Source organism: Somniosus microcephalus, chromosome 19 (genome assembly GCF_052327205.1).
Source record: "Somniosus microcephalus isolate GS21.2 chromosome 19, FLI_Smic_1.0, whole genome shotgun sequence".
NCBI lineage: Eukaryota > Metazoa > Chordata > Chondrichthyes > Squaliformes > Somniosidae > Somniosus > Somniosus microcephalus.
Window position 1 is genome coordinate 41,579,870 of NC_141005.1, and position 288,358 is coordinate 41,868,227.

Sequence of the window (288,358 nt, forward strand, 5' to 3'; positions counted from 1 at the left end):
GGGGAGGGCAGTCAGGGAGCGGGGGAGGGCAGTCAGGGAGCGGGGGAGGGCAGTCGGGGTAGGGGAGGGCAGTCAGGGAGCGGGGGAGGGCAGTCGGGGCGGGGGAGGGCAGTCGGAGCGGGGGAGGGCAGTCGGGGAGCGGGGGAGGGCAGTCGGAGCGGGGGAGGGCAGTCAGGGAGCGGGGGAGGGCAGTCGGGGAGCGGGGGAGGGCAGCCGGAGCAGGGGAGGGCAGTCGGGGAGCGGGGGAGGGCAGTCGGGGAGCGGGGGAGGGCAGTCGGAGCGGGGGAGGGCAGTCGGGGAGCGGGGGAGGGCAGTCGGAGCGGGGGAGGGCAGTCAGGGAGCGGGGGAGGGCAGTCGGGGAGCGGGGGAGGGCAGTCGGGGAGCGGGGGAGGGCAGTCGGGGAGCGGGGGAGGGCAGTCGGGGAGCGGGGGAGGGCAGTCGGAGCGGGGGAGGGCAGTCGGAGCGGGGGAGGGCAGTCGGAACGGGGGAGGGCAGTCGGAGAGCGGGGGAGGGCAGTCGGAGAGCGGGGGAGGGCAGTCGGGGAGCGGGGGAGGGCAGTTGGAGCGGGGGAGGGCAGTCTGGGAGCGGGGGAGGGCAGTCGGGGCGGGGGAGGGCAGTCGGGAAGCAGGGGAGGGCAGTCGGATAGCGGGGGAGGGCAGTCGGGGAGCGGGGGAGGGCAGTCGGGGCGGGGGAGGGCAGTCGGGGAGTGGGGGAGGGCAGTCGGATAGCGGGGGAGGGCAGTCGGATGGCGGGGGAGGGCAGTCGGAACGGGGGAGGGCAGTCGGGGAGCGGGGGAGGGCAGTCGGGGAGCGGGGGAGGGCAGTCGGGGAGCGGGGGAGGGCAGTCGGGGAGCGGGGGAGGGCAGTCGGAGCGGGGGAGGGCAGTCGGAGCGGGGGAGGGCAGTCGGAGCGGGGGAGGGCAGTCGGGGAGCGGGGGAGGGCAGTCGGGGAGCGGGGGAGGGCAGTCGGGGAGCGGGGGAGGGCAGTCGCGGAGCGGGGGAGGGCAGTCGGGGAGCGAGGGAGGGCAGTCGGGGAGCGGGGGAGGGCAGTCGGAGCGGGGGAGGGCAGTCGGAGCGGGGGAGAGCAGTCAGAGCGGGGGAGGGCAGTCGGAGCGGGGGAGGGCAGTCGGGGAGCGGGGGAGGGCAGTCGGGGAGCGGGGGAGGGCAGTCGGGGAGCGGGGGAGGGCTGCCAGGCTGCGGGGGAGGGCAGTCGGAGCGGGGGAGGGCAGTCGGAGCAGGGGAGGGCAGTCGGAGAGGGGGAGGGCAGTCGGGGAGCGGGGGAGGGCTGCCAGGCTGTGGGGGAGGGCAGTCGGAGCGGGGGAGGGCAGTCAGAGCGGGGGAGGGCAGTCGGAGCGGGGGAGGGCAGTCGGAGCGGGGGATGACTGTCGGAGCGGGGGAGGGCAGTCGGGGAGCGGGGGAGGGCAATCGGGGAGCGGGGGAGGGCAGTCAGGGAGCGGGGGAGGGCAGTCAGGGAGCGGGGGAGGGCAGTCGGGGTAGGGGAGGGCAGTCAGGGAGCGGGGGAGGGCAGTCGGGGCGGGGGAGGGCAGTCGGAGCGGGGGAGGGCAGTCGGGGAGCGGGGGAGGGCAGTCGGAGCGGGGGAGGGCAGTCAGGGAGCGGGGGAGGGCAGTCGGGGAGCGGGGGAGGGCAGCCGGAGCAGGGGAGGGCAGTCGGGGAGCGGGGGAGGGCAGTCGGGGAGCGGGGGAGGGCAGTCGGAGCGGGGGAGGGCAGTCGGGGAGCGGGGGAGGGCAGTCGGAGCGGGGGAGGGCAGTCAGGGAGCGGGGGAGGGCAGTCGGGGAGCGGGGGAGGGCAGTCGGGGAGCGGGGGAGGGCAGTCGGGGAGCGGGGGAGGGCAGTCGGAGCGGGGGAGGGCAGTCGGAGCGGGGGAGGGCAGTCGGAACGGGGGAGGGCAGTCGGAGAGCGGGGGAGGGCAGTCGGAGAGCGGGGGAGGGCAGTCGGGGAGCGGGGGAGGGCAGTTGGAGCGGGGGAGGGCAGTCTGGGTGCGGGGGAGGGCAGTCGGGGCGGGGGAGGGCAGTCGGGAAGCGGGGGAGGGCAGTCGGATAGCGGGGGAGGGCAGTCGGGGAGCGGGGGAGGGCAGTCGGGGCGGGGGAGGGCAGTCGGGGAGTGGGGGAGGGCAGTCGGATAGCGGGGGAGGGCAGTCGGATGGCGGGGGAGGGCAGTCGGAACGGGGGTGGGCAGTCGGAGAGCGGGGGAGGGCAGTCGGAGAGCGGGGGAGGGCAGTCGGGGAGCGGGGGAGGGCAGTCGGGGAGCGGGGGAGGGCAGTCGGGGCGGGGGAGGGCAGTCGGGAAGCGGGGGAGGGCAGTCGGATAGCGGGGGAGGGCAGTCGGGGAGCGGGGGAGGGCAGTCGGGGAGCGGGGGCAGAAATGTCAGGTCAGGGTAGGTTTCCACGAAGGGCTCCAGACCGTATGGGTGCTTCTAGAATCAAGGCGGGATCCGTATATTCCCTATTCCAACTGGTATATGTCCCACTCGTGTTTGACACACACACGTTTGTTATGGGGAAAGTTCCACTTTGCTACAAGTGGGCGGAGGGGTGGGGAATGCAGGGGCAGCTGTACTAACTTACACGTTGCCATTGAGTGGGTTTAACGGGCACAGGCCAGAGCCTTCAGGAATTGGGAGTCTCATCACGTTCCCTGTGGCCTCCCAGACTGTTGTTTTGAAGAGTTGAATGAGGAGGCAGATCCACAATAAGTGATTTACAGCCAATGAATTACCTTTGAAGTGCAGTCACTGTGGTTTTCTAGGCAAATGCAACAGCCAATTTGTACACAAATGAGAAAATCTGTTTTAATGGTGTTGGCTCAGGGGTAAATTTGGCCAGAACACCAGGAGAACTCCTCTGCTCTCCCTCAATTAGTGTTATGGGGTCTTTTACATCCACCTGAGCAGGACCTCAATTTTAATGTCTCACCTCCAACAGTGCAGCACCCTTTCATTTAGATACTGAAGTTTTAGCCTCGATTATGCGCTGATGCCCTGGAGTAGGGATTGAACCCATGACGTTCCGACTGGATTGAACCCATGACGTTCTGACTGGATTGAACCCATGACGTTCCGACTGGATTGAACCCATGACCTTCCTACTGGATTGAACCCATGACATTCCGACTGGATTGAACCCATGACGTTCCGACTGGATTGAACCCATCACGTTCCGACTGGATTGAACCCATGATGTTCCGACTGGATTGAACCCATGACCTTCCGACTGGATTGAACCCATGACCTTCCGACTGGATTGAACCCATGACCTTCCGACTGGATTAAATCTATGACCTTCCGACTGGATTGAATCCATGACCTTCTGACGAAGAGGTGAGAATGCTACGACTGAGCCAAGTTGACACTCTGTGCTGTGCCTCATGGACCGCAACCCCTTCAGCAGTCATCCATGGAGTTATGGCATTTGCGAAACTTCTGTGGTGTGATCTTAAACTGGCCCTCTCACATTCATCTGCAGGTCAGATGGGGAAGGAGGGAGGGAGGGAGTGAGGGAGGAAGGGAGGTTCCAAAAGGAGTTCTCATAACATGGCTGGCTCCTGGGGTAGCTGTTTAATTTAATTTGGAGGCAGTGATTTTTGGTCTTGTTGAGTGAGGTGCCATTTGTCTGCCAGCTGTTGAAAGGAGCTCTATCCTGACGATGCCGTTCTGTGCCAGGTTCAGCATCTGCCTGAGCATGTGGGAGATTTCCTTTGTGCCAGATTGGAGAGGGAGCCCATAGGAATAGCGGAATTTTTTAAGATTCACAGGCTACTTTCCATGCTGATCCAGTGTGTTTCTGGCCCTCTTACCGCCCCCCCCCCCCCCCTCTGGGGGCCTGTGAAGCACAACGTGTATACGGGGAGATTGTGTTGGACGCTCTTTTCTCCATGGGTTGTGGAAATATATATTTTCTTATTTTCCGAGCTTACAAGATATGGCTTTACAGACTATTAGTCACTTTTACAAATTGTCTAAGGGATACATTTTAGCCTTTCACAGTTAGGTTTAGTCCGATTAATATATACAGTGGCATCTTTAATTTCAATAACAGAAAAACAAGAAAGCAAAATAACTTATGGAGGCAAGCTGGCAGGTGATGGTTGGTACAGCATGGGGATGGCAGGGTGCAGCTTAGTGCTCAGAATGTTCAACACAGCAAGTTCCTGATCTTTGCAATGCTGCCAGGAAGAGCTTGGAGAGCGCAAGCCAACCTTGGACGGTCTCCCAGACATCCTTGCAGCCAGTTGCACAAAGCAGTAATAGGGGCTGGTACAGAGCAGGGGAGGGCGAAAGTTGGGGGCAATTAAATAATGAAACAAAATAACTCAACAGTGGCTCCACTGATCGCTGCCAATGTTATTGGCACATTTCCTGCATGAACCAAATCTTTCTCTTCCATATTGTTTTGCTCTGGTAAATTGCAACATGGAGATTTAAAATATTAACAGATCCACAGATACATCAGATGCAGCAAAATGGGGCCGGTAATTGTGAGGGAACTTGTGATTGCTGTATGGATTTGTAAACAGGAGGTGGTTATGACTCATGACAGATGGTGGTTGTTTCACTGCAGTTGGACAAAGTGATCCATGATGCAATGACCGCTTTACGGGGTTTATCTTTGTACTGTTTTGTACATCTGTAAAGGTGAGATCACCTTCTTCCAGATTGCCAGCGATGCTTTTACTGTTTTTGTTCAATGTCTAACCTGCTTGTATTGATCAATTTAAAATTGGCAGGATGCATGTTTGTAATGTCTTCTCCCTGTTAACAGCAAAAGACGTCAAAGTAGCCTTCAGCACGAACAGAGTAGTTTAATGGCTCTGAAATTGAAAAGCGTTCATCCATACCACTCTCCTTCCCCTTCCAATTGACTTGGACAATCATAGACTAGTTCCTAAACTTTCCACCAGATGGCACTTTCAGATCATCTTTCTGTTTCCAGATTACACAACTGGATTTCAAATTGAATGGTAAATTCATACAATGCATTAGCTAGCTGGGTCATGAAAATAAAACGATTTCTGGAATTTATTGATTGTAAATTTAGTTGGTTGGTGTTGCGGCTAATGAACTAACACGACAGCTCTGCAGCACTGAGATCTGCAAGTCTTTTACAAGTTTAAAAAATCACCATCATTTAAATTATGTAGTACCTTTAGGGTAAAGTAACTGAAGTAATAGGTCTTGGGTGGGGAGAAACTATTCTAGTTCATGCTCACTTTCCAAAGTAATAAACGACATAAATAATAAAGAACAAGTTTATGGAGATACTAAATGGGTGGAATGTATTGCCGATCTTGCTGATATCTCATTACACTAGCAGACATATTTCATCATGATTCCAAAATTCCATTTGTTATTTGGTGTCCAAAAATATGAATTATAATGAAAAATACCCATTTTGTATTGCCAGTGAGTTAGATTGAGGGAGACAAAAGAAAACAATGAAAGTATCAGTTCTTTATTAGACTATTGAATATTCTAATTTCTAACCTCCAGTTCGTATAGTTATACGGCTTTGAACATACAGTTGAATTATAAATTTATTTTCTTATTGCAAATGATGCAATGTAGTAAACAAATGTTATTACTTTCCGTTACAAACATTACACCTGACTCTTACTGCCATCTGAAACCATAGTACCCTGCAAAGTGAAGTGATTATATCATGGTCATATGATAGAAAGGGAAATAGTCAAACTAGACAGTGGCGGTGGAGAAAAACTTTCAGCACTAACTCAGTGTGAGAATTCCAACAGCAATATGCAAAAGGGAAACTCAGAAATGGTGGGAAGAGAGGGATATGGCTGGAAGCTACATATGTAACGAGAGAAGTAGTGTTGGTGATTGTAGTCAAACCACTAACAGATAAGGTACAGTAATATGGTGCAGTAATAAGGTACAGTAATATGGTGCAGTAATAAGGTGCAGTAATATGGTGCAGTAATAAGGTGCAGTAATATGGTGCAGTAATAAGGTGCAGTAATATGGTGCAGTAATAAGGTGCAGTAATATGGTGCAGTAATATGGTGCAATGCAGTAATAATTTCCTAAGGAGGCTGAAGGGATGTAACCTGTCACCCCTGATCCTCTCTAACTTTTACCGCTGCACAATAGAGAGCATCCTGACAAACTGTATCACAGTATGGTATGGCAGCTGTAGCTACTACGACCGGAAAGCCCTGCAGCGCGTAGTCAAAACTGCCCAACGCATTACCGGCACCCGGCTACCGACCATAGAGCACATATACCAGAAACGCTGTTTACGGAGGTCATGGTCCATCATCAAAGACCCTACCCACCCCAGCCACAGTCTGTTCGCCCTCCTGCCATCTGGGAGACGCTACAGATGCATTCGCACCCATACGACCAGATTTAGGAACAGCTTCTTTCCCAGGGCTGTCATCCTACTGAACTCCACAAATAAACTCTAAAGCCTGCACATCTGCCAATGCACTTTATTATGGTTATGCTTATGTTAATGTATTACAAGCCAAAAGTATGTTGAATGTTTAAATGTCTTAATCTAAATGTACACTCTCGGGAGCCGCAAGCCTACATTTCGTTGTACTGCACTTGTGCACTAACAATGACAATAAAAGTTGATTTGATTTGATTTGATTTGAAGTAATAAGGTGCAGTAATAAAGTGCAGTAATATGGTGCAGTAATATGGTGCAGTAATAAGGAGCAGTAATATGGTGCAGTAATAAGGTGCAGCAATAAGGTACAGTAATATGGTGCAGTAATAAGGTACAGTAATATGGTGCAGTAATAAGGTGCAGTAATAAGGTGCAGTAATATGGTGCAGTAATAAGGTGCAGTAATAAGGTGCAGTAATATGGTGCAGTAATATGGTGCAGTAATAAGGTGCAGTAATATGGTGCAGTAATATGGTGCAGTAATAAGGTACAGTAATATAGTGCAGTAATAAGGTGCAGTAATATGGTGCAGTAATAAGGTGCAGTAATATGGTGCAGTAATATGGTGCAGTAATAAGGTGCAGTAATAAGGTGCAGTAATATGGTGCAGTAATATGGTACAGTAATATGGTACAGTAATATGGTGCAGTAATAAGGTGCAGTAATAAGGTGCAGTAATATGGTGCAGTAATATGGTACAGTAATATGGTGCAGTAATAAGGTACAGTAATATGCTGCAGTAATTAGGTGCAGTAATTAGGTGCAGTAATATGGTGCAGTAATATGGTGCAGTAATATGGTGCAGTAATAAGGTACAGTAATATGCTGCAGTAATAAGGTGCAGTAATTAGGTGCAGTAATATGGTGCAGTAATATGGTGCAGTAATAAGGTACAGTAATATGGAGCAGTAATAAGGTGCAGTAATAAGGTGCAGTAATAAGGTGCAGTAATATGGTGCAGTAATATGGTGCAGTAATATGGTACAGTAATAAGGTGCAGTAGTTTGAGTCAGAGTATTTGCTGGACCATTGGGTCTTTTGTCATTCTTCATTTTATGCCCTTATATAATAAACTGGGTATCTTCAGATAAAAACAGGCAGAAAGAATCCATTCCTTCATCTATTTGAATTTTTTTATTTGTTTTTATTGTTTTATTATCTCTCTTCAATTAGTTCCCCACCCCAATTTACACCAGAGTAAAGGTAAGTTTAGTCGAAATGTTCTTAGTTATTGCAATAATACAAAATGGATTTGGTTTGAATGGTATTTTAATGCCTGAAACTGCCAATTGAAATTGGTGTTCAAGGGTGTGATGAGCAAAAAGAACATGATACTCATTACCAATAGAAAGTCCCCCATTTTAACTCTAGGCGGGTTTCGTGTGGGTGGGTGGTGAGGTGAGTTGGAAACTCATTCAGTGCTGAAGAAATCGGGCCTGAATTTTAATTCCCGAGCCTCATTACCATTCTACCGTTCCAGCAGGAAGTGGGTGGGAAGAGGCTGCTGGCCTCTGGAAAATCATTGCCCATCACCGCCCACCAGCACTCAGGTATGAGCGGGAAGGGGATTCTAGGAGGGTCTTGCAGGAGCAAAAAGGGGTAGTGGGGGGTGGTGGGGGGTGGAGGGGGGGGTGAAGGGAGGGGTTGGGTGTGCAGGGCAGGTAAGGCCTAAACTTTTCTTGTGGGAGTCCAGAGGAGTCACTCCTGCACCTCCTTGCGCCACAAAGCCACAGTGGCTTCCCCATTCAGGCCTGATTTAAAATTGCTCTCCAGGTCCAATTACATCATCAACCATTTAAAGAAGGACCCCGCCATTTTGGGTGGATGGTCTGTGTAAAAATCACGGTTGCTTGAGGGTGGGTAAGTAACCTGGGTGAGTTTAACTGTCCACCCACTCACTCTCCACTGGGTGGGTTGGGTCAAAATCGCCCTCAAAATAAAATGAACAAAGCTAGAGTAAAGGCAGAACAGAATTGCAGCAAAGAACTTACATATGTATTCCTTATGAAACATACTTATTGATTCAGCTACCTGTGCCTCTAATAGAACTGACGCAAGTGCAGGAAACTTGTGTTCTCTGGTCTGTTGTGTGGGGCGGGTGGGGTGCGCAGTTATGTTAAGGAGCTAAGTTTCAGCAGACTCAGGACCGATGCAAATGATCAAGGAAGTTTGCGCATTGCGATGTTTCAGCGTAAACCAGTTACGGTGAATTTCCTAGTAAAGAACCGACGGAACTCACTCTTACACTGTAGTTACACTGAAACTTTCCAAGAAATTCCAGGAAATGTGTTAGAACAGTTAATGTGTTGGAACGGTTTTAGGTACAACAATGTGTTATAATGGTGAATGTGCTGCTCTCCTCATTAGTACATTGCTTTTCTCTCTCTCTTAATTTTTATTTCCTTATGCCTTGTCATCTGAACTCACCGACCCATGCTGGGTACAGTTCCCCTGGTAACACAACTGCCTGGTATCTCATGTAAATAGCCGCGTTGCATGCGTGAACCTGGACAGTGATTGCGGGCAAGCTGTTCAATCGTGCAAGTCACCTGTTCAAGTATTTTCTGAAATGCTTCCAGTCCAGCCAAATGATTGCCGGGTACGGCATTGACAGGAAACGACATCCATTTGCTCTACATCGATATACTATTTAGTTTGAGTAATGACTGCAATGCCTCCAAGGTGACTTCTTCTGTGAAGCTTGGGTTGTGCTCGTGCAATGTTGGAAAAAAAAAGTCATTATTGTTGCTTGTTGTGCTGCATTAAAGAGGATTCACCTGCGCCCATTCCCTACACGGCAGCGTGGCCTGAAAATCCCGCATCCGCACCAGTGGGAAATAAAAATATTCTGCTACAGTTGTGTGCTACGAAGAAGTATTTATGCTGTACATTGAGACTAGTTAGCAATGATGTAATGGAAAATGTAATCACAGCCGTCTGTGGGATTGGGGGGAATAATCACAATCAACTTGTCAATGGTAAATATGTTGTTCTACCTTACAGCCACAGCAGCACAGGATTCATTGATCCACAGCTGAGAGTTGGCGAGATGTTACACTTGTATCCATTATTAATTTATTTCAGATTAACGTGAGGGAAGGGGCTTGACACTTTCTATGTACTTGCTAAAAGTAGCTGATTAGCATTTCACATTTAATTAAATGAACAGAAGGTTCCTAGTGGTTCTTAGCCGTCATCACCCCTCTCCTCAAAAAAAAAGCCTTGACCCCTCCGTCCTTGCAAACTACCGCCCCATCTCCAACCTCCCTTTCCTCTCCAAAGTCCTTGAATGTGTTGTCACCTCCCAAATCCGTGCCCATCTTTCCCGCAATTCCATGTTTGAATCCCTCCAATCAGGTTTCCGCCCTTGCCACAGTACCGAAACGGCTCTCATCAAAGTCACAAATGACATCCTTTGTGACTGTGACAAAGGTAAACTATCCCCCCTCGTCCTTCTTGACTTGTCTGCAGCCTTCGACACGGTTGACCACTCCATCCTTCTCCAGCGCCTCTCCACCGCTGTCCAGCTGGGTGGGACTGCACTTGCCTGGTTCCATTCTTATCTATCTAATCGTAGCCAGAGAATCACCTGCAATGGCTTCTCTTCCCGCTCCCACATCGTTACCTCTGGTGTCCCCCAAGGATCGTTCCTTGGCCCCCTGCTATTTTGCATCTACATGCGGCCCCTTGGCGACATCATCCGAAAACACAGCGTCAGTTTCCACATGTACGCTGGCGACACCCAGCTCTACCTCACCACCACTTCTCTTGTCCCCTCCACGGTCTCTAAATTGTCAGACTGCTTGTCTGACATCCAGTTCTGGATGAGCAAAATTTTTCTCCAATTAAATATTGGGAAGACCGAAGCCATTGTTTTCGTTCCCCGCCACAAACTCCGTTCCCTAGCCATTGACTCCATCCCTCTCCCTAACATCTGTCTGAGGCTGAACCACACTGTTCGCAACCTTGACTGCCTACTTCCACCTCCGTAACATTGCCCGTCTCCTCCCCTGTCTCAGCTCATCCGCTGCTGAAACCCTCATCCATGCCTTTGTTACCTCTAAACTTGACTATTCCAAAGCTGGCCTCCCACATTTCACCCTTTGTAAACCTGAGGTCCTCTAAAATTCAGCTGCCCGTGTCCTAACCCGCACCAAGTCCCGTTCGCCCATCTCCCCTGTGCTCACTGACCTACATTGGCTCCCGGTTAAGCAACTCCTCGATTTCAAAATTCTCATCCTTGTTTTCAAATCCCTCCATGGCCTTGCCCCTCCCTACCTCTGTAATCTCCTTCAGCCCTACAACACCTCCCCCCCACTCCCGAGATATCTGCGCTCCTCTAATTCTGCCCTCTTGAGCATCCCTGATTATAATCGCTCAACCATTGGTGGCCGTGCCTTCTATTGCCTAGGCCCTAAGCTCTGGAATTCCCTGCCTAAACCTGTCCACCTCTCTTTCCTCCTTTAGGACGCTCCTTAAAATCTACCTCTTTGACCAAGCTTTTGGTCACCTGCCCTAATTTCTCCATATGCAGCTCGCTGTCAAATTTTTTGTCTTATAATACTCCTGTGAAGCGCCTTGGGATGTTTCGCTACGTTAAAGGCACTATATAAATACAAGTTGTAGTTGTTGGAAAGCATCTGATTAACATCACAATTGTTTTTAAGGTAAATAAAACCAGTAACAAAAATATTGCTCTATCAGTTATTTAGTTCAAAGCATTAGATGAGCATTTTTATTGTTACGTTACTCTTACTAAATTACAAACCATTATTCAAGAGTGATTTTCAGGTTTGCAAAATGATGGGCCCGACTCACCTCAGGCCCACTTACCAAGTCAACCTGTTTCTTGGCAATTGCACCGATCTCTGTTGTGCCTTTAGGTCTTAGGGGAGAGAGGCATCAGACAGCCAAGCGACAGTGACGGGATCTGGGAAGGGACGTGTGAAACACTTCAGGAGGGAGGATGAAAAGCTTGGTGGTACATAACTAGAAAACAGGCTATCCATAAAAATACTATTGTGTCAATTCAAGTATTGGCCACCAAAAAATATCAAATATATCACAGAATCACAGAAACCCCACAGTGCAGATAGAGGCCATTTCGGCCCATCGAGCCGGCACCGACACATATCCCACCAAATCCCCGTAACCCCTACACCAACACATATCCCACCCTATCCCTGTAACCCCACGTATTTAATCCCCCTAACACTAAGGGTCAATTTATCATAGCCAATCAACCTAACCCGCACATCTTTGGACTGTGGGAGGAAACCGGAGCACCCGGAGAAAACCCACGCAAACACGGGGAGAATGTGCAAACTCCACACAGACAGTCGCCCGAGGCCGGATTCGAACCCGGGTCCCTGGCGCTGTGAGGCACAGTGCTAACCGCTATGCCACCGTGCTGCCCAAACATCAATGCTTAACAACACTCCAGCACTGCTACAGAGGATTCGTAAGAAATGTATTTAAAAGTTGTACTTAATTTCTATTTTGTGGCACATACCATGATGCAAAGCACCACTTTAAAATGCAAGGAATCCTGCCCAAGTAGCTGATGGGGCAACTTGTTGCTGCACCATAATGCTGCGGCATAGACTGGATTGGGTACAGTTTTAGGCTCCCTATTCAACATAGCGTAGGTTCTTGGTCCCTGCTGGGCTCTGTCGGAGAGGCACTAAGCAGAAGCAATGCACAGGGGAGGAGAAAATGTTACAGGACAAATCACCCTGGCTACTCTCATGCATTTCCTATTGACCAAAGTGATATTGGCAAAGGCCCAGGAGCAGATCGTGGAAAAGAGCTCATTCCACAGGGCAATGGGAAAACAGTAACTTCCTTTTAATCTCCTCAATCAGTACTTGTCTATTTACTTGTGGAAAGTTAAGTTTTCTTGCATTTGGCTCACCCAAACGTGACCAATTCACTTTTTTTTAGAAAAAAAACAATTATTTATCATTCAGGAAATATTTTATTTGTCTGGTTGCTACTGAATTAACAAATGTTGGCAGGAGCCTTTGAAAGCCTTCGTCTACTCAGTAAGTTTACCTTCAGAGTCTAAAACTGAAACTGTAATTTTTCGTACTCTGATATGTACAGTGTCATAAAGCCCTGAATATCTTCTCACACTTGCTACACTATTGGAACTTTTTTTTTATTCGTTTAGGGGATGTGGGCGTCGCTGGCAAGGCCAGCATTTATTGCCCATCCCTAATTGCCCTTGAGAAGGTGGTGGTGAGCCGCCTTCTTGAACCGCTGCAGTCCGTGTGGTGAAGGTACTCCCACAGTGCTGTTAGGGAGGGAGTTCCAGGATTTTGACCCGTGACAATGAAGGATCGGCGATATACTTCTAAGTCAGGATGGTGTGTGACTTGGAGGGGGACTTGGAGGTGGTGGTGTTCCCATGCACCTGCTGCCCTTGTCCTTCTAGTTGGAAGAGGTCGCGGGTTTGGGAGGTGCTGCCGAAGAAGCCTTGGTGAGTTGCTGCAGTGCATCTTGTAGATGGTACACGCTGCAGCCACGGTGGAGGGAGTGAATGTTTATGGTGGTGGATGGGGTGCCAATCAAGCGGCTGCTTTGTCCTGGATGGTGTTGAGCTTCTTGAGTGTTGTCGGAGCTGCACTCATCCAGGCAAGTGGAGAGTATTCCATCACACTCCTTACTTGTGCCTTGTAGATGGTGGAAAGGCTTTGGGGAGTCAGGAGGTGAGACACTCGCCGCAGAATACCCAGCCTTTGACCTGCTCTTGTTGCCACAGTATTTATGCGGCTGGTCCAGTTAAGCTTCTGGTCAATGGTGACCCCCAGGATGTTGATGGTGGGGGATTTGGCGATGGTAATACTGTTGAATGTCAAGGGGCGGTGGTTAGACTCTCGCTTGTTGGAGATAGTCATTGCCTGGCACTTCTGTGGCGCGAATGTTACCTGCCACTTATCAGCCCAAGCCGGAACGTCGTCCAGGTCTTGTTGTATGTGGGCATGGACTGCTTCATTATCTGAGGAGTTGTGAATGGCACTGAACACCGTGCAGTCATCAGCGAACATCCCCATTTCTGACCTCATGATGGAGGGAAGGTCATTGATGAAGCAGCTGAAGATGGTTGGGCCGAGGACCCTGAGGAACTCCGGCAGTGATGTCCTGGGGCTGTGATGATTGACCTTCAACCACCACAACCATCTTCCTGTAAAATATGTAAAGTGTTCACGTACAACTACAAGGAAAGGACATTGACTCAGTTCTAACCTTTTGAGTTGATCTAAACAGTAAAACGGCCCAATGAGCATTTGTTTCTAATGGGTTATGCAATCCTTCCATGAAATAAAAAGCAGACTCCACCGCTGACCAGCATGTACTCTCATTATTCTGCATTATTTGTCACTGTTCTGTGTTACGTGTTATTGCTGGATGCTGTTATCATAATTTAAAAGGAGCTTGCGAACTCACGCACCCAGTAATATTGGGTCCTGTGTTTCTACTTCTGGTCTTTGTTCATTTTAAATCATTTACAGCTGGTTCACTCTGAGTGCTTCCGCTTATGTATAGACACAGATGTGATCATCAGCCTCTCATTAGATGCTCACTTAATATTCCTCCATGTAATTCAATTACCATTACAGCTGTATCTGAACAGAATACAGTTAAGGGGCACCCATTGGTTTGTTCATTCCATCAATCCATCGCCTTGGAGTCAGAAATGAGTGAAAACTCCAGAACTTGAGTACATAGTCTGGGTTTACGCTTCATTGCAGTATCTACTCAGTAGCACACACAGCAAGCATTTGATCCTAATTAGTTATACAATCTTTCTCATCCATGAAACAAAAAATATAACCCACCGCTGACCATCATCGAGTGCTGCATTGACAGAGGACCATCCTTTGGTGAGGTGGAAAATGAAAGTCCCATCTGCTTTTACTTTTAGATAATTCTGGTGGACTTTAAAGGTCCCATGGTAATTTTGGAAGAACAGCAAGGGGTTCTGCTGGTGTCGTTGCCCACCTTCTCCCCCTCGAACAACGGCATAATAAATTGACAGGCCATTCATTTTATTACTGGTTGTGGGACATTGCTGTGCGCAAAATGAATGCCCTGTTCACTCACAGAACAACAGTGACTGCACTGCAAAATAATACATTATATATGCAGTGCTTTGAGATGTTTCTTGGAGATGTGATAAAGTGCTATATAAATGAAAGTTTCTTTCTTCATATATGTAAATATATTAAATAACAACAGCTTGCATTTATATAGCGCCTTGCACAAGCTCAGGACATCCCAAAGTCCTTTACAGAGAAATGAACATGAAGTAGTAATAGGAGATTTGGGGGATGTATGAAAGCATGATCATAGAATAGGCTTTTGAAAGTGGGGCGAAAAGTGGCAATGCAGAGGGATTTAGGGCTGAATTTTGCTGGCGCTCAGAGGGCGGGTATGGAGGTGGGTTGCTATCAAAATCCAAAAGATTGACAGCGGGCCGGTATCCCGCTCTGAACCCGCCTCCTTGTCAGTTTCCCAAGTGCCGTTTCTGCCTGGGCTTTGCAGACACGGCACTAAGCAGCGGGTCATTCAGTTGTGCTTGTTAGGAGGGTGTTTAAAGTAATTAAATCCCCATTTTACCAGCTCCAAAGCATTTTGCCAAGTTTTCCACGAGGTTCCCATCGCTCGGGGATTACGCCAGGTAAGTATGTCGGGTTCTGAACAACTCTCCATTTCTTTCAATAGGTGACAGCTGCAAAAGTGGTTTAAAACCTGTCATTTTACAGCTGGTCAGTTTCCAATCTCAGAAGCTTCAGCCTTCAGTATTTAGAACCCACTTTTGAGCTTTATGCCCTTTTGAAGTGTTTGGAGTAATCTCCCTATCCACTGTCACCTCCTTGGAACAACCTATCTCAACATTGACAGATTACTTCTGTCATCTCAACCTCACCTGCCATCTATTCCATCAGCGTCGGTGCTCTTGAAAAAATCTCACCTTGGTCCTCAGAATCCCAAAACGATCAGTTCCAACACCAGCATCACCGGGCACGCCAGCAGCACCAACAACAACACCAACCTTCTCCGCAATCAACTGATGCTGCACAGGACACAGGGCATTATCACCCGTGCACATTGCTGCCCGGGACACCAGCGATGGCCTCGCCATGTCCAGATTTACTTCACTTAACACTGCACACCCTGGCTGCCACATGATGCACCAGGTTGGCACCACCCCACACCAGCACCATAAAACATCCCTACAATGTCCAAGCCATTCCTTTCACACTCATCACCATTGTGGGGGACGTTATGTCTCACCATTCACTGCAACTCACTAAGACACTTTCAAAGGTGTACACAAATCTGTCCAAGAAGGCAAAGTGGTGACAATAAGGATTTCAATGCTTGACAACACATTAACAGAAAGTTTACATGACCATTGGCTAAAACATCCAAGTGCCTACCCTTGTGTGTTGTCAGTTGGTATGATGGACTAGGATGAGGGTGAGTGTGAGGGGTGGCTAGTGATACGGGGAAGTGATAATGTAGATAGAGAGGGATGGGTGGAGGTGCAAGGTAAGTTGGTGTGAGTAATGATGTGCAGGATATTTTGAATATTAAGGTAATCAAGGGATATGGGGATAGTTCAGGAAAGTGGAGATGAGGTAGAAGATCAGCCATGATCTTATTGAATGGTGGAGCAGGCTTGAAGGGCCAAATGGCCTACTCTTGCGCCTAGTTCTTATGTTGTTAGGAGTAGGGTAGGGAAGGCAGAGTGATGGGGATTTGATGAGTGGCACAGGAGGATGAGGTTGAGTGTAGCTGTGCAGTAACATTGAAAGGTTTGCAGATGTTAAACCAAGGCCCTGTCTGCTCTCTCAGGTGGTCGTAAGAGAGCCCATTGCACTATTTCGAAGAAGAGCAGGGGAGTTACCCCCAGTGTCCTGGCCAATATTTATCCCTCAATCAACATTAAAAAAAACTGATTATCTGGTCAGCTTGTGGGAGCTTGCTGAGCGCAAATTGGCTGTCGTGTTTCCTACATTACAACAGTGACTACAGTTCAAAAAGTACTTAATTGGCTGTAAAGCGCTTTGGGACGTCCGATGGTCATGAAAGGCGCTATATAAATGCAAGTCTTTCTTTCTTCTTTAGATCTAAGAATGACCAAGTTCTAATTTTGTACCATCTAAAGCCTAGTGAGAATGTGCAAGCACTGTTTTAGGCAACTTATTTTTGTCTGCCTTGATGTACGGCAAAAGGTGAGGCGTTCACCATGCTTTAGGTGACACTATCATGCACATAACACTCTTCCACATACATATATGCTACACTGGTTTCTTTCTTTCTTAGAATAAGAAGTTATCTGTTTAAAAACAGTATCTTCCTTCATTTACTTACAAAAAACATTGTATGGAGTGCAGATAACTCAACTGATACAGACAAACTAAGTTCCCAAGACAGAGGAGATTTGGACATTTCCAACAATGGGTAATTCACGGGGTTTCATGTATTCAGTCAGTGATAGCAAGTCGTGATTGCAATACTGTGGTGGAGTTAGACCATAGTAGAAATATAAGGATAGTATTCAATTCATGTCTCTCCTTAACAGGATTTATTTTTATATGGCTAGTCTATGATGCTTATGCTGAGTGACATATAACTACTATTTGAAAACCTTTCATACTCAGTATCAGAAAATCTCAACTGTTTTCAGATGTTCCTTGCTTAATTTGATCCAACTGAATGGCTACAATGATTGGGACAATCTGGTGCCTGCATACTGCGACCTACTTCAGGAGCTGGACACCAAACGGCAGGATGCCATCAAAGAAAATGTGGAATAAAAATCTTGGGTGATGAAATTACTCTGGACAACTTAATGGGAAAAAAAACAGCCAGGCTCTTGTTCAGGCATTAAAGGACCAATTTCTGCAAGGAAGCTTCCACATTATGCAATGAGTCACAGATAAAATGTTTTTGTGTGTTGAACCGGAACTGCTGATGGCATTAGAATAAAAGAGCATATCATGACCTGACTGGTCACCAACAGTCTTAGAAAAAAAGATGGCTCTTACAAAAACCTTAATCTACGTGTGGTTAAAGAGATGACACTGTCCTTCCATTTATAAAACAAATTCCAAAATGAAGAAAGTATTACTGAACTCCACGAATTCAACACATTCATTTACAATCAAATATGTATAAATACTAAACTCTTGTCAATTTATCTGACCTGGAGGAAGCAGAAAAGCCTAATTGGTTTAGTTTTATTTGAAAAGGTGCTCCCTCTACAATATTCTTTAAAAAATAATACCCTTGGGATGAATGATGTTAATTAATCAATTAAAAATGTTAATACCTCCTACTTATTCAACACTTTTTGCTTCTGGCCTGTACAACTATTTTTTTTTCTTTTCTTCTGCATAGTTTCAGTGGGGCTGTGGAATGTACTTACCCTCTCCACTATGATGTACAATATTAACCTTCACACTGTCACATTTACGGAACAAGCCGACAACAACAACAGCAACTTGCATTTATATAGCACCTTTAACGCATTAAAATGTTCCAAGGCGCTTCACAGGAGCGATTTTCAGACAAAAATTTGACACCGAGCCGCATAAGAAGGTATTAGGACAGATGACCAAAAGCTTGGACAATGAGTTAGGTTTTAAGGAACCACTTAAAGGAGGAGAGAGAGGTGGAGAAGTTTAGGGAGGGAATTCCAGAGCTTAGGACCTTGGTAGCTGAAGGCACGGCCACCAACGGTGGAGTGATTAAAAGCAGGGATGTTCGAGGCCAGAATTGGAAGAGCGCAGAGATCTCGATTATACATACCCTAATTATACAGTGATTGTGGTTAGGCTGAAAGGGTATTTGCCGCCACAGTGAGTTTTATTGTTGTCTGATTACATAAACACTGCAAGAGTTTTTAATTAAATAGAAGAAATAATTGAAATCAATATTTTTTGCTTGTCCAGGAAATAATGTAAGGCAATTTTGTAGGCACGATCCTAAAGAGAATAAAATGAAAACACTCAAATGCAAAAACAGGAAAATTTCCGACACTAGCGGATAAATATAAACCATAATGCCAGATCTTAAAGGTTAGTCAATAAGGGAAAGATGTAATTTAATATTGAAACAAAGTAAATGTAATTAAACATTGTCATTTGATGAGGACTAATTTTAGCTTTCAAAACTGAGTACATTTTAATTCCTTTATGATATGCACATTGAAAAATCTATGTTGTACAAAAGCAAATTTGTAACTATGCGGGATTTATGTTATACAGGTAGACTACCCTTTATCCGGACTTCCGAAAACCGAAACCCTCTAAAAACCGAAGGTTTTTTCGTTCAGCGTAAGTCGTGCGTACGACTTACGCTGAACGAAAAAACCTTCGGTTTTTAGAGGGTTCCGGTTGCGGAAGTTCGGATAAAGGGTAAGTCATGCACACGACCCCCCGCCGACCCCGCCAGCCCCGACAACCGCCGACCCCGCCGGCCCCGACAACCGCGGACCCCCCCGCGGACCCCGCCAGCCCCGACAACCGCCGACCCCGCCAGCCCCGACAACCGCCGATCCCCCCCGCGGACCCCGCCAGCCCCGACAACCGCCGGCCCCCCCGCGGACCCCGCGAGCCCCGACAACCGCCGACCCCGCCAGCCGCCGACCCCCCCGCCGGCCCCGACAACCGCCGACCCCGCCAGCCCCAACAACCGCCGACCCCCCCGCGGACCCCGCCAGCCCCGACAACCGCCGACCCCCCCCCGCGGACCCCGCCAGCCCCGACAACCACCGACCCCCCCCCCCCCGCGTACCCCGCCGGCCCCGACCCCCGCCGACCCCGACTGACTTACGCTGAGCGTCAGCGTAAGTCGTGCGCACGACCCCCCGCCGACCCCCCCGCGGACCCCCGCCGACCCACCTTCCAAAATCCGAAATTCTCCTTTATCCGAAACTCGGCTGGTCCCGAGGTTTTCGGATAAAGGATAGTCTACCTGTAGTCACAAGATTATTCCACCCCCAAGAAGTCCTGTATTAAAAAAATCTTTAAACAAGGACTTTAAGTATAGACCTGAACATAATATACAAAAACCCTTAAAATGGCTGTAAAAAAAAACCTGAGGTTATCGTAAAATATCACAGCTGGAAATTTCCACTGCACCGTTCTGAATATTCTAGATTTATTTTCTTATAACCTTTATTTGAGCTGATTCTTACTCTCAGAAATGAGCACTTGTATCTAGTCTTATGCAAGTCCCAGTGTTGCTCCTCTGTCTTTCCCTGTGTCTCACAGTGTTAAGGATCAGTAAAGGACAGGCAGGAATCACTGGCAACAGAACATTATTTTGGGTTCACAAGTATTTAAAGATTTACTTCTGATAAAGCAGAGCCCTGTGTGATCTTTTCATTCTTAATCCAATTTCCCCTCACTCTTATACATTGTTTCATTTGTTCGTTACCTGTAGTTTGGATCGTATGTTATTATTTCTCATTATTATCCTCTGATGCATAACACTGCACCATCTGCACCACTCAAACAGAATTACAATTTAGAGGAAATTAAAATGATTTGTTCACGACAGATTTTCCGTGTTAAAATGTTTGGTTAAGGACACAAAAAACATCATGCATCATAATTGTTTACTACCAGATGTTCCAAAAAATAATCAGAAACTTTCCAATTTGTCCCTGGATGTTGTTATTAATTATTTATGTTTATATGGATTAGAAGTTGATAACCACCTTTGCTGTTGTATAGATTCCCCTTCTTTGGTGGGGGGGGGGGGGGGAGAGATGTAAGAGGGATCTTTCTGGAGTCAAGAACATAAGAAATAGGAGCAGGAGTAGGCCAATCGGCCCCTCGAGCCTGCTCCGCCATTCAATAAGATCATGGCTGATCTGATCCTAACTGCCAATCTACTATCACAGAACCATCTCCTGAATCTAACAGAATTAGACACACGAAATAGGAGCAGGATCAGGCTACACGGCCCCTGGGCCCGCTCCGCTACCCACAGGACCATGACCGATCCGAACCTAGACTCATGTCCAAATTCCTGCCCGCTCCCCATAACCCTTTATTCCCTTTACTTCTAGGAAACTGTCTATTTCTGTTTTAAATTTATGTAATGATGTAGCTTCTACAGCTTTTTGGGGCAGCATATTCCATGGACCTACCACTCTCTGAGTGAAGTAGTTCCTCCTCATCTCAGTTTTGAAAGAGCAGCCCCTTATTCTAAGACTATGCCCCCTAGTTCTAGTTTCACCCATCATCGGGAACATCCTCCCCGCATCCACCCGATCCAACCCCTTCACAATCTTATATGTTTCAATAAGATCGCCTCTCATTCTTCTGAACTCCAATGAGTAGAGTCCCAATCTACTCAACCTCTCCTCATATGTCCATCCCCTCATCCCCGGGATTAACCGAGTGAACCTTCTTTGTACTGACTCAAGAGCAAGTATGTCTTTTCTTAAGTATGGACACCAAAACTGTATGCAGTATTCCAGGTGCGGTCTCACCAATACCTTGTACAACTGCAGCAATACCTCCCTATTTTTATATTCTATCCCCCTAGCAATGAAAGCCAACATTCCATTGGCCTTCTTAATCACTTGCTGCACCTGCATACTAACCTTTTGAGTTTCGTGCACCAGGACCCCCAGATCCCTTTGTACTTCAGTACTTTCCAGTTTCTTGCCATTAAGATAATAACTTGCTCTACGATTTTTCCTGCCAAAGTGCATAACCTCACACTTTCCAGTATTGTATTCCATCTGCCAAATCTCTGCCCACTTACTTAGCCTGTCTATGTCCCCTTGCAGGTTTTTTATGTCCTCCTCACTCACTACTTTCCCTCCCATCTTAGTATCATCTGCAAACTTTGATATGTTACACTCGGTCCCCTCCTCCAAATCGTTAATATAGATTGTAAAGAGTTGGGGACCCAGCACTGACCCCTGTGGAACACCACTAGTTACTGATTGCCAGTCCGAGAATGAACCATTTATCCCAACTCTCTGCCTTCTGTTAGATAGCCAATCCTCTATCCATGCCAGAATATTACCCCCAATCCCGTGATTTTTTATCTTAAGCAATAATCTTTTGTGTGGCACCTTGTCAAATGCCTTTTGGAAGTCTAAATACACTACGTCCACTGGTTCCCCTTTATCCACCCTATATGTTACTTCCTCAAAGAACTCCAGCAAATTTGTCAAACATGACTTCCCCTTCATAAAACCATGCTGACTTTGTCCTATTAAATTATGATTATCCAAATGTCCTGTTACTGTCTCCTTAATAATGGACTCCAATAGTTTACCTACCACAGATGTTAGGCTAACCGGTCTATAGTTTCCAGCCTTCTGTCTACTGCCCTTTTTAAATAAGGGCGTTACATTAGCAGTTTTCCAGTCTGCCGGGACCTTTGCTGAGTCCAGGGAGTTTTGGAAAATTATTACCAATGCATCCACAATCCCTACCGCCACTTCCCTCAAGACCCTAGGATGTAAGCCATCAGGTCCAGGTGATTTATCCACCTTGAGTCCCATTATTTTACCGAGTACCACTTCCTTAGTGATTTTGATCGTGTTTAGCTCCTCCCCCCCTATAGCCCCCTGTTTGTCCAGTGTTGGGATATTCTTAGTGTCTTCTACTGTAAAGACTAATACAAAATATTCATTCAGTGTTTTTGCCATCTCCATATTTCCCACCATTAATTTCCCGGTCTCATCCTCTAAGGGACCAACATTAACTTTAGCCACCCTTTTTCTTTTTATATAACTATAAAAACTCTTACTATCTGTTTTTATATTTTTTGCTAATTTACTTTCATAATCTATCTTCCCTTTCTTAATCAATCTTTTTGTTATTTTTTGCTGTCTTTTAAAGTTTTCCCAATCCTCTATCCTCCCACTAGATTTGGCTACCTTATATGCCCTTGTTTTTAGTCGAATACTATCCTTAATTTCTTTACTTAGCCACGGATGGCTGTCTTTTCTTTTACACCCTTTTCTTCTCAGTGGAATATATATTTTTTGGAAGTTGTAAAATAACTCCTTAAATGTACACCACTGATCATGTATCGTCTTACCCTTTAATCTATTTCCCAATCCACTCTACTCAATTCCGCTCTCATACCTTCATAGTCTCCTTTATTCAAGCTTAGCACGCTTGTTTGAGATCCAACCTTCTCACCCTCTAATTGAATCTGGAATTCAACCATGTTATGGTCACTCATTCCAAGGGGATCCTTTACTAGGACATTTTTAATTAATCCTGTCTCATTACACAGGACCAGATCTAAGGTTGCTTGCCCCCTGGTCAGTTCAGTTACATACTGCTCAAGAAACCCATCCCTAATACACTCAATGAACTCATCCTCAAGGCAGCCCTGCCCAATTTGATTTGTCCAATTAATATGATAGTTAAAATCCCCCATAATTATAGATGCTCCCTTATTACAAGTCTCAACTATTTCCTGATTGATACTCTGTCCAACAAAGTTGCAACTGTTCGGAGGCCTGTAGACTACACCCACTAGTGTTTTTTTCCCCTTATTATTCCTTACCTCCACCCAAACTGTTTCATTATGACATGCCTGGTGATGGATGTTTGGAATCATGTCAATCCTCTGTGGCAGACTTGGTAATCTTGGTAAACTCAGCCAGGTAGGTGAGCTGTACCCCAGCTCCTGTTAATGTTGCTCATGACAGGTCAGCCAGCCTGGCTTCCTCATGGAATGTGGAGAGATTGACCAGTGTCTAATTCTTATTGGTTAATTACTTAATTGATGACATGTGTCATCACCAAATAAAAGGTCACAAGTGCCCCCTTTGTAGGGGGTGGTGTGTGTGCCCAGTCAGCTTCGCCTCTGACTGTCCTTTGAGCGGTTCGAATTGCTCCCACACCCCTGGGTTCTAGACACCAGACTTAGGTACAGGCGGCGATACAGAAAATCGAGTAGACAAGTGGCTTGGTGTAAGAAAACCAAAATTTTATTAAAAGCAGAATAAAACAATCTTATGAAAATTACTGGTATGAAAAATACAAGCATAAACAATTACACTTATACGGGAATGGGGAGCACACGGCACATCGAGGGAAAACAATTACATTAACAATCCCCTTATCCTTAACCCACCCCCTATACCTAACTAGATTAAGCTATGAGGGGCCAGGAATTCATGCTCACCAATTCAAAACCTGTCGCTTAATTGGGTTGTTTTAAGGTCTGCTCTTGCTATCCTTTGGGGTATCCCATCGCCACGTGGTCTCAGGGCGCGGCGCTAAAGTTGTTGATGCGAAGCACCCTCCTTTTCCTCAGCTACCGTCGTCGTCGAGTCGCGATGGGTTCTCTTCTTCTCCCTTGGGCAGTCGTCGGCGGTAATGTCACGGTCGGGGGTCGATTGGCGGTCTTTACCGTTTAAAAGATTTTACTACCCATGCTTCGAACGCTAGTTTATTCGTCACGGGCGCTGCTACCCACTCTTCGAACGCCAGCTTATTCGTACTGTCCATGCAAGCAACGCCAACTTATTCACCAAACACCAGCTTATAACTAGGCGTTTGGTTTTTCCCTATGCGTCTTTCGCTGCCCTTCTCTGCTTTTATCGGTTTACCTTCTTATTCATCTCATCTGTCCGTTTGTGGCCTGTATGGTTTTGAACTCGGGTCTCGTTCTCCTCCCGCATTTGGCCCCGGTGTAATGGGCGTCCTTGGTTGTTGAGCGGTGTGGGGAGCGAGAAGAGAGCCCGCCACAAGGCCAGGGCGCGAGAACGAGCGGCAGCGGGCCAAAAGCCAAACGATGAGAGGCCAGAGCAAGAGAGCGGTTACCACTGATGGGCTGACAATTATACCCGTTCTTCAACTCCTTATCTGCGCGCCAAATCAGGTCAGTCCTTTGTCCTACTTTTGGTGCGCTCGTTTAAATTGATCACAGCCATTTATTTTAACGACTTGTGGAGTGGTTGTCTCCGGGTCTAATGGCCCCGATGTCCTGGTTGTCATGGATGAAACTTAATTGTCCCCATCCTGACTTGATGGCTACTGTGAGCTGTTACCGATTAAATATGCAGAAACCTAATGGCCATGATTTTAGGCCCATTCTAGCTTGACTTGTTACAAGTCGAATGAATGCGTATTCTGTGTTTACTTTGGCTGTCTGTCTCCACAGAGTCCTTCTCACAGATTCCTGCATTTTAAGTTTCATCTCCGGGCCTGCCTGTCTGCAGAGCCCTGCTTTAAAATCCTGTCATTTTGGTCACAAGGCTGCAGAAGCCATTTTGGGTACCCTGTTTTTAATAACTTGTCCAAACAGGGTCCATAATTTCGGGGAGTGCGGGAATTTTGAGAACCCTAGACTTACACCTTCTTAAAGGGGCACAGTCAATAAAACTGTAACTTAAACAAAATTTAAAGGAAACTTATCAAATTAAATCAAAATTCTATTTTGGGAGGTGATGAAGCACTCCAGTCCCTGCGGTGCCCACCGATCGTGAAGGCCTCGAGCGTGCCGGTGGACACCGCGTGCTCCATCTCCAGGGACACCCGGGCGCGAACGGGGCCGCGGAAGTGAAGCAGGTAGTCGGGCCGAACTGACCAGTGTCTACGGGCTGAGATTCTTCCCACTCAGCTCTTGATAAACTTGCGAGCCAATGCCCTGATGGGTTGGATGGCCCTGGCTGGACAGACAGCGGGAAGCTTACCAGAGCTCTGTGCTGGGAGACCGCATGGTTCTGGCTGGTTCAACTCCAGCAGTACTCCTACGCATATTTTGGTCCTTAAGCCTTAGCTCCGATAACCGGCAATTGAGCAAGTGGGGTGTGTCTGTATAGGCGAGAAGGTTTGCACTCTATGTTGAACTCTGCGAGTGTCAGGAAGTTGCCTGACCATAAAAAATTAGTGGGTATTTATAACACCTGAATTGAGTACAATATTGTGAGTGTAGAACAGGATTAAACATGACTTGCTTGGATGGGGAGGGGAAAGAGTGAAGGTTGGCGATTGGAGTTGGTTCATATTAGTCTCTTTTATTCTAACTCTGCTGGGTACTTATTTGCTCTCATTCCTAATTTATATCATTGTATTCTATTTCAACATTATTTGGACTTTCCTTATCTGCTTTATTCATTTCTGCTTCCATAATTTGTCCTCTGTGTTCCTCTTTTCACTCTGTCTTTCATTTATTTATTATTCCCCAGCTCTGTTTCTTAATGAAAGAAAGCAGTAAAGTTATTTCAGTGTCCCCATGTTCATTTATATTTATACTTTAAAAAAAATCAATCAATCTGAACTTAATGAATTAGTTTTGGAAATATCAAAGAAGCATAAATGATTCTATCAACTAGAAACAGACTTTATGTATAGCCACTGAATATTTTACAAGAATTTTATTGCAGACATGACTGTAGAATAAGAGCAATAAAACTTTAAATGAGCAAATGCTTCACTAACTTCAGGCTATAGATCTTGTACTTACTCAGTAAATAATACATTTGCAATGCATAGAGTCATAAAAAAATAGGATCCTATAATCACAAGACTGAGATGCAAGGTTAATGCACCATTTATAATGATTTATTTTATTCTATGTTTTACCCCTCCCCAAGGCGGAAATCAGTGACTTCGCTAACAATTTAGGAGAGGTGGCTCCAGAGTTACTGGATTCATCCTGCATTTATTAAGATGGAACCTCCCACATGCTTAACAGGAAGATCATCTGTAGGATGGTAATATTAGTAGAAGGCTACTTGCAAACTTGTATTAGAATATAATGGCTTGAAAATTGCGGTCGGAGGCTTGCTGCCCAGTACGCCTCCGAACCGCAAGAAAACTTCGTACTTACCCGATGGCTTCGGACTCTTGCATACCTCTGTGTAAAGGCCCACATATCGCAGGGGTGCAGGTGGTTCGCAAGCGTCCCTGGGATCACGTGGGCCGGCCCAACCAACGGCAAATCCCCACAAGTATAATAGAAATGACCTAATAAATACAATTTAACAACACTGAAAGAAAAATAAATGATCACAGGTTCAAAATTAATTAAAATATCCTTTAATTAAACATTTAAAATAAAAATTTAATTTTTTGAAAAATAAATGTTTAACATTTTTAAACATTTTTAAATGGGACAAAAATAACCTAAACTAATTTTAAATGTATGTGTATGTTTAAATCATTTAAAAAAAATTATTTTAACATTTATTTTGACCCTTATGTTGGTAAAAGAAGGCTTTGCGCCTGCTTTTACCAGGCGTAAGTGTTTGGTGGGCATTCGCTGGGCAGTAGTTGAGCAAAGCCAACCCTGCGCCAGCGAATGTCAATTTCCATCGGATGGGTACGATCTGTCAGGGAGAAACTTGACAGATCGCAAGTTCCGGGTTTTCGCACCTGCGCATCGCATGCAGCAACCCGGAACTTGTGGGGCATTGATGACGGCTTACACTGTGCGTACATGGTCATAGGCCCCGGAAAATCCGGGCCCTTGTTTTTGAACACTTTAAGGTGATATATTTTGATATTTCTTATATTCAATATTACAGCCTTATTGGATCATTCTTGTAACCAAGTCAAATTCTGCCTCTCCCAGAAGAGTACAATGTAGTGATTTAGGGTCATCTTGTAGTTCACTAATAGTGGAAGCTTTAAAGAGCAAGGGGCTCAGCATTCATCAGTTTTAGGTTGAAGATTAATGAATTCATCCTAGATCTAACCACCAAAATCTCCTCTTAGTACCAATGCTGACAAACTCATGTGGCTCTTCTTTACACACAGCGAGTTGTGTGGCTGAGGCAGAACTATGTTAACATTCAAGGTTAGATTGGATAGGTGGATGAAGGAAAATAGGTTGAAGGGAACATCAGAACAGGGTGGGTAAATGTGATTAGAACTAGTTGTTCATGTGGAGGGTAAACACCGGCCCTTACTGATTGGGCCGAATGGCCTGTTTCTGTATTGTAATTTCTGTGGTTCCCTTGTTGGCAAAGGACTGGTATGTTTATCTTCAGAAACTTAGATGTGGAAAACAATTTTAGTTATTTTTAATCAAATACAACAGCACTTTAGCAAAATGGAAATTGAAGGATTCACCAACCGTCAGGGATCAGGTGCTTAGGTTTAAAAAGAATTTCTGAGAATATTTTAATTTTAATTTAAAAATAAAGACTGCTGATGAAAATAAAGGGGAATGAAGACATTTTACAATTTCCAGGTGAAATCCCTTACTGATTGCTCCTTTACATGACAAAGTATAAACACTCTGAAATCCTCACAGGTTGGGGGGAACATACACTTTAACGTCTAGTGATACACAGATTGCATGCTGGGAAATTCTGCAAACTGCATACACTCAAAATGCACCAATGTGGTTGGTAGCTCTCTCTAACTGCTGTGGGATAAAAAAATATCCAGTCAAAGCCCAGGCTTTTCAGACAGATGGAGACTGTGAAGTAAAAACTTTAATGAAGGTGTTAAAAGATACAAAGGATAATTTAATGGGTAAGTTTAATCATGTTAATGTGAAATATGTAATTTTTGATTTTTTTCCTTTTAGTTAAAGCCTTAATTTTGGACTTTACATGTTTTCATAGAATCATAGAATCGTTATGGCACAGTCAGAGGCCATTTGGCCCGTCGAGCCCGTGCCGGCTCTCTGCAAGAGCACTTCAGCGAGTCTCAATCCCCCGTCCTTTCTCCGTAGCCCTGCAATGTTTTTTCCTTCAGGTACTTATCTAATTCCCTTTTGAAAGCCACGATTGAGTCTGCCTCCACCACCCTATCAGGCAGTGCATTCCAGATCATAACCACTCGCTGCGTAAAAGAGTTTTTCCTCATGTCACCTTTGGACCTTCTGCCAATCACCTTTGTACAGATAACTGTAGCTGTAGTAAAGACAGCTGCTTTCTTTAATAGTCTTTTCACAATCTGTACCCCCTTCTCTGCTTTTCCATTGGCTTGAGGGTAGAGCGGGCTGGAGGTTACATGCTTAAACTCATACTCTGTATCAAACGACTGAAACTCATGACTGGCATAGGGAGAACCATTATCAGAGACCAGAGTTAGAGGGATGCCCTGCCTGGAAAAGATTGACTTCAGGTGAGTTATCACAGCTCTTGACGTGGTGCTGGGTAGGAGAGCAATCTCAGGATAATTAGAGTAATAATCAATAACTAACAAATGGTCTTTTCCTTCGTAGTGAAAAAGATCAGTTCCTACCTTTTCCCAAGGTTGTGATGGGAGCTCTGTGGTAATGAGGGGCTCTTTTGTTTGCTTGTAGTGATACTCCTGACATGTAGCACACTCACTGATCATCTGGTCAATATCAGAATTCATGTTTGGCCAGTAGAGTGCCTCACATGCTCTCCTTTTTGACTTTTCCACACCCAGGTGCCCTTCATGTATCCTGTGAAGCATTTCTCATCGCATAGAGATGGGCACTACAATCCTGTCACACTTAAGCAGTAGTCCATTGACCACAGAAAGCTCAGACTGAATATGATGATATTGTTTACATGACCCTTTCTTCCAACCCTCTTGAAGATTTCTCATCACTTTCCTCAGAACAGGGTCCTTTGATGTCTCTGTGGCTATCTTTGATAGTTGTTCCTGTGAGGCGGGCAATGCTGCATAGGCCATATCCACATGAAGGGCCACATCCTCTTCTGTTTCACTGTTTTGTGTGGCACGAGGCGCAGCCCTGGATAGTGTATCTGCTATGAACATTTGTGTCCCTGGCACATATGTGAGCTCAAAATCATAACATTGTAGTCTCATCATTAGGCGCTGTATCCGTGATGACATGTCACACAGATTCTTTTTTGCGATTCCTAGCAGTGGCTTATGGTCAGTTTCTAGGATAACCTTGGGAAGTCCATAGATGTAGGTATGAAATTTTTCACACCCAAATGCCAAGCCCAGGCACTCCTTCTCTATTTGCGCATACCGGCACTCTGTAGCCGTCATGGAGCGTGATGCATATGCCACTGGTCGCCATTCTCCTTCATCTTCCTGTAGAAGGACAGCCCCTAATCCATCCTTAGAGGCATCTGTGGACACTTTTGTCCTCTTTTCAGGGCAGAAGAACTTCAGTAGGGGTCCACTTGCTAGAATGTGTAGCAGCCCCTTCCATTCATTCTCATGTTCATGTCCCCATTGGAACTCTGTCTCTTGGTGCAGCAGTTTTCTCAAGTGAGCGGTTTTCACTGCCAGATTTGGAATGAATTTCCCTAGGTAATTAACCATGCCAAGGGCCCGCTGAACCCCTTTCTTGTCCTTTGGTTTTTCCATGTCATGTATGGCCTTTACCTTTGACTTGTCTGGCTGAATCCCTTCTGCAGAAATCTTGTCCCCGAGGAATGTGATTTCATTGACGCTGAACTGACATTTGTCTTTATTTAGTTTGAGTCCATACTGCCGTATCCTCTGAAGTGTTTTTTCCAGTCTGGTGTCGTGCTCTCCCTGAGTGGAGCCCCATAACACCAGATCATCCACGTACACCCGCACACCATCCAGGCCCTCGATGATTTGCTCCATTGCTCTGTGGAAGATTTCTGGGGCGGAGCTAATGCCGAAGGGCAGGCGCTGGTAAGAGTATCGACCAAACGGGGTGTTAAAGGTGCACAGCTTAGCACTCTCTTCATCAAGTTTCAGCTGTCAGAATCCATGTGAGGCGTCCATCTTGGAGAAGAATTTTGCTCCTGTCATTTCGCTGACTATTTCCTCTCTCTTAGGGATTTGATAGTGCTCTCTTTTTATATTAACGTTAAGGTCCTTGGGATCCATGCAGACACGCAATTTATCAGTCTTTTTTGAATTGACGCAAACCATGGAATTTACCCAGTCAGTCGGTTCCTCAGTCTTCTTTATGACACCTAGTCCCTCCATGCGGTCTAGCTCTTTCCGTAGTTTCTCATGGAGGGCCACCGGAACTCTCCTGGGTGCGTGAATCACAGGTTGTGCGTCATCTCTCAGTTTGATGGAGTATGTAAAGGGCAGTGCTCCGAAACCCTGAAATACATCTGCGTACTTGTGTGTTATAGCATCATGCTTTATATTTGTACTGTCTTGGGGGGCACTCTGCACACAGTTCAGTTCATTAATAGTATAGACTCGTTTTACCAAGCCCAAATCCACACATGCCTTATCCCCCAACAGTGACTCATGTCCTTCAGGCACTATAACAAACGTCAATGGGTGAATGTGATTTTTTACCTTAACATTCAGCCTACACGTTCCTTTTGTTTCAATACTTTGTCCATTGTACGCCTTCAAAGCCACTGTCTTGTTCAGCATTTTTGGTCTCACTTTGAGATTCCATGCATCACTCCAGCTTATGAGGTTTGCCTTAGCACCTGTATCTAGCTTGAAGGGAACAATGGTGCCATTTACCAGCAAGGGGGCTATCCAAACTTCAGTCTTTAGTCCTACGGAATGTACTTCTTTTTCCATATCTTTACCCTGTTTTAAGTCATTTTGCACCATTCCAACAAACAAAGTCTCCGATTCCGTGTCTTCAGTCTCAATAGCATGCACTGTCTTTTTACCTTCGGTTTTCTCTTCCCAAAAGCACATTTTAGCAAAGTGATTCCTGCCTTTACATTTAGCGCAGTTCTTCCCATAAGCCGGACATTGTCTTCTGATGAAGGGTCCCAGACCTGAAACGTTAACTCTGTTTCTCTCTCCATGGATGCTGCCTGGCCTGCTGAGTATTTCCAGCATTTTCTGTTGTTATTTCAGATTTCCAGCATCCGCAGTATTTTGCTATTACATTGTCTTGCCACGTGTCTATTGCCGCAACGTCTGCAATCGTATGGCGTCACAGTCCTGAACTCTGTGCGCCCTCTTGTGTCCCTTCTGTGTACTACATCCGCTGGTAGGTTGTCCAATATGTTGTTAATATGTGTTCTATGTTATGTTATGGTGTTTACTGTTTATGTCATCGTTGAGGGGGAAAGATGTACAGATAACTGTAGCTGTAGTAAAGACAGCTGCTTTATGGTAGCTGTAGTAAAGACAGCTGCTTGACAGCAGTCGTATAAATAGGAAGCCATCTTGGCCATGCGGCAGTACTGCACGAGCTGGCACTGCCTCAAGACCTAATAAAGAGTACTCAACGATATCTACTCGTAAGCCTCTTAATACTAAGATATAAGATAACATTACAACCTTAAATCTGTGTCCTCTGGTTCTCGACTCTTCCACCAATGGGAACAGTTTCCCTCTATCTACTCTGTCTAGACCCCTCATGATTTTGAACACCTCTTTAGTTAGTGAGAATAAATAGTGGATGAATTTATTTTCAGAAAACATGATTTCTTCTATTGTCACATTACCTCCATTTATCCTCTGCTGCCTCTGTCCATCATCCTTTGCTTCATCACTTCTAACATCCTTCCCTGCTTACCCTGTGCTCCATCCCCTCTCTCTCGGTGCCTTGTGGTCTTGACTCCCCTCTTCAACCCTATTTGTACGTACCATTCCCTCCCATTACCTCGCTTCTGCCCCTCCACCTGTAATATTTGTGTCATTCTCCCTAAAATTGTGGCCTGTTCCCGTAACATCCCATTCTATCGCACCGTCCTCCTATCATTCCCTTCTGCCTTCTTCCAAAGCCGTTGTCACACTTCTATCCCTCTTTGGCCCTCAATTGATTCCCCAATTAAGATATTTTAAAAATTGGTTCCCTGCACTCATTTGGGTACCAGGAAATGATTTTCAAAGGACTACAGTGTGCTGATAGGACTTTAAAAACAAACTGCTGATTGCCAGTGAAGAGTCTGATCCACAACAACAGTTTTACACCCGGGCAGCAGGCTGAAAACTTAACCACCGAGTCTCCTACATCCATATATTGGTTTCAACTTCAACCTTGTATGGTCAGATTGTACGTAACCCATTTCCCCTTCCAATCCATAATGAATTTCATTCCACACTACTAGTCTGTCCATTTGCTGATTTATCTAGCTCATTTTGTGTGTCCTTGGCTGCATCTTCACACTTGACTGTCTGCCCTAGTTTGGTATTGTTTGGAAATTTGACGAGTTAGTATTGAGCTTTTGAATGCAGGTTGCTAAAGTAAATTAGAAACAGTCGGGATCCCAATACCAATTCCTGGGACGCTCATAGAAGTTACTCAATTTTCATTTCTATTGAAATCAGTAGAGAAAAGCCACCTGGCTGATCCCTGGAAGATGGCTTTTCAGCTTTAAAAGGAGGCAGCAAAGGGAGAACCTCATAGAGGTATACAAGGGGGAACAAAAGAGGAGCTTTCAGGCAGCAAAAGGCAGGCTCAGAAAAGAACAAGAGTGCAAGGAGAGGAGTTCTCTCCTCGGCTGTAGGGCAGATGCAGGAGTGATTCTGTTTAAGTAAGATGATTCACTTATGATGGGGAAGCATTAAGCGATCATTGCAAAGGCAAGTTGTATTCATTGAAGTAAGTGAAACCAATCATACCTGCGCTGTATGTTCAGCAGATGTGAAATAAAGCAGCTTCCTGATTCACATCAAGCCTCACCTCACCAAATGTCTGCTGCCTTCTGGGGAGATTGAAGAAATACATGCGCGAAAGACACAAATATCTAGTTCAGAACATGTGCCTGGGTTACACTATTGTACAAGTAGATATAGGGCAGTGTGAGGCAACTCCCATAAAAGTGCGATTCTCAGACCACTTACAAGATCCACTGACACCACTGAACCCCAGAAGAGATCTACAGCACACCTAACTTTTTAGCATGGGCCAGGACTTTTCACTTCTGAAGCTGTATTGGCTGTTGTTTAGTAGGTTATCTTAATGGTAATCTTTAAGTATGCATCTGCTAAATTCAGTTATTTTTTACCTGCTCCTGATGATCCTCGGTTTGATCCCCTTATTGCCCTTTAGATTGCTTCACATTTTTTGACCGCCCACTTAGCATTATTGTTCTGGAAAAATGTTGTGTTGTTATGTTTAGCATCTGCAGCAATGCTAATTGCCAGATTCCCCATTGCCCCTAGTGTCCTACCCTTTCTCCTTGCAGGCTTTGTAGAGTTCACTTTTTCCCCCTTGTCTCACTTTGAATTGTTGCGGTTGGCTGTTGACGTGCCACGGACAGCAATATTTATATTTCACAATTAAGTTTCTCAAATAAAACATGCATCGAAGCCCTCGGTGAAAAAGAGCGTATTAACCAAAAATGTCAACATTTTCTGGCAATGAACACTAATTCAGCTGTGCCAGCTTTGTCAGCTCTAATTAAGGTACCAGCTGTTCCCAGAGTACCAGGTCTGCCAGCTATGCAAAGTACACAATTAGCTCCAGATGTTGAGGCACAGCAACCCTCAATTTAATCAGGCATTTTTCCCCCCTTCTGAGTTATTCCCCAGAGATTCAGATCATGTGGTAGATGGAAGGATGCTTCTCTGTGGAGTAGAGAAAGGTAAAAGTGGAAACCAGGCAGCTTGGTTTGTGACATTTAGTTACACAATCCAAGTGGATACACAACCCAAATAGACGACAATATTGCAGTAACAGTATTTATTACAATGGAATAAAATACACTAATTATGAGTTAAGGCCAACATCACCGCAATTTACAAAAATAGTTGATTCCCTAAGTTTTTTTTAACTACAAAACTATATTTCTTTCCATTAGAAGCAGATCAATGCATGGTTATGAATTCACTCTGATGCCCTCCAGTGTCCGACCCCAGTGTCCCTTTGGAATAGAGCTCAAATCATTTGGCAAATTCCATTCGGAATGACGCATTTAGTCCACAGTATTATTGGTCTGCTTTAAAAAAAAAATTGCATATTTAAAAAATACAGGAAACTCTCTCTTAACTGGCAAAATTCAGGAGTAGGCTCAGGTAAGTTTTACTATATATTAGTGGCCGTGTAACCGGGGTTCCTGGATCTGTGGCCGTGTAACCGGGGTTCCTGCACCTGTGGCCGTGCAACAGGGACTCCTGGATCGGTGGCCGTGTAACCGGGACTCCTGCACAAGTGCCATGTAACCGGGGTTCCTGCACCTGTGGCCGTGCAACAGGGACTCCTGGATCGGTGGCCGTGTAACCGGGACTCCTGCACAAGTGCCATGTAACCGGGGTTCCTGCACCTGTGGCCGTGCAACAGGGGCTCCTGGATCGGTGGCCGTGTAACCGGGACTCCTGCACAAGTGCCATGTAACCGGGGTTCCTGCACCTGTGGCCGTGCAACAGGGACTCCTGGATCGGTGGCCGTGTAACCGGGACTCCTGCACAAGTGCCGTGTAACCGGGGTTCCTGCACCTGTGGCCGTGCAACAGGGACTCCTGGATCTGTGGCCGTGTAACCGGGACTCCTGCACAAGTAACGTGTAACCGGGACTCCTGCATAAGTAACGTGTAACCGAGGTTCCTGCACCTGTGGCCGTGCAACAGGGACTCCTGGATCTGTGGCCGTGTAACCGGGACTCCTGCACAAGTGCCGTGTAACCGGGGTTCCTGCACCTGTGGCCGTGCAACAGGGACTCCTGGATCTGTGGCCGTGTAACCGGGACTCCTGCACAAGTAACGTGTAACCGGGACTCCTGCATAAGTAACGTGTAACCGGGGTTCCTGCACCTGTGGCCGTGTACGGGGCTCTCGTACCTTGGTAAGTATACCTCTCTGTAATCCGGACTTTTTGATCAACCGGCACCACGCCGGTCCCATCGGTGCTGAATAAAAAAGAGTTTCCTGTATTGTTTTCTCATCTAAATCTCATATTTTCCATCATAGCATCCACACTCTGACCCATTAAGAATTCCTTTTCCCCAGCCACACTTAATGTATTGCTTCGTCCACTTTTAAGAACATAAGAAATAGGAGCAGGAGTTGACCATTCAGCCCCTCAAGCCTGGTCTGCCATTCGATAAGATCATGGCTGATCTACCTCAACTCCACTTTCCTGCAGTATACCCATATCCCTTGATTCCCTTAATATCCAAAAGTCTATTGATCTCTGTCTTGAATATACTCAACGACTGAGCATCCAGAGCCCTCTGGGGTAGAGAATTCCAAAGATTCACCACCCTCTGAGTGAAGAAATTTCTCCTCATCTCAGTCCTAAATGGCTGACCCCTTACTCTGAGACTGTGACTCCTGGTTCTGGACTCCCCAGTCAGAGGAAACATCCTCCCTGCATCTACCCTGTCAAGCCCTGTAAGAATTTTGTATGTTTCACTGAGATCACCTCTGATTCTTCTAAACTCTAGAGAATATAGGCCTAGTCTACTCAATCTCTCCTCATAGGACAATCCCCCTATGCCAGGAATAAGTCTGGTGAACCTTTGTTGCACTCCTTCTATGGCAAGTATATCCTTCCTTAGGTAAGGAGACCAATACTCCAAGTGTGGTCTCACCAGGGTCCTATATAATTACAGTAAGATATCTTTATTCCTATACTCAAATCCTCTTGTAATAAAAGCCAACATACCATTTGCTTTTCAAATTACTTGCTGTACCTGCACATTAACTTTCAGTGATTCGTGTACAAGGACACCCAGGTCTCTCTGAACACCAACACTTCCCAATCTCTCACCATTTAAAAAATACTCTGCTTTTCTATTTTTCCTACCAAAGTGGATAACTTCACATTTCTCCACATTATATTCCATTTGCCACGTTCTTGCCCACTCACTTAGCCTGTCTATATCCCCTTGAAGCCTCTTTGCATCCTCCTCACAACTTACATTCCCACCTAGATTTGTATCATCAGCAAACTTGGATATATTACATTTGGTCTCCTCATCCAAATCATTGATGTAGATTGTGAATAGCTGAGGCCCAAGCACTGATCCTTGCAGTACCCCACTAGTTACAGCCTGCCAATTTTCTTATATAGTACATATACCACTAGCCCATGTGCATTTCTTTCTAGTTCTCAAAATAGATTGCTATAAGCCACAAGATATGCCATCCTATTATATCAAAATCTGATTGCACGCTGTAACTATTGTTATGTTGAAAAGTAGTACAGTAAATATTCTAATAGAGTGGATCTAGAATCATACCTCCAGGATATGCTAAATTGACACTGTATTGCTCTAAATACCAATGGTTTGGTATTTTGGTCTGGTCATCAACCTATACAATTTGTACCCATTACACAGGATTTCCAAACATTATATAAAGGCAAGAGTAACTTGGAAGAAAGTAAAAGCTGTGGCACTTCATCTCTGCAGTGTGGAATCATGTGAATGGACCTTTAACATATATAATAAAAATAGGCTTTGACATTTCCATCACAAATAAGTTATCATTGTGTTCATTCTGAAGTAGAGCTCTTGAGGCAAGTGCAAAATCATTAAATCAATTGATTTGATTTGTCAGTGTTCAAATTCATGTGTTAAAAAAAATGATTAAAGTAAAATAAAATCTCTGCTCTTTCTTGATATATTTAATTTTGAGCGAAAACCCATTAAAACAGTTCTTTGTCATTGCGTATTCGGTTTAGTGTCAGCCATGGCTCAGTTGGTAGCACTCTTGTCTGTGAGTCAGAAGGTTGTTGGTTCAAGTCCCACTACAGAGATTTGAGCACAAAAATCTAGGCTAACACTCCAGTGCAGTACTGAGAGAGCGCTGCACTGTCAGTGCTGTCTTTCAGATGAGACCTTAAACCGAGGCCCTGCCTGCTCTCTCAGGTGGACGTAAAAGATCCCATGGCACTATTTCAAAGAGCAGAGGAGTTATCCCCGGTGTCCTGGCCAATATTTATCACTCAATCAACATAACAAAAACAGATTATCTGGTTATTATCACATTGCTGGTAGTGGGAGCTTGCTGTACGCAAATTGGCTGCTTCCTTCTTAGTGTGTGTTAGGTTTAGTGTATATTGTGTGTACAATAGGGCACTGAAGAACCGGCATATGAAAGTGATGGTATTGTTAATGAGACTTTTTAGGTATTATAAATTACTAATGTCATCTTCTAAATAAATGGTTAAAAAATAAATCCTGAATGTTCCTGAAAACAGCAGCGGTGTCCATAACTCAAAACAATTTTCTGCAAGTGATCAAGTTCAGCATAGTGAAAGGATTGAGAGTTCAGAACGCTATGATTCCAGTCATGCCAATATTGATCTGCTAATTAGATGGGGTAAGCCATTGGTTTTGCTGCTGCGGAGGTCCCCAATTCGCCATTATGGTTGCTGCAGCATATTCAAATTACTTTTCCAGGAAATTTCAGCGCATGTTTGCAACGTGAAGTTTGACTTGTGGAATGGCATAATTTACAGCATACATCACTGATCGCGCCATTCCAGGAAATTCTGGGTCAGTATCTGTCAATATAACACTGCGAAAGAGATACATCATTTTAATGGGATTCTGAGAATAAATGGCAAGTTCTGAACTTCTCTAAAGAGCAGACCATTGACTGTGGTGCCTTGTTTGGACTTCAATCATAGAATAATAGAATGATACAGCACAGAACGAGGCCTTGACTAAGTGTTCTTGCTCATTGAGAAACTGGTCATTCGCACGCCTTAATAGTGACTACTGGAACGATATATCTCGAGTCCAAAAACACTTTTTATTGATTAATACTTTCACAACTTGCTTAAAACATGGAATATACAAATTTTTTAAACTGCAACCCCTATATAAAAATAAAGCATATTATTTTGTCCTCCAATGAAAACCAAGTGCAAGTATATATGCGAAAGCCATCCTGTTCAGTACACATTACATTTTTACTTCCCTCTTGATCACATCATTAGCTAATGGCAGTACTTTAATATCTCATGTTAATTAGCTGAACATGAACACTCACCACTATATCCAGAATGGCTGATAAGTCTTTTGCTAAAATGTGTATCAGCGGATCTAAGCTTGCCATGATATTTTAATGTATGGTGGGATTTACAGACTAGACTACTGGTTTCTTCTGGTACTCGAGGGCAACTTCAACCTAGGCATAACCGAGAATAAATTAATAGGATGCTAATTCTACCAGTAGGTAGTTTTATTATAGCATTTTTTAAATTAAAAAACAGTACAAGGATGCTTTTATTATTCAAATGGTAGTGATATAGTTAATGCCTCATTTTTTAATGCTGATATTCAAAGTTGAAGATATGGTTAAAACAGTGAGTTGTCCAATAACGAGCAGTTTATTAATATATTAAAAACAATGGTGCAAACAGCAAGTGCTACCATCGAAATATCAAGCAGAATGGCATTACTGAGCTAGCGATGTTGTTATAAACAAATTACTAGGAAAGTCTTTATAGTTCTTTTGATATTGAAAGAGAACATCAATTCAAGAGGTCGCAAAAGTGCTCCTGAAAAAGAGTAGAATTAAAGTGTATCTTGTGCTATAAGTATAATGGCCACCAGCCCACATGATTACATTTAATTTGTGTTACGATGGCTCAAACCAACACTGATCTTCCAGGGTTTATATGAAAGGTGGCCTTTGAGTGAACTCCAACACAGACACCTACTCAAGACATCCAATGTCCCGAAATGAAATTTGTTTGCAGATCTGTGCCAGACCGATTGTAGTTTCAAACTTCAGCGTCCAGATTGGAGCTGAAAGATGTTCCTTTTTAAGTCTGGTAATGGAATATGTTAACTCCTGAGCATTGACATATCAGATGTTTGGGAGCACATCCACTGCAAATCTGCAGTTGCAGGGTTGGAGACAGAAGGGGGTTAAATTTCATTTTATAAATGTGTGTTTCAAATCATTTTTTGAGAGCTTGCTGCTGTTTTTAAAGAGAGTCATTTTCAGAAACATCTTTAGTGATTTTGTTTGCTGTGTTAATACTGAATTGTGGGAAGCCAGATGTCTTGACTGAATGATAAGCTTCTCGCTCTTTGAGTAACATACACAATAGTGATAGACTATTGAATTGCTAGTTTAAAGAAACTGTGCAATTGTGCAGATGTCAGAAGAAATACAAGCTGTTAAGGAAACCGATGGGCACCAAGATGGTGAGACGTTTTCCTCAGTGGAGGCTGCAGGCAGGAGGAGTATAAGAATACAAATATCTGACTCACAGGTGTAAAAAAAAAGCCTTAAATTGGCATTTTAATCACAAAACAATTGCAAATACTGGAAATCTGGACCAAAAACAGAAAAGTCCAGAAATACACAGTTCAGTCAGTAACAGTCAAGTGAAAAGACATGTTATTATTTTGGGTAAAAATCTTCAGGCCCTGTCTTTTCTCTTTAAAGGTGCTGACTGACTTGCTGTTTATTGCTGTGTTTCCTGTTTTGATTCTAGTCCCAATGTTATTTCCAAATGTTACAGCAGCTTTTGATACCAGCACTGAACCCAAGTTTGTGCACATTAAATAGAGTGGGATTGATGGAAAGTAAATAAAGAGTTTAAGGGATACATTTTATCATCAGGAGATTACTGACAAATAATGTACCACCATGATTAACAGTGCAAATACTATTTAGTGGTTCACTGTTTTAATCTTGATCTCATTGGTAGCGATGCAGGATTTCCATGCTGTGCTATCATGGTGTGTGCAGCGGCATGCAAATATACAGGAAACTTTTGTTTAAACAGAGGTTAAATCTCCGGAATGCTCTATCCACCGGCAAAATTCAGGAGTCGGTTCAGATAACTTTTTTTTTTTACTTTTTGTTGCTTTTTTTCTCCATTCCTGGCTCTGCAAGCGTCTAGCTGAAGCTGTTGCTTAGCTACAGAGACACTTGCAAGCTGCGCCGACTGTTTTGAAGCTGTTGCTAAGCAACAGGGTTTGTTGCTAGATACGGAGCTCAGAAGCTCCGTATGTTTTAACATTAGCGCTGGTTTCTCCGGCAGTGTTGATTGACTGGCACCAGCTCGGTCCCGTCAGTGCCGGATACCAGAAAGTTTCCTGTACATTAATGCTGCATTGAAATGATTAACAATTGAATTTAAAAACAATGTTGTTTCTCGCCTCCCCTCCCATTTTCCAATTTGTGTTGTTGAATAAGTGTCCGGCTACAGATTACACTTAATGTTGACTTCAAAAAAAATGGGTTGTCATAAGGTCTAACTCTAAACATTGTTAGTTTAAGTAACCATGGAATTGTGCAGATCCCAGGAAAAATATGACCTGCTGAAGCAAGTACCAGCAAGATGGGACTCTCTCGATGGGTGCTGCATTCAACAATATTATAGTGACAGGAGTTTATTTAAACCTCGATAACTCCGGGATTACAGAAACAAATAAAAAATAATGCATAGGTAGTCTAGACAAATTTAACATCAATAGGTCACACAAGTTAAATCCCAGTTAAGAATTTGGCCACCTGGAGTAAACCATCATATATTGCTGCAAAATATTACCCGATCAACAATTACAATGTAGAAAATGATTTTAACATTTCTTTTTAAAAGCCACTCTCATAATCCCCATAATATTCACTCCAAAAAAACCCTGAGCTGCTGTATAAGAAAGCTGCCTATCTAAAGTATTGCACCAACGCCATTTAAAGCAGGTTTGCGATAAGTTTCTGATAAGTCTCTTCTTCTGTATTCCAGGAATGGTGTTTCTCTACATATTCTTTGGCTTTAGCCACGATGCTTTCCTTCAAACAAGCATCACTGATCAGTCTTTTTGATAATTCAACAAATTCCTGAGAAGGTAAAACAAAAACAATAGAATCAGAATTTCACTCACATAATGCAATTCCCAAACAGATCTTTATTAAAATAGTAACAATGTTTGCTTAGAGAAATTATATTCCAGTGGTGCAGCAATTCTTGCTCCATTCCATAACGGAATAATTGCCAAGTCGTTTTCTATTCCTCTGGTTGGTTTACGCTTCACTGACCTGTTTAAGATGATTGGGTTGGATTGTTGCTCATCATTTCATTGCTATGAAAATTGGCTGAATAATATAACTGATAGCTCTTGGTCCCATGTGTAAAAGATTACACTCCTCTCTTCCCCTCCAACACCCAGCAGCAGTGCTATTACTGAAATATGATAAAGGAAGCAGATCTTACAGAAAAACTGTAAGCCTGAGGGAAGATCTACGGTACATATAAACTAAAGCGTCAAAGCAACCAAGGTGAACGAGACAAGCCAGTTGAGTTCGTACTCCACTATGAGAATTGAGAAATATTCATAGTAATTAAATAGAAAGAGCGAATAATGTACCGTAAAAGAATAGTTTCTCCACTGGGATTTCCTTCTTAAAAATTAATTTTTTTATTTGAAGTGACTCATTTGCAGATAATTTGAAGCTATGCATTGCAATACAAGTCTATGCTTTGAAGTATTATTGTATAGTGCAATCTATGAGGAATAGGATGTACCGCCTGTAGTTTGTATGAACCGCATTAAATTCAGTGTACATAAAACTGGAAGCACAAAGATATATAGAAATTGTACAGGTATTTATGGATGCATTAATTAAAATTATACTAATATACAGCATAAAAAATGGAAAGTGCTAGAAATACGCAGTCAGCATCAGTAAAGAGAAAAAAAATGGTTATATTTCCGGAGTGTATCCTTGATCAGGGGTGCACAGTCTAGACATTATAACCTGTCTTTTCTCTGTACAGATGCTGATAACCTGCTGTGTATGTTCAGCTTTTTGTTTTTATTTCCGATTTGCAGATTTTCTTTTTTTGTATAACTGATACAACATTCCTGTCATATCCAAATGTTTTTCATTAAGAGTATCATAGCATCTTCTCTGTAACAAGCACTTGATATTTTTACAAGACAAAAAAAAATACATCTTATTGATAAAACGCATATGTGGCATGTCTAATCAAATCTGATGGAGCTCCAGTATGCTATTGCTAAAGGTAAGAGGCTGTTTTCATTAACTCACTTTCATCTACTAGGTATTGAATGTAAAAGTCAGCTAGCCAGTTGGTGAAGGATGGTAGACTAGAGCCTTGTCTTTAGTTGCGTACAAGCCTTTAGTTACAGAGACACACATTACATACTGTACACACATGCACACCCGTTAAGCTTGCAACCCTTCCCCAGCCAACCCCCATATATGTGAGAGCAAGAGAATCGCCAAGTAATTCCCACCACCTGCATACAATTAACACCTAATTGCTATACACCACTTAAGTATAATTAACATTGAAGAGACAATAATCATTAGACCATCTTTACTCAATTTTCTTTCAAAACATTGGGCAGCATGGTGGCATAGTGGTTAGCACTGTTGCCTCACAGCGCCAGGGACCCGGGTTCAAATCCGGCCTCGGGTGACTGTCTGTGTGGAGTTTGCACATTCTCCCTGTGTTTGCGTGGGGGTGCTCCGGTTTCCTTCCACAGTCCAAAGATGTGCGGGTTAGGTTGATTGGCTATGATAAATTGACCCTTAGTGTTAGGGGGATTAAATACGTGAGGTTACGGGGATAGGGTGGGATATGTGTTGGTGTAGGGGTTACAGGGATCGGGTGGGATATGTGTCGGTGCAGGCTCGATGGGCCGAAATGGCCTCTATCTGCATTGTGGGGTTTCTGTGATTCTGTGATTCTGTGACATTGGCCTGGAATTTGTGGTTGGAGGCTTGCCGCCCGCGTACGCCTCTCAACTGCAAGAAAACTCCGTACTTACCTGGTGTCTCCAGAGCTTCGGACTCTTGCGGTCCTGGACCTGCAGGCATACGCCTGTGTAAAGGCCCACGCATCCCAGGGGCCTATGCAGTTCGCAAGCGTCCCTGGGAATCACGTGGGCCGGCCCAACCAATGACAGACAAAGGGGGAATCCTATTATGCTTATGGGGAATACCATTTATGTACGGAATCCCCACAAGTATAATAGAAATCACCTAATAAATACAGTTTCACAACACTGAAATAAAAATAAGTAATCACAGGTTCAAAATTAATTAAAATACCCTTTAATTAAACATTTAAAATAAAAATGTAATTTTTTGAAAAATAATTTTAAACGGGACAAAAATAACCTAATTTTAAATGTAAGTGAATGTTTAAATTATTTAACATTTTTTATTTTAAACATTTACTTTAACCCATAAGCTGGTAAAAGGCCTTACACCAGCTTTTACCAGGCCTAAGGGTTTGGTGGGCAAATAGCCCAACTCTGCGCCAGCGAAAGTGAATTTTCAGCGGATGGGTACGATCTGTCAAGGAGAAACTTGACAGATCGCCAGTTCCGGGTTCTCGCTCATGCGCATCGCAGGCGGCAACCCGGAACTTGCGGGGCATTGATGACGGCTTACACTGTGCGTACATGGTCATAGGCCCCGGAAAATCCGGGCCTTTATATTCAATTGTCCAGGGTTTGTGTTTTGCTATTTTATTACCCAGAATAAGATTAAAAGTGGCTTTAATATTTCAGTAGCTTCATAACAGTCCACAGCCTATAACAAACATGCCAGTATTGTACCCTGTATGAGTTACATTGCTCCTCAGGGCCAACTTTACAGAGAATATTTAAACAATCACAGAATCACAGAAATCACAGAAACCCCACAGTGCAGATAGAGGCCATTTCGGCCCATCGAGCCTGCACCGACACATATCCCACCCGATCCCCGTAACCCCTACACCAACACATATCCCACCCTATCCCTGTAACCCCACGTATTTAATCCCCCTAACACTAAGGGTCAATTTATCATAGCCAATCAACCTAACCCGCACATCTTTGGACTGTGGGAGGAAACCGGAGCACCCGGAGAAAACCCACGCAAACAGTAGGTTGATCTGAAGCTGGTCTTTTATTTCATACCAATAGATCTTTTCACTATGGTTTTTAACAATGTTTTCCTATTCTAAAATGTTTTGTGTCATAAAAGTCTCAAGGGGCAACATGCAGATGAGGAAAAAAAGTGGTGAAGGATATATCCTTGGGGGAACTGCAGAGATAACGGTGCAGGAACGTGTTATCAACAAGATGTGATGGGGAATGTGTTACAGGAAGTGTAATACCTGGAGGAACTGAGTGGTATATGCAAGACTTTTAATAGATTTCTAGTGGACCTCCCATTGTGTTGTTGACAGGATATTGGGGGAATTATAATTCTCCTGAAAATTTATCAATTCAAGAAGGCGGTTCACCACCACCTTCTCAAGGGCAATTAGGGATGGGCAATAAATGCTGGCCTTGCCAGTGACACCCACATCCCATAAACGAATTAAAAAAAAATTAAATAAAAGCAGCAGGTATTTGCAACTTCCCTGAAATTTTAATAAAAGTAGTGGCCATTTGGTAAAAAATGGGGCCAGTTATTTAGTCTGCTGGATTTGCGCAAACTTATTAAAACCAGTGGCCGTTTAATACAATGGGAGTCCTCTAACATCCATTAACTAAATAAAAGCAACAAATACAACAAGGTTCCCGAGAAAATCATTAAATAAATAATAGCAGCGAGTCCAACAGGCCTCTCACAAAATGTTTAAAAAGACCCCATGCAACCTTTTACATAAAAAATAACTTAACTTTAGGCCTAAGTTGGTTCATCAGCTTCAGATTGCTATTGATAAAGAATGGCTAAGACTATACCATATAGTCACTAGATGGCATAGTTATATAAGTTTTTTTTAACATTTTGTGCCTGAAATCCAAAAAGATGCCAACCAAAAGGTAAGTTGAGGCTTGGGCTGGATTTTATAACAAATCTTTTCACTACACTTGCAGTGTATTTGTGAATGTCTTATCATTTAAGTGACATGAAGCTTGTAGGAGACTGTAAACTGAAAGTGCCAGTAAAAAATTCAACCCAAGGGGTTTAATATTCCAATTAAATAAAAAATGAAAAATAAGTATAGCTACAAAACAAAAATACAACACATACTATTTTCAGCTAATCATATTTCACTTACAAAAGGTTTATATTAGCCAAAATATACTTTATCACCTTAATATACAGAGTACAAGGAAGCAGCAACCAGTAAACAATTGTGGAAAATATACATGCATACCTGGGAGTGACGAGAGGAATCGTACACTTTATGAATCTGAATGCTTTGCTGATTTGTAAGCATTACAAGATTCGTTTTGTGAGAAATAGCCATAGACATTTACAGTACTAAAGGAGGCCATTTGGCTCATCATATCTGCACCAGCTCTTTGAAAGAGTAATCCATAATGAATCCCACTGCCCTGCTCTCTCCTCATAACCCTGTATCTTCCACTGCTTTAAATATTTATTCACTTTTCCCATAAAAGATGCAATAGTTTCAGCCTTAACCATTCCCTGTGGCAAAATATTCCATGACCCAATAATCCTGCTTAAAGAATTTTCTGCTCACCTCTATCAACACACTCTTCTTGGCAATTTTAAATTGAAGATCTCGTGTTGCTGACACCCCGGCCAGAAGAAAGAGTCTTTCCCTATTCACTCTATCAAGGTCCTTCATAACTTTTAAAACCTCTATTAAATCTCCTCCTAGCCTCCTCCACACCACTGTAAATAGTTCCAGTATCACAACTGTAGTTTCTCATCCCTGGTGTCATCCTTCATTTTGGAAGCTCTCTGATAAACTCAGCAACAAAAGGGAAAAAGGAGAATCTTAAGTTTGTAAATCTTGTAAAGAAACGCACACTCTGAAACTTAGCTCTCATGGTTCATGATAATCATTTCAACCTCTCAATATGTTGCTGCCTTTAAAACATTGCAGACTGTGCTCCATATGGTAAATAAATACTTTCTCCCAGGGCTTTACTACTTATTATGCAAATGTTGTCTGTTCATTCACATTGCATTTCTCCAGTAAAGGCATCCTGAAAACCCATTTATTTTAAAAAGCCTTCCGTTTGTAGGTAGCACAGGTTGTTACAACTGTAGCAGCATTTTGAATGTCCATCTATTCAATTCCAAAGGGCCACTCCACAAGTCAAGCCGCAACTTACATTTTTTAAAACCACAGCCAAGTAATGTTCGCGGTTCAATCGGGGGGCGGGGGGGGCAAAAATAATGTGCCCAGATGTATTTTGAAAAAAATTACTTTGTAGTACCAGTGGAAAGAGCTCAAAACATTAACATAAATTCATCTGGAACAACCTATCTTTGCTGCTTGACAATGCCATTATTTCAACAAAACTTTTCACTGACAGGTCTGATGGACAAAGACAAATAATTCTGATGGAATTACTTTGCTCTGTTTGGATACTACTAGTGGGATAAACAGCTGTTTCCTTATGAAAAGTGTAATTCCTTAAAGTGCAACACCTGTCCACCACAAAGGTTTTGATAACGAAATAAAAAAGTACATGTGTGGAAAATTTGAAACAAAAAATAGAAAACGTTGGAAATACACAACAGGTCTGTCACCAGGACATTTCAGCTGTAACCCTTTGACAGAACTGTCTTTTGTCTTTACAATACAGTTCCTTAAAGTCCACATTTCAAATTCCTAAAAGTATTAGCGATTAGGTTGAATGCCTAGTAATATCACAATTCTTCAAGTTGGAAGGAAAAAACAGGGAGAAGGACAAGAACGTGCCTTACAAACATGTACAGCATATGCAATGTCAACAAAGTCAAACCAATACATGTATAATTTGGATATAACAAGAGATGCCTGCATTAGTTATAGTGCTGTTGTACTCATTAGAGATGCTCAAACTAATATCCCTTTTCTTGATCACCAACACAACTTGCCTCGCTTTCAAACACTGGCACTGTCAAACAAATGCTGTACGTGGAGACACTAAGATTTGTAATGTACAAAGAATGTATAAATGATCAACACTTAATTTACGTGCACTGTAACAACGTGCTCTTATTGAAGTAAAAAATGTTCTGATCTATTTCTCCAAGATTCAGCACAAAAATTTACAAAAAAACCCACTTTGGAACTGTTACAAGAATGATAGTGTATGTGCACGTTTTACATGCAAGGAAAATACAATGGGGGTGCCGGCTCCTTTAGGCGTTAAAGAGCCTCCGAGGTGGCCAAGATGGGGCCCTCAGTTGAAACGCCGGTTTAGCCCACGTTTAGAGCAAGATGCCATCTTGGTAAAGGAGTTGAAGTACATGCTAGGAAAGGTCGCCAGAAGGATCGTTAAGGGGCTGATTGCTACTTAAATTGTCTGCTAGCGCTCATTAACGAGGCTACATGACATTTTGGTGGATAGCAATTGACCCAATGTCTCCAACAGCGACCAGTTGTTGCTAAGGATTACGAGCGCTACTTAAAGGCAGACTCACGTTTTACTGTATACTTGCTGCTGGAGGTTTGAAGAGGACATTTGAAACACTTTGGGAGACTTTCTGGGACAGTTTGTCAAGACTTCACCAACACTATCAACATTTATTAAAGAAATTCTCTGAGGAATTCACCCAAAAAGAGTAAGTGCTGTGCTATTCCATCTTATTGGACACCTTATAGAGTCTCCAGGAGAAAGGAAGTGCTTGGTCATGGGCATCTTGCTAGGGGTCCCCCTTGGTCTGCAGAATGAATGGGAGGATGACATGAGGTCACGCAGAGCAGCACCAGCTGCAGCAGGAGAGAGGGACAGGAGGGCGAGGTGGACTCCTTACCCCGAGGGTATAGGACATCCCTCCTCCTCTGGACCTCCTCCACCAGGATCTCCAGTGCCGCGGCCGAGAACCTTGGTCCCTGAGCCACCCTGCACCGTGCCGCTGTGTGTCAGCCAATGCACTCCACACCTTCAGTGGAAGTGCATCCGTGGAGCCCACATATATCGCTCAACGAAAATTGCGTCCTATCAGCACTTGAGTGCTAAACCTGCAGGTGTCTGATTTAGCACCTCCAGGCAAGTTCAAATTATGGCAATCAGCAATTAGGATCAAAACTGCGTGATAAAACCAGACTTTTAAACAGGCATGTCTTATTAGCACAAAACCCATTTAGCATCTGTTTACACTCTTTCACCAAAATGACCCCCAATACTCTTTTTTTTTTTTAAAAAGTTGGGTGGGAACTACAGGAAAATTTGATTTTCTTGAGGTCTTAGCTGCTTCTGTGTAGCTCTGTCAACTGTCAAAACTAGTAATGCTTTCAGAATTCCAGGACATTTGATAAATTATCAGAGTGCTATACGGCAGAGGGTTCAAAGGGATATTCTTATTAAAAAAGATTTTGTACAACTATACTAAAATGTGGAACACCCATTAAAATGTGAATTATATTTTTTATTTTCAAATATGTGGATTCCAGAATGAAAACAAAATTAATTGTGCGGACACCTGTAGACTTAGAATTGACAGAGTCCTACAATTTTTGCTAAGGGGCAAGAAGTGTATTCAGTCGTTAGCCACAGAAAATGTTACAACTTGTAAAATACTCGGCCTTCCTTTTACAGGAAACTCTCGTTTAAACGGCACCTAAATATCCGGAATTCTCTATTAACCGGCAAAATTCTCACTCCGAAAACAACACCTCAATAACCGGCAATGTTGCCGAGGTCCGAGTCTCCCACAGTGGCCGAGTTAGTCAGTGGGGGTAGTTCTCCAAACTGCCACTACTCGGCTTCTTGGCGCTGTCGGAAGTCGGAACACCTCAATACCCCTGTAACAGGAGTCTGACTCTCCCGCGCTGCCGGTAGTCTCTTCTGATCTGCCATTTTACAGGGGTAGTGTGCATCTCCCACGCTGCTGGTAGTCATTGCATTGCATTACCTTCAACTGGCAGTAATGTACTTAATCAAGCATCTTCCACCATCCATTTAACACAACATTCTGTAGGTGAGTACCCAATGACTGTAAACTGCACATTTCTTGGTTTTTTAATTTTTCTTTGTCTAAAATAGCCTCGGTAGATAACCCTCTCCGTCATCTGGAATTTTTGATCAACCGGCAACACGCCAGTCCAGTCGGTGCTGGATACCAAAGAGTTTCCTGTGGGCAGAAGATTCAATTTCCCTTCTTCCCAAGCCTGATTCACACAATTACGATGAAAATGCAAGTTTATTGGTTTAGTCTTTGCGCTACTCCATACAGACACCATCTATGTGCCCCATCTGTCTGCGAATATAATAACCCATCAATCAATTAGAATCTCTTAATTTTATTTCATTTAATACATCAAAGCTCGTTATGTGATATATATTGGGTAAAATTAAACAGATGCCGTTACTAAATTATCACTTTACCAGCAGATCAGCTCCTCTGTGACATTGGCTGCTATAACACTAGCCAGTGATTCACGCTGAAAACTAGCACTGCATTTTCCATCTTTCCAAAAAAAGATGCAGGAGATTGCGACATCTTTTTGTCAACTGTGAACTGCCAGCTAGCAGCAAGCACAATCACAGCAACTGAATCTGACTTTTCAATGTGAAAGAAAAGCTAAACCACACCAAATGGGAATATTTTAACAAAACTTAGTACAGATTAGTATTACTACAAAGCATACAGGAAACTTTGGTTTATCCGGAGGTTGTATGTCCAGAATACTCGATCTAACAGCAAAAATCAGGAGCCGTTTTTTGTAAGTTTTTTTAGATCTCGTTCTTTTTTTTTCCCCCCAGTCAGCCACTGCAAGGTCTGCAGCTATAGCAACAGCTTCAGCTTCAGCTAGAGACACTTGCAGCTGCAGCCGACTCTTTAGAAGCTGTTGCTAAGCAACAGTGTTTGTTGTCAGATACGGAGATGAAAACCTCCGTATGCTTCAACATTAACTTTGTATGTCCAGCAGTTTTGATAGATCGGCAACACGCCGGTCCTGTCGGTGCCGGATATCACAAAGTTTCCTGTACTAATAACTGTTTTCATACAGTAATCTCAGTGATGGAATGCAAACACACCCCAATATTCTTTTCATAGTGTAATCTCAGCTACATGAACTTTATTCAGCAGATGATTAAAAAGAATGATTCTTCAATGTTCCATTTTTACACCAGACCCGTTTGAGCAGAGATGGAAAATGCTTGCAGATTTTGTGCTTTTATGGGTTAGTGTATGGTAAAATTGATTCAACTTTTAAGTGATTCTGAGCAACCTTCTCTGCACTGGTTTCCAATCTATAGTAGTTATGTTGAAATGGAAAGCATTTGAAGCTGGTGCAGATGCCATTATCGCCAAACGTACTGAAACAAGTAACTTCCAGGGGCCAACTGGCCATCGAATTAAAAGAGCTGGCAGCCAGTTGCAGTTTTGTGGCATTATTGTGAGTAGCAACAAAATGAATTTAAAAAAAACGGCAGCCATTAATCATGGTCCTGATATTTCTGGGGAGGGAATGGGGCGATTGTCAGTGGCCAGGAAACCCAGGAAAGACGGAGGTCCTGCCAAGTTTAACAGCAGCACCTCATTTGAATTTTTTTTCTTCATTTCCCGTCAGGCAGCTGGCCAGATTGAGAGGCTGGTCGCTGCCGAGTGGGAAGGCCTGCTGTTCAAGAGACCGCAGCTGGGGACCAGAGAGGAGGGAGGGAGAGATTGCAGGGGTGGTGTGGGGGAGGATATCGCCGGGGGGGGGGGGGGGGCGGGGGGGAAAGAGAGAAAACAAACAGTCATCAGACTGCAGATGGGGGGCAAAGAGGAGAGGGGGAGACTTAAGAAAGGACATACTTGCTCTCGAGTCAGTACAAAGAAGGTTCACTCGGTTAATCCCAGGGATGAGGGGATGGACATATGAGGAGAGGTTGAGTAGATTGGGACTCTACTCATTGGAGTTCAGAAGAATGAGAGGCGATCTTATTGAAACATATAAGATTGTGAAGGGGTTGGATCGGGTGGATGCGGGGAGGATGTTCCCAATGATGGGTGAAACTAGAACTAGGGGGCATAGTCTTATAATAAGGGGCTGCTCTTTCAAAACTGAGATGAGGAGGAACTACTTCACTCAGAGGGTGGTAGGTCCATGGAATATGCTGCCCCAAAAAGCTGTAGAAGCTACATCATTACATAAATTTAAAACAGAAATAGACAGTTTCCTAGAAGGGAATTAAGGGTTATGGGGAGCGGGCAGGAATTTGGACATGAGTCTAGGTTCGGATCGGTCATGGCCCTGTGGGTAGCGGAGCGGGCCCAGGGGCCGTGTAGCCTGATCCTGCTCCTATTTCATGTGTCTAATTCTGTTAGATTCAGGAGATGGTTCTGGATAGTGGATTGGCGGTTAGGATCAGATCAGCCATGATCTTATTGAATGGCGGAGCAGGCTCGAGGGGCCGATTGGCCTACTCCTGCTCCTATTTCTTATGTTCTTATGAGACATTAGATCGTGACGGGGGGATGGTCACGGGGAGGTAGACAGATCGTGGCAGGTTTGCTTGGGGAGGTGGGGGCGGGGGGCGAAGAGGAGGCGGAAGCACTCTAGCTCCTCCTGGCCCACAAGCAGTGCTGGAAAAGCACTTGCCTGCCACAGCCGGCAGCTCTCGTTTAGCTGCCGGGTTTCCAGAGTCCTGGGAAACCTGGCCCTCGGCCGTTAAATCCAAATGGCTGCTAAAATCTGAGGCACGCAACTTCATTAACATATTCTAATTACGGACCCGCCTCTCTATTCAATAGTATTGTGAAAGTACCATCACCATAAGGAAAGCAGCAGTTCAAGGAGAAATCCCACCGCCACTTTCTCTGGGCACCTTGGGGATGGGCAATAAATGTGGCCTTGCCAGTGTCACCTAAACCCCAAGAACAAAGAAAAAAATTAAGTATAAAAGTAGAACTGGATTGTGGTATGGTCAATTTTTCTGTAAAACAAACCAACAATTCTACGTCTGTTGTCCATCACGCTAAACTGTATACATTTAAACATGTGACTTTAGACCATTATCATGAATAAATGTTTAATATAACTACATTTTTAATTTGACCAGACTTTCAATATCCTGAAGTTAAAATTTTAATTGTTAATGAATATAATAATTATAACTTTTTGAGCTAGAAGCGTCTTCAATAATTTTTAAAAAACTGGTTACTTTTGTAAGTGTGCACTCGTGATAAACAGAAATTACTGCTTGAATATAAGCAATTTCAGAAATGACACCAAGAAGTTTATCAGGAGTAGAGCTATTTGCTGACAAAAGATTCCATACTGTCTTAGCAGAAATTCTTCAGGATGAACATATGGGATAAGAAAAAATGGGATTACAAAATGATGAGACTCTTAGGTATGTGCAACTATTTTAGTAAAAACGCATACAACCAATGGAATCAGAGGAAAGCTTTGTAGGCCTACCACATCCAGTCAAAAATAGTGCTGGACAACTAGGCAGCCAACAGGAGGAGGAGGCTCCATGAAAATCCCCATCCTCAATCATGGTGGAGTCCAGTACGCGAGTGCAAGAGACAAGGCTGAAGCGTTTGTAATTGTCTTCAGCCAAAAGTGCAGTGTGGAAGATCCTCCTTGGTCTTCCGAGGTCACCACCATTATAGATGCCAGTGTCCAATAAATTTGGTTCACTCCTTTAACAGCTGGAAATAGCAAAGGCTATGGACCCTGACAATATACCCACTGTTTTGGTAAAGACCTTTTTACGAGAGCTAGCCATTCCCTTACAGTACATCTACGACACTGGCATCTACCAGACAATGTGGAAGATTGTCCAGGCATAATCTATCCATTAAAAACAGGACAATTACCACCCTATTAGCCTCCTCCCAATCAATAAAGTGATAGAAGGAATCATCAATAGTGCCATCAAGAAACTCCTATTACCAATAATTTGCTTACTGTTTGGGTTGTACCAAAACCAGTCAGCTCCAAACCTCATTACATCCTTGATCCAGATATGTATGCAAGAGCTGAACACCAGAGGAGAGGTGAGATTGGCTGCCTTTGACATCAAGACTGCATTCAACCAAGTACGGCACCAAGGAGCCCTAGCAAAATTGATGTCAATGAGGGTCAAGGGGAAAACCCTCCAGTGGCTGGAGTCACAGATGCAAAGGAAGGTGTTTCTGATACTCGGACGTCAATCATCACAGCTCCAGGACATAATTGCAGGATTTCCTCAGGGAAGTCACCTTGGCTTATCCATCTTCAGTTGCTTTATCAATGACCTTCCCTCTGTGTTCAGGTCAGTTGTGGGACTGTTTGCTCATGACGCCACAATGTACGGCTCCATTCACAACTCCTAATGAACCGGCCCATGACAGTCTACACCAGGACTTGGATATAATCTAGGCTTGGGTTGGCAAGTGGTAGGTAACATTTGTACCACATAAATTCCAGGAAATGACCACCGCCAAAAAGAGAAAGCCCAACCATCTCCCCCTGATGTTCAACAGCACTACCACTGGCAAGTGACCAAACATCAACATTTTGGGTTATCACCATTTACTAGAAGCTTAACTGTACCAGCCAAATCAACACCATGGCTATAAGTACAGGGCAGAGGCTGGGTACTCTGCAATGAGTGACTCATTTGCTGACCAGTCAAAGCATCTCCATGATCTACAAGGCTCAAGTCAGGAGTGTGATGGAACACTCACCACTTGCCCAGATAGGTGCAGCAGCAGCAACAATATTCAAGAAACTTGACATCAACCAGGACAGAGCAGTTCACTTGATCAGAGCTCCTGCCACTGGGCTCAATCTCCACACGATCCATTACCAGTGCACTGTGCCTGCATTTGTACAATCTACAGTATGCAATTCAGCAACCCACCAAGGTTATTTTAACAGGTTCCCTTCCATGCAACCTCTACCACGGAGAAGGACAAGAGCGGCAATATTGAGTGAACACCATTACTTCCAACTTCCCTTCCGAATCTTGTACTATTCCTTTTCCATACCCCATGATAAACCTCTCCTCTACAGTCTTTCAAATACACTTCCAGCTAGAACAATGCACATTTTCACTCCTCCTTCCCATCCTCCTTTTTGCTTTCGCCTGAAAGATGCTTGGCTTGGTATTTCTTCTATAGGATTTGGTATGTCTATTTATAAACCACCATTCATTAATAGTAAGTAGGCAAGTAAACAGCATCAAAGGCACAGTAGATTTATACCTAATTTAACTATTCAACCTTGGAATACAGAAAGTAATAAAGTCATGTACCCTGCACTAAAACTCATGTAAAACTGGACTGGAAATGTCCCTTACATTCGATTTTATTGCAGGAGATAGCACGGTCTATTATTTTCTATATTCCAAGGAGGAATAATTAAGTTCCATATATTACTGTAAATCTGTGTTTTTGCTACTGTTTATGTATCTACTTACTATTAATAAATCTGTTTTGCTAGATTCGGCACATCCTATTGGGGGCAATTGGGCCCAACATCACCCATAATTCAACATTAATTGGGAAGCTCACACAGAAAATCCACAAGGATGCCCAAAGTATGGAGTAAAAATATCCTGTTGACGTTTTTGCTCGGTGTCTAACTCATACTCTACATGAACTGTGACTATTTGATACTGAAAGTACCCTGAAAGTGGAGAAACATTCTATTCCCCAACTAACCTACCATAAAGATGATAATTGTGAAGCTTTTTAACCACCCCAGCGTCTCCCCAAACTTCAGCATTTATTCCAGGTCATGCTTCTAATATAATTGTCATGAAGTCCATTGGTAAAAATGTAAGCTGCTGATAAGAGAAATAAGGTCATACATCCTTACATTCTCGTTGTTACATAAACCTTAAGGAAGGTGAATCTTCAATTCCTCAGTCCCATTAAATACTAGAATGCTGCTGAGCTCTGACTTTAATCTTTTATCTTGAGATTATTAGCATTGTTCCTATTAAAATTACAGTCTTGAAATTCATACCCTCATACTAGATTTATTAGTATGTGAAGCACACAGAATCTGTCAGTATTTTCTATATAAAAAATTCATATACTTAATTCCCAACAAATCATTTTCTGACCTATTACTATTAAATAAAATTTCTGAAGTGTAGGTCAATGAAAAGAATGATTATCTACTTTAAAGCACTGATTAGGAAAATAATTTACTGATTCATTAAGCTCCTCACTCTTCCAATTTAAAATATTATCCATAAATAACTTAATGGAACAAGAAAGTGAAATGGCAAATATAAGAACAAAATTTGAATAATTGTTTCCTTTTGCATTTTAACAAAAAAAAAATTTGCAGTCAGATTAGAACATGAATTGATAATCTGAACTGGCAATCTAGAACCACAAATGGGCCCCAGGCTGGCTGAGGTAGTTTTGTTACATGTAAAACTCCTGGACTAGAAAACACAATTGAATGGGAATAGTACATCAGAACTCTGGGTATAGATCAGGTGTATCGCCCAGAATATCTACACCTGTTCATCTAATCCACTGTCATAACTTCAGTGGGAGATTGGAGGAACCCTCATAGAAACTGAGTAGAAAACTAAAAATGGCCTTTTCCGCCCTTTCTCCAGGGGTTCCGCCAATCTGGATTAACATAAGATCAAGTTGCATATTTATTTAATCCAAATGTTATACATGTTATATACTGCTATATTAAACTCCATTTACAAATATGAAAAACAAAATTGAGCATTTTTGTTTTGGCTACAGCATTTAGTCATTAGTGTTCTTGTATTCCTCTATTTAAAATAGCTCAGGATTCATTATTTAACTCATCCTTTATCTGTTAGTTAATTGCCCCCACTATTTCTACACAATAATTACCAGATACTACAATGCACTGGCATATGCACAGATTATAAATAGAAAATAATTGAAATCTGGAAGTGATTACAATTGCAGGAGTTCAAATGAGGTCATGTACTTAAAGAGCAAAGCCCAGTGTGGGCGGTTAGATTAGCCATCTGAACCAGACACTAGATTAGAGTCTCCAGGGTAACATTTATTATTTATACTGTATCACTTCAAGTTTGTGTGAAATAATGTACATCTGGGTGTCTATTTTAACCATGTATAACACTGCAACTTCTTTGTAGTAAGGTGGGGAAATACAAATATTTCTCAGCAAATTTGAACAACTCAGTAATTTTCATTTGACAGCAATTAATCGACTGTTTCACACAATTCAACATGAAAGCTAAGGTTAACTGAGAAGGCACTGATCTCTTGTAATCACCTGGTGATTTCTGATGCATGCAACTTGGAAAATGAACAGCTCATCTCTCGAGAGTTTACAGAAGAACTGCGTGATCTTTGCTTTATGTGCTTACCTCTAAAAAAGATCGATTCTTTCCGAACCTCTGCATGACAACCATCTTTGACCACAAATGATATCTTAGCAAAAGATTCAGTGATAAATTGTACAAGGTAAGTTTGTATGAAGCAGGCTTTTCTGTCCATTTGATAGCATCCTTCCAGAATATCAACTCTTCTTGCATAATGTCAATCCTACTTAGTGTCTAGTTGTTTCTTAAATAAGTTCAGTGCCCTGGCCTCAGCCAATCTTTCTGGCAACTAATCCAGCTGTTGATCATCCTCCATATAAAGAAATACTGCCTGATGTCTGCCATCATTTCACTCTGTGTCTCCTTGTCCTGCTGCCCTGACATGTCTTATTGTTTTGGACTTAATTTCTCTATCCCATGAAGGATCTTTATCTTTCTACAAGAACCTCTCTCAGAAGTCTCCTTTCAAGGCTGAAGAACCCAGGCTTATCAAGACTCCACTGTCCCATTTTCTTTATGGGATAAGCAAAAGCATCTTGACCTATATGTACTTTTCAAAAAATACAACATGTGCACCAGACAAAATAGTTTAAAAATTGAAGCACAAGATTGCTTCTTCTTAGAATTTTACTTAGGACTTAGATGCAGTGGGGTAAGATACTGACCTTTCACCTCTAGGACTAATTGGACAACTCTTTCCAATGGCCTCCTTCTGTGCTGTATGATTCTATGACCTGGGTTCAAATTCAGCCTAGGTTGGTGGGATGATTGTCAACAGCGTTAACTTAAACAATCTCCTATGTTCCTCTCGCCTAATTAACACTTAAAACTCTTCTACTGCATTTGGAGGATAGAATTGTACAATTTGTTAGCCTAGATTATGCACTCAAGTGAGAATTTAAACTTCCTCAAAGGCTGACACCTCTGAGGGAATGCTGCATTGCTGGAGATGTCATCCTTCAGATGCCTCATCAAGTCAACAGCCCATCTACCTGTTCTGCTGCTTCAAGTGGACGTTAAAAACCTCAAGGCACTGTTCAAAGAAGAGCAAGGAGTTCTCTTTCAACTAATCCATCAAAAACAGATTAACTGGTTTGTCATCTAATTACTGTTTGTGTGACTTTGCTATGCAAAAAATGGCTGCCAAGTTTACAGAAATGTAATTCATTCGATGTAAAGCACTTCAATTTTACTGGTGCTCCATGGTGCCACACTCGGCCAAATGCTGCCTTGATGTCAAGGGCAGTAACTCTTATCTCACCATGTAAGCATTTACTCAAAAATATCCAGCTGGATTGGAAAATATAGCAGCAGGTAAAGCAAATTCTTGATTACATAAAGCAGTACATGAACTAAGTGCCACTTCTGTGAAATGTAGAAAGATGAGGCAATTGTTCAAAATGCAGCACTTTCACTTCCGGAGATAGGAGGAACTTAGTCGCAGTATTGGGCAAAAAGGAAAACGTAGCTTGCCAACTGCCATATCCACATGCCAAGATAAGAAACATAGAAACATAGAAGATAGGAGCAGGAGTAGGCCATTCGGCCCCTCAAGCCTGCTCCGCCATTCAATGAGATCATGGCTGATCATCCAAACTCAGTACCCTGTCCCTGCCTTCTCCCCATACCCCTGGATCCCTTTAGCCTCAAGAAATATATCCAACTCCTTCTTGAATATATTTAATGAACTGGCCTCCACTGCCTTCTGTGGCAGAGAATTCCACAGGTTCACCACTCTCTGGGTGAAGAAATTCCTCCTCATTTCAGTCCTAAATGGCTTACCCCTTATCCTTAGACTATGACCCCTGGTTCTGGACTCCCCGGCCATCGGAAACATCCTTCCTGCATCTAGTCTGTCCAGGTCTGACAGAATTTTATAGGTTTCGATGAGATCCCCTCTCAATCTTCTAAACTCCAGTGAGTATAAGCACAATCGACACAATCTCTCCTCATACGTCATTCCTGCCATCCCAGGTATCAGCCTGGTGAATCTTCGCTGCACTCCCTCCATGGCAAGAACGTCCTTCCTCAGATAAGATTTGTTCATTACGAACATTTGTAGTTCACTAACTCTCTGTACTGACATGAAGGCTAGTAACTAACCGTCTTCACTGAAAGGAATTTAAGATCACAGAGACCCATGTGTTCAAAAGGTTCTGATATTAACTTGGTCAGAACCAAATTCATGTTTCAAACAAGGACAGCCTGAGGAATGAAAGGCCCTGTTCCAGCCATAGGGCATTCCTGCACTGCTAGATCTGCAAGACTTGGTGTTAGGTAGAAATAGTTGCAACACAATTATTTGGATGGAGTCCCTGATCCACCAGCATCTGAAGCTTCAATAACATTTTCAGCATATCACACCCCAGTGGACTGAAGTGACGAGTGTGGCATCAGTTGACAATTTACTAGCCATCTAAGGACACCAACAATCAGGACCAAAATTTCAGGTTGAACTTGTTACATTGAACAACTTCTCCTTTGACTCCATTCACTTCCTCCAAATAAAAGGTGTGCTATGGGAACCCATATGGCTCTAGCTATTCCTGTCTATTCGTGGGATACGTGTAACATTCTTTGTTCCAGTTCTACACAGGACCCCTCCCTCTCACCTCTTTTTTGGTAGATTGATGACTGTTCGTTGTCACTTCCTGCTCTCACACTGGAGAATTTCATTAACTTTGCTTCCAATTTCCATCCCTCCCTCACCTTCACATGGTCTATCTCCGACTCTTCCCTTCCCTTCCTCAACTTCTCCATCTCCATTTCTGGGATAGGCTGTCAACCAATACGCACTTCCACCCACCCCACTTCCTGCAAGGACTCTATTCCATTCTCTCGGTTTCTCCGTCGTCGTCGCATCTGTTCTGACGATGCCACCTTCCACGCCAGGTCTTCTTTTTTCCTCAACTGAGGATTCCCCGCCACCATGGTTGACAGGACCCTTGACCATGTCCGTCCTATTTCCCGCACTTCTGTTCTCATCGCTTCCCCTCCCTCCCAGGACAACAATAAGGTTCTCCTTGTCCTCACCTTCCACATCCCACCAGCTTCCATATTCAACAGATCATTTGCTGCCAAGTCCACCACCTCCAGCACGATGAACAACTATCGTCAGCCAACAACCAAACACATCTTCAACTCCCCCTTTCAGCATTCCGAAGGCACCATTCCCTCTGCGACATCCTGGTCCACTCTTAAATCACCCCCAACACCAGCTCCCCTTCTCAAGGCACCTACCCGTGCAAACGCAGGCGATGCAACTTTCACCTCCTCCCTTCCTACTCTCCAGGGCCCCAAACACTCCTTCCAGGTGAAACAGCGATTTACTTGTACTTCTTTCAATTTAGTATACTGTTTCACGATGCGGTTTCCTCTACATTGGGGAGACCAAATGCAGATTGGGTGATCGCTTTGCTGAACACCTCTGTTCAGTCTACAAGTGTGACCCTAAGCTTCGAGTCGCTTGCCATTTTAGGAACATAGGAACAGGAGTAGGCCATTTAGCACCTTGAGCCTGTTCTGCCATTTAATGATCTGTGACCTAACTCCATATACCCACCTTTGCCCCATATCCCTTAATACCTTTGGTTAACAAAAATCTATCAATCTCAGATCTGATCTAGCATCAATTGCCGTTTGCGGAAGAGAGTTCCAAACTTCTATCATCCTTTGTGTGTAGAAGTGTTTCCTAATTTCACTCCTGAAAGGTCTGGCTCTAATTTTTAGACTATGCCCCCTAGTTTTAATTCTTCTTCCCACTCCCACTCTGACCGTGGCCTCTTACACTGTTCTAATGAAGCCCAACGGAAGCTCGAGGAACAGCACCTCATCTTTTGATTAGGCATTTTAATCTTCTGGACTCCACATGGAGTTCAACAATTGCAGATCATAACCACTGCTCCCATTTTTCAGACAGCAGGTGCTGGTAATGATTCTGCTATTCCCATTTACAGCTCCTCTAGACCCATCTTTTGTTTCTTTACTTGTTCCATTACCACCACCTTTAGCCTTGCACCATCGTCCATTTTGTCATTTAATCGCTCCTGCTTTCCACCCTTTCACAGACCTTCCCTTTTGTTCTTTCCTCCCCTTCCTCTCCTTTCCCTGCCTTTGCACTTGCTTAAAATTTGTTACATCTCTAACTTTTTCCAGTTCTGACGAAAGGGCAACGACCTGAAACATTAACTCTGTTTCTCGCTCCACAGATGCTGCCTGACCTGCTGAGTATTTCCAGCATTTTCTGTTTTTATTTCAGATTATGTTTCAGTAATTTCTTATTTGTCTACCTTTCAATAGGTTTCTTTGGCAAGAACTGAATTGATCAACTCTCAGTGGACAGCCCATTTGAGTGTCTTAACGACACCCTGGTCAGCAGTCCTGGGTCTCGGATGCCTATTGTTATAGTGACTTTGCCACCAGGCCAATATTATCTATTATCAACCCTCAATGGTTCCTGGCCACAGAACAAATCTGGGTGCTACAACAATCAAACAGTGTGCATCCAATGTGCTTGGTAAGAGGCCAATCTGCAGCATTTCATGAAGATAAAATCTCCTCACCCAATACTTCTGTTAACCTCATATTCCAGTTGTTTTAACATTTTCTCTGTAGGAGTAGACCTTCCCCAAGCAGCTGTAATGATAGTCAAAAGGGGACAGACTTATTGAAGTAGGCTGCAGCTGGCAGCACTGAAAATGGCACTAGTAAAAAGAACAGTGTGAAACTAAACTAAAGAAACTCCATTAAAAAACAACTGGAGGAACTTCTCTCTACAGGTTCGGTGACCATAGGAGAGGATTTCAACTGTTAAAACTGTTTAAAGCTGTTTCAACAAGACAAAAAGCTATTAAATGACAAATCAGATGTTTTTCCGATCTGGGGGACAGATCGCCTATAGTGGGTGCAACATTATATTTAGTCGTGTCCTTCCCCTGGGGGATGACAATATTTTTATACTGAGGTTGAACAAATTAGGAATAATATATCGTTTTCTTTCTCTCTCTTTTGAAAACCCTCCCATAGCTTGCCTCAATTAATATAGGCAGGCAACCTACTCCTAGGCCTCTGCCAATGCTACTCTCCATAAATGTATCTATCCTGGTGATTTTTTGAGTGGAAGCTCAATAGGCATTAAATATTAGTTAAACACATTAACCTGTGGTGCAGCACACTGGTACTTAGCTTCTTAGAAAATGTCCTTTTAGCCCAGTTTCCAAATACCTGTATCATGTTATGGTCAGGGTTAACTACATCTTCTTCAACTTTATTTAGACTAAAATAAAGGTAGTCCAAAGTACCAAGTAAGGAATGGGAGGGTAGAGAGAGAGAGAGAGAGAGAGAGAGAGAGAGAGAGAATGAATCGATCCACCAAATTCTCCATCACTTTAATGTGCAACTGGATTTCTGTGCAATCTACACAAGCACGACCATGCATAATCAATGACTTCAGAAAACAATGAATTTCAGAGTGTGCAACAGTGCTGAAAAATTTAATGTGGTGCTGTAAATTATCACGTTTTAAATGGGCTTTTTCCAGGGCTCCCTCAATAAACTTAGTTGACAAAAATTCCATATTCTTTTATCTCATTTTTCAAATTGTAATGATACATTTCTGCAATTACACCAGAAAAAGTTTGCAAGAAACCTACATGTCTGTAAATAATTCATCCACTTAGAAAGACAATCCTGACTGACTCTTCCTTGGAGGGGAAAATAATGAAACTAGTATGTCTTACTCAAAGTTAAAAAGTCACTCAACTGATTTTTTTCCTGTTAAAACAAGGCTCTACTGTAATTCAGGAAAAGCAATAAGGTCTTGTTCAATATTTAGTGTACTAGGGAAATCATGTAATCCTACATTAAAATAGAACTCGAGATCCAGGTAAGTAATTTACAAAATGTATCCTGCCCAAGATGCAGAGCAGTCTCGCTGTACAGAAGAAGCACATTGTAGAAGTGGGCCTTGGAAGGAATGCAGAGCAGATTCAGCAGAATGTTGCCAGGGCTCCAAGGGTTAGATTATGAGAGATTACATAAACTAGGCTTGTATTCCCTGGAATATAGAAGGTCAAGGGGTGATTTGATTGAGGTTTTTAGGATTTTGAAAGAAATTGATTGGGTAGATAGAGAGAAACTTTTTCCGCTGGTGGGGGTGTCTAGGATAAGGGGACATAACCTTAAAATCAGAACCAGGCCATTCAGGAGAGAAGTTTAGAAACACTTTTACACACAAAGGTTGATAGGAGTGTGGAACTCTCGCCCACAAAACCCAGTAGCTGTTAGCTCAATTAATCATTTTAAATCCGAGATCGATAGATTTCTGCTAGACAAGGGTATAAATGGTTATGGAGTTAAGATACAGATTAGCCATGGTCTCACTGAATGGTGGAACAGGTTCGAAAGGCTGAATGGCAAATGATTACATCAACTACCCCATGGATGTCCTTAGTCAACAGGATAGAGCTGTAGGATTTCCCCAATTGCAGGGTTTCCACAAGTACAGGCAGCCATCAGGGCACCTCCAAATGTCCCAGATGTATTCCTTAACAGAAAAGGGTACTGTTCCCTTAATGTACAGTTGGTGTGCAGAGAATAATGCAGGTATGTGCCCTGTTCCCCAGCAGTTGTCATGACAGCTAGATACTGCACCACTCCACCATCGCTTCTTCTGGAGGGTGGACCCTGGTGCCATCAAAAAGCAAGAGGAACTGCCTTTGTGCCCTCCTCTGCTTCACCAGGATCTCCACCGCTGTGTCGCTCATCCTTGAGGATCTCACCTTTGACATTCTGTGCAGCTGCTTAAAAAATCCCTGCACCAGCCACAATTTGCTGAGTGAAAGCACAGCAGTCTTCACAGTACCCTTTGAATACTTGCCAGCAAAGGCGGAAATCCCGCTCACCAATTAAAGAGGCTACCTGTCACCACTACAAACACATGGGCAGCTCGCCAACGATAAGCTAATGTGGCCAGGCTGTCAAAATCGACCAGGCCTTCTGCGCATGTGATCAGACGGCCAGCTCGATCACTGCCCACTGGCCGCACAAAATCAGCCTACAGTCAAAATTTACCCCTTTGTCTTTGTGCTTATATACAAACATATGAGCACTCAGTTACCTCGTTGGCCGCCCTGGATAGTATTTAACAGCAAAATAAATGTATTTTTGGAAGTGCTGTATAGTCAAAAGTTAAGCTCTCATATGGAACAAGAGCGAACAATGCAGCTAGACTTAATTACAAGAGAGTTTATACACTAGTGTAAAGGAATCAGGAGAAGAGCAAACCTTGCATACAACATTGGCACACACCAAAACTGTAAATCCAGTGCACTGGTTGGTAAAACTTTCTTGTTAATAATCTGAGGATATAATGAGGATTGTGTAGTCTTGTACATTCTTATGTTCTCTAATGCTGTAGGCTAGTACAATTAAAGGCGGTTTACATCATAACTGTAGAGCCGACACAAAGTTGTTTGGCTTTGCACCGCCACTGCAGTAATTGTGTAAATGCAGCTTGAATCTGGAGTCAAGGTCTGACCAGAGCAAAGTGGAGTGAGATTCTCTGGAGGAGCGAGTTTCACTCTGTTTCATTGCAGAGCCAATTCAGGCCTTAACAACCATTTACAGCACAAGTTTAGCGCAGGTACGAAGCCAAAACTACTTTTAGTGTAAATGCATCTGAAGATTTAGGCCGGAATTTTCCAGGGTAGTAGTGGACGCAATCGGTGGCGGGTTGGATGGAAAAGTTGTTATTTTTGACAGCGGGTCAGGAACCAGCTGTCATCCCTCCCCTACGCGCCATTCCCTCAGGATCGTCTGTCATAGTGGAGCCGACCCAACCGGCACTGGCAGGTGACCCAATTGAAATCATTATCAGCTAGTTTACAGGTCTTTTTCCACTTACTTTTTAAATTTCCCTGCATGGCCACAGGATTCACACAGCTCGGGAACCACGTCTGTGAACCTGAGGTGGGATTTCAGTGGCCATTGCTCTAGCTGATTACTTGACAGCATCAAATGTACAGTAAAAGCTCCCACCTGACAGATGATCACTTTCCTCAGGCAGAAGCTGTTGCTCAGTCCATTTCCAGCACAGATTCTGCAGGCTGCTAGTCTTTCCAGCAAAGTCTCCAACCTCTCTCACCACTGACAGAGTGCTTCTGTCGACTCTACTTCACCTGCCATTTATTCCATCAGCATGGGTGCCGTTTATACTGTCTCACCTTGGTCCTCAGAATCTGACCATGATGAGCCCCAACACCAGCAGCACCACCGCCACCAACCTTCTCCGCAATCACCTGATGCTGCACACGTCAGAGGGCACCAGCACCTGAGCACACTGTTGCCCGGGAGGCCAGGGATGGCCACATCATGGCCAGATTTACTTCACTTTACGCTCTACACCTATTTGGCTGCCACAAGGTGCGTCAGGTTGGCACCACCCTACACCAACACCATAAAACATCTCTACAATAACCAAGCCATCCCTTTCACACTCACCACCATTGCGGGGGGTACCAATATGTCTCACCATTCACTGCAACTCACTAAGGCACTTCCAAAGGTGCGCACAGATCTGTCCAAGACCGGAAAGCGTTGAAAATAAAGATTTTTATATTTGACACCACATTAACAGAAACTTTACATAAACATTGGATAAAACATCCAAGTGGCTACCCTCGTGTGTTGTTAGTTGGTATGATTGCACTAGGATGAGGGTGAGTGTGAGGGGTGACTAGTGAGATGGGGATGTGATAATGTAGATAGAGAGGGATGGGTGGAGGTGCAAGGTATGTTGGTGTGAGTAAGGATGTGCAGGAGTAGGGTAGGGAAGGCAGAGTGATGGGGATGTGATGAGAGGCACAGTAGGATGAAGTTGAGTGTGGCTTTGTATTAACGTTTCCTGATCTAATGAGATCATTGAAATGTTTGCGGCACTGCACCCAGGTCCTCCTGACCACATCCCTGCTTGTGACCTCCTCTGCGATCTGCAACCAGCATATGGAGGGAGTCATGGGAGAACTTGGGTGCAGCCCTCTGCCTCTGTGCTGTCACTGTCAGTGTTTGCAGCACTCCAATGCTGTAGCACACTGACAACACTATGTTAGATTAAACTTCAAATCTAATGTGGCCATAGTCCCTTTAAATATCCCGGCTGAAAACGCATCATAAATGACGTCACCAGACCCGCTCCATCTAATTGGGCCGGGTAATGCACTGGGCGGGCTTAACAGACCCCATTAAGGTAAGTTCATTTTCAACAGTGGGATGGAGCCAGCAGCGGGGTCGTGACCCCCCACGGACACCGCCCACTCCGGACCCGCCCAGGTAGGCAAAATTCCCACCATAATAACTGTATTGTGAAATGTAACTGATAAACTAGCACAAGAGTGACTTGGATTAATAGAACATTTAAGTAATACAAAACAAAACATTTAATCAGGGGATGTTTATTTAAGAAAGAGCAATTTTGTCAGTATTCACTCATCTGCGTAGTCATCATCCAGAACCTTTCAGCAAAATAATCTGATTCCTATTACTGTGCACATCATGCAATACTTAATACTGAAAGCTTTATGTATTTCTCCCAAATTCTTTGGAGCTCCTTGGTCTCTCAACTACACCTCGATAAGATAAAACTGTCTAATACTTTATGTGAATTAGCTGAAATACTAATATCACAGTTACAGAGAGCTGGTGCCATAATCTGGATTCAGTACATGAAATCTATAAAAGGTAGAATGGTGAAACTGCCACAGTTTTACTGCACAATCTCAAGGTCATTTTTTGGGGGGGCAAAATGATATTATAATTTTTAAAAAATGCAAGCATGACTGCAAGAACAGACTTTGAGAAGGGATGCATCACCAAGTGCATACTAGCTCCTACAGGCCCCATCACATAGCACCAGTGTGTGAAACCAACCTTTAATTTGGTACTGATTTGGCTCATATGACTCAGATGGATTGCATTAGAAACTAAAGGTTGGATTGTGGATGATTTCTGAGCCAATTTGACCCTGCTGTGGCACTATAATCAGAGCATAAAATTCTTCTTGTCCAATTTAAATTGTTCATTACTCACCGGCGGATCAAAAAAGAGAAGTCCTGTATTTTCGTGTTTTACTATTGCTCTGTTTCCAGATATATTCCTCGCCAGCACTGGAACATTAAGGTCCATCGCCTAAAAGCAGCCCCCCAGCCAGAAAAAAAGAAAACTTGCGTCATTTATCTCAGCAAGCAAAACTGTAAAGTCAAAATAAACTGTAAATTTCATTTGAATTCTTGCCAATTTCACCCCTTACAGACTGCAAGTCACAACACACTGTCTTCTTGGTGAGAAGTTGGTCTGTGAATTTCTTTGTGATCACTATTGATATTTTACCACAGCCAGACATCTAAATGTGCGACTTGAGTTGGGACAGTCAAAACACTGATTGTTCCTGCTCCCTTCTATACAACGAAGCCATTTAGCTCTAAAAATGTAGCTTATCGCCTCCCACATGAGATTCAAGTCACAGGTAACCCTAGAACTCACAGCTGCTGATGTTATAATTGAAAGGTTAAAGAACTAAATCATCTGAGTTAGTGGAATTGTAACAAATTTTGAAAACGTAATTGTTTCTAAAAAAAATTCAGATGCTTGGGAAAGTATAGAACCTCTAGAATTGTAGAAGACATTCCTTCAGAGATCGAACTGTTTACTACAGCAAACGAATCCCTCATGGCAGCGTGCAATTCTTCCTGGGGTTTCTCTGGAACTAGATAGACCCCATAAGCACTACAAAATAACAGAAAAATGGTCAGCTGTGGTCCTCATAAAATCATACACTGTAGCTGAATGCAAATATTGCATGCTAGCAAAACATTTAAAAAATCAATTAACTTCAATTTTGTGCTTTCATTACTTTTTCTGGTTTTCTTGAAATTTGGAATGAATTTTTGTGCCCTTCAATTCATTAAGTTGAGGAATGTCACTGCTGGATCATGAAAGATGGCCGGTAATTTTCGACTGGAGGCTTCCTGCGTGTGGATGCCTCCGATCGGAAAAAAATCTATGCCCTTACCGGGGGGCTCCCGACGTCCTGGGCCTCTCCACAACGAAATGCGCAGGGCCCAGGTATCCCAGGGCAGGGGCGCATGCGGTTCGCAAGCGTCCCTGGGATCACGTGGGCCAGGCGAGCCAATGGGAGAAGGGATTCCCCTTCATATTTTTGACAGATAGACCTGTTAAAAGTATGAATGGGGATCACTGAAAAAAGACATCAAAACATTAAATAAATTTAAAAAAAACCATCATGTTTTAAAAATGAGTTAAAATTACATTAAATTTTTAACAAAAATTTAATTTTTGAAAAAAATTAAAGTTTTTTACGGGGCTAAAAATAAACTTACCTTTTTTAAAAGTATTTTCAAATTATAAATGAGTGAAATTAAAAAAAAAACTTTTTAAAACTCTTATGCTGGTAAAAGCAGGCCTTACGCCTTTTACCAGGCGTAAGATTTTTCAGTGATTTCAGCGGGCGGAGGTTCTGCAGAAAGCGGAACTCTCCACCCGCAGAGGCCCTTCTCCAGGGCAGGCATCCGATCTGTCAAGATAGGAAATGTCAGTTTTCAGCGCATGCGCTTCGCATGCCTGAAACCGGCATTTCCGATGTCCCTACGGATGTGTACACAGCTCGTACACACCCGCAGGGATCGGAAAATACAGGCTAATATACCCATTTTATTAAGTACTCCCAGGCAATGTTCCCTGTAGGCTGCACTATGTTCTGCGCGGCCTGTTTCTTTCAATGCGCGGTTCCTTTAAATTTATGCGTATTCGCGGTATTTCCAATGTAAAAGCCGGTGAGCAGCTTGCGCTGGACCTTGCTGATTACTGCGCGGCCGCGCACATCTTAGAGGGACAGGTATAGCATAGGCAAGAAGTAGAGTAAAACTCTTTCTACTCTGCTCACTTGAACTCCAGCCTTGGAGAGAAACTTACTGCATCAGTGTGAATTTCTCCATTTTACAATTTAATGCCATTAGGCCATGCCTATTAGGGATTGGGTTCAGGCTGCTCCAACTCAACATGCATAGGATCCATAAAGCCTGCAGAGAGGCTTTTACTCCATTAGACATGGCTGGATCCAAACCAACTCCCAGAGGACAATATCACCGAGGCACTAGTGATTTCAATTGTAGAAACTTTCAAAATTGTTAATTCAATACATGAAAGTGTATGATATATTCCCGTATAAGCTGCAAAAAGCACAAATCATTCCATAAATCAAGTAAATGACAAATACTGGGCTTATATCTTCAAAAAGAGTGTTAAAAAAAAACTGAAATCCAAGTTTAGAGTCAATAATAAAGAGCAAATGTTTCAGGGAAGCAGAGGATTATAGTAATGGAAATAACAACAGAAAATGCTGGAAAAACTCAGCAGGCCAGGCAACATCCGTGGAGAGAGAAACAGAGCCAACGTTTCAGGTTGAAACCCTTCTACAGAACTGAGAGAAAAGGCAGGAAATGAAACAACCTCTACCTAGGAAACCGACCTCTACCTAGCGGAAGCTGAACGCCAACTCTCCGACACCTCCTTCTACCTCCACCTGAACCATGACCCCACTACCGAACATCAAGCCACCATTTCCAAGACCGTCACTGACCTCATCTCCTCTGGAGATCTTCCCCCCACGGCCACCAACCTCATAGTTCCCCAACCCCGCACAGCCCGCTTCTACCTCCTTCCCAAGATCCACAAACAGGACTGCCCTGGTAGACCCATTGTTTCATCCTGTTCTTGCCCCACGGAACTTATCTCTTCCTATCTCAACTTTATCTTTGCTCCCCTTGTCCAATCTCTTCCCACCTACATCCGTGACTCTTCGGACGCCCTCCGCCACTTTAACAGTTTCCAGTTTCCTGGCCCCAACCGCCTCCTTTTTACCATGGACGTACAATCCCTCTGCACCTCCATCCCCCACCAGGATGGCCTGAGGGTGCTCCGCTTCTTCCTTGAACAGAGGCCCGACCAGTCCCCATCCACCACCACCCTCCTCCGCCTGGCTGAACTTGTTCTCACATTGAACAACTTCTCCTTTGACTCCACTCATTTCCTCCAAATTAAAAGGCGTTGCTTTGGGTACCCGCATGGGTCCTAGCTATGCCTGCCTTTTCGTGGGATATGTGGAACACTCTTTGTTCCAGTCCTACTCGGGTCTCCTCCCTCACCTCTTTTTCCGGTACATTGATGACTGTATCGGTGCCGTTTCCTGCTCTCGCCCTGAACTAGACAACTTCATTCACTTTGCCTCCAATTTCCACCCTTCCCTCACCTTCACATGGTCCATCTCTGACTCTTCCCTTCCCTTCCTCGACTTCTCCGTCTCCATCTCTGGGGATAGGTTATTGACCAACATTCACTACAAGCCCACTGACTCCCATAGCTACCTGGACTACACTTCCTCCCACCCCGCCTCCTGTAAGGACTCTATTCCATTCTCCCAGTTTCCCCGCCTCCGCCGCATCTGCTCCGACGATGCCACCTTCCACACCAGTGCTTCCGACATGTCTTCCTTTTTCCTCAACCGAGGATTCCCCTCTACCGTGGTTGACACGGCCCTCGACCGGGTCCGTTCTATCACCCGCACTTAAGCCCTCACCCCTGCTCCGCCCTCCCGGAACCACGATAGGGTTTCCCTTGTCCTCACCTTTCACCCCACCAGCCTCCACATTCAACGGATCATCCTCCGCCATTTCCGCGATCCCACCACCAAACGCATCTTCCCCTCCCCTCCCCTTTCAGCATTCTGTAGGGACCGCTCCCTCCGAGACACCCTAGTCCACTCCTCTATCACCCCCAGCACCCCCTTCCCCTTCGCCCGGCACCTTCCCGTGCAAGCGCAGGAGATGCAACACCTGCCCATAAACCTCCCCCCTTCCCACTGTCCAGGGCTCCAAACACCCCTTCCAGGTGAAACAGCGATTTACTTGTACTTTTTGCAATCTAGTATACTGTATTCGCTGCTCACGATGTGTTCTCCTCTACATTGGGGAGACCAAATGCAGATTGGGTGACCGCTTTGCGGAACACCTCCGTTCAGTCCGTAAGGGTGACCCCGAGCTTCCGGTTGCCTGTCATTTCAATTCACCGTTCCATTCTGTGGTAAACCACTGTTAACTTGTACATGCCTGTGTGGTAAACCACTGTTAACCCTGTACAAGTCCAGGCATGTCTCAGTCCCTGGCTCCACCCCTAAGCCTGGGTATAAAGGTGACTCACCACCCTTCCCCCGGGAGCTCTTAGGATGGATTCACTAGCAGAGGCATGCTCTAGTTCTTAGTCAATAAAAGCCTACTTCATTTAAGTCCATCTCGTAGTCTTTGGTATTGTTGATAGCGCATCACATTCCCACTCAGACCTCACCGTCTGCGGCCTCTTGCATTGTTCCACGGAAGCTCACTGTAAACTCGAGGAACAGCACCTCATCTTCCGATTTAGGTACTTTACAGCCTTCGGGACTCAATATCGAGTTCAACAACTTCAGATCATAACCTCGGCCCCTATTATATTTTTACATATTTTTTATCCACACTTTTGGTTTGTGACTTTTCCTTTTTTTTCTCTCTCTCCTACATGGCAACTGTCTCTCACTCTGCCAGCGCATTTCACACTTCATTTAGAGCCATTGTCTGCTTCTTTACCTATCCTATTACTCTCTCGTCTCACCTTGAATATCTCTTAATGTCTCTTCTTTCATCCCCTCCCCCATTTCCCAGCCCCCAAACTGCCTTTGTTTCATTTCCTGCCTTTTCTCTCAGTCCTGATGAAGGGTTTCGACCCGAAATGTTGACTCTATTTCTCTCTCCATGGATGTTGCCTGGCCTGCTGAGTTTTTCCAGCATTTTCTGTTGTTATTTCAGATTTCCAGCATCCGCAGTATTTTGTTATCATTATAGTAATGGACATTTGTACTTTACATTTTTTTTTTTAAGTTAAAACTAGCTTACCTCTTGACCTTAGCTTCCACCTGTTGTGTAAACACTCGATCAACCTGAGAAGAAAGATGGGTCAAGCAGCAGATAAATTTGACATTTCTCTTTGGGAACATATGTTTAAAAACAGTATTTATCTCTTTCAAGTATTGAATATCCTTTGCAATTTTCAAAATATACATTTTCAAATCGTATCATATTTGTCATGGCCAGCATTCTTCCCTCAACCAACACCAGCAAAAACTGATCAACTGGTTATTCATCTCATATACTCTTTGGAATTCGGATGCATTCCAAATTGGCTGCAACGTTTGTTTACATAACACTTCAATTTAAAAGTAATTCACTGGTTGTGAAGTACATTGGAACAGCCCGAGCCATGATAATGTGCAATATAAATGCAAGTCTTTCTTCCTTCTATATAACACTAGCTGAAGTGCCCGGCGGTGCCGAGGCTTTTTCGAGGGCATGTTGTTGTTGGAAGAGAGAGAGAGAGCGACTGGGGGGAAGAGGGGGGAGGGGAGGGGAGGGGGGAGGGAGGGGGAGGGGGAGGGGAAGGGAGGGCGGGGGGGGGAGGGGGGGTAGGGCGGGGAAGGGAGGGCGGGGGGAGGGAGGGGGAGGGGGGAGGGGAGGGGGGAAGGAAGGGGGAAGGGAGGGCGGGGGGGAGGGGGGAAGGTGAGGGCGGGGGGGGAGGGGGAGGGCGGGGGGGGAGGAAGGGAAGGGGGGGAAGGGCGGGCGGGGGGAGGGGAGGGGGGGGATGGAGGGTGGGGGGGGAGGGAGGGCGGCGGGGCGCCCCCCCCCCAGAGGGTCGCGACCCCCCCCCCCCCCCGAGGGGTCGCGCCCCCCCCCCCCCCCCCGAGGTGAAGACCGCCGATTGCGCGCGCAGCAGGAGCTGAGACGCGGCGTCTCTCTCGGCCCGGCGGGCCCGGTTGCCAGGGCAACCGTGACGCTGACCAAGCCACAGAGAGAGACGCCGCGTCTCAGCTGCTCCTGCTGCGCGCGCGGCCCCCCCCCCCCCCCCCCCGAGGGTCGCGCCGCCCCCCCCCCCCCCGAGGGTCGCGGCCGCCCCCCCCCTCCCCCCGAGGTGAAGACCGCCGATTGCGGCTGTGCGAGACGTCCGGCGGGCCCGGTTGCCAGGGTAACGCTGGACGCTCAGCAAGCCCCGGCAGAGAGAGACGTCTCAGCTCCTGCTGCGCGCGCGCACCCTAGCGGCGCTGGGCTGAGGCTCGGCCCTCCAGCCTTCGAGTGGGGCCGGGAGGTGCCTAGCTCGGGCGTGGGTGCGGAGGAGACGCCGAGGCTTCTAGGCCTACCTGGAAAAACGGGGAAAGGTAGGAAATTAATGAGATTAGATAAGTTAATTACTTTCTAAATCATTTTTTAAAAAACAATGTGTGTTTTAAAAGCAACGTTTTTTTTTTAAGACGCAGAAAGCGGGAAAAAGAAAGGAAAAGTTTGGAATCAAGATGGCGGCGACTCACCTCGGTTCAGAACAATAAAGCCCGGCCACACGCGCACCGATTGGCCCGGCGGCACACGCCAGCAACCCGGCGTACGATTGGTCGAGCTCGAGGTCACTCTGTCGCTAATGAGTGGATAATGAGATGCTAATGAGCGGAATGTTGAAGGTTTTTGGGATACCGCGGGCGCAATTTTAGCCCGGCCGAAACGTAAATATGCTTAAAACCGTCTCGGAAGCGTAAGCTTTCTTTGGAGGTAACGCGCGCGTAGGTACGCCCTGTAACTTTCGAGTGCATACCCGTAAGCACACGCGATGACAGACAGATAGACAGATAGAAAGACAGAATGACAGAAGTACCGATTTATATATATAGATAAAATATCCACAATAAAAAAATTAAAAAAATCTGTAAATTACTTTTGCTTCCAATTTTCGTCCTTTCCCTCCTGATGGTGCTGACTCAGGCTGGGCTATGGTGCCATGAGCAGTGACAGCCCTACTGTATCTCACCCAAGTGCCCATTTACCATTGTGAGCCCAGACAATGACAGCTGACAGCTTATTTCACCATGAAGGCAACACAACTGAACTCAATACTGTTCTTACTCGACACCCACGTATATGCACACTTTCCAGCAAGGGTCATTGAGAACAGTCAAGTGCAGGAACCTTGGCTCATATTTTCCTTTCATTTCCCGTGGACACTGTCCAACTGTAGAGGCCCTATCACTGACCAGGTCAAGATTATTTTTATTTTTTTTAAAAACAGATAAAATATTTTGGAAATCTAGGATATTTCCTAATTCACTACATTATCTGAATAAACATGCAAGGTTAGTTTTCCTCTGGGCACCCAACAGGCAGTGAATTTGAGTTGCATTGCGCTTGTGAAGGGAGAGGTGCCCCTAATTTTTCGGTCCTGGGCCTCTCAGTTTCAGGCCCAAGAGGCCGTAGGATCATCCTGGGGGTGGGGGAGTGAGGTATGGGATTGATGTAACAAGGCATGAACTTGCCTGCTAAATCTTAAGAGTTGCTCCCAAGACCCACAGAACTTCTGTCCGTGGGGGCCCCTGCACAAGCCCTGATGCCTGATTGCTTTGGGTGCCCCTCTGCCAGGTGCCCACATATCCTGCAGATATAAGGATGATCAGGACACTGAGGGGGAAATAGGGAAAGCCTCCTCATGCCCCATGTCTATATTCCAGGTGCTGGCCCATTTACGCATGACAGAGTGCTGAGGAAATCCATGGTAGTGCAGAGGTGATGTTCCCCAGGTGCTGTGATGAGAAAAATCTCCCCCATACTTATTACACATGAATTTAAATGCTTCTGAATGTTGCAACATTTTTAAAGAATGAACTCTTTGCTGATCTACTGTACAACATTGCAAATTTGAAATTAAGTTAGTCTAAGACTTAGAAACTCACTCATAGGAAATGACATATTTAGGTCTATGAAATATGTTCTACAACCCACATAAGGGATGATACAATTTGTTAAAGAAACAGATCGATCAATATATTCTGGTGGTGAAAACATCAGTGGCTTGTTTTGCAATTTTTCAGGTTTGTGTCTAAAAACATCATCTTGGAATGAATGCAAAAACACAAAGCATTGATAGGATTTCCTGTCGCATTGCCCATGGGGAATACTATGCCGCTGTCCACCTGTAACTATCCCACTTTGTGCAATTCTATTTTTCTGCACTCTTTAGTGTCCCTTCTCTGTATGCCTTTCACGTATTACCTCATTTTCAAACCTTTCTTGCTGTCTCTCTCTACTTTGACTCCTTAATTTCCTTAGCTCTCATTTCTCTTTTCCACCTCAGCTCCTTTGCATTCTCCATTTTCCCTCTACTTCGCTTTAACTATCCTTTAATTCTCACTTTTTTTCATTTTTCATGCTTCCCCCCCCCACTTTTATCCTGATTGCACCTTATTTACTTTCTCTGATCGCACGAGTGTGAACGCAAAAAAACCCAGCACTGATGTGCTCATGCATGGAGCATAGGTCCAGCTGAGAGATCCCAACTCCAGTCAGGGAGCAGAAGGTAAGCCAAAGGCACTGAACAAAAAGGGACTCCTGAGCTGCCATCTTGATAACAGGAAGACTAAGAGCAAAGTCACAAAACTAAAACACTGCAGTGTTTGTTTATTTTTACATAAATTGTGCACACAACTACTGCTTTAGTAACTTTTTCTTGGTAATAAATCACATTGTTAAGCTAGTTTAAAATGGTTCTAAAAGAGGTCATTAATCCATCGAAAAGCTTCTTTCTGTTCAGCCATTGTAGAAATACTTCACTTTACTAGGTCGACAAACTGATCAGACTTGGGTCAGTTCCTGAATCGATTAATCACAGTCAAGTGACCCAATTTGCTTTAAATAATCTGAGCACAAAGTGGCTTTGCAAATGCAGATTATAGCAACCTGTTGCCCCATTGTAACTCCTGCAGATATATGGATGTTATTAAAACACTTTCAAAGTGGGACACAGTTAAAATAAACTTCATTAAAGTGCCACATGGCTTATAGTGACTGTTCATCGGAAAATGAGTGCAAAAAAAAAAATTAAATATGCCTAGAAAGAAAATTAGTAAAAGCATCGAAATCACAGATCTGCAATGCAACTGCATGCCCTTGTCTGTATTGGCAATATCAAAGTCATTAACAAAGAAAACACATTAGATTGTTTAGCAATGTGATGAGACAGGACCATCTGTTGACCCTAAATGCAGTCCAACTTGCATATGTAAATCAGGTTTAATAAGGATATCTATCCTGAAAAATTGCTAATTCAAGACAAGATTCACCTCAGAATTTAACCCCTTATTGAAAACTGCTGCAGAGCCGACATTAGGATATGTTAGGACTGATATTTCAACTGCACTGGCCCTACTCTCTGGAACTTGCTCTTTAAACCCCTCCACTTCTCTCCCTGTCTTTATGAGCCTTCTTTTCGACCATGCTTTCGTTCACTGCTCCTAACACTCACGCCACGGCTCGGCGTCATTCAAACCATGAGCCCATACAGAGTCAAACTATCTCGTGTGAAAGCAGGGTAGGCATGATTAACTGATTACTAAAAAGTGAAATAAAATAAAACCAAATCTTCCACAATCTTTTCATGAGCTCATTTAATAGAGTGTGGCCACATAACTTTGTCATATATATTTGTTAGGATAATGCGTTAGACCGCTATTAACTTTTCCTGCCAGTTATACCCTCGATTGTACTGTACAGAGGACCACTACATAGGCCAATATAACATTCTTTATGAGAAAAATACAAAGGATTCTATCACTCAAACACTGAAGAATGATCACTTACCTCTGGTCCAATAATAATCATATAAACCCATGGTTCTTTTTTATGCCAAGCTAGAAAGCAAAATAAAAGATTATTTTTTTAAAGTCAGCTGAAATGCAACAAAGAACATTTAAATTAGTGTGATGTACAGTAGTATTTTACAGATTCAACATAACAGCAAGAATGATCCATGTCTACTATGGATTTTGTCCATATTTTAGTGGTATTGAATTCTTAACAATGGAAAGTTGCCTCATTTCTATTCGATATTCTTAAGGAAATAGATAAAATTGAACCCCAATAGTATGTCTGAAATTGCCATTAACTTTGAAACCGGGGTCATGGGCTCAATCTCAGAAGGGGAAGGTGCACAGACAGTTTAAAATATAATGGGGGTGAAATTGAGTATAGCCCCGCTTGGGGCGCTAGAATTGGCGGTGCGCAAAATCTATTGCCAGGCGCAACTCATCACCACCTCGAGCGATATTGGGTTGCATCGCCCCTAAAGGTGATTGCGGCGTAAAATCAGGCGCTGCACGGGACTCCTAAGGCGCTACTCAATATCTGGGCGGCCGGGCGCAGCGCAGGTGCTGTCAATAATCGATGACCACGAGACATGCTGGCGCCGGCCAGCTCTTAAAGGGGCGGGTCATTTAGGATCAGCAGCCACACTCATCGCCCTGTAGGCCTCAAAATCGGCGCTGTTCATTCTGTGGCGTTACAAACTTTGACCAGATGGAGAGGGTGAGGCAGAGAGCGGAGTGCTTTACCGATGGGGCATTGGATGCTTTGGTTGGCGCAGTGGAGCGCCGGCGAGCTGTGCTGTACCCTGACAATGGCAGGAGGCCTCATCAGAACGAGTACCGCAGAGCTTGGAGGGAAGTTTCGCAAATAGTCAAATCCAGCAGTGTGGCGCCCAGGACTCCTGTGCAATGCACGAAGAAGTTCAACGATCTCACTCGGGTCGTTAGGGTGAGTGGCTTTTTGGCAATCTTCTTCATCCCTCCATCTGCACCTGACTTTATGGCCAGAGGGTGCGCGATGCCCCAATGGCCATCTGTCAGCCAGCACCCATGTCCCTTTCTGGGAACACACGCACATTCAACTCAGGGCATACTGCAAGGGCTGTTCCACCATGGGGGGCATGAGATGACCACTCAGGGCATACTGTAAGGGCTGTTCCACCATGGGGGGTATGAGATGACCACTCAGGACATACTGTAAGGGCAGTGGCAAGGATGCCTGAATCCATCGAGACACTGGCAAGGAGTGTGCAAGACTTCGGGGCAGCACAGGCGAGGAGTGTACAAGACTTCGGGGCAGCACAGGAAAGGAGTGCCCAGGGCTTCGGGGCAACACAGGAAAGGAGTGCCTAGGGCTTCGGTTCATCACTGGAAAGGACTGTCCAGGGCTTCGGTACATCACTGGAAAGGACTGTCCAGGGCTTGACCGAAGCACTGGAAAGGACTGTCCAGGGCTTCACCGAAGCACTGGCACCTGCCACGCAAGTGCTGAGCGCTGCCACGCAGTCACTCGCTGGCCTCATGCAGAGGCAGATTGAGGCCACGCAAGCACTGACTACTGCCACCCTCGATGGATCAGGCAGGATTACCCGGGGCCCTTGCAGCACCACAGCAGGCCAGCAATCTGTGGACCAGCCGATTGACGGGGCAGCACCGCAGCATGCGAACCAGAGTGCCAGTGTGTCGGCCGACCACGGAGCAGGTGTCCGCTCTCAGGATGTCAGCATTCCTGATGCCACCGCTGGCACGTCTCCACTGCAGCTGCCATCACCTGCAGGACAGACTGCTTCCACCCATGCACAGTTGGAGCAGTCAGCATCCGGGCCCTCCAAGCCCAGAGTCCGTCCAGGCCGTCCCTCAGGGGCATCTGCGCTTTCAGACAGTCAGCAGGCGTCCCCCAGCCTTCATGCAGCCACTGGGGTCCCATTACGGAGGAGCTGCAGGGAGGGAAGGGCCGTTCTCGCAAGAGAAGTAGATCACCATTAAAGGGGAAAGAGTAGAAGGTGCTGCTGAGACGTCTAGAAATCAAGGCCGTGGATGCTGGTCTGAATGTTTGTCATGTTTTGGATAGTCTCCCGGGTGTGCAAGTCATTTGGTCTGAATGTTAGTAATGTTTTGGATAGTCTCCCGGGTGTGCGAGGCACTTATGTGTCAGTTCGTTAGTTAAGCTTTCTGGTGCCATTGCTTTGTCATGTTGGAAGGAAGCACATTTTTCAAAATAAACAAATTATTTTATTGACATTGGCCATGTCTGCTATTTACATTCATACTGGCCTTCATAGGCTTTGGGTTATCCGAATGGTTCCATTCCTGGTCTTCGATTGGCACCAAGCATTCCGTCAGAGGGGCCTAGAACCGACTCCTTATCAGCCTCTGACGGACGGCCCTTCCAGTTTCTGGGACCCTCCCCTCTTGGTCCTCCTCCTCCTCCTCCTGCTCCTGCTCCTCCTCCTCTGCTGGTCCTTCAATGTCTGCTGGCATTGGCTGGGTGCGCAGGGTGGCGAGGTTATGGAGCATGCAGCAGACAACGACGAAGTGGGAGACTCGCTCTGGTGAGTACTGCAAGGCGCCTCCCGAATGGCCCAAACAGCGGAACCGCTGCTTGAGCACGCCGATTGTCTGCTCCACAATGTTCCTCGTCGCCTGATGGCTGACGTTGTAGTGCTCTTCTGCAGGGGTGCTGGGCGAACGGAGCGGGGTCATCAGCCATGGGCACAGAGGATAGCCCTTGTCACCGAGAAGCCAGCCTTCTGGGTGAGCCGGGGCCTCGAAAAGGTCTGCTACTGAAGTCTGGCGCAGGATGAATGCGCCATGGCTGCTGCCTGGGAACTGAGCATTGACCGCGAGGATCAGCTGCCGGTGGTCACAGACCAGCTGCACATTCAAGGAGTGGGACCCCTTGCGGTTGTGGAAGTCCTCAGGATTCAAAACAGGCGCCCGCAAAGCCACGTGCGTGCAGTCAATGGCGCCCTGCACCATGGGGAAGTCCGCTATTGCCGCGAAGCCCTCTGCGCGCTCCCGCTGCTTCTCCGGTGTCACAGTGAAAGAGATGTACTGCCGCCGCCTTTTAAACAGGGCATCTGTTACTTGCTGGATGCAGCTATGCACCGCAAACTGGGAGATGTTGGCAATGTCCCCAGTCGCCTGAAAGGAGCCGGTCGCATAGAAATTCAGTGCTACTGTAATCTTGACAGCCACCGACAGAGAGGTCCTGCACCTTATCTGCGGCTGAAGATCTGCCTGAAGCAGGTGGCACAGCTCAGTCACCACCTCCTTTCTGAATCGCAGCCTCCTAAGACACTGCTCCTCCAACATGTTGAGGTAAGAGAACTGCTGCCTGAATACCCTGGCAGCATAAGGTCTGGTGTGGCGACATCTGTTGGCCCTCCTCCGTCTGGCCATTCCTGGCCCTCTCTCCCTCGGTCTCTGTGCCCTTTCCAGATGGTTGAGCAGCAGGACGTTCCCCTCCAAAGCAGCCCCCATAATAATAGGTAACAAGAAATTATACAGGGTGTAAAGGCTCACCAGCAGCAGGGTGATGGTCTGAAGGCTGAAGGTCCTCTGGCAGCACTGGGTCACTAGTGATATGGCTCTCAGAGTGCAACTCTGCAACTCTGTGAAAATCCCAAAGAAATTGTGCTCCCAAAATGGCTGCCGCTTTTATACCAGTGCAGTCCCCTTTAAAAAGCGCCCCCCTAAGCCCGAGAGCGACTGGGGAACGTTCCAGTAAGCTGTCCTTATTAGTGCCAGGCGGAACGAAGGGGCGCACCACTGAATTTCCAGTCCGGGGCGCCAAAAAGGCGTTGCACACTGAAATGACGTCATGATCTGCCTGCGCCCGTGAGCGGCCGCTAAGATTTAGCGCCGGCGCTAAAAGCCACTCAATATGGCAAGAGGCGCTGGGTTCACTGCGCCCGGCCGAAAATTGGCTAACGCCCCACTTCTCGGCCTCTTTAGGCGCTAATCGCTGGCGCTACCAACCGAATTTCTCCCCCAATTACTTTACACAGCAGATGGTGAATGCACGTTTTGGAATGCCCAGAGAAATAGTGGAGGCAGATAGTGTGGAAAAAAATTAAGGTGGAATTAGATAGATATTTGAGAGAATGGATGATTTGAGGGGCATTAGTTTTTGAGACTGGCCAGATAGACTGCCGAGTCCTTTCCATCCTATACTTTATGCAGTGCCATTCCACCCTGTAGTCTACTCTATTGATGGTCAATGGTCACACAACAAAAACCTTAGGCTGTACCGATAGCCTATATAAATGAATTAGCTGAATTATTTCCCATTTCATTAGATTAAAAAGCTTCTGATAGTGAATTTTGTCACTATAAAGACAATTTAATTATAGTAGGGTTCCATATAAATTTATGAAAAACCTCTCTATATCCAAAACTAGGGGCCACAAATACAAGATTGTCATTAATAAATCCAATCGGGAATTCAGGAGAGACTTCATTACCCAGAGAGTGGTTAGAATGTGGAACTCGCTACCACAAGAAGTAGTTAAGGTGCATTTAAGGGGATGTTAGATAAACACACGAGGGAGAAAGGGTTAGATGAAGCAGGGTGGGAGGAGGCTTGTGTGGAGCATAAACACCAACATAGACTAGTTGGCCCAAATGGCCTGTTTCTTTGTACATTCTATGTAAAAAGCAGACAGGTCCTATAGCATCTGCAAGCTTCTTGTGTTTTTAACTTTAAATGAGGTTTGTTAACAGAACGTTTCTCAGTCATTAATTGCATACCTTACATGTTCCTTCACAGAAGGAATGTCTAGTTGGAAAAGACAAAATGTTTCATCAACAGTTTGTTAATGACGAAGTATAGTTAATGTTTGGCAGAAAAGTCCACATTGTTCCAAAAGTTATTTATCTCAAAATCTTATCAGTAGTACATAAAAAGCTGATTAAGCTGCATTATATTTCAATAAATTGTAGCAATGTATCACCTTGTAATGTCAACCACCCAAAAAATAGCACTCTTGATCAAACTAAATTATATTAATTGTATGTAAGCAAGGTTTCCAGAGTGTACAAGGTCTTTCTTCAGCCATAAATTACACTTGCAGAAAGTAATGAGCTTTCAATTAACAAAAATCATTAATAAAAGGATCAACAATTCAGTGCAGAATATACACATCTGGAAGGTAGAGAGAGAGTAGAATTACAAATACAACCACATAAAGGTCGAGGAATGTTGAACACATTAGGTTAATGAAATCTATGTTGAATACCTGAAAAAGCATCCACCAAATAGAGGGGATCTTTGACTCGCCGAAGTCCACACACCAAAAGAAAGATGTATGGGTCAATATTCTCGCACGTGATCCCTGTAACCAGTATACAGAAAATAGCCATTTTTATTTGCTTATAAAGTAGAAAATCACACCAAGTAACCCTTTCAGTTTGAAATGTATCTAGCCTTTATTATTATCACAATACAGGAAAACTTTGTGATATCCGGCACCGACGGGACCGAGCTGTTGCCATCCCATCAAAACTGCCGGACAAACCAGCGCTAATGTTGAAACATACGGAGCTTTGTATCTGGCAACAAACCCTGTTGCTTAGCAACAGCTTCTAAACAGTCGGCCGTACCTTGCAAGTGTCTCTGTAGCTTAGCAACAGCTTCAGCGAGACCTTGCAGAGCCTGACTGGTGAAAAAAAAGCAACGAAAAGAAAAAAAACCTAACGAAACGGCTCCTGATTTTTGCCGGTGGATCGAACATTCCGGACAATTAATCTCCGGATAAACCAAAGTTTCCTGTATTTCCATTACCACCGTTTGCAAGTAATAAAGTTTCAAAATCTAGTTTCTTGTTGCTATTCTACTGGAATAGAAAAGCAGGTTTGGTATAGGAAACCAAAATTTTCACAGCATTCTGTAAACTGTAAACTCAAGAATGTCACTCTACTTTCTAGATCAAAAAGAAAGAAAAGAAACAGATGCAAAAAAATGCTTCAGCATTTCAGCAGACTCATTTAAAAAAATAATTTTCTGGCAAATCGGTTTTAAAGCCTGCATTAATCTCTGTTTTGCTCCTCGTTTGCTCTCTTCTAATGAGAGCTTACTTCACGCACACATTATCTTTGTTTTCTGAAGAGCAATGCACAAACATTTCATTCTACCACCATCTGCAAATTGAAATTGCACAATCTATTCTCATCCTTGGTCAATAAAACAGTGACAGGTGAGAATAATCCTCCTTTCCACTGGCAAACTCCAAATCAGGAGAGTACATGTATTCAAAATGAATTGAACTAGACAATGATATAGTAGCTGTGCCAGTACATGATGAAGTAGTTCTGTAGGAGGTGGTTAAATTTAGTGCAGTAAAACAGAATAATTGGCTATATATTGTATGGAGGGTGGTAAATCCCTATTTAATTCACCATCCAAAATAACAGGATAGTCTGGTCATTCCTACCATCTAGATATCTTAAGGCACTGTATCATGGTATATTTTTACCCTACACAAGTTAGGCGGAATTTTAAAAAAAAATCCATATGCAAAGAAACATTTTTGGATAGGTAACAGATGGTTCTCTTCAATAACTCAATCTTGGGATTTAAATGAATAGCAAACTATCTGAGCTTTGCTCTCAGTTTAAGATGACATCTGAATATCAATTGGATGATTGCTTTGTAATCTACTCTTTGATGCAGTATTCTGTATAACGCAATGGTGTCCACAGTGACAAAAAATGGGAGAGAGTGTTTTGAAGAAGAGTCCACATTCAGAACATTAACCCATCTTTTCTTCTTACAGACACTAATAAGCCTGCCATGCATTTCTACATTTTCTGTATATATTTTAATTCTCTATAACTCATTAATTTGGATAAATTAATAGCTCAGAATAGTTACAAATTTGGACATTTCGTTCACTGCTTATTGAGTAAATATACAGGCAGGACCATTTAATGCTTCTTGTCTCAGAAGAATCCGAGAGACACTGCCAAATTTCCCTGAGCCCCAAAGTGTGTGATTACTAGCACGCGCTTAACTGCACCAACATCCCCAACAGTAAACAAACATCCCAGGAGTACCGTGCAGCAAAACTGTAGGGATTTCACAAAATGTATGCAAGGATTTATTTGAATAAAAAAATGATTTTACAAACCACCGAGGGAAAAAGAAAACAGTGGTCAGAATTTGTATTAAGTTTGATTTGATAAAGCACTTTCAATATGTGTGAAGCTGATGCAAGCCACTGATAATGATTAGATTACTGTACCACTGGGGCAAAAAGGAAAAAGAACAGATTGGGTTTGACGACAAGACAAATGAGAAGAGACATTTTGACCATAAAATCAATCTGCACTGAATAATTTGATACCAATTGTCAACTTAAAAATTAACAGTAACATATTGTCAGAGGCTTACTATTTTTATCCATTAGAAGCAGCAATACATTTTCACCCTTAGATTAGGCTCTGGTAGAGCAAAATTGCTTTTGTAGTATCAAAACAGCACTTTCTGTTAAATTAAAGTTCTCTCATGTGAGAAGACAATAGACAAAGTGCAGCTCTTTACACAAACTATCAATTGCAGATAGAGTTTATTTAAAAACAAAACATGATTTACTAAGGAAGACAATCTTGCAAACTTGATTGTTAATCAGGCTGCAGCAATTAATGTCAAATGTTTACTGTATGTATTCTGCAGTTAAATTATATTACTTGAGCCAGTGAGAATAACTGTACTGCAAATTGTGTTATTTATTCTGATCAGAAACATTACAACACATTTAATTATTATTCGCTCATAGTCTTAAACAAGACTCACCCGAAGGATTGAGCGTTGGACGTTTAGTAGAAAGTAATGCCGAACATACAGCAACCCAAGAGAGATGGGAAAGAGTGCATGTTTTCACAGCTTTGCAATGTTTACTTTTGGAACAGGTCAAATACGAATCCTTGAACATAACTTAAATCTTCTAACGGTGTACGCATGTTATGAATTCTAATGTTAATTGTTTATAATTGTCATAGGCAATAGGTGAAAAACACCTACTGACCTGCTAAATTCAAAAGAGGAAATGGCAATGGGAGCCACACTTTTTCATACTAAAAATAGAATGTTTAGGACAATGTTAGGCAACGCTATTTAAAATCATGGCGTTTATATATTTCAAAAGATACACATCCTGATTAAAAACACCAGCAAAAAACCATACCTGAATTCTGAAGGAATTCTCCCCAGTTAAATTTTGCACAAGGCTTGGTCACAACACCTAGATTCCATGAGAAGGAAAGACACAGAATAAAAAGAGCACAAGGACAGTTAAACAAAGATTACAACAGTTCAATGTGATTACTTTCCCCATCACTTCCCCTTTCCTAATTTGGAGAGATCCTTTTACACAAATCCAACAAATTATTTCTTTAATCATGAATGCCTTTAACACTACGTAGCGACTGTTTTGGGAAGGAGACTGTTTTACAATCTATGAAAAGATGAGTGACAGATAACAACAAAAATAAGTTAATTGGTCGTTTCCAACAGAGGGGTTTTCTAATTACAGGTTTTGAGCTGAATTCTAATATTTGAAATCTGGATTTCCTCCTTTGCACTGCCCGATAGAATTACAAGCTGGCAAGACTGGTACTGTAGGATAGAAGCTCACCCCCTCATTAGAAAATTATGGAGAGCAACTGGTGGCAGTTATGGAGCTACAACCTAGACTAGCTTACCCTCAGGATGGGAGGAGGAAGCACCACAAGATGAAGGCATAAAGAAAATGGGTGCGTTTAAGAGAAAAGGAGAATTATTTTTGAAAGTGGTAATATATTGACTGCTTTTTGCAATGCAAAATTATGTTTTCAAAAGGGCAAACAGAACCAAAAGGAGTAATTTTTGACTTCATGTTCCCGGTGTGGAGCCTTCAAGGCTGGGAAAGCATATCGGAAATTCAGAAGCACACTGCACACAATTTTCCAAATGTTAATTCAAATCCCTAGAAAACTGTACACAGTGCTTGCTCGAATTTCCAATGTGTGCTTTTGGCAGAGAAAGCTCCCTGTTGGGAGTGCAAAAATTATGTATTTATTCAAAAGTACCATAACAAAGAATATTCAAGAGAAGTCAATGAACGTGGAATTCTTTGATGAGGGAGGGTCATGAACTAACTCACAAGTGCTTTAGACTGGCCTAACTTTCCATTCAAGTGGAATGAATTTCACATTCATGGTTGAAAGTGCAGTATCTGTTCATGCCACTATAAGCAATATTATTTTAACCCGAGTTACTGAAAACATGCAAGATGTTCTGATATCCTCTATCTTTATGCGAACTGGTTGTAACTTTGCTTCAGAAAATTTTGTCTGCCATCTTGAAAACCCGATTAGTAGAAATCATAGTTGGAAATTATGGTCAGGCACAATGTTAAAGGTATTATTTTATAACTGCTGATGGAGTTAGTTTATATCTTTAACTCTGATTTTTTGGGGCAATTCTATTGCTTTGAAAATATAAAGAAATGTTATTAATGCAGGAATGAACACAAATGCTTTGAAAATGACTTGGAGTATTATGGTGCAAACTCTTACAAAGTCTTTCTGTCCACCACAGGTGCTAAATGCTATACTAATGGAAAAATTAATTTCAGAATGCTGCTGACATCACTGAACTCAATTTAAAATCAACAATGAATGAGCATTTGCTCCTCTGCTGGGACTCCCGTACTTCAATACTCGACTGACTCAGACTGCTCAACTGACCAGATATCAAGATGTGGTTTAATCATAACTTCCTCTAGCGCAACACCAAGAAGACCTAAGCCACCATTTTTAGTCCATTGACACTGGTTTCATTCTCCTCCCCGGACTCTGTCTCAGAAAGAACCAGACCATTCACAACCTTGATATCCTGTTCCACCCTTTGCTGAGTTTCAGGCTCCATATACAGGAAACTTTGTGTTATCCGGAGGCTAAATGTCCGGCAAGCTCGAGCCAGCGGCAAAAATCAGGAGCCGTTTTGTTAGGTTTTTTTTCTTCTCGTGGCTTTTTTTTCTTCGCGTGGCTTTTTTTTTTTCAACAGTCAGGCTCTGCAAAGTCTCTGTAGCTTAGCAACAGCTTCAGAGAGACGCTTCCAAGGTACGGACCGACTGTTTAGAAGCTGTTGCTAAGCAACAGTGTTTGTTGTCAGATATGGAGATGAAAAGCTCTGTATGCTTCAACATTAACGCTGGTGTGTCCGGCAGTTTTGAGGGAACGGCAACAGCTCGGTCCCGTCGGTGCCGGATAGCACAAAGTTTCCTGTACTTTCCAGCATGAAGTCCACTTGCTTCCTCTGCCACTTGTGTGTTCCATTGCTTCACGATGGAAACCCTTATACATGCCTTTGTCACCTCCAGACTCGGCTACTCCAACGCTCTCCTTACTGGCCTTCACCCTCCATAAACTTCAGCTTGTCGAAAACTCTGTCACACATATCCTGTCCTGCATTGAGCTACATTAAATTTAATGTTTTGGGGGATTGAGGACTAAAGTCGTCGTCCTCAAATTTCTCAATGGACTAGTTCTATCTCTGCATTTTTCTCCAGCCCTACATTTACACTTCCATAAACATTCCATTTCTTTAACTCTGACCTTTTGTGTATCCCTCCTCTCTTTGTCTTGCTATTTGTGGCAAAGCCTCGAGTCACCTGGGTCCTACTTTCTGAAAGTATCTCCATAAACTCTCCATCTTTCTGTCCTCTAAAACCTTCTCAAAAGCATCTCTTCAACCAAGCCTTTGATCGCCCCCTCCTAATCTCTCCCTTTCTGGCTCGGTGCCTTTTTTCCTTGCACCTGTGAAGCGCCTTGAGATTTTTTATTTTTTTTATTTTTTACATTGAAGGTGATATATTATAACTGTAGGTAACAGCAACACAATCTCCACTTAAGTTTGTTCCCAACTAGGTAATTTAAAAGTGCAATTCATATTTATATCATCAATTAATCACAGTAATAAGATATTAGATGAGCTTCATGCCATGTATACCCTTTTCAGGGATACTTTTGAGGTACGAGGGGTAAGATAGTACTCCTATATCCCATGACTTGCAGAGAGCCGGCATGGGCCTGACGGGCCGAATGTCTGTAACCATTCTGTGATTCTATGACTTAATATACTGACAATGAGAAATCAATGAATAAAAAAAACATTAAGAGTAGGCACCCGTGAGTGGATTACAACTATACTATAAAAAGAAAAGGTACCAATTTATTTTGAAAACCTAACCAACATGCACAACAGAATCAAAGCTGAATTTACGTTAAGAATTTAAGCACTGTAATTAAAATGATATATTCTAATTAAATCACCAAAAACACCTCGGGATTGTGTTTTTATAAAAACGCTTAGATTAAAAATTATTGGTGATCTCAATATTGCAAAAGCTACCATTCCAGAATCATTTTAAAAGCCCAGTTTGCCAGAATCTGCTCATCATGGCAAAAGTATTTGGATACAGGGAAATTGAAGCGAGATTGTTTGTGGAGACTTCGAGCCATATCTTGGGATTGAGTGCAAGCATTGGGGGAAAAAATCATTGTTATACTCAGGAAGCCTTCACCTACACGCTGCAATGTCCTTGGAGAGAATTAGGAAGCTTGTATCTGCACAACTGGATTCACAATGGGAATCCCACTTTCCAGGATCTACATGTTGAAGGAAGTGAAGCAGCAGGAGGCTATGAAGGAAGCCAGGTTAATCAGACAGCTTCTTCTTCTTCTTCTTAGGCAGTCCCTCGGAACCGAGGATGACTTGCTTCCACATTAAAAATGAGTTTGCAGGTGACTGATTAGTCCAGTGCGAGACCTACAGTCTCTGTCACAGGTGGGGCAGACAGTGGTTGAAGGGGCGGGTGGGTGGGGTGCTTGGGTTGTCGTGCGCTCCTTGCACTGCCTGCGCTTGGCTTCCGCTTGCTCCTGGTGAAGAGTCTCGAGGTGTTCGGCACCTTCCCGGATGCTTCTCCTCCACTTTGTGCAGTCTTGGGCCAGGGATTCCCAGGTGTCGGTGGGGATGTTACACTTTTTCCAAGGAGGCTTTGAGGAGGCTCAAGGATGACACTAGAGGAGAGCCAGACCATTCTGGCAGAACTCATCCAGTAGGATGCATCAACCCAGGCACACTTTGAGACCTTTCACAGCAGCTTTGTCTCAAGAGACTGCGCTTCCATCATGAAGGAGCTCTGTTTGTTGCTGCAGCCAGATCTGCGACCAAGGTCCACAGTAAGGCCAGCTCTAACTATAACAGAGAAAGTGACTATAACTCAGAACTTTTATGCCCTAGGTTCATTCCAAGGAACAACAGTGAACTGATGGCAGATGTCCCAGAGGATGCCAAAGAGGCCGATGATGACACTGCTGATGTTGAAGACCAGGTCCATGCAGAAAAGAAAGCAGGTGCAGTGGCTGGTGCTGCAAGACTGCTGAGATCCAGACTCATTTGTGACACACTTACAGATGCATACAGCAGTATATTTTGGAAGGTGCAGCCCATCAAAAATCTGTCTTCTCTCACCAACCTCTCTATGGTCCAAATAAAATCCTTGCACCTCATAACTAGCCTTCAAATCATAATATTCAACCTCAACATCAGCACATTATCAATTTCCCATTGTTCTACAAGAAAACCAAACATTCTGATTTCTTACAACTATTTCCAAAAGCAATACCTTTTTTTCCCACATGTATACCCCTTGTGACCACTTTTCTTTGCCCTATTCTAACACTTCTTGTACATGCCATTGAGGGTCTATGGTCAGAGATGTAGATGGCTGCTGCAAAGTTTTATGAGCTTCTTTGGATGGACATGGCCCTTCTTTCTTTAAACTTCTACATAGAAATACCTTGAGGCCCAGAATCATCATAAGGGGAATATATTGTTTGACTGGAATATGAGTGAAACATTGAGACTAGACAGACGTGTATCTTAATCAAATGGCATTTGCAGATAAGGTAATGGCACATCATTGAATCTCAAATATACACACATGCACAGGCAGACTGAGGCATCGCAGTAGTGAACTAGAACTATTCAACTGTAGCACCCGAGCATGAAGCTTGAGCACGGGAAAAGATTTCTGATCCAAACTAAAGTAGTGCTGCACAAATCTGAAGAGACAGTACCACATTTTGGTTTTTTCCCCCTATCCAAAGATGTAGTTGAGTAACTCAACAAAAGGAAACAATTCGCTTTTAATCTACTCATCAAAATCTTCATAATCCATTCAAAGATGGCATTTAGCACCATTACCACTACCGTTGTTGATCCCAAGGGAATGCCATATGCATTTATTGCACCAGTGTAACAGTGATAGCGAAGTGCAAGCAAGTCATATTACAATAGCACATTTTAGTGAGGGAGTTATACAGCGATAGTGTTATAAAAGCACTATAATAAAAATAGCTGTTGTTATTGGTAACTGAGTGTAATCAAAGTTAATTTCTCAAGTGTTTTGACAAGACATGGCATGTCTTTTATGATAAATGAATAGTTTTAAGTCCACCATAAATCAACAAATGGGATACTGTCTCTTGCTCTTTGAGACGTGATGAATGTATACTTGATATAGTAAACGTCATTTTTTTTCAGTAGGTCTAGTAAGCACGCGCAAATTTATTCATGCATAAAACCCCAAATACTTAAATTGCAGGTAAAGCCTTTTAATTAAAAAAGCTTCAACAAAACACTATCACACATTCATGCAAAAGGAAACAAAGGAATAAAGTTCACAGCACCATGCTGAAAAGGCCACCAATCCTGTAAATGAAGCAGTTTCCACACCTTACCTTGAGGCTGCACATGAATCTTACTGCTAGCGAATGGCTTAAAAATAGGAAACAAAATACAAGATGAATAATATTTCCAAAAGTATACCCGAAATTGCTTGCAAAAGCTAAACCAATATATAAAGTAGATAAAAGTACTGCTTTATTGTACAATGGCCATTTGCATAAAACATGTAAATAGGTTTTTGACTCACCTCTCAATCCAAAATAGAGTACAATACATGTGAAAAATTAGAACTTTATTAGAGACAGTAAAATAATAAAATGTTGTGAATTTTACTTAAGGCATATTCAATCTTCTCAGGTGTTAACTACTGATCTTACAATTTACCCTGATAGTTCACAGTCGAATAAAATTACTTGAATTAGCCTTATCTAATACACTGAATATTTCAAAAAGTAGCATTTTAAAATTTGTTCATATCAAAATATACCTTTTATACTATTGCAGCAGCTAAGAGAAAGTGTAATAATTTAAAATCTTGTGATTGAAGTTAACAATTGCTGAGAAAGCAAAGTTAACCTATATTCTCTAAATATGCTTTGCTGTAAACCCTTCAGTAATTGATTACACCAAATGTCTGCCTTCATAGAAAGACATTTTTTGTTCCAATTTTCCACCTTTGCCCCTCCATTCCTGGTGAAATTCAGTTCCCGAGACACTGGCCACCCTTTGATGTCTCGCTGAAGTGGCCATTTTTCATTAGTGAACCGAGACAGCAAGTGACATGTGGCTATTTCACCATGGAAGACACCACAGCTGAAGTCGGTCTTCCCCTCACCCAATATCCAAACATTATTTAACAAGGGTCACTGGATAGCGATCAGGAGCAAGAAATTTGACAGATTTTTCCTTCCCCAGCCTATGGGATTCAGACCAGTTGTAACCCTGGCTGAGATCAACTAATTTAGCAGAAACCAGGCATCAAATCTGCATGGCTTAGTACCGCAGAACATGTTACATTACCAACTAAGTTATTGGAGAAGTTCAGAGATGAATTATTTTAATTGCAACTTATCAGTGGCATTATTTTAAAACTGATATTTTGATTTTCTTAAGTTAATGGCCTGGATTATGCGGTCAGCGGCAAAGGGACGGTGCATGCCACTGACCTCGAAAAAAGCTGCTTTCAAAGATTTAGCGGGCTCTAGAGCGTGGATTTCCTTTATTCTGATGTGACTTTGAATTTGGCGCCATCTGTGCCATCTAGCAACAGTGCAGGCAGCAGGCGGGCTGATCAGCCAATCAAATTGAAGAATTCTCAGACAGCAAAGCAGGAAGGAAAAAGCAGGGATTATAATTCCCATTTTAATCATTGTACAGAAAGCAAAATAAAGACTGGGAAATACACACGGGATTAAGGTAGAAGCTGAAATATCATAAACTAACTAAAAAATAAAATAAAAATTTTAAAAATCATGCCATTTTCAAATGTACGTCAGAGGGAATGAAACTCCACACTTGTGAAATTAGGTTTTCAGAGCCAGTGAGGTTGTTCAGCAGTAATTAGGACTTAGTATGCTGTTAAAAACTCAGTTAGACCTGATTAAACAAGGCGTAACATTTTCATTGGATTTTACAGCGAGAATAGTACGTAAAAAGTTGAGGGTCATGTCAATTCACTGATTCTGTGTTTATTGTATCTGCGAAGACTGCAACAGCACACTCTGTGGGGGAGCAACTTCAGGATTTCCGTGTTTAATGCACATGTACAGATGCCAGAAGTTGCTGTCAGTTTTACACAGTAATAACGGCGACGCTGACAGTTTTGCCGTCAGAACAACCGCAAATTCTGGGCCTAGCTGTTCTTAAATTAATCTGTAACAATTACACATGGAAAACTGCACTTATGACTTTTAAAGAAGATTGGAAGGAAAATATTTAAGTGAAAATATGACTATTACTAAACTAGAAGTCAAAATATTTGCTTTGGGGTCCTCAGTAGAACGTAACTTTACACTATAAGTAGAACAAACATATCCCGTAGTAATTTAATGCTAGCTTGGTTATCATGTTTCTGGATTTTTTGACCATTTTTCCACAAAATTAATTTTGTCCACAACCATTGACAAGTAGTCAGTGCCCTCAAAATGCTGACTGCCCATATGAAACATGAGTAGTTGTCATGTATGTGTATAGAAATTGAACAGTATAGCCTGGCAGTTGAAGTACAAGAAAATATAGTATAACAGCATACAGAAATTTGCAAGGTGTCCAGTTGAGTGTTTTCAAAACTAAGTAAAAGTCAGATGGTAGCCTATTCACATTAAAATGGTGATCATGTTAAGGTAACAGAAGTATTATTCGACTATTTTTCTTATACATGTCAAAATGTCAGTGGCAAAATCAAAGTATTAATGGGACATAATTTGCTGTGGCAGGGCATCTATTGGCACCTGCCGTTAGTTAGACTTACCCATGCATATTTAGGTTTTTACATTTTTTGCATGGCAGGTTGCTGAAAGCGCGAGCTGCTAACGTCACAGCGAGGGAAACAGGGCAAGCAACTGTGCATCTCCTTAACCAATCAGATTCTAGGATTGTGAAATTAATAGTGCAAGGACCGAGAAGGAAGTGTAAATTGGAATGGGTGAATTCAATGCCAAAACATGCACAGCAGAGAAATAAAGAGAGGGAAAGAAAAATTGGATTGAGAGAACAAAAAGGAAAAGTAAAAAATTTACATTTTGGATTTTACATTTTTAAAATAGCCAACAATTAAAACCTGAAGGAATTTGACTACACTCGTAATCGTTAATTTTCAGTGCCAGAAAGGTTGTTTGGCAATAATTAACACTTATTACATTGTTAAAAGGGTACTTAGACTGGAATGGACAAGGTTTATCTTTCCGAGTTTAGTTTGTATCTACCGCTGAAATACAGCAACTTCATGCCATTCAATGCGTTTCAATGGTGAGCCAGTCAGTGAGATGATGTTTTCGTGAAGCTAATGACAGAGCAGCGCAACTGGGACATCAACCTTTTTTTTTTGTTTATCCACATCTGGCCCACGTCTGAAGCTGCTGTACCATTTGCACATAAATAATGGCAAGCGCCATTAGCCTCAACGTCACTTTGACAGCAAATTATGGCCCATTGATTCTTGAAACAAATTAAAACACAGTGCTCCATTATGTTTCAAGTGATCACAGCAGAAGTTGCATTTCAGAGGTTTGTCACCATGGTGTTGAAGTCCTTTTGTGAAAGGCACAACGAAGTAGAAAATTATAAATAAAATTTACAGTGTGATATCTCCGAACATTTCCAGGTCCAGACATTGTCAATTGTATGTCAAAAATTTGCAGTATATTCTGAAGATTCACTTTTACACAAACTGTTAAACAGTGATAGATTTTTTTAAGCTTTGCTAAAGAAATGTGTTCATCAGCCCAATCGTTACCTAATGAAAACCTACCAATACAGCTACTCTCAGAAATATTAATAACCAAAAGGACACACTAGTGCAAAACTGGGAAAGAGTACGATACTGAATATAGGAATTTTTACATTTTCATTACACAGCATTTGGTCGATACCAATAATGAGCATGATCAAAAATAGCCTTCGGCACTAGGTGTTCGAGATAAACAAAGCTGCAACGGCTAATCCTTTAGTATGCTGACACCTTCCTTCTATCTTGTCTTTTAAAAAAACACAGCAAGTTAATAAAGCTGCACTCTTCTGTTCAACATTCCTTGTAAAGCCACTAATCTATTTTCTTTTTTAAATTGAAGGCCATCAAAATAGTGTTTAGCTTTTGAGTCCAATTAAATACGGTCTGAATGTTAGAGATCACAATAAATCAAATCAAAAAGTTGCACTGTGTCTCAAATCGGTTTGGAAAAATGCAAATCCTTGTATGTCATGACATATAGCAGCGAGACAGAGTTTAACTATATAACATTTTCACTACAGAATAGAAATGTTGATCATTTGGCTACGTTGCAAACTCCAGAGCTACAGATTCATTAGAGGTAAGGTATATAAAGATACAAGGTTAGTGCCAATTTACTGATTTGTTTGTAGACCTGTTCAATTCATTGCAGCCGTGCCGGCTCTATGAAAGAGCGAGCCACTTAGTCCAATTCCCCTGCCTTTTCCCCATACTGTTCCCAATTTTTCTCTTCCGTAAAATTCTCCTAACCTCTTCCTTCATTCTTTCAGCGATTATCTTAAATTTATGCCCTCTAGTTACCGACTCACTGACCAGTGGAAATAGTTGTTCTTCTACAAAAACCCTTAATAATCTTGAACATATCGAACAGATCTACTTAACCTTCTATGTTCTCGTGAAAACAGCCTCACCACCACCTTCTCAAGGGCAATTAGGGATGGGCAATAAATGCTGGTCTTGCCAGCGATGCCCAAATCCCGTGAATGAAGAAAAAAAAGTATTCCTATAGCTTTGTGTACATAGTGTATTTCAACACCACTGTTAACACTTCGTATTAATGCAATTGAAATAAAAGTTACAGAACTACAAACAAGTCCAAAATTAATGTGCCTCACTAGGGATTGTTATTACAAGCTTTTAATGACCCTCACTGTATATTGTACATGGTGCATCTCCCATTCCTTTCAAAATGCTCTAAAGTAGAGAAAAGTCACCAAAATTGCCACTGAGCGTGCATGGTATATCAATAGGGAAAAAAATTACCAGTCATAGGCATGCTTTTACTTAACCTTTGAATGCAGTTCAACTTTCATGTACTTATAGCCATGATCAATGTCCCTTTCATTGCCAAATTATTTTAATCATGTGTTGTTGTATACAAGAACTCATTCATTACCTTTGGCTGCAGGGACCAGTAGAGAAATCAGAATGAGCAACAACAAAAAAATGCAAATATTCACACAAAAAATGTAACCTGAATAGCTCAAGCAACATCAGGTCAGAAAAGGAATGGCAGGTTGGGTGGACCTGAAAGTTCACTGACAGTCAAAGAATTCGGTAAATTATACATTTGCTATTTAGTGTACCGTTCTTCTTTCATCATTCATTGCCACATACAAACAGAATTATACCAAAGTAGTGCAGAAACTAAGTGCGACTCTCGAGGACTCAAATTCAGCTTGGCGCATTACAATGTAGAATCACTCTTTGTCCTGTGATATCACATCAAGGTAACAAGTTACTCAAGGAATACAGATATCTTTGAGAAACTCTCTTCATAATGGATCATGATGCAACCATAGCATGGGATCTAATTTTCTCTGGTAGTTTATAACCAGTCAGAGAGAAACACAAGGGAGGGAGTCATCAGCCACCAAATAAAATTCTTCCAGTTAATCACTATTTCTTACTGGATTTACCTAAAATTGGTTGCTGTAGGAAATAATTACTTAGATGAGCAAACACACTTACTTCCATCTCTGTATAAAGATAAATCTTTATGGTGTGAACAAAGTGATAATTCTCAACAAGCAAAGAAAATGAAGACAATGGATGAAATTTCAAAATAGTGACTCCCTTAGGAAAATGGCATCATTTTTAGAAAAGCGATGGATGTTGTATAATGATCACACTATACTATAAGACGAGCATCTATCAGCAAGGCGGCCAATAACACTGTGCCAAATTAAGGCCTAGCAGAGTAATAATCTTAAGTTCCTTTGTTTAATTCACAATAAAAACATTAGTTCAAGAATTCTAACATCAATTTGTTCAAAAGGAGCTTGAAATCCAGGTAGTAGTTAAGAGACAACTAAATGGTTTCAACTTTTCAGGCATTTATGAACACTACAGGATATTCTTCAACCAAACTTCCACTCGAATGCAGGTACTAAGATGGTCCACAATTCTGAAACTTCTGTACTTTTGACAAAATGGCTGCAGTTATTTTTTAATTGTTCCCAGGATGTGAGGATGTTGGCAAGGCCACATTTATTGCCCATTCCCAGTTGCCCCGAGAAAGTGGTGGTAGGCCTGCTCCAAGAACTAGTGCAGTCTTTGTGGTGATGGTGCTAAGGATTTTGTCATGGTCCAATGGAGAAACGTCTTCCACTTAACATTCCCCTAAGGCGTGAGGGTTAGGTAATACTAGAAAGAGTTCAACCACAGAAGGAAGTAAACTCGGTTTAGTTAGGCTGGTCCTTTCAAGGGTCTGGCCACTATTGGAGGTTTTGTGGCATGCTATGCCGCATATGGACTTCTATATTTATTACATAATCCAGGATGCAAAAATCAAAAAGTTCAAGAACCAAGTTTTCCTTGGCTGGTAATTGGCCAATAACTGATCCCCACTGTTTGTACCTTGTGAGTAATCTTAGCTATATGAGGAAACAGAGGGAGAGTGTTAGAAACTTTCCAGACCAGGAGACTGACAGGCCATCAAGGGCTAAACTTGATTCCTACAACAGCCTAAATAGCTGTTTGTTCTGAAAGGTTGCCATAAGATGTCTTTCTCCATTTGATCTCCATTGACTCATGAAGAACAGTCCAATTGTGAGTGTCACTGTTGAAAGATTCAGATGTGTTGTTTTGTACCTTGAAGAGGTCCTGAGCAGATATAGTTCTGATATTTTGATGTATTGGAGTTAGCCATAGGTGGGAACCAGTTACTCCTTGGTTTATGTACCTTATTACTGTGGTACTGTCTGTCTAAATTCATCAATTTATGGACACGTTCTTTGAAGAATAGCAAGGCTGACAACCACTTACAGCAGAGGCCAGTTAAGGTGCTAGGTGCATTAGGGTCCACAATCCTATTGAGGGTGCACTCCAGTCTGTGGGGAAGGTACCCATCACTGAAAGAAGGGGACAGCAGCTGCTCCGGACACCGGCATTGTAGGGCCTCTTCATTGATCTTGACATTCTTGGGACAATTTTCCAAAATGTTTTAGCTGCAATGGTCTTATGAACAATCTTGAATTGGGCACTACTAATATGGCTTGCTGCAATCAACCCTAGGATTTGTATATAGTACCAAACATGAATCCTGGTTTGGCAGGAAGCAGCAGCAGTCAAAGTGCATAACTATAAACTATTCTAGTGGTAAAGATATTCGGGTCAATTTTAAACTTGCTGCCTGGGCAATAACTAACATTGCAGATTGGTCACCCAGTTCAGAAACAAGCCAGATTTTAATTTCCATTGATTTCAATGGAAACAAAAATTGGGCTGGTTCTATAATGGTCAGGTGATCCGCAATGGCGATTTACGCCCGGGCGGCAAGATGCAAATCTACCCCATTGTGTCTAAAGCTGTCTGAAACCAAGCATTTATGAAGATAAGTACTGTAATAATTATTGACAGTACTTTTCTTGATTTATGAGAAAGTCTTCTCTCCCATAAAGCTCAAGAGTGTTGGATGACCATCCATGCAGTCTTAGGAAGGAGCCCAGATAAGCTGGGCAACAAAGAACTGAATGTAGCCACTAAATGTAGCTGCTGCAGTATTCAAAAGGCTCTCACTATGAACAGGCGCTTTTGTGAATCTCCCGAGTGTTGATTTGAGACAGAATAAAAGCACCTCGTATTTAGTAGAACTCCCTCTGTAGCAGGTCTCAAATTATTTCTGGTGGAATTCCGTAATTCCAAAGTGAGAGTGTGTGTTCTTGAACAACAGCCAGGCTCCCATCTGAATTATTTGTGATCGTGTTAACACCTTGGACTTTTCATCCAATATGCACGAGTTAAGGCCCATGCGTCCAGTACGTTAATCTTCCTGTCCTTTTGAGGACTGCAAGTAGTGGAAGTAAATTCCGGGTTCTTCTGATCCAAGGATACTTTCTACATTGCCTGGAAAAGCAGACATTTCTGCACTTCAAAGCCCAAAGTGAACTGAACTGAGCACTCTGCTGAAAGAAAGTCACAACTCTGAACTTTTGTGAAATGCCCTGCATGTAAAAGCCAGTTCTCTCCCTCTTTTATTTTTGTTATAATAATTACTTCTACCTAAAATAACTGAATCTAACTATTCAGTACCTTTTTGTCCACCTCCCATACCCCACTGTCCATTTTAAAGGTAGGACCCACATCCAAAAAATTGACCTCTGTCTGAAAACCAGTTTCAAAGGTTTAGGCTGCTAGTATCAGATGTGTTTTTTTTCCACAGACAAGATAACCCTTGTAGCAGTGGGTCAACACCAACAATTACACATATTTTATTACAAGCTTTTATTGTTATATTGTCTTATTTCAATTGCACTGGTGTATCAATTTCTGCAACATTAATTATGAATCAATTGTCCATCTTCAGACTCTTCTAACTCTTGAACGCAACTCTTCCACCAACAGGTCAGCTGCCACCACATTATGTGTCAGGGAAATAGTTCAGGTTATTATCTATGATTATTCGCTCCTTGGGAATTTAAATAAATTGGGGAGAGTTCATGACAGTGAAAAGCATACGTCATCAGTTGGAGAGAATGGACTTCATTTTCTCATACCCTTTTTTAAAAAATGCAAAATAGCTTCAGACAAGGTGATTCTTGGACATTGTGCAAAAACACTTTCTAAAAAGATTATGTGAACATTTTTTTTAAATTCTGGGGAACAGACCTCTGATAGTAAGTATGTATGGGTGCAGTATTGTGAAATGGAAATGAGCTATGAAAATGCTGAAACTGCTTCTTGTAATAACATACATCATTGTACTGCTCAGCTAAAAATATACACATCACATTCAGGCCATTATTTTGTTATATTATAGCCACGTTATTTATTGTTGCTTCTGGAGTGCTGCAAAGTACAATTTGATATCCTGCATAAATAAGCAAGATAAAATATTTACTGTAGTTCCTTAAAGCATTACAGGAAACTCTTTTTTATCCGGCACCGACGGGACCGGCTTATCAAAAAGTCCGGATTACAGAGCGGTATAGTTAAAAGGTACGAGTGCTCCGTACACAGCAACAAATCCAGGCTTCCCTGTTGCTTAGCAACAGGTGCAAGAAGCCCGGCCACAGACCAAGCATCCCTGTTGCTTAGCAACAAGTGCAGGAACCCCGATTACACAGCCACAGATCCAGGAACGGCTACTAATATGAAGTAAAACTTACCTGAACCTACTTCTGAATTTTGCCGGTTTACAGAGATTTCCGGTTATTTAGGTGCCGGTAAATCGAGAGTTTCCTGTAATATCAATACTGAAGCTTCTATTCCACCCATTACCTGCAATTCCTGCAACAGGTACAAATAACTGTGAATTTAAAAGACCACTTAAGCAGGAAGATTTTCTAACTAACAGGAGTTTGCGGGTTAATATTCTTGTTAGTTTGTCTTCACAATCCATAATATGCTGACAAGGAAAATATTCTAAGTCTGTGGATGCAGTGGTCAGAGGATTAAAAATGGCTTCCATTTCTTGTGGCTGAAGGATCAGCAGCTTTTTGGCTTATGATCATTACCTAGTGACCCTTGGTGGAAAGTATATGTAGGGGGACATCAAGTCAGGCTCATCTATAATGCCCTGAAGTTAAATAACCTGCTAAAACTCACTGTCTAGCCTCATACTTGAAGAACGGGAGAAGGTATTAGTTGGCTCCTATTGCCTGTGGAAACCGTACCTCAACAGGAGTCACTGTCCACGGGAAAGCAGGAAAGAATGGGGTGGGGGGAGAGGCGGTTATTACACACTTTACTTTTAAAAATACTGTAACCATTGAAAACATTTTGGCAAATGTGGGTTTGTAAAGCCATATTTGAAAAGAGGGAATGGGGAAAAGTTAATAGGCCACGCCAGCAGCTCCTGTGTCAACAGTCAGTGCTAGAAATTATGGAAAATATGTGTTGCATCTAATCGGATTTATAGTTTCATTTATTGTTCAAATTTGTTATACTATTACCTTTTCTTGGGAGAAGAAAGAATGAGTCGGGTTAGATTATTTGACACAAACAATGCAACTAATAATTTAATGCTTATTTTAACAGTGCAAAGCAATTATTTTCGGATACCTGCCCCGGAGAAGGTATATTTGTTCCCAGAAATTACAAGGGTACAACAGTCATCGATCCTACCTTACTGCAAGCAGTTCAACTTAAAATAAGTTGAAAGCAACCCAGCTATAAAAATACATAATGGATGCTGATCATACATGACAGGCAAAGCCAACACAATACAAAGACATACCCAATGCAGCTCAGCTGTTTTCTTCAACTGGTCTGTGAAAGCCACCAGAAACCTGGCAATTAAAAGGTTTGCAGAAAAAGAATATTAAAAAGGTTCCATGAAGACAGGCTGCTTCAGTACATTTGAGACATACGTCAACATCTTAGGCTAAATGGAGATTAGAAAATATAAAAAGTAATGCTTCAAAAAAAAAAAAAAAAGTGGGAAAATGGGGAGGAAATTTAATTGAAAAAAATTGCAGAGCTGCAGACAGCTTTAGGGGTTATCTTTAATAAAATCCAGGCTATCTGCATCTCTGTAGGCAGGTTGAAATGGTTGAAGGAATTTAAACTGCGGTAGTGTAAATCTGCCGAAAATGGTACTCTTTAATCAAAGTGTATGCTGAGCACAGTACTCCACTAATAAGCCTCCAGTCATAATACCAATGACTTTCTACAGAATTTAACGAAAATATCCATCACATAACCAGTAGATGTCAATAGGAAGACACAAAGATAGATACTACCCGTGATGTATTAAGCCTTTGATGGGTTTTGTTAGAACAGGCTAATTATTCTACTGGTTCCAAGTCCCATCAACCAGATCATGATTTTTTTTTTAAAATAATTACTATTGATCAAGATAACTTTGATGAGACTCGTAATTCAATATCATACGTATTTGTAGCAATGGCACAGAATTGCCATTGCTGAAACAGTATTAAAGAAATAACGAACAAGCTTAATGGGAAATTTCATGTGTCAAGAAAACAGTTCTTTTAGACTGTTATTTCCATTAACACTGGGATATATGGAGACTGAATTGGAACCCTCATCTCCAAATGTTACATTAGTGTGTGAATTTTCATTAACTTGTATGTATTATACAGATATTTTGTGTATTTTTTAATAGGCATCACGTAACATGAATAATATGCAGCAATCCACATTATTGAAGAGCAGTTTAAAGGTTCACAATAAGCTGGCTAACAATAACCTAAACACTACATTTCACCAGTAACGGAGCTCCAGCATATTCACTGGTACCAAGGGCCATCATAAACCAACAACTTGCATTTATACAGTGCCTTTAATGCAAAAATAATCGTCCCAAGGCACTTCATGCGTGGAAAAACAGGCGCCGAGCCAAAGCAGGAGGGACTAGGAGGAGTCACCAAAAGCTCGAGTGACTCATTTGCTAATAAAAATCGAAATACCATGAGACATGTTGTTGGGACAGAGTACTCTGCCGCTGGCTGTGCTATACCTGACTTGGGAATGCTTGACACCATCACTGGGTACCTGAAATGGGAAGCGTTCAGTTCTCTAGCATTATCGTCCTTCACCTTGAGCACAATGAAGTATGTTTACATGTATACGGGTAAGAGAGAAGCATTCAAGACTGATCCCCAGTTTGTCAACAAAAGCATCTAAACTAGCAGGTAGTTCTGCCAGTCCACTTACTGATGTTAATTCAGATTTATAGATTCAATTGTTGTACAATTCCCCTCCAACCCCCCCATCGCCTCTGGGGAAAAATTATGCACTTGATGTTACCTAGATTTCTGGAGGACAGCCCCCATGACTTCATGCTTCTTTTCATCCTTGATATCTTCATTGATGTCTGTTCCACCAAATATAACTCCACATGGGACACTACTGTCTAAAAGAAGTGACATTTTTACCTAATTGTAATTTCAATTCCTTGAACTTCTGACTTAGTTCTCCACATCAGTACAATACAATAAGTGTTTCACCTGGTTAAGCTGATAAATACTGTTTACTTTGACAACATAATTCAAAGTGGGAGGGAGACAGAGGGAAAGGAGGGGCAATAAGGAAAAGGGGGGAAAGAGGGAGGGAAAAAGGGAGAAGTAGGAAGAGTAAGAGGAGGAGCAAGAGAGAGGGGGAAGGGGAAAGGGCAGGAATAGGAGGATCAGTTTTGGCAAACTGCGAATACAGTCCTCCACTTTTACTAGAGCTATCTCTGAAAAGAGTATATGTCATGAAGCTGGTATGTATATCATAAAGTACTGAATGATCTTGAAGTTTGCTGATGGTGTATCTACATGTGACAGTGAGAAGGAAGAATTGGAGCTTTGAAAGAAGTTAGAAGATCCTGGTATCCTGCTTACATGGGACTTCACACCAGGTATGTAGGTACATAGATCTTTTAAGAGGTGGGAGCACAGGTAGAAAAGGTTATAAAAAGGCAAATGGCATTCTGGGTTTTATACAATAGGCAAGAATAAAAAAAAGGAACTGATGCTGAATTTGTGTAAAACATTGGTTGCAGTATTGAACACAATTCTTGGCAACCCATATAGGCACAAGAAGAGCCATAGCAATGATTCAGCAAAATGATACCAGGAATGAGAAGTTCCAGCTATGGGCAAAGGTTAGAAACATTGGGGCCTTTTCACTGGAACACAATTGGTATTTTTCTTCTAAATAGAGAAAGTAAAGAGGGGTTATAATGGAGGCTTGACCCAATATTCACCACTCACCAGCAGCCATGTAGTTTCCTGGGAGAGGCAAAAAAAGAACAGCTTAAAAAAAAAACCTAGGCTAACTGATGGTAAAATGAGTTCCAGGAGACAACAATGACCACGAGATACATCACTCAACATCCCATCAACAATATCAGCCTCCTCCAAGTATTCACCCAGCTCTCTTTTTAATGTTTGGAATGAAACTGCACGCACTGACGAGCCAGAAACTTATTTCAAAAAGGTCAATTTACCCTTTTGGAAAAGAAAAATGATCCGACATCTAACCCAGTTCTATGCTTAATGTAACTTGTACACATCCCGTCATTCTCACTAACTTATCTAATCCAAATAATCTGACCACATGTATACAGTCTAGTCCTTTCATCACTTCAAACACTTCATTCAAGTCTCCCCGAAGTCTGTGTTTTTCTAAATGAAAAAGACCTAACTCCCTGGGCCTATGGTGATAACAAAGGGTTTTTAAGCTGGGAATTAATCCAGTGGCTCTCCTCAGAACCTTTTCCAGGGCCTCTATATCTCTCACCATATGAGGGGATCAGAACTGGAAACAGATCGGTCCTAACCAAGGTCTTGTACAAGGTCTCTCCCACCGTCCCCACTCCCATGATACGGTAAGATCGGTCCTAGCCAAGGTCTTGTACAAGGTCTCTCCCACCGTCCCCACTCCCATGATACGGTAAGATCGGTCCTAACCAAGGTCTTGTACAAGGTCTCTCCCACCGTCCCCACTCCCATGATACGGTAAGATCGGTCCTAACCAAGGTCTTGTACAAGGTCTCTCCCACCGTCCCCACTCCCATGATACGGTAAGAACTAATCACATGAGGAGAACACTGCTCCGTGGCGCACTGTGCAAGTATGAAACATTTCTCCATTATTGTTAGATAACACCACGTAAATTATAGCGGAGATATTCTCTAATCACAGACATATGTATGAAGTCAATCAGCCTTGCAGTGAGTTTATAGAAGCCTCGCCAATAAAAAAGATATTGTCTTCAGGTTTACGCATTAACAACCTACTGCTCAGGGAAGAAATGTTCTTTAGTCAAGACATCCTTTATTTAGAATTTCTTCCTCTTTGCCTTTGTTGGAAACTCTCAAAATTGTAACCATTTTGCATTTTGTTTTGCTGCACATATAAAATGATTTGGCACTGTGTCTAGATGCAAGTTGTTGCCAAAACTGAGGTGCTGTGATACAAATCTCATAAAACATATTGGCACTGCTTTACTGCCAGTGGGTTACTGCTTTACATTCAACGCACTTTGCATTTTTGAATACATAAATTTGCCTGCTCTTATTTTAGAGTGGGTTGGCAAGCAGCAAGTTTCCACTGATCAAGGTTGTTAGGTCAGGATATTGAGAAGAAGCTGATAACAGTAACCATGATTTGGACAACATTAGTAAAATATACACTATGCAAAAAAAGCCAGCCTGGGTTCAAACCTTTCAGCTTAATAAAAAGTCAGAAGATGGAGATCAAATATACTTAACGTAGCTTGGTTTACTTTTTCCTTACTTATACAACATCTACTTTATCAGAATTATAATAGACTCAGGCAAATTTACTTTCCCATAATAAAATTTAATTGGTGTTTAAACATATTCACAACATTGTCACTTACTGTATTTTCGTCAACCCTCTTCTACCAAATTCCCTATACAACCTCGAACCTGTTTCGACAATATAGGAGCTTACCATACCTAACAGCAATCTTCCTCCTTTGTAGAGATGGATTATCAGCACTGCCTCAAATTTCTCCTCAGAGATTAAGTCTGAAACTTGGGAGGTTGACTTAAAATCGGCAATATCTCTCAGAATACATACATGGCCACTACCTTGTATATATTCGCTACAGGAAAGAAAGATAAAATGAAAGTAAAGCTTAATTCTAGCAAATATTAAGGCTGTTCATAAAATTATGAACAATTTTATTCATAAATGGTTTTAGCTACATTTACACATCAACAAAACTTCTTTCAGATTGTAAAATATAAAGAAAACCCCAGGATATTAAATGTACTCGAAGAGGTGATGTTGTATTTGAAATAGATTTCATTAATTGCATCACATTTTAGCAACATATGCCCATGGCAAGAACTACACCGTTTACATGCTCAACGATTCAAGGTCTGTGTTTCTATTACCACAGGATAAACCAAGGGAAGTTCAGGTGAGCAGCAGCCACTTGCCTGTTTCTGGCCTTGGTTGAGGTTTAAAAGAATTACGACTCACTGGATAAGCATCATGTGGTGTATTATTGAGCCATAAAGTTGATTCCCATGACTGGGCTGAGTTAGCTGATCTTAGCTAAGGTGACAATGACAGGCAGGTACGCAAGAGTGCTACAATTGGCCACAATGTTCCTGGGCTGGAGGTAGGGAAGACAACTAGGGACTCTACTTCCAATCACCATCTAAAGAACCCAGTTACAAAGCACATGTTAATGGGCAGGATCTGACACAGCTTCAATGCCCAAGTTCACACGTGAAGAATGTTCATTTAGTCGAGGAACCAAAGGACTTCCAGAAACCTGTAGAACTAGTAGAGGGAAAAAAGTGAACTAAGTGCATATCCAAGGAAAGGCATAGCAATTAGTCATGGATTTATTTGTGTGCATTTGGGCTAAAACGGGCCAGGGAAAGGATATTGGAAAGGGATTCCCAAAGATGTAAATTTTAGTGTGTGGAAAATCCCATACAAGAACCAGCACCCACAACAAAGTGTGCCAGTGTACTGATGTAATGTGCCAAAAGGATGCCACAAGTCTGTTTTCAAAGCAATGCTTTGCAATAATAATGATACACTATTGGAATCTAGTACTGATTACATTATTACAGGACAGTAATTGTACGTTAAGAACACAGATGGCATGCATTTTCTTTAAGGATAACCACTTCAGCTTGGCTCAGTAGTACCATTCTCACCTCAGAGTCAGAAGGCTGTGGATGCAAGCCCCATTCCAAGGACTTAAGCCCACATTCGAGGTTGACACTTCAGTGCAGTACTGAGATATTCTATATTGTTGAAAGTGCCGTGTTTTCAATGAGATGTTCTCCCTGTTCAGGTGGGTGTGAAAGATCCCATGGCATTATTTGAGGAACAGGGCAGTTCTCCCGCTCTCTTGGTCAACACTTATCCCTCAGATCAACATCTCCAAAATTAGATGAACTGCTCATTGCTATTTGAGAGACCTGGTTGTCGTGTTTACCTATAAAAAAAGTGACTACACTGCAACAAAAAAAATCATTGACTGTGAAGACCATTGGGATATCCGGAGGTGATGAAAGCCGTTATATAATTGAAAGTTCTGTCCTCTTTTTTAAAATAAGGTGGAAGATAAACCGGATAACCTTTCCTAAGGCTATTTCTAAACAAAGAGTTGCTGAGCCGAGACTGAATGCTTCTCCAACCTGGCGTAGAAGTCAACTAATATCGTCACATCAACCACTCCGCTGCTTTCATAACTTGGAATACAGTGCATCATATGGCCTTTTTAAAAATAAAAATTAGTTTGTTGGGATGTGGGCAGTGCTGGCAAGGCCACAATTACTGCCCATCCCTAGCTGCCCCGAGGTGGTAATGGTAGGCCTTCTCCTGGAACTGCTGCAGCCTTTGTGGTGATGGTGTTAGGCAGAGAATTCCAGGATATCAACACAGCTATCTGCACTGTATGTCAAAGTCAGGATGGCATGTGACTTGGAGGGGAACTTGGTAGGTGATGGTGTTCTAACTAGATAGCGAGTCGAAACAAGTTGCAATTGCTAGCTATTAGTTCTGGAATTGGTAATTACGGGTGAGCTACAGTATATAGTTTGATAACAAACATTGGTCTAGCCCAAAATGGATACAATGGCCCAGAAATTCGGGTCCCAACGCGCGAGTATGCACGGGGTACTCACACGTCGACCCAACGAAAATGCCGGTTTCGTGCATGCACTGCGCATGCGCGGGAAACCGGCACTTCCGTTCCCCTGAAAGAAGGGGTTGAGAGGTGGAACGCGTGCGCATCGAACTTACGTTTTTTTTCCAGGTTTTTCCGGGAGGGCAAGTCTCCAGCAGTTACACTTTTAAAAAGCAGGCGCAAGGCCTGCTTTTAACAAGCTAAGTGGTGAATTAATTAAAATTAAAACATTTTTTCCACAGGTTTATTATTTTTAAATACTTTAAAGAAAGGTAAGTTTATTTTTAGCCCCATTAGAAAATGTAATCAATTTTTTCAAAAATTAAAATGATTGTTTAAAAGTTATTTCATGTAATTTATAGTTATTTTTAAAATGTGATGGTTTTTAAAAAAAATTAAGTTTTAGTGATGTTTTGGGGCTTATAGTATTTATAGGTTTGACAGCTCTTCCTGTCAAACTTATGAATGAAGCATTCCCTGCTACCATTGGCTCTCCATGGCCCACATGATCCCAGGGGACGCATCGAACTAACTGCGCCCCTGGGATACGCAAGCACTGCGCGCTGGCATTTGGAGCAGGCCCAGGATTGGAATCCCAAGCGGGCCCACAGCTCAACGGCCAGCGCGCTGGGTAAGTGCAGGTCGGGGGCTTGCACCCGCGGGAAGCCCCCGACCCGAATTTCTGGGCCATTGTAATTGTTGGGGTAATTTAGCTACACAGCATATGGATGAGGCAGTATAACTCTCTGAAGTTAGATCAATGATCCGATGACAATGCATTTCAACACAAGGAACGACTGTAACTCCAAGTGGTTGAGGATTTCTGACCACAATTTTAACACGAGTGATGGTGTAAACTTAAGATTCCCTAAATTCAGGTGTAGAACACGATGCCCTGCTGTGAAGTGCACCTGCCCGTACGAACAGGAGTACATCCCCTGTTCCATGGGATATTTAACATCCTCCTGAACCAAAACTGAATAGAAGTGTAAATCGAGTTTGAGACCACGGTGCACTCAAAAACAAACCTGTTTCACATCGTAATCTGCAACAATCACTCGGCAGAAAGAGGATTTCCTGTTGCGCATATAGCCTGAAATAAGCCTTTTTTTAAATAGCTCACAGAAATATAGTCGGAAATCATTTTATTCTTGGTGTTACATGGAATGATTGAAACTATAACAAACTGCATTTATGTAGCGCCTTTAACGTAGAAAAACATTCCAAGTTCCTTCATCGGAGCGTAATCAGACAAAATTGACATCAAGCCAAAGGAGATATTAGGAGAAGTGACTAAGAGTGGTAGGTTTTAAGGAGGGTCTTGAAGGAGGCGGAAAGGTTTACTGAGAGAATTCCAGAGCTTTGGGCCGAGACAACTGAACGCATGGCTGCCAATAGTGGGGTGAAGGGAGCATGGGGAATCACAAGAGGAATCACAGAGTTGGAGGACCAGAGTTCTCAGAGGGTTGTAAAGGTGGAGGAGGTTACAGAGATAGGGAGGGAGGGAGGAGAGAGGCCATGATGGTATTTGAGTGACAATGGTTAACCGGAGGAAAGGTGATGGTGAGGTGGAGCTGGTGTAGGATAGGGTGTACCTGTAGGATTTAGTAAACATTATTAAGATTCTATAACCATTTATATATAACTATAATAATGTGAAATTGTATGTTAAAAGCCTAAAAGTCTGTATAAAATGGCGAATGGCTGAGAGCAAAGCAGGATGGGAAATATGCCAACCTGACTAAAAAACTGCTGTGTTTCCAATTACCAAAGTAACGGAATGTAGTGCTAAGTTTATGGAGACGAGGAATTCAGCAATATTATGCTTAAAGAGATAAAAACTAGAGAAAGAGATAAGAGTTGGAGACATCCTTCATCGGTACAGCTATAGGATGGACAGACTGTTTTGTCAACATTCTAGGAAGTGTTCTGTGAAAAGTGAACATCCGAGATAAGGGTACTTTGTTATGCATAGAGAAAAAGTCAGAAGGATCAACAAGGTCATAAGATGGCTAATGAGGGGAGCAAGACTTTTTACCAGGTGTCAGAGGGTTAATTACTGCCACGTAGGCAAAACGAGGGGGAAAAGGGTATAAAGATACAGGTTCTGAACATCGAAAGCGCGCACCGTGTAACCAGAGATTGATAGGAGCTTCGGTCAACAAAACACAGCAAGATCCCAAGGAAGTGAGCATCGGTCAACGGAACACAGCAAGATCCCAAGGAAGCGAGCATCGGTCAACGGAACACAGCAAGATCCCAAGGAAGCGAGCATCGGTCAACAGAACACAGCAAGGTCCCAAGGAAGCGAGCATCGGTCAACGGAACACAGCAAGATCCCAAGGAAGTGAGCATTGGTCAACGGAACACAGCAAGATCCCAAGGAAGCGCGCATCGGTCAACGGAACACAGCAAGATCCCAAGGAGGCGAGCATCGGTCAACGGAACACAGCAAGATCCCAAGGAATCGAGCATCGGTCAACGGAACACAGCAAGATCCCAAGGAGGCGAGCATCGGTCAACGGAACACAGCAAGATCCCAAGGAATCGAGCATCGGTCAACAGAACACAGCAAGATCCCAAGGAAGTGAGCATCGGTCAACGGAACACAGCAAGATCCCAAGGAAGTGAGCATTGGTCAACGGAACACAGCAAGATCCCAAGGAAGCGCGCATCGGTCAACGGAACACAGCAAGATCCCAAGGAAGCGAGCATTGGTCAACGGAACACAGCAACTTTCACCAGGAGACTTGCGCCGCGGTCACTCGGAAGGAACGCCGCGGTTCGAGCGAGCAGACCGCGACTATCTTCTTGTTCAGTATTACTTCTTTGTACTGGATGTTTAATGCTTAATAAACCTGTTTTACTGATACACAATATACCTGGACCCGGAGTGGTTTGTGTAGTCACGGACTGTTTTACTGATACACAATATACCTGGACCCACAGTGGTTTGTGTAGTCACGGACTGTTTTACTGATACACAATATACCTGGACCCACAGTGGTTTGTGTAGTCACGGACTGTTTTACTGATACACAATATACCTGGACCCAGAGTGGTTTGTGTAGTCACGGACTGTTTTACTGATACACAATATACCTGGACCCACAGTGGTTTGTGTAGTCATGGACTGTTTTACTGATACACAATATACCTGGACCCAGGGTGGTTTGTGTAGTCACAGACTGTTTTACTGATACACAATATACCTGGACCCAGAGTGGTTTGTGTAGTCACGGACACATTATTATCAGAGTGTTTAAAGCTATAATGGGTATTGTCAGTGTACATGTGGAACCTGACGCCACATCTTTGGATAATGAGCGACAGCACGTAGAAGAGGAATAGGAGGGAGCCAAGGATAGATCCTTGGGGGACTCGAGAGGCAACGCTGCGGGGACGGGAGGAGATCCCATTGCTTGAGATGCTCTGGCTACAATTGAATAGGTAAGAGTGGAATCAAGTAAGGGTAGTCCCATTCAGCTATACAACGGAGTAAAGGTGTTGGAGGATGGTGTGCTTGAACTTGTCAAAGAATGAAGAGTGGTCGAGAAAGACAAGGTAGGTTAGTGTACCACGATCACGATCACAATCACAGAGGCTATCATTGATTAGGGCTGTTTCAGTGTTGTGAGAGGCAGAAAACTGATTGGAGCGATTCAAACATGGAGTTGCAGGAAAGATGAGCACAGATTTGGGAGGCGACAACACATTCAAGGAATTTGGAGAAGAAACGGAGGCTGGAGATGGGGCAGTAGGTTGCAAACATAGAAACATAGAAGATAGGAGCAGGAGTAGGCCATTCGGCCCCTCGAGCCTGCTCCGCCATTCAATGACATCATGGCTGATCATCCAAATTCAGTATCCGGTACCTGCTTTCTCCCCATACCCCTGGATCCCTTTAGCCTTAAGAAATATATCCAACTCCTTCTTGAATATATTTAATGAATTGGCCTCTACTGCCTTCTGTGGTAGAGAATTCCACAGGTTCACCACTCTCTGGGTGAAGAAATTCCTCCTATCAGTCCTAAATGGTCTACCCCTTATCCTTAGACTGTGACCCTGGTTCTGGACTCCCCGACCATCGGGAACATCCTTCCTGCATCTAGTCTGTCCAGTCCTGTCAGAATTTTATAAGTTTCAATGAGATCCCCTCTCATTCTTCTAAACTCCAACGAGTATAAGCCCAATCGACCCAATCTCTCCTCATACATCATTCCTGCCATCCCAGGTAACAGCCTGGTGAATCTTCGCTGCACTCCTTCCATGGCAAGAATATCCTTCCTCAGATAAGGTGACCAAAACTGCACACAATACTCGAGATGTGGTCTCACCAAGGCCCTGTACAACTGCAGCAAGACATCCTTGTTCCTGTACTCAAACCCTCTCGCTACGAAGGCCAACATACCATTTGCCTTCTTAACCGCTGATGCGCTATCAATTACTGAGAAAGACTGGAAGTTAAGAGAGTAACAAACAGGCTTTTATTAGCTAAAGAACGAAGGCATGCCTCTAGTGGTCGACCGGTCCTGAATGCCTGGGGAACTGCAAAGCAGCCGCCTTTATACCAGGGCATATGGGTGGAGCCAGGGGCGGAGCCAGCTGAGGCATGCACAGACAGGTACAACAATGGGCAAGAGTGAACAACAGTGAAGTGAACAACAGTGAACAACAGTGGAGTGAACAACAGTGGTTTACCACATTCACCCCTTGCTTAAAAAATGAGTCCGACGGGGTGAAGTGTATTAAAAGTTCGTATAATTAAATCTTTCTGGGGGTCTTGTATGCCGTCGTGATCGTCGTGGCGACGGCTGAGGTGGTGCAGCTTCCGACGCCGAGTCCCGCGTGGGCCGGAGCACTGGCGTGTCGTCCTCATGGGTGTTGAGTTGGTTGGTGATCAATGACGGGTCACGGGGCCACGGCGTGCCGTCTACAGGGGTTAGGTATGGGTCCGTTGCCGCCGGTGCATTGTGGGTAGCGGTGAAGGGCAATGGTAGTGGGTGATGTTGGTTTCAGGGGCCCCCGAGGGTGCGAGGTCTCGTATGGAGACTGTGTCCTCCCGCCCATCCGGGTACGCAACGTAGGCATACTGAGGGTTGGCGTGGAGGAGGTTGACCCTCTCAACCAGGGGGGCCGTTTTATGGGTCCTCACGTGCTTCCGAAGTAGGACGGGCCCTGGAGACATTAGCCATGGTGGTAGCGAGGTCTCCGATGTGGACTTCCTAGGGAAGACGAACATTTTTTCGTGAGGGGTGGCATTAGTGGCAGTACAGAGCAGTGACCGAATGGAGTGGAGCGCATCGGGGAGGACATCCTGCCAGCGGGAGGTTGGAAGGCCCTTAGATTTTAAGGCTAGCAGGGCGGCCTTCCAAACTGTCGCGTTCTCTCTTTCTACCTGTCCGTTCCCCCGGGGGTTGTAGCTGGTGGTCCTGCTCGTGGCAATACCTCTCACGAACAGGTACTGGCGGAGTTTGTCGCTCATAAACGATGAGCCCCGGTCGCTATGGACATAGCTGGGGAAACCGAACAAGGCGAAGAGGTCGTTCAGGCATTTAATGACCGTAGCACTGGTCATGTCTGGGCAGGTGATGGCAAACGGAAAACGGGAGTACTCGTCGATGATAGTGAGGAAGTACGCGTTGTGGTCAGAGGAGGGGAGGGGCCCTTTAAAATCGACGCTCAGGCGCTCAAAGGGGCGAGTGGCTTTTATCAGGTGTGCTCTGTCTGGCCTATAAAAGTGCGGTTTGCACTCGGCACAGACTTGGCAGTTCCTGGTCATGGTCCTGACCTCCTCGATGGAGTAAGGCAGGTTGCGGGCCTTGATGAAATGGAAGAACCTGGTGACCCCCGGGTGGCAGAGCTCATTGTGGAGGGCCCGCACTCTATCAACCTGTGCGTTGGCACATGTACCTCGCGATAGAGCATCCGGGGGCTCATTGAGTTTCCCGGGCCGGTACAAGATATCATAATTGTAGGTGGAAAGTTCAATTCTCCACCTCAAAATCTTGTCGTTTTTGATTTTGCCCCTCTGCTTGTTATTAAACATAAAAGCAACTGAACGCTGGTCAGTGAGTAGGGTGAATCGTTTTCCGGCCAGGTAATGCCTCCAATGTCGCACAGCTTCCACAATGGCCTGGGCCTCCTTTTCGACAGAGGAGTGTCTGATTTCGGAGCCTTGGAGGGTTCGTGAAAAGAAGGCCACCGCCTGGTTAAGGGTAGCGGCCAGGGCAAAGTCGGACGCATCGCTCTCCACCTGGAAAGGGATGGACTCGTCCACCGCGTGCATGGTGGCTTTAGCAATGTCCTCTTTGATACGGTGGAAGGCTAAGCGGGCCTCTGCCGCCAGGGGAAAAGAGGTGGACTTGATAAGTGGACGGGCTTTGTCCGCATAATTAGGGACCCACTGGGCGTAGTAGGAGAAAAACCCCAGGCATCTCTTCAGGGCCTTGAGGCAGTGGGGCAGGGGAAGGTCCATAAGGGGACGCATCCGGTCGGGGTCAGGGCCGATGACTCCGTGTTCCACAACACAGCCAAGGATAGCGAGGCGGGTTGTGCGGAATATGCACTTCTCCTTGTTATACGTAAGGTTTAGGAGTTGGGCAGTGCGGAGGAATTTGTCGAGGTTGGCGTCATGGTCCTGCAGGTCATGGCCGCAGATGGTCACATTGTCCAGGTAGGGAAAAGTGGCCTGCAACGCATTCTGGTCGACCATCCGGTCCATCTCCCTTTGGAAAACGGAGACCCCGTTGGGGACGCCGAAGGGAACCCGAAGGAAGTGGTAGAGGCGGCCGTTTGCCTCGAAGGCAGTATACTGGCGGTCCTCATAGCGGATAGGGAGTTGGTGATATGCTGACTTAAGGTCAATGGTGGAGAATATGCGGTATTGTGCGATCTGATTGACCAAATCAGATATGCGGGGGAGGGGGTATGCGTCCAGTTGGGTATATCGATTAATTGTTTGGCTGTAGTCAATGACCAGGCGCTGCTTCTCGCCGGTCTTGACGACCACAACCTGGGCTCGCCAGGGGCTGGTGCTAGCTTCAATAATCCCCTCCTTCAGGAGCCGCTCCACCTCAGATTTAATAAAAACTCTTGTCACCAGCGCTGTATCGCCTGCTTTTGGTGGCGATGGGCTTACAGTCGTGGGCGAGGTTAGCGAACAACGGGGGGGGGGGGGTGACTTTAAGCGTGGAGAGGCTGCAAAAGGTGCGCGGCGGGCAATTTGAAAACTGCTGGTTGCAGACTGTGAGTGGGGGAAGGGGTCCACCGTACGCCATCGTGACACTCTTAAGGTGGCACTGAAAATCCAATCCCAGTAGAACGGCAGCGCAGAGATGGGGCAGGACAAGCAGTTTAAAGTTTCTGTACTCTGTGCCCCTCACCGAAAGGGTCACCACGCAGTAGCCGCCGACGTCCGCTGAATGGGACTTGGAGGCCATAGAGACCCGGTGGCGCGCTGGCAGGACCGGGAGAGAGTAACGCCGCACCGTGTCGGGGTGGATAAAGCTCTCCGTGCTCCCGCAGTCGAAAAGGCAGGTCGTGGTGCGGCCGTTTACCTTAATGTCCATCATGGACCTGGCTAGTTGGTGAGGTCTAGATTGGTCCAGTGTAACGGAGGCCAGCGTAGGGTCAGGCATGTCGCTGCAGTCATCAGGTGAGGCGGTGGGTGAGTCAGGGGCCCGTTGCAAAAATGGCGGCCGGGACGGATCACCCATGGTCGAAGGCGTCCAAGATGGCGGCGCCCATGATCCACACGCGGCTGGAGGCGTACAAGATGGCGTCCAAGATGGCGGCCCGCTCGGCCCACACGCGGCACTGCTGGAGTTTGGGGTAGGTTTAGCCTTGCAGACGCTGGCGTAGTGCCCTTTCTTCCCACAACCAGAGCAAGTAGCGTTTTTCGCCAGGCAGCGCGCTCTGGGGTGTTTGGCTTGGCCACAGAAGTAACACTGCGGGCCCCGGGACATCGCTGCAGAAGTTGGGCCATTGGCGGGATGTGACGGGGGTGGCGCGGCGCAGGGTGGCGGTCCTACCGTGTCCCAGAATGGCGGCGCCCGCGCCATCCACGATGCGGCCGCGCGGTCAGGGGAGTAGGCGTCCATATTCCGGTGGGCCACGTCTAGCGAGAGTGCGAGGGCCGTGGCCTTCTTCAGGTCGAGTTCGCCCTGCTCCAACAGTCTCTGCCGGGTGTAGTTGGACCTGAGGCCTGCGACGAAGGCATCCCGGACAAGTTCCTCCGTGTACACCGCGGCCGACACCTCTTTACATTTGCAAGCCCGGCCGAGCACCTTCAGCGCCCGTAGGTATACCTCCATCGATTCCCCGGGTTGCTGTTTGCGGGACCCCAGGAGGTGTCTGGCGTAAACCTCATTTACCGGGCGTGCGTACTGTTCTTTAAGGAGGTCGAGAGCACCCTTGTAGGTAGTCGCATCTTGGATGAGCGAATAAGCTTGGTGGTTCACCTTGGAGGTCAGAATTTTTAGTTTGTCGCCATCGTTTTGAACAGTTTCGACGGAGGCTTCTAGGAAAAATTCGAAGCATCGCAGCCAGTGTGCAAACTTGGTAGATGAATCCGCCTCTTGAGGGTCTAGTTCCAGGCGTGCTGGTTTGAGGATTTGCTCCATCGAAAAAAAAGTTTAGCTAATAAAATTGATGCGCTATCAATTACTGAGAAAGACTGGAAGTTAAGAGAGTAACAAACAGGCTTTTATTAGCTAAAGAACGAAGGCATGCCTCTAGTGGTCGACCGGTCCTGAATGCCTGGGGAATTGCAGAGCAGCCGCCTTTATACCAGGGCATATGGGTGGAGCCAGGGGCGGAGCCAGCTGAGGCATGCACAGACAGGTACAACAATGGGCAAGAGTGAACAACAGTGAAGTGAACAACAGTGAACAACAGTGGTTTACCACAACCGCCTGCTGCACCTGCATGCTTACCTTCAGCGATTGGTGCACAAGGACACCCAGGTCTCGTTGCACTTCCCCTTCTCCCAATCTATTGCCATTCAGATAATAATCTGCCTTCCGGTTTTTGACACCAAAGTGGATAACCTCGCATTTATCCACATTATATTGCATCTGCCATGCTTCTGCCCAATCACCCAACCTGTCCAAATCATACTGGAGTTGCTCGGCATCCTCCTCACAGCACACACGCCCACCCAGCTTTGTGTCGTCTGCAAACTTGGAGATATTAAAGTTGGAGGGTCAAGGGTGGATTTAGTAAAGATAGGGACCATATTAGGGGGAACAACCAGGGGAGGAAAGAGCAAGGGTTTTTACTGGGGACAAGGCATCAAAGGCAAAGATGAGGGAGTGACTGAGCAGATCGACAGCTACAGAAGTATTAAGGTGAATAAAGGATAAAAATATAGACAGTTGGGAGTTTGAAAGCACAGTTGTAAGTTAGGGGAGTTTTTCTCAGGCAGACGCTGAAGGAAGTGGAGTTGGTAGCGTGATGTGAATGGTTGCAGGGTAACCAAAGCTGGGAACTGAATGTTCCAGGGTACTCAACATTTAGGAAGGACAGACAAAAAGGAAAAGGAGGTAACGCTGTTAATAAGGGATGAGATCGGTACGGTAGAGATAAAAGATCTTGGCTCGGCAGATCGTGATGTAGAACTGGAATCTGTTTGGGTGGAGCTAAGAAACGGCAAAGGGCGGAAAACATTGGTGGGAGTTGTGTATAGGCCACCAAACAGTAGTGGTAATGTCGGGCACAGTATCAATCAAGAAATTAGAAGTGCATGTAACAAGGGCAATAAGGTAATCATGGGGGGCTTTAATCTACATATTGACTGGGCAAATCAAATTACCACTAATGGTGTGGAGGACAAATTCTTGGAATGCATGCAAGATGGTTTCCTGGATCAGTATGTGGAGGAACCAACCAGGGAACAGGCTATTCTGGATCTGGTACTGTGTAATGAGAAATGGCTAATCAATAATCTTGTGGTAAAGGGGCCTTTAGGGACAAGTGACCATAATACGATTGAATTTTATATTAAGTTTGAGAGTGATGTAGTCCAATCTGAAACTGAGGTCTTCAATCTAAACAGAGGAAACTTCAAGGGTATGAGGGACAAGTTGGCCATGGTAGATTGGGAGACTACATTAAAAGGTATGGAGGTGGACATACAATGGCTAACATTCAAGGAAAAAATGCATAATTTGCAACAAACATATATTCCTCTAGGGCTTAAAAACCCAAAAGGAAAAGTGATCCAACCATGGCTAACAAAATAAATTAAAGCTAGTATTAAGTCAAAGCAGGAAGCTTATAAAGTTGCCAGAAAAAGCAGTCAGCCTGAGGATTCGGATCTTTTTAGAAATCAGCAAAGGGGGACCAAGAAATTGATAAAGAAAGGGAAAATGGAATATGAGCACAAACTAGCAAAAAATATAAAAATGGATTGTAAAAGCTTCTATAGGTATGTGAAAAGGAAAAGACTGGCGAAGGTAAATGTAGGTCCTTTACAGTCAGAGATGGGAGAATTTATAATGGGGAATGAGAAAATGGCAGAGAAATGAAATAAATACTTTGTTTCTGTCTTCACGGAGGAAGACACAAAAAACCTCCCAGAAATACGAGAAAACCAAGGGTGTGGCTAGAATGAGGAACTTAAAGAAATTATTATTAGTGAAAAAACAGTACTAGCAAAATTAATGGGACTAAAAGTCGATAAATCTCAAGGACCGGATGACCTACATCCTAGGGCTTTGAAAGAGGTGGCCATTGGAATAGAGAACACATTGGTTGTCATCTTCCAAAATTCTATAGATTCTGGAACGATTCCTGCAGATTGGAGGATAGCAAATGTAACCCCGCTATTTAAGAAGGGAGGGAGAGAGAAAACGGGGAACTACAGACCTGTTAGCCTCACATCAGTAGTTGGGAAAATGCTGGAATCTATTATAAAGGATGCAATAACTGGGCACTTAGAAACTAATAGTAAGATTGGGCAGAGTCAACATGGATTTATGAAAGGGAAGTTCTGTTTGACAAACCTATTGGAGTTCTTTGAGGATGTAACTAGTGGAGTAGACAAAGGGGAACCGGTAGATGTGGTGTATCTGGATTTTCAGAAGGCCTTCGATAAGGACCCACACAAGAGGTCGGTGAACAAAATGAGGGCACATGGAATTGGGGGTAATATACTAGCATGCATTGAGAATTGGTTAAGACAGAAAACAAAGATAAGGGATAAATGGGTCTTTTTCAGGATGGCAGGCTGTGACTAGTGGGGTACTGCAAGGATCAGTGCTTGGGCCCCAGCTATTCACAATCTATATCAATGATTTGGATGAGGGGACTAAATGTAACATTTCCAAATTTGCTGATGACACAAAGCTAGATGGCAGTGTCAGTTGCGAAGAGGATTCAAGGGGCTCTCGACAGGCTCAGTGAGTGGGCGAGAACATAGCAGATGGATTATAATGTGGATAAATGTGAAGTTATCCACTTTGGTAGAGGCAGAGTATTTCCTAAATGGTGAAAGATTGGGGAATGCAGATGCTCAAAGAGACCTGGGTGTCCTTGTACATGAGTCACTGAAAGTGAATGTGCAGGGGCAGCAAGCCATTAGGAAGGCAAATGGTATGCTGGCCTTCATTACAAGAGGATTTGAGTACAGGAGTAAAGAAGTCTTACTCCAATTATATAGGGCCTTGGTGAGACCACACCTGGATTACGGTGTACAATTTTGGTCTCCTTACCCAAGGAAGGATATACTTGCCATAGAGGGAGTGCAACGAAGGTTCATGAGATTGATTCCTGGGATGGCGGGACTGTTGTATGAGAAGAGATTGAGTAAACTAGGCCTGTATTCTCTTGAATTCAGAAGAATGAGAGGGGATCTCATTGAAGCATACAAAATTATTACAGGGCTTGATAGGGTGGATGCTGGGGGAATGTTTCCCTTGGCTGGGGAGTTTAGAACTAGGGGCCACAGCCTCAGGATAAAGGGTAGGCCATTCAGGACTGAGATGAGAAGAAATTTCTTCACAGAGGGTGGTGAATCTTTGGAATTCTCTACCCAAGAGGGCTGTGGAGGCTCAGTCATTGGGTATATTCAAAACAGAAGTCGATAGATTTCTGACTAGTAAGGGCATAAAGGGATATGGCAATAAGGACGGTGAATGGAGTTGAGGCAGAAGATCAGCCATGATCTCATTGAATGACGGAGCAGGCTCGAAGGGCAAATTGACCTACTCATGCTCCTCTTTCTTATGTTCGTATGTGAGAGATATATGGAAGTGATCAGAGATGGTCTCGTCCGTGATTGAGATGATGGGGGCAGAGGAGCCATGGGATGGCAAAGAAGTGGCCATGAATATGGGTAGGAGTTTACATGGATGGTGAGGTTAAAAAGGGACAGAGAGCAGTAAACTCTGAGGAGGGCAAGGCGAGTTAAGATGGAGATTTTAAAATCACAGAGAATGAGGAGTTGCTGAGGGAGGAAAGCAGCGAGGATCTCAATGATAAATCCAGGGGATTGGGCGGTAGAACAAGGATTTTAGAGAGGTGAAACGGGTAGAACAAGGTGAGATGCTCAAAGGAGAAGGTGGTGCTAGAGGAGTAGGGGGAAGAGGCCAAGGTATGACTTGGTGATAAGGGTCGTGGCTGCGACGATTTGGTGGAAAGTATAGCCAGGCAAGGAGGCTTCAGTATGGTGCAGGTTTCAGTCAAAGCCTTGATGTCAATGAAATCATCCACAAGAAGGTCATGGATGGCAAGGGCCTTGTTCTGGAGTGAATTCTGGAGGGAAATGCAGAGAGGGACGGTATATAGGGTATTTAGAAATTCCTATAGATTTTAAACTTGAACATGAAGCAAGTCCAAGCTGGATTCTGTTGCAACATAAATATACCAGCCAACGTTGAGTGAGTGGCTCGAGACATGTTCCAGCTTAAAAATAACTAAAACCTTGATAGGTCACTCCCACCTCAGCTAACACTGCTTCCTGGAAGGACTCTGGTCGGCGAGCCTCACCTTATTCTTCGAGCTGTCGTTCTGTTCCCAGTCCGAGGGCTAAGGCAGGCTAGAAAGAGCAACTTCATCCCGAGCTGCTTGACTGAAGCCAAGCAACCAACCTGCCACAGCATCAAAGGCCACCACGGCCCAGCAGCCACCGGCTGACCCTGGCCCGCCCTCACCCCACGCTGCCAAGTGACGTGTGGAAACCAGACCGCGAAACCAAATCTGGCAGCCGCACAACAACATTAACAGCAACAGGCTAAGAATATAGATAAAAACCATTAACAGCGCCGATTACCATGGGGCGGGGGGGAGGGGAATCAAATTCAACAGGGCGGCGCTCCGACTCGGCGCCGGCGACCAGATTGACAGCTATACTGTCCAATGGGAGGCTGCGCTGTTGCTCAGCGGCGTGCTGATTGGGTTAGACCGGCCCTCGGTGAGTGGGGGTTTGACCAATGGGCGCAGGGCGAGGGGCGGCCCTGGTTACGGTTGCTGAGACCAGGGGTCATGACCCCAGGCTCCGGCTCCCTGTTTATTAGCCGCCGGCGGTCAGGCGGCGTGCCCAGCCTCATCTTTAAAAGGATGACGATGGTGGTTTTAAAGCTCTAACCGGCTGGCCAGCTAGCGACGCTCTGTTACTCAGCGGTTTAAGCCCGAAAGGACGAGTTACTTTTTTTTTAAATAAAAAAATATCTAACTATGGAAAGCGGCCAGAATGACGAGAGGACTCCTCTGCTCCCCGCGAGTCGACTGGCCGCGAAGCCGGGGATTTCTGCCTTCGAGGGCCGGCGGCTGGCCTGCGCCGCCGTGCTGGTGACCGAGTCCCTGGAAAGAGTGGCGTTTTACGGCATGACTTGCAGCCTGGTGCTTTTCCTCAACAGCGAACCCTACGACTGGCTCGGAGCCCAGTCCAGTCAGACTCTGCTGCTTTTCATGGGAATAAGTTATTTCGTGTCCCCGTTCGGAGGTTGGCTGGCCGACGCCTGGCTGGGCAGGTTCCCCACCATCCTCCTGAGCATGATCCTCTACTTGGCCGGGATGATGCTCTTCCCTTTTATTTCATGGGATCAGTCTCGCCGACACCTCTGCGGAGAACTGGAGTTCTATCCCATCCTTGACCCCCAGTGCATCAATAACAGCTCCAGTGCTTGTTCACTTCACCGCAATAGTTACTGCAAACCGGCCGTCTATTCGGGACTGGTGCTCATCGCGCTTGGTGTGGGATCTGTCAAAGCGAATATAACTCCTTTTGGTGCTGATCAGGTACAGTAAACTTTTCGGGAGTTCTGCAATAGAACTAAATCGCACAGAATGCAAAATGCTTTAGTAGTGTCATTCTCACTATTTGCTTTGTACCTTTTTTCTTTTTAAAAAAAAATCCACCTGAACACTAGTGTGTGGAAATGTCTCATTACTGAAACAACAAACTGTAGCCAAGTCCTTGCTACCATTCAGTGAGTTGCAGCTGCTGATGCCTTCCTAACTTCATGACATTTATTAAAAACTAGTATCGTCTTCTGGCATGTAGTATTTTTTCTCTTAACGATTTCGTTTTCAAGTGAAAGTAACTTTCAATACGGAATTGGCTAGACAATAAAAAATGTTTAATAGTAATACTAAATTCAATTATAGACTTGTTAATTTTAACTGAGCGAATGCAATGTTTTAATGAGTAAAGAACATTGTTTTCAGGAAATGTATTTGGCTCGCCTACTTTTGTTTGGAGTCAGTCTGTTTCCTACTAAGAAAGCAAGAACTCTACCTTGAGGTTTACATTTAACCAAACGTTTTGTTGCATCTTTTAAAAAAACTTAAACTTTTGAGTAGTTGCTTCGGGCTGATATTAAGACTTGAATGGTGAGCTGCAGCATCTTGCTACTTTGGCAAAGAATTTTAGGTAAAGTATTTTGGCAGCAACTCCAACTGTCACATTTACAGTTCACATTGATTTTTTTCTAGATATATATCAGTTAGGTATTTTCTGAATGCTGTTTTAAGTAATGTTTAGCAGTTACATGTGTAAAAGGACAGTAAAAAGAACAGGTGGTCCATCCAGGCATGGTGTAATTCTGCACACCATCACTTCTCTCCCCACTTTCCCAATGCAAAATGTATATACAAATGTAGTGAAACATTCCAATTATAAATTGTAATTATAGAAGCTATATTTTGACTCCAATTTAAATCCTAATCAAGCGTTCAACAATCTACCGGTTTTCCTTAAGTCTTTCCAGTGCAAGGTTAGTTGCCACCAAGCACTACATGGCAAAAGTGGACAAATAAATGTTTGACAAATGCATTGCTACTTTTTTTCTCAGTTATTGATCCTACCCCAATACTGGATGAGCAGAAATTTCCTCCAACTAAATGTTGGGAAGACCAAAGCCATTGTCTTCGGTCCCTGCCTCAAACTTCATTCCCAAGCCGCCAACTTCATCCCTCTCCCTGGCAACCGCCTGAGGCTGAACCAGACCCTTCACAACCTTGATGTCGTATTTGACCCTGAGATGAGCTCCAACTGTATATCCGCGTCATCACCAAGACCACTTACTTCCACCCCCCCCCCCCCCCCCCCCCCCCCCCGTAGCATCGCCTGACTCCGCCCCTGCCTCGGCCCATCTGCTGCTGAAACCCTCATCCATGCCTTTGTTCCCTCGAGACTTGTCGATTCCCACGCTCTTCTGGCCGGCCTCCCACATTCCACACTCCATAAACTTGAGCTCATCAAAAGCTCGGCTTCCCGTGTCCTAACGCGCACCAAGTCCCAATCACCCGTGTGCTTGCTGACCCTGGCTCCCAGTCCAGCAACGCCTTGATTTTAAAATTCTCATCCTTATTTTCAAATCCCTCCTTATCTGTAACCCCCTACAACCCTTCGAGACCTCTGCGCTCCTCCAATTCTGACTTGTTGCGCATCTTCTATTTTAATCGCTCAACCATTGGTAGCTGTGCCTTCAGCTGCCTAAGCTCTGGAATTCCCTCCCTAAATTTTCCGCCTCTCTATCTGTCTTTCCTTTTAAGATGCTCCTTAAAGCCTACCTCTTTGACCAAGCTCTGTCCTAATATCTCCTTATTTGGCTTGGTGTCAAATTTTGTTTGGTAACATAGAAACATTCGGCCCTTCGAGCCTGCTCTGCCATTCAATATGATCATGGCTGATCCTCTATCTCGATACCATATTCCTGCTCTCTCCCCATACCCCTTGATGTCTTTTGTGTCTAGAAACCTATCTAATGCTCCTGTGAAGTGCCTTGGGATGTTTTACTATGTTAATTCAATTTAGAGACAACTCTGTTCAACACAAATGATGTGAAACAAATTAAACCATACCTAACTTCTAAGAGTAACCACTTGTTTAAGCCACAGCACTTGATTTGTGTATTGGTTTTCATATTGTGTTTTGAATTAATCAGTAATACTAGTGTACTGCAGTGGAGTTAGCATTTCAGAGCCTGAATTCATGCTTTCTGTTTTCAGAATATACTGGTCTTATGACTGTCATGTGTTCAACCTCTATCATGTGTTCAACTTCTTTGCATGCACACAGTAAAACAGACTCCTTATTTATTCAGTAAAGAAATTGGCTTGAAATGCGTATTTTCTGATGGACTGCAATATTCATGTCTTGGAAGAAACAAAAACGAGATGACACTTTTTGCAAACAAAAATAATACTTTTTAATGGACATGTTCAGCATACGCAGAAACTTGTATCAGCACTGGTGATGTATTACAGCATTGCTCATGGATTGGTTTAGCAAAAGGTTTAGTACTTGGGCCTGAAGTACCTTCTCCTAGGCTTGTTTCATGCTGTGTAGTAGCAGAACCTAGGGTATCTCTAACCTGTGTCCTATTGGAGCTGTTGCATTTGCCCAGACCTGCAACTCGCTCTTCCAGTCTCGGGACCCACCGCTTTTATCCTGGTGCTCGAGTCATGTGCTGTGGCCTTGCCCTCTACTTGCTAACTGGCGTCGCTCTAAGGTGAATAAGCGGTAAACATAACAATACATTAATCTCTGTCTGCATCTTCCACAGACAAATTTTCCCCTGTCGCTTCCCTTCTCGCAGCTTGGAGGTGGGAAGAGAGTGGTTCTGCCTCTTAAACATTGTCTCCCAGAGTGGTCTCCATTCACCACCTTTTCATCCCATTCAGCTTTCTTTTGTTTTCTTTCTCTCGCTTTCTCTTTGTTGCTCTCTGTCTTAGTTGTAGGCGCTGCTCACTTCCACTTAACAGTTTTGGCTATCGCTTCCTGCTTGACTGCCGTTTTGAACTTTGTGGTTCCCTTGTGGGCTCTTCACTTACGTTTTTTTTAAAAAGAAAGAATTGCACTTGTACAGCGCCTTTCACAACCTCAGGATGTCCTAAATTGCTTACAGGCAATGAAGTACTTTTGAAGAGCAGTCACAGAAACGTGACAGCCAAATTGTGCACAGCAAGCTCCCATAAACAGCAATGAAATAAATGACCAGATCATTGAGGGATAAATGTTGGACAGGACACTGGGAGAATTCCTCGGCTCTTTGAATAGCGGTGCGGGATCTTTTAGGACCACCGAAGCAGGCTGGCGGAGCCTCGGTTTAATGTCTCATTTGAAAGACGGCACCTCCGACAGTATGGCACTCCCATCAATACCGCACTGCGGTGTCAGCCTAGATTATGTGCTCAAGTCTCTGAAGTGGGACTTGAACCCACAACCTTCTGACTGAGGGGAGAGTGCTACCACTGAGCCAAAGCTGACAGCTTAACGGTTGTCCTAAGAAAATCAAAGATGAGAAAAAGCCAATTGATCCATCAGATTGCATTTCAAGAGTGAAGATTTTAAAGTCATTTTCTGCTATGCAGTATATTCCTGTTGTCACGTGATACTACTTGTATAATGTTATGAAGAACTTGCATTTATATAACGCCTTTATATTTCAGCTGTTATGTGGATGGATGCCTATAAGATGAATAGTATGACTGAATGCAATTTTGGTATATAGTGGTTCTAAATGTTCCTTTTTTTGCATTAGGTGAAAGACAGAGGTCCTGAAGCCACTCGTCGTTTTTTCAACTGGTTCTATTGGTCGATTAATCTGGGTGCTATTGTTGCATTGGGCGGCATTTCATATATCCAACAAAACTGTAGCTTTCTCCTCGGATATATTATCCCAACTGTTTGTATGGGGATCTCTTTCCTGATGTTTGCATGTGGCAAATCAGTCTTTGTCTCAAAGCCACCTGATGGTAGTTCTTTCTCCGACCTGTTCAAGATTCTTTTTTACTCCTGCTTTTCAAGGAAACCCAATAATGAAGAAAATACCAGGTAAAGATTGCTTGGTAATCGTGAGCTTTTAAAAATGTATATTTTTGGGGGTACGCTGTGCAGCTAATGCATTTGCACTGCTAATGCATCCATCTAAATAATATTTTAAATGTCCCATTATGTTCTTGTTTTGTAATGTATGTTATACATGTAATTATAGAAATGATGCATCCCAGAAAGCATGTGACTAACAGTGCTTAAATATTTGTTTTTACATTCATTACTCTTAACAACTGAGTAAGAATTGTATTTAATAACTTTCTGTTGAAATAACCCTACAAAGTTCCCATCAGAAATTTTTAATTGATGAGATATTGCTGCACGTCTCTATCATTACACTTCCTGACTAACAGTTATTACATTCAGAATGTAAGTGCAGTGCACACTAAAGGGGTAATTTTGTGCAGATTTATAAAACTCTAAATTTATACTACTTGTATGATTGTTATATAAAGAACTTGCCTTCATATAGTACCTTGTGTCTCAACTGCAAATTTCACAAGGAAGACCTTTTTTATAAACATTGTTAATGCTGTATTGAACTTCGAACTCCATCTTATCCATTTTTAAGCTGTTAAACTGTTTAAGCAGTTTAAATCCTATCTATTTTGCATAAACAGTCATCAGGAGGCCACTCGCTTTAACTTGCTTTCATATTCTAATGTTCTACCGTGTCTCTCGATTTACGGTGATATATACAGTATGGATCTAGGTATTGGCCCAGAAATTCGGGTCGGGGGCTTCCCGCGGGTGCAAGCCCCCGACCTGCACTTACCTAGCGCGCCGGCCGTTGAGCTGTGGGCCCGCGTGGGATTCCGATCCTGGGCCTTCTCCAGCTGCCGGCGCGCAGTGCTTGCGTGTCCCAGGGGTGCAGTTAGTTCGATGCGTCCCCTGGGATCACATGGGCCATGGAGAGCCAATGGTAGCAGGGAATGCTTCATTCATAAGTTTGACAGGAACCTATAAATACTATAAGCCCCAAAACATCACTAAATCTTCAAATAATTTTTTTTTTAAAAATCACAAAAAAAAACTATAAATTACATGAAATAACTATTTTAAACAATTTACATTTTTAGAAAATGTAATTAATTTTTTCAACGGGGCTAAAAATAAACTTACCTTTTCTTTAATAAACCTGTGGAAAAAGTTTTAATTTTAATTAATTCACCATTTACCTTGTAAAAAGCAGTCGCAAGGCCTGCTTTTTACATGTCTAACTTCTGGAGACTTACCCTCCCAGGAAAACCGGCAAAAAAAAAGTAAAAAGTAAGTTCGATGTGCACGCGTTTGACTTCTGAACCCCTTTCAGGGGAATGGAAGTGCCGGTTTCCCACGCATGCGCGGTGCATACATGAAACCGACGCTTCCATTGGGCTTACGGTGAGTACCCCATGCGTACTTGCCCATGGAGACCCGAATTTCTGGGCCAATATTGTATTTCTGGAAACTTTATGTAATTTTTTTGCATTGCCTATAATTCATCTTTTACTGGCTGGTTTGCTCTAGCTCTGAAGGCAGACCAGGTTTTATTTATCACTTTAAAAAATTAAATGAATTATAAAAAGTTATTTATTTTTACTGTCAGCCAGAGCAATGAGATCTACCCACCACCTATTAAACCAGGTTTTCTGGATCAAGCCAAGACTGTCTATGGTGGACGATTTGAAGATAGCAAAGTGGAGGATGTGAAAGCCTTTGCCAAAATTATCCCAGTGTTCCTGGCACTCATTCCTTACTGGACAGTTTACTTCCAGGTCTGATGTCATTTTGTATACTAGTAATGGATAAAATATTGAATTGTTTGTATTGTATATTGTTTAGCTATTCTAACTGAGAGCAGTAGGTCTGTCTTTCATATTGAAATCTTTAATGCATTATATATGACAAGTTAGAAACAGCATTGAAGACTTTTGTGTTTGGGGAAGAAGCATTGTATGTAGCTAATTTTCAGGTTTTCTTTCTGCTTTATAGATGCAAACCACCTACGTGCTACAGAGTCTGCATCTACAGATACCAACATTTTTTGGTGGTCATAATAATAGCAATGTTAGCAATTCGTTTGCAAGCTGCAATCACCACATGGTAAGATACATTTAGAACTACTCCTGTCTAATACTGTTTGAAAGAATGCCAATGAGTTTAGGATTATGGCTTTGAATGCAGGCTATATCAATTTTCAACAGTGAGTGTCCAAGGCAGTTTCCGTATATAATTTTCTCAGTTGTGCTGCTGAGTAGGAGCAGCAAAGTTTATGCACAAACTGGGACTGATGCCCCATGCATTTGGAGAGGCTTCCAAAAGAGGAATTGTATCATTTGTGTCCATAGGTTGAGACATTTTGGAGTGGAAGCATGAGGAATAGAGGAGAATTCAAGTTGCTAGCCTCTGAGATTGGGGTGGGCCTGTCCCAGGGAGAGGCTGCAATGAATGATTAATAGTGTGCAAGTTGATGCATGGTCTACAGATTTTAATTGTTAAATGTTTATAATGCAGTGTGTCATAAATCATCCAGAATAGTGTGTCCAATTTTGGCCCTCTCTCTCAATGGGTCATGTAGAGGCCCTGGAAAAGGCTCAAAGGTGGGCCACTAGAATGATCCCAGTTTTAAAGTCTTTAGTTATCACTATGAACCTGGAGCTGAGTCGTCTTTTTCCTTCGGGGAAAAGCGTAGTCTTGGACTGATGTAATTGATGCGTTTAAAATGATGATGGGACTAGACTCTGTGGACAGATTCTTTGAACTAGATAGCTTATACGCATGCCCCTTCGTTTTCCCTAATCTATGTATGCAGAGATCTGGGTTAGAGGTCAGGAGCTTATACTTGCGCAGAGGGTTATCAACGCAGTAGACAAGTCGCCGGCATGTGTGGTGAGCCCAGACTCACTGCAACAGTTCAAAAAGCAACTAGACAAGTTTCTTGATGTCACTAATATCGCTGCGTACACAAGATAGGCAAGATGTCCTGAACTAATTTTGATTGCCTTAGGGAATCGGAGAGGAATTTCCCATATTTCTTGCTGTGAATTGGTTTAGGATTATTTACATCTTTATTACACCTCTCGGGAGATTACATGACTGCTGGTGCGGGGGCACAATGGAGATCACTGTGCCTATTGTATCATAACTGTTTGGAACCAATGTGATGCACCAGCCAATCTTTTCCTATCTGTCTCTATGTATGTTTGTATGTAAATCGACATGACTGCCAGAATGACTTTGAACATTTTGATTGTGATGCCTCTTTAAATGTAGCTTTTCCTTACCTGAACTAATTCATATCATTCAGTTAAGGGCTCTTCTAATGCAATATTTGAGCCAGGATTTTTTTGCCTCTCATTTTGCATATGTGATGGAGTTTGACAGTTTCAATACTTATGTCCTACAATATTTACGTGGGAAAACTTATAGGTCAGTAATTTGTTGGCAGAGAGGAATGAGGTGATACTTTTTAATGAGAAAAATGGTTTAACTTCAGCATTAGGTAGCTGACCTTCCAATTGAGGTTACCATTTCCTTACATTTTCCAAGGACAGGTGAGGAAATAGGAAACTCCTTGCTTAACCTGGGCTGTCAGCAACCTTGCTTAACAATCTCGTGGTGCAGTTTTAAATAAAAGAAAAATTCTATTCAAATAGTTGAATGTTTCCATTTAAAACTGAAGATGAGGCTGTTCTAGGGTGTTTATTTAAAACTCAATCCTGTAACATGTAACAAGGCTGTACATGTTCCTTCATCTTTACATAGTTAATGACACAACAAACACTAGCATAAATGACTTGTGGACACTTGGGCTTTGTCCCTGCACAGACATAAACCTGTGAACAAAGCGCATCTTTGGAATAAGTTTAAATTTACCATGTGTTCCTCAATCAATGCACCTTCACAGTCTGTGGCGTTCTGTGAATAATCAACACGTCAAAAACAAAGTCCTTTAAATTCTGCTAAATGACTTGGTGACATTCTGTGAACTTTTATGCATAAGTAGTACACGGAGGAAGAGATTATTTGGAAGTGCTGATGTCGTCTTTCTAAAACCAGTAGAGAGGATGCAATTGCAAAGTGAATTCAGTTAAGAATCTTATTGTTTTAATCTTTCATAACTTTGTTTAGATAACTAAACCCCACTCTTCCCAAGTTCACTAACAAAAAATTGTACAAATAACATTATTGCTACTTTCTCGTCCCCTTCCTACAGCACTCTTGAAGGAGCAGTTACACATAGCTTCTCTAATTGTAATGCAGGACAATTAGATGTTTTTAATATGTGCAGCACTTTTTATAATTTAAAAAAAAAAAAAAAATCAGTAGTGGATTACCTGACATTAATCTAGTGCAAACTAATTTTAGTATAATAAAATCTGGGCTGACTCATTCATAATGCAGATGAGTTTGAAAGTAAGTTTTCTGATAGCTTATTTTCTTTTAGTGCCATATACATTTTGTTTAGGGGATCAGAAAATAATCTGTCCTTTTTTTACATTTTTGTGTTAACATCTGACATTTGGATGCGTTTCAACTTGTTGCTTCTAGAAAATTATTTCAGTATGAAATTATTAGTGTACTTACACTCTCAACATTTGTTGTATGTGTATGTTGCAATACAGAAAAAGTGATTGGCCAGATTGTGACCAGTCAGGAAAGGGAACCCTCCATACACCGCTTAGTGTAGAGCAGCTATTACTTATTTTCTACTTGGACAAGTGACAGGTTTTAGAGTAGTTATTAAACTAGTCATTGCTGCTTTGTTCATTTTATTATTTTGCTGTTTAATAAATATTTTTGGCTATTAAAATCTAAGTCGCAGTCTAGTGTAGTTATTCTCCTGACAGTTTTGCCGTCATTACCACCACAAAATCCAGGCCTATATCTTGGTTCAGAGTTATTGTAGTAAAGAAGGAAAGTTACAAATTAGTTTACGGTTTTCTTCAGTTTTGTGTTTTGGTCCTTGCTATGAAACTGCACCCTAAATAGATGGGGACAATCTGCCTACGTGATGCTGTGAGTACAGATTTGTTGACTGAATCTCCCTCAAGTAAACTTTTGAAAAGAAATATAATTTTGTACTTTATATTTCTAACCACAGAAGGAATTGTGAAGCAAAGTTTTTACCAACAATTTTAAATGTTTTGAATAGGGAGGCATAACCTAATACAGTATGTGTGCTTTAACTAATGCAGATCAGATAAATGCAGGCTTCTTTATTCTACGTGACTTTTTTTCTTTCCTGAGCAAATGCATATTTTCAAAATAATGTGCACATAGATATTGTAGCTGGTAGTGTTAGCCTGACCTCATGAAATTTCTTTTGTAGATCAATATTTTAACCATACCTAGGTAGATCGATGGATATGTGAAAAAAGGGATAAGAGCTACAGAAATATGACTGAATACCTAGATGGTAGTCCTTACTAACATCACCTTAGATGTCTATTTAATGTGTGAATGATAACCTTGATCTGTGGTATGAAAATATTAAGACTTGCTGTTCGGCTAGCTAAAATCTTTTAACAACAACAACTTGTATTTATATAGCACCTTTTAACATAGTAAAACATCCCAAGGCGCTGCACAGGAGTATTTTAAGACAACAAATTTGACATCGATCCACATAAGGATAAATTAGGGCAAGTGACCAAAAAGCTTGGTCAAAGAGGTAGGTTTTCAGGAGGTAAGAGGTGGAGAGGTTTAGGGAGGGAATTGCAGAGCTTGGGGCCTAGGCAACAGAAGGCATGACCAGCAAAGGCTGAGCGATTTATAATCGGTGCGCAAGAGGGCAGAATTAGAGGAGTGCAGATATCTCTTTGCGGGGGGGTGGTGTTGTGGGTCTGAAGGAGATTCGAGATAGGAAGGGGCGAGGCCATGGAGGGATTTGAAAACCAGGATGAGCATTTTGAAATTGAGGCACTGCTTTAAATGGGAGCCAATGTAGGTCAGCGAGCACAGGAGAGATGGCCAAATGGGACTTGGTGCAGGTTAGGGCACGGGCAGCTGAGTTTCGGATGACCTCCGGTTTAACCCTTGAGATGATAAATTGGCAATATGATGGCTGACTAGCAATTGTTTTTAAGCCACTCACAGTTTGTGCAATTGGTTGTGTTGGTGAAAAATAGATTCACTCGAGTCTGTCTTAAAGTAAAAGTACAGTTTATTAACAGAACGTTCTGGGAGAAGAGCCTTAGACCCCACGGTCTAGTGGTCACCTTCTCACCGTTAGTGATGTCAAACTTCTTTTATACAGGCAAAACACTACACACAAATGTGTTCACCCAATTATGTTCCCCCAGCAACAATTCTCTTGTCCTCATCCAATCACGTTCCCCCAGCAACAAGGTATTAAAACTTCTTTTATACATTATAGCAAAATATTACACACAGGTGTCTTCAACCAATCACGCTCCCTCAGCAACAACTCCCCTGTCCTCACAGGAATGATATGGAACCTTCTAGAACTTTGGGCGGTTAATTACAAAATGGGCAGTTTTGCAGCTACCAATTACTGTAACTCCAATACATCCAAAGGGCTTCCAGCAAATAGTTTGCAGAAGACTGCACCACTGAATAATTGTGAAATATTTAGTGTTTCCCACATTCAATAACAGTTAAACAATAATGTCAAGCACAATGGTTTTAATGGGAGCAGACACAAACAGTTAATTCCTGCCCTGTCTTAAGCTGAGTTTGTTTTTTGTCTTGTGCCATTGTTTCTTATTTACAAGTTCATTCTTTAACTCTTTGTTGCTGCTTTAAGCTATATCATTTTCACCCTAACAGTCCCTCCTGTTGGTCCCTGATCAAAACTTGATTTGTCCTGGGAACCAATGTACCAGGGTAAAAATGGCGGCACGCAGCTCCTTGTTATCCGTTTACGAAATCCAACAACGATCACAATTGTTTATGACACTCTCTTGATGATTCCTTTATGCCATTATTGGCTATTGTCCATTTTGATCCTTCATTCTTATCTGATGTGTCAAACATTTCCTTTTTGATATCCATTTTCTCCTTTTCTTTTGTTCGTGTTTCCTTCTTCATCTGTTTATCTGTTTCTTCTTGTGCCTTATGCCATAACCACTGGTTGAACCCTACTCTATCTCTAAGACATTTCTTATACAAATATTCATACAAACGTTACCTGCGCATAAGCATTTTCCATCTAACTGTTTGTACTCCTAAATAAACAAAGCTCTCTCTCGAACGTTACAATACTCCTGTCCGACTGGTGCAGCAGGTACAGCATCTTTTGCCAATTGGGCACTACAACATTTTATCGCTAAGAATGCACAGTACATTAGGATTATTATAACAAAGACCAACATCAATCCATGTAACAATGAGGGTCCGATTGATCCCAACCACCCGGTTGTCCAATTCCACAGAGTCGATTCAGGTGGTTGTCTAAGTTTTCCCCCCTCCTTCCGAATATGTTCGACCAAATTAGTGTTATTTTCTGAACTGTCAGGAATGTATGTGCAACACTCAGATCCTATCAGGGCACATGTTCCACCCTTCTCCGCTAGCAGATAACCTAGAGCCATTCTATTCTGTAAGGCAACTGTGCATATTGCCACCATTTCGGTGTTAATTTTACTCAGTGACTCAGCCGTATCATTGGCTACTTCCTCAAGAATCAAGGCTACAAGCTGAATTTCTCTTATTGCCCTGGCCGTTCCATACCCGGGGAATAGGATAGCGAAGAATCGTTCTGTTTTAGTAATGGCTCTTTTGGAATGATAATGATTCGCTAGAGAGGGCAAGTGATAAATGTATGGCACCACATATGCCAGGTAACATGATCTTGTCCAGCCCCGTGGCAACCAGGGGTATGCCTTGTGGCCACAAATAAAGCATGTCCCATTGTACGAGGTGGTTTTATCAACATCTACTCCCTGGTATCTGCAGGGTTTGTTGAAAGTACCTGTCTGGTTGGCGTATGGGACTTCCAGTGTACAACCATAATACTGAGAGGACGTATAAAGGGGAAACCCGTCGACAGTACCAGTTACTGTAAAATTATACACGCACCGACTAGTGCCTACGAATATTCCCCCAGTTAAATTCCTTACTAAACATATTGTCCCCGGTAGCCTTCCCATACCTGTGGCCTTGGTGAGGAAGGGAGGCTGTTGGGAGCGGTCGTACCCTGGTTGGTACCACCCTTCGAAGGTATTCATATAATATCCCCCCGCTTCCCAGGGCTCTGCAGATATGGTGTAAAATGACAAAGTAGAGGATGCCCCTCTTTCCGTCTTTTACCACAGATGCAACTCTTATCATCCTGGGGGATTGGCGTGTGCCATTCTGGTGTGTGTATATATACCACTCTACTACTTCTGACAGATTAAGTGGGACAGGTCTAAGAGGAATCCCTCCTTTAGAGTGGATAGGGATTTGGGTACATACCCAACAACCTCCTTCCTTATTGTTTTCCGTAGCATATTTGTGGGACATATACAAAAAGGTATTCACCTTCAGTTCTCTACGTCGCTTGTTATCATTCTCTGGTCCAGGGACCTGTCTCATCATAACAATTAGGCAGGCACCCACTACACATGCACATAACAGTGGTATCCCTTTTTCCATTATTACAACAGTTGTCCCCTTTTTAACAAGAACCGGAAATCACGCACGCATTACGCTTGCATTAACATCGAACAATTCTTATCACTTTATGTTAACAACTTCCCAAAGGCTATATCGCAACCCTAACTGTTTGTTACTTGTAGATTCTATTCTCCTGTGGGGATGGATAAAATATCGTCATTAGCTTAAGTCCTCGAACATAACCATTTGGACTTCCTCCCGCCTTCGGGCTAGTTGGGGTCGGCGGGATTGTTCCCATACGTACTTCAGGATGCGCCCCAAGGTGTATCCCATTAGGATAATATACATATTATCCATACCAATGTTTGTAATATCATCCATTCCCATTCTTTGTATTGCCTGATATATTCTTCGCTATCTGTAAAGGGTATCTGTTCTGGTGTAGCCATTGCTAAGCTGATGAAGGGTCATAGACTTTCAACTGTGCCCAGTGCTTCCATTGTCCAATGCCCTTCATATCAATGCAAGCACACTTATCCCCACTAATTAGAATTTGGTATGGCCCTGACCACTTTGGTGCAAATCTGGGTTTCTCCGGTAGATTTTTAACCATTACCTTGGTCCCCACCGGAGGAATGTACGGGAGCGCAGGAACAGCTTCTTTCCCAGGGCTGTCATCCTACTGAACTCCACAAATAAACACTAAAGCCTGCACATCTGCCGATGCACTTTATTATGGTCATATTTATGCTAATATATATGTACAAATGTATGTTGAAATGTTTAAGTGTCCTAATCCAAATTGTACACTCTCGGGAGCCGCAAGCCTACATTTCGTTGTACTGCACTTGTGCACTAACAATGACAATAAAAGTTGATTAGATTTAACTCCAAATCTTTGTCCTTTTCCTCCTGCCGATCCTGAGTTTGTTGCCTCATTTCTTTCAACTGGTCACTTAATTCCAATATGTATCTACGGATTTTGTCCTTGAGGGGGCCTACCTCTTCCCCCACCAGTTATTATTCCATGGGGAAGCCGCATTGCCCTTCCCGTCATTAATTCGTACGGGGATAAGCCCGTTGTTCGATTCGGGATTGCCCGCAACTTCATTAATATGGCTGGCAACACATCTACCCATTGTTGCGGCCTTTCTCCTCGGGCCTTGGCTAGGGCTGGTTTTAAAGTTCGATTCGTTCCACCATCCCGGAACTTTGGGGATGATGGCATGTGGAATTTTTGTTTTATTCCCATCCATTCACATATCTTTTTCACTACAGCTCCTGTAAAATGTGTCCCTTGGTCGGAATCGATCTGTACTGGCACTCCCCATCTGGGAATTACTACTTCTGCCATGATTTTAGCTACAGTGGTGGCTGTACAATCCCGAGTCGCAAACGCCTCAACCCATCTGGTGAATTGATCTATGATTACCAAACAATATTTTCGTCCCCTGGAAGTGGACCCGTGTAGTCTATCTGTATATTTTCCCATGGCCCCCGTGGTCGGGGTTGGTGGGCTAATCGTATCTTTATCGGTTGCCCTGGGTTATACTGTGCACACCTCTGGCACCGTTGACAGTACTTTGCCGCGTCCTTTCCCAAACCCGGCCACCACCATTCTTTACTTAATAACTCAATCATTGCTCCCCTTCCTGTGTGGGTATCCCCATGGTGCAATTCCAGGAGTATCTGTTGGATACATGTCGGAACTACCACCTTTCCATCCTTTCGCCAGATTCCCCCGGAATCTGGCCTGCCCCCTGCGCGATGCCACTCTTGTCTTTCTCCTTCAGAGACATCTTTGTGCAACTCACTAATGTCTGTGTTCTACCTGAACGCTTGACACTCTCTCCTCAACTAGTTCTTGTTCAAGGGCTTGTCTTGCTGCTAAATCTGCAGCCTGATTCCCTTTTTGCTCTGGGCTTTCCACCTTCTGGTGTGCCTTTTATTTTTACCACGGCTGCTTGTAAGAGAGCCTTTATCCGTTCCTCATGTTTGATGGAATCCCCCCCCCAGCTGTCATAAACCCCCTTCTCCCCCAAGCGGTCATATAATCGTGTACTACTCCGAAGGCGTATCTACTATATTCTGTATATATATTGGCTGTTTTCCCCTTTGCCAATTCCAACACCTTTGTTAAAGCTACTATCTCCGCTACCTGTGCCGATAACCCACCATCGAGTTGTCCTGACGCCTCGGTTTTCAACTGCCCATTGACCACCGCCCATCCTGTACGTGGGGCCCCCTCAATGTACTTTCTAGATCCATCAACGTACAAGGTGACTTGTGCTCCTTCCAACGGTTCATCTCGTATTTTTCCTTCCCCCTACTTCCTCGTCTACGTCAGCGCATCTATGGGGGTCGCCTGCCCCCAACATACCTTCTGCCGGGTTTTCCTCTGTATCGCGGACAATCAAAACTGACTTGTCTCCGGGAATTAGGACCGCCTCCCAACGCGCTCTGCGCATGTTGGACACTGACTGTAATTTGTTATTGTTTAACATTTCTACCAAAGTGTGCTGTGTGTGTAAAATAATATCCCCGGTCATCACAGTTGGTTCACTCACTTTTACTGCCCAGGCCGCACAATCCAGTGCCGCCGCACAATCCAGTGCCGCCACACACCGTGAGAGTCCTGCCACAACTGGTGACTGTTGTGTAGAATAATACGCTACTGGGTGTCTTCTGTCCCCATGTTGCTGGGTCACCACTGCTGCGTAGAATCCTCCCTCCATCTCACAGTGGAGATGGAAGGGTTTCTCCATATCGGGTAATCCCAGCCCGGGGGCCGCCATTAAGGCTTGTTTCAAATCCCCATATGCGCTCTCCTGCTCAGGTCCCCAGTCAATCCCGGCATTACCGGGGTTCCCTCCTTTTACCAGTCTCTGAATTGGCTCTGCTATTGCTGCAAAGTTTGGGATGAAATTCCTGCTGTAATTAAACAACCCCAAGACCTTCCTGACTTTTTCTTTTTTCTTTCTACAGCCTGCATTACTAGCCTCGATACTTCGCTCACGTCTTTTCTCAGCTTCTCGTTTCCAGTCCCCAAATGCTGACCAATTCACCTTCTTGCCACTCCTCCCTGGGTCTCCATTTAAGAGGCACTCCTCGAGACACATTATCCTGTCGAGGTTCAATGTACCATCTGGTGGAAATGGCCTATTTCCCTTTTTGGTCCATTTTACCCATTTTGGTAAGTCATTTATTGATGTCTGACCACAATTCTGGAGCATATAACAGGCTGGTGTGCCTTTTTCTGGTATTTTGCTTGCTCCGGCACCCATTCTTAATGGTTGAGGTTATCGCAGGTATTCGGTATCCTAATCCTTCCGTTCCAACCGAGTTCTCTGTGCCCACTTCACCTGGCCGTCACGTGACCCATTTGGGCTCAGTCTGGGTGTGTGAGATACTGTTGGACACGGACCACGGGTGTGTCGATCAACCGATCACTGTTTACTCTCCACCAATTTAAGTGTTTCTGAGACACAACCTCCCTTTATTGAGTTCCCTGTTATGTCTTCCTACGAGCTCACAGACAATTGACGCACAAAAATACGCACATAATATTACAAAGATAATAAAAACCGAGAAAACCCAAAGGGGTATACAGATCATAATCCTTATGCTCTAACTAAACATATAGTCAATTCTCAGTCTGTGTTGTATGCCCCTACAGACTGAGTCCTTAACACAGCAACTTAACAACTTTAAGATCCTATCACACAAGGATCACGTCCCTTCTTATTTTTCCCTATCACACGAGGGTAATTGTTTCCATCACACAAGAAACAGGGACCTTCTTAACCTGACAACGTCTTTCTTACCTTCCCCTTATACAATCTGCCCGGCCTGTTTCAGGGTTCAAGTTTTCGGAATCTGTCTCCTTTTACCATCAAGCTGAAAGAGGAAGTGATTACAAAAATTTCAACTCAACCCTGAAATGAGACTTACAGATCGCAGTACTCCTGCCGAGACAAACAGACTACACTCGCACACCGTCCAAGGAAGGGCCCCTTTAGTGACTAAAATATCACCGATAACTGGCCAGTTAGGGTCCTTCCTTAGAGAGTCACCGTGTTTTGTCCGTTTACTCACCAGCAAGTAGTAAGCGATCTCAGTGGAACCTCCAAGTAATACTGTCGAAATCTCAACTCCGAGTAAGACTCTATCACGCAAGCAGTACTGTCAGATTGTTAGTTTATTTTACTTGTGCACAAGGGGAGCGTGCCTAGTCAAGGGCTAGGCTAGCAACTCTGAAAATCATCAGCAATCGCAGCATATTTATACACTTAAAGTAAACAAGTTCCTCTAGTGGTGCAGTGGCTTCCGCCTTGTTGTAAGGTGGGGGCCTTTCCTCAACCCCCCCCCTTCCTGCGGTGCATAGTCCCACATTTATTTCATTCCAAAGTTCTGACCTGTCCATCCTATATCCATCTTTCCATTGTGTTCCATTTTTCCAGGAACTCATTTTCCTGTTCCAATACTTCTATCCTGTTCCAATACTTCTATCCTTTCTCTATGCCTCATCAATCTACAGCGCAATTCGCTATTCTTTCGTATCATTGATACCAATTGATTTACCAAAATGACTCCTGCCTTTTTGCCTCTTTTGTCTCTGTTTATCCCACCACTCCCTCTGAGCGGCTGGCATCTGAAACGGGCCCCACCCGTCCTTCCGCATCTTGTCTACCATACCCTTCTAGTCATCTGCATAGAACCTCGAGAGACCCAGGGGGTCCCCCCTCTATTTCTTTCCCCGATGCCATAACTAGTCCAACTTCAGACTTACCTTCGGCTGAGTTCCTCTATTCGGGCTGGTCTGCGACTCCTGAAACAATTTCTGGTTAGACAATTTTGGCGTTTGTATCTCAATTCGGACCTACTCTTACCCTTTCTCCTACGTTCTCTTCCTTCTCACAGTCAGACACATATATAGTCCTCAACCTCACAATCCTAGGATACTTTTGAGTCTCTCAGCCTACTTAATCCTGGCCATCACGTGGGGCCCAATTGCCCTCTTAATTCCAGCTCAGGCTAGGATTGATGAGACGGGTATCCTCCTTGTCCGTGTCGATCAGTCAAGTACCATTCATTCCTTCACGACTTTTATCGCAACAGTGTTCCCTATTTCATATAATTCACACCATACAACTGTGTTCTCCTACCTTTTGCAGACTTTTACTTGATTCATGATGCTACGGCACTGTCCCTCCACCTCCCCAGATGACTCAATTTCTGGATGGTCAAAATTTGACTTCTCGTCTGGGTTCACTGGTGCAGGCGGTCTTTCAGTTCCGGAGCATCCTGCCGACTACGCCAATTGTTGGTGAAAAATAGATTCACTCGTGTCTGTCTTAAAGTAAAAGTACACAGTTTATTAACAGAACGTTCTGGGAGAAGAGCCTTAGACCCCGCGGTCTAGTGGTCACCTTCTCACCGTTAGTGATATCAAACTTCTTTTATACAGGCAAAACACTACACACAAATGTGTTCACCCAATTATGTTCCCCCAGCAACAATTCTCTTGTCCTCATCCAATCACGTTCCCCCAGCAACAAGATATTGAAACTTCTTTTATACATTATAGCAAAATATTACACACGGGTGTCTTCAACCAATCACGCTCCCTCAGCAACAACTCCCCTGTCCTCACAGGAATGATATGGAACCTTCTAGAACTTTGGGCGGTTAATTACAAAATGGGCAGTTTTGCAGCTACCAATTTCTGTAACTCCAATACATCCAAAGGGCTTCCAGCAAATAGTTTGCAGAAGACTGCACCACTGAATAATTGTGAAATATTTAGTGTTTCCCACATTCAATAACTGTTAAACAATAATGTCAAGCACAATGGTTTTAATGGGAGCAGACACAAACAGTTAATTCCTGCCCTGTCTTAAGCTGAGTTTGTTTTGTCTTGTGCCATTGTTTCTTATTTACAAGTTCATTCTTTAACTCTTTATGTTGCTGCTTTAAGCTATATCATTTTCACCCTAACAGGAATGTATCCTCTGCATGTTTCTAGCTCTCTTCATGATTGATGTTTTCTTTTTCACGCAATTATTAGATTCTCAACAAAAGAGCCAGCAATTTAAAAATACTAATTAATACTTTTTACACATTGTGATATTTGCATATAACTTTAGCATGTTGCAACCTCTGTTTAAAGCACAGCGTGAACCCCAGGAAGTGCATTTCCAATCATTTACCATTTTTAATCCCAGTTCAACAAGAGAAAAGTTCCACTCTTGCATGATTGGCAGTTTAGTGAGCATAGAGTCACTGCCCACCCTTTTAGATCTTGGAATGGTACACGACAGACTTGGGGTGGAGTGTAGGAAAACTGATTTTAAAAATGTGGAAAGTAATACGCCATTTAACAGTTCCTGTAGCTCTGAATGCTCTGTCTAAAATATTCTGAAATGGTTCTGGCTCCTTTTTTTAGTTTCAAAGATTTTAAATAGAAAAAGCCAAACCCAAGAAGGTTTATACTGGACAGGAATAGATTTTCTCTGAAACCTACCAAGCAATGCTCCAATGTTCCATCACTGTGGATTTGTTAAATGCTGAAGTAGGTCTTCTGTGTATTCCTGGAGTAGGGGTGGAAAGCTTTACTTTCATATCCCCATATTGGCCTCTCCCTTCGATTCCCCTCCCCCAAAATATGAGCCTTTCTGATTGTATATGATAGATAAAATGTCATCAGCCCACTATCATGATATTGCCTTGAAATGCATTCTTTCTAAGTGTGGAGATAGGAAACAAAATTAATACATTTTCATGATTTAACCTGAGTTAAATCATTTTTTTAATGGGAAATACCTTGTATCTAGTGCAGGAATAAAAAAATTGTGTATATATTGTATACACTTACTGCATTTTAGGATTTGATGTGCCTGTTTTAATCTGTACCTATTCAGTTATTGGAAGGAGAATGGCTGCATGGTCGATCCCAGAATTAAGGGAATCGACAGGCTCAGTGAGTGGGCGAGAACATGGCAGATGGAATTGTGGTAAACCACGTTCACTATCGTATCACTGTTAGTAGTTAGCACTGTTCACCACTGTTCGTTATAACTGTATCACTGACCACTATTGTATCACGGTACGAGGTCGCCTCTTGCCACACTGCTATACCTGGGATGACCACCGCCGACTCCGCCTTGGCTCCACCCACCAGGCCAGGTATAAAGGTGAGCGACTGACTGGTATTCCTCCTGCTTGGATCGGATCACCCACGAGAGTGGGCTCTGTTATTTAGTCAATAAAAACCTTTAGTCACCTTCGTAACTCTTCGCCTTTTATTGGAGGAATTGATAGGTATATCAATTTTATTGACTAAATTTAATGATGTCCGACAACGAGTCACAACCGGCGGAGGAGCCACCAGCGCAGCTCCCAGGAGCACAGCCACACCAGCCAGCTTGGCTGCGAGCCCTCAGACCGCCGTACCTGGACCTGAACCCACGAGCAGCAAACTCAGCCGCAGACTTTAAACACTGGCTGGTCTGCTTCGAATCATACCTGAGAGAATCCAGCGTCCCTCAGGCATCCAAACTAAGTGTCCTGCAGGCGCAACTGAGCCCGAGAGTATACACTCTCATCGAGGACATGACTACCTACGAGACCGCCATCAACCTGCTGAAACAGAAGTACCGGACCCCGGTAAACTACATGTACGCTAGGCACCTCCTAAGATCACGGCCGCAACAGCCAGGAGAATCAGTAGCCGAATTCTCACAGGCGCTATATGCACTCGCCAGGAACTGTGACTTTAAATCGGTGTCGGCAGCCGAAAATACTGAAGATAATATCCGCGACGCATTCCTGAAAGGCCTACGGTCCGAGTACTCACGGCAAAGACTGCTGGAAGCTAAAGACCTCAGCATGGAAAAAGCTGAAGCCCTCGCTATCTCCCTGGAAGTGGCCCACCAAGATCAGGAAGCATTCACCAGGTACTGCTCGCGACCCTGGGACTCGGGCCCGACCCCTACCACAGCACCCTTCCCAGCGCCGCCCCCGGGACCTACCTCTGCGTCGGCGTCCCGGACCCGACCGGCCCCGCCACCCCCGGCACCGGCCCCGACATCGGGCATCCGCGATCGGGCCGCCGGCTGTTTTTTTTGTGGCCAGGAGAAGCACCCGAGGTCGCGCTGCCCAGCCAAGAACTCCACATGCAGAACCTGCCTGAAGAAAGGCCACTTCTCCAAGGCCTGCAGGAGCGGATCCTCAGAGGCCAGCAGTGCCGCATGCGAACTATGGGGGCGGCCATCTTCGTTTAGGGCAACTGAGGCCAGCATCCCCACACATGAGTCATGGGGGTGGCCATCTTTGTTTAGGGCAACTGAGGCCAGCATCCCCACACATGAGTCATGGGGGCGGCCATCTTTGATTAAGGCAACCGACCCCAATAGTGCCTCATGTGAGCTACGGGGGCAGCCATCTTCTCCGTCATTTTGCCCTACCTCGTGGGAGACGCCATTTTACTCACCACGCCCGACCGCCTCGCCCGCAGATGACAACGACTCGCTCAGCTACACACTAGCTTCCGTCACCCTGGACCAAGCCCGCCCGCACCATCTGTCCAAGTCAATGATGGACATCAAAGTGAACGGCCACGCCACGACCTGCCTGTTCGACAGCGGAAGCACGGAGAGCTTCATCCACCCAGACACGGTGAGCCACTACTCCCTCTCTGTCCTACCAACGCGCAGCCGAATCTCGATGGCATCGAGGTCCCACGCCACGGACATCAGCGGCTACTGTGTCGTGACCCTGTCGGTTAAGGGCACGGAGTATAAAAACTTTAAACTCCTCGTCCTCCCCCATCTCTGCGCTGCCGTCCTACTAGGGCTGGACTTCCAATCCCACCTCCAAAGCGTAACCCTAGCATACGGTGGACCCCTCCCCCCACTCACAGTCAACAACCAGCAAACGTTAAACCGCCCACCGCGTAACACCTGCAGCCTCTCCACCCTCAAGGTCCCGCCACCCTCTCTGTTTGCTAACCTTACCCCTGACTGCAAACCCGTCGCTACCAAGAGCAGGCGGTATAGCGCCGGGGACAGAGCCTTCATTAGCTCTGAGGTGCGGCGCCTCCTGAAAGAGGGCATTATCGAGGGGAGCAGCAGCCCCTGGCGTGCCCAGGTCGTAGTCGTAAAGACCGGCGATAAAAACCGCCTGGTCATCGACTACAGCCAGACCATAAACAGATATACCCAGCTGGACGCATACCCCCTCCCCCGCATATCTGACATGGTCAATCAGATTGCACAGTATAAAGTATTCTCGACCATCGACCTGAAGTCGGCCTACCACCAACTCCCTATCCACCCTGAGGACCGCCAGTATACCGCCTTCGAGGCGAATGGGCGCCTATACCACTTCCTTAGGGTCCCCTTCGGTGTCACTAATGGGGTCTCGGTCTTCCAAAGGGAGATGGACCAGATGGTTGACCAGAACGAACTGCAGGCTACATTCCCCTACCTAGATAACGTCACTATCTGCGGCCGCGACCGGCAGGAACATGACGCGAATCTGGAGAAATTCCTCCGTACGGCCCAACGGCTGAACCTCACCTACAATAAGGAGAAATGCGTGTTTAACACCACACGCCTTGCCATCCTCGGCTGCGTAGTGGAGAACGGAATCATCGGCCCCGACCCAGAAAGAATGCGCCCCCTCATGGAGCTACCCCTCCCCCACTGCCCTAAAGCACTTAGGAGAACCCTGGGGCTTTTCGCCTACTATGCCCAATGGGTACCCAATTACGCGGACAAAGCCAGACCCCTCCTGAAAGCCACTTCCTTCCCCCTCACGGAGGAGGCGTGCGCGGCCTTCTCCCTCATTAAGGGAGACATAGCCAAGGCCACGATGCACGCAGTGGACGAGTCCATCCCCTTCCAGGTGGAGAGCGACGCATCCGACTTCGCCTTAGCCGCCACCCTAAACCAGGAGGGGAGGCCAGTGGCCTTCTTCTCAAGGACCCTACAGGGCCCCGAGATCCGACATTCGTCGGTCGAGAAAGAGGCCCAGGCGATCGTGGAGGCAGTACGGCGCTGGAGGCACTACCTGGCAGGCAAACGATTTACCCTCCTCACCGACCAGCGTTCGGTGGCTTTCATGTTTAATAACAAGCTGAAGGGCAAAATCAAGAATGACAAGATTTTGAGATGGAGAATCGAGCTCTCCACCTACGATTATGAGATCTTGTACCGGCCAGGCAAGCTGAACGAATCCCCTGATGCCCTTTCACGAATGACATGCGCCAGCGCGCATATCGATAGGCTTCAGACCCTCCACGACCAGCTCTGCCACCCCGGAGTCACCAGACTCTACCATTTCATTAAGGCCCGCAACCTGACCTACTCCATCGAGGAGGTCAGGACCATGACCAGGAACTGCCAGACCTGTGCGGAGTGCAAACCGCACTTCTATAGGCCGGACCGAGCAAGCCTGATCAAGGCCACCCGCCCCTTCGAGCGCCTGAGCATCGACTTTAAGGGGCCCCTCCCGTCCTCTGACCGTAATGTGTACTTCCTCAACATCGTTGATGAGTACTCCCGTTTCCCCTTTGCCTTCCCCTGCCCCGACATGACCAGTAGCACGGTCATCAAGTGCCTGAATGCCCTCTTCGCCTTGTTCGGGTTCCCGAACTATATACACAGCGACCGGGGCTCCTCCTTCATGAGCGAGGAACTCCGGCAATTCCTCCTAGAGAGAGGTATTGCAGCAAGCAGGACCACCAGCTACAACCCCAGAGGTAACGGTCAGGTGGAAAGAGAGAACGCGACGGTATGGAAGGCCGTCCTCTTAGCCTTAAAGTCTAAGGGCCTCCCAACCTCCCGCTGGCAAGAAGTCCTCCCGACAGCGCTGCACTCCATCCGGTCATTACTTTGCACGGCCACTAACACCACCCCCCATGAACGAATGTTCGTTTTCCCCAGGAAGTCGACTACGGGAACCACTCTACCAACCTGGCTGACCGCCCCGGGGCCGGTCTGGCTGCGGAAACACGTGAGGGCCCATAAAACGGACCCCCTGGTCGAGAGGGTGAACCTCCTGCACGCCAACCCCCAGTACGCCTACGTGGCGTACCCAGACGGGCGGGAGGACACTGTCTCCCTACGAGACCTCGCACCCTCAGCCGATCCGGAAACACCGCCACCACCCCCCCCAACCCCAGCCCAGGTAGACGGCATGCCGGAACCCCACGAGCCCTCGCCGACCACGCAAACACCAGCATCAACACCGGATAAGGCACCAGCACCGGATAAGGCAACACCACCGCTGCGGCGATCGGAGAGGCTTACGAAGCCTCCGGACAGACTGACCTACCAGAATTGGTAGTACACTTCACCCCGCCGGACTTAATTCTAAACAAGGGGTGAATGTGGTAAACCACGTTCACTATCGTATCACTGTTAGTAGTTAGCACTGTTCACCACTGTTCGTTATAACTGTATCACTGACCACTATTGTATCACGGTACGAGGTCGCCTCTTGCCACACTGCTATACCTGGGATGACCACCGCCGACTCCGCCTTGGCTCCACCCACCAGGCCAGGTATAAAGGTGAGCGACTGACTGGTATTCCTCCTGCTTGGATCGGATCACCCACGAGAGTGGGCTCTGTTATTTAGTCAATAAAAACCTTTAGTCACCTTCGTAACTCTTCGCCTTTTATTGGAGGAATTGATAGGTATATCAGGAATATAATGTGGCTAAATGTGAAGTTATCCATTTTGGTAGGAAAAACAGAAAGGCAGAGTATTTCCTAAATGGTGAAAGATTGGAGAATGCAGATGATCAAAGGGACCTGGGTGTCCTTGTACATGAGTCACTGAAAGTGAACGTGCAGGTGCAGCAAGCCATTAGGAAGACAAATGGTATGCTGGCCTTCATTACAAGAGGATTTGAGTACAGGAGTAAAGAAGTCTTACTCCAATTATATAGGGCCTTGGTGAGACCACACCTGGAGTACTGTGTACAATTTTGGTCTCCTTACCTAAGAAAGGATGTACTTGTCATAGAGGGAATGCAATGAAGGTTCACGAGATTGATTCCTGGGATGGCTGGACTGTCGTATGAGAAGAGATTGAATAAACTAAGCCTGTATTCTCTTGAATTCAGAAGAATGAGAGGGGATCTCATTGAAGCATACAAAATTATTACAGGGCTTGATAGGGTGGATGCTGGGAGAATGTTTCCCTTGGCTGGGGAGTCCAGAACCAGGGGCCACAGCCTCCGGATAAAGAGTAGGCCATTCAGGACACAGATAAGAAGACATTTCTTCAGAGGGTGGTGAATCTTTGGAATTCTCTACCCCAGAGGGCTGTGGAGGCTCAGTAATTGGGTATGTTCAAAACAGAAGTTGATAGATTTCTGACTAGTAAGGGCATCAAGGGTTATGGCGATAAGGCCGGTGAATGGAGTTGAGGCAGAAGATCAGCCATGATCTCATTGAATGACGGAGCAGGCTCGAAGGGCTGGATGGCCTACTCCTGCTCCTATTTCTTAGGTTAAGATTGGCTAGCTTGGTATTTCTTCCTTGAAAAGCAGAGACTTAGAGGGCATATTTAAGTGTTCAAAATTAAAACAGGTTTGGACAAATTGGATCCAAGTAAACTTTTCTGCTGTGTACAGAATTAAAGCATAAGGGGTCATAATTAAAATTAAAGGCAACAAAAGAAAATCGGAAATGCAGGAGGAAGTATGCAGCATCTGTGGTGGAACAAGAAACCTTAATGGGCTTGAAGAGGAACTAGTCAACAAACTGGATTCGGGGTTATTAGGAGTTCATCCAAGGGAATACTGTGGATAGGTGGGCAAGAGTGAATGACGGTCTTCTCCTGCCTGAAGCTGTACTATGATCCTGATGAACACAACCTATACAGTAACGTTGAATGTCCAGAAATGGTAAGTGTTCAATATTTAATGCTTTCTATAAAATGCACCATGTAGAATTCTGAAAATTGTAGAACTCCACTTCTGCAGGTGTGATAGAGTCCTGGTACCAAGAGGGAAATTCTAGTGCAACTATTAAAAGCATACTTCTCCTACTGTGACTATTAAAAGCATACTTCTCCTAGTGTGACTTAAAATAATACTTCCCTTTTTTATATTAAATGTTCTGTTCCTTAAGCACATGACCTTTTTTTCTTCCTCTTTTCCAAATTTGTGCTTTAGAATCTGATTTGCAACTACATCAGCAACATTAAAACTTGGCTTTGCAGCTCAGATAGTTATACTGTACGTTGACTTGTGATACTGGATGATTGACTTGAGTGTTGAGGTTTACTGGAGAGCTTTTATTGGTTGAGTTTTGTGACTTCTATCTCCTTGGTGCCATGTAATATTCTATACAATCAGGACAGACAAACAGACCTTTACCCAAATGGCCACTCTTGTATGTATTGGCAGGGTTTCACACCTGAGCCTGGTCCTGTCCTTGCCTGATATCTACAATCTGAGCTTTCAGTAGAAGTTACCAGATACTGTAGTAATCTGGAGTTGCAAGCTGCTAAGCCTAATTCGACTACCCTTATTGCCATCATGGGTGAATGAGCTAATTGAGCACATTTGAAAGATCGAAACAAAGATTGTCCTAGTCTGTATGGCTCTGTTCCATAGTGGCATTTACTGACCCAGCGAGCCATATTTTTATTTAATAGAATACACCACTTGATGTGAACAATGACAATCCACTCATGTGATATAGCCACTTGTGAGTTAAGACTGTTACCTACTTAAAAAGTCAGTGACCATATAGGCAACACGTATGTCACAGATAAAAGGCAAGCTAGTATTCAGATGTGGCCATTAGTTGAAAATGGAAGATTAGTGAGCTATTTAATGGAACTGAACAAAAGTGAAAGGGGGTGGGAGTGCCAAACCAGTTTTATTCAGAAGATGGATAAAAGTGAAAAGTCTGAGTATGTCTGAAGATCTTCTCAATGAGGCAGTGAAAAGACATCAAACAGCTTTGAAAATAATGAGAAAAGCAGCAAATCTGAAATCAAAGACAATACAGGAAATGCACAACAGGCTGGAAACATGCAAAAAGAGAAGAAACAGACCAACACCCCGAATGGAAACCCTACCAGAACTGTGTTCTCACACCTGCAGTGCCAAACCGTCACCCCCTCCACCCGCCCCCCAACTCCAAGATACTGACTAACCTGCTGTGCATCTTCAGCCCCAGTCTCTAATAATTTTTGAGATAGCTGTTCATTAATAACTAGACATTCTTATTATGAACACAGCTAGCTTTTGCTAGTTACTTTTATTGAGCACATGTGGACTTGTACAGCATCTTGTAGAGGCTTCCATCTTGACTGCTGCCTTGTGGGTAGCCTAGCCTCATGGGTAATGTAGTCTTAATATAATATATAGCTGGGTAGTGTAGTCTTATACATACAGCTATATACAGCTCTCCGGCTCCACCTAGTGTCCACTATAGAATGACATGCTATTGATCACTACATCCCCCTTTCTTTCTGCTCTTGTATAGATCGAGGTCTCCTTGCGATCTTTGCTTGGAGAGGGTTTCAGTGTTTCCTTCACTCTTCATGCCATAACTCTCAATGTAGTCAATGCACTCGAAAAACTGCTGGCAGCTGGATCCCATCATACAGCATAGTCCTCTCAGCAGCCTCGGCTAATGGAACACCAAAGATTGGCCTGAGGGAAGAAGGAGTATCCACCGGAACTGCTTCCTGCTCTGGTGCCGGCTTCTTCTTTTTCTTTTTCTCTTTCCACTGCTTAACAACATCTGCTGCGGTTATATCTTTGGACTTTTTCTCCTTGTGTTTTTCCTCTTTGTGCTTTTCTTCCTTTGGCTTCTCTTTGACCTTGAAGTCTTTTTTTTTCTTCTTGGAGAAACTAGGTTTTTTGAAGACCTGGATACCCTTTGGCCTTTTCATCCTTGATGGGCTCTCTGCTTCATCACCTGAGTCATCTGGTCTGCTTATGGCACAGTTTATACGGTAGACTCTCTTGACCAGTTCTAAGTCTTCACAAGCTTTGTCACCTAGTATCGAATCAAGTCTTTCAGCCACAACAGAAAATGAGATGATGCACTTTGTCTTTGACTGTCACTTTAAGTCTGCATACACCTAAGCTATCTATTTTCTGTCCATTATAGTCCTTCAGTAGTACTGACTTTTTCTGTATTTTGGGCTTTTCTTTCATATTGTTAATGTCACTCATACTGATTGTTTGTTTGCTTTTGCCCCAGTGTCCAGTTTCAATGTAACTAATGCTCCATTTATCTGCAGTGGGATCATCCATTTGTCCTCTTACTGCATTAACTTTATGTTCAGCATTGTCTAGTTCTGAGGGCTGCACATTTTCTGTATCTTTTTTGATATCGTCACATGACACCATTCCTACAAAAAATGTCTCCCTTACATCAGTGTCCTCAATCGCATTAACTCGTTGCCCTTTCGTCGTTTTTACTTTTGAAAAGCATTGTTTGGCAAAGTGATTATTTCCATTACACTTTGTGCACATTTTTCCAAACGCTGGGCATTGTCTTAACTGGTGTTTGTAACCACAGCGTTTACAATTAAAAATTTCATCCTCCGATTGCTTTTCATTTCTGTTCTGCCCACGTTTCTTCCCCTTGTAGGACACAGCACCGACAGCAGCATTATCACTCATTACATTCGTATCATTATTGATTTCACTGAAAGTCTTCGCGTGATTTCGAGCTAGTTCGCTGGCTTGGCATATTTTCACCGCATTTTCCAAATTTAGTTTGGTTTCTCTCAACAGACGTTCCCTGACTTTTTTTATCATGAATACCAAACACAATCTGGTCACGAATCATGGATGCTTTGAGCTCAGAGAAATTACATGTCTGTGCTTTCAGTTTCAGATCAGTTATAAAGCTATCAAAAGTCTCATTTTGTTGCTGTGTCCGAGAACAGAAGATGTATCTTTCATAGGTCTCATTCTTTTTGGGAGAGCAATGTGCATCAATTTTTTTTAGCACATCTTCTAATTCTCCTCTGGATTAAATAAATACAAATGTATTAAATACCTCTATCGCCTGTGGGCCTGCAACCGTAAGCAGCAACGCTATCTTCCTTGCGTCTGGCTTCGTACCGAATCCGATGGCTGCAATGTAGAGTTCGAATTGTTGTTTAAAAGTCTGCCAATTGTAGTCAATTTTTTTCTGTGAGATTCAAACGCTCTGGTGGCTTCAAATTCTCCATGTTGCTTTTCACAATTTTCAGCAGATCTTCACCACCCTGGTACCATGTTATGTTCATTAATAACTAGACATTCTTATTATGAACACAGCTAGCTTTTGCTAGTTACTTTTATTGAGCACATGTGGACTTGTACAGCATCTTGTAGAGGCTTCCATCTTGACTGCTGCCTTGGTAGCCTAGCCTCATGGGTAATGTAGTCTTAATATAATATATAGCCGGGTAGTGTAGTCTTATATATACAGCTCTCCGGCTCCACGTAGTGTCCACTATAGAATGACATGCTATTGATCACTACAATAGCGACTTCTGACCTTGGCTAAAGTCTATGTTCAGACCAGAGGGCTTCAGGGTGCCTGAAGATAAGGTGCTATTCCTGGAGCAATAGAAGTATCAGTGATTCAAACAACACAAATAAAACCAACTGCAAATGCTCAATCCGAAATAAAAATAGAAGATGCTATAAATACACAGCAGGCTCATAAGCATCTATAAAGAGCAATGGCAGGTTAATATTTTGGATCTGCACCCTTTACAACCATAAAATGAAAGAGAAGGGTGCTAAACAAAACCAAAAAATGGACAATGGGAAAAGGAACTGTTTTATTCATAAAAATTTACAGCACAAACGGAGGCCATTATTGCTTTTGTTAGTTAATGCCTCCCCCTACAAACAAACTTTCTTCTCTCAATTAAGTCATCTGAGGAAGGGTTTGTTTCTGTTGGCACTTGAACAAGCTTCCTTGGAGGACCATGAACTGTGACGTTATTGGAACCCATTTGAGGATATCTAAAGGCTAAGTTGCCACATTCTTCTAATTGACAAAGATATGAATGATGGGGTCTAACACTTCCAAAATGTTATAATCCTTGCGAATCAGCACTCAAACTAAACTAGTATACAGTGGAAATATTTTAAGAATGAATTGGGTTCTTCAAGTCGTTTGACCCCAGAGAATATCAGAAGCAACTGCAAAAAGCCATAAAGTAAGGGTTTACCGCATAGAAAAGTGTTTCGTGTAAGGATTATGGCCGAATATCACAATTTTATGACTGTGTAGTTAGAAAGTAAAAGGATTTTATGGTTCTGTACATACTTCTAACTCTTAACTATTGGGGTGCGGGGAGAAATTAAAACAATCACTGTCACTAGAGAGAAAGTACTAGGCAAACTAATGGGACTAAAGGTGGACAGGACCCGATGACCTGCATCCTAGATTCTTAAGAGGTGGCTGCAAAGATAGTGGATGCATTGGTTGTAATCTACCAAAATTCCCTGGATTCTGGAGAGGTCCCAGCAGACTGGAAAACCGCAAATGTAACGCCCCTATTTAAGAAAAGAGGGTGACAGAAAGCAGGCAACTATCGACCAGTTAGCCTAACATTGGTCATTGGGAAAATGCTGGAGTCCATCATTAAGGAAGTGCTAGCAGGACATTTAGAAAATCATAATATAGTCAAGCAGAGTCAGCATGGTTTTATGAAAGGGAAATCATGTTTGACAAAAATTTGCTGGAATTCTTTGAGGATGTAACGAGCAGGGTGGATAAAGGGGAACCAGTAGATGTCGTGTATTCCCAGAAGGTATTCGATAAGGTGCCACATAAGGTTACTACACAAGATAAAAGCTCACTGGGTTGGGGATAATGTATTAGCATGGATAGAGGATTGGCTAACTGACAAAACAGTCGGGATAAATGGGTCATTTTCAGGTTGGCAAACTGTAACTAGTGGGGTGCTGCAGGGATCAGTGCTGGGGCCTCAACTATTTACAATCTATATTAATGACTTGCCCCAATGTAGCCAAATTTGCTGCTGATACAAAGATAGGTGGGAAAGCAAATTGTGTGGAGGATGTGCAGAATCTCCAAAAGGATAGAGATAGGCTAAGTGAGTGGGCAAAAATCTGGCCGATGGAGTTTAATGTGGGGAAAATGCAAGGTTATCCACTTTGGTAGGAAAAATAAAATAATTATTTAAATGGGGAGAGATTACAAAATGCTGAGGTACAGTGGGATCTGGGGGTCCTTGTACATGCTGCACCTGCATGCTAACTTTTTGTGATTCAAGTAATTAGGAAGGCAAATAGAATGTTGGCCTTTATTGCAAAGGGAATAGAGTATAAAAACAGGGAAGTTCTGTTACTACTGTACAGGGCATTGGTGAGACCACACCTGGACTACTGCATACAGTTTTGGTCTCCTTATTTAAGGAAGGAAACACTTGCATTGGAGGCAGTTCAGAGAAAGTTCACTAGGTTGATTCCTGAGATGAAGGGGTTGTCTTATTGAAAAAAGGTTGAGCAGGTTGGGCCTATACTCGTTGGAGTTTAGAAGAATGAGAGGTGATCTTATTGAAACATATAAGATTTTGAAGGGGCTTGACAAGGTAGATGCAGAGAGGATGTTTCCCCTCGTGGGGGAATCTAGAACTGGGGGCATAATTTCAGAATAAGGGGGCATCCATTTAAAATGGAAATGAGGAGGAATTTCTTCTGAGGGTCGTGAATCTTTGGAATTCTCTTCCCCAGAGAGCTGTGGAGGCTGCGTCATTGAATATATTTAAGGTGGAGATAGACACATTTTTGAACGATAAGGGAGTCCAGGGTTATGGGGAGCAGGCAGGGAAGTGGAGTTGAGGCCAAGATCAGACCAGCCATGATCTTATTGAATGGCAGAGCAGGCTCAAGGGGCCAAATGACCTCCTCCTGCTCCTACGTCTTATGTTATATATTCTAATATTTGGGTGTTTTTCTCACAGATGCTGGTAATTTTGAATAGATCAACATTTTGAAAGATCCAGAGTTCATTCAGTTCACAAGCATATTATTGGATAATTTTAATAGATGCTTTAACATGCACTGGATGGTGTAGTGCATTAGACCATTTATCCTCTTTTTGACTAAGTGTCTTGCATTCTGATCCCTAGTGAGCTGTAGTTCTTGGCAGAAATCCTTACATTTGTAGTGTTGCTCAGAATACATGGATGGCTGTGAGAGCTAGAATGTTGCGTTTGTGCAGCAGGAAGTACAGTACTGCTCTGAGCGTGTGGTCGAGGTTCACTGGTACAGAGTAAAGGGAGCAGTAACTGACCTGGAAGTATTTTATGTTGAAACTGTGCCAAATATTGGAAAAGTGCTCTCTTCTATAGCAGATATTCCTTGTCTGGATCATTTATTTTAATATCTGTCCCTTTCTCCTCCCCCAATAAAATCAATTACGATGCTGGGTGCTTTCCAAAGTGCTATATAACACTGTTTTATATAATTTATCAAAAACTGGTCAGTGCTTTCTTTCAGTTTCCTTATTTCAAGGTACAAAGAGGAACTGAAAGAAGGCATTCGGATGCGTGATAAATCAATGGGTTTTAAGTGACAACTACAGCTATTTAAAGTACAATATTATTATGAAGAGGCTCCTGATCCATTTTTGCTTCATGTTTTCAATGCAACTCTAATAAATACCTCTTTTTTTATTTATTTTGTACTTCAACTTTATTTCTTTCAACTGTAGACAGCAGGCAATAGATTAAACTGTGGCCTATAACTACTGTGCTAGAAATCAATTACTGACCTCCTCATGTTCAGTCAACAGAAAGGAAGTACAAAGTCTGGTTCCTTTTGGGATGGATTTGATAACCCAAAAGCTATGTAAACCCCTTGTAAGTAAATCATTTTTAATAGTGGTGGGGGTGGGGCGGGATTAGAATACCAAAAGCGTAACACATCAAGGAAATTTATTTGCAGACGGTTGAAGTTATTTGTGCTGGAGCTCAAAGCAAATTGAAGTGGGAATTGGTTAAGTAGGAGCACTGAAACACAATTGTTTACAAGTGACTTCAGTTGTTTAAGAGTACCAAATAAATTAAGTTGGGACTGGTTAAAGTGCGCTGTAGAAGGATTAATAAACCATTTTGCTGGCCTAATGTCTTTTTAGTCCCTGAAGAGAGATGGGACTTGAAACGTTTCAAGTTTAACTAAACTTCAATAATGTTCCTCCAATTCAAGTTCTTTGAGACTTTGTAACCTAAATATAGGATTTTGGAGCTCATTACTGACGAGTTTATTTTAGAAATAGAAGCCCAGCACTCTTGACCCTTTTTTTTTAAATGAAATGACAAATTTATTTAAAACTGACATTCATGGATAATTTATTGTGTATTTCAGAAATATTGAAAATTGGCATAAAGTAAGTGCTCCGTGTCTGGAGGTCCCATGGAAATGAGGCCTTGGGAGGAGCGCTCCTATCTTGCCGATTTGGCTAGATTACTAGAGCACTATATTTGCAGTTGATGCGGTGAAACAACTTTTATTTTTTCTGCTGCCATATGAATACTGAGTACTGTGAAAGCTCTGTAGAATGTAACTTTTTGGTGGACACTAGTTCACCAGTAATATGTAAATATTGGCAATGCTTGCATTGACCTGGTACTGTTGCAGCATAACTGTTAGTACAGCTGCAGGTGGGGTTAGAAATCAGGCTTTTAGTATTTTTATAAACTCATATTTTTACACTTTCTGCTAACTTCATGGTGGCATTTTCTATTTTCTTCCTGTATTTAAGGAAGTTTGTGTTAATCAACTTTTTAAAAAATTGAGCAGAAGTCTGAATCTCAGAATACTAACAAAGTGTAATCTTTAGACATTGTCAGCAAAACACTTAAATAGCCAAGATTTTTTTTAAACTGAAGAATATAGGTAAATGGCCAAAGCCACCCATGCAGGACAGTTTGAAAAGGATAGGATGGAAGACAAAATAAATTGGGAATTAGTGGTTAGGTGATATCAAACTTTGGTTGCAGATCCCATCCTACCATTTTAGTCAGAGTTTTTGACGTTTTATGATGTAGGTTTTTTTTACAATTCAAAAGATAGGAGGTGGTGTGGCAGTATTGGTTAAGGAGAATGTTAGTGTTGGGGGGGGGAGAGGATGTCCTGGAGGGGTCAAGGGCAGAATCTATATGCCTAGAGTTAAGAAGTAAGAGGTGCCATTACACTACTAGGTGTATTCTATAGGCCACCAACTGGTGGGGAAAAATATGGAGGAGCAAATTTGCAGAGAAATTAGAGAGGTGCAAGAACTAGAGTAGTGATAATGGGGGATTTCAGCTATCCTAAAATAGACTGAGATAGTAATAGTGTAAAGGGCAGAGAGGGGGAAGAATTTCTGAAGTGTGTTCGGGAGAACTTTCTTGATTATTATGTTTCTGACCCAATGAGGAAGGAGGCATTGCTGGATCTGGTTCTGGAGAATGAGGAAGGTCAAGTGGAGCAAGTGTCAGTAGGGGAACATTTAGGGAACAGTCATCATAGTATCATAAGGTTTAGGTTAGATATGGAAAAGGACAGGGAGCAATCTAGAGTAAAAATACTTAATTGGAGGAAGGCCAATTTCTGTGGGATGAGAACAGATCTGGCCTGGGTAAATTATGTATTAAACACTAGTTCAGCCTCAACTGGAGTATTGTGTCCAATTCTGGGCACCGTACTTTAGGAAGGATGTGAAGTCCTTTGAGAGGGTGCAAAAAAGATTTATGAGAATGGTTCCAGGAATGAGGGACTTCAGTTACGTGGATTGACTGGAGAAGCTGGGATTAATCTGCTTAGAGCAGAGGAGATTTGATCGAGGTGCTCAAAATCATGAGGGGTCTGGACAGAGTAGATAGAGAGAAACTGTTCCCATTGGCAGAAGGGTTGAGAACCAGAGGACACAGATTTAAGGTGATTGGCAGAAGAACCAAAGGGGACATAAGGGAAAACCTTTTTCACTCAGCGAGTGGTTAGGATCTGGAATGCACTGCCTGAACGGGTGCTGGAGGCAGACTCCATCACGGCTTTCAAAAAGGAATTAGTTAAGTACCTGAAGAAAAAAAAATTATAGGGCTAAGTGGAAGGGGTGGGGTGGAACTAGCTGAGGTGCTTTTGCAGAGGGCTGGCATGAGCTCGATGGGCTGAATGGTTGCCTTCTGTGCTGTAACCATTCTATGATTCCATGAAAAGCTCTCTATTTGTGGCAATAATGCTATACTATAGGTTTAGTTGTAAAAAGGGAACTTAAAATAGCAACTGCATTACAAAATATTGAAATGCAATATTTTAAGTATTGCCTTCAGGCTGAACCAATATTGCAAATGCTTGTTATGTTAACCTGGCACAAAGCAGTAGCATACTGCGCACTATTCAATCCAGGTAAAGGAAGGATGGCTGGAGATGGAAGTTTAGTTCTGCTACTGGAGATGGACAAGATGGCTGCTGGGCTGGCAGCACCTTTCTGAGCTGCTCTTCCGTTTAACTGTATCCGTGGTCATCCATTGCCATCCTCTGCCCTTCTCTTCCTTTCCCCCCCACCCCCCCAAAAATCTCCTTTCTTCAATTGCTTAAGATACCCTGCTTCTGATAGTGCAGGCATTTCAGCCCAAACTACAAGTTTAAAGCTGCCCCTGCAGAGTCCACTGTCTATCCCCCAGCATGTCTTTGTTCTCACTGAGCTCCTTCAACTACTGGAACTCTGCTGAAACCTGACCTCCATCACTGGATTCCTCGCAGATAGGACCTTGTTGACTACACGATTTGACTTGGTGGCTGTGGCGCTGCTTTGTTTTTCGGTCACTTCAAAACTTAAGCTACGGAATTCTTTTGCCAAATTAGTTTCCGATCTCCTGGACTTCTCTGGACATCTAGATTACATTTCTACTTTGAACTACATTGGATTGCACTAACTTTCTGTACTGGATTATACTGTAAGACTTAACTGCTGTGTCTCTATCTCTGAAAAGGTAAAAAGATTTTTACCTTTTAACTTCCAGCTGTGTGTCTGCTGAACTGGTTCTGTTGGCTTGTAGATAGCAGCTCCACTTGCTGTCCGATGACTCGTTTTACCAGTTTTCAGCTTTGTTGGTCACTGGTTTATTGTTTTACATTTTCTCTGCCGCTTTGATCTACGGTGACCTCCAACTTGTGTCAATCTAGCCATCATCTTTGCATCGCTGCCGACCCTCATTCCTACAGCAACACCCCCAATCCTCGAATTCTCTATCCTTCAAATAGCTTCTGGACTTCACTCACCTGCTTTGGACAGTGGTTCGTCGATGCTCCGTACCGGCCCCATCCTGCATACGTCTGCTCGTCCTTCCATGGGATCTCTGACTTTGACCCTGGTCTTCCTACTATTGTCCCCAACCTATTCCCTGCTACCAGGAAATATGTATTCCATTAATTATTACATTTTAATCAGGCCTATGTAACCTGAGCTTTTCCTGTGTCCATTCGCGTGCACACTCCCTTAATCTCTCTCCTCTCTCTCTCTCTCTCTCTCTCTCTCTCTCTCTCTCTCTCTCCCTGAAAGCGCTCTCCTTTCATCATGCCTCCTTTTATCTCTCCTCGCTCGGATACACTGCCCTCCAAAATCCCTACCCCAATCTGTCATTACTCTTCAACCTTCCTACTCTCCTGCTGCTGTCCCAGGCTTCACTCCCTCTTGGATAAGCCCACAGCCTCCCTCTGTGCCTCTCTTGGCACCCTACGAAGGGCCCATCGAGGCACTCGTTGCTGCCGCCTTACGAGCAGCAACCCCAACTATCCCATCCTACGCTCTCGCCGACTCCCGCCCACCACACCCCCCCCCCCCCCCCCCCCCCCCCCCCCCGGGCTGACGCTGGCAGTGGGGCAGCTATCCCCGACCCCCTCCGCATCTCCCTCCAGAATGTCCGCTCACTTGCGAACAAGGCCCTTGCCATCCATGAGTTTATCGTGGGTGACTGCATTGATATCATAGCCCTGACAGAAACTTGGTTGAGCGGTGATGACACCTTACTCTTAAATGAAGCCTCCCCACCTGGCTATACCTTCCACCACTTGCCCTGCTCAGACCGCCGTGGTGGCGGTGTGGGTCTCCACCAAATCACACCTGGGTCTGTCCCCCTACTCCTCTGGCAGTTTCTCCTCCTTTGAGCATCTTGCCTTATTCCACCCCTCTCACCTCTCATTTAAAATTCTTGTTCTCTACCACCCACCCAAGTACCATAACTTTTATTACTGAAATATCTTCACTGTTCTCCTCCCTTTGTCTCTGCACCAAACGACTTCTCATCCTCAGTGATTTCAACCTCCATCTCAATTCATCATGCTCTCTCTACTGAGTTCGCTAGCCTCCCTTAATCTCTCCAGCCATGTAAACTCCCCAACCCATATTCACGACCACCCCTTTGACCTTGCCATCTCTCTCGTGGCCTCGCTACTCCCACCGTGTCAATTGCAGATAAGGTCATCTCTGACCATTTCCTCATATCGCTCTCGACCCACATTTCCCCCCCCCCCCCCCACCCCCAACCCTACTTCCTTCTGTGTCCGCCCCTGGAAAAAAACTCTCTCCTAACTGCTCTTATGAAATTCCAACTGTCCATTCTTTGTCCCTCCATTCACCATGACATTTCTGCAGCTATCGATCTGCTCAGCCACACCCTCACCACTATCTTTGATGCCCAAGTCCCTACTAAAACAATTACCCTCTCTCACCCTGGCCGTTCCCCCTGGTACGGCTCTCCTCTTCGCTCCCTTAAGTCCAAGGGACGCAGACTTGAATGGATATGGCGGACAACTGGTTTAGCCATTCACCGCCAGATCTGGCTGGACCACACAAAGCACTATCGGGCTCTGCTCTTGTCTGCCAAAATTGATCACTATTCCAGAATCATTCTGGAATGCAAAGATAAACCCCAGCTCCTATTCTCTACTGCTAACTGTCTTCTTAAACCCCTCTCCCCTGTCTCCTCCACCCTCACCTCCGATAACAAATGTGAGGAGCTCATGGACTTTTGTCTCTAAGATTGAGACGATCTGTTCAGCTGCCTCTGCCACTTCCCTTCCTTCCCCTAGCCCACTGGGCCAAACTTTATCTAAGGTTCCCCCCTGCCCTAGCCCTGAACTCACATCTTTCTCCAGTTTCTCTCTGATCTCCCCTCATGCGGTCATCTTGTCTGAGACCCACCTCCTGCTCCCTCGACCCTATTCCCACCAAACTGCTGACCACCCAACTTCCTTTTCTGTCTCCCATGTTAGCTGATATTGTTAATGGTTCCCTCTCCTCGGGTACTGTCCTCCTCTCCCTCAAATCTGCTGTCATCACCCCTCTCAAAAAAAAAAAAAAAACAAAAACAAAAAAAAAAAAAAAACCTTGATCTCTCCGTCCTTGCAAACTACCGCCCCATCTCCAACCTCCCTTTCCTCTCAAGTCCTTGAATGTGTTGTCGCCTCCCAAATCTGTGCCCATCTTTCCCGCAATTCCATGTTTGAATCCCTCCAATCGGGTTTCCGCCCTTGCCACAGTACCAAAACGGCTCTCATCAAAGTCACAAATGTCATCCTTTGTGACTGTGACAAAGGTAAACTATCCCTCCTCGTCCTTCTTGACTTGTCTGCAGCCTTTGACATGGTTGACCACTCCATCCTTCTCCAACGCCTCTCCACCGTCATCCTGCTGGGTGGGACTGCACTCGCCTGGTTCCATTCTTATCTATCTAATCATAGCCAGAGAATCACCTGCAACGGCTTCTCTTCCCGCTCCCGCATCGTTACCTCTGGTGTCCCCCAAGGATCTACCCTTGGCCCCTCCTATTTCTCATCTACATGTTGCCCCTTGGTGACATCATCTGAAAACACAGCGTCAGTTTCCACATGTACGCTGGCTACACCCAGCTCTACCTCATTATTTCTTCTCTCGACCCCTCCACGGTGTCTAAATTGTCATATTGCTTGTCCGACATACAGTTCCAGAAGAGCAAAAATTTTCTCCAATTAAATATTGGGAAGACCGAAGCCATTGTTTTCAGTCCCTGCTACAAACTCCGTTCCCTAGCCACTGATTCCATCCCTCTCCCTAACATCTGTCTGAGTCTGAACCACTGTTTTCAACATTGGTGTCATAGTTGACCCTGAAATGAACTTCCGACCACATATCCGCAGCATAACAAAGACCGCCTACTTCCACCTCCGTAACATCGCCCCTCTCCGCCCTTGCCTCAGCTGATCTGCTGAAACCCTCATCCATGCCTTTATTACCTCTAGACTTGACTATTCCAATGCACTCCTGGCTGGCCTCCCACATTCTACCCTACATAAACTTGAGGTCATCCAAAACTCGGCTGCCTGTGTCCTAACTCGCACCAAGTCCAGTTCGCCCATCAGCCCTGTGCTCGCTGACCTACATTGGCTCCCGGTTAAGCAGTGCCTCAATTTCAAAATTCTCATCCTTGTTTTCAAATCCCTCCATGGCCTTGCCCCTTCCTATCTCTGTGATCTCCTTCAGCCCCACAAACCACCCCCCCCCCCCGAGATATCTGCGCTCTTCTAATTCTGCCCTCTTGAGAATCCCTCATTATAATCGCTCAACCTTTGGTGGTCGTGCCTTCTGTTGCCTAGGCCCTAAGCTCTGGAATTCCCTGCCTAAACCTGTCCGCCTCGCTACCTGTCTCCTTTTAAGATGCTCCTTAAAACCTACCTCTTTGACCAAGCTTTTGGTCACCTGTCCTAACTTATCCTTGTGGATCGGTGTCAAATTTTATTGTCTTAAAATACTCCTGTGCAGCGCCTTGGGACGTTTTACTATGTTAAAGGCGCTATATAAATACAAGTTGTTGTTGCTACTCCAGATGTTGTTTACCAGTGCTCCTTGACGTAGGTGAAACTGGACCAAAGGGTTTTCATCCATGCTAAGTCAATAAGTAACATAGTCACTTTTTTGACAAATATACACAAGACAACTAGCATGACGTTTCAACAACCTGTCTGCTTTGGGGGAAAAAAACTATTGGGCTTGGCTGTTTGATTTCTACACCATAAAAACCTTCATGTATTTTGTTTGCAGCCTCTAGTGGGACAAAGCAAGTAATTAAACTGCAGTACACCGAACTAGTGTAGTCTACAAGAAACTTCCATCGCTATATCTTTGACGGCATGTAATCCTTGTGCGTGTATAGTATAGGAAGTGGTTAAAAAATCCCGAGAGTAAACTTGCAGTAGATCTGACAGTATGTATAACTTGATATCTACTAAATTAAATCTGTAGAAGCATACAAAAGCCCCCAGGATATGAGGGAGGAATTTGTCAGGAAAGATCTTGTAATAAATTTAAAGCAGGAAATTAAATTTTTCAAACAATGTCTTGGGATATTTTAGTAGTCGACAGCAGTTTCAATAGATGCATTAATTTTTTCTCTTTTTAAAAAAAAAGAGAAGTTTCATTTAAAAAAAAAAAAAAAAATCCATCTAAGTTCGTGCAATTGCAAATAAATTGAACTTCGTCCCTGACCATATTCTTTGTCAAAGACAGATTGACAGCCTTATCACATAGAACAGTAGGTTGTCTTTGTATTGCAGTTCAGTGTGGCCTCATGATTTTTGCAAAGTTATGCAATTGAATAGGGAGATAAGTTGACTTGTGATTTAATGTTGGGCTATCACTAATCATGCCAAATACTGTAGATTGGCAATAACAATAGAAAATGCTGGAAAAACTCAGCAGGCCAGGCAACATCCATGGAGAGAGAAAGAGTCAATGTTTCAGGTCGAAACCCTTCGTCAGGACTGAAAAAACACAAGAAATGGAACAGATTAAAATGCCAGTTTGGGGGCCGGGAAATGGGGATGAAAGAACAAAAGAAGTGAAGAGACATTAAGGAGGTATTCCAAATGAGACGAGATGGTGATAGGACTAGTAAAGAGACAAAAGACGGCTCTAGATTAGGTGTGAAATGCGCTGGCAGAATGAGACAGCTGCCATGTGGGAGAGAAAGGGGGAAGGGCACAAAACAAAAGTGTGGATAAAAGATATATATAAAAATGTAATGGGGGCCGAGGTTATGACCTGAAATTGTTGAACTCAATATTGAGTCCGGAAGGCTGTAAAGTACCTAAATCGGAAGATGAGGTGCTGTTCCTCGTGCTTACGCTGGGTTTCCGTGGAACAATGCAAGAGCCCGAGTACGGTGAGGTCTGAGTGGGAATGGGGCGGTGAATTAAAATGACCGGCGACCAGAAGCTCGGGGTCACCCTTACGGACTGAACGGAGGTGTTCCGCAAAGCAGTCACCCAATCTGCGTTTGGTCTCCCCAATGTAGAGGAGACCACATCATGAGCTGCGAATACAGTATACTAGATTGCAAGTACAAGTAAATTGCTGTTTCACCTGGAAGGGGTGTTTGGGGCCCTGGACAGTGGGAAGGGGGCAGGTATAAGGGCAGGTGTCGCATCTCCTGCGCTTGCACGGGAAGGTGCTGGGCGAAGGGGAAGGGCTGTTTGGGGTGATGGAGGAGTGGACTAGGGTGTCTCGGAGGGAGCAGTCCCTACAGAATACTGAAAGGGGAGGGGAGGGGAAGATGCGTTTGGTGGTGGGATCACGGAAATGGCGGAGGATGATCCGTTGCATGTGGAGGCTGGTGGAGTGAAAGGTGAGGACAAGGGGAACCCTATCGTGGTTTTTCTTTGTCCAGTCTCTCTCCCACCTACATCCGCGACTCTTCTGACGCCCTCCGCCACTTTAACAGTTTCCAGTTTCCTGGCCCCCAACCGCCTCCTTTTCACCATGGACGTACAATCCCTCTACACCTCCATCCCCCACCAGGATGGCCTGAGGGTGCTCCGCTTCTTCCTTGAACAGAGGCCCAAACAGTCCCCATCCACCACCACCCTCCTCCGCCTGGCTGAACTTGTTCACACATTGAACAACTTCTTCTTTGACTCCACTCATTTCCTCCAAATCAAAGGTGTTGCTACGGGTACCCGCATGGGTCCTAGCTATGCCTGCCTTTTCGTGGGATATGTGGAACATTCTTTGTTCCAGTACTACTCGGGTCGCCTCCCTCACCTCTTTTTTCCGGTACATTGATGACTGTATCGGTGCCGTTTCCTGCTCTCGCCCTGAACTAGACAATTTCATTCACTTTGCCTCCAATTTCCACCCTTCCCTCACCTTCACATGGTCCATCTCCGACTCTTCCCTTCCTCGACTTCTCTGTCTCCATGTCTGGGGATTGGTTATTGACCAACATTCACTACAAGCCCACTGACTCCCACAGCTACCTGGACTACACTTCCACCCCGCCTCCTGTAAGGACTCTATTCCATTCTCCCAGTTTCTCCGTCTCCGCCGCATCTGCTCCGATGATGCCACCTTCCATACCAGTGCTTCCGACATGTCTTCCTTTTTACTCAACCGAGGATGCCCCTCTACCGTGGTTGACACGGCCCTTGACCGTGTCCGTTCTATCTCTCGCACTTCTGCCCTCGCCCCTGCCCCTCCCGTAACCACAATAGGGTTCCCCTTGTCTTCACCTTTCGCCCCACCAGCCTCCACATTCAACGGATCATCCTCTGCCATTTCCGCCACCTCCAACGTGGTCCCACCACCAAACGCATCTTCCCCTCCTTTCAGCATTCCGTAGGGACCGCTCCCTCCGAGACACCGTAGTCCACTCCTCTCTCACCCCCCAGCATCCCTTCCCCTTCGCCCGGCACCTTCCCGTGCAAGCGCAGGAGATGCAACACCTGCCCTTATACCTTCCCACTGTCCAGGGCCCCAAACACCCCTTCCAGGTGAAACAGCGATTTACTTGTACTTCTTGCAATCTAGTATACTGTATTCGCTGCTCACGATGTGGTCTCCTCTACATTGGGGAGACCAAACGCAGATTGGGTGACTGCTTTGTGGAACACCTCCATTCAGTCCGTAAGGGTGACCCCGAGCTTCCGGTGGCCTGTCATTTTAACTCGTCGTCCGATTCCTAGTCAGACCTCACCGTACTCGGGCTCTTTCATTGTTCCACAGAAACTCCGCGTAAGCTTGGAACAGCACCTCATCTTCCGATTAGGTACTTCCGGACTCCATATCGAGTTCAACAATTTCAGATCATAACTTCGGCCCCTATTACATTTTTATATATTTTTTTTTATCCACACCTTTGTTTTGGCCCTTCCCCCTTTTCTCTCCCACATGGCAGCTGTCTCTCAGTCTGCCAGTGCATTTCACACCTAATCTAGAGCCGTCTTTTGTCTCTTTACTAGTCCTATCACCATCTCTTCTCGTTTTGAATACCTCTTAATGTCTCTTCACTCCTCTTGTTCTCTCATCCCCATTTCCCAGCCCCCAAACTGGCCTTTTAATCTGTTTCATTTCCTGTGATTTTTCAGTCCTGATGAAGGGTTTCAACCTGAAACATTGACTCTATTTCTCTCTCCATGGATGTTGCCTGGCCTGCTGAGTTTTTCCAGCATTTTCTGTTATTTCGGATTTCCAGCATCTGCGGTATTTTGCTATCGTACTGTAAATTGGCAAGCTTTTCATAAGAGGAAGAGTGATTTGCTTCTGGTATCTGTAACTGCTCCCTAGTCAACAAGTGGAGTTCTGTCCAGGAACAATTTGATTATGGACATTGAACACATTCCTTGAAGTATTTTTTTGTAGCTTATTTAATATTAAGCTCCTGCATATTCCATTTCCTCGACCCTTTTGAAGTAAGGATCTGTCTGGCCTTAAATGCTTTGCATAATTAGCAACAACTGGCAAATGGGCAACTAATATGTTGAGTTAGAAGTTGATGCCAATATTTGGTTGTAGATTGTGAAATTAATGAGCCAACTGCTGGTGATGTAGATGTTTTGTCACTTGGTATTTGTCAACCATTTCAACCGTCAACATTTTCTGCAGATAGAAAACTGCACTAATGGACACACAACATTTACCAGTCTTCATTTAGAATTATAAAACACAAAATTAACCCTTAAATACCCAGAAATGTTTATCCAGGAAACATAACTGAGTTTTTTTGGGGAATGATTTATGCATTTTGTATGTCAGAACATAACTGTACTGAAATATTCATATTTCTTGACTTGCATATATGCTCCAGTAATGTCAAGACTTTCATGAGTTGCAGGAAAGGACACTTTGCTATATTAAAAGATCAGTTTTCTGTTGCAGTACATTTGAGAGGGAGTGGTAGGATGCAACAGAGGAGCACTACTGGTTAAAACAGATATGACCTGACAATTAACTTAAGTAGCACCTCTAGCACAAATATTCACCGTTTTTTAAAAAATAAAAATAAAAAAGGCAAAATTACAAAGCTGCTTTATCTTTAATATTCCAATTTGGCCTGTGGTCAAGGACAGGAGGGTGTGACTGTAAGCGAGGCAGGTATTGGGATCCAGCAGCTAGTGATGGAGCCTCCGCCCATGGCCTTGTCGAACAGGTACGAGATTCTTGCTCCTTGTGTGGACGAGGATGGGGACTGCAGGGAGGATGAGCAATCTGACCACAGCACTGTGGTACAGGGAGCCATTCAAGTGGGGTTGGGGGGGGGGGTAAAAAGAAATGTTGTAGTGATAAGGGACAGTATAGTTAGGGGGATAGATACTGTTCTCTGCAGCCGAGCGCGTGAGTCCCGAAGGCGGTGTTGCCTGCCCGGTGCCAGGGCTAAGGACACCTTCTCTGGGCTGGAGAGGAGGGGGAAGATCCAGTTGTCATGGTCCACGTAGGTACCAATGACATGGGTAGAACAGAGAAAGAGGTTCTGCTGAAAGAGTATGAGCAGCTAGGGGCTAAATTAAAAAGCAGAACCACAAAGGTAATAATCTCTGGATTACTACCTGAGCCACGAGCGAATTTGCATAGGGTAAATAAGATCAGAGAAATGAACGAGTGGCTCAAAGACTGGTGTGGGAGAAATGGGTTTTGATTTGTGGGGCACTGGCACCAGTACTGGGATAAGAGGGAGCTGTTCTGTTTGGACAGGCTTCACTTGAACCATGCTGGGGCTAGAGTCCTGGCGAATCGAATAACTAGGGCTGTAGAGAGGGCTTTAAACTAAATAGTCGGGGGGGGGGGGGATGGTGGAAGGGTCCAGGTGAGCGAGAATTTAAAAAGTCAATGAGAAATGAGAAACCAATAGAGCAGGATAGAGATGGGTGAAATAATAACCAGAGTGTGACGGGAAAGGACAGAATGTTTAAAAATATGAGTGCAACAGAAAATGGGGCCAAAACAAGGAGAAATGGTAAAAAGGCAAAGTTAAAAGCTCTCTATCTGAATGCATGCAGCATTCGTAACAAGATGATGAGTTGACGGCACAAATAGATAGAAATGAGTATGAGCTGATCGCCATTATAGAGACGTGGTTGCAGGTGACCAGGGTATTTGACAATTCGGAAGGATAGACCGAAAAGAAAGGGAGGTGGGGTGGCTTTGTTGGTAAAAGATGGGATCAGTGCAGTGGTGAGAAGTGATATTGGCTCAGAAGATCAAGATGCAGAATCGGTTTGGGCGGAGATAAAAAAAAAATAATAATAAGGGGGAAAAAGTCTCTGGTGGGTGTAGTCTACAGGCCCCGGAACAGTAGCAATACTGTTGGACAGAGTATAAATCAACAAATAATGGAGACCTGTAAAAAAGGTACGGTAATAATCATGGTGATTTTAATCTCCATATTGATTGGACAATGCGTCACTGAATATATTTAAGAAGGAGATAGATAGATTTCTAGATGCGAAAGGCGTCGAGGGGTATGGGGAGAGAGCGGGAATATGGTATTGAGAGAGAGGATCAGCCATGATCATATTGAATGGCTGAGCAGGCTCAAAGGGCCAAATGGCCTACTCCTGCTCCTATTTTTCTATGTTTCTAAATCAAATTGGCCATGGTAGCCTTGCGGAGGAGTTCATAGAGTGCTTCTGGGATGGTTTCCTAGAACAGTATGTAATGGAACCAACCAGGGAGCAGGCTATCTTGGATCTGGTACTGTGTAATGAGACAGAATTAATAAATGATCTCGTAGTAAAGGATCCTCTTGGAAAGAATGATCATAGCATGGTTGAATTTCAAATTCAGTTGGAGGGTGAGAAAGTTGTATCTCAAACCAGTGTCCTGATCTTAAACAAAGACAATTACAGTGGCATGAGGGCAGAACTGGCTAAAGTGGACTGGAAAAATAAATTAAAGAGCAAGACAGTTGAAATGCAGTGGCAGACATTTAAGGAGATATTTCATAACTCAACAAAAATATATTCCAGTGAGAAAGAAGGATTTTAAGAGAAGGGAGCACCATCCATGGCTAACTAAGGAAGTAATGGATGGTATCCAATTGAAAACAAAGGCATATAATGTTGCCAAGATTGGTGGGAGACCAGAGGATTGGGAAATTTTTAAAAACCAGCAAAGGATGACTAAATAAAAGATGAATTATGAGCATAAACTGGCAAGAAATATTAAAACCGATAGCAAGAGCTTCTACAGGTATATAAAAAGGAAGAGAGTAGCTAAAGTAAACATTGGTCCCTTAGAGGATGAGACTGGGGAATTAATAATGGGGAAATGGCAGAGACTCTGAACAAATATTTTGTATCTGTCTTCATGGTAGAAGACACTAACAACATCCCAATAATGGATAATCAAAAGGCCTGAGAGAGGGGAGAACTGCAGACGATCACGAAGGAAATAGTACTCGGTAAAATAATGGGACTAAAAGGCGACAAGTCCCCTGGACCAGTTGGCCTGCATCCCAGGGTCTTAAAAGAAATGGCTGCAGAGATAGTGGATGCATTGGTTGCAATATACCAAAATTCCCTGGACTCTGGAGAGGTCCCAGCAGATTGGAAAACCGCAAATGTAACACCCCTATTTAAGAAAGGAGGGAGACAGAAAGCAGGAAACTATAGACCAGTTAGCCTAACATCTGTCGTTGTGAAAATGCTGAACTCCTTCATTAAGGAAGCAGTAGCAGGGCGCAGGGCATTTGGAAAATCATAATGCAGTCAAGCAGAGTCAGCATGGTTTTATGAAAGGGAAATCATGTTTAACAAATTTGCTTGAGTTCTTTTGAGGATGTAATGAGCCAGGTGGACAAAGGTGAGCCAGTGGATGTGGTGTATTAGATTTACAGAAGGCATTCGATAAGGTGCCACATAAAAGGTTACTGCATAATAGCTCACTGAGTTGGGGGTAATTTATTAGCATGGATAGAGAATTGGCTATTATCCGGTTGGCAAATGGTAACTAGTGGGATGCCACCGGGATCGGTGCTGGGACCTCCTATTTAGTCTACATTAATGACTTGGATGAAGGGACTGAGACTGAGTGTAATGTAGCCAAGTTTGCAGATGATACAAAGATGGTGGGAAAGCAAGTTGTACAGAGGACTCAAAGAATCTGCAAAGGGATATAGACAGGCTAAGTGAGTGGGCAAACATTTGGCAGATGGAGTATAATGTGGGAAAGTATGAGGTTATCCACTTTGGCAGGAAAAATAAAAAAGCAAATTATTATTTAAATGGAGAGAGATTACGAAATGCTACAGTTCAGTGGGACTGGAGGGTCCTTGTGCATTAAACACAAAAGAAGTTAGCATGCAGGTACAGCAAGTAATCAAAAAGGCAAATGGAATGTTGGCCTTTATTGCAAGGGGGTTGGAGTATAAAAACAGGGAAGTCCTGCTATAACTGTACAGGGTATTGGTGAGACCACACCTTGAGTACTGCGTACAGTTTTGGTCTCCTTATTTAAGGAAGGATATACTTGCATTGGAGGCAGTTCAGAGACAATTCACTAGGTTAATTCCAGAGATGAGGGGGTTGACTTACGAGGAAAGGTTGAGCTGGCTGGGCCTATACTCATTGGAATTTAGAAGAATGAGAGGTGATCTTATTGAAGCAATATAAGATACTGAGGGGGCTCGACAAGGTAGATGCAGAGAGGATGTTTCCCCTCGTGGGGGAATCTAAACTCGTGGGCATAGTTTCAGAATAAAGGGTTGCCCTATTAGAACTGATGAGGAGGAATTTCTTGAGGGTTGTAAATCTGTCATTCTCTGACCCAGGGAGCCCTGGAGGCTGTGTCATTAAATACATGTAAGGTGGAGATACAGATTTCTGCAAGATAAGGGAGTGAAGGGTTATGGGGAGCAGGCGGGGAAATGGCTTTGAGCCCAAGATCAGCCATGATTTTATTGAATGGCAGAGCAGGCTCGAGGGGCCAAGTGGCTTATTCCTGCTCCTATTTCTTATGTTATGTTCTTATTAGAGTGCAGTTTCTAACCAAAAATTACAATGCACTGTTTATTATATTATGTCTTCACTTTTTAAAAAAAAAAAGTGAAATCCGAAATTATTAAAATTGTGTTTTATTCCAACTGTATTTTTCTACAGCTTCCAGCAGCTTGGTTCACCATGTTTGATGCGGTTCTTATTCTGGTCCTGATCCCAGTGAAAGACAAAGTGGTAGATCCAATGTTGAAGAGGAAAGGCCTGCTGCCTTCGTCTTTGAAGAGAATCGCTGTTGGCATGTTTTTTGTCATGTGCTCTGCAGTGGCTGCTGGTAAGATTGTTTTGTATAAAGTTTCAAACATTAATATCTTGATTTAGTATTGTGAAATGGAAGACACTTTCAGATTATAAAAATGACCAGAGTTTTTGTAAATTGGAGGACTAAACATGAAGTGCATAATACGTCTTTATTCTATAAATATAGCCTTCTAGTGATTATTAGTGGTAGCTTTTCTTGGTTTCATATATTCCATGAAAAATGATTTGAATATTAGATTAAAACCCATATCCAAATAGTGTTCTTCCTTGCCCCCTCCTCTCTCACCCCTGCCCCAAAAAGTATAAATATATTTATATGAATTATTTTTAAACATCTATCAATCAGAGGGAGTGAAGTCTGTTACAGGAGTGACCACTGATTCTGAACCAGAGGGCATATCTAGTATAAAAACCTAAAAATGTAAGCTGTCTTTTTAATTGAAAAATCAAGGTGAAGAGCCAAAGCAGGGACCGCACACCAAGGCTAATTATGTGACGGTTGGGTTATTTAGGTAATAAACTTGGATTTTAAAACTCTGAAGATGGTAGGATGAGAGAAAGACAAAGAGCAAGTAACTGAGAATAGGGCCAGTGCAGATCTTGAGTTGGAGTGACCGTTTTAAATTCCTTTTGGGGTCATTGGCAGATGTCGAGTGAATTTCGAAACCTCTGCTTTTTTTTGTTGCTCATCTGTGTAGGTTATGCCCCCTTCTGTCTAGAAGAGGAACTGCAGCTTAGAGCAAGGTTTTAGTACTGATTACCTGGTATTGATGGATCAAACCTTTTGGAATTAATAGCTTTTGAATCGATGCCAAGATTGTTGCTGCACTTGCAAATGTCATTATCCTGCTATGACCATCAGGGTTGATTAGTCCCTTACTACCGATGCTGGTAATTCTAGCAGTTCTCCCAACAATTGGACTTCATAAAGTGCAGCATCGGGATCTCTATTTAAAATAAAGTCTTGTGCATCAAGAATCTTCTGTCATGAGGTATGGTGCAATGAAGACCCCAGAATATTATGCCTTTCTTCCCTATCCAGAGTGCAGCACATGAACCAGGCATGACCCAGATCCTGGCCAAAAACTTGTGGGATGAGGAAGTATGTTTGAAATGAAATTGGGTGTAATTATGATTTTTTTTTAAATTCCGTTCAGGGATGATTTTTCCCCTCCTGTTGTTGTCCTTATCAAAGGGACTCTGAACAGTAGTAAAAGATGGTGCCCTCGGTGGATTTGTAGGTCGCAACTAGACTGGGGTAAAGTGATGGGATTTATAATCTTTTAAAATAAACTTTTAGTAGTGTTTTTTTTAAGTTGTACTCCCAGATTTTTCTTGGCTAAATTCCTTTTTCCTGTATTGAACAATACCCCAGAGAGACACTGTTCTAATTATGAAGTTGTAATTAAACAGTGAAATGCATTTTACATATCCCTATCATAGCGAAAGAGAAAATAGCATGACAACATAATTTGAAAATCAAGCCAGGAATAGTACATGTAGCAGAAGGAGAAGTGATTTTTGAGTATATCCTTGCTGGATATAGCTTCCAACCATCATGTAATTATCTTGTAACTAAGTAAAGTTGTGCTTCATAGAAGAAAGTTTAGTTTTTTTTTAAAAAGTGTCACTGATAAAACGTAAAACAGAAAATTATGAAGAGTTTCACACGCGAAGCAAAAACTTGTCTATTTTCTCAGCAGACATTTAGTGGTGTGTATTTCCAGCATTTGCTGTTTATCAGATTTCTAGCATCCTTAGTATTTAGCTTTTTACTGGTAGAATACAGTTATTCAATTAGTTTTTTTTTAAGTCTTATTCATTCTGGAACCCAACTATTATGTGACGCCGCATTGAATTATTTTGCTAGGCAACAAATTTCATTGATGGTCATGAAATGAATTTCCTAAATTTATTTGAATTATTGAGCCAAGTGTAGCAGTAGCTGTGGATTATTCTCAGTGAAGAAAAGCGCTGAACTGATATTAAATAGGAATTTGGAAATCTTTTCAGAGCTCAACTTTCGGTTTCTAAGAGTAAGTCTGCTAATTCACTGCATTCCAAGTTCCTGTCATTCCAGCACTTAACACTAATTTTGTCATCTGAATTCTTGGCTATTGCTATAGGATAGATTTATTTTAGAATATGGTTATGCTGTTGTCACTGCTTGATTTCACTTGACTTGAAATTGTCTGGATAGAATGCTGGAGGAATATATGCTGTCATCACTTTATGATCAAATAAATAAACCTCTGACTATTCCCAGCTTTATTCAGCATTACAATTCTCTTTAGTTGGTTAAAGAGGAAGTAACTTCCACTGAACCGAGGAGCATTCGTAATAAGATGGATGAATTAGCTGCGCAAATAGAGGTCGTCGTCGTACGTGTCTTCATACAGTTCCCCAAAGGGAACAGTGTGAAGTGGTGGAAGGATTTCTGGCCGTGATTAACGCTCCTTCCGTGACCATAACCATCTTCGTACCAGCCATTAGGGTGGTTAGTCCTATGGCGGGAGGGTTTTACAGGCTCCCACAACCGCAAATAGAGGTAAATGAATATAATTTGATTGGGATTACGGAAACATGGCTCCAGGGTGGCCAAGGCTGGGAACTCAACCTCCAGGGGTATTCAATATTCAGGAAAGATAGGCAAAAAGGAAAGGGAGGTGGGGTAGCATTGCTGGTTAAAGAAGGGATTAACACAATTGTAAGGAAGGATATTGGCTCTGATGATGTGGAATCTGTATGGGTAGAACTGAGAAATACCATGGGGCAGAAAACGTTAGTGGGAGTGGTAACACGGAGGTTGGGGATGGCATTAAAAGGGAAATTAGAGAAGCGTGCAATAAGGGCACAGCAGTCATCATGGGTGACTTTAATCCACATATAGATTGGGCTAACCAAATTAGTAACAATACTGTGGAGAAGGAATTCCTGGAGTGTTTACGGGATAGTTTCCTGGACCAATATGTCGAGGAACCAACCAGAGATCAGGCCATCTTAGACTGGGTATTATGTAACGAGACAGGATTAATTAGCAATCTTGTTGTACAAGGCCCCTTGGGTCGGAGCGATCATAATATGATTGAATTCTTCATTAAGATGGAGAATGAAGTAGTTGACTCAGACTAGGGTCCTAAATTTAATTAAAGGAAACTACGATGGTCTGAGGTGCGAGTTGGGTAGGATTGATTGGGGAATGTCACTCAAAGGGTTGATGGTGGATAGGCAATGGCAAACATTCAAAGACCACATGGATGAACTACAGAATTTGTTCATCCCAGTTTGGCATAAAAATAAAAAAAGTGACTCAACCGTGGCTAACGAGGGAAATTGGGGATAGCATAAGATCCAAGGCGAGGACATATAAATTGGCCAGAAAAAGCAGTAAACCTGAGGATTGGGAGCAGTTTAGGATTCAACAAAGGAGGTCAAAGGGATTAATTAAGAAAGGGAAAATAGAATATGAGAGTAAGCTTTCAGGGAACATAAAAACTGACTGTAAAAGCATTTACAGATATGTGAAGAGAAAAAGATTGGTGAAGTCAAGCATAGGTCCCTTGCAGTCAGAATCAGGGGAATTTATATTGGGGAACAAAGAAATGGCAGACCAATTAAATACATATTTTGGTTCTGTCTTCACAAAGGAGGACACAAATAACCTCCCAGAGATGTTGGGGAACATAGGGTCTGATGAAAGGGAAGAACTGAAAGAAATCCGTATTTGTAGGGAAATGGTGTTTGGGAAATTGATGGGATTGAAGGCCGATAAATCCCCAGGGCCTGATAATCTACATCCTAGGGTACTTAAGGAAGTGGCCCTAGAAATAGTAGATGCATTGCTGATCATCTTCCAACATTCGATGGAATCTGGAACGGTACCCAGGGATTGGAGGGTAGCTAATGTTACCCCACTATTCAAAAAAGGTGGTAGAGAGAAAACGGGGAATTACGGATCAGTAAGCCAGACATCGGTAGTGGGGAAAATGCTAGAGTCCATGATAAAAGATGTAATAGAGCACTTGGAAAACAGTGACAGGATCGGACAAAGTCAACATGGATTTACAAAAGGTAAAACATGCTTGACTAATCTACTGTAATTTTTTGAGGATGTAACTGGTAGAATAGATAAGGGAGAACCAGTGGCTGTGGTGTATTTGGACTTTCAGAAGGCTTTCGATAAGGTCCCGCATAAGAGATTAGCGTGTAAAGTTAAGGCACATGGGATTGGGGGCAAGGTATTGACTTGGATAGAGAACTGATTGGTAGACAGAAAGCAGAGTTGGAATAAATGGGTCTTTTTCCGAGTGGCAGGCAGTGACTAGTGGGGTACTGCAGGGATCAGTCCTTGGACCCCAGCTATTCACAATATATATTAATGATCTAGACAAGGGAACTAGATGTAATATCTCCAAATTTGCAGACGACACAAAGCTGGGTAGGCGTGTGTGCTGTGAGGAGGATGCCGAGAAACTCCAGGATGATTTGGACACGTTGGGTGATTGGGCAAAAGCATGGCAGATGCAATATAACGTGGATAAATGTGAGGTTCTCCACTTTGGTGGCAATAACAGGAAGGCAGATTATTATCTGAATGGCAATAGATTGGGAGAAGGGGAAGTGCAACGAGACCTGGGTGTCCTTGTGCACCAGTCGCTGAAGGTAAGCATGCAGGTGCAGCAGGCGGTTAAGGCGGCAAATGGTATGTTGGCCTGCGTAGCAAGAGGGTTTGAGTACAGGAACAAGGATGTCTTGCTACAGTTGTACAGGGCCTTGGTGAGACCACATCTGGAGTATTGTGTGCAGTTTTGGTCGCCTTATCTGAGGAAGGATGTTCTTGTAATGGAAGGAGTTCAGCGAAAATTCACCAGACTGATACCTGGGATGGCACGAATGACTTATGAGGAGAGATTGGGTTGATTGGGCTTGTACTCGCTGGAGTTTAGAAGAATGAGAGGGGATCTCATTGAAACTTATAAAATTCTGACAGGACTGGACAGACTAGATGCAGGAAGGATGTTCCTGATGGTTGGTGAGTCCAGAACCAGGGGTCACAGTCTAAGGATAAGGGGTAGGCCATTTAGGACAGAAATGAGGAGGAATTTCTTCACCCAGAGAGTGGTGAACCTGTGGAATTCTCTACCACAGAAGGCAGTAGAGGCCAATGCATAAATATATTCAAGAAGGAGTTGGATATATTTCTTAAGGCTAAAGGGGTCATGGGGTATGGGGAGAAAGCAGGGACCGGGTACTGAATTTGGATGATCAGCCATGATCGCATTGAATGGCGGAGCAGGCTCGAGGGGCCGAATGGCCTACTTCTGCTCCTATCTTCTATGTTTCTATGTCACACAATACTTGTATTGCCTTGCTTTAGATCTGTTGGTTGGAAGTAGCCCAGAAGCAAATCCTTTGTGTAGGATTCCCTTGCCATGGATAGTTGTTAACCAGCATCACCACAAATAGTTGATCTAATAATTTATCTCATTGCTGTTTGTACCAATTGGCTGCTGCACTTTCCTACATTTATAATAGTGACTACACTTCAAAGGTACTTCATTGGCTATGAAGTGCTTTGGGATGTGCTGAAATCATGAAAGGTGCTATATAAATTCAAGCCTTTTTTTGATTCTACTGCAGTAAGGCTGTGAATGAGAGTTGTAGTCTGCAATCTATTGTACCCATTATGATATCACTGGAGCAGTCCTTTATGCTGTCATATGAGGAGGAGTTGTGTGCTTATCTGCTTCTAATTTGCCTATAATCAGTAGTTCACAAGGAAGGACCTGAAACACATTAATAAATGTAGAAGTGTCTCTGTCTCTGTCCCTCCCTCTCTCCGAACAGGTACTAGTTTGTTCAGTAGAATATTTTGATACCTGCCAGGCACAACAGTCCTTGCTAGATCAATAGTTTATACTAGAACAGTGTAGGTACAGTATGTTTCTACATTCATTGTGCACCAGCAACAGCAGGGTCATTGGTACAAGTCTGTTGTGAAACACAGTTTACTTGGAAGTTCCAACTCTCTCTCAAAATGGTGTCAGTGCAGTCCTGAGATGACTCGGTGAACTAAAATGCAAAACAACTTGCCATCCAGTAAATAAATTAGCATGTCCATTCACCTTTCACTTTCACTGTATCTTCCTGCTGTATTAGTTTGATGTAACCTTTCTTAGTAAACAAAATATTACTCTTGCAACCTCTGCCAGCTCTATTTAGCAATCTCATTCAGAAAGACCAAAAGGATGGCTTATGTGGCATAGGACAAATTGAATGCCAATTCTGTGTAATACGTACAGCTTGGGAACTGGTGACTGCAACAACCAATCACGCAACCAATGAAGAGAAGCCCAGTTCAGGAACCAGAAGAGCAATGGTTGATTCCGGAGCCACGAGAGAAGCGGAGAATTATACAGTAGCCCGTGGAGTTTGATCCCAGAGGCCAATAAGGAAGTGGAGATTGATACTGGGACATGGTTGAGGAGCACCATGAATACCTCTTAATGTCTCTTTTACTACTTTTGTTCTATCGCAGCCCTGCCTTCGATCTATTTCATTTCCTTTCCAGCTTTGCAAAAGGGTTTCGACCCGAAACGTCAACTCTAATTTCTCTCCACGGATGTTGCCTGGCCTGCTGAGTTTTTCCAGCATTTTCTGTTGTTATTTTGGATTTCCAGCATCTGCAGTATTTTGCTATCGTTGAGGAGCACAAGTTGATCCAGGAGCAGAGAATGATCCAGGAATGCAATGGAGGAGCAGATTAATAGCCAGAAAATCAGAAGCTAGTCCAGTTCAGGAATCCACAAGCAGTGGTAGTGCAGCCAGGAAATCAGCGGAGCAGCAAACTTCAAACCAGCAATTAGAAGTGCTGCAGGAAAGGAAATTATTCCATTTCAAATGTGTCTTCTGTTTGAGGGCCCAGTTATTGGAAATGTTTCTTGGTTTAGTGGAGGGACTAAGCTTTCACCTTTCTTCCACAAGATGTTTGAACTTCATTAAAGGCTAGTTTTGCTGCTGCTATGTGCAGACAGGATCTGCTGTAGTAAAGGAAGGATTAATACTGTCATGAGACATTGAGTTTAAAAATTCTCCCCTGGAGATTGTTCTATTATGCCACCCTTTAATGAATATACATTATACAGTATTGAAAGATAAAAATGTAGGAAGACATTGAGGCGGTGGATGACCTTTAAATAAAAATGTTTCCCTAGCTCATGGTCTGTCAGAATCTGCGACAGGAAATTGCCCTACAATAGCCAGCAACCTTTGCGTCTGTCAGTGAGACCTTTTGTGTTCACAAGGCTGAAGGTAGATTCTGCCCATTATTAGAATAGTTATATCAGCTGAAGATCCAAAGGTCACAGCTGTTGACATTAGTCTTTTGATAAGATTGCCATTCTAAGCAGTGGTGCAACTAAAATGTGATGCATCTTGATAAGATTGTCTGCTGTCCTAAACAAGGATGCAACAGAAGCCAGATCTATTGAAACAACGACATGATCACAAGATGTGTGTCAAACATTACAAACCAACATGTACAGGTCGTTTTTTTTTTTAAGTCTTGTAATGATGATGTATAGATAGGTTAAGCCATAAAAGTTGCATTTATTGATAGTTAGAAATTGTGCTTTTTTTAGGACAATATGTATAAGTTGTGAAAATGTATTTTGTAGGCAGCTCAGTTTCATACTGGTACAGTATATCTGAACATATTTAAGAATGATTTATTTTCCCAAAATCCATTTGTATTGCTTCCTAATGGGTCGAGCATTAGTATGCTTTCCACACTCATTTTGTACAGCAAGCTCTTTCCAGTATTTTTTTTAAAAAAGGTATTGGTTTATAGTGCTGGTATTAGGGATTTGGAATATTAAAAATTGCAGATGTATTTAAAATTGATTTAGGCCTGTCCCCCTAATAATTAGTTCAGTTTTTTTTTTGAAAATTAGTGGCAAGTCCGGGTACGGTAACATAGTGGTTATGTTACTGGACTAGTAATCCAGAGGCCTGGAATAATGATCCGGAGGAGTGAGTTCAAATCGCACCACGGCAGCTGGGGAATTTAAATTCAATTAATTAAATAAATCTGGAATAAAAAAACTAGTATCAGTAATGGTGATCAGTACTGGATTGTCGTTAAAAACTCATCTGGTTCACTAATGTCCTTTTTAGGGAAGGAAATCTGCTGTCCTTGCCTGGTCTGGCCTATGTGACTCCAGGTTGACTCTTAACTGTCCTCTGAAATGGCCTAGCAAGCCACTCAGTTGTAACAAACTGCTACAAGAAACAATAATGAGAATAAAACCGGACGGACCACCCGGCATCGACCTCGGCACCAGCTTTGGACACGACGACGGCACACCCAGCCCAGTTGACCCTGCAAAGTCCTCTGCACTAACATCTGGGGACTTGTGCCAAAATTGGGAGAGCTATCCCACAGACTAGTCAAGCAACAGCCTGACATAGTCATACTCACAGAATCATACCTTTCAGTCAATGTCTCCGACTCCTCCACTGCCTTCCCTGGGTATGTCCTGTCAGAGGTGGCGGCACAGTAGTATACAGTCAGGAGGGAGTGACCCTGGGAGTCCTCAACATTGACTCTGGACCCCATGAAGTCTCATGGCTTCAGGTCAAGCATGGCCAAGGAAACTGTCTGCTGATTACCACCTACCGCCCTCCCTCAGCTGATGAATCAGTACTCCTCTGTTGAACACCACTTGGAAGAAGCACTGAGGGTAGCAAGGGCACAGAGTCTACTCTGGGTGGGGACTTCAATGTCCATCACCAAGAGTGGCTCGGTAGCGCCACTACTAAATGAGCCGGCTGAATCCTGAAGGACATAGCTGCCAGACTGGTCCTGCAGCAGGTTGAGCGAACCAACATGAGGGAAAAACCTACTTGACCTCGTCCTCACCAATCCACCTGTTGCAGATGCATCTGTCCATGACCGTATTGGTAGCAGTGACCACCGCACAGTCATTGTGGAGACGATGTCCCATCTGAGGACACCCTCTGTCATGTGTGGCACTACCACCATGCTAAATGGGATAGATTCAGAACAGATCTAGCAGCTCAAAACTGGGCATCCGTGAGGTGCTGCAAGCCATCAGCAGCAGCAGAATTGTATTTCGCCACAATCTAACTTCGTGGCCTGGCATATCCCACACTCTACCATTGCCATCAAGCCAGGCGACCAACCCTGGTTCACAGGAGTGTAGAAGAGCGTGCCAGGAGAGGCACCAGGCGTACCTAAAAATGGGGTGCCAACCTGGGGACGCTGCAACGCAGGACTACATGCATGCTTAACAACATAAGCCACATGCTATAGACAGACCTAAACGATCCCACAACCAATGGATCAGATCAAAGCTCTGCAGTCCTGCCACATCCTGTCGTGAATGGTGGACAATTAAACAACTAACGGGAGGAGGAGGCTCCATGACTATCTCCATCCTCAATGATGGTGGAGCCCAGCACGTGAGTGCAAAAGACAAGGCTGAAGCATTTGCAACCGTCTTCAGCCAGAAGTGCCGAGTGGATGATCCATCTCAGCCTCCTCTGAGGTTCCCACCATCGCCAAAAGCCAGTCTTCAGCCAATTCGATTCATAAGAACATAAGGAGTAGGAGTAGGTCATACGGCCCCTCGGGCCTGCTCCGCCATTCAATAGGATCATGGCTGATCCGAATCTAGACTCGCGTCCACTTCCCTGCCCTCTCCCCATAACCCCTAATTCCCTTGTCTGCTAGGAAACTGTCTATCTCTGTTTTAAATTTATTTAATGTTGCAGCTTCCACAGCTCTCTGGGGTAGCAAATTCCATAGATTTACTACCCTCTGAGTGAAGAAGTTTCTCCTCATCTCAGTTTTGAAAGGGCAGCCCCTTATTCTAAGATTATGCCCCCTAGTTCTAGTCTCGCCCATCAGTGGAAACATCCTCACCGCATCCACCCGATCCACGTGATATCAACAAAAGGCTGAGCACATTGGATACAGCAAAGGCTATGGGCCCCGATAATATCCTGGCTGTCATGCTGAAGACATGTGCTCCAGAACTAGCTGCAACTCCAGCCAAGCTGTTTCAGTACAGCTACAATGCTGGTGTCTACCTGACAATGTGGAAAACTGCCCAGGTATGCCCTGTCCACAAAGCAGGACAAAGCCAAACTGGTCAATTACCAGCCCATCAGTCTACTCTCAATCATCAGCAAAGCGATGGAAGGTGTTGTTGACAGTGCTATCAAACTGCACTTACTCACCATAACCTGCTCACTAATGCTCAATTTGGGTTCCGCCAGGATCACTCTGCTCCTGACCTTTATTACAGCCTTGGTCTAAACAAAAGAGCTGAATTCCAGAGGTGAGGGGAGAGTGACTGCCCTTGACATCAAGGTAGCATTTGACTGAGTGTGGCATTAAGGAGCCCTAGTAAATTTGAAGTCATTGTGAATCCAGAGGGGGGAGGGAAGAGAATTCTCCACTAGCTGGTTTCATAGCTAGCACAGAGGAAGGTGGTTGTTGGAGGCCAATCATCTCAGCCCCTGGACTTCTCTGGAGGACTTCCTCAGGTCAGTGTCCTAGGGCCCAGCTGCTTCATCAATGACTTTCCCTCCATCATAAGGTCAGAAGTGGGGATGTTCGCTGATGATTTTCAGTGTTCAGTTCCATTCGCAACTCCTCGGATAACAAAGCAGTCTGTGCCTGCATGCAGCAAGACCTGGACGACATTCAGGCTTGGGCTGATGTGTGGCACAAATGTTACTTGCCGCTTAAGTGCCAGGCAATGACCATCTCCAACAAGACGGTATCTGAACGCCGCCCCTTGACATTAAATGGCGTTACCAGTGCCAAATCCCCCCAACATCAACATCCTGGGGGGTCACCATTGACCAGAAACTTAACTGGACCAGCCACATAAATACTGTGGCTACAAGAGCAGGTCAGAGGGTGGGTATTCTGTGGTGAGTGTCTCCTCCTGACTGCCCCAAAGCCTTTCCACCATCTACAAGGCACAAGTCAGGAGTGTGATTGAATACTATCCATTTTGCCTGGATGAATGCAGCTCCAACAATACTCGAAGCTCGACTCCATCCAGGACAAAGCAGCCTGCTTGATTGGCACTCCATCCATCACCTTAAACATTCACTCCCTCCACCACCGGCGCACTATGGCTGCAATGTGTACCATCTACAAGATGCACTGCAACAACTTGCCAAAGCTTCTTTGCAGCACCTCCCAAACCCACGACCTCTTCCACCTAGAAGGACAAGGGCAGCAGGTGCATGGGAGCACCATCTCCAAGTTCCCCTCCAAGTCGCACACCATCCTGACTTAGAAGTATATTGCTGATCCTTCATCGTCGCTGGGTCAAAATCCTGGAACTCCCTCCCTAACGGCACTATGGGAGTACCTTCACCACCACCTCCAAGACAATTGGGGATGGGCAATAAATGCTGGCCTTGCCCATATCCCAGGAACGAATTTATAAAAAAAAAAAAAAAAAAATAGTATACTAAGTTAAGCTGACACTCCATAATAAGATGTGGCTTTAATGTTGAGATGGAATATACCACTTGGCAGTAAGTTGGTGTAAAAATGATCAACACTCAAATAGGGATAATATCTGAATTAACAAGCTACAGCTTCTGTTGCCCCTCCCCAACCAACTGTAGACTACAGCACTTGAAGTAGTAGATATTCTGTGTATGGTTTATTTTATTTTTAAAATATGAACTTTACAAATATATATGCACCATTTCTATGAGGTATCAATTTAAGAGCTCAGTGGGTAAATGTACCACTTGGTGTGACTTTGAGCCATACAGCATGATCCCACATCTCTACTGAATTAACTGACCTCAGCTGGTGAGATCGGGGCTGCTATAAGCATCCCTGTTGAAGAGAAATCCCTGCTACTGATTGCTGTCCTGTATCTCCTGCTGAACATTGAGAGAAAACCAGGCCAGAGTTGGCTGTGAGGCCTTGCCTCCTTTCAACCCATCTATGCTCTGTCTTGTTACCACTTGAGCAAGGTACAGGAGGGCTGCCACCTGCTTTAAAGAGAGGAATATATCTTCAGTTGATTTATTTAGATGTTTTACATTTTTAACTTGTATCAGATTTGGACTTTTTTTTACTATAGGCCAGAAAGATTTTTTGGTCAAAACTTGTGCAAGAGTTTTTATTTTAGAAAGCAAAAGTTACTTTTCTAGTTACTTGTAAATCTGTCTGAAAAAGCAGTTATTAATTTGATTTTCCCTACAACTATCAGTGCTTTTAAACTGCAGCTGTTTGCTAACGCTTTTTTTTTTCTTGAACATTTCTTTTTCAATTTGTAATAAATGCAGGCCATAAATTGAAATGGGCTTCAAAGTACACTTTCACAGTATAATCCCTAGGGAAGGAATATTAATTGCAGTGTGCCTGTTAAAATTAAACTATATTTAAAAAGATCTTTGAAAATGATTTTTTAATATTGTGCTTTTGATGGTTTATAATCATTGTCGGAAAACCAAATACAGGAGTACTGTGGTTTTAATAATAATTATTTACTCAAGGCATTCTAGGACTGTTCAGGAGTGAGGTTAGTGAAGAATGATCTGAAACAGTAACTAAAAAGAAATGCTATTCACATACATTCATAATCTGATTAGAATTTTTCTAAAGTGTTCAACAACAGAGAAACTATTCCCATAATCTACATGCATTAGAACCTTTTTAAAACTTTTTTTTTTTTTTTTAAAAGGTTGCATATAGCCTGCATGTCAGTCAAATTTTGTCATGTGTCTCGCATTGGTGGTTTAAATTAGATTAAAATTGCAATTGAACAGCTTGAAAATGTACCAATCAAAAGTGGAAATAAAACTCATTCAAGAGGAATGAAAGCTAAAAATCAATAATTGGCTGTTGGCAAACACATACCTCAAACAACTAGTAAGGAGCCAGTGAAATTCCTCTTTGAATATTTTGGATACTATCTTGTTTCGACAGTCACCTTCAGGGAGAGTAATAAGATTTCTAATATAGTACAATAATATCTTTAAACTTGTCTGAAACAGTTAATTTTTGAGTTTGAAATGTCTTGATAGATATTTTTATTTGGAGGCCTGTCACTGTTACAAACATGAGACTTCAGTTTTGCTGAATTCCTTAAGTCAACCAAGTAACACTCCTAAACTGCACCAGAGTCACGCTCTGCATATTGCACTAGTGGACTAAAACTGCATATTGTACTGGAGTCAATGCATGCGTTACTTGGCTGGAAGGCAATTCCCAGAATACAGGTAATGATTCTCTTCTCTTGTCTAATTCAGTACTAGGAGGTAGGTTGGGCCTTACAAACAGGAAGTTGTGGTTTTCTGACCAGTCTTGCTGTCAATTATAAAACCTCTGGCGCTCGAGACATATTCTGACTTTTTGATTGAACAAACCTTTTTCTTGTCCCACATATAGTGGTCTGTTTGGAAATCGGACCAAGGATATGAACCTTCATATATTTTGTTCAATGGAAAAGGAAAAGTGTTGTGGAATGCTGTCGTGTTCAGTTCAGAGGCTTTCCTCTGAAATTTGCAGAAGTGACTTCCTTGGATGAGGATTCTATCCAGAGAGCTTTCTCAGTCCATTGTGGAGAAGTCTTTCAGCCAGGAAAACTCTGGGGTTTTTTTTTTTCAAATACTTTGTAATCCCAACAGTCAACTTTGATCATTTTGACAATTGAGGGTTACACAGATGTAGATCTCCTGGCAACTTCTTGGAACAAGTAACTGGCAAAATTCTGTTTAACACTTCATGGCAGTTGCCTGTAGCCTTTGTAATCTTGCTGATTTCCTGGAGTAGTCAGTTTTTATGTTTTCCTTTTTTAATTTTTTTCAGTAGCTACAATCACACGCATTCATTTTAGGAAGCATTGTTTTGTTGATTTGTATCAAGCTTTTTTTTCTGCAATTCAGATAAATGACTGGTGCAAAGCCTTTGATAAATCTCACTAAATAGCAATTAGCAAATTGGGTTTGAATGTATTTTTGTTTTACTCCCTGCCTAGACAGATTATGGCCCTTTTTTTATAGGCTGATTGCAGAAGGGTTTCTTTTGACACTGACCACTACCTGGAGAAACCAGCATGCCTTCCCAAGCATTGTTGTCCTAAGCTGCTGGATCAAGACAAGTGGTTTACTGTTGTATACAACACTAGGATCGACATTTAAATCTAGAGTCTAGCTTCCAGTTTCTGTCACTGTTTTGGAAAATTATCTGTTGGGTTTGAACAATGAGGAAGTTTGTTAATTACCTACTGCAGGTATGGTCCAAATAATACTTCTGAAAGAAATTGAAACTTTTTGGTTTCTTTCTGACCTGGTACTGCAACCACTTGAATAATTGCATGAGGATTCCAGATGTCTCGTTTTATATACTCATCCATGGGATGTGGGCGTCGCTGGCAAGGCCAGCATTTATTGGCCATCTCTAGTTACCCTCTCATTTCCCCCCCTCCCCCCCCCCCCCCCCCCCTTCATCCCCTCCCCGTTTGATATCCTTAACTTTTGGCTATACATGGCATGTTTCATTTATAGAGCAGCTGAGAGCCATTTGCAGCCGTAAAATATTAATCTTCCAGTTTTACAAATCCATACTGTGTGGTTGCATTGTTAGAGCAACAGTGGCTTAGAAAATGGATATGCAACATGGTCCCCTTTACTTGAGAATAATTAAATAGTCGTTTTGAACCCAGTTAATTAAAACTGCAGCATTCCTTTCCCAGCAACTCCTAAAATTCAAAAAGAATTAAACACTGCTCTCTCGCTGCTTGAGATGATTTAGAAGTTAGTCATCAGTAAATTCATTAACACACTAAAATTAAACTGGCATTTAATAAATTGTGTGATGGACTATGTGGACACTTTAATTTTTAACAGATTTTGAGTTAAGTTAAATAGAATATTACAAGTAAAAAAAAAAAACACTGGTTAAGTACCTCTTTAGGAAATGTTTTGAAAATTATTTTTGTGTTTTGTTTAGTGGAGACATTGAGGTATTTATGTTAATATATACCCCATTTGTTTACCTATCAATGCTTAATACAGTACCAAAGTGTTACACACAACAGCAAGCTGAATTAAAGCTGAAATATTTAATTTCCACTGCATAAAAACTGATTTGTAGCATTTAGACTAAATTCTCTATTGAGCATCTTTTTAAAGGCCAGAACATTTAAACAGTCTTTGATTTTAATTCCCGGAACGCCATTCTATGAGGTGCACTATTCGAGCAAGTTAGAACATGCTGAAAGCTTGCTTGGTTTTTCTTCACTTTGAATAAGGTTTGAGGAGTTTTTGTGTTGTCTGTATTGTAGAGAAAAGATAAATTAGAAATGGTTTTATTCCTATTTTGAATGCAATTACATAGAATTGTATGAAGTTTATTATCGGATGTTCAATTGATTGGTCATCTTTCTCAACGTTTCCATACTTGTTCAAACAAATTCAAATATTCTATTTTCCATAATCTCTAACTTCATGTATGTAATTTGCAAATTCATATATAATCTTTTAATTTTGTCCCATATGGAAAAATAAGCCAGGCCGCCTTTTCTGTTCAATCATACAAGATCATTACAGATGAGGAAGGCCATCTGACCTATTTTAATTAATCCATCCAGGAAGACTCTCATTCCCCGCATTGCAACATCTAAATGTTTCATAAATGATTAGGTTTTCACCTCTACTATTCTATCTGGAAGTCTATTCACACTCTCTGTGTAAAGAAGCACTTCCTGTTATCAGTTCTAAATGTTAGATGTTGTACTGAATGTGTATGATTGTAAAGGAGGCGAAGCTAAATGTGTACCCCAATTTCAAACTTGCCTTTGAAAAGTTTTGTTTTTTAAATAAAGAAAATGTTTAAATGAAAAATACAGGCTTCAAACTATGTACGTTTAACAACCGAAACTTCCAATATCAAATTCCCACTCTCTTTCATTTCATTTTCTTTTCTCCCAGATTAGACATTATAGTGGACCTGTTTAGCTGACTCCTAATTTTCCATGAGAGGGTTTTTTTTAATATTCGTTCCTGGGATGTGGGCGTCACTAGTAAGGCCAGCATTTATTGCCCATCCCTAAGTGCCCTTGAGAAGAAGGTGGTGGTGAGCTGCCGCCTTGAACCGCTGCAGTCCATTTGGTGAAGGTACTCTCACTGAGGGAGTTCCAGGATTTCGACCCAGTGACAATGAAGGAACGGCGATACATTTCCAAGTCTCTCAGTTCTGGAGATGGATGTCTTATCATTTACCGCTGCTGATTTATTAGATGACGAACTCTGAAATGAGCTGTTTTAATGGTGGAAACTTAATCACACGACACATGCAGTTTAACAACTCACTGGAGGCCATACTGCTGCACTCTTCTGAACAACAGTGAAATAGGGATTGCAAACACACGAGATACTGGCTGACTCTCTTCCAATAAAAATATCAGTATTCCTATGTAAGAAATTGGGAAGTAACTAAAAAAGAAATTGAGTTACACTCGATTTTTTTTTTTTTCAGTTTAAGCAGTTGGTTTTAGTCGGGCTTTCTGTAAATATAAATTGTACCTTGCTCAAACATTTCAGTTTCACCACTTGAAGGTTTCGATGAGTGGTACAACTAATGCCCTATTTGTCTGTATGCAAACTATTGAATTGCACCCCCCCCCCCCCCCCACCCATTAGAATAGCTCCTCTACTTTGTGATTTCCCCACATATTCAGTCACCAGCAGTAAAATGCCTTAATTAAATCTGAACTAGCTGTGAAGAACATTGTAATGACAGTTAATGGCAATAATGGGTAATTCACAGAACAAATGAGTGCAAAGTAGAAGCTTTGAAGATGAAATGGCAAAACTGAATAATGGTTTAGAATTGGGAATTGACTTTCATCATTAACTATAGTTTTGCCTATTTCACTGTTCGTATGGTCTTGAAGATTGAAATTTTAGAAACAAAAATAAATCCATATAACATGGAATGGTTTGATTAGAACAAGATGTAATTGAGAACTTCACCAAAGACTTGAGGATTAACGGGCTGCATGTACGTTAGTTACTGAATATTCTGTTTCACAGTTCGTGTATGAGGCTATTCTGTTTTTTCTTGCCAGGAATTCTGGAAGATCAGCGTTTGAATAGCCTACGAAATGGTACCTTTGCGCAGCAGATTGGAAATGTGTGGTACAATGCTGCACCATTATCAATATGGTGGCAAATTCCACAATATGTAATGATCGGGATTAGCGAAATATTTGCAAGTATAGCAGGTAAGTGTGGAAAACAGTTGGACATGTTTAGCAATCAGTAAAGCCAATAAGGCAGTTGTATTCTGCTTTAGCTATGTTGTTCAAGTTTAGAAGAGGTAATGATCATACTTTATAATGTACTGCTCAGACTGCACCTTGTATACTTTGCCCAGTTCTGATTGCTCAGAAGTAAGAGACATTCACACACCGGAGGCACTGCAAAGAAAAGTTAAGGCTGATTTCCCCCCCCACCCCAGTGTCGGGGGGTCTCCAATATGAGGAAAGACTGGAGAAACTTGGGCTTTCGGACTAGAAAGGAGGTGTCCGAGGTGATCTTATAGAGGTATACAAGATTGTTAAGGACATAGAAAAAGTAAACTTGGAATAAAGGTAATTTTAGGACTGTTATCAGGAAATTCTTCTGGGCTTATACACTCTGGAGTTTAGAAGAATGAGAGATGATCTCTTTGAAACATACAAGATTCTTAGAGGGCTTGACAGGGTAGATGCTGAGAGGCTGTTTCCCCTGGCTGGAGAGTCTAGAACCAGGGGTCATAGTCTCAGGATAAGGGGTCGGCCATTTAGGACTGAGATAGGAACATAGAAACATAGATAGGAGCAGGAGTAGGCCATTCGGCTCCTCGAGCCTGCTCCGCCATTCAATGAGATCATGGCTGATCATCCAAATTCAGTATCCTGTCCCTGCTTTCTCCCCATATCCTTTGATCCCTTTAGCCTTAAGAAATATATCCAACTCCTTCTTGAATATATTTAATGAATTGGCCTCCACTGCCTTCTGTGGTAGAGAATTCCACAGGTTCACCACTCTCTGGGTGAAGAAATTCCTCCTCATCTCTGTCCTAAATGGCTTACCCCTTATTCTTAGACTGTGACCCCTGGTTCTGGACTCCCTGGCCATTGGAAACATCCTTCCTGCATCTAGTCTGTCTAGTCCTGTTAGAATTTTATAAGTTTCAATGAGATCCCCTCTCATTCTTATAAACTCCAGCGAGTATAAGCCCAATCGACCCAATCTCTCCTCATACGTCATTCCTGCCATCCCAGGTATCAGTTTGGTGAATCTTCGCTGCACTCCCTCCATGGCAAGAACATCCTTCCTCAGATAAGGCGACGACAACTGCACACAATACTCAAGGTGTGGTCTCACCAAGGCCCTGTACAACTGCAGCAAGACATCCTTGTTCTTGTACTTGAACCCTCTTGCTACGAAGGCCAACATACCATTTGCCTTCTTAACCGCCTGCTGCACCTGCATGCTTACCTTCAGCGACTGGTGCACAAGGACACCCAGGTCTCGTTGCACTTCCCCTTCTCCCAATCTATTGCCATTCAGATAATCTGCCTTCCTGTTTTTGCCACCAAAGTGGAGAACCTCACATTTATCCACGTTATATTGCATCTGCCATGCTTTTGCCCAATCACCCAACGTGTCCAAATCAGCCTGGAGTTTCTCGGCATCCTCCTCACAGCGCACACGCCCACCCAGCTTTGTGTCGTCTGCAAACTTGGAGATATTACATCTAGTTCCCTCGTCTAGATCATATATATATTGTGAATAGCTGGGGTCCCAGGACCGATCCCTGCGGTACCCCACTAGTCACTACCTGCCACTCGGAAAAAGAGCCGTTTATTCCAACTCTGTTTCCTGTCTGCCAACCAGTTCTTTATCCAAGTCAGTACCTTGCCCCCAATCCCATGTGCCTTAACTTTATATGCTAATCTCTTTTATGCGGGACCTTATCGAAAGCCTTCTGAAAGTCCAAATACACCACATCCACTGGTTCTCCCTTTATCTATTCTACCAGTTACATCCTCAAAAAATTCCAGTAGATTAGTCAAGCATGATTTACCTTTTTTGTAAATCCATGTTGACTTTGCCCGATCCTGTCACTGTTTTCCAAGTGCTCTGCTATTACATCTTTTATCATGGACTCTAGCATTTTCCCCACTACCGATGTCTGGCTTACCGGTCTATAATTCCCCGTTTTCTCTCTACCACCTTTTTTGAATAGTGGGGTAACATTAGCTACCCTCCAATCCATGGGAACTGTTCCAGAGTCTATTGAATTTTGGTAGATGACCAGCAATGCATCTACTATTTCTTGGGCCACTTCCTTAAGTACCCTAGGATGTAGATTATCAGGCCCTGGGGATTTATCGGCCTTCAATCCTGTCAATTTCCCTAACATCATTTCCCTACAAATACTGATTTCTTTCAGTTCCTCCTCTCATTAGACCCTATGTTCCCTGACACCTCTGGGAGGTTATTTGTGTCCTCCTTTGTGAAGACAGAACCAAAATATGTATTTTATTGGTCTGCCATTTCTTTGTTCCCCATTATAAATTCCCCTGATTCTGACTGCAAGGGACCTATGCTTGACTTCACCAATCTTTTTCTCTTCACACATCTATAAAAGCTTTTACAGTCAGTTTTTATGTTCGCTGCAAGCTTACACTCATATATTCTATTTTCCCCCTCTTAATTAATCCCTTTGTCCTCCTTTTGAATCCTAAACTGCTCCCAATCCTCCAGTTTACTGCTTTTTCTGGCCAATTTATATGTCTTCTCCTTGGATCTTATGCTATCCCTAATTTCCCTTATTAGCCACGGTTGAGTCACCTTTTTTTTGATTTATTTTTATGCCAAACTGGGATGAACAAATTCTGTAGTTCATCCATGCGATCTTTGAATGTTTGCCATTGCCTATCCACCGTCAACCCTTTGAGTGACATTCCCCAATCAATCCTACCCAACTCGTGCCTCATACCATTGTAGTTTCCTTTATTTAAATTCAGGACCCTAGTCTCTGAGTCAACTACTACATTCTTCATCTTAATGAAGAATTCGATCATATTATGATCGCTCTGACCCAAGGGGCCTCGCACAACAAGATTGCTAATTAATCCTTTCTCATTACATAATACCCAGTCTAAGATGGCCTGATCTCTAGTTGGTTCCTAGACATATTGGTCCAGGAAACCATCTTGTATACACTCCAGGAATTCCTCCTCCACAGTATTGTTACTAATTTGGTTAGCCCAATCTATATGTAGATTAAAGTCACCCATGATAACTGCTGTGCCCTTATTGCACGCGTCTCTACTTTCCCGTTTAATGCCATCCCCAACCTCCGCATTACTGTTTGGAGGTCTGTATACCACTCCCACTAACGTTTTCTGCCCCTTGGTATTTCTCAGTTCTACCTATACAGATTCCACATCATCAGAGCTAATATTCTTCCTTTCAATTGTGTTAATCCCCTCTTTACCCAGCAATGCTACCCCACCTCCTTTTCCTTTTTGCCTATCCTTCCTGAATATTGAATACCCCTGTATGTTGCGTTCCCAGCCTTGGTCACCCTGGAGCCATGTTTCCGTAATCCCAATCATATCATATCCATTTACCTCTATTTGCGCAGCTAATTCATCCACCTTATTATGAATGCTCCTCACATTAAGACACAAGGGCCTAGAAATTCAGTTGGTTGCGCCAGCCGGTAACGCCATAAGAGGGGTATATTTCCAGCGCTAGGCACTTAGCGCCCGGGCGCAGACCGATCTGCGCCAATGCCCAAATTCAGTTGACATTTAGCGCCGGCGCAAAGTGTTTGCGCCCGCTCAGCTGCGCGCGCAGCTTATGACGTCATCTCGTCGTGCAATGCTGTTTGTGCGCCCCAAACCGGAAATTTAGTGGCGCCCGCCCAATGTGGGCATGGCGCTGCTAAGAACTGTGAAGTGGAACGCAACAGAGGCCCTGTGGGCCTCGGGGAGTGCTAATTAAAGGGCACTTACACTGACCTATAAAGCCCAGCCATTTTGCTGCAATGACTTTACTGCTTTGGATTTCTGGACAGAGACCAAGGGACAGAGCTTACTGATTTGGGACAACGTAGGAGAGGTATTTTTGGCTTCTGGCCAGTGCTTTGACATTTGATTTCACTGTTTTCAACTTTATTATGGGGGCTGTATGGGGGTCCAACCCTCAGTTGCAGCATTATGTGCGAAGGGCTCGCAGACGCTGTGAGAGGGGGCCAGCCATGCCTAGACGCAGAGGGGCCATCAGGCGTCGGCAACGTAGGCCTTACCCACTCAGGCAATACCGGCAGCAGGTGTCCTATCTCACCATGACTGCGGCGCATTGTGTTAAGAGGCTGCGCTTCAGAAGGGAGGTGGTTGCAGAGATCTGCCAGCTGCTTCAGAGATCTGCGTCCACAGCTGATGTGCAGGACGTCTCTCTCGGTGGAAGTGAAGGTCACGGTGGCTCCGAACTTTTATGCAAGCGGCTCCTTCCAAGCCGCTGCTGGGGACATAGTGAACATCTCCCAGTTCGCCGCGCATCGCTGCATCCGGCAGGTCACCGATGCACTTTTCGCGAGGAGACACCAATTCATCTCCTTCCCCATGACCCGACAGAGGCAGGAGCAGCGTGCAGTCGGATTTGCCAGGATCGCGCGCTTCCCCATGGTGCAGGGCGCCATTGACTGCACGCATGTGGCTATGCGGGCACCTATCCACAATGCCGAGGATTACCGCAACCGGAAGGGCTACCATTCCCTAAATGTACAGCTGGTGTGTGACCACAGGCAGCGCATCCTAGCTGTCAATGCCCGCTTCCCAGGAAGCAGCCATGATGCATTTATCCTGCGCCAGACTACTGTGGCTGACATGTTCGAGGCACAGCCTCCACCAAGGGGATGGCTTATCGGGGACAAGGGCTACCCTTTGTGTACATGGCTCATGACCCCGCTCCGTGCGCCCAGGACCCCAGCGGAGGAGGCATACAACGAAAGCCATCAAGCCACAAGGAACATCATAGAGCAAACGATAGGCGTCCTCAAGCAACGGTTCCGCTGCCTGGATCGTTCCGGCGGATCTCTACAGTATTCGCCGGATAGAGTCTCCCAGTTCGTCGTCGTGTGCTGCATGCTGCACGCTGCACAACCTGGCTATCCGCAGGACTCGGGCACTGCCACCTGACGTTGCACCACCACCTCAGGAGGACGAGCAGGAAGACCAGGAGGAGGAGTACCACCAGCCCAGGAGGGAGCCACAAGGTCCAAGGGCCGTCCGCCGGGGGCTTATTGATCGACACTTCTAGGCCCCCCTGTCAGGGAATGGGCTGTGGCAATGAACGCACCTGAAGGCAGCCGCACCGCAAGCCCTCAGCCGGTTAACGCAACAACCACTTGAAACCTGAGACGTGGACATGCTGAATAAATAAAAAGCTTTATTTCACAAACTCAGGGCCCTTCCCACATGAAACAGAAAAACAGACAAGACCCCCAAAAAACAGTCAAAAACATCTGTCACTCCCAAAACCTGGGGAGGACTAACAAAACTTGCCCATCCAAATGGCCTTCATCATCGGCCTTCCAAAAATAAGCCCCCCACCCCTCCACAACACAAACACCCCCATAAAAACAAAAAATGCCTTGATCCTCGGCCTTACCAAAATAATGCCCCCCCAGAACACAAGCCCCCCAATATAAAAAAAAAACGCTATCACCACACTCTAATGGGTGTGCCGAGAGGGCGAGTCCTTAGACAGGCTTCTCTGGCCCCTGCCCGACCTGCTGCTCCGCCTCAACCTGGGCCCTGCGGGTGTGGCAAGGCTGGGGGAAGGCTCATGAGGGCCACAATGCGTGTCGGCAGATGCCCTTGGGGGTCAGCCTAGACGAGGCCCGGCCCGGGAGGGGCCGGCTGCTGACTGCTGCAGCTGTGGCTGGCCAGCATCAGTCTCAGCAGCAGCTCGTCACACCTTGGCTGGGGGAGTGGCAGTGTCGGCTGCACCAATGGGGGCAAGCTGGCTGATGGCAGGCGCGCGCTGCTCGCCAGAGACACTGGCACTCGGCCGGGCTGGCAGTGCAGCAAGCGCAGCAATCTGGTGGAGGCCAGACCGCTGTGCTGCAGCACGGCGGCGGGTGCCCTGGCGATGCTTCCGCGCCACAGCGAGTGTGGCAGAAGTGAGTGCCCGAACTGCCCTGGTATGTGCCCGCATCAGCTCTGCCAGTGTCTGGACGGCACCACTCATCTCGCGAGTCGCGTCCTGGGCTGCCGCGAGTTGCTGGACACCCCTGCCGTGCGCTGCCGCGAGTTGTTCGACCCCCCTGGCCTGTGATTCCCCGAAAGCGACCACACTATGAGCCAGGGACTCAATGGCCTGAGGCATCTGTTGCACAACCCCCATGAACTCCTGGTGGCGCCGCTCAGACGCTGCCGACATCTCATCGAGGAGGCGCACCTCCTGGGCGAGGACCGCCTCCGGACTGGAGGGCGGACTCTCCCTCTGGGGAGAAGGCCGCCGAGCTGGCCGACCCTTCCCGCGTGCCTCGAGCCCACTGGGCCCAGGATCTGCCCTCCCCTGCAACACCTCCCCCCCCCCCCCCCCCCCCCCCTCTGGGGAGAAGGCCGGCGTGCTGCCGGACCCTTCCCGCGTGCCTCGAGCCCACTGGGCCCAGGATCTGCCCTCCCCTGCAACACTTCCCCCTGGCTCTCCTGCAGGCCAGACATCTCCCCTCCATTGCCATCCCCTGGCGCGGATGAGGGTTCCCCCGATGTGCCGCCTTCCTCCTGGTCCTCGTCCTCCTCCTCCTCCAAGGGCCTGGCACTCTGAGCTTCAGGGACCACCTCCTCCTCACCAGCTGAAAGCAGGAAGGCACAAGAGTAGCTTTAGAGTGAGGACAGGGCGTCAGCGAGGGAGGCCTGAGTGGTGGCATTATGCGCATTTGTCGGTCAGTGCGAAAGGATGTAGATCTGAAGCGCAAGGGCAACGACAGAGGTCCAACCGGTCATGTCCTTACCAGTGGGTCCCAGTACAGGGTCCGCATCTCCGATCGCAACAGGGCCAGTCACCCGGGCACGCATGAGTCGAGCCACGCTCTCCTCCAGCTCACTGAGTGCCTGGTACTCGGGACGGCCTCCACCGGTGACAGACTGGCTCCTCAAATTCCGCGCCAGCTTAGCCTGCAAGAGAAAGGACGGCCTCTAAGTACAGTGTGGTGCCCTGTTGCTGTGTGCACTGCCTCCCATGGTCGAATAGCTTGGCCAGTGTGGTGCCCTGTTGCTGTGTGCACTGCCTCCCATGGTCGAATAGCTTGGCCAGTGTGGTGCCCTGTTGCTGTGTGCACTGCCTCCCATGGTCGAATAGCTTGGCCAGTGTGGTGCCCTGTTGCTGTGTGCACTGCCTCCCATGGTCGAATAGCTTGGCCAGTGTGGTGCCCTGTTGCTGTGTGCACTGCCTCCCATGGTCGAATAGCTTGGCCAGTGTGGTGCCCTGTTGCTGTGTGCACTGCCTCCCATGGTCGAATAGCTTGGCCAGTGTGGTGCCCTGTTGCTGTGTGCACTGCCTCCCATGGTCGAATAGCTTGGCCAGTGTGGTGCCCTGTTGCTGTGTGCACTGCCTCCCATGGTCGAATAGCTTGGCCAGTGTGTTAAGTGCAGAAAGTGCTATTGATGATCATGCCAGTGCCATTGCTGCGGGAGGAGGGCTGCCCATTAGTCCTTTGGGGTCCCTTTGCCCATAATGTGAGGTGCACATGCAAGGATGAGGAGGACACTGGAAAGGGTACTCGCCTTCACCATCCGAGTGAGGTCGTTGTACTTCTTGCGGCATTGGTCCGCACTCCTGGGGACATCGCAGGTGGATGACACCCTGCGGGCGATTTTCCTCCAGGCTTTCCTGTACTGGCTCCTGGGAGCCTTCTTGCCACTGTCCGGGCACAAGATCTCTCTTTTGTTTTCGACACCATTAATCAGCACCCTCAGAGCACGCTCTGAGAAGCGCTGCGCTCGTTCACGGGCCCTCTCCATGGCTCCAGGCGCTATTTTGGCCCACCAGCAGTGTTGAGGCCTAGCTGCAGGGCTCCAGTATGCAGGGTGTGGCAGCAGTCAAAGTCGACCCTTCCCCCTTTAAGAGCTGGCCGGCGTCAGGGTGTCTGCTGTCAATCAAAACATGACCGCACCTGCGCTGCGCCCGGCCTCGGCGTTATCAGGCCGCATCGCCGGCTTAGCGCCTGAAGAGAGCATTGCAATGCCAGTTTCAGCGCTCGGCCAAACTCTTGGCCAACTCTACTGAATTTCGGCGATGTGGCCTACACTTTCCGGCGGGCGCTAACTTTAGCGAACGCCCGACTTTAGCGCCCCAAAAGTGTCCAGACTGAATTTCTAGGCCAAGGCCTTCAGGCTTGGTTTTTTTAACACACTTGCACCTTTTTAGAATTATTATTTACTGTGGCCATGTTTGATTTTAAACCCTTGATTTCTCTGACTGACACCTTTTTTTGTTTTTCTCCTTTCCTTTCTTTTGCTTCTATCCTTGTTTCCTGTTCCTCTATCTCCCTGCTCAGGTTCCCAACCCCCTGCCATTTTAGTTTAACCCCCCCCCCCCCCCCCCCTCAGAGCAGTAGCAAACACTCCCCCTAGGACATCGGTCCCAGTCCTGCCCAGGTGCAAACCGTCCGGTCTGTACTGGTCCCACCTCCCCCAGAACTGGTTCCAATGTCCCAGGAATTTGAATCCCTCCCCCTTGCATCATTCCTCTAGCCACGTATTCATCTGAGAAATTTCTTCACTCAGAGGGTGGTGAATCTTTGGAATTCTCTACCCCAGTGGGCTGTGGATGCTCAGTCGTTGAGTATATTCAAGGCGGAGATCAATAGATATTTGGATTCTAACGGAATATGGGGATCAGGTGGGAAAGTGAAGTTGACGATCAGCCATGATCTTGTTGAATGGCGGAGCAGGCTCGAGGGGCTGTATGGCCGCCTACTCCTATTTCTTATGTTATGTTCACAGAATGATTAACGTGTGGAATAAACTTCCAGCCAGAATAGTGGAAGCAAAAACCCTGGAATTATAATTGCTTTGGACTGCTTGCATTCTAATGCATCATTATTACTGCCCAGGAGGGGCAAAATTCAGGACAGCCTGCATGGGTGTTCGAGGCATAAAGAGAGGAGGAGAAAGACAGAAATAATTTCAGAGTTGGAGATGAGCAGGGAGACGGTTACAGGAGGAGAAATGTAATTGTTTTCTAACTCTTACCCATGAACAATGCCATGGGTTATTTTTTTTTAAACTATCTCTCAAATTAAAATGTTGAATATTGCTATCATTATAAAATGGCAAGTCTCCTTACAGTGAGTAACATTACAGGGGATCTTGTATTCTTTAATATTATTTGATATACTTCCATTATGTTACCGATCATCTCAAACTACTTCCACCAATATAAGCAGCAGTGACGGATTTGTCATTCGAACTGGTTTTTCTATACACCAATTTGGAAGGTCAAAATCTGTAACACCACCAATGGAGAATTTTCACTTTTCCAATAGAGAGGTCAAAGATTTCACCCATCCACCAATGGACATTACCGAAATCCTGGTGTCCACATTGTGCTGTCTACCCAGTACGTGGTGTTGAAGTAGAATTTTGTAAGCTCTTTTAATTCTCATTCAGAATGCTGTAGTGTGTGTGTATATATAGATTTTTATTTCATCTAAGAGGGTATTTCGCAAAACATAACTTTCCTATTGTGGGAAACTACAGGTAGAGGTTGTGCATGCAACTTCAAAAATCTACAGCTTCAAGTCTCCATTTGTTTTCTGTATGATGTGTCTGTTTCACTGCCACTAAAAAAAATAAAACCATCTACTAAATATCTTGTCTCAATGGAACCTGACTAGGTGCCTTTTTTGAAAGTCATACCACAGTAGTATTAAGTTGTTTCTCTGACACTTCAACATTTTAATTCAAGCTACAGCAAGCAATTGCTTGATTCTTTTTGATACATCACATTATCAATCAAACGGAAAGTTGACCCTTCGATTATCTCATTGCCAAATGAATTTAAATTCTTTCGGGGTCACGTTTTAGTTTCTCGCATTTGAGTGCATTTATTTTTGCCTTTAATGAAACTGCTAGGTAATGACTACATCGTGATATCAATCAGGTGCCATTGATTTATAAAGCCAATAAGACATTACTGAAATCAAGGTCAACATCGGGTTTGTAGGGTACACATGGCCAAGTCCCAGCATTTCACCACCCCAGTCATGGTTTGATGCATCTGGGGGTCTCGTATGACAAATTTGGGGTAGCCCATGTCAAATACTGTAATCTGTAATATGTCATAGTTTTAATGAAATGTAACCAATTTCCGAAGGTTGGGTTTTTGTCCTTTGTTCTTTGTATTGTATGTTAATTTCTAACTTTTTACATATAGAACTACTACAGTAAATATTGATGAATTTGTGTTTTATTAAATGTCCCCCCTGGCTGTAGCTCCTCAGCATTCATCCCCCTGGGGAGGAATGAAATTTGTGGATCAAATGTGCGCGGTGCTACTAGCTTTATTATCCTAAGCTATCTCTTGTCCATTCTACTGCAAGTATTTTCACTACGCAGTTCATCTATGAACATAGTGAATTTTCCAGTGTGTCTTTTGCCCGCATGAGCACATCAGGCAGATTAAAGCGCTCCTCTGTCTTGTGGTTTAATCCGCTATCCATCGACTTTTCCACATTAGAACAAAATGGTCATGATGCAATTAGAAAATAGAAATACATAGTCATTGCCTCTTCAGGAAATTCAACTTCTGGAGACACTTAATTGACCCTAATAAAAAGCTCCCAATGTGCTCTCTTTGGGCTATATTTAGGTAACCTGGAATTTGCTAGTGGGGAAGATTATATTGTAGCCCAGAATATATTGGCGGTAATATAATAGTCCACCCTGCTGGTGAAGAGCCTTGCCCATTGGCAGCGCAAATCAGAAATGTCGGTGCACACCGTCCACAATTTTACACCTTTCATTGTATCTTCAATGCTGAAGCAGAAAGGAACTCCAATACAGTGCTAAAGCTACTTGCTGCATCTTCTAGATCCCACCGTCCATTTTGAAAGTGGAAGCAACTTCCAAAAAATTGAACTTGCATTACTTGAAAAGTGGCTTCAAAGACTGATTATTATTTTCAGCCAATTGAGTCGTGCAGTTCTAAAGATTTACTTCTGTGTCAGAGATGTAACCGAGCCACTCTCTGAAGGGTTCCTTTGCATCCAGTCAGGATGGGTTACAATGGGACAAATGATCTTGTCCCTGGCCCAGGGATCCCAATCCATAGTCTGACAAGATAACTTGACCATGGTGCGATATGGGTTAGAAGGTAAACTGTCTGGCAACAATGATTTGTGTGTTTGTATTAAAAGAAAAACATTTAAGACAAAACGAATAGCGCAAGTTTTCTTGATCACTAAAAGCTGCATATATTTATTTTTAAGGAACTTGTATTCCTGTCATTTTCTGTCGCACAAAATGCTGTACCAAGATTACATTAGTAACATTGAATATACAGTACAAGCTAAATGAAGAGCAATAAATGTAACCTCTCCTGAATAAACAGTGCCACATTTGTCTGCTAACTTATGCTATCTTGTATATTGTTGTATGTTATCCTTAACCTAAAGACTTTTTTATTCTACTGTATTAATGTTGATTTTTACAACCTGCACTGTTATCTCTGCTGAAGGAGCTGCTGCTTCTTACATTACTTAGTACAATAATAAAGATAACACTTTAATCCTGAAATTACTTTTTTGATATTTGCAGTGCCAGCTGTATGCTCTCTTTTCCCCCCAATGTAAAAGCTAATTTTGGCACTGGATTCATAATCTGTTCATTTTTCACTTTTTTTAAAGTTTGCATATTATTGACGACAGTAATTCAACTTGCCATGTTCAAGTTTCTGTGGCCAACTTTGAAGTATAATTTTAGTAAGGGGAATATATGTTTAAAAAAACCATTTTTATGATGCATTTTAAATAATTATAGCCAAGCTGCAAAATCTGCAGAAGTTGAGTATCATGCCACATAAAACCCTGATTGTTGACCACTCACTCATTTGCAAACAATGATATCTGGAGAAACTAAACAAATACTGATATATTATGCGAGAATTTACACCGAGGGTCTCCTAAATGGCCAGGACTATGATTTAAGGCTCTGCTCACTTTAGTGAAATTAATTGTATACATTTATGACTTCCACAAAATTTGTTAAAAGTTGATGTGCTTTAAACATATGGCCCCTGACATTTCAATCCACCTCCTCTGCCAGATCCGCAGCAGATTGGGCCAGACAATATCCCAAATTATGGAGCCGACCGGTTCATTTGCGTACTCATGCAGGCACATAGGGCTGGATTTTGCCGGCGCTCAGAGTGTGGGTTTGGAGGCGCGTCTGCTGTCAAATTAGCAAAGATTGATAGTGGGTAAGAAACCTGCTATCGCCCTGCCTCTACATGAGTCTCCCAGGTGTCGGGTCTGTCAGTGGAGAACTGACCTGACACCAAGTGGCGGGGGAGACAATTGAGCTCATTAAATGGCTTGTTAAGAGCCAATTTAATGGTACTTTGAGGCTTCCTTCCAATTTTACGTTCTCCCCCCACGGGTTACCCGCTGCTCAGGGAACACGCCAGTTCACCCTGGTGAGTCGAGTCTGCTCTGATGTATCTGATAAGCTGACCGCTGCAGAAGTGGTGTAAAGGATGCCATGTTGCAGATGGTCAGTTTCAGAGCGCAAAAACTGTTGGTTACTGCATTTGTAAGACATAGAGATTTCTTTAGCTTGCAAGTGTTCAGAGCCAACTGTATGTCCAGTGCCACCTCATTGGAACAACCTCTCTTGCCACTGGCAGATTGCTTCTGTCATCTCATCTGCAGCTGTCATCTCATCTGCAGCTGCCATCTATTGCAGCTACATCGGTGCCCTTGAAACTATCTCGCCTTGCTCCTCTGATTCCTTCCACGATCAGTCCCAACACCAGCGTCCTTCTCTGCCATCACCCGATGTTGCAAAGGGCATCAGCCCCTGACAACATTGTTGCCCGGGAGGCCAGCAATGGCATCACCATGGCCAGATTTACTTCACTTGATGCTGTTAACCCTGGCTGCCACATGATGTCAGGTTGACACCATCCCACACCAGCACCATAAAGCATCCCTTTAATGTCCAAGCCATTCCATGCACACTCATCACTATTTGGGATGGGGGTGGGAACATAGAAAAATAGGAGCAGGAGTGGGCCCTTCGAGCCTGCTCCGCCATTCAATATGATCATGGCTGTTCCTCTATCTAATACCATATTCCTGCTCTCTCCCCATACCCCTTGATGCCTTTTGTGTCTAGAAATCTATCTATCTCTCCTCCTTAAATATATTCAGTGACTTGGCCCCCACAGCCTTCTGTGGTAGGGAATTCCACAGGTTCACCACCCTCTGAGTGAAGAAATTTCTCCTCATCTCAGTCCTAAATGTCCTACCCTGTATCCTGAGACTGACCCCTCGTTCTCGACCCTCCAGTCTGTCCAGCCCTGTCAGAATGTTATATGTTTCAATGAGATCCCCTCTCATTCTTTTAAACTCTAGTGAATACAGGCCTAGTCGACCCCAATCTCTCCTCATACGACAGTCCTGCCATCCCAGGAATTAGCCTGGTGAACCTTCGCTTCACTCCCTCTATGGCAAGTATATCCTTTCTTCGGTAAGGAGACCAAAACTACACACACTACTCCAGGTGTGGTCTCACCAAGGCCTTGTACAAGGCCAAGACATCCTTGCTGCTGTACTCAAATCCTTTTGGAATGAAGGCCAACTTACCATTTGCCTTCCTAACTGCTTGCTGCACCTGATGTTTGCTTTCAGTGACTGGTGTACAAGGACACCCAGGTCCTTTTGTACATCAGCATTTTGCAATCTATCACCATTTAAATAATACTCTACCTTTTTGTTTTTCCTATCGAAGTGGATAACTTCACATTTATCCACGTTATACTGCATCTGTATTTGCCCACTCACCCAACTTGTCTAAATCGCCTTGGAGCCTCTTTGCATCCTCCTCACAACTCACAATCCCACCTAGTTTTGTGTCGTCAGCAAACTTGGAAATATTACATTTGGTTCCCTCATCCAAATCATTGACATATATTGTGAATACCTGGGGCCGAAGCACTGATCCCTGCGGTACCCCACTAGTCACCGCTTGCCACCCTGGAAAAAGACCCATTTATTCCTACTCTCTGTTTCCTGCCCGTTAACCCAGGACTAGAGCCCTGGCAAATCAAATAACTAGGGTTGCAGAGAGGGCTTTAAACTTAATAGTTGCGGGGGTGGGGGAGGATCCAGGTGAGCGGAAAAATAAAAAGTCAATGAGAAAGCAATAGAGCAGGCTAGAGATTCGGGAAATAATAACCAGATTGTGACGGGAAGGGACAGAATGTTTAAAAATAAGAGTGTAACCGAAAAAAAGGCCAAAACAGGGAAAAAAATGGTAAAAGACAAAGTTAAAAGCTTTATATATCAATGCACGCAGCATTCGTAACCAGATAGATGAGTTGACGGCACAAATGGGTATGATCTGATCGCCATTACAGAGATGTGGTTGCAAGGCGACCAGGGCTGGGAACTGAATATTCCAGGGTATATGATAATTCGGAAGGATAGAAAGAAAGGAAAGGGAGGTGGGGTGGCTTTGTTGGTAAAAGATGGGATCAGTGCAGTGGTGAGAAGTGATACTGGCTCAGAAGATCAAGATGTAGAATCGGTTTGGGTGGAGATAAAAAATAAGGGGAAAAAGTCTCTGGTGGGCGTAGTCTACAGGCCCCCGAACAGTAGCAATGTTGTTGGACCGAGTATAAATCAACAAATAATGGAGGCCTGTTTATTTATTTTTTTTAATTTTAAAAAAGTGCGGTAATAATCATGGGTGATTTTAATCTCCATATTGATTGGACAAATCAAATTGGCCATGGTAGCCTAGAGGAGGAGTTCATAGAGTGCATCTGGGATGTTTTCCTGGAACAGTATGTAATGGCAGCAACCAGGGAGCAGGCTATCTTGGATCTGGTACTATGTAATGAGACAGAATTAATAAATGATCTCGTAGTAAAGGATCCTCTAGGAAAGAGTGATCATAGCATGGTTGAATTTCAAATTCAGTTGGAGGGTAAGAAAGTTGTATCCCAAACCAGTGTCCTGATCTTAAAGGCAATTATAATGGCATGAGGGCAGAACTGGCTAAAGTGGACTGGAAAAACAAATTTAAAGGACAAGAGAAATTGAAATGGAGTGGTGGACATTTAAGGAGATATTTCATAACTCAACAAAAATATATTCCAGTGAGAAAGAAAGATTTTAAGAGAAGGGAGCACCATCTGCGGCTAACTAAGGAAGAAAAGGATGGTATCAAATTGAAAACAAAGGCATACAGTGGTGCCAAGATTGGTGGGAGACCAGAGGATTGGGAAATTTTTAAAAACCAGCAAAGGATGACTAAAAAAATAATGAGAGAAGATGAATAATGAGAGTAAGCTGGCAAGAAACATTAAAACAGCTAGTAAGAGCTTCTGCAGGTATATTAAAAAGGAAGAGGGTAGCTAAAGTAAACATTGGTCCCTTAGAGGATGAGACTGGGGAATGAATTAATGGGGAACGGGGAAATGGCAGAGACTCTGAACAAATATTTTGCATCTGTCTTCACTGTAGAAGACACTAACAACATCCCAATAATGGATAATCAAGGGGCCACAGGAAGTGGGGAACTAAAGACGATCACTAAGGAAATAGTACTCGGTAAAATAATGGGACTAAAAGACGACCAGTCCCCTGGACCAGATGGCCTGCATCCCAGGGTCTTAAAAGAAGTGGCTGCAGAGATAGTGGATGCATTGGTTGCAATATACCAAAATTCCCTGGACTCTGGAGAGGTCCCAGCAGATTGGAAAACCGCAAATGTAACACCCCTATTTAAGAAAGGAGGGAGACAGAAAGGAAACTATAGACCAGTTAGCTTAACATCTGTCATTAGGGAAATGCTGGACTCCTTCATTAAGGAAGCAGTAGCAGGGCATTTAGAAAAACATACTGCAGTCAAACAGAGCCGGCATGGTTTTAGGAAAGGGAAATCATGTTTATCAAATTTGCTGGAGTTCTTTGAGGATGTAAGAAGCAGGGTGGACAAGGGTGAGCCAGTGGATGTGGTGTATTTGGATTTCCAGAAGGCATTCGATAAGGTGCCACATAAAAGGTTACGGCATAAGATAAGAGCTCACGGAGTTGGGGGTAGTATATCAGCATGGATAGAGAATTGGCTAACTAACAGAAAGCAGAGAGTCGGGATAAATGGGTCATTTTTCTGGTTGGCAAACGGTAATTAGTGGGATGGCACAAGGATTTACTATTTACAATCTAATGACTTGGATGAAGGGATCGAGTGTAATGTAGCCAAGTTTGCGGATGATACAAAGATGGGTGGGAAAGCAAGTTGTGCAGAGGACTCAAAGAATCTGCAAAGGGATATAGACAGGCTAGGTGAGTGGGCAAACATTTGGCAGATGGAGTATAATGTGGGAAAGTGCAAGGTTATCCACTTGTCAGGAAAAATAAAAAGCAAACTATTATTTAAATGGAGAGAGATTACAAAATGCTGCAGTTCAGAGGGACCTGGGAGTCCTTGTGCATGAAACACAAAAAGTTAGCATGCAGGTACAGCAAGTAATCAAAAAGGCAAATGTAATGTTGGCCCTTATTTCAAGGGGGTTGGAGTATAAAAGCAGGGAAGTCCTACAACTGTACAAGGTATTGGTGAGACCACACCTAGAGTACTGCGTACCGTTTTGGTCTCCTTATTTAAGGAAGGATATACTTGCATTGGAGGCGGTTCAGAGACGATTCACTAGGTTAATTCCAGAGATGAGGGGTTTGACTTATGAGGAAAGGTTGAGCAGGCTGGGCCTATACTCATTGAAATTTAGAAGAATGAGAGGTGATCTTATTGAAACATAAGATACTGAGGGGGCTCGACAGGGTAGATGCAGAGAGTATGTTTCCCCTCATGGGGAAATCTAGAACTCGGGGGCATAGTCTTAGAGTAAAGGGTCGCCCTTTTAGAACTGAGATGAGGAGGAACTTCTTCTCTCAGAGGGTCGTAAATTTGTGGAATTCTCTGCCCCAGAGAGCTGTGGAGGCTGGGTCATTAAATGCATGTAAAGTGGAGATAGACAAATTTTTGCAAGATAAGGGAGTGAAGGGTTATGGGGAGCGGGCTGGGAAGTGGCTTTGAGCCCTAGATCAGCCATGATCTTATTGAATGGCAGAGCAGGCTCGAGGGGCCAAGTGGCCTATTCCTGCTCCTATTTCTTATGTTCTTAACCAATTTTCAATCCATGCCAGTATATTACCCCCAATCCCATGTGCTTTAATTTTGCACACTAACTTCTTATGTGGGACTTTATCAAAAGCCTTCTGAAAATCCAAATACATCACATCTGCTGGTTCTCCCTTATCTAGTCTACCAGTTACATCCTTAATGAATGCAACTTCAACCCTTTGTTCCTCCCATTCAATCAAATTGGGGGCATGCTGCTGGAGGAGGCAGAACGGGTGGGCTTCGGAACTTTGCTTTTATCCCATACCTTCCTCCTTATGCCTGCCTGATAATCTCGTTTGGGAAATTCCCTACCCTAAAGATATGTTCATTTTTAAACATAGAGCATTATGGCTACTTTTCCATCAGGAACTGGTTTGTTTTCAATGATTTCCTAATGCAGAATCAGTTTTCGCACATATCGGTATGATTTGAGAACAGCTATTATTTTCTATCGATATACCTAGGTGAAGAGTCCAGGCCCGTAGTTCAGATCACCACTAAGATTCAAAATGACTCTAATAGTGGATCTCTTTCACAGTCACATACAGTACCATTGTTTGCATGAATAGCATAGCCGTGCTGAATGGTAAGGAACAGCATTGCAGTGCAATAAATCCTGAGCATTAGCTCTAGGATTAGATTGTGAACCATATCTATTGCAAGGTGTAATGGATTAAAATAATTAAATTCTATCAAACTTTTGTGTTTGAAGTTGTGATCTTTTTTAAAACAATTTCAGCAAATTCTGGACTTCGGTAGCTGAAATTCTAAAGGATACATTATCCAAACTTGAACTTCTAATACGATGTTCACATTGCAGCTATCTATTTCAAGCAGGTTCCTGCCAGGCAGTACCTCATTTACACTACCTGGCACCTGTGTGGCTAGAATTCAAATTCTTCTGCCCAGGATAGGGCCATTTTCTTTAATTTTTTAAAATTAATTGCAGATAGGTTTAAAAATTGTCTAGGGAGTCCAAGGGCACTATTAAACCCAATTTGACACTGCACTGTAATTACGCCATCTGTTGTCAGACCCAAGTGATATGAGACTACCACTCCAGAGAATCTTGCACTGCTTCTCTCCCGGTAAGGTCAGGTTCTGATCTGAATCTACACAACAATTTTAGCTCTGTGAAGCAAAAATCTAAAAAACTGAGGTAGCTTTATTGCACCGATATTAAATATATTCTGTAACGAAAATATATTTCGGGAATAAAATGTAATCGGTTTTCTCTTTTTAAATTGAAATTTGCAGAATTTTTGGTGAATATATTGTATGTAATGAAAGATGTGCTGCTTGCAATTCTATTCAAAGCTGGAAATAATTTCAACAAACCAAAGATTAATCTATATCTAGCTCCTCACTCTTTGCTGGAATTGTTTAAATTGCACCTAAAAATGTACTCTTCATTTTATGGCTTTTCAGGTCTGGAGTTCGCCTACTCAGCTGCTCCCAAGTCTATGCAAAGTGCTATCATGGGTCTATTCTTTTTCTTTACTGGAGTTGGCTCCTTTGTTGGTTCAGGACTTCTAGCCCTGGTATCTGTTGATTGGATTGGTTGGATGAACTGCAAGAGTGATTTTGGTGAGTAAACGTGGTTTTACATAAATAAATTAGAACGATGAAAAATCAGTACTTGATTGGGGGAGAAAAAAGATTGTTCAGATTTGGATTTGATGGATATGTTGCTATAATCCAAACAAGCATGCCCCCTTCAGAACGTAATTAATTGCTGTCAGTTCTTGGCAAATAGAGCATTCTTTATTAACACATTTTTGCTTCAAACAACATTCAGTTGAGGTGAAGTCAGAACATTAGTTTAATTTACTCTGCCCTAATTCCTGAATTTTAGAATTAGTGCCTATTTCCTTAAAAGGTCAAGTTGTTTTGTTTCCTTGACTTTGATTAAGGGTAATTAACCCATTCATGGTACTATTTAATTAGAAACAAAGATATATTGGATGCTTTAAGCTCTGATCTTTGTTAATATCCACCATTTTGAAGAAAGGTTAGTAACTTAATGCAAGGCTGCATTAAATCCAATAAACAGATTACTGCAACTAGGATACACATCTCTACAAAGGCTGAACACAGAAAAGGTACAGGTTCAGAAACTGCTGTTGAATCATTGAGAGGGAGAAGATGGTTCTATAAAAACGTGAAATTGTATTATGAATTTAACTTTTCCAAACAATCAGTCGGACTACATTAGCTCTACAACTTTAACAACCCTTCATGTTCTACAACATGTATTATTGAAAACCAACATCACAATTTGTAAATACCACCAAGGTATGTATAGTAAGGATAATGCTAATTACAGATCTGCAAAATCCTCTTCTGACCATAATTAAATATTGATGTAGCCTATTAAATCTAAACACTACATGATTTTGTTTTTCTACTTCAGTGAAATCGCTCTTTTATAAAAAAAAAAAAAAAATGTACTAAAGCTGTTTTACAAAGAAATAGTCGAATTTTATCAGGTATATTCTGTGTACTCAAACTTATTGCAAAAGCAGATGTTGTAACCCCTTTTTTAATTTAGCCTATATGCACAAAATTAAGAGTTGCCAGCAACCTTTTTAAAAAAATCTCAAACGATAAAATTCTTATCTGCATATTTTAGGAACCTAGAGCAGGATTTGGTCATTTCAGCCCATCACTCCTGCTCACCAATTGTATTTTTTTTTAATTCCAATTCTCTGCCTTTTCTCCATATCCTAACGATATCTTGTTTTAAATGTCTCAACTGATTCTCCATCTATGGCCTTCAGGGGCAGTGCACTCCACATTTTCGCTAACATTGTGTGCAATCTTTTGCTGGATTTGTTTTTAATCAGTTTGGATCCACTTCTGATATTATGACCATTTTATTATGATTTCAGAGCTATTAGGAACTGAGTGCATATCATGTGTCTGCATCAAGATTCAAGTTCTTTATAAAATTTATACAAATCTGGGTATCTGATGGCCAATAGCACCTCTTCCTCTCTCTTTCTGCTTTGTCATTCTTTCTCAAACTGAATTACTTAGCGCTCACTTCCAAAGAAGTGTTGCTGTAGCATTATAGGCAGCTACTAGACTTATAGTTAATGCATAAAACAGCTGTTACTGTTAAGTCTCCAGTAGAAGGCTTTAATGCACTCCCACACTCGGTCAAGAATCTTCAAGGCCAGTTGACTATAGCTTTATGGGGAATGGTGTTTGTCAGGCCATCCATCCATTATTGGTGAAGTCTTTCACTGTATAAAACCAACAACATTGCATTGGGTGGGGGGGTGAGGAGGGAGGGAAAGAGAGGATAAATATTACTGCTTTATACTGAGGTGAACCCTATGTATCCCAATAAAAGATTCACATTGGACATACCTTTACAGTTAGAACACCATTATTGATGCCGCCTTTAGTAGTGCATAAAATTGTTTTGTAAAGTTGATCATTGGCATTTGAGCTACTGTATTAATGTACACAAACTACCTAACTAAGCAGCTAAATGAAGATGTGTCCTTTGCTATACAAGTAGTCTAAGAATTGTTTTCCAAAGCAATGGAATAGGTGGAATAGTTTTTTTAAAAACCCTAATTGCGTCTCTAGTTAACCACATGTATAATGGAACAATAAAGCATAACTAGTTGATTATGCCGCTCTTTTTCAATATGCAAAATAAAAACACATTTACTATTCTCTCCAGAGGAAATCTTACTGATGTCAAATGCCAGCAGATGGCATCTAGGATCTTGGCTGAGATGCTCGCTTATAAATCAACCAGTATCAGCACCATCAAAGTATTGTGACAAATTATCTGTCCTCATGAAAAATAAATGAGACTGATCAGGGATGAGGATGATCTCTAAAGTCTAACCTAGCTGAAATATTTAATGCACGCTTTGGCAGGCTATCATATGCTTTTTCATTCGTAATGATCAGCACTTTCAAATGACATGGAATTTTCATTGCGGTTGCCTGTCAGTCATATTGTGAAAAGCTGTATAAATTTATGCTTTCCCTGTATCATTCCAGTTTGTTTGAACCACTAGGATAATTGACAGCAGGCCAATAATTCTACGAGATATAAATTTGTTTATTTGGCACCTTGGATTTTGGCCTGTTCAGTAGGGTTTGAAAATTCTGTATTTCATTTGGCTGTGAAAAGTTGGAGTGGATTTTTTTTTTACACCTTTTTATAAATAGGTAAATCATTAGTTGCTATTTATAGATGCAGTGAAGTGAATTCAGAGTATATTAATTATTGTTTAGTTTCTACTGGTTCATGGATCCTTTTCATTCACCTATTCCCAATGCAAAAAGATTAAGTGACTCCTTAAAGTTGATGAGTCAGTGACAGTGAGATTATGACTGTTGTAGCAGCAATGAGCTGGATTAATATTGTTATCTGGTAGGTTCTATTTGGACATTCTATTAGTCAACGGGCAAAATATTTTTAATAGACATGGAAAAACTAAAGATATTGGTTGGGATGCATATTAAAAAGACAATTTAGCCCTGTTTTATAATGAAGACTAAATGTGTATAAATTAAATATAATTGCTTGTTTCTAATGTAAGCCATCTGTACTATGGTACAACTACCCCACAGGACCTTGATTCACTGGAAGCTTAAACTCGGCATAACTGCAGTGTAAGCAAATCATCTTCAGTATTTAGCTCTGACTAGCTATTATCCCACATATTTATGTATTCATATATTTTCCCATTTGGATTGAAGAAACATTAAAAATGTCTTTTTTGTGCTCTTGTTTTTAAGGCTGCTTTGAAATAATATTTCATACAAGTAAGAATCATGAAGGTTGGCATAAGAGATCCACTAGTAGGATGTTGAATTATGTTCTCGCTAGACTTTTTAGTAAACCCAACTCTTTGCACCAATGATGTAACTCTGACCACTAATCAGTATCTAAAACTAAACCCAACTAAATCAAAACAGATTCGAAGGGCCTATACATTGGATTAGGTAAAGATGCAAAGAGCGGTGGTAGGGATAAGTAGAACATAAATGGACTCTAGGGCAAATTATAACAAAATGTCAAACGAGTAGAAAAATGAAGCCAAGAGAAAACATTGAATGCAAGATTGCTAGGAACCTCTTGACTAATAAAGGGTTTGTCAAATTTGTATATGGTAAACAAAGGATGCAGAAAAGTATTGATTCATTTAAAAATGATGGTGGAAAGTTGAAATCTGAGGACAGAAATAGCCATTATTAATTTTTCACATTTGTCTTTATCCAAGAAAACAAGGCAAAGTTGTCCTCAGATTTTCAGGAACAGCGAAGGATAAGGGAGGTAGTATATGCAAATACAAAGATTAGATATTCTTAAAATAATGCCTGGTTCAAATGACTTACACCAACAAGTTTTAAAGGATATGGAAGTCGAAATTAACGAGGCTTTAACTGAGATTTTTATAAGTTTGCTAAATTCATGAGAGACTCTTGAAGTTTGGCCAACAGGAACGCATTATTTAGAATAGAGCGAAGACACACCTGGAATCTATAGACCAATATGTTTAACATCCATTGAAACGAAAACCTTTGAATATTATCCAATATATCCACCCGAGATGGCAAACACAATCCCTGTTTAGTATTTCATTGGAAAGACTACACCTCTAACCATGCAGCATTCCCTCAGTAACGCACTGGCGTGTCAGCCGAGATTATGTGCTAAATCTCGAACGGGGCTTGAATTCATGACCTTCTGACTCCGAGGCGAAAGTCCTACCATCTAGCCAAGACTGACACGGGCCATGGCTAATAAAGCTGAAAACGTTAGCAAACTATTACTGTGAAGTAAAGGCAGCAAATGAAGTACAGTACTGGAATAAAAACACAAACTGCTGGAAGCACTCAGCAGGTCAGGCAGCATCTGTGGAGAGAGGAACAGTTAACGTTTTAGGTCGAAGACCTTTCACCTGAAAGTACTGGGTTGCATTGGCAGACTGATGTAGTACAAATCTAAAGAGATTGTATTATTGTTGTATAAAGAGTTTATCGAGCCCCATGCGGGTACCGTGTACAGTTTATGGTCATCGAATCATAGTAACGATAGTATTGCCATAGCAGAGTGCAGCCTCCTACATCGGCTTCTCTCTCTCTTGCCTGTGCACTGTCACCTCAGGAGCTTCTAATCCTATATGTAGCCTCGCCCACCTCCAACCGTACCACCTCCTTCTCACTGCCGCTGAATCGCTTATTGCACGCCTTTGTCCGTGACAGGCTCACATCCACATTTACACCTTTTTACCTCCAGGATTAATTTCTCCAATGAGCTTCTCACCAGACTCTAGACCTCTACCCTACATGAAATTGAGCTCATCCAAAACTCCCGTACCTACATATCATTCCTCTCTCCTATCACTTAGACTGAAAAAAGATCAGACAGCTGCACTGTAATTTTATGTAATGAAAATATTCAATAGCTTGTGCATAAGGAATGATGGAATGCTTGAGGGTGTGTCTCTGCCAATACTTGCAAATATTGAAAAACAAAACCACAATTTAAATAACATAAAAAAGCAGATCCAGATAAAGATTGGAATGAAAAAAATAGAAGTAACTTTTTATTCCTTTCCAATATGATGTTTATCTGGCTCTAGTTGCTTCAGAAGCAGACTTGCCAATTTTTTTAAATTCGCAATCCAAAGAGAGTCGAGGACTATAAGCATTTCTGTTTTTATATGTTAGTAATGCTGTTTGGTAACGGAAGTTTATTGCAGTATTTTGCTTGTAGGCAAATACTTTCATTACATTATAATAATTTTGCAATTGAGTCACTCCAATAACTGACTTGACTTGGCAGCTTATAATTTTTTTTAATAAGCCAAGCAAATGTTTTGTTCCTGTTTTCAAAGCTGCTAATGTTAATCATTAGTGATTTAAGTTGACGGGTTATTCATGCAATAGTTGAATCACAGATGGAAAAGTACTGTACCAGTGAAAATTGTTTTTTAATGCTGTATAACAGTATGTATTTTCCAGCTTGGTGAATAGGATTTAAGTTAATTGGCAAGAAAAACAGAGGCGACATGAGGAAAACTATTTTTACGCAGCAAGTTGTTATGATCTGGAATGTACTGCCCGAAAGGGTGTGGAAGTAGATTCAATAATTAATTTCAAAATTAAATTGGATAAATACTTGAAGGGGGAAAATTTTCAGGGTTATCTGGGGGGGGGTGGGGTGGAAACGCAGAGGAGTGGGACTAATTGGATAGGTCTTTCAAAGAGCCGGTACAGGCATAATGGGCCGAATGGCTGCCTGCTGTGCTGTATCATTCTATGAAGAAAAAATGATCAATGTTTTGACATGATGGGCCAGAACTTCGGGTCCCCACGGGTGAGTACGCACTGGGTACTCATGCGTAGACCCAACGAAAGTGCCGGTTTCGTGCATGCACTGCGCATGCGCGGGAAACCGGAACTTCCGTTCCCTTAAAGGAAGGGGTTCACAGGTCGAACATGTGCGCCGGAGAGGCAGCGCATACGCCTGGAACTTCCGATTTTTTTTTCCAGGTTTTTCCGGGAGGGTAAGTCTCCAGTAGCTACGCTTATAAAAAGCAGTCGCAAGGCCTGCTTTTAACAAGGTAAGTGGTGAATTAAGTAAAATTAAAACATTTTTTCCACAGGTTTATTTTTTAAAAATACTTTAAAGAAAGGTAGTTTATTTTTAGCCCAGTTAGAAACTGTAATTAATTTTTTTGAAAATTTAAATTATTGTTTAAAAGTTATTTTATGTAATTTATAGTTATTTTTAAAATGTGATGTTTTAAAAAAAATTATTTGAAGTTTTAGTTATGTTTTGGGGCTGAATTGTATTCATAGATTTGACAGGTCTTCCTGTCAAATCTATGAATACAGGTTCCCTGCTACCATTGGCACTCCATGGCCCACGTGATCCCAGGGGACACATCGAACTAACTGCGCCCCTGGGATACGCAAGCACTGCGCGCCAGCAGTTGGAGTAGGCCCAGGATCGGAATCCCACGCAGGCCCACAGCACAATGGCCAGCGCGCTAGGCAAGTGCAGGTCGGAGGCTTGCACCCGCGGGAAGCCCCCGACCCGAATTTCAATCACTTTCTATATTTTATATAATCAAAACTGTGAGATTGCTCCAACATCACCAGGATAAAATGCCTACTGTGAACCTAAAACATACTCCCAGCCATTTTTACTTTAAATCAAACACAACCACTTGTATTTGTATAGCCCCTTTTTAATGTAGTAAAACGTCCCAAGGTGCTGCACAGGAGCATTGCAAGACAAAATTTGACACCGAGCCACATAAGGAGAAATTAATTAATTAGCACAAATATTTATTTTTGTTTTGAGTTTTCCCCTTTCAATTTGGAGATTATTTTATTGCTAAAATTTGATCTCTGGTTTCACATTACATGAAAGGAAAAGATATAAGTTGTCCTGTCGCCGATCTTCCCATATTTACTATCCAGTATGTACTCCCTAGGTTTGTTGTATGTGCCCCAAAGCTCTTTGGGGGGCTTGTATGTGCATAAGTGCTCATGCACGTGACTCAAACCAATATGCCTAAACCTTTAATGCTCCAATTGCTCACTGACGCAACCTGAAATACCACATCAGCCATGTCGCATGTTGACTCTTGCTATAATAAAACCACACGGAGGTTGAACAGTTTCCCGTTTGTTCTGTAAATTAGCTCTGCTCCAGTGGGGAGCTTACTGAGGGTGAGATGGAGCATTGCAGCAAGGAAGATCGAGAAGAGCGTTGGTGCGAAGACACAGCCTTGCTTGACCCCACTTCGTACGTGAATTGGGTCTGTGGTGGAACCATTGGTCAGGATCACGGCTTGCATGTTATCGTGAAGTAGGCGGAGGATGGTGACAAACTTTTGAGGGCAACCGAATTTGAGTAGGACACTCCATAATCCCTCACGGTTGACAGTGTCGAAGGCCTTTGTGAGATCAAAGAAGGCCATGTACAGCAGTTGGTGCTGTTCCCTGCATCTCTCTTGTAATTGACATGCGGTGAAGATCATGTCCATTGTGCCCCTAAGTGGGCGGAATCCGCATTGCGACTCTGGGAGGAGCTCTTCGGCCACTGGGAGAACGCGATTGAGGAGGATTCTTGTGATGACTTTCCCTGTGGCAGACAGCAGGGAAACTCCTCTGTAATTACCGCAATCGGACTTGTCACCTTTCTTGAAGATGGTCACAATTATGGCGTCTCTGAGATCCCCTGGCATGCTTCCCTCCTTCCAGATAAGAGAAACTAAGTTCCCCGCTGGAGTGGAGCTAATCTACAGAACAAACGGGAAACTGTTCAACCTCCGTCGCCTCCAGTCCAGACCCAAGGTCGTCCCGTCCTCTGTCGTCGAATTACAGTATGCAGACGACGCTTGCGTCTGCACTCACTCGGAGGTCAAACGCCAAACCATCGTCAACGCCTTTACCGAATGTACGAGAGCATGGGCCTTACACTAAACATCCGTACGACAAAGGTCCTCTACTAACCTGCCCCCACCACACAGTACTGCCCCCCCGATTGTCCAAGGTCGTGGATTTTGATAATGTGGACCACTTTCCATACCCCGGGAGCCTACTGTCAACAAGGGCAGACATCGATGACGAAGTCCAACACTGCCTTCAGTGTGCCAGTGCAGCCTTTGGTTGCCTGAGGAAGAGAGTATTTGAAGACCAGGACCTCAAACCTGGCACTAAGCTCATGGTCTACAGAGCAGTAGTGACACCCACCCTGCTGTATGCCTCAGAGACATGGACCATGTACAGCAGGCACCTCAAAGCACTGGAGAGGTACCACCAACGCTGCCTCCGCAAGATCCTGCAAATCCATTGGCAGGTTAGGCACACCAACGTCGGTGTTCTCGCTCAGGCCAACATCCCCAGCATCAAAGCTTTGACCACGCTCAGTCAGCTCCGATGGACTGGTCCCATTGTCCGCATGCCCGATACGAGACTCCCAAAACAAGCGCTCTACTCGGAGGTCCAGCACGGCAAGAGAGCCCCAGGTGGGCAGAGGAAACACTTCAAGGACACCCTCAAAGCCTCCTTGGAAAAAGTGTAACATCCCCACTGACACCTAGGAATCCCTGGCCCAAGACCGCACAAAGTGGTGGAGAAGCATCTGGGAAGGCGCCGAACACTTCGAGTCTCTTCGCCGAGAGCAAGCGGAAGCCAAGCGCAGGCAACGCGAGGAGCGCACGTCAACCCAAGCACCCCACCCCTTCACCGTCTGCCCCACCTGTGACAGAGACTGTAGGTCCCGCATTGGACTCATCAGTTACCTGCGAACTCATTTTTAATGTGGAAGCAAGTCATCCTTGGTTCCGAGGGACTGCCTAAGAAGAATAAAACCACAGACTAAAGCAGAATTACTGATGCACTATTTCGCACTAGACCCCAAAGACAGATGGAATACATAAAATAATTCAAAGGTTCTACAAGCATTGTAGCCCTATCCTTATTAATTCATGTATGCATTTTCTGGTAGCAAGCATTGCTCTACAGGATCGGGTTTCTTTCCTAACCAATAAATTCACATAATTGTCCCATAGTTTCATTGGTGTAATACATTGTCAGAAGTTGAAGTTTGAGTTCAGGTATTCTATTTAATTCAGTGTAGGTTGATTTTGGTTTGAATTTGCTCATTCATTTTTTGTATGAGTGGAGATGCTGCATAATTTCAAAGTAATGCAGCTCAAATAATTATATGTCTGAACCTCTAAGATTATAAACTTTGACTTTTAAATTTAATCCTTCTTGGGTCACTAGAGAACATTGGTGGGGGCAAGAAAGCAATTAGAAGGCAGTGACACGTCACAGATGGCCATTTAACTTGGATGAGGCAGATTGAATGATAGCTACTGTAAGCACAATCTGCATGTACTGCGTCAGAAAAGGGGGAAATGAGCATCTGTGAGTGAGCCATGTGATTTGTGGTAATGGATGATGAGTTTAGTCACGGATATCACTTAGATTCAGAAAAGCTACTTGGCCTACCATAAGGAACCAACATTAAGTTTTCTAGCAGCCACTCTAACCGTAAGTTGGGTTAATCTAGTGAGTAGCTGAGGTTTCGGGTTTGATCCCCAGTTTCTGCTTCTGTAGCTGATCTCCACTGAGGCAGCAGTCAGTGCGCTATGTTTAGTGTCAGCACCCCTGGATTTGGGACATGAGTAACAATCGGCCAGGTCCCAGTCCTGATTGCTACCTAACGCTTTCTGCGGGAACTGCACGCGGGTTCATATTGGCTTGCCTGTGCTGCCCTGGGACCAATAGCCTACTGATGCTCACTAAGACGTACCTAACAATAACCATGTGAGCAAGGTGTTTCTTCAGCCATCACCAGTAGGAATGTACCACAGCAGAAAGTCAACTCCTTTGTGTAAGAGAAAGAGAAGGGAGAAAAATAAAGATAAAGATAATGGTACCCAAGACTTCTCTTAAGTAGACCAAAGCAGCATAGCATCATTAACTTAAGAGTATAGGGAAAATAATTCAGTGGTTTTTTTTTGTATTTGTTCCTGGGATATGGGCGCCGCTGCCAAGGCCAGCATTTATTGCACATCCCTAATTGCCCTCGAGAAGGTGGTGGCTCACCACCACCTTAACCGCTGCAGTCATTGGGGTGAAGGTACTCCCACAGTTCTGTTAGAGAGGGAGTTCCAGGATTTTGACCCAGTGATGATGAAGGAACAGTGATATATTTCCAAGTCAGGATGATGTGGAACTTGCGGGTGATGGTGTTCCGATGCACCTGCTGCCCCGGTCCTTCTAGGTGGTAGAGGTCGCGGGTTTGGGAGGTGCTGTCGAAGAAGCCATGGCGAGTTGCTGCAGTGCATCTTGTAGATGGTACACACTGCAGCCACGATGCGCCAGTGGTGGAGAGTATGAATGTTTAAGGTGGTGGATGGAGTACCAGTCAAGCGGGCTGCTTTGTCCTGGATGGTGTCGAGTTTCTTGAGTGTTGTTGGAGCTGCACTCATCCAGGCAAGTGGAGAGTATTCCATCGCACTCCTTACTTGTGCCTTGTAGATGGTGGATAGGCTTTGGCAAGTCAGGAGGTGAGACACTTGCCACAGAATATCCAGCCTTGTTGCCACAGTTTTCATGTGGCTGGTCCAGTTAAGTTTCTGGTCAATGGTGACCCCCCAGGATGTTGATGGTGGGAGGTTCGGCAATGGTAATGCCATTGAATGTCAAGAGGCAGTGGTTAGACTTGCTCTTGTTGGAGATGGTTAAGTGGATTTACATGTTGTCAAAATTTGAATATGTTTTCCATACTTCCCTGTTAGTGGGCTGGATTTTGTGATGAGAATAATAGTGAGGCTAACAGTGCTCACCGTTATAACTGGGTAAATCTGACAGCAACTTCTGACGTCTGCACACGCAGTTAAAGGTGGAAATCCAGAAGTTGCTGTTGAGAGATACCCTGCTCCTTCACTGGCTGCACTGTTGCACTCCTTGTCGACAGACTTCGCACTGAAATGAATGCAACGGCGTGAACTTGAGGTACTTGCCCACTAGTTCTGCACTACTGACGGCAGAAAAAATTAGGGCTTTGGTAGTAAGTGAGTTTTTAACGGCATTATAATTATAAACAACCTCTCTGGCTCTAAAAAAAAATAATTTTTCCAAGTGTGGAGTCTCATTCCCTCAGAAGATAATTAGTGTTGGAGATTTAAAAACAATCTTTTTTGTACTTTTTTATTTCTGTGTTTCTCACCTTTTTCTGTTAATCAATCCCATCTGTATTTCCCAATCTTTATTTCGCTTTCTGTACATGATTTAAATGTAACCTATACTTCCTGGTTTATACTTCCTGGCTTAGACTGTGCGTCTCTGTGAGGATTCTTCAATCTGATTGGTTGAAGAGCAAGTCTGCACTCTAAAGCCCACAAAAACTTTCTGGGCAGCTGTCTGAGGTGAACGGCGAGTGCCGTTCCTTCCCACTGACTGCAAAATCCAGGCCATTAAGTCATTCACATGGTTTAACATGTTATATAGTGTGGTACAATAATAAGATACAGTATCCAGTTTTATAACCTAACCAAGGACATTAAATTGCAAATAAACCAGTGCATCTCAGACCACACATGGTCTAACTTGATTATTTACTGCTGAATATGAAAATCAAACAAAATCAAAAGCCTTTTACATTTCAAACAGTGGTGTGTTGGTGATTAGGACTTTTACCCATTGCTAGACTTGGGTTGATGTAATTTGGGTAATTGGTTCTGACAAAAGCCACATGTCTATGCATACCCAGAGGGCTCTGTGCAATAGGACTTATGTGCCTGGCCTCAAATTTATCTGTGCTGCTTTCCTTCTAAATTTATTGACTGATGTGAAAAAAATCTGCCTCATGTTGTTCCAATTTGCAGATGAATGCCATTATACCCACAGGCAAATAGATACCTATTGCTGTTTTATTTCTGAGAAGGGGTATCTTAAAATGTAAATGACAGAAACTGATCTTGGTATGCAATTTTCTGTCGATTTCCATCATACACCAACAACAGCTGTTGCCATTGTACAAAAGTGGCAGCAATTTTGCACTCACTACTTCAGTGCAAAGGCTTTCTTTATTATTTGAGCAGCTCCACTGTATAGTCCTGTTCTATTGCAGTTACTGTAGTATTTTACCAGATAGTGTTAAATAATGTGCTTGCTAACTTGCCCGCTTATAGTTTGTATTAGAGAGATTGCACAACTGTGAAACGTACTCATTCATGAGATACAGAGGCAGCTACTGATAAAGTCACATTTTAGTAGCCTTAAAGGGCTCTCGAAATAAGTTGTGTTCATTTGCCTTTCTGTATTTGAATCAGTGCCCTCGTTAAAGTAATTAAGCAACAACCAGTGTAGGCATTGAGGCAGCTCTATTATTGGCACTGGACCAGCTGATTTTTGAAATCACCTAGAACTATATCATACTAGAGTTTATCATTCATTTAACCTCCATGTACAAATAGTATTATTTCTATCCCAGGGAGAAAATAAATAACCTGCAGACACAATCTATCTTGGAGCTTCATGCCACATGAAACCACATTGACTAAGTGATCTACACCCATTCAGATATATAATAATTCCAACTCCATCCTGTTTTTTCCAATGATTGGGAATAGTACTGTAGTTTGACTGTCAGAAAAGAAGTTTTGCACCATTTATCAGTTGCTGGTTCTGTTTGTTCCATCTTGTATTCTTGCCACAGTCTAGTAGTTAATCATAATCATAATCAATTTTATTGTCATTGTTAGTGCACAAGTGCAGTACAACAAAATGTAGGCTTGCGGCTCCCGAGAGTGTACGTTTAGATTAAGACATTTAAACATTCAACATACATTTGGCTTGTAATACATAAACATAACCATAATAAAGTGCATTGGCAGATGTTCAGGCTTTAGAGTTTATTTGTGGAGTTCAGTAGGATGACAGCCCTGGGAAAGAAGCTGTTCCTAAATCTGGTCGTACGGGTGCGAATGCATCTGTAGCGTCTCCCAGATGGCAGGAGGGCGAACAGACTGTGGGTAGGGTCTTTGATGATGGACCGTGACCTCCGTAAACAGCGCTTCTGGTATATGTGCTCTATGGTCGGTAGCCGGGTGCCGGTAATGCGTTGGGCAGTTTTGACTACCCGCTGTAGGGCTTTCCGGTCATAGTAGCTACAGCTGCCATACCATACTGTGATACAGTTTGTCACAATCAACTTTTTGTGAAATTTTGTTTTTCAATTAATGCACTAATGTTATGGTTAAAATTTGGGTTTTCTTCTAACGGCTTCAGCTTGTGGTCACAAAGGATAGACATTTCTGTTAGCGAAGTGGGTCTCCCATATGCTGAAACCTTGTGCATGCTTGGTTTCAAAGGCTTACTAGGGCTTTGACCCAGAACGTCCATCAATGGTCCTTTGGCTATTGAGTCATTGAGCTTGACCTTTGATATACTGCTGGCTGAAGTCAGTTTTTTTTGTAACTCATTTGCCTTGTCTATCCAAAGTCATATAAAAATATATTACACAAATCTCCTAAATTGTTTGTTACAAAACTACAACATCACCAGCATATAAGTACCAAGTATAGTATTGGGCAAAAAAAAATCAGAGGTCAACAGTACATATTTTGCACATCACTGATATCAACCACCATAGCAAAAAAAGATAAATTAGGGAGTGTTGCCTCCACCCCCTTATGGCAGACTTCTTTAGCTCAATCATGCATATTAAAAATAACAAATTACTCTAAGCTGTTTCCTTTTCCTCCTGCTTTTATGTCAAGCAAAGCAGACATACTTTCCAGATTATTTTATACTAATTGCATCTTTAAATCACCATGTTGAAAGTGATTGGTATTCTAAATGGTCTGCATATGTCCTTTTCCTATGCTAATCTCTAAAAGGAAGGTGGATCTATTCCAAAGTGCTTTGTTAAAAGCTCTAATGGGCTTTGACTTGAGTATTGTACATCAGAAATATACAGATGGTTGAATTTAATTGTACCATATTTCATGGTGCTGAACAATTACAGTTGATTCATCAAAAAGAGGAATAAAGCAACACCAATCTTAAATTTCTCAACATTGATAAAAAGCCATTGTAGCATTAAGCAGCATTTTGCTGTGTATTTATAGTAGCAGATTTGAATGATCACTTTTTCTACTTGATAAATCATTGTGATCTTGCTGTTCTAGATTTTGCATACGCTTCATCCTCATTATAAGGCACTAACTTTGTTACATTACTGCTAGATCTTGGTTCCCAACTTTTTAATAGTGCATTTTGTGTTCTATTATGAAAGGCGCTATATGAATGCAAGTCTTTCTTTATATTGTGCCTTAGTCTCTATAATGCACTTAGTTAAAACAATGAACGCTGTATTTTCATATAAATGCGTTAGCTATCACACTAAAAACAAAACACAATCCCTAGGTGTTTCAGTGGAAGGAAAGTGAGCAAATTAGGCAAATCATCCACCCAGCTTTTATACATCTACCAGCAGCTGCTCAAGAGCAACAGACACCTGGGAGCACGACGTCTGTCTATCTGTTTTCAGGAGGGAGTGATACGTGGCAGGGGAGACCTGAAAATAGAAAAAGATAAAAGGGGAGGAATCATTTTAAAATGCTATCGATGATGATACCAAGTCAATTAAATAGGTAAAGTTAACGGTATATTTCTCTCAACATTTACAGATTAACAACTGAAATCTGTATTTTGAAAGATTAAAGTCTTTAAATATTTCAGTATTCTAAACATGTGTTTGTTTAAGATCGCCAGCTCCCAAAAACAATGACCAGAACTACTTCAGTAAATCAGTCATCTGTACATTGGATACAGTGATAGGTACAGTAAGTGCTTTCCCCAGTCATCTGTACATTGGATACAGTGATAGGTACAGTAAGTGCTTTCCCCAGTCATCTGTACATTGGATACAGTGATAGGTACAGTAAGTGCTTTCCCCAGTCATCTGTACATTGGATACAGTGATAGGTACAGTAAGTGCTTTCCCATGAGAGGGAAATGCAAAACCGTGGGATTTTTAAAAAACTTTTAACTACCCAACAATATTGGTGATATTGGAATTCCTGAACAAACTTTCTATGCAATTACGTAAATGTGCAATGACTATCTATCATCAAAGAATGAAGATTTTTCCCAGATATTTGAGTAATTTGCAAATGCAAAGACATTTCCACTTTGACTTTCAAATTATTTATAAATCAATTTCTTTCTAAACAAAAAAGGAATGAACTTGGCTTCAATATCTGCCGCCTTTGTGAAACTGCTCAGCTTGCATCATAAAATAGTCAGTGTTTGACCAACTGATTACAGGAAACTCTCGCTTTACCGGCACCTAAATAACCGGAAATCTCTGTTAACCGGCAAAATTCAGGAGTAGGTTCAGGTAAGTTTTAATTCATATTAGTGGCCGTTCCTGGATCTTGTGGCCGGGTTCCTGCACCTGTTGCTAAGCAACAGGGACGCTTGGATCTTGTGGCCGGAGTTCCTGCTCCTGTTGCTAAGCAACAGGGAAGCCTGGATTTGTTGCTGTGTACGGAGCTCTCGTACCTTTTACTTTACCTCTCTGTAATCCGGACTTTTTGATAAACCGGCACCACGCCGGTCCCGTTGGTGCCGGATAAAAAAGAGTTGTATCTGGCCATTATCACATTGCTGTTTGTGGGAGCTTGCAGTGTGCAAATTGGCTGCTGCGTTTCCTACATTACAACAGTCACTACACTTCAAAAAGCACTTACTTGGCTGTAAAGTGCTTTGGGACACCTTGAGGTCTTTGAAAGGTTCTATACAAATGCAAGTCTTTCTCATCTTTCTTTAACTGTATAACACATGACCAGTAGAGGTTTATTACTGGATTGTGTCAGTCATGTCCACAAGTTGTACATTTTCAATACTACTAATTCCAATGTCTATTCTGTACACATAGTTATAGTAGCATCAAAGTCATCCAGTTGGTGTTCTTTCAGTGTAGTTGATTTTTTTTTTAAATGTCTCTTCATTTAATTGTGATGGCCTCTTAATTTGCATAAAGTCAATTTTATGAAGGTTAATTATTTCTCTTGTATTCCCCCCCAGGTAACATCAACAAATGCCATATGGACTACTATTTCTTCCTGCTAGCAGCCATACAGTGTTTGACGCTGATTATTTTTATTATTGTGTCTGTGACATTTGATCGCCACAAAGCCAAATCTGGTGTGCTATTCATCAATGGAAGAAGGCAAAATGGAGAACTGAAGCAGAGCAGGAAATAAAAATGGGAACCACAACTTGTGAAATATGCCATTATTAGGAAAATACTTGTAAATCCTTTCATCAGGCCTATGATGGATTGGGTAGTATTGCTGGGCTCACCCACTGCAGACTGAACCTTTGAGGCTAAAGGGGTATTTTGCCTTAATGACTGTTCAGAGTTTACTGGCAGGTAATGCAGACTGTTCAGATGTGCTAGTATTGTTACTGTTGGCAAGGCAGCATTTCTTTTAGTTCTCCTACTTCAGCTGCTCATTGCCACGGAGAAATCCATGTGACATTCTGGTGTCTGGTAAAGTTCTCGTGCTCAGTAAAAGGTCTGTCGTTGGTTTTGAAATTCATGGGCCGACAGTAACTTTTAGCAAAAGCGAATATTAAGAGTATTTCAGTGAACTGGGTACTTTTTTTTAACCTGTAACTTGTGTTAGCTAGGTGATAACAAGGTGATGTGGTTTATTATTTTTATCTTTTGTAAATGTAAGTGGCAGTGATGCCTTTTTAAGGCTGTTCACCCCATCTGTAGAATGACCAAACATATAATTGCAACCTTGGCGATTCTCTAAATCATGTTTACAACTAAAGACTGAGGGAAATGCATCTTGCCAATAACCAGTTGACTGATAAATGGATAACTGGATTATATGTTACAAAAATTAAAAGTTGTATAGTAAAAGCTCGCTGATCATCATAACTTGCCAAATGCATGTATAATAGATTTGCACATTGTGGCCCGGCTACAATCTAACTGCTGGTTTTATGACTAATTTGAATTCTGTACATTTTTTCTGTTACAACAGCAATTGAACAAACCTGGCCAGTTGGTGACTTGTGTATTTTTTTCTTAACCTTGTGTTTTTAATTTTCATTTTAACAAAGAAATTGAAGGATACATGTCATTGGGAGCTGAGCCTTTCAGAGGATTGTTTTGAACACAGTATAAAATTGTTGTCTAATACCAAATAAATATAATTTGTTTTAACTGTAAAGCTGCTTTACTGATGTTGCAGAAATTGATGAAAACATGTTGCCAAACTTACTCCGTGATTTTATTTGAGGGTAGGTTTTTTATTACCAAACATATTTACATACATAAAATAAATTCCTGTTGCAGATTTTTTTGATAGTTAAATCTCGATTATCCGTGCTCCTATTATATGTACTCCCTGCATGTTTGCAAGAATTTTGGGGGAGAATAGAGAGAACTGCAGGAATTGAGATTTGGTTTTGCATAAACCAACCTAAAATGTAATTGAGCATTTTAAATTCAGTTTTCCATAGACTCTGTTCTTGATCCAGCACGATAAGAATTTATTTGGATAGCTGGCTGAGATGGTAGTACATCTGAGATGGTAGTATGTACTATCGGTGTGGCTCTGATATTTTAGCTTTGGGTCTAGGAAACTAGCAGGAATTTGGGCATTGAGTTCATGAAATCTGTGGGAACCAGACTGCCAGCATCTCTTTGAAGAATAACTTATTTTAAAAGTTGAATGATGTGCGATTATCTGGGCACGCTGGCAACTTGATTACAACAGAAACAACTTGCATTTATATTTAACATAGTAAAACATCTCTGGGCACTTCACAGCAGCATACTGAAAAAATGGACACCAAGCCAAAGGAGGTTTTAGAGGGGGGTTTCCAAAAGTTTGATCAGAGGTAGGTTTTAAGGAGGGTCTTGAAGATACAGGCAGGTATTAGAGGGTTTAGGGAACAATTCTAGAACATGGGGGCCTAAGTAGTTGAAGGGAGAGGATAAGGGGAATGCAAAGGAGCTTGGAGTCGGGGTGGGTTATAGCACTGCAGGAGGTTACAGAGACTGGGAGGGGTGAGGGTGAGAATTTTAAACTTGAGGCATTGGGGGGGAAACCAAGAACCAATGTAGATCAGGAAGGACACGGGTGATGAGAGAGTGTGACTTGGTGCAGGATAGGATAGGAAACTTGCAGACCATGGAGGATGTGCACCTCAGCTGGTGGGCATTGGAATAGTTGAGACTAGTGATCTCAAAGGCACGAGTGAGGCTTTCAGCAGCAGATGAGCTGAGGTACGGGTGAAGGCAAACAATGTTACAAAGGTGGAAGTAAATAGCCGTTGTGACAGAGAACATCGACTCGGAGGCTCATCTTGGTGTTAAATCGGATGGCGAGGTTTAAAGCAGTCTGATTCAGCCTGATTCTGTGGTCAGGGAGGGGGAATGTAGCCAAGGGCATGACAGCTTTGGTTTTCCCAGTGTTTAGTTAGAAGAAATTATGGCTCATTCAAGATTGGATGATAATCGAACAGAGGTACGAGTGAAGGCGAACAATGTTACGGAGGTGGAAGTAGATAGCCGTGGTGACGGCTATTCCAAGATGCATAACTTTTAGAAGGGATAGGCAACATGGAAAAGGAGATGGGGTAGCCCTGATAATAAAGGATGGGATAAAGACAGTAGAGAGAAAGGATCTTGGCTCTGAAAATCAAGTAGAATCAGTTTGGGTGGAGCTAAGAAACAGCAAGGAGCAGAAAACATTAGTGGGAGTTGTTTATAGGCCCCCAAAGAGTAGTTGTGATGTAGGGCAGAGTATAAATCATGAAATTAGAGGTGCATGTAACAAGGGCAATACAGTAATCATGGGGGACTTTTTGTGCATTGATGACAGCTGCAGACGTGGTGTGAAGGATGCAGTGGTACTCTGGTGAGTTTCAGAGGTAAGAGAATGTTGGGGAAATCATTTTTAATGTATTTAGACATTTCTGTAGGTAACAAGGTTTGAAGTGTTTGTGTAGTCCCACCTCATTGGGAGAACCTCTCTCACCAGTGCCAGATCGCTTCTGTAACCTCACGTGCCATCTGTTTTATCCTAAGGAGACAGTCATTGGAGAGCCTGGGTGCAAGGGCTCACCCTTGTACAGTGATTGGCAGTGTTTGCAGCACCTCAATGCTGTCAAACACTGAAAAATCATGTAAAAAAAAAGTGCATGTCCCCTTTAAGAAAACCGGCAGATGACGCATCATCAACTGACGTCATCTGACACCGACTTTCTCTTAATTGGCCGGCAAGCCCGCAGGGCGGGCTTAACGAGGCCAATTGATGTAAAATTGCGTATGTGCATCGGGCGTCGTTGGGGGCGGGGTCAGAACCCGGAAGGCAGGCGACCCGCTCCCAACTCTCAGCGAAGGTAAGATCGCACCCTTTGTGTCTGCCTTCACGGACGAAGAAGCAAAAAACTTCCCGGGAATAGTGGACAACCAAGGGTCTAGCGAGAATGAGGAACTGAAGGAAATTAGTATTAGTAAAATAAGTAGTACTGAAGAAATTAATGGAATTGAAAGCCGCTAAATTGACTGGACCTGATGGCCTACATCCCAGGGTTTTGAAAGAGTTGGCTATAGAGATAGTCATAGAGTCATAGAGTAATACAGCACAGATAGAGGCCCTTCGGCCCATCGTGTCCATGCCGGCCATCAAGCCCTGTCTAATCTAATCCCATATTCCAGCATTTGGCCCGTAGCCTTGTATGCTATGGCATTTCAAATGCTCATCCAAATGCTTCTTAAATGTTGTGAGGGTTTCTGCCTCCACAACCCTTTCAGGCAGTGAGTTCCAGACTCCAACCACCCTCTGGGTGAAAAAGTTCTTTCTCAAATCCCCTCTAAACCTCCCTCCCTTTACCTTGAATCTATGCCCCCTAGTTATTGACCCCTCTACTAAGGGGAAAAGCTCCTCAGCATCCATCCTATCTATGCCCCTCACAATTTTGTACACCTCAATCATGTCCCCCCTCAGCCTCCTCTGCTCCAAGGAAAACAAACCCAATCTGCCCAGTCTCTCTTCATAGCTGAAGCGCTCCAGCCCTGGTAACATCCTGGTGAACCTCCTCTGCACCCTCTCTAATGCGATCACATCTTTCCTGTAGTGTGGCGACCAGAACTGCACACAGTATTCCAGCTGTGGCCTAACCAGTGTTTTATACAGCTCCATCATAACCTCCTTGCTCTTATATTCTATGCCTCGGCTAATGAAGGCAAGTATCCCATATGCCTTTTTTACCACCTTATCCACCTGTTCCGCCGCCTTCAGGGATCTGTGTACCTGCACACCCAGATCCCTCTGACCCTCCGTCTTGCCTAGGGTCTTACCATTCATTGTGTATTCCCTTGCCTTGTTAGACCCCCCAAAGTGCATCACCTCGCACTTTTCCGGGTTAAATTCCATTTGCCACTGTTCCGCCCATCTGACCAACCCATCTATATCGTTCTGCAGACTGAGGCTACCCTCCTCGCTATTTACCACCCTACCAATTTTAGTATCATCCGCGAATTTACTGATCATACCCTTTACATTCATATCCAAGTCATTAATGTAGACCACAAACAGCAAGGGACCCAGCACCGATCCCTGTGGTACCCCACTGGCCACAGGTTTCCAGTCACAAAAACAACCTTCGACCATCACCCTCTGCCTTCTGCCACTAAGCCAGTTTTGTATCCAATGTGCCAAGGCACCCTGGATTCCATGGGCTCTTACCTTCTTGACCAGTCTCCTGTGCAGGACTTTATCGAAGGCCTTACTGAAATCCATGTATACCACATCCACTGCGTTACCCTCATCCACACACCTAGTCACCCCCTCAAAAAATTCAATCAAATTAGTCAGACATGATCTTCCCTTGACAAAGCCATGTTGACTATCCCTGATTAATCCTTGCCTCTCCAAGTGGAGACAAATTTTGTCCCTCAGGATTTTTTCCAGTAATTTTCCTACCACTGATGTTAGGCTCACTGGCCTGTAGTTCCCCGGTTTTTCCCTACTAGTGGATGCATTGGTTGTCATTTTCCAAAATTCCATAGATTCTAGAACGGTTCCTGCAGATTGGAAGGTAGCAAATGTAACCCCACTATTTATGAAAGGAGAGAGAGAGAAAACGGGGAACTATAGACCAGTTAGCCTGACGCCAGGAGTAGGAAAAATGCTAGAATCTATTATTAAGGAAGTGTTAACAGGACACTTAAAAAATAATAATAGGATTGGGCAGAGTCAACATGGATTTTTGAAAGGGAAATTGTGTTGACAAATCTATTATAATTTTTTGAGGTTGTAACTAGCAGAATAGATATGGGGGAACCAGTAGATGTGGTGTATTTGGATTTTCAGAAGGCATTTGTTAAGGTGCCACACGAGGCTATTAAACAAAATTAGGGCTCATGGGATTGGGGGTAATATACTAGCATGGATTGAGGATTGGTTAACGGACAGAAAACAGAGAGTAGGAATAAACTGGTCATTTTTGGGTTGGCAGGCTGTCACTAGTGGGGTACCGCAAGGATCCGTGCTTAGGCCTCAGCTATTCACAATCTACATAAACGATTTGGATGAGGGGACCAAATGTAATATCCAAGTTTGCTGATGATAGAAAGCTGGGTGGGAATGTAAGTTATGAGGAGGATGCAAGGTGTCTTCAAGGGGATATAGACAGGCTAAGTGAGTGGGCAAGAACATGGCAAATGGAATATAATGTGAAGTTATCCACTTTGGTAGGAAAAATAGAAAAGCGGAGTTTTTTAAATGGTGAGAGATTGGGAAATGTTGGTGTTCAGAGGGACCCGCGTGTCCTTATACATGAATCACTGAAAGTTAACATGCAGATACAGCAAGTAATTAGGAAAGCAAATTATATTTTGGCCTTTTATTACAAGAGGATTTGAGTATAAGAGTAAAGATGTCTTACTGCAATTATATAGGGCCCTGGTGAGACCACACCTGGAGTATTGTGTACAGTTTTGGTCTCCTTACCTAAGGAAGGATATACTTGCCATAGAGGGAGTGCAATGAAGGTTCACCAGACTTATTCCTGGCATGGGGGGATTGTCCTATGAGGAGAGATCGAGTAGACCAGGCATATATTCGCTAGAGTTTAGAAGAATGAGAGGTGATCTCATTGAAGCAGGGCTTGACAGGGTAGATGCAGGGAGGATGTTTCCCCTGGCTGGGGAGTCCAGAACCAGGGGTCACAGTCTCCGAATTAGGGGTTGGCCATTTAGGACTGAGATGAGAAATTTTTTCACTGAGGGTGGTGAATCTTTGGAATTCTCTACTCCAGAGGGCTCTGGATGCCCAGTCGTTGAGTATATTCAAGATAGAGATTGATAGATTTTTAAATATTAAGGGAATCAAGGGATATGGGGATAGTGCAGGAAAGTGGAGATGAGGTAGAAGATCAGCCATGATCTTATTGAATGGCGGAGCAGGCTTGAGGGGCTGAATGGCCGACTCCTGCTCCTATTTGTTATGTTCTTCTGTTATGAGCAGTCTGACAGCAAAGAAGCAGTGGAAGGTTCAATTGAGTTAGTGAGGGGTAGAGCTGGATGTTATCACATCCCCTCCACACACCCCCAACCCCCCCGGATCAGGTCCCGCACTTACCTGTGGCTGCAGCCTCCTGTCCAGCGTTCCCCCCCCCCCCCCCCCCTGCGACTGGAAGCCAGCCTGTCGATCAGGCTGGCTTTTGGGCGGAGAACTTGTCCGTGGCATCACATGCATGCTGTGGAGTTAAAACTCCAGCCCGGAGTCCTGATCCCCGTGGATATCCAATCACCAACCCCGGGAGGGGACGTACAATCTCAGACCCCGGGGGGGGGGGGGAGGGTGTTGGTGGGTCAGCTGCTCCCTGCTCTTCCTGGCCCACAAAGATTGCTCCCTAAGGTTGTCCTCGCCTCACTACAACTACCAGGAATCCCAAGGCCCGGGATCCCCGGAAGGCCACAGTTAAACCTGCACAGCACGTTAAATCAGTGGCTTCAGGGCCTCATTATCATATTTAAAGTGCCAATCTGCCTCCTGGCAGCGGGTTGGCTGCTCGCCCCCCCAACCCGCCTCTGTTAAATGCAGAAGTAGGAGAGTTGTCGTTGAGATTTAGATTTTTAATACTTTAACTCCCCCAGCCCACCCGTTTTTTCAGGTTAAAATTCCCCCCTCTAGTTTTGTCGTGTGTCCAGTTTTGGGGCCCAACCTGATTGTAGACAATTGGAGTGAATTGTGTCTTAGGATTCTTTTGTACTTCCTTTTTGAATTAACATTCTTCCCCGATTCATTCGGGTATCTTGAAAAATACAAACCTCATTACAGCAACCCAAGAAACAAATTAAAAAGAACATACAGCATATTGAATTTCTAACTTCAAGCTGAAGGGAGACTGTGTGGTGTTTTGTGCATTGAAACTGAACTGAAATAAAGCGCATAAAAGATTTCCTAACCAGGGCTACCTTAAGTGGATCATTTCAATATGTTTTTTCCTTGACTTGATCCACAGGACAGCCATGTAACACCCCAACGTCTGTTTGTTTAGAATTCTCTTCCACAGAACATACACTTTGGCCCATTAGTTCATAGGCAAATTTCAGCAGGTATCCGTCTCGCCTGCATTTACTATTCCCATTATAAATGTCGTATACTTAAGTGAAGATAATTCTAGTTATTTTATGAGCAGGACACAAGTTTATTTTTGATAGTTTAGAGTCCAAGATCACAAAAAGGAATGCTGTTGCTTGTAACAGGGATCTTTTTGCAGTGAGCTACATCTTTGTTCAATAACTGTTTCTGGAAGTTAAAATGAATTGCAGACACAGCCATGGGAACTATTAGCAGCACAAGGACGTGGCCCTCTTCAGGCAATTTACTCCAACATGACGTGATGAATGCTACCCTTCAGCTAATTTACTTTTTAAGCAATACCATACCTGACTTAACAGATTACAGATGCATGATCTTGTTCCTGGGGCTCTGCCAAGCAGTAGGCCCAGAGCTTTCCCTGAGCTCTTCTATGTTCGGTTAGTACTACATAATGGCCTGGATTTCGTGGTCAGTGGCGAAGGAACGGCGCTCGCCATTCACCTGCGCTTACAGCTGCCCACGGACACTTTGCAGGCTTTTGATGAGCAGCTTGCGGTCATCGGGCATCTGATCTAGCGTGGCTCCCTCTACAGGGGATCTGTGGCATTTGTGAGTAGCGAAAGCCACAGTGTGGCTCTTCAATCAATTGGACTGAAGAATTCTCACGGAGACACGCAGAAGCTAAACCAGGAAGTATAAATTAGAATATTTAATTCATTGTAAAATCACGAACAGAAAGCAAAATAGAGAGGGGGAAAGAAAGATGGGATTAAGAGAGAGAGAGAGAGATAAAAGAGACAAAGTAAAAGTAAAAAAATAATTTTAATCTTTAATTTCTCCAACAATAATTGAATTCTGAAGGAATGAAACACCACACTTGTAAAATTACATTTTCAGTGTCCGAGAGGTTATTTGGCAGTAATTAAGACTTAGCACGGCGTTAAAAATTCACTTACATCTCACTGCACCAGCCCTAACTTATTTTCTAGCATGTTTAGTGGGTAAGTACCACAACTTCATGCCCATGCATGTATTTTACTGCTGAATCTATCGGCGAGGTATCGGTATAGCGAAACTTGTGGAGGAGCAGGGCAAGTCCAACAGCAACTTTTGGATTTCTGCATTTAATTGCGCATGTGCTGATGTCAGAAATTGCTGTCCAAGTTACTCAATAATGGTGAACGATGTTAGCCTCACTGTTATTCTTAACGCAAAGGCTGGGCCACTATTAACTTTTTAGAGACCGGGCAATACATTTATATTGGCAACTGTTCACCTCAAAGAAAGGCTTGCATTTATAGTTCCTTTCATGTCTGCAGAACATTCCAAAGCGCTTCACTGTGCTGTGGTTAGAGTGTGGAACTCACTACCACAAAAAGTAGTTGAGGCGAATAGCATAGATAGATTTAAAGAATAAATCTAGATAAACACATGAGGGAGAAATTAATAGAAGGTTATGCTGATCGGGTTAGATGAAGAGGGGTGGAAGGAGGCTTCTGTGGAGCATAAACATCGGCATCGGCCATTTGCCCTGTTTGTGCTGTACATTCGATGTAACTCTCAATGAAGTACGTTTGAAGAGTTGGCTCTGGTAGGCAAACATGGCCCCCAATTTTCACACAGCAAGGTCACACAAACAGCAGTGACCAGTTAATCTGGTTTTGGTGGTGTCGTTTGGCAGATACTAGGAGAACTCCCTTCGCTTTGAAAATAAAAATGCCATGAGATCTTTAAGGAGCGCCTGAAAAGGCAGACCAGACCTTGGTTTAACATCTCTCCCGAAAGATGGAACCTCTGACAATGCAGCACTGAAGTGTCACCTTAGATTATATGCTCAAGTTCTGGAGTGGGGCTTGAGCACCCAATCTTCTGACTTAACAGAGTGCTACTCATGAAGTAACTTCATCACAGTGTGACCACAACTCCCCACCCCCCCCAAAAAAAAACCTGTGAATCAAGTATTACTAAAGTGAAGTGATCTCACTTCCACTGTGAACTAGTTTTTTCCACAGCAAGTGGCTAAACATTGGATGCGATGGTCCTGCAACTTAAAAAAGACAGTTTTATTTTAGTTTTCAAACTGTACGTACATCATTCCAAACATAAAGAAAGATGAGAAATCTTATTTTGATATAGAGACATATAGCCACAGTCAAACAATGTAAAATAACCAGGAAAATGATGTATTTAGACTGCTGATATTTGTGTGTGTGAGAGAGAGAATAGGTGGAAAAATCTTCTGAAGTGAGTTTGCAGCTCATTCTATTGGATGCCATTGTTATTGAGAGAAAATGGAATAAATGTGTTTACTAGTGGCTATGCTTAATGTGCTCCTGCTCTTTGCTAATCCTATTGTAGAATTCATTTTTCTACATCAGAAGTCATTAGTCTGGTTCCCCAATGTCCTTAAACTTCAGTTTGGGAGAATCTCCTTCTTAATGTCAATTTCTTTACTCAAGTGAGTAAATAGTAAGTACCCTGATAGCGAAAAATCTTACACTGAACTAAATCTGTTTGCAGCACTCGGGAGTAAATGTTGCCAGTTTCAGTAATTTAATTTTCACTTGCAATGACTTGGCTCCATCCCAGGCACTTTGCAATTATGGCCGTTTATAAAGATTAATCTTGCGCTTTTCATCAGATACAGCAAGCCATTCACAGTTGATGGACTGAGCAAACTGCTTTCTACCGAGCATTCTTGAGTCCTTATCTCGCACAAGTCCCGTGCATTTGAGACACTTGCATTAGTCATTCACTCCCTGCCCGTACACCATAGCTAATTACAGACGCCCCTAATGTGACTGCCTTTAAAGTGAATGAGCAGTCACTGCGCCAGAAAATAAGCTGTCCTTTCTTGTAGCAATGCTTTACCCTTTCCTGCTCATGAACTTTGTTTGAAGCAAGATAGCAGTAGAAATGGTTTTTGCTTTTGCCAGAGCTATAAAAGGGGAAAGCAAAAACAATTACAAAAGAAATCACTAAAATTAATGAGATTGCTTCAGTGTGCAGCAGAGAAGAAAAGAAAGGTCAGTTTCTCCTTGACTTTACACATCCCAAACAAAGCTTCAGGGTATGAAGAGATTGCAAAGTCTCTGAAGAATGGATTCAGTCAAGAATATTTTTTGTGGACTTTATGGGATCTTTCTGAGGGTATTTTCCCTGTTATGGGATTGCCCTGTGCAGATACGTGAAAGACTGGTGTACTGGCCACGCTAGACGTGCTCCTATCTAGCTATCCAGCAAGTTAAACACTCATTCAGAAATAATTCTTCTGAAGCGGTTGCTGTTTTGAAGCTTTTACTTGAACAAATTTGTGAAACTGTAAACAAAGACAAAGTATGTTTTGTACATAAACTGAGTACTATACATTCGATATTACATAAGATATAAACATATTTACAACAGTAGAATGGACTAATTGTATAACTAACTAACATTTGAACTAACTTCTGTAACTATTAAATATTAACCTTTTATAAACATAGTATTATCAAAATATTACTCTGACAACATTGCTATTATGCTAAGAACCAAAGATACTCACAGATATTGCACTTGGCCTAACATATGAAATCAGATTACACTGGATTGTAAATGGAACCTCTCATGGCAGATTCTCCATTACTCAAGTCAGGTTCTTCCTGGCAAAACTGCTTCCTGGGGTCAACAGGAAGAAAGGTAGGAAGGTCAAATGACCTCTCACAGGAAGAAAGGAACAAAGGTCAAATGACCTCACACAGGAAGAAAGATCAGATGACCTTTCCAGCATTCAAACTGTTAACACAATAACCGCCACCAGAGGGTGCTATTGCATGTAAAAATGTCCAGAATGTCACATAATGTCCATCGGTCCAGAACAACTGGTTTGTTAAAACTCCAGAGAACGCATGGCAGTTGGTTGTGACAAAAGAACTCATCCAGTATGTATGGGTTCGCCCGACAGTCCTGGAAAAAGGAAGGGGGCCATTGAAATTGATTAGAAAAGCCATTCTAATATGCAAAAGCACTTCTCACCTCCATCTCAGAGGAGAGAAGCAGAACAATAAACCCACTAGCTCACCCAGCCAGAAGGAAGCCAGTTTTCCTAACACAAAGACCGAAAGATATGTCCCAGACTTAGGGCCATTAATCCAATACGCATGGGTCCGACGATGACCCATCACAGATTAAGCACCGGAGTGCTCAGAAGCAAATGGATTTTTAAGATTGGTGGGAAAAAGGGGCAGGCAGACTATCTCTAAAGATACACTCTTTTTCCACCACTCTCTCTCCTGCTCCAACAAGACAAGAAGTACCAGAGAAAGCCAACGAGCAGAGCGATCAAAACTGGGGTAAGCATAGTCTCTCAGAAGTGAAGTTTTTGGGCTATTCCGAGGGGGGGGTGGGGAAGCTTTGTTTGGTTCAGCCAGGCGAAGGGGCTTATGCGACTGGGCAATTCATTGGTAGGGGTGGAATTAGCGTCCACCATAGCAATAAGGGAATTACTGCTTGTTATAGTCTCCAGTTTTGTACTGTACGTATATTGATTGTAATCTGGATTTTATTCTCCACAGGGATTGTGATTTTGTTTAGTAGTGCATGTTTTAGCCAGTGTATGTTAGACCAAATAAATACAAGTTTGATTTTTCACCGAAGCATTCCTGTCCGTGACTTATTTCATTTACACTCTGAATAATAATTCCCAGGTATAGAACTTTCGTAAGGCGGGGACGATTCGAACCGTCCGTCTAGCAATTGGGCTAGGATCAAAACCGTTTACATCTCTTGATGACCAGCGGCAGGATCTGGGTTAAAAGAGTGTAAAAAAACACCTACAGGTAACAAATCAATTCTTCTTGTTCTCCAGGTATGCTGTAACTGAAAGGACGATCGCCAAGTATGACCCTAAGACTTCATACTTGTTACTACAAGAAGAAGTGTATCAGTTACTACAGGATGCGTAAGCCATGGCAAAGGCCATCTGGAGCTGATAATAGCCACAAACTGCACGTTTAATCAGACTGCTCCAAGATTGACAGGCAGTGTCCATTCAAATGAAAATTTAGAAAACTGAATATTGTCCATCCTTCATCGAAGAAACCTTTTCTTAGAGAAAAATGTATTTTTTTTGAAATAATATTTGTAACATTTGAGATTATTCTCCTTAGTGCAGTGGGGTCTTGTTCATCTCATTTTTGTTGAAGGGAAAGCTTTTCTTTAGCCAGAACACCTTTGTCATTTTCTGAGTAAGCTTGGGATTAATATCCATGTGAATCTAAAACCACGCACCTTGGGTGGTGTGCAGTTAGCATGTTGACTTTTATATCTAGGATCTGAGTTTGAATCCAGGCCAGAAGGTTTCCTCTTGGCTGGTTGTAAGGGTCCTATGCAGAATGAATCATTTCAATCCAGTTACCGATGAGTGCAGGCCTACGGTATGAAATGGCTCACAAATTAGCAGAAATTGGCAATCTCAATCACAAGGGTTAAAGCACGTTATTGATCCAGAATAGAGGGAGCTTTACATATGGCCTGTTATGGCCAACTTGGGAGTGCTTGTGACTAACATATGCCCAAAAGTGAAAAAGCATTCCAAATCCCAGCATTGATATTCTTTGCTTTGATGAGCATAAACATAAAAAAAATCAAATTATCCTTAGCAAATGGGATATCTATCAAGTCTCCACTGCAATTGTTAAAGGGCTGTTGCATTCAGAATAAAAAAAGTGTTACTTTCATCACAATGACATCACACAAAATACATGATGATGCAATTCATGTTTTTAGTAAACAAATGAAAAAACGTTTTGCCAAACACATTTTCATGAGAATAGTGAAAATAATACTTTGAGATCAGAGACATTTAATTCTTTGAATCATATGATGATATGTCCTGGGAGATTCAATTGGCCAATATCAGCACATCAACTGAATTATCTATTGAAATCTTTTTTCAAAGACCCAATATTATTATAATTATATTTATGTGTATCCTGTGGACAGCAAGAGCATTTTTATTGTTCTTTTCAAATTGTCGAGCCATCATTTTGGATGAAAATCCTTCTATAGAATAGAAGTATGTTTGGACTGAAATTTGAACATTAATTCACCTGGTAGCCACGATAAAAAATATGACTTTTTGCTTCCTCTCACAGCCAGGCTGTATTCAACCTGGTTGATAAGAATAAAATGAGAAATTCCACTGGAGGGAAATTCTAATGACATTATATGCCTGCAGTTCACAGCAAACATTTACTTGGTGAATGTTACATCGAACAGTTGAAATCTAAAGCTTTTTGATCTTGTACATTATGAATTTATGGAAATTTCATCTCTTTCAACTCTCTTAATATTCCAGTTGCTATTTAGCAACTTCTACCAAATTCTTAGAGATCTGTCATGTGTAATTTATCACCAGTTGCAGATTTACTGCTGTTATATTTTTACAATTAACTAACACAAGTTAAAATTCACTGACCAAACTAGTAACTAGGCCACCAGCTTGACAACCGCTTAAATTCCATTTAGTCAGAGACGCCAGGAAGTTTGCATGTACTTTCAACAAACGATGTTGGGTGGCTGGATGAATTAAAACCCTGTTTACTTTCTGAAAGTGTCTGTCCATTTGGAGCTCTCACTCCATTTCTATTGCAGTACAAGTTCACTTGAAGGATTTGGGAATAACATTGCTACCACCTGTCTTCTGCAATCCTACTTCTTTCCTGGTCACACTTATATAGAACATTGGCACATGTTTTTAATGTTTCATTTTTTGGGAGCCATGTTGAGAGTAAATAAAATCCAAGTGTTGAATTGTCTTGACTGTTTATAGAGAAAATTTTGCAGAATGTAATCATAAAAAGCAATCCATTCTTTGTCATGACTAGCCCATATATTCATCTAAATATATAATCCTGCTTCAGAATGGTTTCCAGATACCATAATAGCTTTATTGTGGAGTATCTCTCCTGCAATGCCCTGGCTGAATCTCTAATTAAGTGTCTGTCCCTCCCACAGCAGCAAAACAGCCCTGATCAAAGTCATGACCAACATTCTTTATGACTGTGACCGTGATGTTTTTTCTCTCCTCATCCTCCACGATCTCTCTGCAGCCTTTGACAGTCGATCAGACCATCCTCCTCCCACGTGTCTCCATTGTTCAGTTTGGTGGAACAGCCCTCACGCGGTTTCTCTTTTACCTCGGCGATTGTAGTCAGAGGATCTCTGATCAATGGCTTCTCTTTCCAGCCTTGCACCATCACCTTGCAAATCCACTATTGGCCCACTCCTCTTCGAAACATCATCCAGCATCCATTTTTACTGCAACACATTGACACCCAGCACTACCTCTCCATCACCTTAGTTGACTCTTCCACCGTTCCTATGCCGTCAGACTGCTTGTCCACCAGACAATCTTGGATGTGCTGCAGTTTCCTCCAGCTAAACATTGGTAAGGCCAAATCCATCATCTTCCGCCATCACAACCAACTCCTGCCCCCTCCGCAGCCATTGTCTTTGGCTCAACCACATTGGGTCAAATAAGATGCCAAGGCTGCAACCAGAGTACAGCTTCTAACCCCAGAGGTTACGATAGTGCAGTCATTTTTCTGGAATAGTAGTCCAGAGAATGTGAGTTCATATCCCACCATGGTAGTTTGCAAATTTGAATTCAGTTTTTTAAAATCTGGAATAAAGAAAGCTGATATCAGTAAAAGTGACCTTGAAGCTGTCAGATTGTTCTAAAAATGCAACTGGTTCACTTACGTATTTTAGGGAAGAATATTTTCCGTCCTTACTCAGTCTTGTCCCGCACAACATGGTTGACTCTTGACTGTTCCCTGAACTGGCCTAGCGAGCCACTCAGTTATAACAAATGGCTAGTACGGGCAACTAAGGATGGGTAATAAATGCTGGCATTTCCCATCTCGGCCCCATCCCAAGAATGTAAATACAAAAAAAATTCCTCTTCATCAAGATAATCTACTTCCACCTCCATAACATCACCCACCTCCAACCCTACCTCAGCCTATCTGCTACTGAAACCCTCATCCATCCAGTCACTTCCAGACTGATTATTCCAATGGTCTCTTGATTGGTTTCCCATCCTTCACACTCCATAAACTTCAGCTTATCCAATACTCTGCTGCCCATATCTTAGCCTATCCTGCATCACCACTGACCTTTCTGACCAGCATTGGCTACTCAAATTTAAATTTCTCATCTTTGTATTTAATTTCCTCAATGGTTGCTCCTCCCTATCTCTGTAACCTCCTCCAGAGCTACAGCCTACCCCCAAAATCTCTGTTCCTCTGATTTGGACCTCATACATGCTTAGACCTCTGAAACACTTTGGCCTGTTCTACGTTAAGGGTGCTATATAGGCAAGATGATGTTTTGTTGTATTATTTACTACAGTATTTGATTCACTCCACGTGATATCAAGAAACGGCTGAACGCATTGGATACAGCAAAGGCTGTGGGCCCCAACAGCACCCCGGCTGCAGCACTGAAGACTTGTGCTCCAGAACTAGCCGCGCCTCTAGCCAAGCTGTTCCAGTGCAGCTACAACACTGGCATCTACCAGACAAAGTGGAAAATTGCCCAGGTATGTTATGTCTACAAAAAGCAGGACAAATCCAATCCGGCCAATTACCACCTCATCAGTCTACTCTCAATCATCAGCAAAGTGATGGAAGGTATCATTGTCAGTGCTGTCAAGTGGGACTTACTCACTAATGCTCAGTTTGGGTTCTGCCAGGACCACTTGGCTCCAGCTCTCATTACAGCCTTGGTCCAAACATGGACAAAGGAGCTGAATTCCAGAGATGAGGTGAAGTGACTGCCCTTGACATCAAGGCAGCATTTGACCAAGTGTGGCACCAAGGAGCCCCAGTAAAATTGGGGATCAGGGGGAAAACTCTTCAATGGCTGGAGTCATACCTAGCACAAAGAAAGATGGTTGTGGTTGTTGGAGGACAATCATCTCAGCCCGAGAACATTGCTGCAGGAGTGCCTCAGGGCAGTGTCCTAGGCCCAACCATCTTCAGCTGCTTTAACAATGACCATCCCTCTATCATAAGGTCAGAAGTGGGGATGTTCACTAATGATTGCACAGTGTTCAGTTCCATTCACAATTCCTCAGATAATGAAGTAGTCTATGCCAGGCTTGGGCTGATAAGTGGCAGATAACATTCACGTCACACAAGTGTCAGGCAATGACCATCTCCAATATTCAGGGGCATTACCATCATCGAATCCCCCACCATCAACATCCTGAGGGTTACCATTGAAACTTAACTGGACCAACCATATAAATACTGTGGCTACAAGAGCAGGTCAGAGGCTGGGTATTCTGTGGCGAGTGACTCACCTAACTCCCCAAAGCCTTTCCACCATCTACAAGGCACAAGCCAGGAGTGTGACGGAATAATCTCCACTTGACTGGAGGAGTGCAGCTCCAACAACACTCAAGAAGCTCGACACCATCCAGGACAAAGCAGCCCGCTTGATTGGCACCCCATCCACCACCTTAAACATTCACTCCCTCCACCACTGGCACACTGTGGCTGCAGTGTGTACCATCTACAAGATGCACTGCAGTAACTCGCTAAGGCTTCTTCAACAGCACTTCCCAAACCCGCAATCTCTACCACCTAGAAGGACAAGGGCATCAGGTGCATGGGACCACCACCACCTCCAAGTTCCCCTCCAAGTCACACACCATCCTGACTTGGAAGTATATCACTGATCCTTCATCGTCACTGGGTTAAAAACCTGGAAGTCCATCCCGAACAGCATTGTGGAAGTACCTTGATTACAGGGACTGCAGCGGTTCAAGAGGCAGCTCACTACCACCTTCTCAAGGGCAATTAGGGATGGGCAATAAATGCTCAGCGACACCAACATCCTGTGAATTAATAAATAAATAAATGTTGGGGGAAACATTTACTATTCGGGGAAATACTCATTTGTTATTTTCTTTAATTGTAGAATATTCTGATTCATTAAAGCATTGATAACTAACAAATCAACTAAATAACATAGGGCTTCTGGAGTGTAATTCATTGTGTGATATTTATGCTTGTGCACAGGATTAAATATTAAACATTCCTTGCCCTAAGCCATGTAAAGCACAATGTAATCAGCGAGAGTTAGAGTAACCGTGGCAGATGTTAAATGTCTTGAGTAAAGGCACTGTGGATCTGACATGACAGTTATACAATAAAGAAATTCTATTTTTTTTTTTTTTTTTTTAAATGCCCAATAGTGCAGACTTTGCTTTGCGATGCAGCTGAGTAAATCTATAACTCATGCTGTAACATTGTGAAAATACCCACTGCTTACCTATAATTTTTTATTCCAGCAAACATTCTCATTATATTATATTGAACGGTTATATTGAACCATTTTGATACCATAAATAAAAAAACAGAAAATGCTGGAAATTCTCAGCAGGTCAGGCAGCATCTGTAGAGAGAGAAACAGAGTTAACGTTTCAGTTTGAAGGGTCATCGACCTGAAACGTTAACTCTGTTTCTCTCTCCACAGATGCTGCCTGACCTGCTGAGTATCTCCAGCATTTTCTGGTTTTATTTCAGATTTCCAGCATCCGTAGTATTTTGCTTTTGCATTTCAATACCATCTTTAGTTCTTAATGTTAAAGTTGAAGTTTTTCACTCCAGCCATCCTCGGACTTTGAAGAGAGATTGCCACATCAGAGGCCTATGGCTAGTAGGAACAAAGTTGAGACTATTCAAACTTATTGATAGGATGAAAATCTTTTAACTGTTAGTCCTATCAGTCCATGCTAAATTACATGTCCCAGGGATGAAAGGCCAATGTTGTGCCCAGTCTCCTGTGTGCATGTTTCAATATGCACTATCTCACTTATCAACACACATTTTCCATTCCTTACTCATTTGCTTAATTGGTCCAGATATTTTTTGAAGCTTCTTTAACATACCAAAATGTTGCCAGATGCTTCACAAGGAGTGATGGGAAGAAACAGATACCAAGTAGGAGTTATTGGAGATCACTGAAGGTAAGGTTGTAGAGATTTCTTTTGGACATTGGTAAAGATGGAGCAAGGCTCTTTCACCAATGGTGGAGCACAGGGAGGGGAGGGCTTAGAGTTGGAAGACTGGAGGGTACAAACTGAGACATATGACAGGAGAATGTTGCAGAGATAATTGGTGAGGCCATGGAGAGATTTATAAATTAGGGTGAGGCTACTGAGATCAATGGAGTGGAGTACAGGGAGACAGAAGTGGTAATTTAGCAAGACTTAATACAGGATAGAAGGTGGGTGATGGAGTTCAGTTGAGTGGAAGTTTGTTTACAGTGGAATTTGGGGTAAGAGAGCATTAAACAAAACAAATGTGATATAGGCACATTTTAGCATCAGCGTAAGTGAGTTAGGGATGTATATGGGTAATGTGATGGAATTGGAAATAGAAGTTATCTTGGTGAATAGGATGTGGGGTTTGAACCTCATCTCACCTCAGGATTAAAGAGGACACAGAGATTGTCAAGTTCAGCCTGTATGAGCAGCCTAGAAGTGACGATTTATTTCTTTTGGCAATCTCACCAATATTAAGCTGGATAAAATTCAGACTGACCCACGACTTGTCAGGTGAGCAGTTTGACAGCACAGTAACAGTGATGGAGCTGACGGTGATGGTGGAGAGGTAAAGCCGGGTGCTGTCAGCATATTGGAAGCTGGTTGCATGCTTATGGTAATGTCACTAAAGGACGGCATGCAGATGACAAATAAAAGAGAGCCAATGATGGAACCTTGGGGCATGCTGGAGGTGACTGTGAGCATGGCAGGAGAGGTCCTTGGAGGAAATGGGCTGGCTACATTGAGAAAGGTAGAAGTGAAACTATGAGTGCATGGCACCATGGAAGGAGGCAATGGAGGAGGATTAACATTAGCCATAAAAACTACAGATGGTTACAGCAAAAAAGGTGCCAGCACTTCACTAGAGAAATTCAAAACTAATCTCACTGCCCTGCCCTACCCTCCTTAACTTCCTTAGTTAGCCACAGATGGTTCATCCTTCTCAGTCTTTCTTTCTCACTGGAATATATCTTTGTTGAGAGTTATGAAATATCTCCTTAAAAGTCTACCACTGCTTATCTACCATCTTACTTTTTAATCTATTTTCCCAGTCCACTTTAGCCAACTCAGTCTTCATACCCTTTTAATTGCCTTTACTTAAGTTTAAAACATTAGTTTCAGACCCACGTTTCTCACCCTCAAATTGAGTGTGAAAATCTATCATGTTATGATCACTCTTCCCTAGAGGATACTTTACTATGAGATCATTAATTAATCCCGTCTCATTACACATTACCAGATCTAAAATAGCCTGTTCCCTGGTTGGTTCCACAACATATTATTCTAAGAAACTGTCCTGAATACACTTTATGAACTCATCCTCAAGGCTACTTTTGCCAATTTGATTTGTCCAACCTAAATGAAGATTAAAATCACCCACGATTATTGCAGTACCTTTCTTACAAGCCCCCATTATTGTGAAGGAATATACTATATAACCTCTTTAGAAAAATACACTATCTTATGAAAGAATTCTGGCTATTGAAACAGGACAAGTTGTTGACCCTGAATAAATAACCTTATTGAAACAGAAGAATGGGATGGCTCCGAGTGGCTGACCTTTTGGGTGAACCCTGGATATGTGATATAAATTAAACTTCGTAAAGATGGCACATAAGATAAAGGAACATCTGCCCTCAAAGATGACACATAAAATAAGGGACATCTGCCTTTCATATGGTAAACCCAGAACACTTGGAGATGCGGCAGATTCTGGAATATTACAAGCTGATGTGGCAGTAAAGAATTGCAGAGGTCAGCAGAAAGATGAATAGTGATAATTGACTTGCATCAGCAGAAATCTTAAAGGAAATACAACTGAAAAAGTGTATAAATATTGAAGTCTCAAATGGGATATCAGACTTGCTTTAATCAGGCAAAGCGTTTCTTGGCAACACAGAGGTGGCTCTGTGGTCTTCCACTCTTTGTACCTTGGGGATCAAAGATATTTTGATATTGATGGATATCCTGTATAGAAAATTTTAAGAACTGTAATACTGTAGCAAAGTTAAGATTTAAAAATAAGATTCTCTTAAAAATAAGATTGTATTTTTTCTCTTTTTAGAACTGTTAACGTTGCGATTGATTCACCAACTGTAAATTGCATGTCAGTTCTTTTAATAAATCTCTATATATTTTTAGAATTGTCTCACATCTTCTGTATCAATAACTCGCAAACTCAATCTCTGTACACTCTTTGGTGAAGAGGTACATTTCTGAGGGGAGTTATCCAGACCCTCATTATCTGGGACATTACAGTCTGGCTAAACTTAATAAAAGCGCTATCTGGAGGACGGCAACATTCACGGGTTGTTCCTTTCCATTAGGGAGAGATATAGCCCGGACCTTTAGACCCAGTTAAGCATCTTCAGGATTTGGCTACCTCAAACTTTAATTGAAAGTGAACATCTGAGAAATACGCCTGATTTGGGATAGCCCCAAAGGGGCTAGGACTAGTAAATATCCTTTCATTATTTCTTGATTTATACTCTGTCCAACAGTGTAGCTACTGATGGAGGGGCCTATAGATTACTCCCACCAGTGACTTCTTTCCCTATTTGCTGGTGCACTCTTATGCTTGTACACTCTGTCCCTTCCTGTCACATTCTGGTTATCATTACCCCTATTGCTACCGTGCACTACTGCCTTTTCCTTTAACTGTCTAAGTTTCCCCTCACCTGAACCCTGCCCCCCTATATTGAGTTTAAAGCCCTATCTACAGCCCTAGTTATTCAATTTGCCAGGACACTGGTCCCAGCATGGTTCAAGTGAAGCCAGCCCCAACAGAACAACTCCCTCTTTCCCCAGTACTGGTGCCAGTGCCCCATGAATCAAAACCCATTTCTCCCACACCAATCCTTCAGCTATGCATTCAACCCACTGATCTTACTGACCCTATGCCAATTTGCTTGTGGCTCAGGTCGTAATCCAGCAGAACCACTTTCTTAATCCTACCTATGTCATTGGTACCTACATGGACCACGACAACTGGATCCTTCCTCTCCCACTCCAAGTTCCTCTCCAGCCCCAAGGAGATGTCCTTAACCCTGGCACCGACCAGGCAGGCAACACAGCCTTCGGGACTTATGCTCTTGGCTGGAGAGAACTGTATCTATCCCCTTAACTATACTGTCCCCTACCACTACTACATTCCTTTTTACTCCCCCACCTTGTATGGCCCTCTGTACCACAGTGCTATGGTCAGTTTGCTCATCCTATCTACAGTCCCTGCTCTCGTCCACACAGGCTCCAAGAACCTTGTACCTGTTGGACAAGTGCAAGGGCTGAGGCTCCTCCAATGCTACCTTCTGGATCCCCATACCGGTCTCACTCAGTCACATCCTCCTGTCCCTGACCACAGACCAAATCTGAAGTGTTTAACCTAAGGGTGTGACTGCCTCCTGGAACAAAGTGTCCAGGTAACTTTCTCCCTCCCTGATGTATCACAGTGTTTGAAGCTCAGACTCCAGCTCATCAACTCGGAGCTGAAGTTCCTCAATCTGCAGAAACTTACTGCAGATGTGGTCGCTGTGGATCACACTGGGGTCCACCAGCTCCCACATGCTACAGCTGCAACACATCACCTGCCCTGCCATCTCTATTGTATTTTATTTAACTAATTAGGTTTTCAAGTTTTGAAATACTCAATTGCCTATTAATAGCTTTTAATCTAGGTAATGACCTTGTTTAATTTATTAAATTTAGTTATATGCTTTAGGTCTTTACTGTAACTTAGCCCACAGTCCTAATTTAACCCTAGTTGTTTATATTTTTTTAATGTATCAAGCAACACCTCTTACCACCACCTCATCCAATTCCCTCACTTACCAAAGTCCCGAGTTCAGTGCTCTGTAGAACTAGACTCCATGCTACTATACCTCCATGCGTTAGCAAAAGCCTCTTGTTTTTATACCAGCAGAAATTCCAAAGCCCTGAGTCAGCCCCTGCTGACAGCAATTACCAGGTAGCCAGTTCTTGCTAGCCACCTAATTAACTGTGCGACTGCCACGAGCAGGCAGCTTGTTTACCACTGTGAAAGAAACGTACATTATACATTAACATTTATTACATGATTCAATTAAATAACATTATACTTTAGATTTGTCATGCCTTGCTTAATAATGGTGATTGACAGGTCCCCAATTTTGGATTATATAAAAGATAATTTATTGTCAATTAGAGAGTGAGCTGAGAGGAATTATATTAAAGGATTTCTCCCAGAGAACAGAGACAAGAGAGTAAATAATGTGACCATCTGGTGGCTCATCTACAGAAAATGGTATAAACAGAAAGCAGTTATGCAGGTTTAATTAGCCGTACATTGCAATATGTATGGTAAGTTGTAAACTAAGTTATTATAATTTTATATCGTTGAACACAAGAGCCATCCTATGAAAACCTATGCTATCAACATCGAGGGAAATTATTGATTCAAATTTCAAGCAGGTTTCATTTTTTGTACTGGAATAAGAAGTTGAGATACAATTTCCGTAACAAACATAACACTCCCTCAGGTTCTATTTAACTTCATCTACAGTGTGAAGCACTTCTGAAAATGAATGCTTTCATCTACTTAATAATATTAACTACTTTGGAAAAATCCGCAGCAGCGAATTGTCACCGGAGGATGATACCACATTGCTTGTATTCAGTAGTCAAAACATATAGTTATTAGGGAACTAGCACTGACTTCTATTATTTGGAAGCTGTCTTAAAAATAGGATTTTGCTAGTGAGCAAATAAAACAGGATCAATTAGTGGGCATCATGCACTCCATCATGAGTGATTGCCAGAGCTTCTTTAATTTATTATAATTTAACCAGGAGCAAGTTGCTGTGTTATCATCACCTGCTGACAAAAGACTTTATTGATCTCTCCAAAGTAATTAATGTCTGCTAGAAAATCTTCAATCTCGAACCTGAAAATACAATGAAGATCCAGTAACAAATACATTAATAGTCGCAATTAGATACAGAAGGAGTGTTCTATGACCATGACGTTGTCCCATTCAAATACTAGATATGCAATACAGTAAATAGCTTATATTTGACTGAATTTTTTTTCCCTGCCTCATTTTTGGAGAACCACAATGGAAAAACTCCAGCCGTGCCCGGGAGCCCTCCAAAATCACAGGGAAGGAGGTCCAGCAGCACTTTAACCGCAAAGCAGTTGAGACTATTTTTCCTTTGTAAAGCTAAGTGTGATTTTATTTTATAGCTCCAAAATATACTTCGGCTGGCTCGAGTCAAATGAGAGATGGTGGCGGGGGGGTGGAATTGGGTGGTGCCTATTTTGGGGCGCTAACGTGGCTGGGGCGCTAAAAGTTAGCACCCCTCCGCCGTAAATTCAGTAGTAGCGCCACAAACAGGAGGTGGGGCACTACTGGAAGCATACCACCTCCTTCTTGGGGTGCTACTGCGGAAGTTCACGGCACTACGTGCAACAGTGCTGCGTCATTGCAGGCCTCTTCCCCGGATTATAGGGAAATTTGCAGCCGGGGCGCAAACGGGCGCTGCGCATGGCGATGACATCATTGCCAGCGGCGCAGCGCCGCGGGGCACTACCGGCTACCACCACCGCTAACTTCCCGCTGAATTTTGTGGGAGGCGTTAGTGCCCAGGCACTAGGGGATTTGCGCCCCGTTAGCACCCATCCACTAACGAGAGGCACAAACCAACCCATTTCCCCCCCAGGGAATGTACCTGAGGCTATGTCAAGAGTTTTGGTGTTTTTAAAAAAAAATCCCAAGGTAATGTCCCTGATATTGCGATTGGCGGCTTCCCGCGGACGAAAGCCTCCTACCAGCAAAAAAGATCCGCACCTACCTGCAGTCTCTGTGCCCACGGAGAGTTGCGCTTTCATCTTGAGGAATCCTGGGCAGCGTATGATGTCATGCTGCCCAGGAGCGCAGCGTGCGCGGAGCCGAGGGCTTCGTTCATAGAGGAGACCCACCCACAAGTCCTGTCAACATTTATATTTGTATAGGCCACGCCCCCGATTTCTTTTTCCTCTCCAGAGCCTTCACCATTGAAAGGAGCTGTTAATCTTAATTGTAAGTTCTTTCTTTATCGTTTAAAAAAAAAATTCTGTAAACTTTTAGAAAATTTTAAAGATTTTTACATGGATTTGAAGAATTTTGAATAGTTTTGAAGGCTTTTAAAGAGATTTAAAGCAATTTAAAGAGTTTTAAAAACCTAGAAATAATTTTCATTAATTTTAGTTAAACAGCAAAGTGAAATGGAAGGAGCAAGCAGAGTTGTGGTGATGAAGAGTGCTCAGAATTTCACTGACGATGACATTAGCAAAAAAGAAAGACTTGCATTTATATAGCGCCTTTCACGACTACCATACATCTCAAAGCGCTTTACAGTCAATGAAGTAGAGTCACTGTTGTAATGTGGGAAACAGCCAATTTGCGCACAGCAAGCTCCCACAAACAGCAATGTGATAATGACCAGGTAATCTGTTTTTGTTATGTTGGTTGAGGGATAAATATTGGCCAGGACACCGGGGATAACTCCTCTGCTCTTCTTCGAAATAGTGCCATGGGATCTTTTATGTCCACCTGTGAGAGCAGACGGGGCCTCGGTTTAACGTCTCATCCAAAAGATGGCAACTGTTACAATACAGCACTCCCTCAGCACTGCACTGGAGTGTCAGCCTAGCTTTGTGTGCTTAAGTCCCTGGAGTGGGACTTGAACCCACAATCCTCTGACTCAGAGGCAAGTGTGCTACCCACTTTCTTTTTATATTATTAATATACTTTATTGAACATTAAGAACATTTACAACATCGTGATCATTTCATTGTATGATACAAATCAATTCCGCCGCTCTGCACAGCCATTCCGCCACCACATTTTAACATCAAAACCTGAAGTTTAATTTGTCTCCTGTAACATATATTAATTGACTGTACTTTAAAAATTGATTGTAAAATGCTATCTTTAAATTCCTTTCTGAATAAAACATCCACAGAGCCTTATAATAATCTTTTAGCTTATATTTAAAATACTCTTTTAGATTGATTCTCCTCCCCTTAAAAAACAGAGCATTCCTTCTTTGCACAGTCACGAATCTAGCCAAACTGAACATTAAATTAATTGCCGCTCCGCTAGACTCGGGCAGACTCTCCTGCAATCCCCATCTCAAAATTGAGTCCCACGGGATTCCCACTCTCGCTCTTTGGTCCCCACCCAGCAAAAAAGCTTCACACAACTGTCGAACATAGTACTTAAAGTCATTTAACTGCGGACATAACACCAGTAAATGGGACAGAGTCTCCTCCCATGTCCCACACACTGGGCAAGTTGCCCCCTCCACTCGCCCAATCTTGCACAAGACCGTCATGGTAAAAATCCAGTTATGAGCCAATTTGAAATACAGTTCAATCCATTCTGGACATTTAAAATTCGCCCACACTCCCTTCCAAATCCTGTTGAAGTCCAGCTGTGGGTATATACTCTGCCAAAACTCCTGACCAGAATCTCCATTCTCTAAATACCTCATAGAAATCTCAAGTATTACAGTTGTCAAATTGGACCAACTCTCCCCCTTTCTCCAGCAGAAAGCTTGGAAAAGCAGGACGCATTTTACTTCCTTTGGAGATTTCCGCATTTATTTCTTCCATCCAATCCTGTGGCATTGCCCTCACAATCTTCTCATACATGATCCCTATTGCTTTTTCCTCTACCTCCTGGTCCTCCTCCCACACCATGTCCCTCACTATCGCTTCCGGCAACCAACCTGGAATTACCTCGTATATATAATACATCTTTCACACATATAATACCAGCTTTTATAAAAGCTTGATTAAATAAAACCTCTCTTTCGATGTTGACCCAACTGTTCAAAAATAAGGGCTGTTGTAAAAATTCTTCAGCCCCCTTGGGCATAAACTGCACACTTTTTAAAAATTGGGCCCAAGTCTCTACAACCCCCTTATAAAACCTAGAGAGAAGTTTAATCGATTTCAAAAACATATTATTGTATTCCATATACAATATCCCCTGCCCTCCTATCCCACTTCGTTTTAAAAAATGCTCAAAACAACTCTTCCAAAAACTTGTATTTGACTTCTGAAGAAATCTTTTCACCCATTTGATTCTAAAGGATTTTTTCTTCAAATCAATATCTGGGAAATGGAGTCCTCCCTGATTTCTCTGTCCAATGATGGTATTGTAAGCCACCAAGGCTGGTTTCCCTTCCCATAAAAACCTCACACAAGCCTCTCGGATGGACTTTTCCGCCCACTCAGGAATATCCTCCACCGTCAATAAGTACCATAGCTTAGATAGCAGACACCACTGTCGCTCTTCCTTGCACTTTCAACCACCTTCTTTCCCATCTTCCCAAAATCTTTTTAATTTTCATAACCTTCGGTTCCCAATTTAATCGATCCACTTCATCCCTGTCTTTCTTGCACCACATATGCACCCCCAGAACTTCCAAAACCTCCACTACCTTAAAGGGACTTTCCCGCAACAATTCCCCCCTACCCCTTCCTGCAACCAGGCATTGGGACTTACTATAATTCACTCTGGTCCTGAAGCTCTACAATAGTCCCCCACTACATCCATAGCTTTCCTCACTGACTCCCTATTTCTCAATGTTAAGGTTGTGTCATCTGCATATTGGTGTATCACCGACACCAGCCCAGAACTGGGGACCACAATCCCAACTACACCTTGTTTCTTTCGCATCATGTAACCTAATGGTTCTGCTACCAATGTGTACAACAACGGGGACAGGGGACAACCCTGTCTCACTGATCTCTGTATCGGAAAATACTTGGATAAAAAAAATTACATTTAACACAGCTAAATATGTTTGAATAAAAAATTCTTATCCACTCAATGAAATTTCCCCCGAAACCAAATGCTTCCAAAACCTTCAATAAAAACTCATGAGAGACCCTATCAAAGGCTTTCTCTTGATCTATCTTTAATACATATAAGCCTCCCTCCCACTCTCTTCCATGAGCTCTATCGCATCTCGGATTGAGACCACAGAGTCTGCGATGTCCCGGCCTATGACTCCATAGGACTGAGAGGGCAAAACTATCTGTAGCAACACCTCCTTCAAACAATTTGTCATAACCCTCGCCAAGATCTTATAATCCACATTTAATAATGTGATGGGCCTCCAATTCTTCAGATCCCGTCTATCCCCTTTATTTTTATATAAGCTAAGCTTATGATACCTCTCCTCATAGATGGGGCCAGGCTTCCCTCAATTTTAATTTCCTTAAAAACTCCTAAGAGCAATGGACTTAAAATCTCGAAAAATCCTTTATAAAATTCTGCACTTAGTCCATCGGACCCTGGCTTTTCCCACCTTCATTCCACTTATTGCTACTTTTATTTCCGCTAATCCTACTTCTTTGTCACACATGCTTCTCTCATCCTCCTTTAAACCCTCTTCAATAAAAGCAGTAACCTTCTCCATCGCCAAATTGGAAATGTCTTCTTTTGTATATAACTCTTGATAAAAGCTGCTAGCCGCCTCTAAAATCTCCCCACTTCTCCCCAACCTTCAACTCTTCAATTAATGATAATCTCTGTCGCAGCTTCTCTTGCTCTAGAAAATATCTAGTGCATCTTTCACCCTCCAATGCATCTCTAGCCTTTGCACCGAGAATGGCCCCTGTATTGATTTCTATGTGGGTTCAATGACGACACATTCATGAAAGAGAATGTCTTTTAATCTAATGTGTGTTCAAGTAAGTTAACAGGTTTACAGGAGACACCATCTTAGAGATCCATCTAAAACGAAACTAAAACTAAACTCTCTCTCTCACATGCCCTCTGCTGGCAAGGCATAAATAATCAAACAGGCAAATATGCTGGTAAGGCATAATAATCAAACAGGCAAATACCATCACTATTTGCTGATATCATTACATCTCCCTTTCTTAAAACAAAAGTATTTTACTTTTATCTAACAACATGTTTTCTTTGTATTACTCTGCATTTTAACTGTAACACTTAATGAACTTACATTATCATTATCATTATCAAGGTTTTTTAACCTTGTTTTGTGTGTTCACATGAAATATGTAAATACACTAGAACTTGAAGAAAGAATAAGATAACATTACTTCCTTCTATAACAAGAGTCCTTAAACTTGCTCAATGAGTCTCTCAGGAGGCTTCACGTGTCTTGAGGATTTTCTGATTGATTGTCCTTGAATCTGAGTTGTTGCCTCAGATGATGGTTTCTTAGCTGTGTGATCAGGTTGTTCAACAGTTTCAGTCTTTTGACTTGCTGTGGCTGGTCCCATGAGAAGATCCTGACGATTTCTTCGCAGAACAGCACCCTCATCTGTCTGAATGGTGTATGATCTTGGTTGGACTTCACTCAGGACAGTTCCCTTCTGAGTCCATATGTTTGTTTTGTCTTTGAACCTTACTTGATCACCAGTGTGGAGTTCAGGTAGGTTTTGTGTTCCTCTGTCATAGTAGTACTTTTGCTTTTCTTTCTGTTGTTCTTTGAACTTCCTCACTTTCTCCCCCTCTTTTGTTTTCAGGAGGTTCTCCGGGATGGGTAGGTTTGACCTTAGCAGACGTCCCATAAGGAGTTGGGCTGGTGACATACCACACTCGAGCAGCGTTGTGCGGCATACAAGCATGCTCTGGTAGAAGTCAGTTCCACTGTCTTTTGCCTTGTACATCAGTCTTTTCACTGTCTGGGCCGATTTTTCCACTAGTCCATTGGACTGTGGATAGTGAGGACTTGACGTTGTGTGGACAAAGTCCCACTCTTTGGCAAAGTGTCGGAAACTTGCATTGTAAAACTGGGGTCCGTTGTCTGTGAAGACCTCGCTTGCCACGCCATGTCTGGAGAATATGGCTTTCATACATGTTATCACAGCATCTGCAGTGGTGGTGTACAGTCTACAAACCTCTGGATACAGGGAGTAATAGTCTGTGACTACAAGATAGTCCTTCCTTTGACATACGAATAGGTCAGCGCCTACCTTCTGGTAAGGTCTGTCTGGCACTGGGTGTGGCTTTAGTGGTTCTACCGGATTGCTTGCTCAATATTTCAGGCATATTGTGCAGTTTGACACCTCATTTGTCACATCTTGGTTGATTCGTGGCCAGTACATCACCTCTCGTGCTCTTTTCTTACACTTTTCGATTCCCAGATGTCCTCCATGGATCCTTTTTAGCATCTCTTTTCTCAGACTCTTTGGGATAACTATTTTACTTCCTTTGTAGATGATGCCTTCGACCACTGATAGTTCTGCCCTGCAGTTCCAGTACTCTGCCATGTCAGGTGAGCAGTCTTGCTTCATTTTGGGCCATCCATCCAAGATAATTTTCCTCAGTCGTCTCAGTGTTTCATCTTTGTTTGTCTCAGTCTTTATGAGTTCCATTTTTGCATCTGCTATGGGCAGTGCACTTGTGATCATGTCCACGTAGGCGTTCACTTTTTCATCCATTTTGGTGTTTGCGGGCTCACTTGGGTCAACAGCTCTGGACAACGTGTCTGCTGTATACATCAGTTTACCCGGTGTGTACGCAACATTCAGTGTATAGCGTTGCAGCCTGATCATCATTCTTTGTATTCTAAGTGGACAGCCATTTAGTGGCTTTTGGAACAATGCAATCAAGGGCTTATGGTCAGTCTCTACACTGATTGCTTGCCCTGACACAAACTGGTGAAATCTTTCACAGGCGTATGTGATGCTGAGCAGCTCCTTTTCTATTTGAGCATATTGCGTCTCCGCGTCTGTCATTGAGCGCGATGCATATGCAATAGGTTGCCAGTAGTCATATTTTTGCAGAAGAACGGCACCGAGCCCACTCTGTGATGCATCTGATGATATTTTGATGGGTCTCGCTGGGTCATAAAACCTCAGAACTGGTTCCTCTGTGAGCAGTTTCTTTAGATCGCTCCATGACTTCTCATGCTCATGATTCCATTCCCATTCTATGTTCTTTTCAGTTAGTCTTCTCAGTGGCGCCATCTTTTCTGAGAGGTTGGATATGAATTTATCCATGTAGTTGATCATTCCATTAAACCTCTGCACGTCCTTTTTGCATTGTGGCTTTGGCATATTCTCAATGGCGGACACTTTTCTGGGATCTGGTCTGATGCCCTCACTGCTAAGGATATCTCCCACGAATGTCAGTTCTGTCACCCCGAGCTGGCATTTCTCTCTATTCAGCTTCAGGTTTGTTTTCCTTGTTGCTTCCAGCACTTTTTTCAGTCTCTCATCATGCTCAGTTCTCGTGGTTCCCCATACTATGATGTCATCCATTGAGGTATCAACTCCCTCCAGGTGCTCATAGATCATATGGATAGTTTTGTGATACACTTCAGGAGCTGAGGCAATGCCAAATGGTAACCTTAGGAATCTGTATCTGCAAAATGGACTGTTGAACGTGCACAGTCTTGAACTTGCCTCGTCCAGTTTCATCTGCCAAAATCCTGATGATGCATCTAACTTGCTGAAATACTTTGCATTTGCAAACTGTGACATGATTTCCTCGCGTGTAGGAAGCTTGAAGTGCCCTCTCTTTATTGCTCTGTTTAGATCTCTTGGATCCAGGCAAATTCTGAGCTTTCCATTCTTTTTGTCCACAATGACGAGGGAACTCACCCACTCAGTTGGCTCATCTATCTTCTGAATCACGTTCAGGCTTTCCATCCTGTCCAACTCTGCCTTCAGTTGCTTTTGAAGAGCAAACGGAACTTTTCTGCATGGATGTATGACCGTTGGCATACTTTTATCTACTCTGATCGTGTGTTCTCCTGGAAGGCAGCCTAGACCCTGAAATAGGTCGTTGTACTCTTTCATGAGTTCATCATAGACTGTCTCTCCTTCGCTTTCCACAACGAGGACTCTCTTTACCAGGTTCAGTCTCTCACAGGCTATTAAACCTAATATGGCTTGCACGTCCTTTGGCACCACGATTAATGCTAGCGTGTGCTCTCTGTCCTTGTATGTCACTTTGACAATGCATCTTCCTTTCACTGGTATATCAGTACCTGAGTATCCTGTCACTTTCACTTTTATTTCATGTATCTTTGGTCTGGGTCTAATTTTCTTAAAATCAGTCTCTGATATCACACTAACTTGTGCTCCAGTATCCAATTTAAATGGAATGTGTATGTCATTCACTTTTAGTGTCAACATCCAGTCTCTTTCTTCTTTTTTGTTTTCAGACACAACATCCACATAGAACTCCTCTATCTCGCTTTTATCTACTGCATGGACCTTGCTTTGTTGCGCTTGGTTCTTACAGCAACGGGCATAATGGTTGTTTTTGTTGCAACTATTGCATGTTTTACCATATGCTGGACACTTTTTTGGTGGATGCTGTGTACCGCATCGACTACATGACTTTCGATTGTCCCTTTCATTTTTGTTCGCTGGCCACGCCTCTTTTTTCACATTGGCGCTCTTTTTGTTAAACGGTTTGTGTCCGTTCTTTCTCACTGCATCCACGTTGCAGCTACTGTCACTGAACAGCTCCTTTGCCTGCGACTTCACAATCTCTGTAGCCCTACACAGTGCTATGGCTTTTCCCAGGTCTAGATTTTGCTCTCTTAGCAGTCTTTCCCTTAGACCATTATCTGGAATACCACACACCAGTCTGTCTTTTATCAGCGAGTCTGTCAGTCCCCCAAATTCACACGTTTTGCTTCTGTTTCTCAGTTCAGTCACATACTGATCAATAGTCTCTCCCATTTTCTGTACACATGTGAAAAATCTGTGCCTCTCAAATGTCATGTTACGTTTAGGTATGCAGTAGGCCTCAAACTGTTCCATTATTTTATCCAGCTTCATTTTGTCTCCATCAGCAGCGAATGTGAAGTTATTATACACCTCCAGCACTTCATCACCCACGACGTGTAAGAACACTGACGCTTTCATTTGATCACTTTTCTCGTCAGCTCCGATTGCCGCTAAATACAACTCCAAATGTTGTTTGAACCTCCTCCAACTTTCAGCCACATTACCTGTCAACTGAAGCTTCGCCGGTGGGTATAATCCTACCATTTTTCACTTCGTTAGCTATTCTCCAAAGGTAAGTAACGATGTTCTCTTTTGGCTTGCTAATATGTGGAGAGCTGTTTTAACTTCAGATTTTTCCTCTTCATCTCTTTCAATCACTTCTGACACCATGTATTGATTTCTATGTTGGTTCAATGACGACACATTCATGAAAGAGAATGTCTTTTAATCTAATGTGTGTTCAAGTAAGTTAACAGGTTCACAGGAGACACCATCTTAGAGATCCATCTAAAACGAAACTAAAACTAAACTCTCTCTCTCACATGCCCTCTGCTGGTAAGGCATAAATAATCAAACAGGCAAATATGCTGGTAAGGCATAATAATCAAACAGGCAAATACCATCACTATTTGCTGATATCATTACAGCCCCCTTGCATTTTTCTGCTTGCAATAATTCCCACTCTTCCTTTAGCACCCGCAACTTAGTCTCATCTCCCTTATCCCCTCCGTCAACTGCTTTACAGACATCCGTAAACCTTTTGTTTATATTCTCTTCTCGACGCCGGTTAGCTGCCACTCTCTTTTTCCCATAACGTACCGAAAAAACTTTTACCTCATATTTGAAATTGTCCCACCAAACTCTTCTTTCTTTCAAGAACAAAGGTTCCTTCCGAGCATTCTTTATTATATTTAAAATCCCTTCTTCATAAGCAATTTCTTTCAGGTATTGATTGTTTAAAATCCACACCCCTGAACCAATCTTAACTCTGCTGTTCCAATTCTAAGAACCAAAGCCGAGTGGTCACTAAAAAATACTTTTTTATAATCAATCTCCATCACCTCAGAACTTAACCCTTCCCGCATTAACACAAAATATATTCGGCTCTGTTTTAAAACATCACCATCCCAACCTGATCGGGAGAACTCCCTTTTTATGGGGTTCCGGTCCCTCCATAAGTCTCTCAAATTTAAATTTGCCATCATTTTTACAAACATTCCTCTGGAGTTGTCATCCTTAAAGGTCATCTGGGCTGAAATGTCCATCCGAGATAAAAATACATTAAAACCCCCCAATATACAAGGATTTTCCACCTCTGCCACTTCAGTGAATAACCCCCAAAAAAACTCGCGACGCTTGCAATGGTCATTCGGTGCATAGATATTAAAGAGATCGCAATTAAATTCCTCCATTTTTACCCTTAGCCATAAAAATCTCCCCTCTGTGTCCTTGTCCACCAAGGCAACGTTCTCTTTTATGGACGGACTCATCAAAACAGCCACCCCTCTACGGTTATTGTTTGCACAACTTGCAAACACCTCTCCCTTCCAAACCTTCTGAACTCTTTCTAGAATATCCTCATCCCAAAAGGTTTCTTGCAGACACAAGTCCGTGCCTTTAAAACCCTGCAACAACTGCTGCAATTTCTTCTCACCCCTCAGTCCGTTCACATTAATCGAGGCCAATGTAATCATGGCTCCAAAGAAGGGAAGTATGCCTGATAATCTCTCCATCATTTAATCTCTGGCCCTTCCCTCCTCTCATGCTCCTTCCCAACTTTTTGGGCAGCTGTTGCTTTTTCCTGCAGCCTCCGACTCTTTTTCACCTCCTGTTTGAACCTTCCCTGCTGTTTCAGCCTCATCCTTGCATTAAGTTTGGGCCAAGGACTTGCCCTTTCCCCCTCCTTCTGCCTCTCACTAACCTTTCCCTTTCCACACGATGCCACCCCACCCCCCACTTCCATGTCTCTGTCCCCCTCTAATTCCTCACTCTCAAGCTCTTCTGTAACCCTCTGTGCCTGCTCCCCGTTAGATACATAATCCTGCTCCCCGTCAGATACATCATCTCCCATAGAGAGTCTTCCTGCTATCACCGTTTCTCCAACAGTGCCGCTCCCTTCAACCTCATCTCCACCTCTGACCCTTGCTCCCTGATCCTTCTCTCGCTGGGACAATGGCGCACCTATATTGCTCCCTTCTGGCGTCTTTGTCTCGCCGCTCCCGTCCTGCTGCCCCTTTAAGGCTCCTGCCTTTTGCACCCTCTCCTTGTCTTGCCCCCTCCTGCTCACCGAGCTGTCCGACTCCCCGTCTTTCTTTGGAGTACTTACATTTACAACGCACCCCGCTCCTGCCTCCTCTCCTCCCGCAGACACCAGATCCTTTAGAGAGAGCTGAACCGTATTAAGGCTCGAGTCTGCACTCGTCCCTTGCTGCCCGCTGCTGTCTTTGTTCTTTTCCACTGTACTTGGTGTGTTATCCACCATCTCCATCCTGTTCTCTGCTCCGCAATTTTCTGCCTCTTCCTGTGCTCTTTTCTCCTTCAATTTACCAGCTGTGTCCTCTGACTGCTCCGCTCCTCCAGCCGTTCCACTCGCACCTCCTGCTCCTTCTCCCATCTCCTTGTCACTCATAGAGCTTCCTTCTGCCTCACACTCACAGTGAGTGGGGCCTTTGTGACACACCCCACAGCTCTCCACCTTGCAGCTCCGAGCGATGTGTCCAGACTCGCCGCAATTATAACAGTACAAGTCTGGACAGTTTCATACAAGATGGTCGTGTCCAAGACAATAATAACAATCCTTCACTTGGTTATCATGCAGTACTCCTTCCAATGTCTCAAATTTCATGCTGTACAGTAATAACCTCACCCCCTCTGGGAACCGCACCTTTACGTAATGGGTTCCATCTGCTACCCGTGTTCCTGGATAGTATCTCCTCTTTATTGCTGAGCAAATTTTAATGTCCCACGACTCCAACTTTTTGATTAGCACATCGTCCTCAATATAAACTGGCAAGTTATAGAATGAGACCACCACTTGTTCCAAATAAAGCAGAGATACCTCCAAGAACTTATCACCAACTTTCAGACTGAGTAAAAGCCTTTCCACCTCCTCTCGGCCACTGACCGTCACCTCGAACCCAACATTCGGCTTTGGTCGGCAGGCAAAGTAGCTTCTCTCACCACAGTCCTCATGTACCGCTTGGATAATATCCCAAGCTCGTATCTCCTTATCCTCGCACTGAACTACCACCGTGTTTTCTTTTCCAAACCTCCTGGGGTCCCAGCCCAAATCTTTGGGCCTTTTTCTTTCCCTTCCAACCACAGTTTCTTCCCTAATTAAATTCATCTTGGGAACACTGTCCTCTGAGGGGCCCGGCCCTCTGGACCGCTCAGCAGCCATCTGGCTGTTTTTTATGGGCCAAAAAGGCCCTGAAACCTGAAAACAAAACCCCCAAAACCCACCACCAACTTTTTACAAACTCACTCCAACTCCCTGCTGTAATCAGGCAACCAGTAACACCTGCTCACTCCTAGCCCCTCCCACCTAGAGGGTGCTACCCACTGAGCCACAGCTGACACACCACACTCCTCAATGAGTTTGATGCGAAGAACCTGCGGCTCATTAACAAATCGCCGCGCAAAGGACAAATGACAGCTTGGACAGAAGTTGCCGTGGCTGTTTGTGCTTTCTCCACCATTCCACAGACAGCGGAACAATGCCACGAAAAATTGAATGATTTGATGCGATCCGCCAAGGTTTGTAGTTATTAGAAATGTCAAACATAAAATTTAACTTTACTCTTTTAAAACATGTTTAGTTGCATAGCTGTTGTGAAGTGACTTCATTATCCAGGCATCCGAGCCAGTCGTAAAATTTAATCGCTTTGGAGCAGGTCAGGGTCATCGATTGTGCCTGTAGACATCTTATCTGTACTCCACAGATTTGAGGTGTGAAATTTCAATTAGCGAACAATATCCTGTCTCCAAAGCAGCATCTGGTCCTCTTTCCAAAACAGGTGGGTGGCTGGTCTCTGCAGGAAAAACTGAAGTTTCATTTTCATTTCTGTTTTCAATTTAGAGTAAAACGGCACATAACACCAGAGAGCGTGCCCAGACAGGCGGTGGTGTTGCCACTCTTTTGGCATTATCGGGAGCAAGAGGAAAGGGTCGCGCACTTGCTTGGAATCAGTGGTGGCAGTTCAGTGTCTGGTGCCCAATTAGACATTGGAGTAAGGAAAGGTGAGTTGGTCTGTCCAGCTGTATGTTTAAAAGTGTAAGGTGTGAGTTGAATATCAGCTTCTGTGATGTGGCAGATCGTGCTTCACCTTTGTAAATGTTTACTGTTTCCTCCCCACAGGTGGACAGCTTCCTTCTCACTCACGGGATGAACAGTGCGGCGAGTCTGCGGCTGCAGAGGGCATTGGGGAAGGGGTTACAGATGCAGTGCGAGCAGTAAGTGAGGCGGAGGAGGAGGAATTTGTGGCGTGTCAGCTGGTGGAAGGGGAGGGTATAGACCCTGGGTGGCTGCACACCACCTCTCCATCTCCTGGCCTATCTAGCTCTGTGCCAGACACAGATGACTGTCGTTCCACAGCCAGACACCAACCTGATACTGCAGAGCAGGCGGGAGAAGCAGCAAGACGTTTAATGCAACAAAATGTCGTAGAAACTCAGGTGCAACAGGTTGAAGGGTTGAGGCAAGATATGGTTACTCTTTGTTAGATCTGTGTATTTTGATGTTGTGTGTCCTTCAATAACTAGACACGAGACTGCAGGGAACAATCAACAGGTATTTACTGGATGAGGGTTACTCTAAAACTAAACATACAGATCCCTACTCAGGGTTTATATACAGGTGTGGTCACTGCCGGTACTACAGTATACAGGAGCTGTAAAAAGTAGTTCTCCCCTTAAAGGTACATACACTACAATTCCTCCCCTTTTAGATTGACAGTACCATAACATTCATTTAACAATTAACACTTTTAACATGCACATTAACTGAAAATAGTCCATTTATAAATTCAGTCTTTGGGGCGGCTTCCTGATCCTTTCTGGATAGCGCCTTTCCTGAGTGTCTTGTTCTTGGTGCGGAGGCCCCCTGTCGTCAGTTGGCTCATCAGATTCCGATGCTACTGTTTCTGGGGTAGATGCTACCTGTATGTCGGGTTCATCACCAGGTGCGTGAGACATGGGGTTGACTCGTTCCTGTGACTCTAGGATCTGGTCGACATGGCGTCTCACAATGTTCTCCCCAACATCCACTGTGTACATTAGTGGCCCCTGCCGTGTGCATATCGTTCCTGGTTGCCATTTCTCTGTTCGGTAGTCGCGGGCCAAGACTGGTTGCCCTACATTGAAGCTCCTTGTCGGCTTCTCATTGATGTGCTGGAATTGCTTATTCTCAACATCTCTTCGTACATTTGGTCTGAGCAAATCCAGACGAGATCTCAACCTTCGGTTAAAGAACATCATGGCCGGGGTCTGGTTGGTGACTGCATGTGTCGCATTTCTGTAGGCTAACAGGAAATTGTCCACCTTATGCTGCGGTGGAATGTCGTCATCGCACATGGCCCTTACTGCTTTCTTAAAGGTTTGTACGAACCTCTCAGCCAATCCATTTGTGGCTGGATGATACGGGGCGGATGTGTAATGCCTTACCCCATTCCTTTTCATGAATCTTCCAAACTCTTTGGACACAAACTGTGGTCCGTTATCAGAGCAAATCTGCTCTGGCAAGCCGTTCCTGGCAAATATGGTCCGTAGGACTGCAATAGTTTTCTCCGTGGTGGTAGAGGACATTTTGATCACCTCAGGCCATTTCGAGTGCGCATCCACGACTATTAGAAACATTGAGTCCATGAATGGACCAGCAAAATCAATATGCACCCGTTGCCATGGAGATGAGGGCCACTCCCATGGGTGTAGAGGGGCATGTGGTGGTGCATTTTGGACCTTCTGGCATCCTGAGCAGCTCTTTGTCAGGTCCTCGATTTGCTGATCGATCCCCGGCCACCACACATAAGCCCTAGCAAGGCTTTTCATTTTCACCCCTCCCAGATGGCCTTCGTGAAGCTCATTGAGCACTCTCTCCCTTAACTTGGGTGGAATTACCACTCGGGATCCACACATCAAGGTCCCCTGGCATACTGACAGCTGTTCTCTCTGGATGAGAATGCTGGCAACAGTGAGTCACCATGTGTTGGCCATCCCTTCACCGTCAAGTCATATACCCGAGACAGTGTCGGGTCATTTCGGGTCTCCTTCTCTATATCAGCATTAGTTACTGGCAAGTGTTCAATTATAGTCGAATGAAATATTTCGACAGGGTCCACTGCTGGTGCTTCCTCCGCTGTAGGCAGTGGCAGGCGTGATAGCCCATCAGCATTTCCATGCTGTTTCGTGCCCTTGTACTCGATTTCATATTGGTTCGCCCCTAGAAAAAGGGACCATCTTTGTAGCCGTTGTGCAGTCATCACCGGCACACCCTTCTTTGGATTAAAGATGGAGACAAGTGGTTGGTGGTCCGTCAGCAAGGTGAACTTCTGCCCGTGCAGATAATGGTTGAACTTTTTCACTCCCCACACTAGGCTGAGGGCCTCCCTGTCAATCTGGGCGTGTTACGCTCGGCTGAGGTTAGTGACCGAGACGCAAAGGCTACCGGCCTCTCCGAGCCGTCCGGGAACTTGTGCGACAGCACCGCTCCAATGCCATAGGGTGATGCATCACACGCCAACCGAATTGGTAGTGCTGGGTTGAAATGAACCAACACCTCTTTTGATGTGATCAATTCTTTGCACTTCTGGAAAGCTCATTTACATTCGTCATTCAACTTCCATGGTACCCCCGTTTGCAGTAGGGTGTTCAGTGGGTGTAGTACTGTAGACAAATTCGGCAAGAACTTATGGTAGTAGTTCACAAACCCGAAGAACGACCTCAGTTGTGACACCGTTTCCGGTGCTGGAGCCTTGACTACTGCCTCAATCTTTTCAGGGGACTTATGTAACCCCTCTTCATCAATAACGTGGCCACAATACGAGATCTGCTTCTGGAAAAACTCGCATTTGTGGCGATTTGCTCGGAGCCCATATTCCTTCAATCTAGTGAGCACCTGCTCCAGGTTGGCAAGGTGAGCACTGTCATTTTCGCCCATGACCAGGGTGTCGACCAAATAACACTGGGTCCCTGGAATCCCTTGCAGGACTTGATCCATTGCCATTTGCCAAATAGCCGGAGCTGATGCTACCCCGAACACCAGCCGGTTGTATTGGTAGAGACCTTTATGAGTGTTGATCGTGAGGTACTGTTTCGAGGCTTCTTCTACCTCCATTTGCAGGTACGCCTTGGCCAGATCAATCTTAGTGAAGCGTTTCCCTCCAGATAGCGAGGCGAAAATATCTTCAATCCGCGGAAGCGGACATTGTACCGTGTGAAGGACTGGGTTCACTGTCACCTTAAAGTCCCCACAGATGCGAACCTTCTTTGGTTCCCCAGGCGTATTACTCAATGACCTCTTCATTACAGGAACGATGGGTGTGGCCCACTCGCTCCAGTCCACTTTGGACAGTACTCCTGAATGTTCCAAACCTTCCAGCTCTGCTTCGACGGGTGGGCGGATCGCATAAGGCACCGGTCTGGCCTTAAAAAACTTTGGGCTTGGATTTTCCTCTATTTTGATCATCGCTGTTATGCCTTTTAGTGTTCCAAGTCCCTCCTGGAACACTTCTTGTGCGTCAGTTAGCATTTTTGACAGTCGTCCAGGTGTGGCATCGTCATCCTTTTTGGCATCTACAGTCAGTGCTTGTATGGAATGCCAATCTAGCTGTATCTTCCGGATCCATTCACGTCCTAGTAGTGGTGGTCCTCCATCTGGCAATACATATAGGTCCATTTTTGGTGTTTCCTTACTGTTATATACAACGTTCACCCTTATTTTTCCTTTGGGGTAGACTTTTTGCCCCGTCTACGTCTTCAAGACAATTTCTGTATCTCTCAAGGGTATATGTGAGAATAGCCGCTTGTAGTCCCTTCGGTTTATGACTGTTAGGGCTGATCCTGTGTCCAATTCCATTTTCACTTGGACTCCAGCTATCTTGAGCGTGACCCAGATAGTTTGGTGATCCTCCGTTTGGGTCACCTTATGTAGTTTCAGACAACCCAGCTCCTTGCTTCCGGAGTCTGTATCACTTTTCTGTTCGTCTGAACTACTCTCTGTCACCTTATGTACCTTCTTGTACTTCTCCTGTGGAGATTTCTTGCTGCTGGTTTTCTTTCCCGACCTGCAGACTCTTGCTATGTGTCCTACTTTTCCACACTGTCTGCACACTTTGTCCTTAAACCAGCAATCATTATGGTCGTGTGTTGTTCTGCCGCAGCGATAGCACTTCACTGTTCCATATGACATTTCATTTGTGCCATATTCTTGCGGTCTCCGTTGTATCTCTGCAGCGCCCCGTGCGGCTGCTTCGTGTGATACTGCCATGCTGAAAGCCTTGTCCAGCGTAAGATCCTTTTCTGATAGAAGCCGTTTCTGGGTTCCTTCATTTTGAAGCCCACACACAAACTTGTCCCTTAAAGTATCTGCTAGTCCCGTTCCAAACTGGCAGTGTTTTGATAGCTTGCGCAGTTCCGTTAAATACTCAGCATTACTTTCATCTTTATGCTGGTTCCTTTTGTGAAACTTAAATCTTTCTGCTATCAGCAGCGGTGTGGGGTTTAAGTGGTTCTGTAGGATTGACACTATGTTTCCAAAATCCTTTTGCACTGGCTTCTTTGGGGTTACTAGGTTTCGCAGTAAGCCATACGTTTTTGCACCCATGGAATTCAACAATACCTGCGCTTTCCTCTCATCTGGCACTTCATTCGCCTTGCAGTACACTTCTATGCGTTCGACATATGTCGTCCAATCTTCGACTTATTTGTCGAACGCTGTGATACTGCCACTCTTCGGCATCCCTGGGTGTGGTTAGACTGGCTCAAAATGGCGTTTCCCTGTGCTTTCCCTTCTTCTTGCGGCTCAAAATGGCGTTTTCCCGCGCTCTCCCTTCTTCTCCGCTGCAGCTCAAAATGGCGTTTTCCCGCGCTCTCCCTTCTTCCCCGCTGCAGCTCAAAATGGCGTTTCCCGCGCTCTCCCTTCTTCTCCGCTGCAGCTGCTCGGCCCTTGAACACCGGCTGCGCTCTGCGCGCTTCCCTTTCTTCCCCGCTGATGCTGCTCGTCCCTTGAACACTGGCTGTGCTCTGCTCGTTTTCCTTCGCGCCTCTCTCTCTTCTCCCGTCGACGCCATTCGGTCCTGAACACCGGCTGCGCCCTGTGCGCTCTACCCTCTCTCTTCTCCCGTCGACGCCGCTCGGTCCTGAACACCGGCTGCGCCCTGTGCGCTCTACCCTCTCTCTTCTCCCGTCGACGCTGCTCGGTCCTGAACACCGGCTGTGCCCTGTGCGCTCTACCCTCTCTCTTCTCCTGTCGACGCTGCTCGGCCTTTTCTGTGCTGTCGGTCGGCTCTAGCCGCCGCTGTCCGGGAAGGGTCTGCGCCGTACCTGTTGCCAGCCCGTTTCGCTGGACCACCGTGACTGGAGAACCAAGCCCAGCTCTCAACAGCCTCCCCTGCGATGCTCAAATCTCTGCTGGATGACTGGGCGGTTGCTCGTGGTCGACGCCCGTGCTACTGGCCTCAACTTTCTTCCACTGTTCTCCAGGAGCGAATCCCTGGGAGGTAATGCAGAGTTGCAGGTAGGTTCGAACCTGCCTCGTCGCCAATGTTAGATCCGTGTATTTTGATGTTGTGTGTCCTTCAATAACTAGACACGAGACTGCAGGGAACAATCAACAGGTATTTACTGGATGAGGGTTACTCTAAAACTAAACGTACAGATCCCTAATCAGGGTTTATATACAGGTGTGGTCACTACCGGTACTACAGCATACAGTATTATGTCCGTGTGTAATTGAGACACGGACTGCAGGAGTTGGTTACAACAGGTGTTTACTGAGTGGAGACAAAACTGGAACTACTATGCAAAGTTACTACACAGGCTTATATACAGGGGTGGTCACTACTGGTACTGCAGTATACAGGGGCTACAGAATATAGTTCCTTCTGCAAAGTACATACACTACAATTCCTCCCCTTTTAGCTAAACAGTACATAACATTCGATTAATAATCAAATAACATATTTACAATTACAGTTGCTATATACATTAGCTGAAGTTAAGCAATTATAAGTTCAGTCTTTGAGGAGGCTTCCTGATTCTGTCTGGATAACTCCTCTTTGGGGTATCAGGTTCTTCTGGCAAAGTTGATTCGGGATCAACGTCGTTGTTTCGTTCGTCCGCTTCCAATATCACCGATTCTGAGGTAGATGCAATTGGTACTTCGGTTTCATCACCAGGTGTATCGGATCGTGGTGTGGATTTGACGTTTTCCAGTGACTCTAGAATCTGGTCAGCATGGCGTCTAACAATGCTCTCTCCAATGTCCAAGGTATACATTAGAGGTCCTTGCCGTGTGCAGATCGTTCCTGGCTGCCATTTCTCTGTGCGGTAGTCCCGGGCCAAAACTGGTTGACCTATCTTAAAACTCCTGGTCGGCCTTTCATTCATATTCTGAAACTGCCTGTTCTCCACATCTCTTCTGATGTTTGGCTTAACCAAATCCAAGCGGCATCGTAGTCTTCGATTGAAGAACATCATGGCTGGAGTTTGGTTGGTAACCGCATGCGTCGCAAACAAGAAGTTATCCATCTTGTGTTGTAGGGGTATGTCTTCATTACACATTGCCTTGATAGCCTTCTTGAATGTTTGAACGAACCTCTCAGCCAATCCATTGGTGGCTGGATGATATGGGGCGGATGTGTAATGCTTAACACCATTGTTCTTTAAGAACCTCTGGAACTCTTCAGACACAAACTGTGGTCCATTGTCAGAGCAAATCTGTTCAGGCAGCCCATTTCTGGCGAATATGGTTCGTAAGACTGTGATAGTTTTTTCTGTGGTGGTTGAGGACATTTTTATTACCTCTGGCCACTTTGAATGTGCATCCACCGCAATTAAAAACATCGAGTCCATAAATGGACCAGCAAAATCAATGTGTACCCTTTGCCATGGAGATGAGGGCCACTCCCATGGATGTAGAGGGGCTTGTGGTGGGGCGTTTTGGACCTTCTGGCATCCTGTACAGCTCTTGGTCATCTCTTCGATTTCTCTATCGATTCCCGGCCACCACACAAACGCTCTGGCTAAGTTTTTCATTTTTACCCCTCCCAGATGACCCTCATGAAGCTCATTGAGCACTCTATCCTTCAATTTGGGTGGAATTACTACTCTGGATCCACACATCAAGGTTCCTCTGCACACTGACAGCTGTTCTCTTCTCGGCGAGAATGCTGGCAACAGTGGTTCGCCATGTGCTGGCCATCCCTTCACCGTTAAATCATAGACCCTGGAGAGTGTCGGGTCATTTCGTGTTTCCTTTTCTATGTTTGCATTCATCACAGGTAGACATTCGACTATGGTCGAGTGGAATATCTCCACAGGATCCACTGCAGGTGCTTCTTCCACCGTCGGCAACGGTAGGCGCAACAATCCATCAGCATTCCCATGCTGGTTAGTTCCTTTGTACTCGATGTCATATTGGTGTGCCCCTAGGAAAAGGGACCACCTCTGTAGCCGTTGTGCTGTCATTATCGGGACGCCCTTCTGAGGGTTGAAAATGGAGACAAGAGGTTGATGATCCGTTAGTAGAGTAAATTTCTAACCGTGCAGGTAGTGATTGAACTTCTTCACCCCCCACACCAGGCTGAGGGCCTCTCTGTCAATCTGGGCGTAGTTACGCTTGGCTGAAGTTAACGAGCGTGACGCAAAAGCTATCGGCCTCTCGGAACCATCAAGGAATTTATGTGACAGTACCGCTCCAATGCCGTAGGGAAACGCATCACACGCCAGTCTTATCGGTAGTGATGGGTTGTAGTGAGCCAATACTTCTCTTGAAGTGATTAGGCCTTTACTCTTCTGAAAGGCCCGCTTACTTTCATCGCTCCATTTCAATGCTACTCCAGTTTGTAGTAGGGCATTCAGTGGGTGCAGAATTGTGGACAAATTCGGCAAAAACTTATGGTAGTAATTCACCAATCCGAGGAATGACCTCAGTTGCGACACATTTTCAGGCGCTGGAGCCTTAACTACTGCTTCAATTTTGTCAGGGGACTTATGTAACCCCTCTTCATCAATCACGTGGCCACAATACGATATCTGTTTCTTAAAAAACTCGCACTTGGGGCGATTGGCTCGTAGCCCATGTTCTCTTAGTCTAGTGAGCACCTGCTCTAGGTTGGCAAGGTGTTCACTGTCATTTTCACCTGTCACTAGGATGTCGTCCAAGTAACACTGAGTCCCCGGAATCCCTTGCAGGACTTGTTCCATCGCTCTTTGCCATATCGCCGGAGCTGATGCTACTCCGAATACCAGTCGATTATACAGGTAAAGACCTTTGTGAGTGTTTATCGTGAGATACTTCCTAGAGGATTCTTCAACCTCCATCTGCAAATATGCTTGTGCTAGGTCAATGTTTTAAAAATGCTTCCCTCCAGATAGTGAGGCGAAAATATCTTCTATCCTTGGGAGGGGATACTGTTCTGTGTGAAGGACTGGGTTCACCGTCACCTTGAAGTCCCCACAGATGCGAACCTTCCTTGGCTCCTCAGACTTATTGTTTAACGTTTTTTTCATGACAGGAACGATGGGTGTCACCCACTCGCTCCAGTCTACCTTAGATAACATGCCTGCATTCTCCAGATTCTCCAGCTCTGCCTCGACGGCTGGGCGAATTGCATACGGTACCGGGCTTGCTTTGAAAACTTGGGAATTGCATTCTCTTCTATTTTTATCGAGGCGGTTACGCCTTTAAGAGTTCCCAGTTCTTGTTGAAATACCTCTTTAGCGTTAGCTAAGATTTTTGACAATCGTCCAGGTGTGACGTCGTCATCCTTTTTACCAGCCACAGTCAGTGCCTGAATGGAGTGCCAGTCTAAACTTATCTTTCTGATCCATTCACGTCCCAATAACCGTGGTCCACCATCTTGCAGTATGTACAGATACAATTTCTTTATTTCCTTGCCGTTGTATTCGACAGGCACCCTTATTTTCCCTCTGGGGCATACTTTCTGCCCCATATACATCTTCAAGACAATGGATGTCTCTTTCAAGGGTATGTGTGAGAATAGCCGCTCGTAGTCTCGTCGATTCATGACGGTCAGGGCTGATCCTGTATCCAATTCCATTTTGACTTGGGACCCTGCTATCATGAGGGTGACCCAAATGGTTCAGTGATCCTCTTTTGCGATTACGTTGTGAAGTTTGAGACAGCTTAGTCTCTTGTTCCCGGATTCACTATCGCTCTTCTGGTCTTCAGAACTACTGTCCGTCATCTTTTGTACTTTCCTGTACTTTTCCTTAGTAGCCTTTTTGTTGTCGTTAGTCTTCTTCCCAGACCTGCAAACTCGTGCAATGTGTCCCATCTTTCCGCATTGCCTGCATATTTTGTCCTTGGACCAGCAGTCCTTCTGGTCATGGGTTGTTCTGCCACAGCGATAACATTTTTCAAATCCCCGTGTCATTTCATGGGTGCCGTATTCCTGTGGCTTTTGCTGTATTTCCACAGCTCCCCTTGCTGCTGCTTCGTACGATACTGCCACGCTGAAAGCCTTATCTAGCGTCAGCTCTTTCTCTGAGAGTAACCTCTTCTGGGTTCCTTCACTCAGGAGTCCACAGACAAATTTGTCCCGTAGAGTATCTGCCAGTCCTGCTCTGAACTGGCAGTGCTTTGATAGCTTGCGTAGTTCCGTAAGGTAATCAGCATTGCTCTCATCTTTATGCTGATTTCTCTTGTGGAATTTAAATCTTTCTGCTATCAGCAGCGGTGTAGAATTTAGGTGTTCCTGTAGGATATCAACAATTTCGTTAAAACTCTTCGCCATCGGTTTGGCTGGAGTGATCAGGTTCCGCAATAGGCCGTACGTTCTTGCGCCCATTAAGTTTAGTAGTACTGATGCCTTTTTCTCATCGGCTACTTCGTTTGCCTCGCAATATACTTCGACTCTTTCCACATACGTGGTCCAGTCTTCTATTGCATTATCGAAGGCAGTGATATTGCCAGTCTTCGGCATCTTGGAAGTCTAAGATGGCGCCTCCCGCGCTTTGCCTTCTTCCCCGATTGAACAAAATGGCACCTCCCGCGCTTTGCCTTCTTCCCTGCTGTATTAAGATGGCGCCTCCCGCGCTTTCTGTCTTCTCCGCTGCTGCTAGCGCTGTTGCTGGCGTTTTTATGCCTTGATGGCGACGCCCTATGGTCTTCGCGCACTTCCCCCCCGCGCTGCTGCTAATGCTGCTCTCCACGGTCCCCGTGGAAAACTGCAGCTCCTCGCGGCTTTCTGCGCTTCTAATTTCCTTTATTTTCCTGTTGTCAGAGCAAACCCTACGGGACACTTTCCTCCCTCTTCTTGGGTCTGTATGCTGCCCGGCTTCTGTGTGCTCCACCCTCTCTCTCTCTCTCCTCTTCCCGACAACGCTGCTCGGCCCCGTTGAAAAGCCACCCGATCGAGCTCTAGCCCGCCGCAGCCCAGGAAGGATCAGTGTACTACCTGCCACCAGCCCGATTAGCTGGAACACCATAGACAGGATAACCAAGCCCCGCTCTCGACAGCCTCTCCTGCAAATCTTCAACTCCGATGAATCAGAGGCGGTTGCCCACGGTCGACGCCCGTTTCTTCTGTTTGTTTTTTCTTTCTTCCTTCTGGCCTCGACCTCTAACAACTTCGCTTCAGGGATGGATCCCCATGAGGTGGTGCAGAACTGTAGGTAAGTTCGGATCTGCTCGTCGCCAGTATTATGTCCGTGTGTAATTGAGACACGGACTGCAGGAGTTGGTTACAACAGGTGTTTACTGAGTGGAGACAAAACTGGAACTACTATGCAAAGTTACTACACAGGCTTATATACAGGGGTGGTCACTACTGGTACTGCAGTATACAGGGGCTGCAGAATATAGTTCCTTCTGCAAAGTACATACACTACATACAGGAGCTGTAAAAAGTAGTTCTCCCCTTAAAGGTACATACACTACACTCTTCATGTGAAGAAACTTGACTCTCTTGCCTCTATCAGGTAGGGGATTGATGTTATTGGGAGCAATATATGCAATAAATTGGACATAGTTGGTAAAGAATTCGCCAATGTTCCTCTGGCGCTTAATCAGATGAACGAGTCTGTCATTCAACTATTCCAGTTGAAGACAGCAGGTTCTGCTGCCATTAATTTGACTCCCGCAGAACCCCCCTTGCCTGCTCCCAGCGCAGACACAGTGCGGGCCCATGAGACAGCAGCTCCCCCAATTATGTTGGAAGCAAATGTTGCCGTTCAGCAGCAGCAGCAACCCTGTCACGAGCCAACTGCTGAAGGGCAAGAGACGATACACAGGGGCCTTTCACTTGGCAGCAGAGGGCCCGGTCACGGGGATGGGGAGAGTGCAGGAGACAGTAGGGTGTCACCTTTTGCACCATTCACCTCCTTTGACCCTCAGACACAGATACGAGGGGGCATATCCTCAATTCTTTAATGTTTGTTATTATTTAAATGTTGGTGTTGTGTTATTTCTTGAAATTTATAGCCTCTAGTCACTTAAAAAAGATTCAACTTTTTTTATTAACAACCAATTTATCTTTGCAAATGTTTACAAAGTAGAAAATAGCTAGCTAACAATTTGTATTTAATGGCTAAGAACATCAAAACAGTACATCAGAAGCCTTTGGTGCTGCAATAAAAGTTCACTGTTTCACTTTAAATCATGTGTGATCTTTTCTGTGCCTTGCTGGGTGAGGGAGAGGTACGAGGCGACACTATCATCACCTCGTGAAGGTGTTGGCTGCTAGCTGTTCCCGAGCAGCTTTGCTTTCGGCAGCACTTGGCTCCTCCTCATTAGGCCTGGCCACAGGGACATTGGCATCGTCCATGTCCACCATTTCAGCAGGGAGCTCATCTGCAGGGTTAAGGGTCAGTCCTTCCCGCAGGGCAAAGTTGTGCAAAGTGCAACAGGCCACCACAATCCTTGACACTTTCAGGAGGAGTGTATTGCAAGTTCCCCCCTGACCTGTCCAGGCACCGGAAGCGTGATTTCCGAACCCCGATTGTCCTCTCCCCCACTTGCCATGTGGACACGTGTGCACGGTTGTATCTTTCCTGAGCCTCATTATTGGTCCTGCGGTATGGGGTCACCAGCCACAGTTTTAGCGGGTAGCCCTTGTCGCCCAATATCCATGCGGATCCTGGAGGCAATGTGCTGAGGGCGTCATATAAGCCCGCGTGATGGAGGACGAAGGAGTTCCCCGATGATCTGCATTCACGTTTAGGATCCTGAGTTGCGTATCACAGAATGAATGATACCCCTTCCTGTTGATGTATGTCACAGGTGCATCAATTGGTGCCTTCAATGTAACATGGGTTCCATCGATGGCCCCAATCACTTTGGGGAATCCAGCAATCCTATAAAATGCACGGGCCTCTCCTTTTGCTGTCGAGGGGAAAATTCGAAGTCTATTAAAATCTGAAGCCCTACGGAAAATGGCATCTGTGACCTGGTGAATGCATGCCCTCGCAGCAGTCTGGGTGATGTTTGCAATGTCACCCGGTGCTTGACTGAAATGACCCGCATGCAAAGAAGTTCAGTGCTGTGGACACTGACAAGGCAGTGCAGGTCTTCGAGCGAGTTTGAAGATCGTCCTTTAACATGTCACATAGTCAGCCAATTGCCTCTTTGCTAAAGCGCAGCCTCCTCACACACAACTCCTCCGACATCATCACAAATTTGCAGTAATAGTTTGGAGGACGAATTCATGGAATGTATGCAAGATTGTTTTCTAGATCAGTATGTTGAGGAACCAACTAGGGGACAGAGTATTTTAGATCTAGTATTGTGCAACAAGAAAGGGTAAATGAATAACCTTGTAGTGAAGGGGCCTTTAGGGAAGAGTGACCATAATATGATAGAATTTTATATTGAGATTGAAAGTGACTTAGTTAAATCCGAAACTAGGGTCTTAAATCTAAACAAAACAAACTGCATAGGTATGAAGGGCAAGATGGCTAAGGTAGATTGGGAAACTACATTAAAAGGTATGACAGTGGATGAGCAATAGCTAACATTTAAAGAATTAGTACATCATTTACAACAAATATACATTCCTTTAAGGCACAAAAATCCCACAGGAAAAGTGAAGTTAAAGATAGTATTAGATCAAAGGAAGAGGCTTATAATGCTGCCAAAAAGAGTAGTAAGCCTAAGGATTGGGAGGATTTTAGAATTCAACAAAAGAGGAATAAAAAATTGATAAAGAGAAAATAGAATATGAGAGTAAACTAGTGAGAGACATAAAAACAGATTGTAAAAGCTTCTATAGGTATGTAAAAAGGAAAAGATTAGCGAAAGTAAACGTGGGTCCCTTACAAGCTGAGACAGGAGAAATTATTATGGGGAATAAAGAAATGGCAAAGAAATTAAACAAATACATTGGGGTGGATTTTGCCAGCCCTGGGGAGGCGGGTTTGGAGGCGGGACTGCCGGGAAAATGGCAGAATTTGGGGACGGGTGCCCAACCTGCCCCCAACCCGCCTCCATGCCATCTTGCCAGGAGGTGGGTAGCCGACCCGCGCCGGGTCCCGCCTCCTCGAGGCAGGAAGGGGATTAATGCCAATTAACTGCCTGTTAACAGGTAGTTAACAGGCAGTTTTTTGGCTAATCCCTATTTTGAGCCCTGAAGTGTGGGCTTCCCGATGGCTCCGAACCTTGCCAGGGTCAGCAAGGCAGGCCGTCGGTCTGCGGGGGTCGGAGGGGCCGAGATGTCCGGTGTGCAGGTGAGTAATGGATGCATGTGTGCAGAGGTAAATGTGTGAGGTGTGTGTAAAGTATTTTAATAAGTTTTACTTACCTTTATTTCTTCCTGTAGGCTTCCTCCCTTCAGGTCTCGGGAGTCCCTCAGCTCACTGGCACAGAAAGCAGAATGGCTGCTGAACTGTCAAAAGCTGCAGCCTCTGCTTTCTGGTCAGGAAGGCTTTCTAATTGAGTCTTGAGTAAAGACACAACTTAGAAGACAGATCGTCAGTGTTTGACAGCTTCACGGAGCTGTCAAACGATGACATTTCATCTGTCAAAAGCTGACGTCACCTGTAACTGGCTTTCCCTTAATTGGCCTGCTAAGCCCACTGGGCCGGCTTAACAAGGTCAATCAAGGGAAAATAGCGTGGATTGGCCACAAGTCGATGGAGGCGGGACTAAAACCCAACAAGTGGGAGTCCCGCCTCCAAAAGCTCCCCATTGACAAAATCCAGCCCATTGTGTCTGTCTTAATGGAAGAAGACACAAAAAACTTCCTGTAAATAGTGGAGAACCAAACGTCTAGCGAGAATGAGGAACTGAAAGATATTAATATTAGTAAAAAAAGTAGTACTGGAGAAATTAAAGGGACTGAAAGCCGATAAATTCCTTGGACCTGATGGCCTACATCCTAGGGTTTTGAAAGAGTTGGCTATAGAAATAGTGGATGCATTGGTTCTCATTTTCCAAAATTCCATAGATTCTAGAATGATTCCCGTGAATTGGAAGGTACCAAATATAACCCCACTATTTAAGAAAGGAGGGAGAGAGAAAACAGGGAACTACAGACCAGTTAGCCTGACATCAGTAGCAGGGAAAATGCTAGAATCGATTATTAAGGACGTGGTAACAGGGCACTTAGAAAATAATAATAGGATTGGGCAGAGTCAACACAGACTTATGAAAGGAAAATCTTGTTTGAAAAATCTATTGGCCCAGTAATTCCGGGCCCAACGCGTGAGTACGGACGGGGTACTCACGCGTGTGCCCGGAGGAATTGCCGGTTTTCAGCATGCACAGCGCATGCGCTGAAAACCGGCATTTCCTGTCCTCTGACCCAAGGGGTTAAGAGGCAGAACGCGCTCGACTGCACAGGCAGTGCGTGCGCAGTGAAATTCCTTTTTTTTTTCAGAGTTGCGCGTGTGTAAAGGCCTCCGGTCTTTTCGCATTGAAAAACCACACGTAAGTACTTAGTTTTTCAGGTAAGTGGTCTATTAATGCAATTGAGAATTTATTTTCCCACAGGTTTGTTATTTTTAAAGAATTTACAGTAAGGTAAGTTTAGTTTTAGCCCCGATTTTGTATATAAATTTTTTTTTCAAATTTTCAAATTATTGTTTAAAATAGTTTTTCAGAGTTCTTTATGGTTCATTTAAGTAGTGCAATTTTTTTTAAATTTTCTTTCAGGTTTAAAGTAGTGTTTTGGGGCCAGGAGTTTTCATGAGTTTGACAGCTCTTACTGTCAAACTCATGAATGAACTTTTGCAACCTCCCATTGGTTGCCCTGTGCTCACGTGATCCCAGCCGGCTCATCGCACTAAGTACACCGCTGGGTCACGCACGCACAGCGCGGCAGCACCTCAAGCGGGCCAGTGAGAGGAAATGCAATGCAGACCAGAATTAAAATGTCAGCGCGTTGGGTAAGTGAACATTGGGGGCTTGCACGCGCGGCAAGCTCCCGATCCTAATTTCAGGGCCATTAGAGTTTTTTGAGGTTGTAACTAGCAGAATAGTTAATGAGGAACCAGTGGATGTGGTGTATTTGGATTTTCAGAAGGCATTCAATAAGGTGCCACACAAGAGCTCATTAAACAAAATTAGGGCTCATGGGATTGGGGGTAATATACTAGCATGGACTGAGGATTGGTTAACGGACAGAAAACAGAGAGTAGGAATAAATGGGTCATTTTTGGGCTGGCAAGCTGTCTCTCTCTTCTCTCTCCTCTCTCTCTTAGGCAGTCCCTCGGAACCGAGGATGACTTGCTTCCACACTAAAAATGAGTTCTCAGGTGAATGATGAGTTCAATGTGGGACCTACAGTCTCTGTCACAGGTGGGGCAGACAGTGGTTGAAGGGCGGATGGGTGGGGTGCTTGGGTTGACGTGCGCTCCTTGCGCTGTTTACGCTTGGCTTCCGTTTGCTCCCGGCGAAGAGACTCGAGGTGTTCGGCGCCTTCCTGGATGCTTCTCCTCCAGTTTGTGCGGTCTTGGGCCAGGGATTTCCAGGTGTCGGTGGGGATGTTGCGCTTTTTCAATGAGTCTTTGAGGGTGTCCTTGAAGCGTTTCCTCTGCCCACCTGGGGCCCTCTTGCCGCGTCGGAGCTTCGAGTAGAGTGCTTGTTTTGGGAGTCTCGTATCGGGCATGCAGACAATGTGGCCCGTCCATCGGAGCTGATCGAGTGTGGTCAAAGCTTCGATGCTCGGGATGTTGGCCTGAGTGAGAACACTGATGTTGGTGCGCCTATCCTGCCAATGGATTTGCAGAATCTTGCGGAGGCAGCATTGGTGGTACCTCTCCAGTGCTTTGAGGTACCTGCTGTACATGGTCCCTGTCTCTGAAGCATATGGGAGGGCGGGTATCACTACTGCTCTGTAGACCATGAGCTTGGTGCTGGGTTTGAGGTCCTGGTCTTCAAACACTCTCTTCCTCAGGCAACCGAAGGCTGCACTGGCACACTGAAGGCAGTGTTGGACTTTGTCATCGATGTCTGCACTTGTTGACAGTAGGCTCCCGAGGTATGGAAAGTGGTCCACGTTGTCCAAGGCCTCGTCATGGATTTTGCTAATTGGGGAGCAGTACCGTGTGGCGGGGGCAGGTTGGTAGAGGACCTTTGTCTTATGGATGTTTAGTGTAAGGCCCATGCTCTCATACGCTTCGGTAAAGGTGTTGACGATGGTTTGGAGTTCGACCTCCGAGTGTGCGCAGACACAAGCGTCATCTGCATACTGTAATTCAATGACAGAGGATGGGACGACCTTGGATCTGGACTGGAGGCGATGGAGGTTGAACAGTTTCCCGTTTGTTCTGTAGATTAGCTCCACTCCAGCGGGGAGCTTACTGGCAGGCTGTAACTAGTGGGGTACTGCAAGGATCAGTGCTTGGGCCTCAGCTATTCACAATCTACATCAATGATTTGGATGAGGAGACCAAATGTAATATATCCAAGTTTGCTGATGATACAAAGCTGGGTGGGAATGTAAGTTGTGAGGAGGATGCAAGGAGGCTTCAAGGGGATATAGACAGGCTAAGTGAGTGGACAAGAACATGGCAAATGGAATATAATGTGGAGAAATGTGAAATGACCCACTTTGGTAGGAAAAATAGAAAAGCAGGGTATTTTTTAAATGGTGAGAGATTGGGAAATGTTGATGTTCAGAGGGACCTGGGTGTCCTTGTACACGAATCACTGAAAGTTAACATGCAGGTACAGCAAGCAATTAGAAAAGCAAATGGTATGTTGGGCTTTATTACAAGAGGATTTGAGTATAAGCGTAAAGGCGTCTTACTGCAATTATATAGGGCCCCGGTGAGACCATACCTGGAGTATTGTGTACAGTTTTGGTCTCCTTACCTAAGGAAGGATATACTTGCCATAGAGGGAGTGCAACGAAGGTTCACCAGGCTGGTTCCTGGCATGGTGGGGCTTGTCCTATGAGGAGAGATTGAGTAGGCTAGGCCTATATTCTGCAGAGTTTAGAAGAATGAGAGGTGATCTCATTGAAACATACAAAATTCTTACAGGGCTTGACAGGGTAGATGCAGGTAGGATGTTTTCCCTGGCTGGGGAGTCTAGAACCAGGGGTCACAGTCTCGGAATAAGGGGTCAGCCATTTAGGACTGAGATGAGGAGAAATTTCTTCACTCAGAGGGTGGTGAATCTTTGGAATTCTCTGCCCCAGAGAGCTGTGGAGGCTCGGTCATTGAGTATATTCAAGACAGAGATCGATAGATTTTTGAATATTAAGGGAATTAAGGGATATGGGGCTAGTTCAGGAAAGTGGAGATGAGGTAGAAGATCAGCCATGATCTTATTGAATGGCGGAGCAGGCTCGAAGGGCCAAATGGCCTACTCCTGCTCCTATTTCTTATGTTCTTATTTCACAGCTAAAACAGTCCTGTTTCCCAGCCCCCTGGCTTCCATGTCTTCTTCCTGCTGCTTCTTTAGATAGAATGCAGGCTGTACGCCAGCTTTTATCTGTCACAGCAGTTTCGTCCGTTGCTGCTTGCCAGTAGTTGACAAAATATCGCAAATCTGTGCCAGCAGTGCTACCTCTCCTGGGGATGCAGAGGATCTGTCAAGATGATTCTTGTAATTGGCAAATGTAATTGGCACATGAACTTTAACAGAGGCAAGTGGTAGGAAGCATAAGGAGGCCACATACTGCTTGGAAAATAAGTGTCTATATGGGATAGAAGAGCAGAGGGAGCTAAGGGCATAGATACACAAGTCACTAAAAGTAATGACGCAGGTTAACCAGGCCATAAAAAAGCAAACAAGGCATTGGAATTCACATCTAGTGGGATAGAATTGAAAAGCAGAGAAGTTATATTGAACTTGTATAGAACTTTGGCTACATCACACTTAGAACACTGTGCACAATTCTGGTCTCCATATTATGAGGCACTGGAGAAGGTGCAAAAAAGATTTACTAGGATGATACCAGAACTGAAAAGTTATACCTATCAGGAAAGATCAAACAGGCTGGGGCTCTTTTCTCTAGAAAAGAGAAAACTGAGGGGGCATTGGAATGGAGTGGGTGACTTAGCCATGCCTTTCCTGCCCCGATCTGACCACCTTAAAATTGCAGGCGGCAAGGACACCCAGCTCAAGCTGGCAGGGTCTTCTTTCAATATGCAAATTGGCCTCGATGACGTCTTCGGAGCTCGATCTGCCATTTTTAATTGGAGGCCTGAACAGGGGAGCGGTGACGGCTTCCCCACCAGGCCAAACCTGCCAGGAGCTGGATCGTGGCCCAGGAGAGGCCCAGGCAAGTAACTTAAAAAATATATATAGGTTTCCTTGTGGGCCTGTAGGAGCAGGAGTGCTCCTCCAGGCCCCACAAGGAAACCTCAGACCTCCCTGCCTCAACCCCCCCTAGCATTCCCAGTGCTGGCCGCACCACAGAAATAATGAAATTAGCTGGCCTTGCAGTGTGCCCAGTGCCACTGAACTAGGACCACATTATCTGCTCTCTGTAGTCTGATATTCTCTTCTCGCTGAAGTGAGCCCAAGATTGAGAACTCAGAGGCATAGGGAATGTGAACTTGCAACTCCCACTGCCTTAGTGCTGTATAGTTTTACTCCAGAGTGCTGAACCACTGTACGCTCTGGCTGGTACTTGTATCTCCATGAGGTATTGAGCACAAAACATATTCTCACCATGCAGGGAAATGATAAGTGAGAAAAACAGGATGGGTTCCCCATAAATAAGACTTTTTTTTTGTTGTTTTCCCCTTAAGTACAAAAATAAAGCAAACGTCAAACTCTAGCTTCTCACAGATACAGCTTCTCAATACTCAAATATACAATGCAGTCCAGTACCAGCAGACGGGCTGGGACCTGCTCACTCCCACATCAGACTGTAGTAATCCACCTTTCACAGGGAGGGAGAAAAGAGCCAATCAAAATATAAGCTTGCTGCCGTTGCCAAACAGTTCTAACCAATCATAATCCATTAAATAAAATGTTATTGCCTTCAAGGAAGGTGGAGGGACAGTTTGTTTTTTCTGACTTGTTGGATAGTTTTTAAAAAACTTTTTCCAGCCGATTGCCACAAGAGGAGCAGTGAGTTAATCTGCATAATATTAAAATGTAGCAGAATAGAACGGGGTTGAAATTGGACCTCATTGCCCACATTTTAAGGGTGTAAAACAGGTGCCATGAAGCCCAATTTCAGAGACCAGCGTCCTGTACCCCAAGGATGCCTAAAAAACGTCCGGCCTGAAATTTGGTCAGGCCATTATTCAGGTGTTCCTGGTGACCACCTAAAACAGGCGTTAGGCTGCTTACCTGTGTATAATGGGCTTAACGCCTGTTTTAGGCCCCCTTATAAAAATTGGATATCGAAGAGACGAGCAGACACTAGGCCTGCCCTGCTCCAGATTCTCCAGCAGCCTAAGCGGTGGCCACCAACAAAAGGTAAGATTATTTTTTAAAAGTTAAACATTGCAGTGGAGCCAGGAGGAGCAGGAGTGCTCCCCTGACTCCACAGTACCCCAATTGACCTCCACCATTGCCGCTCCAACCCATTGGGACTTACCATTGGGCGATGCAAGCACACGATACTCATTTCTTAAAATGGACGAGCAGCCTGGAGCTTGCCTAAATTATTGAAATGAGGCCCGAGGCCCAATTTTGGGCCAGCCTCGGGCCTCCCGATTGGGGCACGCGCTGCTTGTGCAACACCGATTCAGGGCCCGGGAAAAGGACCCAGACATATTTCTATCCCAACAACCATTGGTGTTCTTAACAATGGGGAAACAATCCTGGTTAGAGGTCATTCAAAGCATCAACACGAATCGCAACTACTTCCGCATTTTCTCCTGGATTTCTTGCAGCAGTGCCCAGGAGATTCATCTTCCATTCTGGGAGACTTCCGGACAGTCCGGGAAGCTTGGCAACACTAGATAAGGTGGTGGTCTTCCTTTCAATAATAGCTGGATTTATACTGATTAGCGGGAAGACTATGGGGGAAATATCTGGTCTTGCCCCATTTGGGGCGCTATTATTGGTGGTGCGCAAAGTTTAGCACCTGGCGCTAATTATTGCCTCTGACAGCAAACTTGGCTTTTATCACCCCTGGAGGTGATTGGAGCGCCAACCTGTCTTAAGATGCTAAGGCCGAGGAGCGAGGCGTTACCTCACAGCGCTGGCAAAGCTCATGTGATGTCAGTCAGCAATGGAACACAGACACACTGGCACCGTCCAATTCTTAAAGGGGAGTTCTGACGAATAGTCATCGACCTGAAACGTTATATCTGTTTCTCTCTTCACAGATGCTGCTTGACCTGCTGAGTTTCTCCTGCATTTTCTGTTTTTATCTAAAAGGGGAGGGTTGATCTTGCTCTCCATCCACATCCTGCTCATTGCAGCCTTGAATCTCGGCCTGAATCTCAGCCTGGAGAGACCTGTACATCAAATCTGCTGGAAAGAACAATGGAGAGGCCCAGGGGAAGAGCTCAGAGTGTAGACCCCATAGTCTCTTCTAAATCGATACAAGGAAGGGCAAATCAAAACCAACCTGCAAAGTGTTGCTCAGTACCCAAAACTCCTTCACACAGCGTTGAATCTCTCCAGAAGTCTCTCTCTCTCTCTCTCTCTCTCAGAATGCGTGGTGCACAAATGTCACCAACAAAAAAAGGCGCTCCCCTAGTCCCTTTCTGACAGCATAACGCCCCCCTCAACCTGTCATTGCTAGCAGCAGGCGGTAAGGCAGGGGGCGCCACTCAATTTCCGGTCCGGGGCGCTAACGGAGCAGGAGATCATGGCGGTATTGTTTAGTGCCATCGCAAAATGTCCGGTCAATTTCGCGAGAGGCGCAGATATCGCCGCGCCTGGGCGCTAGTTGCTTTGCGCCCCACTTAGCGCCCTCTTAAGGCGCTAATGGGTGGCGCTACCAACTGAATTTTTCCCCCTATAGCTTTAATACTGTACATATCACCATGAATTATTTCATATTTATTTCTATTATTTGCAGCATTGTATGTTGCTAATAAACATCTGAAGTGTAGAGATTCACGTATCTCTGGTAAACAGGATCGAGTGCAAACCAATATGGTGGGTATATTGGGGGAGAAATTCAGTATTGGGGCACTAGTATTGGCGGTGCGCAAAGTTTAGCGCCAGGTGCAAATTATCGCCACCTCGAGCGATATTGGGTAGCTGCACCCTTGAAGTTGATTGCGGCGCTAAATCAGGCGCTGCACAACAGTCTTAAGGCGCTAAGCCGGCGGCGCGACGCAATATTTCTGTGGGCGGGCGCAGCGCAGGTGCTGTCAATTATCGATTTCAGCCAGACACGCTGGCGCCGGCTAGCTCTTAAAGGGGCGGATCGATTATCATCTCCAGCCGCACCCTGTGCCTCGTAGGCCTCAAACTCGGCGGTAACCTACCTGTGGCGTCAACAACTGCATGAGTATGGAGAGGGCCAGGGAGAGAGCGCAGCGCTTCAGCAAGGGGGCATTGGATGCTCTGGTTGGCGCGGTTGAGCGCAGGCGATCTGTGCTCTACCCAGAGAATGGCAGGAGGCCTCAACGCAGCGACTATCGCAGAGCTTGGAGGGAGGTTTCCAACAGAGTCACCTCCAGCAGCATGGTTCCCAGGACTCCTGTGCAATGCAGGAAGAAATTCAATGACCTCACTCGGGTCGTCAGGGTGAGTGCCTTTTTCAGAATCATCTTCATCCCTCCATCTAGACCTCACTTTATGGCCAGAGGGTGTGCAAAGCCCCAATGACCAGCTGTCATCCAGCACCCATGGCCCTTTCTGGAAACACACACGCACATGTACGCACTGTGCATAATGTAAGGGCTAATCGACCATGGGAGGCATGTCATCCCAGATCAGGGCAGCATAATGTAAGGGCTAATCGACCATGTCATGCCAGATCAGGGCTGCAGGTTTCATCACACCCCATCCTTTCTCTTGCAGGCCAAGCTGACCAATAATAGAAGGCAACAGCATCGGACCGGAGGAGGCCGGCCTCACCTGCAGACCATTACAGACCTGGAGGAGCGAGTCCACCGGATTGTGGCAAGCTGGATGATTGGCCCCGTCGCCTCTGGAGATGCCAACCCCATTGTGGACAGCAATGGTAAGGTCATCACCTTTTTGACCTCTCTCCTTCCACTTGTTCCCCACACCAGCATGCTTTTTCACTCTCGAGCCAACTCAGAGCATTGCAGCACTCATGCATCCCTTGCTGCCGCCCTGTCCTTTCGCTAAAGCCACTCTTGAACCTCCCTGCTTTCAAATGCTGCATCACCAGCTCGGGAGGCGGGCCCTCAAGCTGCCAGTGCGAGTGACTCTGGAGGCGATGAGGAGGAGGAAGCCGGACCATCCGTACCACCCTCAGGCGAGCCAGCCCATGTCCAGACTGGGGAGACGCCTTCCCTGGAGGGGAGTGGGGGGGGAATGGTCTGAGGAGGATGCAGCTCCAGGACCCAGCGGCCTGCAGCAATGCGAGGGGGGGTAGGGAAGCCTGGGGGCCGTCTCCCCGGAGGGTGAGTCGGGCCGCGAGTGCTGCTGCACAGAGCGCAGAAGAGGTGCGTGCCCTCGCAGAAATGAGCGCCCAGGCTGGGCTGAGGCACACTGAGCTCATGGCTGCAGTGGCAAGGATGCCCGACTCCATTGAAACACTGGCAAGGAGTGTCCAGGACTTTGGCGCAGCACAGGCAAGGAGTGTGCAGGACTTCAGCGCAGCACAGGCAAGGATTGTCCAGGACTTCGGCGCAGCACTGGCAAGGATTGTCCAGGACTTTAGCGAAGCACTGGCACCTGCCACGCAAGTGCTGAGTGCTGCCACGCAGTCAGTGGCTGGTCTCATGCAGACGCAGATTGAGGCCACGCGAGCACTGACTGCTGCCACCCTCGCTGGATCGGGCAGGATTCCCCGGGGCCCTCGCCGCGCCACAGCAGGCCAGCAATCTGTGCACCAGCCGATTGCTGCGCATGTTGCGGTGCTGCCCCGTCAGAGTGCCAGTGTGTCGGCCGACCAGGGAGCTGCTGTCCGCTCTCAGGATGACAGCATTCCTGATGCCACCACTGGCACTTCTCCACTGCAGCTGCCACCACCTGTAGGACAGACTGCTTCCGCCCATGCGGAGTTGGAGCAGTCAGCAGCCGGGCCCTCCAGGCCAGAGCTGGTCCAGGCCGTACCTCAAGGGCATCTGTGGTCTCAGTTTTGGACAGTCAGCAGGCCTCCCCAAGCCTTGCTGCAGCCACTGGGGTCCCACTACGGAGGAGCTGCAGGGCGGGAAGGGGGCAATTTCGCAAGGGAAGCAGATCACCATCGAGGGGCAAAAAGTAGGAGGTGCTGCTAAATTATGTTATTTCTTTCATTCAAGGCCGAGGATGCTGGTCTGAATGTTGGTTATGTTTTGGACATTGTCTCCAGGGTGTGAGAGACAGTTATGTTTTGGACATTGTCTCCAGGGTGTGAGAGACAGTTATGTGGCAACCTGTTTGTTTTGCTGTTTGTTTCCATTGCTTTGTCATGTGGGAAGGATACACATTTTGTTAAATAAAGAAGTTTATTTATTCACAATGTCCATGACTGTTCTTTGCACTAATTTTTGCCTTGACCGGCTTAGGGGTAGCAGAACGGTTCCATTCATGTTCTTGGAATGGCAGAAAGCATTCCCTCAGAGGGTCCTAGAAGCAACTTGCTATAAGCCTCTGATGGATGGCCCTTGCAGTTTGTGCCTCCCTCCCGTCTTGGTGCTCCTCCTCCTCCTCCTCCTCCTCCTCCTCTGCTGGTGCTTTAATGTCTAGTGGCATTGGCTGGGTCCTGAGGATTGCCAGGTTATGCAGCATGCAACACACAACCACGAAGTGGGAGACTCGCTCAGGTGAGTACTGAAGGGCTCCTCCGGAATGGTCCAGACAGCGGAACCGTTGCTTCAGCATGCCGATTGTGTGCTCAATGATGTTCCTGGTCGCTTGATGGCTCTCATTGTAATGTTCTTCAGCATGGGTGCTGAGCGAGCGGAGCGGGGTCATCAGCCAGGGGCACAGAGGATAGCCCTTGTCCCCGAGAAGCCAGCCTCCTGGGTGAGCCGGGGCTTCGAAAAGGTCTGCCACAGAAGCCTGGCGCAGGATGAAGGCGTCGTGGCTGCTGCCTGGAAAGTGGGCATTGACAGCGAGTATGAGCTGTCAGTGGTCACAGGCCAGCTGCACATTCAAAGAATGGAACCCCTTTCGGTTGCGGAAATCCTCCGCATTCTCTAGAGGCGCCCGCAAAGCCACATGCGTGCAGTCAATGGCGCCCTGCACCATGGGGAAGCCCGCTATCCTTGCGAAGCCCTCTGCGCACTCTCGCTGCTTGTCCGGGGTCATTGGGAAGGAGATGTACTGCCATCTCCTTTTAAAGAGGGCATTAGTCACTTGACGGATGCAGCAATGCACCGCGAACTGTGAGATGTTGGCAATGTCCCCAGCAGTGGCCTGAAAGGAGCTGCTGGCATAGAAGTTTAGAGCCACAGTGATCTTCACAGCCACCGACACAGATGTCCTGCACCTTAGTTGAGGCTGCAGATCTGGCTGAAGCAGGTGGCAGAGCTCAGTGACCACCTCCTTACTGAAGTGCAGCCTTCAGAAACACTGCTCCTCCGACATGTTGATATACGAAAACTGTTGGCGGAAAATCCTGGCAGCGTAAAGTCTCATGTGCCGATGTCTGTAGGCCCTCCTCCATCTGGCCATGCCTGCCACTCTATCCCTGCGTCTCTGTGCCCTGTCAATATGATTGAGAAGGATGACGTTCCCATCCAATGCAGCCCGCATATTTGAAAGTTATGCCGGTTGAGAAGCTTACCAACTGCAAAGTAATGCTCAGAAGGTTAAAGTTCCTCAGCCAGCGCTGGCTCACTGCAGAAATGGCTCTCCGTTTGTCTCTGTGCAACTCTCTCTCTCTCTCACAGAAGGTGTGGTCCAAAAATGGCTACCACTAATAATCCAGGAAGAGTCCCCTTTAAATAGCGCCCCCCCAGCCCGACAGCGACTGAGAAACGTTCAAGGTAACCTGTCCTTGTTAGCGCCAGGTGGAACGGAGGGGGGGCGCCACTGAATTTCCGGTCCAGGGCGCCCCAAGGGCGTTGCACACTGAAATGACGTCATGATCTGCGGGCGCAACGGTTTAGCGCCGGCGCTAAATGTCCGCTCAATTTGGGAAGAGGTGCAGGGTTCGCTGCGCCCGGGCGCTAGTTGGTTAGCGCCCCACTTCTCGACCTCTTTAGGCGCTAATGGGTGGCGCAACCAACCGAATTTTTCTCCCATTGTGTTTAATCAGAGTTTAGGACGGAATATAACACACTAGTAATACAGCAAAAACATACGACCATGACAAGCAGCTTGTACCGGACCTGATCAGACAGACGGCTGGCATGCATGAACAGTTCTCTGGCTTCTGGCCTCTCTCTCTCTCTCTCTCTCTCGGGCCTTCGATGGTGAGCATGGGATCACTCTCAAAAGAGTGTTCGACCAGCCCAACTTCTCTTTTTAACTTCTGTTCGGCTCTCCCTTCCACAGACTGTGTGCAAGCCCTTGGGGTGTCACTTTTTATTCTCTTTTTAGGGGTGGGCCTGAGGCCAAGTTATTGACAAGACCATTTAACCTATAGAGGTTCCTCCAAAACTTCATCAACCAATGACAGCTTAAGTTCTTTGTCTTGGTGTTTGGATGAAAGCCCTCCCGAAAAGAAGGTCTCATTACTTCATCCTTGTTTTTTTACATTTTGAAGGTTCCTCCATTGGAATCCATCTTATCTCTTTTTACTCTCTTCTCCTTAACCCAGCAAGTACAAGGCCCCAGTCAGAGCTGTCGCACATTAACCAGTCGCTATCTCACCATTCTGACCTTCGCAAGTAAGGTCTATGATTTACTCCCTTTTTCTACTGTGAACTTTTCTCTCAGAACTTTTACATTCCCATGAATTATGGTTTCACGCTGCTTTCAGTGTTCAATAGCTGTTGGTTTATACTTTTTTTTCCCTTTCAAAAATACATAGCAACTTGCAGCTGCTTGGGCTATGTACATTTTTAGGCACCCCTAGTTTCTAACAGTCCCCACCTTGAGAGGGAGAAAAACTCTATTTCGACCTCTCAATTACGAACCTCTACCAACCGTGCCAACTCTAAATTATTGGTTCGACGGTTCAATTCACTATTCCGGTGTTCCAATTCTGCCCCGCCTGGGATATCCTCTGTTTTTTCTATCTTTCCTGATCTTGCCCCGCCTGGGGTCTCCTCTACATTGCTTCGGATCTTCTCTTTCGGTGTGCTCAATTAATTTTTTAGTGCTGGTTAGTCATAGGCATGAGTATACAATTGGCTTATGTATCAAGTCTTACTACATAGTGTATACATATATCAAATACATTATCATTACAAATGGGAGAACTACCAGAGCGTGTGAAATGATACGAACCTATGGGTGATATAAACCCCAATATCCCACCAGTGTGAACCGTCCCCAATGCTGTCAATTTCAATACCTATTCTTGAGTTGTCTTGCTCCAAGACATAAAATTGCTTTAGGGGGAGTTCAGTCGCATCACGAGCTCACTGAATTCCTCAGGCAACAGGAGAATGTCGTACCTGAATTGTACCACATAACTGTGCAGCTCGTACTGGATCATATTGGCTTTTCCCACGCTCTGTTACCTACAAAACACAATTATTACAGTCACAGTTATAATTCAGTCTTACAATCATTAGCACGTCGACTAAGTATTACATTTCAAGTGACAATGATACAAAACAAAGAATACAGAAATTGTGAAGAAAGCTACAGTTTATCATCTAACCAGGAATACTTATCCTTTCATAGTTTTCAACTGATTGATATGGTACCATTTAGCCATCTTGGCTCTCCTCTTTTTCCCAGGGAATTGCACCAGATAAACCGAAGGACTGGCCCTGTCAATAATTGGGAAGGGGCCATTCCACTTTGGTTCGAAGCAATGTTGCTTCTTCCCACAGTTTAGTACCATTACAACATCTCCCATTTGATACTCAAATGGTCGGACCTTCTTGTCGAAGTATTTCTTTGCCTGGTTATTTGATTTGCCTGCTTGTGTAGCTACAAACACGTTAATTTGTTCTATGTTCTCTATCACCATTTCAAGCCATTTTTGGTTGGCAATTCCCTGTACTAAGGGTGTGGCTGAAGGGGTTAACAGATGGGCTGGCATTCGCATTAGTCGCCCGTTCATAGCCTGGTAGGGTGAGATACCCGTTGTGCTATGCGGGGTGGATCTAATAGCCATTAGACACATTGGCAACATACTGGACCATTTGGTGGGGTGATCTGCACAAAATTTGTTCAACATGGTTTTCAGAGTTCGGTTTCCTCTTTCCACTACACCAGATGATTGTGGGTGATGTGAAGTTTATGCGAGATACCCATTATCCGTTGCAATTCGGTAGAAATTTGGGTGGTAAAGTGTGATCCCTGATCACTATCAACTTGAATTGGCACTCCCCACCTGCAGATCACCTCACCCAATAAAAGGTGAGCTGCTGTCAATGCCGTGTTTGTTTTACATGGAAAAGCCTCCATCCATTTAGTAAATTTATCAACTATAACCAGACAATACCGCAAGCCTGAAGGTCCTGTAGGTAAGTGCCCTATAAAATCAATTTGAAGGTGGGTCCACGACCTATCGGGAGGAGGGGGACTGCGCAACAGTGCCCAATTAGTGTGGGCACTTGGATTGTGCTGTGAACAGGGCAGACAACGATTCACCCTATGAGTGACATCTGTGATGCAATCGGGATACCATGCAAATTTGTGTAGTTTCTGAACAGTTGCATCAGCTGAATAGTGCCCTCCTACCGGATGTGAGTGCAGGAGATCAAAAATTTCAGGTCATAGAGTCATAGAGTAATACAGCACGGATAGAGGCCCTTCGGCCCATCGTGTCCGCGCCGGCCATCAAGCCCTGTCTAATCTAATCCCATATTCCAGCATTCGGCCCGTAGCCTTGTATGCTATGGCATTTCAAGTGCTCATCCAAATGCATCTTAAATGTTGTGAGGGTTCCTGCCTCCACAACCCTTTCAGGCAGTGAGTTCCAGACTCCAACCACCCTCTGGGTGAAAAAGTTCTTTCTCAAATCCCCTCTAAACCTCCTGCCCTTTACCTTGAATCTATGCCCCCTAGTTATTGACCCCTCTACTAAGGGAAAAAGCTCCTCAGCATCCATCCTATCTATGCCCCTCATAATTTTGTACACCTCAATCATGTCCCCCCTCAGCCTCCTCTGCTCCAAGGAAAACAAACCCAATCTGCCCAGTCTCTCTTCATAGCTGAAGCGCTCCAGCCCTGGCAACATCCTGGTGAACCTCCTCTGCACCCTCTCTAACGCGATCACATCCTTCCTGTAGTGTGGCGACCAGAACTGCACACAGTATTCCAGCTGTGGCCTAACCAGTGTTTTATACAGCTCCATCATAACCTCCTTGCTCTTATATTCAATGCCTCGGCTAATGAAAGCAAGTATTCCATATGCCTTTTTTACCACCTTATCCACCTGTTCCGCCGCCTTCAGGGATCTGTGTACTTGCACACCCAGATCCCTCTGACCCTCCGTCTTGCCTAGGGTCTTTCCATTCATTGTGTATTCCCTTGCCTTGTTAGTCCCCCCAAAGTGCATCACCTCGCACTTTTCCGGGTTAAATTCCATTTGCCACTGTTCCGCCCATCTGACCAACCCATCTATATCGTCCTGCAGACTGAGGCTACCCTCCTCGCTATTTACCACCCTACCAATTTTTGTATCATCCGCGAACTTACTGATCATACCCTTTACATTCATATCCAAGTCATTAATGTGGACCACAAACGCAAGGGACCCAGCACCGATCCCTGTGGTACCCCACTGGCCACAGGCTTCCAGTCACAAAAACAACCTTCGACCATCACCCTCTGCCTTCTGCCACTAAGCCAGTTTTGTATCCAATGTGCCAAGGCACCCTGGATTCCATGGGCTCTTACCTTCTTGACCAGCCTCCTGTGCGGGACTTTATCGAAGGCCTTACTGAAATCCATGTATACCACATCCACTGCGTTACCCTCATCCACACACCTAGTCACCCCCTCAAAAAATTCAATCAAATTAGTCAGACATGATCTTCCTTTGACAAAGCCATGTTGACTATCCCTGATTAATCCTTGCCTCTCCAAGTGGAGACAAATTTTGTCCCTCAGGACTTTTTCCAATAATTTTCCTACCACTGATGTTAGGCTCACTGGCCTGTAGTTCCCCGGTTTTTCCCTACTACCCTTCTTGAATAATGGTACTACATTAGCGGTTCTCCAGTCCTCTGGCACATCCCCTGTGGCCAGAGAGGTCCTGAATATATGTGTTCGAGCCCCCGCAATCTCCTCCTTTGCCTCACACAGCAGCCTGGGATACATTTCATCCGGGCCTGGGGATTTATCCATTTTTAGGCCAGCTAAAACCGCCAATACCTCCTCCCTCTCGATGTTAATATGTTCGAGCATATCACAGTCCCCCCGCCCTATTTCTATGTCTACATCGTCCTTCTCCATAGTGAAAACAGATGCAAAAATTCATTTAGAACCCCTCCTACATCTTCCGGCTCCACACACAGATTGCCACTTTTGTCCCTAATGGGCCCTATTTTTTCCCTAGTTATCCTCTTACCCTTAATATACTTATAAAACATCTTCGGATTTTCCTTTATTTTGCTCGCCAGTGTTATTTCATGGCCCCTCCTTGATCTCCTAATTTCTTTTTTAAGTATCCCCCTGCATTTTTTGTACTCCTCTAGGGCTTCCTCCGTCTTTAGCCTTTTGTATCTACCAAAAGCCCTCCTTTTTTTCCTAATCCATTCTCGTATATCCCCTGACATCCACGGTTCCCTGTGGTTTTTGGAACCACTCTTGACCTTTACGGGAACATGTTGCCATTGTATGATCTCAATCTCCCTTCTGAAAGCCTCCCATTGCTCTGATGCGGATTTTCCTACAAGTAGCTGATCCCAGTCCATTTTGGCCAGATCCTGCCTTATCCTATTAAAATCGGCCTTCCCCCAATTTAGAACCTTTATTTCCGGCCCATCCCTGTCCTTTTCCATGACCGCCTTAAATCTTACCATATTATGGTCACTATCACCAAAGTGCTCACCTACTAGCACTTTTTCCACTTGGCCGGCCACATTCCCTAGAATTAGGTCCAGTACCGCCCCCTCTCTTGTAGGACTTTCTACATGCTGGCTCAAAAAGCTCTCCTGGATGCACTTTAAGAATTCTACACTCTCTGAGCCTTTCACACTCTGACTATCCCAGTTAATATTGGGGAAGTTGAAATCCCCCATTATTCTTACCCTATTATTTGCACATTTCTCTGAGATTTGCCTACATATCTGTTCCTCTATCTCCCCCTGACTGTTTGGAGGCCTATAGTACACTCCCAGCAAAGTGCTTGCCCCCTTTTTGTTTTTAAGCTCCACCC

At 44.0% G+C, this 288,358-nt stretch overlaps 2 protein-coding genes and 1 long non-coding RNA gene across 7 annotated transcripts; 1 reads left to right on the forward strand and 2 right to left on the reverse strand.

Annotated features, from left to right (window-relative positions):
- Positions 1-37,930: 37,930 nt before the first annotated feature.
- glt1d1 (glycosyltransferase 1 domain containing 1) lies at positions 37,931-119,628 on the reverse strand. 5 transcript variants are annotated; one of them, XM_085961687.1, is made up of 14 exons: positions 119,342-119,628; positions 105,375-105,506; positions 104,151-104,299; positions 101,489-101,594; positions 99,954-100,005; positions 89,880-89,916; positions 84,278-84,334; positions 81,332-81,427; positions 76,090-76,139; positions 71,317-71,360; positions 66,979-67,099; positions 66,404-66,502; positions 51,806-51,898; positions 40,903-41,000 (listed from the first exon to the last, which is right to left on the reverse strand). In XM_085961687.1, the coding sequence occupies exons 1-13, from the start codon at positions 119,452-119,454 to the stop codon at positions 51,824-51,826; spliced, it is 1,131 nt and encodes a 376-aa protein (XP_085817813.1). In that variant the 5' UTR covers positions 119,455-119,628; the 3' UTR covers positions 40,903-41,000; positions 51,806-51,823. The 5 variants fall into 5 exon arrangements, with proteins under 5 accessions (XP_085817812.1, XP_085817814.1, XP_085817815.1 ...); XM_085961686.1 differs by lacking the exon at positions 51,806-51,898 and having other exon boundaries at positions 37,931-41,000; XM_085961688.1 differs by lacking the exons at positions 51,806-51,898; positions 105,375-105,506 and having other exon boundaries at positions 37,931-41,000; positions 119,342-119,624.
- A 222-nt stretch (positions 119,629-119,850) lies between these two features.
- slc15a4 (solute carrier family 15 member 4) lies at positions 119,851-222,004 on the forward strand. Its single transcript, XM_085961691.1, has 8 exons — positions 119,851-120,592; positions 124,342-124,634; positions 126,223-126,391; positions 126,609-126,719; positions 168,583-168,751; positions 185,877-186,032; positions 204,663-204,821; positions 220,842-222,004. The coding sequence occupies exons 1-8, from the start codon at positions 120,029-120,031 to the stop codon at positions 221,018-221,020; spliced, it is 1,800 nt and encodes a 599-aa protein (XP_085817817.1). The 5' UTR covers positions 119,851-120,028; the 3' UTR covers positions 221,021-222,004.
- Positions 222,005-233,483: 11,479 nt separating this feature from the next.
- Positions 233,484-238,758, reverse strand: LOC147104386 (uncharacterized). Its single transcript, XR_015072326.1, has 2 exons — positions 238,183-238,758; positions 233,484-236,057 (listed from the first exon to the last, which is right to left on the reverse strand). It is a non-coding gene; the product is annotated as an uncharacterized LOC147104386 (long non-coding RNA).
- Between the last annotated feature and the right edge of the window lie 49,600 nt (positions 238,759-288,358).

Bases quoted from the DNA above. Each gene is read 5' to 3' on its own strand.
- glt1d1 (XM_085961686.1), bottom strand. From the start codon at position 119,454: ATGCTGTGGCAGGTTGGTTGCTTGGCTTCAGTCAAGCAGCTCGGGATG. The intron at 104,300-105,374 runs GTGAGAATGGTA...TCTTTCCTGTAG, and splicing joins CACAGCCTTCTGACTCTGAG to CGAATATATACAAGGTAGTG. The intron at 89,917-99,953 runs GTATGTCTTTGT...CCTATTTTTAAG, and splicing joins AAACAGCTGAGCTGCATTGG to CCATTCGCTAGCAGTAAGAT.
- slc15a4 (XM_085961691.1), top strand. From the start codon at position 120,029: ATGGAAAGCGGCCAGAATGACGAGAGGACTCCTCTGCTCCCCGCGAGT. The intron at 120,593-124,341 runs GTACAGTAAACT...TTTTTGCATTAG, and splicing joins CTCCTTTTGGTGCTGATCAG to GTGAAAGACAGAGGTCCTGA. The intron at 126,392-126,608 runs GTCTGATGTCAT...TCTGCTTTATAG, and splicing joins ACTGGACAGTTTACTTCCAG to ATGCAAACCACCTACGTGCT.